This window comes from Haliotis asinina, chromosome 7 (assembly GCF_037392515.1).
Source record: "Haliotis asinina isolate JCU_RB_2024 chromosome 7, JCU_Hal_asi_v2, whole genome shotgun sequence".
Classification (NCBI taxonomy): Eukaryota; Metazoa; Mollusca; class Gastropoda; order Lepetellida; family Haliotidae; genus Haliotis; species Haliotis asinina.
In genome coordinates this window covers 60,215,948-60,504,305 of record NC_090286.1, presented here as the reverse complement: position 1 = coordinate 60,504,305, position 288,358 = coordinate 60,215,948, and the positions used below count along the sequence as shown (strand labels likewise).

General features: G+C 39.9%; 4 protein-coding genes across 7 annotated transcripts; all 4 read left to right on the top strand.

Moving 5' to 3' along the window:
• The first annotated feature begins 49,182 nt into the window (after positions 1–49,182).
• LOC137292112 (sodium-coupled monocarboxylate transporter 1-like) lies at positions 49,183–59,934 on the top strand. The gene is made up of 17 exons (XM_067823654.1): positions 49,183–49,557; positions 49,869–49,937; positions 50,244–50,295; positions 50,686–50,753; positions 51,061–51,141; positions 52,455–52,525; positions 52,668–52,805; positions 54,080–54,215; positions 54,721–54,809; positions 55,125–55,237; positions 55,349–55,422; positions 55,759–55,845; positions 56,504–56,700; positions 57,681–57,686; positions 57,901–58,001; positions 59,510–59,637; positions 59,839–59,934. The coding sequence occupies exons 1-17, from the start codon at positions 49,183–49,185 to the stop codon at positions 59,932–59,934; spliced, it is 1,881 nt and encodes a 626-aa protein (XP_067679755.1).
• Positions 59,935–67,951: 8,017 nt separating this feature from the next.
• LOC137290499 (glycogen-binding subunit 76A-like) lies at positions 67,952–86,814 on the top strand. The gene is made up of 2 exons (XM_067821478.1): positions 67,952–68,294; positions 85,192–86,814. Exon 2 carries the CDS (start codon positions 85,212–85,214, stop codon positions 86,247–86,249), a length of 1,038 nt encoding a protein of 345 aa, XP_067677579.1. The 5' UTR covers positions 67,952–68,294; positions 85,192–85,211; the 3' UTR covers positions 86,250–86,814.
• On the top strand, positions 71,557–72,798 carry LOC137292111 (uncharacterized). The gene has a single exon (XM_067823652.1). The coding sequence runs from the start codon at positions 71,557–71,559 to the stop codon at positions 72,796–72,798; it is 1,242 nt and encodes a 413-aa protein (XP_067679753.1).
• Positions 86,815–135,694: 48,880 nt separating the features above from the next.
• Positions 135,695–256,812, top strand: LOC137290806 (sodium-coupled monocarboxylate transporter 2-like). 4 transcript variants are annotated; one of them, XM_067821939.1, is made up of 17 exons: positions 135,695–135,779; positions 211,710–212,050; positions 212,452–212,520; positions 213,296–213,347; positions 216,491–216,558; positions 217,485–217,565; positions 224,528–224,598; positions 249,122–249,259; positions 249,928–250,063; positions 250,614–250,702; positions 251,628–251,740; positions 252,048–252,121; positions 252,241–252,327; positions 252,439–252,635; positions 253,149–253,249; positions 253,378–253,457; positions 254,669–255,951. In XM_067821939.1, exons 1-17 carry the CDS (start codon positions 135,767–135,769, stop codon positions 254,753–254,755), a joined length of 1,797 nt encoding a protein of 598 aa, XP_067678040.1. In that variant the 5' UTR covers positions 135,695–135,766; the 3' UTR covers positions 254,756–255,951. The 4 variants fall into 4 exon arrangements, with proteins under 4 accessions (XP_067678040.1, XP_067678041.1, XP_067678042.1 ...); XM_067821940.1 differs by lacking the exon at positions 135,695–135,779 and adding an exon at positions 207,380–207,930; XM_067821941.1 differs by lacking the exon at positions 135,695–135,779 and adding an exon at positions 207,647–207,847 and having other exon boundaries at positions 254,669–256,660.
• Positions 256,813–288,358: the final 31,546 nt, after the last annotated feature.

Below are 288,358 nucleotides of genomic sequence, written 5' to 3'. Positions count from 1 at the left end.
GTATATTCTGTAAAACAGCATTCACGTCTAATACGGACATAAACTGATATGTATTTTGGAAGATACGATGTCGACATGTCATCAACATGAGGTGTAATGAAATATCGAAGCAAGCATTCTCATTTAACACTAATCTAGATTAGCACGAGACGTCAGCTAAGGCTGACACTGAGTTCTTTTATTTCAGTGTGCTGTGTGAAGTTTCCCAATGGACGTACGTCACTTCCGCAAAACATGCAAATGGCTTAATGGTTTTCGCAGGATTACTTTTGACGAAGGTGGCTAAGTTTTGATTCATGAAAGATGCAAGATGCGGTAGGGATCGTACTTTTTTCAAAATATTCCGTAACTTTCTGCCAAGATTAATACGTTAATATTTCAACCAGCAATACATTCAAATGAAATAAATCACCTTTTCATGAGCGATGCATTGCTTTTTGTGTAATTGCCATACGTAAACAGCCTACCCAGGGCGTGGTATTTCTGTTTTCCCAGTGTTTTCAGGTGCCAAAAAATAGATAAATAGAGGGGCCCAGTATGTATCAACCTAGGATGATTGTGAATATTTTGTCGGACAAACAACTAGTATTCTGCAAGTTGTAATCTGTTCAGTACAAAAGACGAAAGCAAGGCATCCGAGATTGAAAAACGTGTTCATCCACGACTGTCAAGTACCCTACCATCCTTGGGGATTTTACGGGACGCTTTAACTACCCTTCATCTTGTTCGCACCCCATCGAGTTGGTTCCACGGTGATTTTTGGGGAAGCGCTTCAGTTAGTACCGCGGAGCGCACCGTCTCGCGTACTCGTTACGTCTCGGGCAGTTTACACACACACGCGCCTCTTCCTTTCTTGGACGAGTGGGTGTGAGGCTCACTTAGTTTGTTGATGGCTGCTGTAGACTGGATAGGAGGCCTAATGATCAGGGTTTTAATGTCTACATCTCACGAGGAATGAATGTTTTCGAAATTAAAACATTTATAATATCAGTCAGTTACGTATATTCATATGATATTAACAAAGCACGAATATTTACAACACGTGGATCAGTGGTAGTTTAGAATCCTTTAAAGAATAGATATAGTTCGAAAAGTGTAATATGAGGGGTTGTTTCGCCAAGGCTAGGGATCTGAAGTTTGGCACCACAAAAAAGTACAAGGGTATCTTCAGCATTTCAATTAATACATCTGTATACAGCTATATCTAGTACGTCAGGTTGTGTCACATAAAAATAATTTCTTTCTATCGTGGTCATGGCAGTACTTATTACAAAGCATACATTCCTAGACATATCTTCTCTTATGGAGAGTCTCGATTTTCATTAAGCTTCATAAGAAAAGATAGAACTTACAAGTATTCTGCTCCAAGCTCTCTTTGACGGAAAAATACCAGTTTGCACATAAGTTACTATATATTTCAGTAGATTATACTTTCGTACAGTACATAACAAAGTGTTGCAAATACTGCGTGAGTTAATATTTAATGAACAGTAAGTGATAAGAATGCACAGAACATCGTTTCCATTGATGAATTACAAGCGTTGTTACATAATCTTCCCTTGAATAACATTCCTTGAGGTGGTGGGGGGTGGGGATTTTTATCGGCGCTAGCTCTGTTCTTGTTCTTGGTGACTTAGATGTTGTGGATAGGGTGGCAAGCTTCACACCAGATAGCAGACTCCTCCAACAAGCCGGGATAGAGACCACATTCTCCACTTCACGAACTCTAAATAACCTTCTACAGGCCAGCGAGCGTAACCACGTCAAAAGCAGAACACCCAATCCCAAGGGTCTTGTCTACAAATTCGACTGTAACTGTGGACAATCCTATATCGGAGAAACATCCAGGCCAGAGTGAAAGAGCACCAGGCATCAACAAAAAAATCAGACAACAAGTCAGCTATATCAGAACACATTCAGTTCAGCCCTAACCAACAAATCATCTGGACAGAATACACACTACTGTCCACCAACCAACCTGACTTCACCAAACAGAACTTAACAGAGGCCATCCACATCAAACGACCCCGACCCCGGATCAACAGAGGTCAAGGTTTCTTCATCCCGTCAGCATATGACGAACTCAACAACAAACGCTAAGCGCTTGGATCACGCACTGGCCTCTGTATGCCACCTATTGTCACTGTCCTGTACATGTAATCCCTTGTCATCACATTGCTCCTGTACTTCCATACTACCTATCAATCACTCTGAGAACTTGTATAAACATGTCCACACTCTCCTGGCTTGTACATCCCTATTAGCTTCTGTATGCAGTCTATTGTTATAGCTTCTACATGTAAATACTGTGCTGCCCAGTTAGTTCCTCAAGCTGTATTGAAACGTCGCTCCATCTGATTAAAGACGTTGCTCATCCACAAAGTTTTGTCCTTATCTAGGAATAACAATCTACACTTATCAATGTATCAAACCATTGTTCAGAGACCAAGGTTGGCACTCACAAAATCTATTGACATACGACTGTTGAACCCTTGAATACATTTCAACAAATCAATGTTTTTGCCACATAGCAGAGGCATAGCCTCACATCCACAGAAAGTTGTAGGTAAAATCATTCTTTCTCATGTATGAACACATGCAACTGGATGTAAATCAGTTTTGTGAAGACCTAATGAGCGTAAAGAATTTATAGTTGGCCTCCTCTATTGATCTGATGAGTAGAATACCACCATATTTTACTGATGAACTTATATTAATTGCGATGTTAGTGAACAAGAATGAAACCTCAGGGCAAGATTGTTTCTCTTTCCGAAAACCTACAGCAGTGCTTTTAGATGCATTGTATGTTAAGCGCCATCGGGAAGCATATTCTGAGTCAAAATGTAGAGAATCCTGCAGCCCAGAAGGGGTGGTACTTGATGGCACGTCAATGCGATATACACATATACCATTATTACTTAGGCTTAATTCAGTTAATAAATCGTTAATAAAGACGAGAAAGAACCATTCAGACAGGATTCTACCTTGCCCTACACCTTGTTTTACTTCAAATGTATCTGAGCTATTTCCGTTGAACACTACAAAAGAAGGGTTGCCGGTGTAGCTATGATATAGCTATGACTTTTATGGATATATAACGTCTTTCTTGCAGTGGATGCGACGTTTCGGTGTAGATTCTAACACCGTTATCAAGCAAACGATGCGCAACATATGCACACGGAGAAACACATACATGCCGGGGATGTGAGTTTATACAATAGAGGAGGTTGATGTGCAGTGTGTTGACATGAGGCTTGTTGTGATAAGAGATGATCAGGCCAGTGAGCAAGGGTGGGTTGTTCTTGATTACGTTTGATTAGATCGTCGTAAGCCGTAGGGATGTAATAACCTAGATCCCTGTTGACTGTCGGGCCGAGTCGTTTGTTGTTGATTGCCTCTAAAAGTTTCTTAGCCTTGTAACATGACAGGTTGGTTTCTAGGATGCTGATGTCGTTCCTAAGTATGGTATGGTTTGGGATGTGGTCGGATATGGCTGATTTTGAGTCTTGTTTTTCTATAATGATGTCTGATGCTCCTTGATTCGCTGGTTGAGGGGCCAGGATGTTCCTCCTGTGTACGAGACACAACATTCGCACGGAATGTGGTAGAGAACGCTTTAAGGGTCTTTGTTACTTGTAGCTGGTTTACCGTTGGCTTGTAGGATATGATGAATATGTGTGCCACTCTGGAACACAACATCTTGTTATGGAGTCTGTGGGTATGGTGGCTGATAGTATTGACATATGGTATACTGATGATGTACGGGGCTGATTGCTGACGAGGTGTTTTTTCCTTTGGGTTCAGGATGCTCTTTATTTTCCGTTGACAAGGTTAGCAGGGTACTGACTAAAATTTATGAAGACATGACGAAGGTGTTGATACTACTACCGAGACCGACAACTGGCACGTGTAAGGATCCAGCCATACAGAGCGAATATGGTTCTTACAAATGAGGTAATCGCATTCAGAAAAATAATTCTCCTAGTAATTATAACATTCATATTTTGGAAAATATATTCGCTGTTTTTATTGATCGGACATACACGCTCTGCTGATCACAGCTGGTGGCTTCATAATATCATTGTATTGTCGATGTTTATAAACTGTTGAATATAGTGATTCACGTGAGCAAATTCCATTATGCGATAAATATTGTCAATTTATAAACTCTGCTTGAATGACAACGTAGACATGCGACATACTGCAAAAATTCTAAAGAGCCTGTCAAACGTGTATACCAGCTTCTGTGCGTATACTGACTGGCTGATGGTAATTAAATGAAACTTAACAATTGACTCTCTGAAGTACGACTTATGCAGAGACCAGTTGATGTTGGCAATATACATTGTGTTAATAAGAGCATTTTGAATGATCTACAATGCATATCATTGCCACAGTTTCATAAATGTGTTGGGTCAAAATTGATCTTCAGCAACTCATGTTGTAAGAGGAAACTAAAATGATCAGGTGGTCGTTTTCACTTACTTGGTTTATTTATGCCACCATGTCCCATTTGCAAAGATCGATGTTCACAGTGTTTTCACCATGTTATGCGTAACTCTTTTGTTGTTACTGTATCTGTAAACGGCAGGTCAACCTGCAAGTCCTGTGGCGATGGGGGAGCGGCGAAGCACCACGTGCGGATACACTGGGAGCTGTAGTCGCAAACCCACACACAGGCGGCTCACAGGATATGTGGTCGCTCTTCACTGGACCGAGGCAACAGTGAAGTTCGGTAGTCTTCTGAGTGTCCGAGCAGCCCTTTTCAGTATTGCCCTGCTCGCCTCCTTAGCAAGAGGACGGGTCTAGATGGGGTGACCTAAACATAGTCTGCCTCATTTCACCCTGGCCAGCTTAACACGGTTGGCTGGGATCCCCCTTAGCGGTCGAAACACAAACACAAGAAAGAAGAAAACAAATGTGCTCACCTTAGCTTCATGGAACTTGAGAACCCTCCTCGATAAGGCAAAAGCGGACAGACCAGAGAGACAGACTGCACTGGTGGCCAGAGATCTGGCTCGCTACAACGTCGATATCGCTGCTCTCGACAGGTAAGGGTCAACTGACAGAAACTGGCGGCGGCTGTACTTTCTTCTGGATCGGGCGTAGTGGTTCTACTACGATAAATCAGAATCATATACTCCCCAAGCGAGGACCGTAACAGCTCAAACGGACAGACGCACTGCTGTGATTGGATAAAATAGTGTACGATGTTTAAGTCTTTTAAAAGCACATCTATCGAGTAATAATAACTGGCCACAATTTTAAGCATTCAGTGCTGTCATTTCCTATCACCATGAATTATGCTTATGTGTGCACCGATATTTTCAAGTAGGTGACACTTGGTGCGGGATGGAGGGTTGATGTGTTCCGCTTCCTGTGCTGGGACAAAATCGCCGGACAAGTTGGACAGAATTTGTGTTTTATTGTAGTTTAAAGGTCAGACTGTACCCCTAAGTACGTGGATGGACAGTTGGTAGCCTGGATATTTGAAAAAAAATATAAGGTTACTATAGAAGTCTATTGGAAAACATTTGGTGTAGTGTAACCTGTAGTGTTCGAGCACATTTCAGTAATTCATACCTAACGTGCTTTCCTGTGTTTATTTCACCATGGAAACAGGTCAGAATTAATATAGAGGCAAAAGGTAATGGGAGTAACAATAAGGCTGTTTTGAGTGGAACAGATTGTTTTAGTGTCCTGAATATGAACATTGCTTCGTTTTGTGACCCAACAGTGGTCATAGACCCTCATGCTGAGCTCTACCCTTAATTAATGGTTACCCGCTTCTAAATTTGTTGGAAGTGATGAGTTTGACAACTATGTAGGTCAAAATGTGAGTGTCTGAGTTAATGTGAAGGTCAAATTATAGTCAAATGATAAGAAAGTCGTGATATATGTTCACTGCTGACAGCAGAACATGTCACAAACTCGCTTTAAACGTAAACATTGTACCATATGGTTAATTCTTTCTATCTGACCCGTTTTGTATGTGAATCAACTTAATTGTCTTTCCTTTTCTTAAAAAGTACCCAATTTGTGAGTGGGTGAGTGAGTTAAAATTTAACGTCACATCGGCAATATTGCAGCCATATCGTGACGAGAACGATTAATTATAAAAATACAAATGAATTACGAGCACGGACATTGTAAAACCCTGTCAGCGAAGGACAGTAAAAATGACTAGAATATCACAGAATAGAATATAAAACTAGTGAATAGACCTAAAACAATATATCAAAGAGGACAGTACAATATAAAAATGAGCTATAGGTTGCCAACAACTGAAGGTAGATCACCATACTAAGGACCATGGGGACTTACAGTACATTTGCTTCCTGCATGGACCCTAGCTGGATTTACATCATCCCTTCAGCTGTTAGCAATTTAGACAAATCTAGCCATAAAGTAAAAACACACTTATTCTACGATTAAAAGGCTGGAAAACTTAAATTTACTTCAAATGTTTCTGGACTTACGTACCCTCTCAGGAGGACAATTGTTTTACGGTACTTCAACCCCCTTTGAGGGTACAGCCACTAACGATTTGAGTTACAAATATAATCTTCCAATTTTAAAATATTTATCTATTTACAGTTCAGTTAACAAATTTAATTCCTTTAAAAATGCAATAATTAAATGAGGACTAACACTGTTAAAAAGATCCTTCATAGTTTGTGAATTAAAATACTGACCCCTTGTGATGGAATACTCAACACAGTCAAGCAAGATAAGCTTGACTGTGATTCTTTCATCACAAGGGATGCAGAACGGAGGTTCCTCACCTTTCAAAAGGTATTCATGTGTATATCTGGTGTGGCCAATACGACATCGCCGCATAATGACCTCTTCAAATCTGGACTGACAACCCAAGTAGGTGTAACCAATGTAGGGTTTTATTGCATGTAATTTATTTATACCCACTTGGGTGTCCCACTTCTTTTGCATCAGATCACGTATATAAGATCTAATAGTAGGTTTAAAATCTGAGTACGGAATACGAAGTGGTGTCACAGACTTGTTGAGTGCCGCCTTGGCAGCAAGATCGGCCATCACATTCCCAGAAATGCCTACATGGCTGGGTAACCAACAGAAGACGATGTCGTATTGGCCAGTGGCAAGATTATTATACAGTTCAATAATTTCAATTAAAAGTGGATGTTTACAAGAAATATTTTCAATAGCCTGAAGGCAAGAAAGAGAGTCGGAATATATTATATACTGTTTACGTTTCGGGTGTCTTTCAATATATTTAAGAGCTGTTAATATGGCGTTAGCTTCTGCTGTAAAAATAGAGCTGTAATCTAGAAGATATTGTTCTGGATCCAATGACAGTGGCACAAGCAACTGCGCCACCGTCCTTGGATCCATCTGTAAATAAGGGTTTGTAATTGCTATATTTATGTTTCAATTGATTATATTCTTGTTTATATTGTAATTCATTCGTTTCTGATTTTTTAAATGATGTTAAAGTTAGGTCAACCTGTGGCCTAACCAACTGCCAAGGGGGAGAGGAAAGAAGACGGAAAGGAGCTACGTTGTCCAGCTCAATACCAGCAGCAGCAATAAACGGCTTTATTCTGAGCCCAAGAGGTGGAACAAGTGAAGACTTTTTGTTAAACAAATCCTCATAAGGGGGATCGAAAACACAGTTATATGCAGGGTTAGAGTCATTAGAATATAATTTGGTAATGTATTGTAAAGACAACTTTAAACGTCGTTGTGAAAGTGATGGTTCATCGGCCTCAACATATAGACTGTCAACAGGAGAAGTTCTGAAGGACCCAAGACAAAGTCTTAGACCCTGGTGATGGACTGAATCATTTCATGAACGAACCAGTGATCGATAGAGGTGTAGGAGGGTAGCTTGATCCCCTCCCCACTTAGAATTGGAAACAACTTTTAATAGATCCAGTGCCTTCCAGCATTTATTCCTGAGGTACTTAATGTGTGGAAGAAAATTTAAATGGGAATCGAATATTATACCCAAGAACTTGACCACCTTGACAACTTTGATGGGAGTGCCATTTAAAAACAGTTTTGGGTCCTTATGTTGCTTATACTTTCTACAGAAGTGCAGACAATTAGTTTTGGATGGAGAAAATTTAAATCCATTTCCGAGACACCATTTATTTATTTTGTTTAAACACAACTGCATTTGGCGTTCAATAGTATACATATTTTTACCGCGACATGAAATATTAAAATCATCCACAAAATGTTATCCATCTATGGAATCATTTAAAACCTTGGATAAACTGTTGATCTTAATGCTGAAGAGTGTAACAGACAAAATACTGCCTTGTGGAACACCCTGATCCTGATTATAATGATCAGACAGGGTTGAACCCACTCTGATTTGAAATTGTCTGTCTTTTAAAAAGTTGCATATAAATTGAGGCAAACGGCCTCGCAATCCAAAGTCATATAAATCTCTTAAAATACCATATTTCCAAGTAGTGTCATACGCTTTTTCGAGATAAAAAAAGATAGACACAGCATGTTGTTTATTAATAAGTGCGTTTTTAACAAATGATTCTAAACGCACTAAGTGATCGACAGTACTTCTGTTTTTACGGAAACCACATTGTACATCTGTTATAAGGTTATTAGTTTCCAAGTACCAAACTAGTCGATTATTTATCATGCGTTCCATGGTTTTGCAAACACAGCTAGTTAAAGAAATAGGTCGATAATTAGAAGGATCGGTAAGATCACGTCCAGGTTTAGCAATTGGAACAATTATAGCATCACGCCATGAAAAAGGAAATTCCCCGGATGTCCAAATACTATCAAAGATAATTAAAAGTGTCTCCAAACACGATTCTGGTAAGTGCTTCAGGAGCTGATAATGTACGTTATCAGCACCTGTAGCAGTATCGTGAGCCTGGTCAAGAGCCTTATGAAGCTCGTAAATAGAAAACAATTCATTATAGTCTTCCCCATTATCCGTGTCGAAATTAAGAGGTTTCTTTTCTTGTTGCAGTTGATATTTTTGAAATTGGGGTTCATAGTTAGAGGAGGAAGAGTGTTTAGCTAAAGTTTCGCCTAATTTATTGGCAATATCTGAAGTATCTGTTAATATTTCATTTCCATTTTTAAGGTGGTGGATGCCAGGTTTAGAGCCTTTACCTTTGATTTTTTGTACCATATTCCACACCTTGGACATGGGCGTGCGTGAATTGATTTTTGACACATAATTCTGCCAAGATTGACGTTTACTTTGTTTAAAAGTACGCCGAGCTTTCGCATTTAAGATCTTAAATTTATTGAGATTATGGACCATGGGATGGCGACGGAAATAGTGTTCAGCCTTTTTCCGTGCCTTTCTTGCTTGTTTGCAGTTGTTATCAAACCATGGTTTTCGTATGTGAGGAACAGCAGAGGACTTAGGTATACATACATCAGCAATTATATTTAGTTCATCCGAAAAACATTTGATGGGATCAGGAATGCCAATGAAAAGTTCGGGTTTCAATTTATTAGTGCAAAGAGTTTCATATAAATGCCAGTCAGCTTTTTGGAAATTCCATCGTGATGACGGAGGGACATCAGTTGGGGACACAGGTTGCAATATAGTTGGGAAGTGGTCACTTCCACAGAGGTCACCGTGGACTGACCATGTGAATTCATTCAACAAAGTTGAATCTGTGAGAGACAGGTCTAAACATGAATATGTACCTGTACCAGGATGTAGGTAAGTTTCTGATTCATCATTAAAGATGCACAAGTCGTTATCAGATATGGATTCTTCAATCACTTTTCCTTTTTGATTAATATTTGAACTACCCCATAACGGATTATGTCCATTTAGGTCACCCATTATGATAAACGGTTTAGGAAACTGGTCGTATAACTGTTGAAGTTCAAGTTTCTGAATATTTGAAGAGGGAGGAAGGTATAGAGTACAAAGTGTGAAGGCAATTTGCAGTGTAAGACGAACTGCTACAACTTGCAGGTTTGTTGTCAGGGGAATAGGACTGTGAAGAACACCCTGTCGTACCAGAATTGAAGCTCCACCAGTAGCTCTATCACCTGGTGGGGAAAATGAATGAAAAGAATTATAACGTCTTAGATCACATTTATCTGTATGTTTAGGTATGTCTCCTGTAAACAAATAGCTGATGGACTTAGATCTGCTGTTAATAATTGCAGTTCATGGAAATTATGTTTAAGGCCTCTGCAGTTCCATTGAAGAAGATTGGAATGGCTCATGGTGGTTCTATCGGTGAACGCTCACGTGACCGCGAGGAGTAGTTACTAGAACTACTACTCCGTTCTGAAGAAGGAGCAAAATCCATCTCAAGAGGGTAAAAAAAGTTGTGTAGATCTACTGATGATGATTCATTAGGACTAGGAATCTTGGTTTTAATTTTCTTGAGTTGTTTTTTCTTTTGTTTGGACACTTCAACCGATGATTTTGTTGAAGCTTTTGTTTCAGGAACAGGTGTAGAGTGAGATGCACATTCTTCACAGTCTGAAACACTCGTCTGGCTGATAGATGATTGAATTGAAAGCTTTGGGTTTTCCGATTTGGCCCAAGTCAGATCAGTCTGACATGCAATCGAGTTAGTGGAGATAGAGCGGGACACGGCTGCTGCATATGTTTGCGTTGAGTGAGGTAATCGGCCAGCAACTACCTTTTTCGCTTCTTGAAATGAAATGTTGTTTTGACATTTAACTGTCAATACATCCTTTTCATATATCCAGGAAGGGCAAATTTTGGATGATGCTTCATGTTGACCCTTACAGTTTACACAGTGGAGGTCTGCTGTACAACCAGAGCTGTCATGACTCCCTCCACAACGATAACACACAGCCGGACGATTGCATGATTTGGAACCATGTCCAAATTTCTGACAGTTGTAACACAGGAGTGGATTTGGGATATACACCTCCACCCCGATGTTAAAATAGCCTGCTTTTATGGATCTAGGGACAGATGACAAAGAAAATGTAAGCAGATAGGTATTTGTTGGGACAGTTACTTCTCCATCTCTTCTCGAAAATCGTTTAACTGATGTGACGTGCTGTCCTTTAAGTTCTGTTAGTATTTCATCCTCTGTCATTTCTGCTAAGCAACGTGCTCTATCACGAATGATCCCCCGACTGGAATTTAACGTTCTATGCACAGAGACAGTAACTTCAGTGTTTGCAAAAAGTGAACATTTCAAAAGATTGGTTGCTTGCTGCTGTCGTGCGCACTCCACTAAAAGAGCACCACTCCGGAGGCGTGAAACATTTGATACCTCGCCACAAATACCTTCAATTGCTTTGGATATTGCAAAAGGGTTTATTTTCAAGGGGAGTCCACTTTTAGATTCTACAACAAGAAATCTTGCCCAAGAATTTGAAGTCTTTGGAAGAGAAATATCATCATCAGAAGACAATATCGCAGCCTCCAAACGTCTCTTTTTCTCATTTCGGTTAGAACCAGAATAATTGTGAGCCATGATTATGTGAAAGAGATTCGGCAGCCCTGCTCCCCACCCACCATGGAGTGTCAACAAGGACAGTGTCTAACCGCATCGGATCTCCAGCATGCAAACACCAGGGATACAGGAATGCTATACTCCAGCGAATATGACATGAATAGCTATACCTGTTTACTAAGTTTATCGTCAGGCTGGTTCTGTCCATAACAATAACTTAGAAACGTATAGAACACAGTGGTCAACATCACCAGATTGGCCCATGAGCCACCGCCTTCTGGCACAGGACTCTAGGCAATTTAACATCAGGAATAATTGTAATTTCAAAAAGCCAAGACCAAAAATATATTAAAATTGTGCAATACTACTCACTATGCACAGGGCCTGGCATGACCAGCCGATTGGTAGAACCGGGCCCATTCTACCACCCGTCTAAGTCAGGGCCAAAGTGGTGTGTTGAGCAACAGGAACACGGTTCCAGGAACCTAGTGCCCCCAACCACCAGGATCCCCTCCTCCACCGACACAGGGCCGCAACCCACGGCAAACGGGTTGGTGGACCAATATGCCCCCGGGTCCACAACGGGGGTGTTGGCGAGCTCTTGGCGTTACCCAGCACCCACCACGAGGAGGTGGCTCGCCACGGGTGCCCCCAATTTGTTCACACATATGACATTATTATATTTTGTTTTATTTACAACCGTCTCATCGCTGCTTTGGATTTTATGATTTGATATTTAATATAATCTCAACATTATTTTCAGCTTGCAGAATGCCTGTTAGTGAATGAGGAGGTGTATATGCACACATGCAGCAGAAACAGAAGCCTTCGCAGCAAATGTGGTATTTGTACAAGCCGGTCTGAAGTTGTTGACCGTGTCTAATCAAGCACACGCCCTTTTCTTCGATGTGCCTTACCACCTTGTAGAAGTTGCAGTACTTGTACATGTAGGTACATACAGTTACGAGCAACATCACATTATAACATTTTGGGGGAGTCTGTATGAAGGCTTATCTAGAACATTATCACATTTTTGGGAAGTCTGTATGAAGGTTTATCTAGAAATCTTAACCAGTAGTTAATGACCTTAATATTTGAATATACAAAAATGTAGAGACAGGCCACACTCGCCATATACCATCAGGCTAAATGAACGTATTTTCACACCTAAGAACTTTTTATAAGCATACAAGTGACTTTTTTCTAACAGATGAAACTGTTGTATACAAAGCCCCACACTTCTGAATGGTATAATTGAACTGGGGTGATTTTAACATCAAACATTTTGAAGAATGATTGGTATATTTCCCAAGAATATCAAATGCTTGAACGCACTTAAAAGCGGTATTTTTGCTTGCAATGCAGCCTGATTGACAAACTGGTGAGTGTTTCGAAATTTGGATGTGGACTTGAAACATGTTCCCGTGATCTTGGCATTGTTGACATTGACAAATGTCAACTGGGAATACACTATACCAATTAAGAACAATAAATACGTGATGACACGAAGGAAATGTTGCTTGCGTTATGATGACATGGCTGACTCATTTTCTTTGATGAGTAACGAAACACACATGGAATGATAGAATTATACATTAGGAGCTTTTTGTTATATTGTCTAGAGTATAGTTACAGTCTCCACAATTTTAAATCATGAGGGTGGGGGGAAGAGGTGATGATGGATGGGATGATGGATGGATGAGAGGAAGTTGAATGTTGGTTGAATACATTAGACATAGGACAGAATGTCGGTGCACTTGTTGAATCATATGTTGATACAAATTCGTCATTTGAAGATATGAAGTCTGAGAGAAACTTACTGAAATGGTGTGCTCTACGACATACATACCAACTGCTGCGTTAGCAACAGTGGCAGGCGATGAGTCAATTCACATACACTAAGGCGTCTGCTTGTCGCGTTTAGTTCAGTTACCCTCCCAACCACGGTAATTAACTCCACTCACTCACGCACTCGTACATCAACAGTGATGACATCCAGCGGAACTTTCTACGGGAATGACTGGGGTGTCACTATTTATTCGCCAACAGAAACAAGGAAACGTTCTATACAAAAACACTGGGCCGCACCCTGCAGTGTTCACCCATGGTTTCACCCTTCTGTTTTATCCATAATTTATCTGTTGTCCAGACTTTATCTGTTTTATCCCCCTCAGCAGGCTTAGGTCGAACGCTTGTTGGATCATACATGCTGTAAAGTAAGATTGCTGCCTCTTCCAGCACAGAACAACGTAACGCCTGGAAGCTTGTTCTGGGAAAAATGGCAACCGAACCCCTTTGTCGCCATCAACTGGTGGACGACACTAATGCGACTAATGCAATAATGCTTTCGGCGCTCTGGATGTTTACAGGCCACTCATCCTATTACAGGAATACTGCTGTGCAGCTTTAGGAAAGAAACAAATTCTTACTTTGTCTCCAATTTGTGTCAGTGGCGGATGGTACCTATCGACATGATTACTCGTTACGCCATTGAGCAGACAATAAAAACTGATGATTGTATCAAGCACTGACTATCACTCGAACAAATGCAATATAAATTTACTAAAGTATCAGAGGTGTCAGAAAATGGAGACAACTCGGTCTTTACATCAGTATTTTGCACTGGACAGACATCAGTTAAACCTCGATTTGAAAGTTCTATGGAGGTATACTATATTGTATTTAGGTAAAACACAAACAAAGGTTTTGCCTGGTATTGCCTGGACGTCCGTGACCATATCATGAAAAGCGATGTTATCATTTTAAATTCTGTTGAAGTAAACTATGAGTTAAAAAATGCATACTTATCTTGCTCCAGGAAAAGAAAACATGTGATGTTAGTGGTGAGGGATGCAGTCAATGTCCCTTGCCCGCATATTTTATCATGACTTCCATGCATTGACTACCAAGAGCCCTCGATAAATATGAGACGTGGTAATTGTTCAGTATTCGCTGTGCCTCTATGAATTATAGTTACTGTAAGCTAAGCAATGAATTACCTGAGATGAAATATTTATTGGATGATTATATACTTCAGTTGCATATTTTCTGGCGGTGCCACTAATGAGGTAGAACATGCTAACCAGCAGCGGACAGCTGATATCATCATAGTTTCCAGATGAAGCCAACACACGAAACACATGGCAAGATGAGCACATATATCCCGATGGAAACCAATGTAGCATGCATGCGGGCAGGGAAGCATATGACAAGATGAGCACATGTATCCTGATGGAAACCAATGTAGAATTGCTATGGGCAGGGAAACATACGTGTGCGCACAGAGACATGTAGGCTCACATATACTACATAACACCCAGACAACATGCACATGGAAAGTTATGTGTTGTGGGAAACATGAGATCTGTTCAGATTAAAACACTCGATACCAACTCTATTACAAACCTGTTTGTACTCTATAACAAACCTGTTTGAGTTTGCATTCACGTTAAATGAATAAATGAGTTAAAATGTAAACACGTGGAGGCTCCAAATAAATTAGTGGAAATTTCAATTTTGTAAATTCAATTAGTAACCGCTACTGTTCGTGGCTGTATCTTGAAAGGAGATAAATTATTGTGAAATTGTTGTCCTTCAAAGTACAATTTTAGATTTGTCTTAAGTGCTAACAGGAAAGTGTAAAGGAAGGTGTAAATTTGCAAGACGCAAAATGTACTGTAAGTCCCCATGGTCTCTTGTATGGTGATCTACCTTTAGTTGTTGTAAATTTATAACCTGTTTAGCTCTTGTATTGTTCCGATTCATAATATTGTTTTATGATAACATGCTAGTTTTACTTTAATATCCATGACACACCAGTAGCTTTACTGTTCTTCGTCAACAGCATTTTGATTTCTGATCTTATTCATATATTATAAGAGAAGTAATTGATCTCTCACGACATGGCTGAAATATTGCCGACGCTAAATATTAACGCACTCACATAATCATTCCATCATAAAATTATAGATATTTTGTCTTATACTTATGTAAGTCCCTGTCTAGAGACTGACAAGGTCCATGTGGACATCTTGTGCCTCAGTGTATACTGCAGTGAGTGAGTTAATACTTAACGTCACAGCAGCAAGATTTCAGCCATATCGTCACGTGAACAAATTCTACATTAAAATAGAAGATGTATATGTTATAAAAAGCTGTCGACAAAGGACAGTAAAACAACAAGAAAATCGCAATTAGAAATAAAACTAGTGTCGACAGTTAAAACTAAAAGCACTATTTGGACAGGCAGAAAAAACAGTAAAACAGTATTCACCCGACCTTATAACCTATAAGACACTACAGAATTTGTATCACAGGTAAAATCATAAGTAGCGGTGAAGCACAAGTATGCAACACTTAAGTATTATCCATTTATGTAAGATTTAAGCATATATGAAGGATACTGTGTCTCCAAATGATATAATATGAACATATTTTGTTCACAAGGACCAGGATTTAGAACAAGGATTCACTACGTAAGGACACGGATTTAGCACAAGGTTTCATTACTAAGGTATCCCTCTCCCCGAAAAGGTTTAGCCACATATACTATCTAAACTTAAATACGTACACACGGGCTGAGGTGTCAGTGGCGAAAGCCGTCGCCTTGTCTGCCCCACAAACTCATCCCCCAAGTGTGCAATCGAGACACTGAATGATGGAAACTACAATCGAACTACATTCTGTGCGAACCTGTATTTTTTGTCCACGAATGTTGAATGAATTATGGTACCTAAAATACATTAATGGTAGAAAAGGGATTGTTAACGTCAATATGTTATTCGTTACACCAACATATGTGTTTAGAATGTCAACTTAATAGTCATTGTAAGAAAGGGATACAAATTCATGAGATAACTTCTTTCAAATTTGAAATCAACACACTTAGTACATATATGTCTCTCCGCCTCCCCTTCCCTTTGTTATTCCACCACACTAGACTCCAGTAAACAATGTTGTCTGTTGGTATGACACACATAGCAATAACATGCGGAGACGATGCAGACTCCCTATTAATGCCTAGGTTTGTTAATCGGATAGCTTTGCTATGTACCACGTGTATTGTGAGCTTTGCTCTGAGGCTATGGCCACGATAGGTGAAGCTGTGTTTGACAACTGCTGTGCAACTGTCCATGTGCTACAACACATTAATCTATAACAGATAGTCCGATATAGATAAAACACTGGTTTTTCGACATTTGAGAATAAAACCATGTGCACCAAAATAAGAGGTCAGATATACCTTTTGATGCTGGTTTGTCCTGAAGTCTTTGCTTTATAGTCGAGCACTGTACTCTGCACAAGTATTTCTTGTAGGTCTTACACAATCATTACCTTTGTTTACTACGTTGTACAATAAAACATCTTCGTTATGCTTTTCCTTGACGGATATATTTTGGAACTCAGTACTATCATTCAGAGGCTTAATAAATACACCAACATCTCCGATCCATGAGACGCACGTCCATGTGATCGTGATGAGGCCGATTTTGACCATCGATTTCTATTACATCAAAAGAAATAAGGGGTTAAACATCATGTGTTGGCTAATGTTACTGAGTAATATGAAGCACGTGAATATTTAATTTTCATTTGAGATCTCCGGCTAAAACCTCCCGTTCCAAATGAATTCCTGTCCTTCAAATACTCATTAACACCCGTAAATTGGCAAATAAAAGATGGCTATTGGTTTACTATTAGAAATTAAACCTACTGTGTTGGAAAATCAGATGTATATAACAAAATTTTAATAGCTCTAGATTTGATTTAAAACCGAACGCGTACGTTTGTCGCTATTCCACCATAAACTCGTCATTCAGATCTTAAACACATACATAATGCTTTGGAAAATCAGAGGTATATAACGTGATTATATGCCTCTGAATAACTTTGATTAACCAATCACAATACAGTGTTTACGGAAGTCATGGTAGGATGTCGGTTAAGGCTATGGCTAGGACAACACAAGTGTGAAGGTATGTTTGGTAAATGAATATCCTTCGCTGAGCCTTTCACATTAAACAAGCCGCAGTCTGGAGACCCTGAACTGTATTCGATATTAGCACTTCAGCAACATCCGACAGGATAACTGTAAACAGTTTAATGTATGTCCACTTCGCTTGGCTTTCAGCAATAAGTCGTTGTAAATTGTCATATTTGTCATTTATTTACTTCATACTTGCTATAACGCTGTTTAAATATATTCATACTATTCGCCCTTGAACCACAAATGTTTCTTGTTCTTTATTTCACAGGAAGTTCTTAAAATCTGTTCCCAACCCAATCTTGTTCCAAATTATATATATTGATTGTACCATTTTTGAGTGGCTGGTCTACACCATGAGGTGGACATAGAACCTGCCTGTCAAACATACCGCATTTCATGTACAATGTCTCCGATAGTAACTGCACTGTCTTATCCGTATATCCTAATGTGATCAGTTCATCAAGATAATGTTCAGTTTACCTGGTTCAGTCCTTGTCAAGAAGATGGATATTCCGAACACGTTGCTAGATGTAAAGTCCTTTCTCACTAAATTTTCTTTATCAGTGCTTCGTCCAATTTGGCAGGGGTTCTTAATAATAACAGGAACGGCATGGGCGTTTCCTGAAACGTATTTCCATCTATGCGATACCTTCACATTTAAATAAATATTACTTTGCCATCTTACCGTACACTGCACCGAATGATGACTTGTTCATTGTGTGAAATTCTTCATTCCTTTACACTTTCAGAAGACCGTCTGCCAAAAGTGGGAGGTATGTCTGATTACAAGAGGACAAAATGTCACAGATGTATCATGACATTTATCTTACCTGACACATACATGTCATTACCTGATTAGCTGCGCGCTCTTCTATTATTTTCAATGTACCCCGGTTACAATGTACCACTTCGTGGTAGTACTTCTTTATCTTGAATAGCATTAAATCATGTGTGATTATGGACATTACAGATGTTTTCCGAACTGCAAATCGATGGAAGGGACATATCTCCCAAACCTGTTTTTGTCATGTCGTCTGCAAAATCTAGCGGTGACTACGAAGAAGTTTGCTTCGCTTGCCAATGAATAAATTTTGACAAAACGTTCAAATGTCGTCCGTGTGAATACTAAGAAGGGGAATTTACTAAGAATTGCAGGATTCGAATCGTGTTATTCACATAGGTTGGATGACGTGTAAGATCCGATATCCCCGCTTCAAATAGTTCAAAAATACACTCTTAACAAGAAGAAACACAAAATGATATTCGAAAATGATACTTACAATTTTGTACACATATCTAAACTCAAACATTTTTTAGGGTTGCACATTGTTTCTGGAATGATTTAGAAGATCATGCTTGACCAAACGCCCCAAAAAGGATTTTGATTTATCAATCAGGATTGTCATGATGTGCGTGGATGTCATGCAGCACGAATATTAGGCACAATGATTGTTTCTCACGTGCAAAGCATGAGTGCAGCATGTGACTATAAAAGACCCAAATGAATCTCACAATTTCATCCACGATCCTTACAAGTACTTTACACGAAAATGGGACGTCTCAACGGTGCCGATCGGAATCGGGCAGTTGGACAATGGCTAGCTGGCGAATCAAAGAGTGAGGTGTCAATGGTCTTCAACGTTCATCACAGCACAAAAACTCGATTGTGGGATCGATTTCGTCAAACAAAGTCCACAAATGACCGTCCAAGATCGTGATGGTAGAGACCGTGTCTACAGACGACGTCATGAACGTTTTGCTCCTAAATGCATCAGACAGGTGGACAGATTCGGTGGTAGGAGTGTTATGGAGTGTGGAGCGATCTCATACACCCGCAGATCGGAACTTGTACCTGTCAAGGCAATCTGACGGCCAATCGATACATCGACCAGATTCTCCTTCGACACGTCATTCACCTTGTTGACCGTGAACGGCAGCTCTTCCAACAGGACAACGCCAGGCTCCCCACAGCACGTGCCAACGTGGACTACATGGCCAAAAACAATATCAGTACCCTCCCTTGGTTTTTCATATCCCCGATGTAAACTCAGTCAAACACCTTTAAGGTCAGATCGATAGACGGGTACGTCGACGTCGTAATCAACCATAGAATCTTCAACAGTTGTTCCACATGCTGCATGAGGAATGGAGAATGATTCCACATCAAAATATACAACGACTGATTCGATCTGTACCCAGGAGGTGTCTCAGAGTGGTTGCAGCTGGAGGTGGTCATACGAGGTAGAGACTTCAACACCACCTGGTGGACAGCAGTAATGACTGTGATGACTGTTCTTCTCATGAAATATGGACCAGATAGCAATGCAATGTTACACTCTTCAAAAAAAAGAAACGAAAAACCCAAATATCAATGAACATTTTGTCTTATTCAAGAACGTGTAGATCAGTGGAAAACAAAGATACATGAATGACATTTTGTGGAGTGAGTGAGTGAGTGAGTTAATATTTAACATCACATCGGCAATATCTCAGCCATATCGCGACGAGAACATTTAATCCTAAAATGAAATATATATATATATAAAATCTGTCAGCGAAGGACAGTAAAACAACTAGGGTATCACAGATTAGAATATAAAACTAGTAACTATACCTAAAACAATTTATCTATACAGGACAATACAATGTAAAAATGGGCTATATATTGCTAACAGCTCAAGGTAGATCACCATACTAGGGACCATGGGGACTTACAGTACTTTTGCTACCTGCATGGACCCTAGCTGGATTTACATCATTCCCTCAGCCATCAGCAATTTGTGAAATCTAGCCATACAATAAAAATACATTTATTCTACGATTAAAAACCTGGAAATTTAGAATTTACTTTCACTGTTTGTGGACTTACGTACCCTCTCAGGAGGACAATAATTTTACAATACTTCAACCCCCTTTGAGGGTACAGCCACTAACAATTCTAGTTACAAATCTAAACAACCAATAATTAAAATACATCTATTTACAGAACATGTTATTCAAAATTCAACCAAAAAATCAAGTTCTTTTAAAAAACCTATAATTAAATGAGAATTAATGTTTGTAAAAAGATCCTTCATTGTTTTTACTGTAAAATACTTATCCCTTGTGATGGAGAATTCAACACAGTCAAGCAGAATATGTTTGACCGTGACTCTCTCATCACAAGGGATACAAAATGGAGGATCCTCACCTTTTAAAAGGTATGCATGAGTGTATCGTGTATGGCCAATACGACATCGTCGCAAAATGACTTCCTCAAATCTGGACTGACAACCCAAGTATGTATAACCAATGTAGGGTTTTACTTCATGTAGTTTATTTATACCTACTTGAGTGTCCCACTTCTTCTGCATCAGATTACGAGTGTAAGCCCTAATGCTAGCTTTGTAGTCAGAATAAGGAATAAGAAGTGGTGTCACAGATTTGTTGTGTGCTGCCTTAGCAGCAAGATCGGCCATTGCGTTACCGGAAATGCCTACGTGGCTGGGTAACCAACAGAAGACGATGTCGTACTGGCCAGTAGCAAGATCATTATATAATTCAAATATTTCAATTAAAAGTGGATGTTTACAAGAAAGATTTTTAATCGCCTGAAGGCAAGAAAGAGAGTCGGAATAGATAATATATTGTTTATGTTTATGGCGTCTTTGAATATATTTAAGAGCTGTTAATATGGCGTTAGCTTCTGCTGTAAAAATAGAACTGTTATCTGGTAATCTAGAAGATATTGTTCTGGATCCAATGACAGTGGCACAAGCTACTGCACCACCGTCCTTGGGCCCATCTGTAAATAAGGATTTATAACTGCTATATTTATGTTTAAATTCATTATATTCTTGTTTATACTGTAATTCATTAGTTTCTGATTTTTTAAATGTGGTCAATGTTAGGTCCACTTGGGGCCTAACCAACTGCCAAGGAGGAGGAGAAAGAAGACGGGAAGGAGCTATATTTTCCAGCTCAATGCCCGCAGCAGCAAGGAATGGTTTAATTCTTAAACCAAGAGGCGGTACAAGTGAAGATTTCATATTGTATAAATCCTCACACAGAGGACTGAAAACACAGTTATATGCAGGGTTTGACTCACTGGAATATAATTTTGTTACATACTGTAAAGCTAATTTGATACGTCGCTGCTCAAGAGATGGCTCGTTGGCCTCAACGTACAGGCTGTCAACAGGTGAAGTTCGAAAGGAGCCAAGACAAAGTCTTAGACCTTGATGGTGAACGGAATCTAAAAGTTTCAGGTTGCTTTTACAGGCTCCACCATAGACAATGGAGCCATAATCAAGTTTTGACCGGATCAGTGATCGATAAAGTTGCAGGAGGGTAGCTTGGTCCCCTCCCCATTTAGAATTTGAAACGACTTTCAACAAGTCAAGTGCCTTCAGGCATTTAGTTTTGAGGGATTTGATATGTGGTAGAAAGGTCAAATGTGAGTCAAAAATTACTCCCAGGAACTTGGCCTCCTTTACAACTTTGATGGGAGTGCCATCTAGAGATAGTTCTGGGTCCTCATGTGGCTTATATGTTCTGCAAAAATGTATACAATTAGTTTTGGACTTCGAATATTTGAAGCCGTTTTCAAGACACCATTTATTTATTTTGTTTAAACACAACTGCAGTTGCCGTTCAATAGTATGCATATTTTTACCTCGGCAAGAAATATTAAAATCATCCACGAAAAGCGATCCATCTATTGAATCGTTTAAAACTTTTGATAAACTATTTATCTTTATGCTAAAAAGTGTGACAGACAAAATACTGCCTTGTGGAACACCCTGATCCTGATTGTAATGATCAGACAGGGTAGAACCCACTCGAACTTGAAACTGTCTGTCATTTAAAAAGTTGGCTATAAATTGAGGTAAACGACCTCGCAAGCCGAAGTCATGTAAGTCTCTTAAAATGCCATATTTCCAGGTTGTGTCATATGCTTTTTCGAGATCAAAAAAGATAGACACAGCACGTTGTTTATTAATTAGTGCATTTTTAACAAATGATTCTAAACGCACTAAATGATCGACAGTACTTCTGTTTTTACGGAAACCACACTGTATATCAGTTATAAGGTTATTTGTTTCCAAGTACCAAACAAGTCGATTATTTATCATGCGTTCCATGGTCTTGCAAACACAGCTAGTTAACGAAATCGGCCGATAATTGGATGGATCGGTATGATCACGTCCAGGTTTAGGTATTGGTACTACTATGGCGTCACGCCATGATGGAGGAAAGTTACCCGATGTCCAAATATCATCAAAAATATTTAGGAGAGTTTCGAGGCAGGATTCTGGTAAGTGCTTCAGGAGTTGATAATGTATGTTATCAGCTCCAGTAGCAGTGTCATGAGCTTGATCAAGAGCAGTATGGAGTTCATGAATAGAAAACCTTTCATTATAATCTTCCCCATTATCAGAATTGGAATTAATAGTTTTCTTTTCTTGTTGTTTTTGATATTGCTGGAATTTTGGTACATAATTTGAAGAGGAAGAATGTTTAGCAAGGGTTTCACCCAGTTTATTAGCAATATCTGATTTATCAGTAAGCAGCTGATGTCCCTGTTTAAGATGATGGACACTAGATTTAGTACCTTTACCTTTGATTTTCTGGACCATGTTCCATACCTTGGACATAGGTGTCCGAGAATTTATTTTGGATACATAATTTTGCCAAGATTGGCGTTTGTTCTGTTTAAATGTACGCCGTGCTTTAGCATTTAAAATCTTAAATTTATTGAAATTATGCACCATAGGATGGCGACGGAAATAATGTTCTGCTTTTTTCCTTGCCTTCCTAGCTTGTTTGCACTCATCGTTGAACCATGGTTTTCTTATGTGTGGAACTACAGAGGACTTTGGTATACACTCATCAGCTATGAAATTCAGATCATCAGAAAAGCATTTAATAGCATCGGGAACGTCAATAAAACTTTCAGCTGTAAGTTTTTCAGCACACAGTGTTTCATATAAAGCCCAGTTAGCCTTTTTAAAATTTCGTCTTGATGATGGAGGAACATCAGATGGAGTTACAGCTTTTAATATAGTAGGAAAATGGTCACTTCCACAGAGGTCATCGTGGACTGACCATTCGAATTCATTTAATAGTTCAGAATTTGTCAATGACAAGTCGAGAGCAGAGTAGGTCCCTGTACCAGGATGTAAATATGTGCTGGAACCATCATTATAAATACATAAATCATTGTCAGAACAAAAGTCCTCCAACAATTTCCCTTTAGTGTTTATATTTACACTACCCCAGAGTGGGTTGTGCCCATTTAAATCTCCCATTATAATACAGGGCTTCGGGAGCTGATCATATAGAGCTTGAATATCAGTCGAAGACGGAGAAATATAAAGAGAGCATAGCGTAAACGCTACATGTAACGTAATTCTCACTGCAACAGCCTGCATATTAGTATTAAGTGAAACAGGGCTTTGAATAACGTTTTGTTTGACTAGAATGGATGATCCGCCAGTGTCCCGATCACCCGGAGGTGCAAAACAATGATATGCATTAAACTGACGAAAATTAAATGTATCTGTTTGTTTTAAATATGTCTCTTGGAGACATATCGCTGAAGGTATAAAATCTTGGACTAATAGCTGTAATTCATGTAAATTAGTCCTCAATCCTCTGCAGTTCCACTGTACAATATTATTGGAATAAACTATCTTTTAGGGGGATTTATTGGGGATCTACCCCGCACTCTTTTGGAGGGCGACAAGCTATGTGCCCTAGAATGGACGTTTTCAGAAACGTCCATATCTTCAAGAGACCCATATTTATTGTACAATTGAATTTTATTTTGTGACCCCTTAGGAGCTCTGCTACTGTGTTGTTTTAAAGCATCAGGCTTTGGCTTTGGTTTACTTTTCACCGTTTGCTGACTATCAGATGTTGATTGAGACCTTGAATGTGACTGAGATGATGATGATTTGTGATCAGAAGACGACTTTGAGCTACTAGGGAGTGGTTCCTCAGTCTGTGATGATATAGCAGGGTACAAAAGCTGTGGAGAATCGCAATTTACCCAAGTCAAGGTAGTTTGGCAGCCTGTGGATGATTTTGTTATTTTAGAGCGTGACTCCAATGTTGTTTTTGCTACTGCAGCATAGCTTTCTGGAAGATCAGATCTTTTTTACTATATTTTTGGCCTCGGAAAAAGAGATATTTTGAGTGAATTTGATTCTATTTATTTCCATTTGTTCTTTCCAAACAGGACATTGTTTAGAAAATGAGGAATGGTCGCCTGAGCAGTTGGTGCATTTTTTAAAATCACTGGTACAATCATCTGTTGTGTGTGTCTTCTCACCACAGTGGGCACACACAACGGACAATGTACAAGTATTTACACCATGGCCGTACTTCTGACATTTAAAACACCTGAGCGGGTTCGGAATGTACACGTCAACCTTGATGTTGCAGTAACCAGCCTTCAGTGATTTTGGAGCTGTCGGAGATGAAAAGGAGAACAGATAAGTATTGGTTGGAACACTTTCATTGTTTTTGCGGACTGAAAAGCGTTTGACATCGAGCACACCTTGATCTTTCATTTCAGTCATGATGTCAAGTTCTGTCATGTCAGAAAACAACCGATCACGGTCTCTGATGATTCCTTTGCTCGTGTTTAACGTCTTATGAGCAGATACAGTAACCGGAATTCCAACAAACGATTCTATGCTCATCAAATTGACTGACTGCTGCCGTTTCCCACACTCAACCTGCAGTGCACCTGAACGTAGCCGTTTAATGTTCTTAACTTCCCCGGCAATACCTTGAATACCTTTGGCAACTGCGAACGGGTTCAATTTTAGAGGCGTTTTATCAGCAGATTCGATCACAAGAAAGCGTGGCCAAAACTCAATTGATCTCGACGGTCGAAGGTCATTATCATCAACATCATTTTCAAGAGGACGTTTGGATTTTTTTGTGGGGATTTCATAAGCCATATTTAGGGTTGAGATTTCATCATCCGAGCTCCCCACCCACCACGGAGTATCACAAGGACAATGCTAAAAACAAGCGGATCTCCAGCTTGCAGCACCAAGGATACCCGGATGATATACTCCAGCAGAAAAATTAAAAGATTAATAGTTCCACCAGATTGGCCCATGAGCCACCGCCTTCTGGCATACGACTCTAGGCAAAAACAAACAACATTAAGATCAAAACATTCGCCAAGTCTTTAGACATGTTATAATTTCGTAATTTTCTCACAACAGTAAACAAATGTAGCACAGGGCTTGGCGTGACCAGCCGATTGGTCGAACCGGGCCTATTCGACCACCCGTCTAGGCGAAGTCAGGGCCAAAGTGGTGTATTGAGCAACAGGAACACGATTGCAGGCCCCTATTGCCCTCAACCACCAGGATCCCCTCCTCCGCCGACACAGGCCGCAACCCACGGCAAACGGGTTGGTGGACCAAATATCCCCCCGGGTCCACTACGGGGGTGTCGGCGAGCTCTTAGCGTGACCCAGCACCCACCACGAGGAGGTGGCTCGCCACGGGTGCCACATTTTGTGGAACTAGTCCTTCGGGGCACATGGCCTAATGTACCCTCGATGTTTGTTTATGTTCCTTTATTCGCAAAACATCAGTAAATTTCGCGTATAATGAGTTGCCATTGGCATATAAGAATTCTTTTCTACATTTTATACTTTGAAAGCAGTGTTTTGCTGTGTTAAAACACATAAAAAGGACCACGAAATTAAAACACATTTTGCCAACATCAGATTTATTTAAAAAAGACTGATTATAAGGTAGTGCACTTGTTAAAAAAGTCTCCCTTAGATCATATAATACACAGTGAAACGTAACATGTTATACGTCTCCAACATCAGTAATTACAAATACACATTCTCTATTTTCGTATGCAATATTTTCATAACGTTCAGTTTCCACTCCTATGGGAACAACATCACATCGACACTTTGATAAAGCCGACCCATGCTGTCTTGGCATGTGATGGACAATGCAATTTTCGGTATCAAAAATTAACAGTGCATTTAATGTAATGTGAATCAAGAAAATTGTTTATTCATAAGTAAATGAGATACATATACAGGCAATATAGCAATAACGATACTTTAGGGAGCACAAGTTGTGATGAATACATATAGTTGTCGTGAATACATGAGTCCAACAGTTAACTCCATTTTCTGCCACCGTATATTAGAATTATCCGGTTGGTATACTAATCTGAGCCAAACAACTGATTATCTTGGCATGCGGATTCACCTGATGAAGGGACAAGAAGTAGCCCACAAACGTCGTGTTGTATGTAAAAATTAAAGGTCACATGCAACAAAAAAATCAAACATAAATAACAAACATACATAACATAAACACATTTATCACTTATTCATGGCATATAATATACACTGCTGCTTTTAAAAACACAAGTAAACAAAATTATAAGCGTATAATCGCGATTCAAAAGTGCAATATTTTGTACTTGGGCTTACTTCCCCCGAAACGAAGACCTCGGGAGACCGAACCAGTCATATGCACTCAAGGGGATATTCACTCAGGTGTAACGACGGCTTCCGATTGGCTGTTTCGTTTGCTGATATGCTGAGGGTTCATTGTGTGTACAGAAAGATGATCTGTTTGATGGGCATTCTAGAAGTATAGCCAGTCACAAGAAAGTAAGATTCTTTAAGGGTAACAACTTCTTTTTGTGTACTTGATGCGTCGTTTCAGTATGGATTGATATACTGTTGTCAAACAAAATCATATACACGAAAAGAAGTCGTTATCCATTAAGAATGTATATAGAGCTGTTGGGCTTGGAAGATACATGTTCTCTGAATTTGCGCCCGATCCAATAAAAAATCATGTCAGTAGAGATGGTAAACTACTGCGTGGCTGGAATCTGTCATTCGTCCAAGTACAAAGGAGGACTTGAAACTGACAAGAGTTTGCACCAGTTTCCGTCAGATCCAGTCATCCCAAAAAAATGAATGTAGTTTGCAACCCACAGACATAAAAACATGACATGTGTATCACATCTGAATAATTACATAATGTGGCAGACACGGGACTCGGGTGCACGAGTCATAAATCAACTTATTTTCTTTATGTCGTATAGTCTGATAGGTGTTAAGTTCAAATTGCATGTGGTCAATGATTGCAGCTGTGTATTGCATGTTGTCCTCAGCAGACAGGCAGACAGACATATAGGTGTGAATAAACCAGACACTGAGCTTTCTCTGTGACAGAGACTGCTTACCACAATCAACAAGTTTTTTTTACGTAACGAGTAGATTATTTACTTGTTTGTGTACACAACGAAGAATAAACTGCTGCTCACGACCTCAGACGCTGGGCATGCATACTGTTTCAAGCTCCGCGAACCTATTCATTGCGCATGCGTTATGGGCGCAGCGCAACACAGCTGTTGAAACTAGTTTTCCCCCCAGCGCTGGGGGGAATTTAGTGAAACGTTTGAACTCCGATTTCGCTGGCTTTTTTTCATCGCGTTTTTTTCAACTTTATAGGTTGAATTGGCATTTTTTCGGTAAGTGCATACCGAAAGGTACCAGAATCTGCAAAGTTGTGTTTCACTTTGCATGTGACCTTTAAATTACAATTGGTAGCAAAAACACAGTATTCTAACCAAAGCGGTAAACAATGATCAAAGAAGTCATTTTGGAAAAAGAAGACTGTGCTTCTGTGAACCCAGGCCAGTTGTGCAGATGCCGTCCCTAACGGTTCAGCTTATGATCATAAAAAAGAGTTTCTCGAAATGTGGTATGACTGGCGTTTTAGATTTAGAATCAGTTTTAGATTGACGTCTCCAAATTGAAATCATCATATCCAGACTCTGTTGTTATTGCCAGGGCGATCTTAAAGGTCGCATGCAACGTAAAACACAACTTTACAGATTCCGATACCTTTCGGTATGCACTTACCGGAACAAATCACCAAAAATGCCAATTCAACCTATAAAGTTGGAGTTTATACGATTCACTAAATTTCCCCCAGCGCTGGGGGAAAAAAGTGGTTTCACTAGTTGTGCTGCGCTGCGCCCATAACGCATGCGCAGTGAATAGGTTCGCGGAGCTTGAAACGGTATACATTTCCAGAGTATGAGGTCGTGAGCAGTAGTCTAATCTTCGTTGTGTACACAAACAAGTAAATAATCTACTCGTTAAATAAAAAAACCCCAAAAACAAATCTTTACCATCTCTACTGAGATGATGTTTGACTGGATCGAACGCAAAATCAGAGAACATGTATTTACAAAACCCAAAATCTCTATATACATTCTTTATGGATACCAACTACTTCTCGTGTAAATGATTTTGTTTCCAACGGTATATGAATCCATACTGAAACGACGCATCAAGTACAATCAAAGTTGTTATCCATAAAGAATTTTACTTTTTTGTGACTCGCCATACTTCTAAAATGCCCATCAAACAGATCATCTTTCTGTACACACAATGAACCCTAGACGTATCAGCAAATGAGCCAGCCAATCGGAAACCGTCGTTACACTTGAGTGCAGATCAACCCGCTATGACTGGGCTCGGTCTCCCGAGGGCTTCGTTTCGGGGGAAGTAAGCCCAAGTACAAAATATTGCACTTTTGAATCGCGATTGCACGCTTACAATTTTGTTCATTTGTTTTTCACAAGCAGCAGTGTATATTGTATATCATGAATAAGTGATAATTGTGTTTTAATTATGTTTGATTTTTTGTTGCATGTGACCTTTAAACCAAATAGAAATTACATGGTATGACTATTCAAGTCAAGGATTAAGGATTTTGATTGCTATATGACTGGCTGGGCATGGTAACATCATGACAAGGCAATGAAAGCTCAACAGACAGGATCAAACCACTGGCACTTCAAAGGGGACTGTCGGTATGCAATTATATTTATTACGTTATTACATTGTTGATTTTGTACTTCATCCAATCTCAATTCCTTGATCAAAGCTATATATTTGAGAACTTTCTAGGTGTATATGACTTTTTCTGCAATCCATCTTTTTGTATTAGCCGCTGACCTGGCCCGATTTCCTTGGCCTGGGTTTAGGCAATCATCATTTATGATGCAGTCGAACATGCTCTTTTTTATCAAGATTTCAAAGAGCATCATACGATTCCACTACGACAGTAGCTCCATCATGTTTACAACATGCAAGGCACCATGAAAGGATTAAAAACATGTTATGATGGACACGTGGAGAAAAATTCCAAATTTGATGCATTGGTGGCCAACATGAATGCCGATGTATCTTCTATTTCGAGTTCTACCATGCGTTCCGTGATTTACGCCAGGTGAACATCTGACAAAAATTTGTATTATGTCTGTTGCCAACACCTTTTCTCGAACTCCTGTTATCACCACTATTTGGTTGTGTTTTATGGACACATACATGCTCGTGAAAGACTGGAGATCTACTCAGATCTACAGTCTTCTCAGATTTTCGAAACTATTTCTTACACTGTAGTTAAGGACCTTTGTAACTTTGCCGTATATATTTGGTCCTCAAACCAAGCCTCAGTAGCAGCAATAAGCTCATTACCATCCTGAAATCTACTACCACGCAAGTGTTTCTTGAGATTTGGAAACAGATGGTAATCACCTGGTGCCAGGTCTGGAGAGTAGGGGGGATGCGGCATGATTTCGTACCCGCATTCCTGGACAGCAGCGGCTGCAACGCGAGAGGTGTGTACTGGATGTAGAAGAATATCACGTCTGATCTTGCCCCGGCGCTTCTCCTTGATTGACTGTCGCACTTGCCTCAACAAGTTAGCGTAATATTCCCCATTCATTGTTCTTCCTTTTGGTAAGTAATCTATGTGGATGACGCCTTTGCTATCCTGGAAGACTGTCGCCATTACCTTCTGAACTGATCTGGAGACTTTTTGGTCCTGGGAGAAGTGACATGTTTCCATTCCATGGATTCTTGTTTGCTCTCAGGATCATAGTGGTGGATCCAGGTTTCATCACAGGTTACTAGCCTAAAGTGAAAATCTTCTGGATTCTTGTTGTATCTGGTTAGCATGGAGTTGCTTATGGTGACCCTTGTTTGCTTCATTTCATCTGTAAGCATTCTTGGCACCCATCTTGCGCACACTTTAGACATGACGAGATGTTCATGAAGAATTGTCTCGATGGATCCGTGTGAAATGCCTGTGGTCTCCTCTAACTCGTGGAGTGTGATTCGACGATTTTCCAGCACAAGTCTATGCACTCTGTCGGTGTTTTCCTGACTAGTGCTTGTTGTTGGGCGACCTGGATGGGTGTCATCTTCAAGACTCTCTCTACCATGCTTAAATTCATTGACCCATCGTTTCATGGTAGCAGATAAAGCGGAAAACTTCCCATAAACTGCTGAAAGATTTTCTTCAATGTTCTTCGCCGAGTTTCCTTCAAGAACTAAAAACTTAATACTTAAAACTCTATACTCAATTTTACTCATTTTCACTGCCGTGAGGGGGTCTCTTTCTGTCAATGTGAGCTGGTCAATAACTTCTGAGAGTAGGATACCAAAAGTTATATATCACCAAGGTTCAATGTCGTACCATAGGCTCTGACACCTGGGTATGAAAAATGCTCGAGGCTCAAAACTTATTGACATCCCCTCGTAATTATATATAATTATATATATATATATATATGAGAGAGAGAGAGACCTAAACATACACACACATCGTTTAGGAGTATCGTTATCGTTTACACACACACACACACACATTTATATGTATATGTGTGTATATGTATATATGTATGTGTATATATTTGTGTGTGTAAACGATAACGATACTCCTAAACGATATGTGTGTGTATATGTATATATTTTCATGCATGTGCAGCAGACAGTTGCAAATGTCAGGTTTCCTCAAACCAAAAATAAATATTTATTTGTCACAAAATTCAGTAACCAAATGAGTTTGTCAGTAATTCAATGAACTTGTTACTGGTACATACTCCTTGAACTTTTGTTCCTATACTTTCACACATTGAAAATTCGTATCTTCATTATGTAACCATAACCCAAGAACCTTAATCATGGAGATTGGTGTTTTTCATACATATAGTATTCGCTTTAATATTATTAATCAGCTTGACGTACAAGCCTGCCTCATCACGCGGGTAACCCATGGAGTTTGTGGTTAGAGTGGTGTACTCCCTGACTTTGTATACCTGTTTTGACACTTGGAAATTTTGCTGTTATTGATGCATAACCAACTTGAACTTGTGCGTAACACCTGGCGTATGTTGCTGGCATGGTGCACTTCCCTACTTTGTGTAGCTGTATTTTTAGCTTGATCATGTGTGAAATCCATAGTGTTTGTTGCTTGAGTGGTGCACTCCCTGACATACACCTATGCTTCCACCTTTTATAATTAACGCTTGGTCGCTGATGTATAGTCAGCTTGAACTTGAATGTAACCCATAGTGTTTGTAGCTGGAGTGGTGCACTCCCTGACATACACCTATGCTTCCACCTTTTATAATTAACGCTTGGTCGCTGATGTATAGTCAGCTTGAATGTAACCCATAGTGTTTGTAGCTGGAGTGGTGCACTCCCTGACATACACCTATGCTTCCACCTTTTATAATTAACGCTTGGTCGCTGATGTATAGTCAGCTTGAATGTAACCCATAGTGTTTGTAGCTGGAGTGGTGCACTCCCTGCCATACACCTATGCTTCCACCTTTTATAATTAACGCTTGGTCGCTGATGTATAGTCAGCTTGAATGTAACCCATAGTGTTTGTAGCTGGAGTGGTGCACTCCCTGACATACACCTATGCTTCCACCTTTTATAATTAACGCTTGGTCGCTGATGTATAGTCAGCTTGAATGTAACCCATAGTGTTTGTAGCTGGAGTGGTGCACTCCCTGACATACACCTATGCTTCCACCTTTTATAATTAACGCTTGGTCGCTGATGTATAGTCAGCTTGAATGTAACCCATAGTGTTTGTAGCTGGAGTGGTGCACTCCCTGACATACACCTATGCTTCCACCTTTTATAATTTACGCTTGGTCGCTGATGTATAGTCAGCTTGAATGTAACCCATAGTGTTTGTAGCTGGAGTGGTGCACTCCCTGACATACACCTATGCTTCCACCTTTTATAATTAACGCTTGGTCGCTGATGTATAGTCAGCTTGAACTTGAATGTAACCCATAGTGTTTGTAGCTGGAGTGGTGCACTCCCTGACATACACCTATGCTTCCACCTTTTATAATTAACGCTTGGTCGCTGATGTATAGTCAGCTTGAACTTGAATGTAACCCATAGTGTTTGTAGCTGGAGTGGTGCACTCCCTGACATACACCTATGCTTCCACCTTTTATAATTAACGCTTGGTCGCTGATGTATAGTCAACTTGAATGTAACCCATAGTGTTTGTAGCTGGAGTGGTGCACTCCCTGACATACACCTATGCTTCCACCTTTTATAATTAACGTTTGGTCGCTGATGTATAGTCAGCTTGAATGTAACCTATAGTGTTTGTAGCTGGAGTGGTGCACTCCCTGACATACACCTATGCTTCCACCTTTTATAATTAACGCTTGGTCGCTGATGTATAGTCAACTTGAATGTAACCCATAGTGTTTGTAGCTGGAGTGGTGCACTCCCTGACATACACCTATGCTTCCACCTTTTATAATTTACGCTTGGTCGCTGATGTATAGTCAGCTTGAATGTAACCCATAGTGTTTGTAGCTGGAGTGGTGCACTCCCTGACATACACCTATGCTTCCACCTTTTATAATTAACGCTTGGTCGCTGATGTATAGTCAGCTTGAACTTGAATGTAACCCATAGTGTTTGTAGCTGGAGTGGTGCACTCCCTGACATACACCTATGCTTCCACCTTTTATAATTAACGCTTGGTCGCTGATGTATAGTCAGCTTGAACTTGAATGTAACCCATAGTGTTTGTAGCTGGAGTGGTGCACTCCCTGACATACACCTATGCTTCCACCTTTTATAATTTACGCTTGGTCGCTGATGTATAGTCAGCTTGAACTTGAATGTAACCCATAGTGTTTGTTGCTGGAGTGGTGCACTCCCTGACATACACCTATGCTTCCACCTTTTATAATTTACGCTTGGTCGCTGATGTATAGTCAGCTTGAACTTGAATGTAACCCATAGTGTTTGTAGCTGGAGTGGTGCACTCCCTGACATACACCTATGCTTCCACCTTTTATAATTTACGCTTGGTCGCTGATGTATAGTCAGCTTGAACTTGAATGTAACCCATAGTGTTTGTTGCTGGAGTGGTGCACTCCCTGACATACACCTATGCTTCCACCTTTTATAATTTACGCTTGGTCGCTGATGTATAGTCAGCTTGAACTTGAATGTAACCCATAGTGTTTGTAGCTGGAGTGGTGCACTCCCTGACATACACCTATGCTTCCACCTTTTATAATTTACGCTTGGTCGCTGATGTATAGTCAGCTTGAACTTGAATGTAACCCATAGTGTTTGTAGCTGGAGTGGTGCACTCCCTGACATACACCTATGCTTCCACCTTTTATAATTTACGCTTGGTCGCTGATGTATAGTCAGCTTGAACTTGAATGTAACCCATAGTGTTTGTAGCTGGAGTGGTGCACTCCCTGACATACACCTATGCTTCCACCTTTTATAATTAACGCTTGGTCGCTGATGTATAGTCAGCTTGAACTTGAATGTAACCCATAGTGTTTGTAGCTGGAGTGGTGCACTCCCTGACATACACCTATGCTTCCACCTTTTATAATTTACGCTTGGTCGCTGATGTATAGTCAGCTTGAACTTGAATGTAACCCATAGTGTTTGTTGCTTGAGTGGTGCACTCCCTGACATACACCTATGCTTCCACCTTTTATAATTTACGCTTGGTCGCTGATGTATAGTCAGCTTGAACTTGAATGTAACCCATAGTGTTTGTAGCTGGAGTGGTGCACTCCCTGACATACACCTATGCTTCCACCTTTTATAATTTACGCTTGGTCGCTGATGTATAGTCAGCTTGAACTTGAATGTAACCCATAGTGTTTGTTGCTGGAGTGGTGCACTCCCTGACATACACCTATGCTTCCACCTTTTATAATTTACGCTTGGTCGCTGATGTATAGTCAGCTTGAACTTGAATGTAACCCATAGTGTTTGTAGCTGGAGTGGTGCACTCCCTGACATACACCTATGCTTCCACCTTTTATAATTTACGCTTGGTCGCTGATGTATAGTCAGCTTGAACTTGAATGTAACCCATAGTGTTTGTTGCTTGAGTGGTGCACTCCCTGACATACACCTATGCTTCCACCTTTTATAATTTACGCTTGGTCGCTGATGTATAGTCAGCTTGAACTTGAATGTAACCCATAGTGTTTGTAGCTGGAGTGGTGCACTCCCTGACATACACCTATGCTTCCACCTTTTATAATTTACGCTTGGTCGCTGATGTATAGTCAGCTTGAACTTGAATGTAACCCATAGTGTTTGTTGCTTGAGTGGTGCACTCCCTGACATACACCTATGCTTCCACCTTTTATAATTAACGCTTGGTCGCTGATGTATAGTCAGCTTGAACTTGAATGTAACCCATAGTGTTTGTAGCTGGAGTGGTGCACTCCCTGACATACACCTATGCTTCCACCTTTTATAATTAACGCTTGGTCGCTGATGTATAGTCAGCTTGAACTTGAATGTAACCCATAGTGTTTGTTGCTTGAGTGGTGCACTCCCTGACATACACCTATGCTTCCACCTTTTATAATTAACGCTTGGTCGCTGATGTATAGTCAGCTTGAACTTGAATGTAACCCATAGTGTTTGTAGCTGGAGTGGTGCACTCCCTGACATACACCTATGCTTCCACCTTTTATAATTAACGCTTGGTCGCTGATGTATAGTCAGCTTGAACTTGAATGTAACCCATAGTGTTTGTAGCTGGAGTGGTGCACTCCCTGACATACACCTATGCTTCCACCTTTTATAATTAACGCTTGGTCGCTGATGTATAGTCAGCTTGAACTTGAATGTAACCCATAGTGTTTGTAGCTGGAGTGGTGCACTCCCTGACATACACCTATGCTTCCACCTTTTATAATTAACGCTTGGTCGCTGATGTATAGTCAGCTTGAACTTGAATGTAACCCATAGTGTTTGTAGCTGGAGTGGTGCACTCCCTGACATACACCTATGCTTCCACCTTTTATAATTAACGCTTGGTCGCTGATGTATAGTCAGCTTGAACTTGAATGTAACCCATAGTGTTTGTAGCTGGAGTGGTGCACTCCCTGACATACACCTATGCTTCCACCTTTTATAATTTACGCTTGGTCGCTGATGTATAGTCAGCTTGAACTTGAATGTAACCCATAGTGTTTGTAGCTGGAGTGGTGCACTCCCTGACATACACCTATGCTTCCACCTTTTATAATTTACGCTTGGTCGCTGATGTATAGTCAGCTTGAACTTGAATGTAACCCATAGTGTTTGTAGCTGGAGTGGTGCACATCTTGACTTTGTATGACCATGTTCTCAAACTCGGAAATCATTCTTTACTGCTGTTGTATAACCAGTTCAAACATGCGTGTTTGTCGCTGCGGCTGTGCACCCACTGACTTTGAATATCAATTTCTTTCTTTTGGAAATCATCAGTAACTCTTTGTTGTAATTGCACAACAAGCTTTAAAGTTTGCCAGTAACCCATGTAGTCTGCTGGTAGACTCTGTTTATGTAAACTTTATATAATTTGGAAATTGTTTTAATACGGAAATGTGCTTTCCCTGTCTTTGTATACCTGTATAAAAACTATTTCTTATACATGTGGGAAATGATTTCGTACCTTAGATTTATTTCACGGTTAATTATATAATTTGTCCTGCAAAGGGGTATCGGTGTGAAACAGTCGCACCAAAATTGATACATGTAATAATCTAAACCTGTGGTTGAGAATTTGGCCATTTACAGATTTGGGGCATTTTTATTTATTTTTTTCTTTCTCCATGGAACATTTTTTTTTGTTAGCCTGATGGCGGGGTGGACTTAGTTTTCGGAGCAGAACTCAAAAACCGTCCAAAGTTTTCTGAAAAACTTAACTTGGTAGCTATATCAATCAGAACCTAAAGTGGTGCCTTTTGCTATTTACTGGTTTTATTATTCCGTCGGTTTCCATGGAAACGTTTCGGACCTCTCAAAAGTGTGTTTCGTTTCCAGAGCACAACTAAACAAAATTCTGAATGTCTGTGTGCAAAACTTGGCAAATATGTGAGGCAGACCCTAAAGTGGTGCCTTTTGCTATTGGCAGGTTTTTGTGATTTATCATTTTCCTGTTTTCATGGAAACGACAAATTATAAACTTACCATATTCTATATAACGTTCTTGACATCGCAGATCATGTGTTCTTTACAGCCAGGCGGATACTTCGTGTCAGGTTTCATTATAAAAAGAAACCTCGACATTAATGATATAATGTAGATTCATTGTACATGAATCATTCAGATTCATTCTATACGATTAAATTACAATAATGTGCGTTAGGTGCGGGGATTTGAGGAACGAAGTATTGTTGACAAATTACATAATAATTTTTGTAAATTTGTTTTAGGTGATAGGTAAACATACATCAGGTGATACAGCATTAGCTGAAAGTGGAAGATCTACATATGAATGTAGATTTTCGTCTTAAATTTGCTACATTTTGGTGTAAACAATTAAGAATGTCGAATGATCCTTTTTCTTAAACAATGCTAAAATTATATACTTAGATTAGATTATGCTGTTAGGATTACCTGATTTTCAAAATACATTACCTTTTAAATGAGCATGGATGTAATTATGTTTGGCTTTCCCAGGATATCGGAAATGTGTGTGTCATTATTTTTATCATTTTTTAAGCAGAGGTTCTCACTGAAAGACTGTGGTGAGTTGATGTTATATTTTTGACCCATTACTTTAGATTTGACTCAGTTGCATAGTAGTAGAATCGTATTGTGAATCGTATCTTCCTATTTGTCTGCTCAATACATATTATTGAGTATTTTAGACTTGTCAGTGTTATACTTTGGTCGTTCATAGGGGATTTCTTACACGTTTTGTCACGCCAAATTATTACCCGTAACACTATGATAAAGTCACGTCATTTGTTTTTCTTAAGAGCCTAAACAATCAATGGGGAAAACAGATATGGTGTCATTGTTCCGTCCATTTGACTCATCAGCCTGGACTTGTGCCAGCAACGTTCAACTATTCGCGTCGCCCTCTTGACATTCACCATGTCAGGTTGTATGTTGGTGCGGCTCCTTTAGGCAGCACCGTTTTCAGTTTTACCGCATGCTTGTGAGTTGTGATCATGACGTTAAATAAATCTCTCAGCTCCTCTTCATCATTAGGAGGATCAGAAACAGGAAGTGCTCTTCTTAAATTGCTAAAGGTCGATCCTTTTCATGTTCTGACTTGTACTTCACGTTGTTTCTTACTGGGTCGCTCAAGGTTTCAAATGAGCATCACCATGGAATGATCTGAGAATATGGATTCCTGGACTTGTAAGTTTTGGATAACATGCAGATCGTGTGTAATTACTCAATCAAAAGTATACCCTGGCCGATGTATTGGTTCACGCACACGTTGTTTCAGATCACAGTCACCAAGCATCTTGCACACTTTGGTGGTCAGAGAGCCATTCTGCTTTTCAAAATGCACGTTGAAATCTCCTGTCAAGAGAGATTTTGTTTGTTTTCCCTATGTGTATATATATATACACAGCATATAAAATACTTGCCTGTAATGGGAAGGTAAATAGTAAATCATCTCTGTGCATGACAGCTACACCGCCTCCCCAACTGCCAGTTCGAGGAATATGTTTGATTTTATAGCCATGGGGGGTCATTTCTGCACTTAACCATATCTCGTTGGTGAACAGTAAATTCCACCTCCCTGTTCCGAACCACATGAGATGCGCGCGACGCTCAGACGAATCAGTACGCTAGCGTTTTGGAATCGGTAAGACGTGTGACAACTGTTAAGAAAACTCGCTCTATTTCAAGAGCTATTTTAGATTCAGCGTTTTGTTCAACACTTGTGCAAAAGATCAACAATCAAACTGACGAATTCAGACAGTCAGCGGACTGCCACCTATACAGCCACTGGTCGTGGTGAGCAAAATGCCTACCTATCGAGAATCTGACCCACGGGGAATTGAAAACAGAAGTGAGACTGACACCGCCAACGCTTTGCGTCGCCAAAATGTCTTTGAAAGTCTGACAGAGACTGTGAGAGATCAAGACACCTTTGCCTACAAGGGCTTATGATAATTCTGAAATACCCTTGGATGACATATTAAGTGATAATTCTGCTGACATGGCAACACCCCCTGGGACAGTGGGTCAATTCCAGCCCCGCTGGAAGCTTTAATGAGGTCATTTATGCAATCGCATGCTGACAGCATTATGCAGCAACTGAGCTCGACCCTGGCTAAATTTAGCGGCCAGTGATCGAGCTCCGGGCGTTCTGAAGAGGCACGGAGTTTCCCGAATACAAGTAAAGAAAGTGAAACAATCCAACATGGCGACGATACGGTTGACGAAAATTGTTTTGAATTTTTGGTTAACAATTGCTCGGTAGGAGACACTGCACAAGAGGATGACATGAGTGCGGTCAACCAAATGAATTCAGCTGCAAGATTTCTTCGGTGATGACGAAGAAACAACTGATGTGGTGAGAGATGACTAGGCGAAGACACTAAATACTGGTTTGCGCAAACGACCAAACATGAAGGAGGTCATGGAAATGTATAAACGACCACGGAAATGTGGAAGTATCTCGGTTCTTCGTGTGAACGAGGAGATATGGAAACAGGCAAAATCGTTCACCAGATCAAAAGACCTAAACTATCAAAACGTACAGGGGCTAGTTATGAAGGCAATGATACCCTTGCTACAGATTACGGATGCACTCATGAAGGCAAAGAAAAAAACAGGAGAAAAAAATAAAAAAACAGAATTGGATTTTATTGGTACAGTGAAAACGGCATCAGACTGCTTGCAGGGGTTAATGCTGACATCAACGTCAAACGAAGGGATAACTTCAAACAAGATTTAAATCGCCCATATAAACACTTACGTTTCAATCCCACCGAGCATTCCACAAAGTACCTATTTGGTGATGATTTGCCGGAAAGGATAAAAGAGATTCATGAATCTGCCCAGCTGGGCAAGAAGATATATCACCATTGCATTGACCAAAGTTCAGCAAAGGTGCCAACCGGTACGAACCATATGTGAGACATGGTCACAAATCACGCCCTTATCATGGTCATAGTAAGGGGTCAACTTTCTCCAGCCATGCTAACAGAGGAAAGTCTTACGGGCGAGGTCGTGTCAACAACGGGAACTCTTTTTAGCCAAGCGACAGAAAGAGGAGACTGCTCGGAAATGTGAAGTGAAATCTCCAGGAGAGAGGTCACAACGGAGGTGAGACATTATGGCAAACTAGCCTGCAAAAATACCCCTGATAACTATATTGCGGGAAAAACCAGTCTATTTTCAGAGAACTGGTATGTAGTTACTGCAGATAAATGGATATTGTCAAGTATAGTGGGTGTGGCCCTTCATTTGATTGAACTTCCTGTCCAAAAGTTTTTACCCAAACCCATTTCATTCAATGATGCTGAAAAGGTACATATCAGCAGTGAAATACCAAATATGCTTCACAAAAGAATAATAGAACGCTGTGAGTATTCAGAAGCAGAGTTTATCTCTAATATGTTCACCAGGGTTAAGAAAGATAATAGCTTTAGGGTTATCCTTAATCTGATAACCTGGTTGAGGCCCACCATTTCAAAATGGAGACATTTAGATAAACTTAGTGTTTGGTTCACAAAAGCTGTTATTTCGCTTCAACTGATTTGAAGGATGCATACTTTTCTCTACCATTAAAATACCATCTTCGATTCATTTGGGATAAAGAACTTTTTCAGTTTACATACTTGCCTAATGGGCTTACATCTGCTCCTCTGAATTTACTAAACTCTTAAAGCCAGTGTTTTCATCATTGAGACAGTGTGGCTTTAAAAATTCCCCATATCTTGATGATGTATTGTTAATTGTGAGTGAGTGAGTGAGTTAATATTTAACGTCACATCGGCAATATTTCAGCCATATCGTGACGAAAACAGTTAATACTGCAATGAAGATATGTATTTCATAAATAAAACTGTCGTCAAAGGACAGTAAAACAGCTAGAATATCGCAGTTACAATTTACAACTAGTGTGGAAAATTAAAACTAATATCACTATCTGGACAAAACATTATAAAAACAGGCTATAGATCTCCAACAACTGAAGGTAGATCACCATACTAGGGACCATGGGCACTTACAGTGCCTTTGCTACCTGCATGGACCCTAGTTAGATTTACACCATCCCTTCAGCCGCTGGAGTGTATGAAATGCTAGCCAAAATTAAAATAACATGAATACTATGATTAAAAACCTGGTAGACTTACATCAAATGTTTTTGGACGTACGTACCCTCTCAGGAGGACAATAATTTTACAATGAGTCAGCCCCCCCCCCCCTTTGAGGGTACAGCCACTAACAATCTCGTTACTAATCTAAACTATCAATCATTAAAATATATCTACAGAAACATATTGCTCAAAATTCAACAATGAAATCGATTTCCTTTAAGAAACCAATGATTAAATGACAACTAACAGTGGTAGAAAGGCCCTTGATAGTTTTGACATTGAAATATTTAACCCTTGTGACGGATATGTTTGACCGTGCATTGGTCATAGGGGAAGATGGCCAGCATTGTGTTGAAAATGTGTTTGAAACTGTGAACGTGCTTGACAACCAGGGATTTACTATGCATCCATCAAAGTCAGTGTTAGGTCCTACAAGGGAGATAATTTATGTCGGTTTCGTCATTAACAGTGAGAGAATGACAGTAGATTTAACTCATGAAAAGGCAGTGAACCTTACTCAGGATTGTCAAAATATGTTGAAGGCAACACGAGTATCAATAAGAGGAATGGCAGCTGTGATATGAAAACTGATTGCATGTGGGTATGGAATGCAATATGCACCTTTGTTTTACAAAAGGCTGGAGATCTTAAAGAATAGTTGTTTGAAGATTGAAAGGGGGAATTATGCTGCTATGGTGAAAATTTCTGCAGAATGTAGAAGTGAATTACACTGCTACATTAACATTTCAGGCAAGCATCCTCAACCCATTGAAATAGGTGACCTTGATTTATGTGTGCAATCAGACGCATTAAAAAGAGGTTGGGTGGGAGTGTGTGGAACAGAAAAGACTGGGGGGTCTGTGGTCAGCAGAGGAAGGTGCAAAGCAAATAAACTATCTGGAAATTTGTGCAGCTTTTCTGACAATGCAGTCGTAATGCAATGCTAAGTACGGCATTCATATTAGATTTGAATTGGATAATACCACAGCAGTGTCATATGTAAACCATATGGGAGGCACAAAGCCTGGGAGTAACGAAATCGCACGGTTATGTTGCCAGGAGAGGAACATTTGGTTAACAGCAGTTCATTTGCCAGGAGTAGAAAATAGTGAAACAGACCGGTATTCTCGCAATACGCACTGATTATAAAGAATGGATGTTAGATCCTGGGGTATTTCGCAAAGTCACTGAAGTGTTTGTCAATATAGATTTATTAGCCTCACGACTAAATCATCAATTGACTACAGATGTTTCCTGGTTTTCTGATCCAGGTGCAAAAGCTGTGAATGCCTTTTATATGTCATGGAGAGAGAATTACAATTACATTTTCTGTCCATTCAGTGTCATTGGGAAAGTGGTGCAGAAACTCCAAACAGAAGAAGTGGACGAAACACTGACGATTCCTCCCATTTGGCCAACCCAGAACTAGTTCAGCAAGATGATGGAATTGTCCATAGATTGTCCCAGGTTGCTTCCAAAGTTAAAATTACTCCTATCACTGACAAGTCAACCGCAAGCCATCCATCCAAAGCTATCCAAAATTGAAACTATCACCATTCATGGAAAGCGCTCAGACCAAGCTAAAGTGCTTAAAATTGCCTTTCTTTCATCGTAAATGTCGCCATTTTTCACACTATACAAAATCGCGATTCAAAGCGTTATTTGCTGTATGTTTTGAAATGTGAAAATCGGACAATTGCTGGGAGTATTGAATTTCAAAAATACAATAGTAATGATCACTGATATCAAGTTTTCATGTAACCAGTAATGATAATTCTGAAACGTCACCGATGAACCCAGAATCGGTTGGGATGTTTACGAAAATACACTTACACGAACGCCATATTGAATAGTGTTTACAAAATCACGTTTCGAGAAGGCCGGTATTGAAACGCCAATTACATGACGTATGTTTCATACTCGGCTGTGACAAGTGCATCATTGCATTCCCCACACATCTTAGAATCAAATTACAAATGGTCTTTGTCACCAATACCAACTGTCTTGATAAAACGAAACGAAAGATACATGGTATGAAAACGAACGCTGTGCTCGAAACACAGCGCTTGTTTGAAATGTAAACAAAGAAAAGTTCCGATCTTACACTGCGTAGCATTTCAGGAAAATTTCCAACATCCAGCCGTTTAATGATTGCTTACAAAGGCTCAATACGCTTAGAATACTCAGGGGATTAGCATCGTAGCAAGAAATAGGAAATTAAATAGAGATACAATGCAATCATTTGATAATTCATAAGAAACTGTCAAACTTTTAGTGCAGCGTGACGCCATGACTGACGCAAAATCACGCAGAACGACAACGGTACTTATCGGCATTTCTGGCTTCTTCCGTCATTTACAATGTAAACGATAAAAACATATAACAATACACAGATAGTCAGGATAATTCTGATTACGTACATCTCACATTTATGTACAAAACATTCCTGAATGAAGGAAAAAGTCCTCGCAAAATCCTGTGTACCCTTGTCAGGGAAGCCGCCATTTTGAAAGAAATCGGTCATCGTTAGTGATGTCACGTCAACATTGTTGCACATATTAGGCAATTTCTTTGGGGTGAAGGTCGGTTGAACAAGAGTAAACACAATGCCCATACCATTCCGATTTCACTTTCAGCATTGTCATGTATATTTTGCGTATCGTTCAGATATTTTTTCATGAAACTGATTTCAGTATCTACATATATCCATGTTCAACAACATATCGTATGTGGATATAAGGTATGCGTTTTTATTCTTTGAAAGCTTCTGATTGTTTGAATAATATTTACATGGGAAATTGACGCAGTAAGTCTACTATACCACATTTCAAGCCTCTACACAAGTGTTGGAAGATCACACGTAGCCATTACTGCAACATGTACTTTAGTTCCGGTGATATTCAATACGTTGGGACAAATATTGCAGTTTCATATGAACAGGTTAATAAACAGCGATTTAATTCCAACTTATATGTAAAACTGATAATATTAATGAAAATGATTTGTACATTTCATGAAATATAGAGGTACACATATTTAAAGGAATTGTCTTGTTCATTGTATTAGTTTGTGTCGTTTTTATAGACAAAACAATTATGAATATTGATTGACCAGGTGAGGGTTTGTCAAAAACGTTTTATGATTCATTATGATTTTTTTCGATAATAAAGTCAATTCTAATTCGATTAAAATATATCTGATGGCAGAATATCTAACTCAAACAATATTTATACGCAAATTGTTAAAAATGTATAAACCAGGTCGTGTCTTAATTTGGACAAGCCTTGCGTCCATATTCTAATACTTCTGTACTGAAAAAGCAATCTCTTCGTACCTTTCTTTGCATACTTATGAAGTGTAATAATTTCATAATCATAAGAAGAAAAGTATAGTTTCCAAATGAACATTCAGTGAATATTCAGGTGTTGTGAAATTTTCATTTACGCTAAATTGATGCTAGACAGGTGCGCGTGTTGCTTACAATCAGATATGTAGTAAAACCGTGTAATTGTTGATATATTCAGGACACTATTTCAGTGGTAAAACCACTCATTTTATATTTTTTCGCTAAAAAGTGTTGAATTCTGACACAGAAGCCGAGATCGTTTACACATTGAGTGGAAATTAGGTTGGATATATATACTAATCAGCAACCAGAGTCATCTTTTTCCGACGTCACAAAGTGCACAAAACATGCCGTGACGTCAACTAAAATGTCGCATTATTTTCGGTTATTTCATTACATTTGAAAATGTTGCTGCTACTGCGTTAACCCGTGAAGGTCCCGGGGGAGAATAGGCCTTCAGCAACCCATGCTTGCCATAGAAGGCTACTATGCTTGTCGTAAGAGGCGACTAACGGGATCGGGTGGTCAGGCTCGCTGACTTGGTTGACGCATGTCATCGGTTCCCAATTGCGCAGATCGATGCTCATGTTGTTGATCACTGGATTGTCTGGTCCAGACTCGATTATTTACAGACCGCCGCCATATAGCTGTAATATTGCTGAGTGTGGCGTAAACCTCAACTCACTCACTCACTGCTACTCCGTAAATAATGATGCAAAATTAATAAAAATACATCCACACAAACAGGAGAATATGGGAATCTAAGAACTAAATACTGTGTCGGAGAGGGACATCCAAATCGCTATTACCTGCTTTTTGATGTAGTACATTGGCATCTTTTATTACAAATTTTGAAATTACCAAAAGGTATCCTCTCACACTGGGGAACTTTGTATTGGAATCGTTTGGTTCAGTGTGAACAAAACATCACGAAAATATACTGTCCGTATCCACGGCAAATTCTCTCCATGTGATCTGAATTGTATTTACCTAATCTAAACCACAGCGGAGTTATGCCCCCTTATCTTTATACGTGCATGACCTCTCTGTCAACGTTTGACGTCATAGAAGAAAATCGATTTTTGACATTTATTGCGGGTCAGTTTTTATTTTGTGCGTATGGCGTTATGCATTAGCACATACATCCATTTCATATACACTTATGTCGTTCAGATATCAAGCTGTATTTTTTTCGCTCACACTTTCCGTAAAGATGCCAAATTAAAACAAATCGTAACAGAGTGCCTTTATTGGTGCACGATAAAAAACTGAGATATTTACTGTTTTTGAACACACACAAAAGTTTTGGACAACTTTTAGCAGTGTCTATTTCTCAAACCCCTGAGGTAGCCGCTGTTATATTTATACCAAGGGATATGAAATTAAATATTCTACATTTCTGTGCAATTTTATAGCCGTACGCAGATCCAGGACCACGGGAGGGCTAATCTCGCACAACGTTCACTTTTCAAACCTTACGAAAATGTGCGCCTGAAAAAAACCCTCGGCATCCAGGGGGTTAAGTGGTGTGTTCATTTATACTCTAAGGTAAATGCAACTTTATGTGTTTTTAATGGGCTCTTTAAACATGTCCGAAATTGCAGTGAAGTATTTGAATCGATATTTGTTAGAGTGAAATAGAAATTGTAAAAACAGCGAAAACAAAGGTGCTGAAACACGCCAGCACCGTGTTTGAATCACAGATTAAATCACAGTGTAAAATATCCTGTGTCCTGCCCGCTGTGGGTGTTGCTGGTGGATAAAAAGAATGGTTTGACTGAAGTGGCCGATACACTGAAGCGTGTCTGTATACGCAGGCCTTTACAGGATAAAAGTCGATCCAGGACGCTTTAAGTAGGGGCTTGCCCGATAGCCACGCCTGATAGAATGGGTAACACGTAAAACCGAAATGGTGTTGGCGATCAGTACCAGAGTGATTAATCCGTATGAAGCCTTCTGATGCACCATGAGCTATTTATACCAGGCCGGCAAACTCAAGGGAGATCGATCATCAGTGATATGCCACTGATTTGGTGTGGTCCATCTATACATGTATTGACCAGGTGGATATCAAAAAAGACTAACCCTATTTGTATTTTCTCAAAAAATGGACCTGGCAGAGATTCGTGCGAGAGGAATTGCTAATTGTATCTCATGACATGGTGTTATCACCCTAAGTGTTTGAACCTTAAAAAACTTTGTTACGGTTAAGAATTTGCCGTGACAATAGGTGTAAGAAATCGCCTGTGAAGCAGCAAAACAGAACAAAGACAAGTCTAAAACATTCAAATATTGTATTATTAAGCAAAGAGCAAGTTATACAAAGTCACACAAGTCAATTTCACAATACCGATTTCAAATACAATACAAATGAGACAAAATTCGAACGCAATGGGTCACAAGATATATTTAGTCGCAAACTCCCAAAAGTCTTGGTGTGAGAGAGAATCAACTACGCAGAATGTAAACACGGCGATCGTTCTGACAGCGGATGATGTAGGTTCAGGCGTTGACGGGTTTGTTTTTTGATGATCAAGCGTTGGCAGTAATGTATATCCTCTAGTTATGTGAATGAGTGTCGCCCTCAACACGGCAACCAGCCTTTTTATATATACTAAGTCATTTCCCGAAAGTTCGGGCACTTTACGAACATCGTCAACACTGTGGAATGCCCTCGAACAAGTCTCCCGGAAGTAAACACACAGAAAACAAAGAGCAGATAAATTCCGGAAAACCAGAATCCTAAAAGTGTTGACCATATACAGAAAATACACACTCGTAACACCGTGTCTGACACAGCAACTAGCCTTTATATATACATTCAGTCATTTCTTGAAAGTTCGAGCACATACGACCATCGCCATTGTCGTGGAATGCTTCTGAACTCGTGTTTATATGTTTTTCAAAGGGACTTAACTCTAAAGTACTGCCATAGAGGCGTGCCGCTTAAATAATTCTCTGAAGGAAATCTGACCCATAATAACTAACACTAAAACCTTAATTATTGTGACCCAATTACAACTACAGCAATAATAATTAATAACAACTCAAATCACGGAAAATACACTCTCGTAAAAACTTACATAATGTAGAGACTGATCGCGGAACATTTGTTCAACCTCCATGGGTGGACGTCAAAGGGCTCAATATTTAATCAGTACCATGACAAGTACTTAGACAAATGCCCTGCCAAGACAGAGCTACTCCTTAAACTACTTCAATACGTTTATGTTAGACCCCGTCCGTCGCGAGATCACTAACTAAAGACAAACAAAACAACAGCATGAAATTCAAATTTAGTGGTCCTACTCTGTTGGACTTAGGAAGAAAAAAGCGTGCAAAACTGATAATTGTAGTTATCCATAACCACACAATCTGTTTATTACTACTGTCTCCGTTAAATTAATTATTGTCTCGCATCAAATAACTATCTAATACAAATGTTCCTCATAACATGCTTCCACAAAGAGCAAAGTAATGGAAATCATTAAATAAATTAAATACTTCAAAGAATAAAATCAACAACAAAACACACTAAAATTATCAAACGTACACTACAGGGTACTATTTCCATCTTTGATGTTCGATCGGGTAAAGTTAGTCGGGTGACATGTTGGCTCTCATTGGAATGTACCTCACGCTTGTACATGCGTTAAACAGTTTCGTCCAAAGTTCCGTAATTTACGTGTAGGGCACGTCTTTGCGAAACAAGCTAAGAATAGTATGATCTTGCCCCAAACCCTCGCCTAAAAGTAAGTTAAACATGATAAAACATAACTTACACATTTATTAGCATTAAGATTAATTGCTATTAGATCTTCCAAATGGTGTGTGACATGTAGTAGCAATGATGTTTCACAAGGGGATATTTTCATTGATAAACACAGGTTTCATCTATGAACGACTCTTTGGGTGAGTGAGTGAGTGAGTTAAGATTTATCGTCACATCGGCAATATTTCAGCCATATTGTGACGAGAACATTTAATACTGATATGAAATATATGTCTACTATAAAAACCTGTCGACGAAGGACAGTTAAACAACTAGAATATCACAATTATCATTAAAGCTAGCGAGGAAAGATAAAACTAATATCACTATGTGGACAATACAATATAAAAACAGGCTATTGATCGCCAGCACCTGAAGGTAGATCACCACACTAGGGACACTACACTTTGGGATCTGTGTCATGAGCGTAATATCCTCCGGTTGACTGGTGTTCAAAGAGTTTAATTTATCCTTTAATTTATGCTCAAGCTCAATTACAATCCCTTGTTGGGTGAGTGAGATAATATTTAACGTCACATCGGCAGTATTGCAGCCATATTGCGACGAGAACAGTTTTGAAAAAAAGGTATCTATGTACATGGTAAAAGCCTGTCGACAAAGATCAGTAAAACAACTAGAATATCACAAAAAGAAATAACATTAGCGTGAAATGTTAAGACTAATATCACTATTCAGACAATACAATATAAAAACAGGCTATAGATCACCAACAGCTAAAGGTAGATATATATACTAGAGGCCATGCCATACCATGTTGGACAGGATATGTTTGAGTGCATATGTTTGAACGTACCGTACACTTAAATGTGGGATTTCGCTTTGAGTAGCGTATGTTTTGAATTTGAGTTGTGCAAAAGAACCATCCCTCATGTGACAAAGTCTGCTTAATGAATGTTAGGCATTGCTTCCATCATGTACACAGGTTTCCGAAATCTCCAACACTTACCTAGAACGGGAATAAACCATTTTCTTAATCAAGCTGCATTTCCAATAGGAAACTGAATAAGCAACAGTTTATTATCATAGATACGTTTGAAGTGTCGTTAAATAATAAATTTTAAATAATATTATATTTTAAAAGTTCTAAAGTCACATGTCAGCTCCAACCCGTTATTTCCCAGATGCTGTGGACCTAACAGTCAGTTGTTCAACGTATTGCAGTTGAAATATCGATATGTATTCACAAATGAAATCCCATGAAAAGGTTTCAATTGCAGTTATGACATTCGGACCATGGGACTACGTGGTGTTCGGGCTGATGCTTGCTGGGTCCACCATCATTGGGATTTACTACGCCGTGAAAGCTCGCAAAGGGCGCAGTACAAACGAATATCTTGTCGCAAGCAATTCCATGACATTCCTTCCCTTGGCGTTGTCCTTAATAGCGACATCACAGTCGTCTGTGATGATGTTAGGATCGCCAGCCGAGTCGTATGCCTTTGGAATCGAACTTATCCTCGGTGAGATTGGAAGTGCAGTTGGAACTATCACTGAAGTCATTGTGACTTTGACTTTCCTCAAGAGACTGAATCTGTCAACACCATTTGAGGTAAGGCTTTAAGTGCCCTATTGTGGAAAGATTAAATACTCATGTTTCATCAGTTATACATTCCCAAAATATGCACGGGACCAACCAGAACTTGTTTAGTGTTTCATGATACCTATATAATCCCGTTAAGAAAAATATATTGCTTCCTCTGCAGTTCTCAGAAAGACGGTTTCAATTAGGCCAGAAATAATGAATTTCAGATATATTATTCATTCCTGTGTCCTAGGCATAGAACCAATTAGAACGTTGTTATTTCGATATATTCCTTCACGAAATCAAGGAAAATATTCTGGCCATTGCTTCTTTAACAGTACTTCGAAAGACGATTTCGTTCGAGGCGCCTCAGACTGATAACTCATGCTGTGACCTGGCTACATCATGTAATGTATATATCTATTCTGATACGGAAACTGAATTTGATACTTTGAGTGCAATGAGCACCCTATAATGATATAATGATGTCCTCCTCTTTATGTTAAACTATATATATTTCATATTTCTCGTAATTTACATGTATTAAAGTATTATGTGCCCAACACATTTAGCACCGCCTTTTAAAAATAAGCTGTACCCTATAACAATCACGTTGTTGATTCAAGGTATAAGCTGTACCCTATACCAGTCGAGTTGACAGCGAAGAATACGACCACAGATGTCTCTTTTCACACATTCCTTTCTTAACACAGTTGCAGTACATGAGTGTTGTCATATACGGTCAGGCCATCGCTATAGAACAAGGTACGTAACGTAACGGTGCTCGACTAAAACAAGAAACATACAGTCCAGGTCCTGCTCTTCATCTTTATGAAATCAATACGAAATAATTGTGAGACTGGTGTTGATTGTTCTGTCTTCACCTGGGGGAAGTAGCTGCTACTTTGAATGTTCAGAGGTTTCTCTAGCACACGGCACAATGCGTCATATCTCTTACCTCAGATGATACAAGGAAGCCACACGGATTAACCTCTATGTAAATAAATGCAATTTATTAATGTTACATATAAATCGAAAATAAATGTGAACTATATTTAAGAAAAGAAAATTCTAAAACTTTACATTTTGCAATTGTATAATCAATGTGGTATAACATTCATGTCATAAAAGAAAATCCCTTTTTTTCAATGTCAGTGACTGGGTTGTCCATGTTTGCTGCAATGACGGTGACCACGTCAATTACTGTCATCTACACATCCATTGTAAGTGTGACAAGATATTATACGCACCTCTGTAAATGAGCGTTGGGATATTCGTTTATAACTACAAGTTACCATTTCAATGACCTTTGATATACACAGATCCTAAATCCAAAATGAATGACTGACTCACAGCTGGTCATCATACCCTGACAAGCCCTGTCCTTTCTTTGCTCAAACTTTTTAACTTTTGTTTACCATGTGATATATTGCGTACTTGCGACTAAGGTTTTGTAATTTTTCAATTTTCAAATAATTTCATGATTGTAAATGGCTGGACCGTTCCTCACAGCTTGATCTGTCCTTCCAGGGCGGGCTGAAAGCTGTCATTTGGACTGACGTGATGCAACTCACGCTCATGGTGGCAGGGATGCTGACGGTTATTATAAAGGTGTCCTAATGTTTATATTTTGTTTCGGGGTCTTTGGGAAATGGTGTTACTTTATTTCAGGAGCAAAGAGATTGTGAATATCGTTGAAATTACAGAGAGACCATGTAAGACACTAAACATAAACGTGTGCACCACACAAAGTATACAGCGTGTTTGACCAAATTTGAAAAGAAACCAATTTATAGCATATATTAAAAACACCTGTTAAATATCAATAGAGTAAGACGTTGCCATTCCTGTAGGCAACATTGTTCCAGTTGACGGGTGATGCTGAGAGTCTTATGATGTGTCGATCCAGATATCTCCATAGGAACATGCTGGCCACGGCAAAACAAGGAAGTTACCCTTATTGCTCAAAGTTGCTTGTCAGTCTTGGTGTATGAGGTCATGCCTTATCGTTATGGTAGACAATGCACGTGGACCTTACTGCATAAATGAAACAAGGGTCGCAAAAAATGTATATTCAAGCATTCAGTTGCCGTGAAAAATCACAGGTTTTGAGATGGCGGCCGTCATTACTGTGCAGGCAAAACCTACACTCGTCGGTGAACATCACACGTCGTCAATCACGCATCTGTCAACGTTGAACTCGCCTGGCCCATGTCAATTGACGACGTCTGCTATTGAGAGTCAGATGCACTCCACTTGCTCAAGTACCATGTTCTGTTAGTCGCCGGTACACTGTATGTCGTAATAAAACGATCTGTCAGATGTATTGTCCACATGTACCGATCATCATCGGGCGTTGTCACGCTTGTCCTGTCCGACGTATTGTCTCCTTGTCTTATTCGTTGCATTTATTCAGTCTGATGACAACTGCTCGGGTGCAGTCGAAGGTTCTGACAATAACGGTGTGGTTGGCTCCATGTTGGTCCATTCTATTTGGATTTGCCGCAAACGTGGCATATGTTTGCATTCCATTTACTACTTTGTTGCTCCTTCGTAGCGTAGACTGTTTTATACCATCATTGCATTATGCATTTCGTGTTACATCAGAAAAGGCGTTTTTCGTCAACTTCTTTCGCCCTTTGTTCCCGAAATTGTCATAATATTGCCAATCAAATTAATGATTCACGGGGAGCGTGACAAATTAAAACCAATTTTGCGGTTTGCTAATCGATCTAATATGAGAATATATACTGAAAACAACCAATATTAATACTGTGACCAAGCGAAAACTATTGACATTCGCTGATGTCATGGGTCTACATACCAGAACTGACTTGTTTAAAATATTGTTGAAAATATTTCTGAAGAAATAGATGGCGCGTGGATTCTTGAGTGTTATCTCGATTCTTTACTCTCATCTGCAGGGTACACTGGACGCAGGCGGGATTGCGGAAGTTTGGGGCCGAGCATCAGACACTGGGAGGTTGACCTTCAGGTGACATTTAGTGTTATACGTTAGACATCTTTACAGATGAGTAGTTAAACTGTATGTTTTCGTCTGACCCATCAGTTTACAATCTTTGAAACAGTATGAAATAAACAGTGAACTATATGTTAATTTTTGTTTGACAACGAAGCCTTGACCATGACCCGACAGTGCGCCATACGGTGTGGAATCTCTTCTTCGGTCGAATATTGGCGGGGTTTGGTTATCTGTATATGCCGTCTTCGCTCCAGCGTATCTCGTCAGCCATGTCACTCGGGGAAACCAGGAGGTGGGTACAGGTAGCACTGAACCATTCATCTGTACTTGAGGAAAAAGGGTTTACTCGTATGTACCTTAGTCTTTTTTCATCCTGGAAGCTCAGTAACTGTAACTAAACCACAAAGAAAGGTTATGTGCATTGTTCTGGTAAATGTTTTATTGGCTTAACTGATTAACGGACATAGGACAATTAGTTCTGTTTAAAAGCAATACAATTGTACTAGCTCTAGTTGTACACACACGTCAGTTTTTATAGCTCTAGTTGTACACACACACCAGTAGATATAACTCTAGTTATACACACACGTCAGTGGATATAGTTCTAGTTGAACACCCACGTCAGTTTTTATAGCTCTAATTGTACATACACGCCAGTAGATATGGCTCAAGTTGAACACACACGCCAGTAGATATACTTCTAGTTGTACACACACGTTAGTGGATATAGTTCTAGTTGAACACCCACGTCAGTTTTTATAGCTCTAGTTGTACACACACGTTCGTTTTTATAGCTCTAGTTATACACACACGTCAGTAGGTGTTAGCTCCAGTTGTACACAGACGTCAGTTTTTATAGCTCTAGTTGTACACACACGTCAGTGGATATACTTCTAGTTGTACACACACGTCAGTGGATATAGTTCTACTTGTACACACACGTCAGTTTTTATAGCTCTAGTTGTACACACACGTCAGTGGATATAGCTCTAGTTATACAAACACGTCAGTAGGTGTTAGCTCCACTTGTACACAGACGTCAGTTTTTATAGCTCTAATTGTAGACACCCATCAGTGGATATAGTACTAATTGTACACACACATCAGTAGATGTAGCTCTAGTTGTACACACATGTCTGTGAATATATCTCTATTTGTACCCAGATATCAATGGATAAAGCTCCGGTTGTATATGAACATAACCGGATATAACACTAGTTGTACACAGTTGTCTGTGAATATAGCCGTAGTTGTTTACAGATGTCAGTGGATATGCCACTTGGTGTACATAAACATAACCGGATGTAGCTCTGGATGTACACGGATGTCAGTGGAAAAAAGTACTCTACATGAATATAACCGGACATAGCTAGGTGTACGCGGATATACTTCAAGTTGTACACACACGTCAGAGGATAAAGCCCTAGTTGTACAAGGACGTCAGTGGATAAAGCTCCAGTTGTGCACAGATGTCAGATTTTACCACAGGCAATACACAGAGGTTATTATATATATCAGTAGATACAACAATTGTTACAGAATTTAAAGTAACGTTTTAACATTCAGGGCACTTCTTGTCACTATTCCTGCCTTTCCTATCCTCCTGCTGATTGGCCTCTCACAGGGGATTGTTGCATACGGGTACTATTCTCATATACGGTGTGACGTGGTGGCGTCAAAGCAAGTCAACTCTCTCAATCAGGTATGTCTTCATTCAACTTACGTTCCCTTTTTGAGAGAACATTTAATTACCTGGTGATATGTATCATGATTTCGTTTGGCACTGACTATAAAGTTATCTGTAAATCAGAGGTTAAAAAATTCCAACGCCCGGGATATGTCAGTTTTCCTTTCGGGCAATCAAATAATTGTATCTTACTTGTCCGTGAGCTACTGGATAATTTCTGCCAGTGGTGTCAAACTGCAAATAAACTTGGATTTCATTTCATATCCTCTCAAAATGTAGGGCCTGAATTTCACAATATGACAGAGTTATCTTTCTTTACTACTTATCACTTCTCAAAAACCAGTCCACTAAAAAATAACATCAAGTACCATGGTGATTTATGCTTTCATAATTATTATGAATATGTCATAAAAATCAGGGCAAGTCGAAACTTAGGACAAGTTACTTTCTTCATGTCACATGCCCTTTGGCAAGTGGCTTTTTAAAAACAAAATTGAACTTCTGCTGTAAATTGTTGCAGGTTCTGCCCTTTTTCATCATGGACCTGTTCCACAATATACAAGGAATGTCAGGATTTTTCCTAGCAGCCCTTTCCAGTGCTTCACTCAGGTAAATACATCCGTTTATTAGGCATTAGTCATCTCACATTCAACTGTTTCATTCGCAAAACAAAGAAATGACACACACAGTAGGGAACTAACGTAACTCCGATGACGAAGGTTGGATTGCTCAAATTCGTCCAGTATGTATAAATCCTGTTGTGCCTGATTGTTCCATGAAACCTTATTAATCACACCCTTACTCAAACACTTAAATGTGTATGAACGTCCTGTTTCCGTGGTATTCAAAACTTCGTGTCCAGTTTCAACGTGCTTCATGTTCAAGTGTTGCATACAGATTGTTTAGGGCTCGTTGTTGTTGCAGCACCATATCGTCCTGTCTGTCAGCTGTTGCCCACATAACGTGGTATGACATCGTCAAACCCCGCAGGCCAACTATATCAGAGTTCAAAGGTGTACTAGTCGCCAAAGTAACAGGTAATATTGTCCTCTGTCGATTTCAAAATTGAAACCATAGAGTATTTAAATGTGCGACCAAATAAAGTCTATGACACAAAATAACCTTTTTAATATATATTTCATACCCAGTGGTGATAGCCGGTGTCCTCAGTTGTGCACTGGCCGTTATCGTGTCTTCAGCTGGATCAAAATCCCTGCACCAGGTTGGTACACTGTCCACATTAATCCACCTCAGTAAAGAATGGTTTCTTAGTCCTCATGACAAATCACTAGAACAGATTCTATTTATTCCTGAGGTCTACAACCATTACCAACGGTTTAACTGACCACATCATCTAAACTGAGATATAGTCTTGGGACAGACATGCAGCAATTGGGTTCGATTCCCTATGTGCGCAAAATGGGAAGGAAAATGTTTCCCTTGATACCGTTTGCGCTCCACACTTCAAGACTTCAATATCAAAGAGGTTAGTTTCTTTCTCATGTCATCCAAGGGTGCCAGTTGGGTAATTTGGTTCACGTACATATTCATGTTTCAGATCATGTACACACTACTGTCCACCGCTAAAAGTCCTTTGAATGCATTGTTTTACCTTGGAGCTCTGTTTCCATTTGCCAATGCCAAGGTAAAAACAAACTTCTTGGGGTTCATAAATCCCAAAATTTTCAATGTCAGTTTAACTTTCCAGGATTTTTAAACATCGTATTTTTGTTATATCTATTTTTGGTAACACTTCTTACAATAGTCAGCAGCTGAAGCGATGGTGTAAATCCAACTAGGGTCCATGCGGGTACTTCCTTACCTTACAGGTGATCTTCCTTCAGTAGTCTGTTTTTATATTGTCTTGTCTCAACATTACTTTTAGTTTTAACCTTCCACGCTAATTGTACTTGTAACTGTGCGTTTCTGTTTGTTTTACTGTGTTTTGACGACAGGTTTATATAATATCCACATGTTCCATTTCAATGTCAAATATCTATTCGTCATGATATAGCTGAAATATTGCCGATAAATATTAACTCACTCATATATAAAGGTAAAATAAATAGTCAGAGTACCGTTCAGGGTGTCGATTCCTGGTTGCGTCATACCAAAAGACGTCAATCGTTCCAGACACAGATACGCACACATACACAAGCTCACACACGCACGCACAAAACGCAAATATATGAGTAAAACGATAGTAATGTCACGTCCTATTTCGACTGTTATGGGGGTTTCCTAAGTCACAAGTTATGGCACAAAGTATAACTTCGTCACAAGAATGTTCCTTGAATGGACAGGGTGCCATCACAGGTCTTCTGGCGGGGGTCAGCTTCATGCTGTGGTTGTCCTTAGGGTCCATGTTCTCCTCTGCTGGGTCAGCCAGCAAGTACCTTGCTCCAGCCCCTACAGACAACTGCCCAGGCTTCAACGTGACAACTTCATCCTTCGTCAATAGCACCATTGTCCCGAAACAGGAAGAGGTCGACAGGAACGGGTACATTGTAATGTTGTAACATGTTGGGATCACCGTCTCTGATGAGAGTTCATTATCGCCCCGTTGTGTATTTCAGTTGAAGAATCCTTCTTGTTTTGTGACATTTAGTCACCTTCGAGATAAATATGGTACATTGTTGTTATATACATACTCGGTAATTCAGGAACTGTTTTCTCTTGAACAAGTGAAAATACTATAAAATAATATGTACGCCTGAGGTGTGTCAAGAGACTCTTCTTCTTTATCAGCAACCACGCTTTGCTACCATTTGATGATTCTCATTAGCATCTTTATTCTTCTTCTTATACATGACACCATTCTACCTCTGTCAACATTCTTACATGCCCGCTCGCCTCCTTTCACACACGAGAGTTTCATCACGTGCTTTACCCAGTAGTACCACTTCCGTGCGCAGACAGCAGACGCTACATTATCGTAACACCCTCCTGTGTTCAAGACACAGGTGCACCTTGTTCTCATGCTCTTCATCAAGGTCATGAAGAAACTTGCGAAATCGCATTCCATGCCTCTGCTAGAGCTCGGTGGAGTCCTGAGAGATCCACTGGTGTTGTGATGTCTGTGTATAGCTATGCTTGCTTATGTCCTCACATTGTTTAGATATAAGTGTTCTGTCTGCAGATTCGCTTTGTTAAGGAATCTGTTGCGTAACGCAGTAATAATCATGTGCCTACCATTTGGAACTGTTGCTACTCTGGGGTGACATGGTCGTCGTGAATATTTCAAGGACCCATTGGCTTGAAATCTCTGCCATAGTCTACATATAGTATTCTGACTCTGACTCACATTAAAACGGACAGCAACCTGCTGTTTGACAAAATTCCAAAATACTGACCCCTTTCAGCAAGTGTCAATAAAACGTCTTAATTTTAGCCGTAATTTCAAACAGGTACCGGAACAGTGTATTTGCTTCCACTTTTCATAGAAAAAGCGACGTGGACGTCCAAATCATTGACATTAAGTAGTAGGTGGACCTCAATACTGACAGTTTGAATAAAAATAATTATTAATTATTCATAATTATTAATGATGACATTTCCATATGATGTGTTTTATAAAGTTATTCTACAAACATAAACGAAGATTTTTGACAGTGTTACCAATATCTTGACCTTTATTAGTGGCGCCGAGTACATATTTAGATTCGTGTTGCCGTGTTGTAATATAAACATATGGCTTCAGATCTGGCCTGGATACCATGTACAGCCTTTCCTACACGTTGTTCACGTCGATAGCTATTGCGACAGTCCTCCTGGTCGGGTCGGTTACCAGTCTCCTGACAGGTTGGTCCTGCGTCCTGCACCCTTCAGACGTCGTTTAATATATATTGATTTAGGAATTTTGAAATTCATATTTGTTCTATAATGTATTTATTATTGTGCGTTACATTGATACAGGGTATTGGTGCCGTTTAGGTTTTGTTTCTTTTGTAGTTTAAAAAGTATGGTGATCTTTGTTAAGTTCTGTTGGTTAGATTGGATAGGGTTTGCTTTATTTCAGTTTGGGGTGATTTTCTGCGTGGTTGTGAAGGTGGTTAAATTTGTATTTCTTCTCATTGATTAGGGAAAACTTTACACCTGCTACTTTCGCGATTGCAACATTAACAGATCTTTATTAAATGAAACACATTATAGAATAAATATAACACGAATCTAGTTCTTTTCTATTTCTTATTCTTTTACACTTTTGATTCTAATCGTGAATTCTAAATGCCTCGAACAATCAGTGATACTTGTATAAACAATTCTGTGAAAATCGCCGTTAGGGACAAAGCCTAGGATTCTTCGAATATTAAAATATACAACATTGGTACTTTTACTGATGACACGTGCGTCAAATGTCATATTTATCGTTTTACAAAAATACCTGACACGTTAACGTCAGTGCCTGTCCATTGGGGGATCGATTTGCCGATTGATTGAGGTGACATTTTTCACTGATAAACATGATGATTCTTTCGATAAACATCCACAACCCGCTCCGAGCTACTATTTGCTTCCATTGTTATCGAATTCACTCATAACAATCAGAAGCAAAACACACTCGTTGAAACAGTATACAGCGGAGTACGTTTGCAAGGGTTCGGGAGTGTATATGGTGACACACGTTCTTCTAGTCAATCGGAAATATAAAGGAACGGTTATCCTACACACACTCATTGCGTTTTAAGATATTCCTCTGATGCATGGTAATGCGAAGTTCATGTCTCCATAACATGCAGGATGTAATCAACTCACATTTCATATTGACAATTCAGTAACTTTCCAATTTCTGGTTCGGGAACACAAGAAGGCTGCACCTCGCCATAGAAGAGTAGTCCCCGATTAATAGTGAACGTAACTAATGTCAAACTCAAACACGCGGGTTGCACTTTACTGAATATGTTTGGCTTCGGCAGATGGGATAACATTGAACGCTAACTGGCACACAAGCAGAGATTCACAATGTGCAGAGATATCCAAAACAATCTTCCGATGACGACAAACACCAAACAATAACGATCACACACTCAAATATTTCCAGCTTGCAAAATTTAAAATCATCCACATTTACATCTTGACACCATCGTTTTTGAGTGTCTATGATCTTATCTATTTGCATTATCAAAACTGCCTTGGCGCGAAGACGTGCCAGAAACATTTAGGTGTAGGGTCACCTTGGGGATGAGTAGTGTTTAGGAAGCCATGTGACGTCACTCATTCACTCGTTTTCGCTTGTTAAATACCGAATACGTTTTGAAACAACGCGTTGTAATCTCAATTTACTACAAAGCCTACACAACTTATTGCAGGGGGCAACCAGACGCCAGCTGACAACGACTGTCTTATCCACCTGAAGGACATCCAGTGCTGGTGTGTTCCGGACACAATGAGAACCATGCGCAAACCTTCTACCACATGTTCAGGGAATTACGAACTGGTAGGTGTTCTACTATAACGGAAATATTGACTTTAAAGGGTGTATTTAGGAGGACAGACGTCGTAAGTTGGCCATCCTGCCCAACAATGGGACACATTTGCACTGAGAATGCTCGAGCACAAGCTGTATGTAAATACTATGCTCATGGAGCAGGTTCTACTTCAAGTTGGTTGAGGAAGATGCATGCGTCTGTACTTTCAGAGCCCAGTCAGACAGGATGACCCCGTGGATGGTGAAGATGCTACACGTCCCATCAGTTACAATGAAGCTGTACTTGCAGGGTCCAGTATTTTATAACCACTGGACTAATCACCTGCCAATAATACAAGGGCCTTCGAGTTATGTGTATAAATGTGTAAAACACAGTTAATCATTACAGGTATTTGAAAGTGTTTCTCTAAGCCTGGTTTTAATAGCTTGAAATAGTCATTTATAAGATACATGCATCATCACATTCCTGGAAGGTGGCTTTATCAGAATTCTGTTCGTTTTTTCCAACTAGTCGGTGCCTGAATGTAGGCGTTAATGCTAGCAACAGTATATGGAGCAACACCGCCCATGCATGGACATGGGATACTCGCGGTGAGTATGTATATGAATTACTTCTCTAAAGTCAAAATGATGACAGCATGCCTCTGGAAACCAAAAACGATCGCTTTGTACCAAACTGAGTGCAACAGGACGAAAGACCAGATGATAGAACTATGATATTGTTGGGAGCCGCATCTTACACAAGGACAAGGGATTTGATGGTGGTTCAGGAATTTTAGCTTACAGCTGCAGGTTATAACACGGCACCGTGGTGCATCATCCTTAGACACATTCATTCATAGATGGAATACTAAACAGTTGGTACATGTATAGTATCTCCCTTATATATTGAAGGTTCTTGGTGCTCCATACGTAAATGCCAGAAATGCGCGTCGCTACAGCAATATGATTTCAGGGATACACAGTTGAGATAGTAAAATTCTATTTCTGTATTAAAGCGTTAGCATTTCGTGGACATTCATCGAGGCAAAGAGACTATTTAACATGTCACCAAGATACAATTTAACAGATTATGGTATTATGGTATGCGTTTATCCACAATAGCCTTTTGTCTGTTGAAAAAGATACATGTACAATATAACACGTGTGGTATGCTTTTGTTCCCCACAATCCTTTGTCTGTTAAAACAAGATACAAACAAAATGAGTTTACTTCACTGATCTAAGGATCGAGTTCTAGCAGTATCATTCACTGTCGTTCACTGTTAGGTGCCTGTTTGAAATGGCAGCTTAAAAATGAAGCGTTTTGACACTTCCTTTCTGGAATCTGGTCAAATTCAGTTGCCCGCTTTGATGCGAGAACGGAGTACTATTGATAGAAGGTGGCAGAGATTTGAAGCCAGTCAGGCAATCCCTTTTGCAGTATGGCATAGAGCGGATGGAGTGACCAGCTCGGCATGTATATACATGCCACCCAGCACCAGCGCATCTCCTAGGACTCTGTAGGGCGCTAGTAGAGGAACGGATTGCAAATTTGCAAGGTTTCTTTATGAACTTTGTGAATTTACTGGGGTCTTAGAGTACCGTACACTGTTTCGGAACACTGTGTGACGAATTTATTACCCTTACGGTCTTTAAATAAAGCTTATCTTTAAACAACAGCATTCAACCTTCGGCAGAATGAGACGCAAAAGGTTTCGCCATGTTATTTCCTGAAACGTCTTGAAGGGAGTGGCTTAGTTTATGCAGGGATAATCTACAACTGGAATAGGTCACTCGCTTGCTTTCTTTAACATTTGTACGAATTAGCGTACTTCAGCGCACCTTCAGCGCAACTTCAGCTGTGTTTAACCAGGGATAATTAGTAGATAGTCTCCATGGTTTACGATAAAAATGATCGAATTTGAGGTTTTGTTAAACGACAAGTGAAAAACAGAAAATTTTCTTTTTTGAATATATTTTTTAAACAAACAAATAAGAAATATAGCAATTATATTATATATTTTTCTGTTTATACTGATAATTGCGTACGTCAAATTTTAAACAAGCGATCAGCTGTTTAGCAGCCACATTCCATCTAAGGTCAAGGTCATTCGTACAACCCGTGTAGTGTGTTTGGACGGGGTGTACGGGTTGTACACCCAGGCAAATCCGGCTACATTGTTTTGTATGCTTTGGCTATTAACCAATCAGAATTCGACAAATGTATCTTAAGGGTTACATACATGCGTGCATGCATGCATCCATCCGTCCGTGCGTGCGTCCATACATACACACACACACAGAGAGAGAGAGAGAAAGAGAGAGAGCCGTGAAGAACCACCTCCTCGTGGTAAGTGCTGGGTAACGCTAAGTGCTATTCTCCCGTGTGGAATGTGTCCACAGCACCCGATTGCTGGTCGTAAGAGGCGACCAAATTGGGCAACCTGTTTGCCGTGGGTTGCGCCCGTGTCGGTGGAGGACAGTAGTCTGGTGGTTGATGGCAGCAGGAGACTGAATCATTTTGCTGCTTTTGCTCAACACACCACTTCGGCTCTTACTTCACCTTGACGGGTGGTAGGACTGGCCCAGTTCTATCAATAGGCTGGTCACGTCAAGCCCTAAGCTGCAACTATGAAATGCTCAAAACTTTATGAAACTGATAATTTGATTTTCATGCTTAGCCAAACTGTTCTGTAGTTTCAAATGTATCATGTTATGTATGTTTTTGCCGAGAGTTGTATGCCCAGAAGGTGGTGGCTCATGGATCAATCTGGTGAAACTATTAATCTTTTTATTTTCCTGCCGGAGTATGTCATCCGGGTATCCGTGATGCTGCAAGCTGTAGATCCGCTTGTTTTTAGCATTGACCTCATGATACTCCGTGGTGGGTGGGGAGCTCGGATGATGAACCAATTGAAACCAGCTATGGCTTACGAAACCCCAATAAAAACGCAAAACGTCCACTAGACATTGATGAAGATGATACTAAAAACAGAAGAAAGACCCTATCAACTGACTACTGGCCACGCTTTATAGTGATCGAGACTCATGATAAGAGACCACTAAAGTTGAAAACGTTTGCAGTATCGAAGGCTGTTCAAGGCATTGCAGGTGATGTCAAAAAATGTTAGACGCTCCCGTTCAGGTTCCTTTACAACTTCACCTATTGACAGCCTCTACGTCGAGGCTGATGAACCATCTCTTGACCAATGTCGCATAAAATTAGCCTTACAGTACATCACAAAACTGTATTCCAATGAGTCAAACCCAAACCCCACAGTCAAACTGTGTCTTCAATTCCCTCTATGAGGACTTTTACAACAAGAAGTCTTCTCTTTTTCCGCCTCTTGGAATTAATTAAGAATTAAGCCGTTTATGACTGCTGCCGGCATTGTGCTGGAAAATATAGCTCCTTTCCATTTTCTTTCTTCCAATCCTAGGCAACTGGTTAGACCACAGGTCGATCTGACATTAACTACATTAAAAAAATCAGAAACAAATGACTTACGATATGAGCAAGAATATCACCAATTAAAAAGTAAATATAGCAATTAAAAATCCTTATTTACACATGGGTCCAAGGACCGTGGCGTAGTAGTTTGTGCCACGGTCAGTGGATCCAGAACAGTAACTTCTAGATTACCTGATAGCAGTTCTATTTTTACAGCACAAGCAAACGCTATATTAACAGCTCTTAAATATATTCAAAAACATCCCACACATAAACAAAATATCATCCTCTCTGACTCTCTATCTTGTCTTCAGGCGATTAAAAATGTATCATGTAAACATCAACTTTTAATAGAAATTATTGAATTATGTAATGATCTGGCTACTGGCCAATTCGACATTGTCCTTTGTTGGTTACCCGGCCACGTAGGCATTTCTGGGAACGCAATTGCCGATTTTGCTGCCAAGGCAGCACTCAACAAATCTGTGACACCACTACTTCTTATAAAGCTGCCATTAGAACTTACATCCGTGATCTGATGCAGAAAAAGTGGGACACCCAAGTTGGTATCAATAAATTACATGAAATAAAACCCTATATCGGTTATGCCTACTTGGGTTGTCAGTCCAGATTTGAAGAGGACATCATGCGACGATGTTGTATTGGCCACATCAGATATACCCACAACTACCTATTGAAAGGTGAGGATCCTCCGTTCAGCATCCCTTGTGATGAAATAATCACAGTCAAGCACGTCCTGCTTGACTGTGTTGAATACCCCATCACAAGTGATGCCTATTTTAAATCACGAACTATGAAGGATATTTTTAACAATATAAGTTCTCATTTAAGTTTTGGATTTTTAAAAGAACTGGGTTTGTTGACTGATTTGTAAATAGATAAATATTTTATGATTGGAACTTTAAGTTAATAACTCGGGGTTAGTGGCAGTACCCTCAAGGGAGGTTGAAGTACCGTAAAATTATTGTCCTCCTGCGAGGGTACGTAAGTCCCAAAACATTTGAAGTAAAATTTAATCTTCCACGCTTTTAGATGTGATAGTATTGTGATTTTAATTCGTGGCTAAACTTGCAATAGCTGAGGGGATGGTGTAAATCTAACTAGGGATCATGCAGGTAGCTAAGGTACTGAAAGTCCCCATGGCCCCTAGTATGGTGATCTGCCTTCAGTTGTTGGTTATCAATAGCGAAGTTTTACGTGGTATTGTCTAACATAGTTTTCTGCCTTTAGAAATACATTCTAACTAGTTTTAACTGTTTGAGTGATACTCTAGTTATTTTACAGTCCGTCGATGACTGGTTCTTTAATTACTTGTATTTTTTGTGTGCATCTACCACATTTCTCGTCACCGCTATATGGCTGCAATATTGCAGATGTGAACTCACTCACTCACTCACCTACTCACCCACCAAGTGTAGCCTTGTTAGATGCAAACTTTCACATCCTTAAGTATCGTTTAAAATATGTAATTTGCACTTCCTCTGTTACAATTAGTGGCCCCAATTTCACTTGCGTATAATAAAACATGAGCAATTTTCTTATCAAATATTTCACAGGCTGCAGTGAATGAGATATATCTGTTCTTACGAAATAAATGAAATACAGAAGTCATTGCTTTAGATGCCTGTGCTGCAAGAGTATTACAAGGGTTTGACCAAGAGAGCTTTGAGGAGAATATCAACCCTAAGTACTTAAAGTATGTAGCACTTTTTAGTTGTTTGTCCCCAATGTACCATTTCTCGTTTCTCCGTAATGTACCACCATTTCTAAATACTGCTATATTTGTTTTTTCTGTATTCACTTCAAGAATAATACAAAAATCATCTAATACATTCAATTGTCTTTGCAAACCTGCTACTGTAAATGAAAACATTGTAACATCATCTGCAAACAGTAGCATCATTATGTCTTCAATATCTTGGCTTATGAATATTCCATGATTGCATTTATTATACATTTCAATTACAAGTTGATTGATAAAAAATGTGAATAGCACAAGGCTGAAAACACAACCTTGGCGAACACCACATGAAGTCTCAGATTGTTGCGTGATGCCCTCTTCCAGTTTTATACAAGCTTTAACTGCTGAATACACACTCTTCAATATGTTAAACATTTGCCGTGGCAACCTTTTGTAACTAACATATGTAACATTTTTTCCTGTTAATGTAATCAAAGGCTCCTCTAAAATCAACGAATGCCACGTACAATCTGACACCTTTTTCACAAAGATATTTGCTGCACAACGACTGTAGGATACAAATAGTGTCTACCGTAGATTAATCAGGACGGAAACCTGCTTGAGACTCCGAAATCAAATTATTAACATCCAACCAAATTCTTATTCGCTTTTCTAAAACAGACGTAAACACTTTACCAATAACATTTAGCAACGAGATCCCTCTATAATTGTTCGGATTTGATCTGCTTCCAGACTTAAATAGAGGGACAATCATTCCAATATTCCACACTTCGGGAAAATGACCTGCATCTAATATCTTATTAAACAGTAAGTGCAGTATTTAGTAACAGTTGTAGTGTCGGCTAACTTAAGATATTGTATTGGAATACTATCTTCGCCCGGAGCCTTGTTACGTTTCACCATAGCAATACTATCTTCAATTTCTTTTACTGTGATTTGACCCGATAATAGTTCATCATTAAGGGTCTGGTTATTACAATGGTCACATGAATGAGAATGTAAGAAATCCCACTGTCTGGCTCAGGACAAAGTAACGATGTGAAGCACGATAACCAGATATCTGGAGAAATGCCACTTTGTATTCTCCTACCACATCAGGGATTTCAAAGACTTCCAAAACGATTTACAGTTTCTATACCTTGCTGCAATGCATACATCATCTACATTTTCCTTATCGTAATTATCATTTTTAAGTTGACAACACCTCTTAAATTCACGCTTTGCTGACAAGTATTTATTTAAATTTAACTGACACTTAGATTATGCTTTCAGCTTATAATTCTTTTAATAAATACGACAGTCTTGATCAAACCATGGCGGCTGTTCTCTGTGTTTATTTGGGCTGGTATCAAACAATGACCTAGTTGGGGAACAATATATCAAAATATCACCTATTTTCTTAGCAGCCTGGTTAATATCGACATGTAGTAATGTACCAAAATTTTCAAATATACTTGACTAGATGGTTTGCATGTGGCAGTTATTATATTCTGTGACAAAGGCGTCAGGAAGTCCGTATCTCGGTACACGGGGTAGAACAGGGGGATCTGTACACGCAGAATCATCGGAATCTAGACCCGAAAATAGGCTGGATAAGACGATAACAATTGGCATATGGTCCGACTCAGTGCACTCAGGTATTTGGAAATCTTGAAAGTAACCGAACATCTCAGTGGACAAAATACAATAGTTCACAACACTTGTACCCATATTGGAAATGTATGTATACAAACGAGAAGCAGCTGGGTTACAACGCCCATTGTGTGTACCAAACAGTTTACACAATTCGAGCAAGCATCTCCCATATTTATTTGTAATATCATCTTCTGAGTTTCGAGGTTTTTCAAAACTGTCCGTGTTATATGTGTCATCAACTGGAAGGTATTGACTGCCATCGTCAGTAATAAATTCAAGATCTGACCCAGTTCTCGCATTTAGGTCACCGCACTAAACAAATTTATTGGAATCCCCATAATCACGCTTAATATGCAACAGTCTGTTTTGCAGACGGTCAATACCATTGTCTTCAGATATTTAATACTCAGAAGACTTTTCAGCATGAATATATATGAACACAACAAATATATTTTCACTAGTCAGGGGAAACCGGTGATTAACTACCTTCAGTATAATGATATTATCACAGTGTGCATATACCCTTTCTAAAGCATTTTCAATGCTTTGGCGGATCACCACACACATGCCACCTGACAGTCTACCTCTTGCGTACTGTCGTTTTGCGTTACAGTAGTGAAGTACAAACCCGGTAAATGCGCCCTCTTGTGCAGTTGACGATAAATCTTAACTCACTCACTCACACGCACTCTCTCTCTCTCACTCACACACACGCGCTCTCTCTCTCACACACACACACATACATACATACACACACACATATACATACATACATACATACATACATACATAAATACATACATACATACATACACACACATACATACATACATACATACATACATACATACATACATACATACATACATACATACATACATACATACACACACATTTTCAAAGCACGCTACACAGACACGTCGCACCATATATACTACCTGTATATATTCAGGGAGACTATATACAGATGGGGGAGAGGGGTACTCCTCGAAAAAAACCTGAATGTATGTGACCAGTGTAGTGACCAATATACGCTCTTTAACATGTTTTGTGGGGATGGCCGTGGTGTATCATTTATTCTTTCATTCATTCACATATGTACATATTTCTTTTCATTCATGTACTTATTTCTTTTCATTCTTTATCTTTCTTTCTTTCATTCATTCACATATAGTTCGTGCTCTTAATTCTTACTATAATTCATTCATTCATTCATACATACATTGTAAATTTCCTGCTGATACAATAAACTGGCTGAAGTTCTGTTAAACACAGTTGGTGTTGCGCTGGGAACGAGCCAAGTCACTGTGAGCATGACGAGGCACACGTTAGTTAGTTCAATTGGTAAAGAAAGCAAACGAGTGATCTGTCCCTGTTGTAGACTATCCCTGATAAATAGTATGATTGTTCGGTCCCTCAAGCGTAGGCCACAGGCGGCACAATGTTACACGGCAGTTCGTCACACATACACTGAAATGTAGAAGTAGTTCCCTTTGATCTTTTGACCTACTAGAGTTCATGTGACGTCACATTACCTTTGCAATACTCAAGGTCGTTGATTCACCTTGTGTGACTTTAAGGCAGGAAACACGCTCTCTCATGACAGAGGGAATCCAGTGTGACATCCATCGTTTGGGGTGCCTCGAATCGTGCGGATGAATGACTTGACAAAGCGGACACTATGACAGGCGAAGCGAGCGTCGACATCTAACATGAGAGGAAAACCCTACCCCGAGCCATGTGTCCTTGTGACGGTCAGCTGGGAATCTATAAATGGTTCATTCGGCGTGCCTGGTTTGTCGTGATATTACATCCCGTCCTTGACTGCTCGATGTGATACACACTGCGACTTCCTATTTGATCATACGACAGGCAGGTATGTGCTTGATTGAAGTGAACTTTACAAAATATATAACTGAAACGGGATAATAGATTTGCTAACACATATTTAGACTAGCTCTGTCTGATAATTATTATTTTATGTAAGAATATTCATACACACATTGGGCCTTATAACATATCTGTCTATCTTTATTATATATATGGCTATGTCGTGATGTATACTATCTAACCACCTACCTACCTATCTATCTATTCATCTATATTATGTATCATTTTATCTATCCACCCATCCACCCATTCTCTCTCTCACTCTCATATATCCGTGTATGAGAGAGAGAGACTTTGTGTGATAGAGAGAATGAGAGTGAGAGTGTAGTCATGTGAGGCATGTGTACATGATACAATACAGAAAGTGGGAAACATCTGACTTAAAATGTATCTAGAGCGTAGTTTGCCAATACATGTATTACCGGACAATGTGACTCGTTGCAGCTGATAGGTAAAATAATGAGTGTTTCCTGCTATCTGATTGGTTAATTTCCCTTGAACAAAAATTTGACATACCTGAAAATGATGGGGTGAGTGAGTGAGTTACGATTTAACCGGCTTCTTTGTTTAACTGATACGAAACGGCCGTCACCAGTTGAGAGAATGATTTTTGTTCAGTTACGACACTGCTGTTCTCCACATATCTCCAGGTTTTATAGTTTACTTTTGTGTTTCTTAAACACCGAATGGAACTGGCGAACAAGCTTTACAGTTTATATCCACATACCCATACAACACATAATACAAAATATAAAGAATGTGTCGTCGTCGATAGGAACTGTCGTACAAATAACATATACCAATACATTTTACATCAAATACAAGTACAACTGACATCTATGTGAACACAAATAGAGAGTCACGATTTGTTGTGTCTAACTAGCAATTTGTAGAAACATAGATCAATTGTGAGAAGGTTATTGTTAAGTTAATTAGTTTTCTGTGGAAAAGTCAAGCGTTGTGTCTTGATCATAAAATCGTGGACGGATTCGACTGTTTAGTGATTTTCACAGTAAGTTCTTTCTTTCCGTTCACCGAGATCATCATAGACTACAGTGACAAAAGGTCCATCTTCAAGAAGGAAGGAAGACCATAATAGAGTATGGAGTATTTGTGTCTTCCTTGGCTTGGTCATGTCCTCCGTCATTCCCTCCCCTCAGTCCACCCCAACAGGCCGTCATAGCGTGAGAGCGTAATAGCGTAAGCCTGTACTGTGTGATTGTGTGTGATTTGTGTGTGTGTGATGTATGTGTGATGTGTGTGATGTGTGTGATGTGTGTGTGTGTGTGTGTGTGAGTGCGTGATTGTACGATGTGTTCGAATATGCATGATTGCATGAGTAGGTGCTTGCGTCAATATGGTGTCAATAACATTTGTGTGAGTAAAATATGTTAGTAATCTGGAATGTATGTAATAATGCATTCTCTTAATTTATTGTACTATTGCCATAATGTTTGTGATTTTAGTGTCTCGTAGGCCAAAGCTTTTTATGTTTAATATATGTTTGTAATGGACTGCATCTATTGCAAAAGCGTCCGACATTCAACTGAATAATTAACTAACTAGATGTAATTTATCGGTTTTGTGTATCCGACTTTGCGTATTCTGTAATATTGTATAGTACTGGTGAAGTATTAATGAAAGCAATATTTTGTTTCCTTACCGACCCAGATTCTTTGAGAACGACCAAGCGTGATCTATGGATGGATTGTATACATGACAAATACACGGGATGGCCTACAAGTCGGGCCGCGCCACGGTGGGCCAAATATATTATTGGACAATAAACCAATTAATGAGCACCATGCCTACAAATGATTAATGCAGCATACATCCTTGATAATAATGATAATCAATTTTAAGCCACAAACGCATACCATATATAGTTCACTACGAATAAATCGGCTAAAACTCATGAAGACGAGTTTCCTACGAGCTGGCTGACCGAGGTTACGTTTAAAAGTGGAATCGATAAACGAAACATGATTTAATATACATGTATTTGACTTCATTCGGATACAGGGCACGCAAATGTTTCCTACGTCTACATCCAATAAATAACACCCCATAAATTCACTATTCATAGTATTTAAAACATGCATGATATGATCTCTTCCCCACACTCTAAACATCATCTCGACCACAATAGTTCGGCCCGGCTTGGCCCGAGCTCTCAAAACGAGCTTAAACCTTAGAACATGCATCTTCAGTTGTAATTAAATCCATAGATTGGCATCATATCTAGCTAAATATCACTTCATAATGTTATCAAGTGCAACATGTAAAGAAAACTGGCCCCTTAAAGTGAAGCCCTGTTCTCACTTCATTCTCAACATAGCCTCAATCAAAAGTGTTAAAGGTCACATATACTCTAATAGGGTACAAATGCAAAATCACTTGCTGACATCGTTATAGATCAAACCCCGTCATTAAAACTGCTCATTTCGATCTTTAATTACCTTAAATCGACCTTTTTGTCAACAGTGCACAATTCTCAGCCGCAAACGAAATTTCGACCAATCAGAGCGGCGCGTCTCCGTGACGTAATAGTAGGTATAGAAATGGGGTTCTGTGCAGTATTCATCTCCATTTCAGGGGTTAAACTATTTCGTTTCCAGGTGGCGAGCCACCTCCTCGTGGTGGGTGCTGGGTAATGCTAAGAGCTCGCCATCACCTCCGTGTGGATCCGGAGGCATATTTGGTCCACCAACTTGTTTGCCGTGGGTTGCGGCCCAGTGTCGGTGGAGGAAGGGATCCTGGTGGTTGAGGGTAACAGGAGCGTTGGACTGTGTTCCTGTTGCTCAACACACCACTTTGGCCCCGACTTCACCTAGACGGGTGGTAGAACTGGCCCGGTTCTATCAATCGGCTGGTCACGCCAAGCCCTGTGCGTAGTTTTTGCATTTGCACATATTGTATTGTTGGGTCTTGGACTTTCTGATTTTCAGTGTACAGAGTATTTATATATCAATTTGCCTCGAGTCCTACGCCAGAAGGCGGTGGCTCATGGGCCAATCTGGAGATGCTGACCTCTGAATAATGCATGTCTCCGATTTCTTGTCTAGGGCCGAACCAGTCTGACATTAAATTGGTAGATGAATACAGCTATTCATGTCATATTCTCTGGAGTATAACACCCGTGTATCCCTGGTGTCAGCATCTTGGAGATCCGGTGCATATGGACATCGTCCTTGTAGACACTCCGTGGTGGGTGGGGAGCACGGGTGCTGAATACTTTTCCTTTCACCATGTCACAACAACTATCTGGTTCATCTAGAAATGAAAAGAAGAGGCGTTATGACACAGTTGACGAATCTTCAAAAACTATTACTCCAAATGATGACGCCTGGCCTCGTTTCCTTGTAGTTGAGGCTGTTGACTTTCTCCCGATAAAATTAAACCCTTTCGCCATTTCTAAGGCCGTATCCGGGATCTGTGGTGAAGTTAAGAATGTCACCCGTCTCCGCAGTGGTTCACTTCTGGTTGAATGTGCTCGGAGACAGCAATCTATTAATTTGTTATCTGTCAAAACATTTGCCAATATTGAGGTGACTGTGTCCGCACACAGAACTTTGAATTCTTGTCAAGGCGTCATACGTGACAGGTCGCGTTGTCTGTCGGACATGTCAGAAGAGGACATTGCAGCAGAGCTCGTAGATCAAGGTGTGACAGGTGTAAAACGTTTCACCGTCAAGAAAGAAGGCATCATCGTAAAAACTAACACATATCTCTTGACATTTTCTCGCTCATCCATACCTCAATCCATTAAAGCAGGATACTTAAATATCGCAGAGGACGTGTATGTCCCCAGTCCACTCCGGTGCTATAAGTGCCAGAAGTTCGGTCATGGATCAAACTCTTGTCGTGGTTCTGTGATATGTCATCGTTGTAGTGAGAGCCACGACAACAGAGATTGTGACAAGGAGTTGAAATGTGCGAACTGTCATGGTCCACATGGCGCTTCATCAAAATCCTGTCCTGTGTGGCAGAAGGAAAATTCTATAATGAGACTGAAATGTGAAAAAAACGTTTCTTACCTGGAAGCAAAGAAACTTTTCCAAACTCACACCTCAAGCACGTTAAATGTTTCTTATTCTGCAGCTGTCACTCGCTCTGTGTCAACGTCCTCTGTTGCCTGTCAGACAGATTTGACGTGGGTCAAGTCTGGGCAACCTCATGTTTCAGTCTCAGTAGTGAAACCTTCTAGCCCAGTCGTTCAGACTACGTCTGATTCTCAGACTGAGAAACAGCCTGAGGCACAGTCTAAAACTGTCACCAAACAGCAAGCTTCGGTTAATTCATCAAAAACGAAAGGAAAAAAATTAAACAGAAAAGAAACGCCTTCCGTCCCTTTACCTTCAGAGCTTCCTCTGGAGAACCCCTTTGGACCTCTCGACATGGAGGTCACATTGTCCTCACAAACAGAGGACAAGCGGAGGAATAGTTCTTCCTCCCATTCACGAGCGAGATCTCCAATTGAGCCACCATGACTCACTTGTCTGATATAATTCAATGGAATTGCAGAGGATTAAAGAGTAACTTCAACGAAATACAATTACTCATTCAAGATCTTAAACCGTCAGCATTATGTCTTCAAGAGACATATCTTAAAAATACTGATACCTTCACCATAAGACGATTTAGTGATTACCATTCCTTCTCTCCTCCTGGCACTAAAGCTACTGGAGGTGCTTCTATTTTGGTACGTCAGAGTGTCATTCACAACCCCGTTACCCTAAATACGGATCTTCAAGCTGTTGCTATTCGTCTGACACTGCACATTGCTCTGACACTGTGCAGCTTGTATATTCCTCCCTCTTCCAATATTCAACTAAGAGATCTTCAAAATCTGTACGATCAGCTTCCGAAGCCATGTCTCATCATGGGTGATCTTAACGGACACAACCCGCTATGGGGAAGTGTCCATACTAATAGCAAAGGTAAAATTCTTGAAGACTTTATTTCAGATAATAACCTGTGTATATTTAACGATGATTCAGCCACTTATTTACATCCAGCTACGGGAGCATATTCTTCCCTGGATCTGTCATTCTCTGATTCCAACTTGTATAATGAATTTGAATGGATGGTTCATGATGACCTCTGTGGGAGTGACCACTTCCCCACCATTCTTAAAACAATTAACCCTCGTGATGATCCACCTTCGTCAAGAAGAAACTTTGCCAGGGCTGACTGGTTATCATTTGAGGCCATGTGTATTGAAAACTTAAAACATGACGCATTTGTGAACAGCGAAGATCCTATACAATTGTTTTCCGATATAATCAATGCCATTGCTGACCAAACGATACCCCAATCCTCTGTAATTCCACATATTCGTAAACCATGGTTTACTAATGACTGTAAACAGGCCAGGAAGAGTAGGAAGAAAGCAGAAAAGTATTTTCGCCGCCATCCTACAGTTCATAATTTAGATAAAGTAAAAATTGTAAATGCCAAGGCTCGACGCACGTTTAAACTAAATAAGCGTCAGTCTTGGAGGAACTATATTTCTAACATTAATTCACGTACACCTATTTCAAAGGTGTGGAACATGATTCAACGAAAAAAAGGCAAAAGTTCCAAATCTACTGTCCATCATCTGCGGGATGGTGACAGTTACTTAACTGATAAACAGGACATTGCCAACAAGCTTGGTGACACTCTCCAAACATTCTTCCTCGTCTAATTACGTACCGGAATTCCAAAAATATCTGAAACAACAGGAGAAGAAGAAAATAAATTTTACCTCAGACAATGGTGAGGACTATAATGAATTATTCTCATTACATGAGCTCCACACCGCCCTTGAGCAAGCTCATGATACAGCAGCAGGAGCCGATAACATACACTATCAACTCTTGAAACATTTACCGGAATCATGTTTGGAAACACTTTTAAATATTTGTGATTCAATATGGACTTCAGGGAATTTCCCATCTTCCTGGCGTAATGTCATTGTCGTCCCGATTCCAAAACCTGGCCGAGATCATACTGATCCATCTAATTACAGACCAATCTCTTTAACGAGTTGTGTGTGTAAAACCATGGAGCGAATGGTAAATAATCGATTAACTTGGTATCTTGAAACCAATCAACTTATCACAGATATTCAATGTGGCTTTAGGAAACATCGTAGTACCATTGATCATTTGGTACGATTAGAATCCTTTGTTAAGAATGCTCTCATAAATAAACAACATGCAGTATCGATATTCTTTGATCTCGAAAAAGCCTACGATACAACTTGGAAGCATGGCATTCTCAAGGATTTACACGATTTTGGTTTAAGAGGCCTCAATTTATCTCCAACTTTTTAAATGACAGGCAATTTCAAGTCCGCGTGGGCTCTACCCTGTCTGATTATTACAGTCAGGATCAGGGTGTCCCGCAAGGTAGTATTTTGTCTGTCACATTGTTTAGTATAAAGATCAATAGTTTATCCAAGGTTTTAAATGATTCAATAGATGGATCACTCTTTGTGGATGATTTGCATATTTCTTGTCGCGGAAAAAATATGCATACTATTGAGCGGCAACTGCAGATGTGTTTAAATAAAATAGATAAGTGGTGTCTTGAAAACGGCTTTAAATGTTCTAAATCAAAAACCAATTGTATACACTTTTGCCGTCAATACAAACCCCATAAAGATCCAGAACTGTTTTTAAGTGGCACCCCCATCAAAGTTGTCAAGGAAGCTAAGTTCTTAGGTCTCATTTTCGATTCACATTTGACGTTTTTGCCTCATATTAAATATCTAAAAGCAAAATGCCTGAAGGCACTAGATTTATTAAAGGTTGTTTCTAATTCAAAATGGGGAGGGGATCAAACTACCCTCCTTCACTTATATAGATCGTTGGTACGATCGAAACTTGATTATGGCTCCATCGTCTATGGTGGAGCCTGTCAGAGCAACCTAAAATTACTTGATTCCGTCCACCACCAGGGCCTAAGACTTTGTCTTGGGTCTTTTCGAACTTCTCCTGTTGACAGTCTGTACGTTGAGGCCGATGAACCGTCTCTTAACCACCGCCGTATAAAGCTCTCTTTACAATATATTACCAAATTATGTTCTACTGAGTCAAATCCTGCATTTAACTGTGTCTTTAACCCTTTATGAGGATTTGTATAACAGAAAGTCTTCTCTTGTCCCGCCTCTTGGGCTCAGAATTAAGCCATTTGTTGCTGCTGCTGGTATTGAGCTGGACAATATAGCTCCTTCCAGACTTCTTTCTTCTCCTCCATGGCAGTTGGTGAAACCACAAGTCGACCTAGCATTGACCTCATTTAAGAAATCAGAAACCAATGGCTTACAATATAAACAAGAATATTATCAACTTAAAAACAAATATACCAATTACAAATTCATATTTACAGATGGATCCAAGGACGGTGGTACAGTGGATTGTGCCACTGTCATTGGATCCAGGACAATATCTTCTAGAATACCAGATAAAAGCTCTATTTTTACTGCAGAAGCAAACGCGATATTAACGGCTCTTAAGCATATTCAACGACATCCTAAACATAAACAGTGTGTAATCTATTCTGATTCTCTTTCTTGCCTTCAGGCTATAAAAAATGTGTCTTGTAAACATCCACTTTTAATTGAGATTATTCAATTGTATAATGATCTTGCTACTGGCCAATGCGACATCGTCTTTTGTTGGTTGCCCAGCCACGTGGACATTTCTGGAAATACAATGGCCGATCTTGCTGCCAAGGCAGCACTCAACAAATCTATTACACCACTTCTTATCCCTTACTCTGATTTCAAAGCTTGCATTAGAACTTACATCCGTGATCTGATGCAGAAATAGTGGGACACCCAAGTGGGAAGAAATAAATTACACGCCATAAAACCGTATATTGGATATACCCACTTGGGTTGTCAGTCGAGATTTGAAGAGGTCATCATGCGACGATGTCGTATTGGCCACACAAGGTATACCCATGCGTACCTGTTGAAAGGTGAAGATCCTCCGTTTTGTATCCCTTGTGATGAGAGAGTTACAGTCAAGCATATCCTGCTTGGCTGTGTTGAACTATCCATCACAAGGGATAAATATTTCAATGTGAACACACTTCATGATCTTTTTAGCACAGTTAATTATCCTTTAATCATTGGTTTTTTAAAAGAAATAGATTTTCTTGTTGAATTTTGATTAATATGTTCTGCATATAGTTGTATTTTAATGCTTGGTAGTTTATGTTAGTAACTTTGATTGTTTGTGGCTGTACCCTCAAAGGGGGTTGAAGCAGTGTAAAATTATTGTCCCCCGGAGAAGATACGTAAGTCCCGATACTTTCATTGTCAATTTAAATTTACCAACAGTTTTTAATCGTAGTATATTTGTTATTTTAATGTATGGCTAGCATTGTCCAAATTGCTAATGGCTGAAGGGATGGTGTAAATCCAGCTAGGGTCCATGCAGGAAGCTGAGGTACTGTAAGTCCCCATGGTCCCTAGTATGGTGATCTACCTTCAGTTGTTGGCAATCTATAGCCCAATTTTACATTGTGATGTCCAAATTGTTTTGTATTGTTCTATTATTTTTTAGATTTCGACGCTAGTGTTATATTCTCAATGTGATAATCTAGTCATTTTACTGTCCTTCGTTGACAGGTTTTTACTATATGCTCCTCTTCATTTCAATATGTAACATGTTCACGTCACAATATGGCTGCAATATTGCCGATGTGACGTTAAATATTAACTCACTCACTCACTCACTCGTTTCCAGGTTTATACAAACCTGCAGCTGAAATCGCGAAAGCTGTTGAGAAAATACTATATGTTCTCACAATCTACTGTCATTTAGTTTTGTCTCTTGCTTTGCCTAGTTTTCGAGTTACAACCCTTGTTTTAATAGACGATTCTGTCAAAATCACTTGGTGTTATTTGTCATCATTCACTTGATGCTCATTTAATGAATTTATTTAATCTTTCTTTCAAAGATTAACCGCCAATACGTTGATTGATTGCTCATTATTGGCTTACTAAATTACTTTTGAAAAACAAAGATGCACATTATACAATTAGGTGCCAGGTGTCCTATCTTGGATAACCAATGAAACTATAAAGCAATGTGAAAAACCTTAAACGATACATCACGTTTTCGTGTATTAGACTGTTAAAAGACACACCACTTGGGAAATCTGCAGATGAATTATATATCACTTGTTTTTGTGGATATTGATGGATACATTCCTCGAGGAAGGTTATAGGCTGACACTGCTCCTATAACTTTAATTTTAATATTTGCATATTTGTTTTTAATAAGTTGTCGTAGCTATCAACAGAATCATTGTTTTTGTCGTGAAGTGTAATGATGCAGACGACATACACTTGGGCGTGCGTGCGAATTATGATTTATATAGGCAAACTATGAAATGTCTACATATTACATTCCTGTTACACATTCGCAGATCGCTTCTTCTTATTAAGTTTCAAAATGCATACAAGTATTATTATAACAAAACTAGGATTATGAGACCAAGTATAAAGACGTATATTGACAAGTGTCTACATACTGGTGAGTGAACGTTACAAACCAAGTAAATTTAGCAAGTGAAGAAATTTATCGCGCAGTATTTTCACTTCGACCCCGACCTCGCTTAGGTTATGTTACAGCTTGTGTCATGCAAACACCGTTTGGTAATGATTCAAATACATATTTATGTAGTTTTGATTTTCTAACTTGATGAGAACAAACCATAATCTCATTAATTCAAATGGATTTAACTTCTCGATTTTCAAAAATGGCGGCGCCCTGTCTGAAGATGAATGCTATTTAAGTTTGTTTTGACCGACTTACAAAAGCAAAATTACTTTCTACTTATAGTAAAATATGTATTTTATTGATGGACATTAGGATTTTACATGACATTGCTTATAACATAACAATTTCACTCTTGGAAGCGGTCAATATAAGGGGTCAATGTAATATTACTTACGATAATATTGTCACTTCGACCACAACCTCGTTCCCGAGGAAGAAAGCGTTATATCCATGCAAAATCCTTTTGGTCAGCACTGTGTAGTACGCAGTCTTGATTTTATAAAGTCATGAAACTTGAACTCCATTTTCTATCCTGGAAGCATGTTGTTGCCCCTGGAGGTTCAGATGTAAACAACCTCCAGGGGCATGACTCCTCACTCCTCTGCAGTGACAGTCTTTTCCTAAAGAAATAAGCTATAGCTCCAACAACACCTCATACCTAAACGCATTCAACAAGGGTGGACAAAGATGGATAAGTATAAAAATGTAATAGTAGGAACTAAAAACAAAACTCACCGAGACGGGTGCTTCTTCGAACGACGCCATGTTTTGCTGCGTGAGTTTCCGTTCGCCACCGACAAATCACGGATGTGCGCCGAAAAATCTCCGAAGACGGCCGAGTGTGTTTCAAGTATTACCGACATTGCTTCCGATATGGCCGATGTGTTTCAGTTATTACCACTAATTTGCCGACATGGCTGCAATTGTTTCGCGAGTGGGCTGCGTTTGTTTACATTTGAGATGCAATTCCTTCAAATTTGCTGTGATTCCTTCAATTACTTAGGGGGCCCTGAACAACAGGGTTATTTTTTTTTTAAAAAATGGTGTTTCGTTCACGACTAACCAGAAGTCTTTCATATGCAGTGATAAAAAGAGTACCAAGCAATTGAGTTTAGTGGTCCTTTAAGTCTCTGTTCGGTCTCTGTCCGACTTGGCCCGAGTTTCTGATACTGTTTCTTTATTGAGAATGTATAGAAAATATGGTTCACTTCAAGCAACGTGTGTGTTTCAAATACAACGCTTTGAAACTCTGTAAAGACGTATTTCGGTAGATATGATACTAAACTATGGATTTAAGTAGAATTTAAGATACATCTGTAAGGTGCTTTTGAGAGGTCGGGCCAAGTCGGGCCGAACAGAGACTTAACACTTTTGGTCGAGGCTATGTTGGAAAGACAGGTAATTCACTTTAAGGGACCGGTTATCTTTACATGTTGCATTTTGTAACACTACAATGTGATGTGTAGGTAGATATGATACTAATCAGTGGATTTGAATACACTTCAAGATACATTTGAGAGACGAAAGACACTTTTGACGGAACGTGCATGGAAAGCCGGACCGAACGCTTGTGATACAGTGTGTATGTTGAGACTATATAGAAAAGAGTGCTGCGCTTTGAGGAAACGTGTTTGCACATGGTCTGCTAAGTGTTATTTAGGTAGGTATTATTGGATTTTGTCGGTCATGTGTAGTAGTAAATTTAAGCATTTGCGTATTGGCAGACTATTTGATTTTTGCTGGATTTATGCTTTTTAGAATACAGTGGCAATACATACGATTTTTGCGCTTGCGAATGCATTTTTCTTTTTTATCCTTTATAACATATTACAAAATGTTGCGATTTAATCATGTCACAGTTGCCCACTGGCTCTAGCCAATGCCCGCTCCTCTTTAACATACACATCCTCTGCTGATTCAGCATGAGACAATAATGGTTAATTAGGAAACCCCAACTGTTTTAATTAAGGAAAGAAATGCTGTAAAAACACTGTCACTTCCTGCCCAGAACCCTAGGATGTTACACCTCACTCGCTAAGAGAAGTAAGTAACCTTCTCACACAGACATATCAAGGACAACACATAACAACAAGACAATGTCTTTTCCCTGGGACTCTCGGTATGTTATCAGTGTTGGTTTTTCATCGTTAACTATACATTTTCAGCCAAACCATACTTGGAATTCTAGCTACCCAAAATCCGCAGATTTCGTTTGAATATTCTGCAATCCATTTTCAAGAGTACCCGGTGGCACGCCCGGCCAGACTTTTCTTGGCCCGACTTTCTTGGCCACCCCCAAATACTCTCGAAAGCGGTGGCTGTTATGCTCCAATACACAAGACCGAGATACGGCTTTTTCGGCGCTTTGCGTAAATGACGTAAATGAACGCGAAGAAACAGAAAACGCCATCGTTCCGCACCGTAGTCTTGTCTTAGCAAGTTATGCAGAAATACTCAACAAACTGAGATGGAATTCGGTATGTGGATTAAAACACAATAGCTTGAAAATCTCTCATGAGTTCGAATGGCAAAGTAATATCTTCTCACTGATGAAGAAGTAAGAATATACTTCGAAACGTCGTGACTCTTCACAATGAAGAAGTTGTCATCCATAAAAAACTTGTGTCTTTAAAGTAATATCTGTTCAAGTCATGATGATGTGAAAAGCGGAGAAAGTTCTATGGTATACAACTTCTTACAACTGAAACGGCGTTTTGGTGTAGCTGTTGAAATCGGTATCAAGCAAGTGATGTCTACGGGGTATTCCTCTAAGTTAGACCTTTGCTTTGGATCAAGGTTAAAATCGTTAGGTGAAGTGACAACGGTGGTGTTTTAAGTGAGTAGACAATGGTTTTCTACAAAATATATGTGTTCATCCTGGAAACGAAATAAAACACGTGTACCAGAATGTGAGTGAATCGATGTTAACGAGTTCACTCTCTGACTTTCACTGTTAATGACTTATTCAGTTTCTTAATAAAACTGCATGCAACATGAATGTTGGAAATGACAGTTTTAAGGATAGTTTATAAAAAGATAGAAAGGTAAACGTAAAATCAATCTTGAATGTATATACTGAGTCAAAAAAGAAACTTCACAAATAATATGTTTTAAAAAAAACAATGAATAATTTTACTTTGATGATACATCTATGTATCCGAAATGGGATCCCCATCTTTCGACTCTAGAAAAACGTTGGCAAAACCCACTCAAACCCATCCATTCGTCGTGCAAATGACGTTAGTGCCAAATCAGGTTTTGCACGTGCACGATGGCGTGATCTTCGCATCGAAGTTTTGTTCATTTGCACTTATTTGCATTGGCCTTAAGATTTGAAAAAAACCAACACTTTTAAACCACAGTTCTAACGGTACTTTAAATGCCACGATTGCCAAATGTGCAACGTGAACGTGCCTTTGGCGGGAAGATCAGTTATTGACGTCGCAAGAGCAATGGGATGCAGCCGACTTGCGAGGTCGTCTACAAAAAAACCGGCACCACTTCTGATCGCCCAAGGTCGGGTCGTTCACGCAGAAGACTGTCTAATGGTCCTACTTCACCTGTGTGACAGATTTCTGCCGGCTACCAGAGCTGAGATGTTTAGAGGTCAACTGTCTTCATAGATCATTCGAACTTGGTTTCGGGCTGCCAATCTCCATTCTCGGCCAATACTGACACCATCCTACCATCTCATGTTGTTTTATTGTGCCTTGAAGAAAGAATGTGAAGTTATTTTATGACTATATTATGTATTCCTCGCAGCCTAATACAAAGATTACTTTAATACATATTAACAGTTTAAACTAATTGCTTCAAGTAATCGTGACTGGGTTGGCAAGCATAAACATGCATATCAATGCTGCTCCATAGCAATGATATAATCACATAACATACAAGATATATAATCTTGTATGTTATGCATGCATGCATGCATGTATGTATGTATGATTGTTCGGTCCCTAAAGCGAAGGCCACAGACGACAGTGCGTCACGTATGCATTGACATATACAAGTAGTTCCCTTTGATCTTTTGACCTACCAGAGTTCATGTGACGTCACATTATCTTTGCAATACTCAAGGTCGTTGATTCACCTTGTGTGACTTTAAGGCAGGAAACACGCTCTCTCATGACAGAGAGAATCCAGTGTGACATCCATCGTTTGGGGTGCCTCGAATCGTGCGGATGAATGACGTGACAAAGTGGACACCACGACAGGCAAAGTCAGCCACGACATCTAACATGAGAGGAAAACCATCCCCCGAGCCAAGTGTCCTTGTGACTGTCTATCTATCTATCTATCTATCCACACATCCATTTCTCTCTCTCGCTCTCGTTATATATGCGTGCATGTGTGTGTGAGAGAGTGATAGAGAGAATGAGAGTGAGGGTGTAGCCTGCGTGTATACATGATACAATACAGAAAGAGGGAGAAATTCTGATTTACTTCATCTGAAGCGTATTTTTGCCGATATTACCAGGCAATATGACAAGTTACTGCCCTTTGAAAAAACAGTGAGTGTTTCTTGCAATCTGATTGGTTAACTGCCCTTGTGGAATAGTGCTCGACATACCTGAAAACGTTGGGGTGAGTGACTGAGTGAGTTACTATTTAACGTTAACGTCAGATCGGCAATATTTCAGCCATATCGTGACGAGAAGATATTATATGTTGTAAAAACCTGTCAATGAAGGACAGTAAAACAACTAGAATATCACAAGTAGAATTAAAACTAGCATTGATGTTCGCCAACAACAAAAGGTTGATCAGCATAATTAGGACCATGAAAACTTACGGTATCTTTGCTACCTGCTTGGACTTTATTTGGATCTACACCGTCCCTGAATGTTTCGGGACTTTCGTGGGATTGTCCTCTCAGGAGGACAACACGTTTACAATACTTTGCCTAACCCACCCCTATAGCAGCAAAATTAGCCATTGTGTTACCAGAAATGCCAACGTGGACTAACAACTAACAAACTAACAAACAAAACTAACAAAAGATGATGTCGAATTGGCAGTGGCAAGATCATTATATATTTCAATAATTTCTAGTGAAAGTGGATATTTTCAGGTGAAGATTTTTATAGAGTTTTATAGAGAGTTTTTTTTATAGAGAGTCAGAGAAGAGAGTCTTCTGATCCCCACCCTATTTGGAATTTGAAACTAAATTCACTTTTAGCACATCCAGTGCCTTCAGGCATTTCGTCTTTAACTGTTTGCGTTAGAAAGGAGCTCCATCCAGTACTAAATCTGGGTCTTTATATAGCTTATACTTTCAGCACCGTGAGTTTGACCAAGGGCTGTACGCAGCTCATGAAGGGGAAAAGTTCATTACAGTCCACTCCGTTATCTGAATTTCTTAAAGGCTATTAAATAATTAGACGAAGAGGAATGTTTAGCAAACGTTTCACCAATTGTATTGGCAATATCTGAGGTTTCAGTGAGAAAAGTATCACCCTCCTTGAGATGGTGAACACTGTATTTCGATCCTTTACCTGCACCATATTCCAAACCGTAGGAATTGGTGTTTTGATTTTGATTAGTTTTGCCATGACTGTCGTTTGTCGCTGAAAGTGCGCCGAGCCTTGGCATCAGAAATTGAAAATTGATTCAAAATGTGGACAGTTGGATGGCGATGGAACCACGATTGTACAGTTTGTGGTCTACTTGTGGCTCCCCACCCACCATGGAGTGTCAACAAGGACAATGTCATATGTGTGTGGACCGCCAATTAGCGGCACCACGGATACCAAGAGAGTATACTCCAGCAGTAGCACTGAATATAATGTACTACCAGATTGGCCCCTGAACATTGCTATCTGGGAAAATGAAGACTCTTGCAAAATTTATAATGAGCATATTTTGCAAAACAGTTTGATAAACAAACTGGGTCAACACCTAAAGTAAACAGTCAATTTAGTCATAGAGTTTATGCACAAGCACATAGAGTTCAAGCACAGGGTTTGGCATGACCAGTCTAGTGACTGAACCGGGCTCATTCAACCACCTTGTGAAGTAAGGTCCGAAGTGGTGTGTTGGGCAAAGGAACGTTGTTCCAGACTCCAGTTGCCCTAAACTACCGGGATCCCATCGTCTACCGACACAGAGGCGTAACCCACGGCAAACAGATTGCCCAATTCGGTCTTAGGACCAGCAATGGGATGCTGTGGACTATTATTTGCCCGGGTCCACAACGGGGGTTTGAAGAGCTCTTAGCGTTACCTAGCACCAACCACAAGGAGGATGCTCTTCACGGGTGCCTGAAAACGATGGCGTGAAAATCTTGTCCACCGAGCATCCCTCCACAGTCCCGTTTTGCTGAGGTTGAAGAGAATGGCATAAGAATTTTTAAACAAACTAAAAGGAAGTTACATGTTAGTTACCTTCCTTTCGTTATTGACTGTCATTCGGCTTCTAAACACCATTATCAAAGGAACAAATATAAATATAGCTATTATTTCTCAAAAATAACTTTAAAAATGATATACATCTGATCTAACACGGATTGATAATATTATGACATACTGAAATGTAATAAAAATACACACTGATCGGCAATCATGATATGGCACTAATACAGTCTAGGAAGACACAGACAGAAACCGAAACATATCAAAACAATTAAAGATGTTGACATCATTGTCTGTCCGATTTCATCCTTCTAACCTTACAAATCCCAAATGAATACCAATAATGAATCGTTCTTTCAAAATCTGCCGTCGATATCCGAGATTCTGTTTAGTACACCTCACGATGCGTTGGCAACAGTCGTCACTCTGCTATGCCAAGCCGGAAACGTTTACTGCACCGAATTCAGCAGTGTACAGAAGACGTCTGGTGCCAGTCTGACAAATTGTGCCACCGCATTGCCGCACAATTCCTTCGTGCAATGAGTGTATTTTAGGTACATAATAAAGCGGTAGGACTAAGTTAAAGATATGTACACGAGTGTCCATATCATTGGGAGAAGATGACCTCCCAATGCTACTGTCCGCTGAAACTGGAGCAATTCCCTTCGGCAACCTCTGTGTCTATCCCTCTCCATGTCTCTGACTCTTGTTCAGTCTCTTCTTCAAGTCTTCTGTCCACTGCTGGTCCTGCTGTTTTTCTGGTTGTCTTCTTCTTGACCCAACGTAGTCAAATATTTAGTGTTTGAAACCTACTGCTAACACCGTCGGTCTTAAACTAAATTTGCCCATGTCGAATGCCAGTTAATCCCGAACGTATGACAAATCAAACTGTTTATCTTCCACTTGATAATTTCATATGCATCTACAAAAACTTCTTGGTATCTTCATCTATAATTTTCTTTTACAGGTTACCATCTACCAGCCACCATGAACGGGCATAGGGAAGAAGATATGGCTTACTTTCTTCCACGTAGTTTGTCGTATGTTCAGGATGGCTGTGTGGACGAATATAGTGTCAGCTCGGCATTCGTCCAGAACCCTGGAGAATCCCGTCAACCAAGGAAAGATCGCAGCCAGTTTATCCGTCTTTTCGAAGCGATGGCTGAAGAAGGGGAAGCCATATATAACAAGGAAATCGAGGAAATTGGGTCTTCCGCGAGCCGGAAGGAAACAAAACGTGTGTGTGAGACGAATGCTCCCAGGGCAGCTACAGGATGTGGGCCTGAAGTGGACGACTATAACAATAGGATAGAAGCTTTTCTCAAATTTATGTCTTCAAAAGGTCCTGTGTACAGAGATACAGAACGTAAATTTTATAGGAGTGAGTTAAGAAAATCCTCGTCCCTTAAGACAAACAAGACTCCCCCAGGAACACCTGGAAGCAGAAAGAAAGTTGTCCGTTTTGCGGACGCAATGGGTTTAGATCTGAATTTTGTGCGAAACATTGCCAACGTTGACATCCCACCCAAAGTACCAGCGTCTGCCCTGGCCGACCTGCGTGCAGGACTAGAGGAGGACAGACGTGCAACAGGGAGCAGCTTTCTCACTGCCTGCTTTTCCCAGCCCGGAGCTGGAGTAGACTTTAAGAAGAAGGTTCTTGCTCAAAAGGTGTGTTTGGAGAATGCTGTGATCGAAGGGGTGACAATCACAGGCGTGATCAGGGTGGCGAACATTGCATTTGACAAAACGGTACAGGTGCGCTACAGCACCGACAGATGGACCACCTTTCACGACATAGACGCATCTTATGTCCTGAACTCTTGTGATGGACCAACGGACAGATTCTCTTTCAGCATTGTGGCACCAGCAGTCTTTGACGTAGGATTCAGGTTGGAATTCGCCATCGCCTATTACACAATCTGTAATGTGTTCTGGGACAACAATTGTGGTATGAACTACGCATTTGAATGTTTTGCAAAGACAGTCCCTACGGAAGCAGAAAATACTTGGATGTCTTTTTTGTAAGGGGTAAACAGCATTTGTTTCTGAATGTGATTGAAGCGTGTTACTATACACTATACACTATCGTTGTTTATAATCCAAAGTTGACGATCTTTGGTTTGTCAGCAATCTTCCCTTGGGTCTAAACAAAGAGAAAACGGTTTAAGACACTTTCCACACTTCGGGCCTCCCCCCTCCCAGCTTCCTGATAAAACCGGCACAGGCAAAAATCCGTTTCGACATGCGTGTGTGTATATTTACGCCGCACTCAACAATTCACGCAGCAATATTCTAGCTATATGGCGGCGCTCTGTGAATGTGGTCCAGGCAATCCTGTGATCAACAACATCGTTCTGCTCAACTGAGACACGATGACATGTGTCATTACTGTGGCATCACATCATGTGGCTTACTGTAAATCCATTCTAAACCGGATGTTCACGGGTCCGTCTTTAGTGTCTCAGTTACACAGAGATGATCGTGCTTGTAAATGGTCTGTGTACAGCAAACAATGTGTTTCAGATGAGTGTGCATTTTCATTAAAAGTCATTGAACTGATATATGCTTAATAAAATGTGATATCATTTGTGGTATTGAGTTCTACCTTGTGTCATAACCGTGATATTTTTTTGTTCAAAATGTAATGTCATGGCTTAGACAGAGCTGAAACAATATGTGTGTGTGTATGTGTGTGTGTGTGTGTGTGTGTGTGTGTGTGTGTGTGTGTGTGTGTGTGTGTGTGTGTGTGTGTGTGTGTGTGTGTGTGTGTGTGTGTGTGTGTGTGTGTGTGTGTGTGTGTGTGTGTGTGTGTGTGTGTGTGTATCAATTAGTAAGAAAGAATACACAAACAAATATCGAACCTCAGTGTCTGAAAACTTTGACTGCATCTGGTCATTTTGAAGGCTTGGTCACGGCAGATGCTGGGTAAACTTACATATCGACTGGAGCTATTACGACGGCTGATTTATTATAAAATGAAATTGTTATTCTACTATCAAAGTGTCTGTTACTAACACTTGACTGTAATTAAAATGTGTGTAGCAGATGAAGGGGAAGACTTCCCATAAACTGCCGAAAGCCTTTCTTCAATGTTCTTCGCTGAGTTTCCTTCAAGAAAAAAATTAATTACTGCTCTATACTCAATTTTATTCATTTTCACTGCCGTGAGGGTGTCTCTTTCTGTCAGTGTGAGCTGTTCAATCACTTCTGAGAGTAGGATACCAAAACTTATATATCATATCAGCTACACACCAAGGTTCAATGTCGTACCATAGGCTGTGACACCTGGGTATGAAAAATGCTCAAGGCTCAAAACTTATTGACATCCCCTTGTATGTTTTAATTGATTATGTTACTGGTTACATTGTAATTCTGTATTTCCTGATTCATTAGAATATAATGTGGAAATGCATTGTAAAGACGATTTGAACGTTACAGTCTAGTGTTACAGGCATGTCAGCGGGTGTGCCAAGATAAAAACGTTTCATCCCGCATATCCAGTACGGGCATTTTGTTATTCTACTATCAATGTATCTGTTGCTAACACTTCACTGTAATCAAATTGCAACAGATTTGTGTTGGTTGATTCTATAATCCAATTGCGTAACATTTGTTGGGGTCACATTGGATCATCTTGCGTACAGATTTATGAGAAAACATAAATTTGAAATCGACACACCTGGGCAACTCAGTCAACATTCGTGTCTGGTGGTGTGATTTACATAACCATAACATGCTGAGGTCATGGTCTGTGTGCAACCACAACAGTTACATTTGTATTTGACCACGATAGTTACATGTGTGTGACCACAATAATGGAGCTGTGTGTACACTCGGTAGTTACATGTGCGTGTGACCACGATAGTTGCAGCTGTGACCACGATAGTTGCAAGTGTAAGCAACCATTATAGTTACGTCTGTGTGTAACCAACTTATTTGGAGCTGCGTGTAATCAGGCTGATGCATGGTGTAACCATGATCCTTGCAGCTGTGTGTCATCAGGCTAGTTGCACCTGTGGGTAACCACAATAGTTGCAGCTGTGTGTAGCCACAATACTTGCACCGGCGTGTAACCACGGCAGTTGCACCTGTGTATAGCCATGATAGTTGCAGTTGTGTGTAACCATGATACTTGGAGTTGTGTGTAAACAGGGTACTTGCACATATGTGTATCCGCGATAGTTCCACCTGTGTGTAACCATGATACTTGCAGCTGTGTGTAACCACGATAGTTGTACCTGTATTTGACCAAACTAGTTGCACTGTGTGTAGCCAGGATAGCTGACCCTGTGTGTGACCACGATAGTTGCCCTATGTGTGACCACGATTGTTGCACCTGTGTGTGACCACGATAGTTGCCGTGTGTGTGACCACGATGGTTTCCCTGTGTGTGACCTATGTGTGACCACGACCGTTACGCCGGTGTTTCACCAAGCTAGTTTGCAGTTGTCTGTACCCACGACGATAGTTGCACCTGTGTGTCACCAGGCAGTTGCGGCTGTATGTAACCAAGGTAGTTGAACATGTTTATAACCACGATAGCTGAAGACAAGTGTAACGACGACATGTATACATGTGTGTAACCAGGATAAATGCACTTGTGTGTAACCACCATAGTTGTAGTTCTTTGTAACCGTGATACTTGCAGATGGTAGTTGCGCTTGTGTGTAACCTTGATACTTGTACCCGAGTGTAGCCACGATAGTTGCACCTCTGCGTAATAACGGCATTTGTACCTGTGTGTAACCATGATATTTGTAGTTGTGTGTAGCCAGAGTTGTTACACCTGTGTACCTGTGTGTAATAACCGTAGTTGCACCTGTATGTAACCACCATAGTTGTGTGTAACCAGAGTAGTTCCAGCTGTTTGTAACCATGATAGTTGCAGTTGCGTGTAACCACGATAGTTGCACCTATGTGCCCGACAGTTACATTTATATGTAACCATGATAGCTGCAGCTCGATGTAACCAGAATAGTTTGATGTTGTGTAACCATAATCCTTGCAGGTGTGTGTAACCACGATAGTTGCACCTGTGTATAACCACGATAGCTGAAGACAAGTGTAACGACATTTATACATGTATGTTACAAGGATAAATGCACGTTTCTATAACCATTACAGTTGCTACTTGCGGCTGTGCGTAACCACGATAGCTGCGCCTCTGTGTAACCATGGTACTTGCAATTGTGCGTGACCAGGGTAGTTGCACTTGTGTGTAACCCGAGTGTAGCCGCGAAATTTACACCTGTGTGTAATAATGATAGTTGCATCTGTGTGTAACCGCCATAGTTGCAGTTATGTGTAAGGAGGATGGGTGCACGTTGCGTGTAGGGAGGATGGTTGAATCTGTGTGACAGAATAGTTGCACCGAGGTGTAGCCACAATAGTTGTACTGGTCTGTAACCACGATAGTTTCACCGGTCTGTAACCACGAATCTTGTAGTTAACTGCAACCACGATAGTTATAGCTCTGTGTAACTAGGAAAGCTGAATGTTATGTAATCATAATCCTTGCGTTTGTGTGTAATCACGACGGTGTGTAAGCAGGGTAGTTGCACTTGTGTGTAACCAAGATAGCCGCGCGTGTGTAAGCAGGATTTTCCCACCTGCGTGTAAGCACAATATTTCCAGCTGCATGTAACAAGGATATTTGCATCTGCGTGTAACCCCGATAATTGTAGCGTAACCATAGCATTTGCGCCTGTGTCCATCCGTGATATTTGCAGACATGTGAGCTTGGGTTGTTGCACCTGTGTGTCAGGAGGATAGTTTGAGGTGTGTGTAAGCAGGACTTGTTCCACCTGCGTGGAAACACAATACTTTCAGCAGTATGTAACAAGGATATTTGCATCTGCGTGTAACCCCGTTAGTTGCAGCTGTGTGAAACCAGAATAGTTTGATGTTGTGTAACCATAATCCTTGCAGTTGTGTGTAAGCACGATAGTTGCAGGTGGGGTAACAACGACAGTTGCAGCTGTGTAACCAGGATGGATGCACGTGTGTATAACCATGGTACTTCCCGATCTTTTGTAACCGGCACTATAGTTGCAGTTGCGCGTGACCACGATGGTCCTACCTGTGTGTAACCACGACAGATGCACCTGTGTGTAAGCAAGATAGTTCGAGCTGTGTGTAAGTAGGAGTTGTTCCACCCGCGTGGAAACACAGTAGTTTCAGCATTAACAATGATATTTGCCCTGTTAGTTGCAACTGTGTGTAAGCATTTCCAACCCCCCACCCCCACCCCCCCCGATGAAACGATAAAGCAATTCCAAGAAACACGTTTGAACTTTCTGTGGCAAAGTGAACCTGATAAAATTAGAAGGGATGTATTCGCTATACCACCTGAGTACGGAGGAATTATTAGACTTTGTTTGACAGACTCAGATTATATGGAAAAACACATAAAACCTTCCATAAGAAACCCCTTTTGACGAGATCAAAAGCATAAGGATTGTATTTACAAAAACAAAACAAGACTCTAAATTCAAGGGATATATTAAGTCAAAGTACTTGGTTTAATTACATGTTAAAAGTAGGCAACATGTCATTTTTATAAAAAAAAATGGTACAGTACAGGAATACACTTTATCTTAGCTTACACTCATCAAGAGCTACAAAAAATACATCCAGTCAGAATAAATATCTTATGATATTATAGTGTCAAATCAGCCTGTTTAAAGAAAAGACACATTTCCCTTTCCATACCAATACCATTTTCTCCAATACTACCTTTCAATATATCCAATCTAAATTTGAAGTTTAAAGGCACCAAAATGTTCTATATGTCATTATTAGATTCAGACTATAATAAAAATAATATATAATATTATATATATAATATAAAAAGTGGGAAAGAGTCTTTGAAACACAATATGATAACACAGTATGATAACACAATGTTACGAAACATATACATGATGACAAATAGATGTACAAAACGTAGTGCTTTGAAATGACTACAGATGAGGATACTGTATGATATTATACCTGCTAGCATTTTTAAAAATAGAATTAGACTAAAGGAGACACCTATGTGTACATTTTGTTCGAAAGAACTAGAAACAAATATCCATCTGTTTTACGATTGTTGTCATGTTAAAAAGATTTGGAAGAACCTAGCCAGCTGGCTTAAGACTAGAACCGACGACAGAATTGATTTTACACCAGAAGATATTCTATTCTGGTGTAAAGGGGAAAATAATAACTCTTTAAATGCAGTGTCTTGTAGTGAAACAGGTAATATATGCACACAAAACAAAACAACAAGTTCCATATTTTAACCATGTAGTAAGGGAGATAGCAAAATACTATGAACTCACAAAATACAATGCATATTCTACATGTAGCAACAGCGAGTTCTCCACTTTCTGGTCACTTTTCATAATCCATTCAGGTGCAATAACCCAGAAAATATATTATAAGCGCATTTGCTATAAACATTGCAATTTGAAGTATGGAGTGTTTGTCTATTTTATGACTGGGATTTGTGAAAGTAATTAAATGTGTATCAAGCAAATATCTTTGTAAGCAACTGTACAATGTGTAACTACTTATACCTTCCTTGATACATACCTGAATGTACTACACATGTAGTGGAAACACAGTAGTGTCAACGATTTCAATGGCTGATCAACGATCAATCGTGTAACGATTGTTGGAGTCGTGTGTACGCACCGTAGTTGCAGTTGTGCGTTACCACGATAGTTGGAGTTGTGTGTTAGCCGGTTAGTTTCAGCTGTGCGTAAGCAGGATAGTTCCACTTGCGTGTAAAAACAATAGTTTCAGCTGCATGTTACAAGGTTACATGATAGTTGCAAACACATGCCCACGATAGTTGCTTATGTGTGCAACCACTATAGTTACATATGTGTGTAACCAAGTTATTTGGAGCTGTGAGTGTTTACAAATATCTGTTTTACCAGATTTAATGCCCACGCAAATACATGCCCACAATAATTGCTTATGTGTGCAATCAATATAGTTACATACGTGTGCAGTTGTGCGTTACCGCGATAGTTGGAGTTGTGTGTCATGATCAGCTGGTTAGTTGCAGCTGTGTGTAAGCACGATAGTTCCAGCTTTGTGTAAACACGGTAGTTACAGGTGGGTGTGACCGCGATAGTTGCAAACACATGCCCATGATAGTTGCTTATGTGTGCAACCACTATAGTTACATAAGTGTGTAACCAAGAACTTGGCACTGGCTTTTGATGTCAAGTGGAAGCCATCCTTCGCTAGTAGTGCAGGTCCCGTCCCATGGGGTGGTATCCAAACGGCGTCGCAAGATCTTCAAGCACCGCTTTGCCTCCTCCACCTTCCACAGACTCCAGCAACGTCATCAGCAAACAGGAAGTGTTCGTGACCGTTCACGACCAGGCCGACATCCGGTAACGACACCACGTCAAGACCTACACATCCGACGAGCACATCAACCGAACCTCTTTCAGACAGCAGCAAACACAGCTCGTACCACAGTAGGACGTAACGGGCAGCAAGTCAACGCTATGACGGCGATAAGACGTCTGCGACCTGTGGGTATGAGATGTCGTACGCTATACCGTGGGAACATCATGACACCACGTCATCGGGCCTGCCAGTCTGCAGTTTGCTCAACAACATCGCCTTATGCCACCCAGATTCTTCAACCAGTGTGTCTACTCTGATGAGTCAATGTTCTGTCTATCCTTTGTCAACGGACGTCAACGTGTATACAGCAACACGAACGTTATCAAGATGGATGTGTTATTGAGAGAAATCGCTTTAATGGGGAGAGTGTAATGGTTTGGGCTGAAATCAATGCCAGATTTTGGAGCCGTCTGATTGTGATTATCGGTACACTGACATACAGCGATATGTCGACCAGATTTTAAGGCCTGTTCTACAGTCGCTTCTGAACACCCATGGACATCAGCAAATGCCCTTGACATTCCAGCACGATAACGCCCGTCCCCACACTGCACGTCTTACCAGAGACTTTCTCCAGCAAGCACAGACAGCAGTCCTTCCCTGGCCACCTGTTTTACCAGATTGAAACCCCATTGAACATTTGTGGGATAAGCAGTGAGTAAGACGCCAATTTAGTAAAGGAATGTAACTGTTTTTGTCCTGTGTGAGGGTGACCTTCAGTAACACTAAGAATCGCAAAACCAGTGTCTTCGCTTTCTCTCCACATAAAATAAAGACAATACCAAGGCTAAATGCAGCAATACAAACGTCTTAGTCATCCTTCCAGACAACACGAAACATTGAAAAATTATGTTCACCATCAAGCAATAAGAAAATTAAAGACAACACTCACACAACACGTAGCAACAACAACGTTTTATTTCATCCTTCCAGACAATATCCAACTACCGGCCATCCTTCCAGACAACATCCAGCTAACATGGAACATGGAGTATGGCATCACACTAGGTGGAATTTAACACAATACCAAGGCTAAACTCTATATAGAGGGAGAGTATATATAGAGGGGGAGGAAACTTCTCGAAAAGCTGAACGTATGCCGTGGGTCGTTACCTGAACAGTGTAGCGAATATGGCGGCAACGTATTTTTAGATTGAACCCGGTTTATTTTCAACAGCTGATTAAATTCGCTGAGTGTTGTGACAACTGGAAACTTACCTGTAGAAGAGAAGTTAACTGTTTTGCCAATTCAGTTTAAGTCAAATACTTGTTATTAGTGTCAGTATTAGGACAGTAAATATGTAGTAACGTTTCAAGTTGGTATGTTATAGCTCACCGGTTTCCATTCTCGATTCACAGCGAAGATAGACTAAATTGTGTCGATATAACGTCTTTCACACACTTGTTTAATTTTTAGAAGGGAAACACAGCTTTAGTTGAAAGGTATTTGCAAGTTATAGTGATAGTTTTATGACTTACAAAATATGTTAGGGTGTATTTGAGGTGTGTGAAAAATGTGGTGTATTTGTGCTTCTTTAATAAATGATTTGGATGTAGTCGGGCTTGAAACAATATGGATATTACTTAAAGCTTTGGATAAACTGTTTATCTTAAAGCTAAATAATGTTACAGACAAAATACTGCCTGTATTGTACTGTGATATAAAAAAAGGTAAACGACCCCTTAAACCAATGCCAAAATGCCATGCTTCCAGGTGGTTTGCTACGCTTTCTCAAGATCAACGAATTTTGATGCCGCGTGTTGTTACTATTGCATTCCGTACGATTGCATTTGTAACAATGGATTCAAGTCGTACCAAATGACCAAGGGTACTACGATTTTTCCTGAAACCGCATTGAATATTTCTTATAAGGTTATTGGTTTCAAGATACCAGGTTAATCTACTGTTTACCATTCGTTCCATGATTTTACAGACACAGCTCATTAAAGAGATTGGTCTGTAATTAGAAGGATCAGTATGATCCCGGCCAGGTTTCGGAATAGGTACTACAATGGCATTACACCAGGAAGGTGGGAAATTCCCTGAAGCCCATATTGAATAAAAAGTATGTAGCAGTGTTCCCAAACATGATTCGGACAAATGCTTCAGGAGCCGATAGTGCATTTCATCAACCTCTGTTGCTGTATCATGAGCTTGCTCAAATGCAGTATGGAGTTCATGTAATGAAAATAATTCATTATAGTCTTCACCATTGTCCGAGGTAAAATTCAATCTCTTTTTCTCTTGTTGTTTCTGATATTTTTGAAATTCTGGACCGTAATTTAACGAAGAAGAATGTTTGGCGAGAGTTTCCCCAAGGTTACTGGCAATGTCAACTTTATCTGTCAATAAACTGTCACCATCTTTCAGATGATGGACAATAGATTTGGAACCTTTGCCTTTTACTCTTTGAATCATGTTTCACACCTTTGAAATAGGTGTACGAGAAATTATTTGGGAAACATAGTTTCGCCAAGACTAACGCTTATTCTGTTTAAAAACACGTCGAGTCTTGGTACTGTTTATTTTCACATTATTGAAATTGAGAACTGTAGGATGCCGGCGAGAGTATTTCTATGCCTTCTCCCTACACTTCCTGGCCTGTTTGCAATCGTCATTAAACAATGATTTACGAATGTGTGGTGTCGCATAGGACTTAGGAATAGTTTCATCAGCTATTACATTTAGCTTGTCTGAGAACAACTGAATCAGACCCATAACATTGTCAAAACAATCATATTTCAATTGGTCAAAACAAAAGTCGGAAATAAAGCCCAGTTGGCCGTTTTAAAATTCCGCCTTGTTGGGGGAGGATCATCATTAGAGTCTTTAGCAGAAAGTATTGTGGGAAACTTCCACCCAGGTCATCGTGGACTGATCATTCAAATTCGATAAAAAGATCATGTGCAGAATGTGTTCCTGTTTCAGGATGCAAGTATGCGGCTGATCAATCATTGCATGCATAAGGTATTATTTGAAATGAAATCCTCAAGAAGTTTACCTTTATTATTAGTTGCCGAGCTTCCCCACAGACGGTTATGGCCACTAAGATCACCCATGATGAGACAGGGCTTTGGGAGCTGATCAAATAGATCCTGAATATCGGACTGCTGAATAACTGAAGAAGGAGAAATATACAAAGAACAAAGTGTAAAGGTTATCTGTATAGTAAGACGGACAGCAACAGCCTGAAGATTGGTTTTAAGAGGAACAGTGCTATGGATAACACCCTGCCTCACCAGAACAGAAGCACCAGCAGTGGCTTTGTCCCCTGGAAGCGAGAATGAATGATATGAATTGAACTGAGGCAATTCAAATCTATCAGTATTTTTCAGGTATGTCCCTTGTAGACTAAAAGCTGATGGTTTAAAATCTTGAGATAATAACTGTAGATTATTAAAATTGTTTCAACAGGGGATCGTGAAAGAGAAGAACGACTCCTCCCGTGTACTGGCTGTGAAGGAGTGACCTTAATATCGAGAGGTCCAAATGGATTAATCCGTTACAGACGTAGATGGGGTAGACGGTACCTGTAAATGCTGTGTAGCTTTTGCCCTCCGCTGGTGTCTTTTTACTCTATTCGTCAAAGTGGCTCTTCCTTGTCCTGACTGTTTGTTTGAATCAATCTCTAGGTCTGCTTCAGTCTGTGAAGCCGACGTTATTAAACCTGGTTGATTTTGAGAAATTCTATTTTGTTCATTGACAGTGATTTGTTTGTCCTGCACCCAAGATATAGTTGTCTGACATGAAGTGGAAACCTTTTCAACAAGACCATGAACAGGAGAGGAAACAGTGGATCGACTCTGAGACAGCAAGGATAATAATTCTTTTGCTTCTTGGTAGTAGAGATTGTTTGTGATTTTTATTTTTAGAAGTTTTGATTCATACTCGAAATTTGGACAGGATTTGGACGAAGCCATGTGCTCACCGGTACAGTTGGCACATCTGATGGCCTCTGTGCATTCAGTGTTATTATGAACCCCACTGCAACGGGAGCATACAGTCGTTAATGTACATGGCTTGGAACCGTGGCCACATTTTTGGCATCTGAAGCATCTCAGTGGATTAGGTATGTATACGTCCACTGGGATGTTAAAATAACCAGCTTTAATGGCTTTTGGTATGGTTGATAGTCCAAACGTAAACAGATAGGTATTTGTGTTAATGGTATTTTCATCTTGTTTTTCTCTTTACAGCCGTCACTCCTTGATGTTTCAATTCCGTAACAATGTCTTCCTCCGACATATAAGCCAGACAACGAGATCTGTCACGGACAATGCCTTTGCAGGTATTCATTCATCTGTGTGCAGAGACAACAACTGGAGTGTTAAGAAACTGTTTTAATCCTAACAGGTTGATAGGCTGTTGCCTTCGGGCACATTCAATAAGGAGTGAACCCGAACGAAGCCCTGTTGCGTTTGTCACCTCACCACAGACACATTTGATGCCCTTAGAAATGGCAAAGGGATTCAGTTTCAATGGACTTCCATCTATTGCTTCAATAACCAAGACTCTTGGCCAAGTATCCTCTTCTGCAGAAGACACTTCGTCATCAGATGATGTTGAAATATGTCTATGTTTATTTTTCTTTGAACCAGAGAGTAGGTTTAGACCCATGGTAGATTAATAATATTCCGCATCTCTGCTCTCCACCCGTTATCGAGTGTCAACAAGGACGATCCTACAGTGGAAACCAAACTGCATGATCAGAGCTACAGGGATGTTATACTCCAGAGATACAGACATAAATAGCTACTATGTCTAAAAGAAGAAATGTCAGGCTGGTTCGGCCCATGCCTTTCACCTTAAGAAGCTCAGAATTTAGAGGTCGATATCCCCAGATTGACCCATGTGCCACCACCTTCTGGCAAGAGCCTCTAGGCAAACATATATAACATGACATTAGAATGGGTGAGTGAGTTAATATTTAACGTCACATCGGCAATATTTCAGCCATATCGTGACGAGAGTGAGTGAGTGAGTTAATATTTAACGTCACATCGGCATTATCTCAGCCATATCGTGACGAGAACATTTAAATGAAATATATGCATGTGGTAAAATCTGTCAACGAAGGACAGTAAAACAACTAGAATATCACAATTTCAATTAAAACTAGCATGGAAAGTTAAAACTAATAGCACTATTTAGACAATACAATATAAAAACAGACTATAGATCGCCAACAACAGAAGGTAGATCACCATACTAGGGACCATGGGGACTTACAGTACCTTTGCTTCCTACATGGACCCTAGTTGGATTTACACCATCCCTTCAGCTGCTGGCGATTGTACGAAAATTTACATCGTCGTAAAATAACCTCTTCACACCTGGACTGACAACCCAAGTGGGTATAACCAATATAAGGTTTTATCTCATGTAATTTATTTATACCCACTTGGGTGTCCCACCTCTTTTGCATCAGATCTCGGATATACGATCTAATTGTAGCTTTATAATCAGAGTATGGGATAAGAAGTGGAGTCACGGATTTGTTGAGTGCTGCTTTGGCAGAAAGATCGGCCATTGTGTTGCCAGAAATGCCAACATGGCTGGGTAACCAACAAAAGACGATGTCGTATTGGCCAGTAGCAAGATTATTATATAATTCAATTATTTCTATTAAAAGTGGATGTTTACATGACATGTTTTTAATGGCCTGGAGGCAAGAAAGAGAATCAGAATAGATAATATACTGTTTATGTCTAGGATGTCTTTCAATATATTTAAGAGCCGTTAATATGGCGTTTGCTTCTGCTGTGAAAATAGAACTATTATCTGGTAATCTGAAAGATTGTTCTGGATCCAATGACAGTGGCACAAGCCACTGCACCACCATCCTTGGACCCATCTGTAAATAAAGATTTGTATGCATTATAGTTACTTTTTAATTGATTATATTCTTGTTTATATTGTAATTCATTTGTTTCTGATTTTTTAAACCTCGTCAGTGTTAGGTCAACTTCGGGTCTAACTAACTGCCAAGGTGGAGACGAAAGTAGACGGGAAGGAGATATATTGGCTAGCTCAATGCCGCAAGCAGACAGAAAAGGTTTCACTCTAAGTCCCAGAGGTGGAACAAGAGAAGACTTTTTATTGTATAGATCCTCATAAAGAGGATTAAAAACACAATTAAATGCAGGATTGCCCTCATTAGAATATAGTTTTGTTATACACTGTAAGGAGAGTTTTATACGTCGTTGAGTAAGAGATGGCTCATCGGCCTCGACGTAAAGACTGTCAATAGGAGAAGTTCTAAATGACCCAAGACATAGTCTTAGACCTTGATGGTGGATAGAATCAAGTAGTTTGAGGTTGCTTTTACAGGCTCCACCATAAACGATGGAGCCGTAATCAAGTTTCGAACGGATGAGAGATCTGTATAAATGGAGTAGGGTAGTTTGGTCTCCTCCCCACTTTGAATTGGAAACAACTTTTAACAGATCAAGTGCCTTCAGGCATTTAGTTTTAAGGGATTTAATGTGGGGTAGAAAAGTTAGATGTGAGTCGAAAATAAGACCCAAGAACTTGGCCTCCTTTACTACTTTGATGGGGGTGCCATTCAGAAATAGTTCTGGATCTTTATGCGGTTTGTACTTTCTGCAGAAATGCAAACAATTTGTTTTTGTTATAGAAAATTTAAACCCGTTTTCAAGTGACCACTTTTCAATGTTATTGAGACAAATTTGTAATTGCCTGTCTATTGTATGCATATTTCTACCTCTACAAGAAACATTGAAATCATCCACAAATAGTGATCCATCTACTGAATCACTTAAAACCTTAGAAAGACTATTGATTTTAATACTAAATAAAGTCACAGACAAAATACTGCCTTGTGGAACACCCTGATCTTGATGAAAATAATCTGAGAGGGTTGATCCCACACGTACTTGAAACTGTCTGTCATTTAAAAAAATAGATATAAACTGAGGCAAGCGACCTCTCAACCCAAAAGAATGTAAATCTTTCAAAATACCATGCTTCCAAGTAGTATCATATGCTTTTTCGAGATCAAAAAAGATTGATACTGCATGTTGTTTTTTAATGAAAGAATTTTTTACAAATGATTCCAAACGAACCAAGTGGTCAGTTGTGCTTCGGTTTTTACGAAAACCACATTGTATATCAGTAATCAGATTGCTGGTTTCCAAAAACCAAACTAAGCGATTATTTACCATTCGCTCCATGGTTTTGCAAACACAGCTAGTTAAGGAAATAGGTCGGTAGTTTGATGGATCTGTATGATCCCTCCCAGGATTTGGAATAGGAACAACTATGGCTTTTCGCCATGAAGGGGGAAAATGTTGTGTTATCCAAATATGGTAAAAAATGCCAAGTAACGTTTCGAGACATGATTCAGGCAAGTGTTTTAAGAGTTGGTAATGGATATCATCAGGTCCTGTTGCAGTATCGTGAGCCTGTGATAACGCAGTATGAAGTTCATGTAATGAAAATTCCTCATTATAATCTTCACCATTATCAGATTTAAAATTTACTGGTTTCTTCTCTTGGTGTGTTTGATAAGTCTGGAATTTTGGATGATAATTTGAGGAGGACGAATGTTTAGCCAAAGTTTCACCCAACTTGTTTGCAATATCACATTTTTCAGTTAGTATGTTATTATCATTTTTGAGATGCTGAATACTACTGGATTTGGAACCCTTGCCTTTAATTTTTTGGATCATATTCCATACCCTTGACATAGGAGTACGGGAATGTATTTTGGAAACGAAATTTTTCCAAGTATGACGTTTAATGTGTTTAAACGTTCGTCGAGCTTTAGCGTAACTGATTTTTACATTATTTAAGTTATGAACAGTGGGATGAAGACGAAAATATTTCTCTGCTTTCTTCCTCTTTTTCCTAGCCTGTTTGCATTCATCATTAAACCATGGTTTACGGATGTGCGGATTTACAGAGGACTTAGGAATAGTTTCATCAGCTATAGATTTTAGTTTGTCTGAGAACATTTTAATTGGATCAGGTACATCCATGAAAAGGTCTGGTTTAAGTTCTATAAGGCAGGTGGCCTGAAATAATGGCCAATTGGCCTTTGAAAAATTCCATCTTATTACAGGCGGATCATCGGAAGGGTTAATTGCTGTAAGTACTGTTGGAAAATGGTCACTACCACAAAGATCATTATGGACTGACCATTCAAACTCATTATAAACGTTTGAATCGGTGAGTGACAGGTCTAAAGACGAATATGTTCCCGTTGCAGGATGTAAATACGTGTCAGAACCATCATTGAATATACATAAATTATTATCAGATATAAACTCTTCAAGAACTTTTCCTTTACCGTTGGTATCAGGACTTCCCCATAATGGGTTATGTCCATTGAGATCACCCATTATGATACAGGGTTTCGGTAATTGGTCATACAAATCTTGAAGATCATTCTGATGGAGAATGGAAGACGGGGAGATATACAAGGAACAAAGAGTAAGGGTTATATGTAAAGTAAGACGAACAGCAACAGCCTGAAGATTGGTTTTAAGTGGAACAGGGCTATGAATAATACCATGTCTCACCAATATGGAAGATCCACCAGTGGCTTTGTCACCAGGGGGTGAAAAAGAATGATAAGAATGGTGTTTTACGCAATTCGAATTTATCAGTTTGTTTCAAGTATGTTTCTTGAAAACTAAATGCTGATGGTTTATAATCCTGTGCTAGTAATTGTACTTCATTACAATTGGTCCTAAGTCCTCTGCAATTCCATTGGATTAAGGAATTACTGTTCATTTAATAGCAGGTGGTAGTACTGGGGACCGACTTTTCCCCTTCCGAGGCGAACTGCTTCTATTTCGCGCACGGGGATGAGGAGAGACGTCCATGTCTTCTAAAAGTTGAAACTTGTTATAGACTTGTACAGGATCACGTGATCCCTTTTGTACTCGATCAGATTTTTGTCTATAATCTACTTTATGACAAGGATTTTTCACTGCAGGAGATACTGTTTGTGATTCAGTCTGGCAAGCTGATGTTGCATGATTCTTATCACCAGCAGAATCTGATGTACTTAAAGTATGTTTGTCAGCTTTAACCCAGGTGATATCTGTCTGACATGAAACAGACTGAACAGATTTAGCATGAGGGCGAGTAACGACAGCAGAGTATGTTATACTTGATGACTGAGGCGAGGCTGCATTTAATAACGTTTTGCCTCATGATAGGTGACATTCTTTTGAGTTTTGATTTTGATAATTTCATATTCACGTTTCCAGATTTCACATGACTTTGATGAAGACATATGGTCTCCAAGGCAATTAACACATTTTGGAGAAGACAAACAGTCAGAACCTTCATGATCTTCTTCACCACTTCTGTAGTATGTTGCACGATTCCTGCAAGATTGGGCACCGTGACCAAACTTTTGACACTTGTAACAACGAAGTGGATTTGGAATATATTGCTCCACTTCGATATTACAATATCCAGCTTTGATATACTTTGGGTGTTTCGGTTGTGAAAAAGAAATCAAATAAGTATTTGTATTGAAAGTTTCTCCATTTAGTGAATCGTTTGACATGAGTGACTCCTTGATTTTGTAGTTCAGTGGCGATTTCTGTTTCACTCATGTGGGCAAGTCACCGGTCTCTGTCTCTCAAAATGCCTTTGCTGCTGTTTAAAGACTTATGTGGAGAAACAGATACTGCAGTATTTGCAAGCTGTTATATACCTATGAGGGTAGCTGATTGTTTCGCTGTTTTACACTCTATGAGGAGAAGCCCAGATCTAATTTTTGTAACAGCTTGGACATCCCCAACAAGCCCATAAATTGCTTTTGATGTGGCAAATGGATTGAGTTTTAGAGGTTCACCGTCAGTAGAAGATACAACCAAAAATCTACTCTATGTATCCGGTATTCTGTTTGTAGCACTGTCTTCGTCAGAGGACAAACACTCATCTAGTGCTCGTTTATGTTTTTTGGGTTGAGCCATGGTTAATAATAGAAAGTTCACCATCCCAGCTCCCCACCCTCCACCGAGTATCACATGGACAATGCTATATACCAGTGGCTCTCCGACTGGCAGCACCAAGGATACTGGAATGGTATACTCCAGCAGAAGATTAATTCAAAATTAATCGATCCACCAGATTGGCCCATGAGCCACCGCCTTCTGGGCAAAAGACTCTAGGCAAAGTTCAGAACATCAGTATTCAAATCTAAAAGTTTTATATGAATGAAAAAGCCAAGGCCAAAATTGAAACAGTACAAAATCAAATCTGTGCAATTACATAAATAATCCACGCACAGGGCTTGGCATGACCAGCCGATTGGTCGAACCGGGCCCATTCGACCACCCGTCTAGGCGAAGTCAGGGCCAAAGTGGTGTATTGAGCAGCAGGAACACGGTTACAGGTCCGTATTGCCCTCAACCACCAGGATCCCCTCCTCCGCCGACACAGGGCCGCAACCCACGGCAAACGGGTTGGTGGACCAAATATTCCCCCGGGTCCACTACGGGGGTGTCGGCGATCTCTCAGCGTTACCCAGCACCCACCACGAGGAGGTGGCTCGCCACGGGTGCCTATCGTGACGAGAACATTTAACAATGAAAAGGAATATATGTATATCGTAAAACCTGTCAACGAAGGACAGTAAAACGACTAGAATATCACAATCTGAATTTAAACTAGCGTGGAAAGTTAAAACTAGTATCACATTTCGGACAATACAATATACAAAAACAGGCTCTAGATCACCAACAACTGAAGGTAGATGACCATACTAGAAGCCATGGGAATTTACAGTACTTCTGCTACCTCGCTACCTGCATGGTCCTTACCTGGATTTACACCATCCTCTCAGCTGCTGGCGACTGTATGCAAGATTATCCAAAAATTAAAATGACAGAAATACTATGGAAGGAATATTAAATTTGACTTCAAATGTTTTGAGACTTACGTACCCTCTCAGGCGGACAATAATTTTACGGTACTTCAACACCCTCCAATCATAAAATACTTACTTATTTACAAGTCACTCAACAAATCCAATTCTTTTTAAAAAAGCAATAAATAAAGGAGCACTTAGTAACTAAAAAGGTCCTTCTTAGTTCTTGATTTGAAATAGTTATCCCTTGTGATAGAATATTCTTGCTTGACTGTGATTATTTCATCACAAGGGATGCAGAACGGAGGATCCGCACCTTTCAATAGGAAGTTGTGGGTATATCTGGTGTGGCCAATACGACGTCAGCGCAAAATGACCTCTTAAAATCTGGACTGACAACCCAAGTAGGTGAAACCAATATATGGTTTTATTTGTAATTTATTTATACCCGCTTCTTTTGCATCAAGTCACGGATGTAAGTTCTAATGCTAGCTTTGTAATCTGAGTATGGAATAAGAAGTGGTGTCACAGATTTGTTGAGTGCTACCTTGGCAGCAAGATCTGCCATTATGTTACCAGAAATGCCTACGTGGCTGGGTAACCAACAGAAGACGATTTCACATTGGCAAGAAGCAAGATTATTATACAATTCGATATTTTCTACTAAAAGTGGATATTTACAAGAAATATTTTTAATAGCCTGAAGGCAAGAAAGAAGGTCGGAATAGATTATGTACTGTTTATGTTTAGGGTGTCTTTGAATATATTTAAGAGCCGTTAATATGGCGTTAGCTTCAGCTGTAAAAATAGAACTGTTGTCTGGTAATCCAGAAGATATTGTTCTCGATCCAATGACCGTGGCACAAGCCACTGTACAACCGTCCTTGGACCCATCTGTAAATAAGGATTTATGATTGCCATATTTATGTTTTAATTGATTATATTCTTGTTTATATTGTAGTTCATTAGTTTCTGATTTTTAAATGTGGCTAATGCCAAGGAGGAGAAGAAAGGAGACGGGAGGGAGCTATGTTTTTCAGCTCAATGCCAGCCGAAGAAAGAAATGGTTTAATTCTGTGCCCAAGAGGCTAGGTGGAACAAAAGAAGACGTCTTGTCGTACAGATCCTCATAAAGTGGATTGAACACACAGTTATATGCAGTATATTTTAGTGATATATTGTAAGGACAATTTATACGGCGTTGTGTAAGGGAAGGTTCATCAGCCTCAACGTAGACACTGCCAACAGGTGAGGTTCTGAAGGACTCATGACAAAGTCTTAGACCTTGGTGATGGATGGAATCAAGAAGTTTCAGGTTGCTTTTACATGCTCCACCATATACGATGGAGCCATAATCAAGTTTAGATCGTACTAATGATCTGTATATGTGAAGGAGGGTAGCTTGATCCTCACTTTGAATTTGAAACAACTTTTAACAAGTCTAGTGCCTTCAGGCATTTAACTTTAAGGGATTTAATATGTGGTAAGAATGTTAAATGGGAGTCGAAAATTAAACCAAAGAACTTGGCCTCCTTTACAACTTTGATAGGGGTGCCATTTAAAGATACTTCTGGGTCCTTTTGAGGCTTATATTGTCTACAAAAATGTATACAATTCGTTTTGGATTTAGAAAATTTGAAGCCGTTTTCAAGACAACATTTATTTATTTTGTTTAAACATAGCTGCAGTTGCCGTTCAATTGTATGCATATTTTTACCACGACAGGAAATATTAAGATCATCCACAAATAATGATCCATCAATGGAATCATTTAAAACCTTTGATAAACTATTTATCTTGACGCTAAGAAGTGTGACGGACAAAATACTGCCTTGCGGAACACCTTGATGCTGATTGTAATGATCAGACAGGGCAGAACCCACTCGAACTTGAAATTGCCTGTCTTTTAAAAACTCTGATATAAAAAGAGGCAAACGGCCTCTCAAACCAAAATCATGCAAATTTTTCAAAATGCCATGCTTCCAGGTTGTATCATAAGCTTTCTCAAGATGAAAGAAAATTGATATATCGTAAACGATGGAGAATCAGATTGAGTAATTTCTGAGAGGATAGTTGGGAAGTGGTCACTTCCACAAAGGTCATTATGAACAGACCAATCAAATTCATTGAGGAGGTTAGAATCTGCAAGTGATAAATCTAGAGAAGAATAAGTGCCAGTTGCAGGGTGCAGATAGGTGCTTGAATCATCATTAAATATACACAGATCATTATCTGAAATGAAATCTTCAAGCATTAGTGTTAGTACTGGCCCATAATGGGTTGTGACCGTTTAGGTCACCCATAATAACACATGGCTTCGGGAGTTGATCATAGAGTGACTGAAGATCAGTCTGTTGTAGTTTTGAAGAAGGCGGAATATACAGAGAGCATAGTGTAAATGCTACTCCCAGAGTCAGTCGCACAGCAACAGCTTGTAGATTAGTTTTAAGTGTAACAGGGCTGTGAATAACATCCCGTCGTTTAAGGATAGTGGAACCTCCACCTGGAGGGGAAAAATAATGATATGCTTCAAACTGACTAAAGTTATCTGGCTGTTTCTCTTGCAGTCAGAACGCTAATGGTGCTAAATCATGGATTAACAACTGTATTTCATTATAATTTGTTCGTAGTCCTCTACAGTTCCACTGTACGATATGCTGAGATGAACCTATCTTTTAGGTGGACTAATAGGGGATCTACCCCGTACCTTTTTCGAGGGCGACAAGCTATGTGCCCTAGAACGGATGTTTTCAGACACGTCCATGTCCTCAAGTGATCCGTATCTGTTACATAATCTGATTTTATCATCTGACCTCTTTGGGGTCCTGCCACTTTGCTTTTCGAAAGAATCTGGTTTCGGTTTGGTTTTGCTTTTGACAACTGGTTGAACGTTTCTGTTAGACTGAGTCATTTGAGATGCCTGAGAAGATGTATCACAAGCAGAAGATGGTTCTGATTGGATTTGGGGCGTGTTAGGAAGTGGTTCCACAGTCTTCTCACTGCAGTGAGCTCATACAACGGACAGTGTACAAGTACTAACACCATGACCAAATTTCTGGCATTTGAAGCACCTAAAAGGATTTGGTATGTGGGTGTCAACAGTCATGTTAGAATATCCTGCCTTTATTGATCTGGGAGCATTAGGAGAAGAAAAGGAAAACAGTGTTCGTAAGTGTTCGTCTGAACGGTTTCGTGGTTTTAGCGTGTTGTAAAACGTAAATGGCTCCTTGGTCTTTCATTTCCGAAACAATATAAAGTTCGGACATGTAAGTGAACAATCGATCTCTGTCTCTAAGAACTCCTTTGCTGGCGTTAAGTGATCTGTGGTTAGAGACTGATACCGGAATCCCGACGAACGTTTCAGTTGACATCAAATTAGGTGCTTGTTGCCTTTTGCTGCACTCAATGGGCAGTGACCCTGAACGCAAAAGTCTAATATTTTTCACATCACCAGCTATGCCTTGTATGCCTTTTTGCACTGCAAAGGGATTCAACTTGAATCGTGTGTTATCTTTAGTCTCCATTACTAAAAAACGTGGCCAGTAGTCAATTGATTTTGGCTGTCTGTGGTCATCATGATCAGGATCAGTGTCGAGGGGACGTTTTGTTTTCTTTAGGGGAGTTTCGTAATCCATGTTTAGTGTTTTAAGATTCATCATCCGAGCTCCCCATCCACCACGGAGTATCATGAAGACGATGCTAAACACATGTGGGTCTCCAACTTTCAGCACCAAGGACAGTCGGATGATATACTCCACCAGAAAAACCAAAAGATTAATTCTTCCACCAGATTGGCCCATGAGCCACCGCCTTCTGGGCATAAGACTCTAGGCAAAGTTCATGTTAACAAAATTCAAGTTATATATTATTCTATAATCCCAGGGCGCCAAGACCAAAATACAGACAATTTCAAATCCCATTTTGTGCAATTACCTAAACTCCATGCACAGGGCTTGGCGTGACCAGTCGATTGGTCGAAGCGGGCCCATTCAACCACCCGTCTAGGTGAAGTCAGGGCCAAAGTGGTATGTTGAGCAATAGGAACACTGGTCCTGCTCCCATTGCCCTCAACCACCAGGATCCCTTCCTCCTTCGACACAGGGCCTTAACCCACGACTCGGGTTGGTGGACCAAATATCCCACCGGGTCCACAACGGGGGTGAACGGCTCTTGGCGTTACCCAGCACCCACCACGAGGAGGTGGCTGTTCACGGGTGCCAACAGGATTTGAGATATTCTGAATAGTAAATGATTCAGTAGACACAGGAATAGTGGTAGATTTGACTTCTGTCTTCACATAGGGATACAGTGCATTTTTTGGTTCCCGTTTGTCTTTTCTTCAAACAATGTGTTATGAGCCAGAATTAAAGCTGGGTTCACTTTCAAATAACACACTTTAAGTGTCGCATCTAAAATGCTTATTTTGTATTTAGTTTTAGCAACCCCACTCATGAGACAAACTGAGGATCTGTTCTGTACAAGGTTACATTCAATGTTACTCCGTTAATCAAATGTCAATCCATATTAAAAACATCTTCAAACAAATTGCCAACTCTTGACTTTTGGCAATGTAGCCTCCACGTTTCAACAATCCATGATTACCAACAGCATCAGTTGATTCAATGTCGTCATTGTCATCACCAGTATGTTTATAGAACAATTGTGATGTTAACTGAGAACTCTTGGCATCTGCTCCATAATTCAACATGTCTTGAACGTGCTTTTATAGTGAATATTTGCACTCGATACCAATTGATTCCCCAGGGAAACCGAAACTTGGGAGAACAGCGATTGTAAGTTGATAGTTCCCACCTTCTCATTCTCAGCCAGTGAAGATGATGTAGCATGATCATGTACCACTTTAAGTTTCACATGTAGTTGTGTTCTCTTCAAATCAGTATACTCACTACCCTGATTAGGGATAGCAAATTCCAATGCTGACGAGTCATTGATTTATCTTAATGGACGTACATCACTGAAATAGAACATATCTGTGGTTGTTGTGTAACTTTGAAGCGAAAACACTGAGTAGGAATCTGGGAGATATTCCGCAAAGTTACTGCTGGATAAGAGTGCCATTGTGTCAGAGTGCCAACTGAAAATATAGGTTCCTGCAACAGGTGTGCATTTTAAAACTTTAGCTGTCTTAGAAGGAGTAGTGTTGTCTGTCTGACGTATCCTCTTGGAAGCTGTTCTCCTGCAGCTCTTTTTAAAGACTTGCGACGTCTCTCTTTGGCATCTGCTTTCTCTAGTGTGTTCTGAGTCTCTGATGTCATTTGCAATTCAACTGAAGGTCCTTCTTCTTTTCTTTTCAATGTATGAGATGGTATTACTTTAGCTGATAATTTTCCATTGTGGTATTGCTGGTGACTTGTGCTCATAGTGAGGTACATAGAGAGGATAGTCTTCCATCTTACCTTGCAAATGGATATCGCTGTAAGTGAAGTGTTGCACTGGTCTGCTCGCTCAAGAATGACAAGGCCACTTCATTACTGCGTTTTATAAGAATTTCTATGACAGGTGATTCTTTCAATACCACATGAATATTATATTCGTTTTCAAAGGTGATTAAGGTAACGTATGCTTCCATTGCAAAAACACCGTCTGATAAAACCCCTACATTAACCACGTCATCCGCAAGCTGTCAGACGAACTTGACTTGGCTTAAAACCGAATCTCCTACGATGTTACCGCCTGTAATATCCACCCAGACTGTGGAACCACTTCCTAACACACCCCAAATCCAATCAGAACCATCTTCTGCTTGTGATACATCTTCTCAGGCATCTCAAATGACTCAGTCTAACAGAAACGTTCAACCAGTTGTCAAAAGCAAAACCAAACCGAAACCAGATTCTTTCGAAAAGCAAAGTGGCAGGGCCCCAAAGGGGTCAGATGATAAAATCAGATTATGTAACAGATACGGATCACTTGAGGACATGGACGTGTCTGAAAACATCCGTTCTAGGGCACATAGCTTGTCGCCCTCGAAAAAGGTACGGGGTAGATCCCCTATTAGTCCACCTAAAAGATAGGTTCATCTCAGCATATCGTACAGTGGAACTGTAGAGGACTACGAACAAATTATAATGAAATACAGTTGTTAATCCATGATTTAGCACCATTAGCGTTCTGACTGCAAGAGAAACAGCCAGATAACTTTAGTCAGTTTGAAGCATATCATTATTTTTCCCCTCCAGGTGGAGGTTCCACTATCCTTAAACGACGGGATGTTATTCACAGCCCTGTTACACTTAAAACTAATCTACAAGCTGTTGCTGTGCGACTGACTCTGGGAGTAGCATTTACACTATGCTCTCTGTATATTCCGCCTTCTTCAAAACTACAACAGACTGATCTTCAGTCACTCTATGATCAACTCCCGAAGCCATGTGTTATTATGGGTGACCTAAACGGTCACAACCCATTATGGGCCAGTACTAACACTAATGCTTGAAGATTTCATTTCAGATAATGATCTGTGTATATTTAATGATGATTCAAGCACCTATCTGCAACTGGCACTTATTCTTCTCTAGATTTATCACTTGCAGATTCTAACCTCCTCAATGAATTTGATTGGTCTGTTCATAATGACCTTTGTGGAAGTGACCACTTCCCAACTATCCTCTCAGAAATTACTCAATCTGATTCTCCATCGTTTACGATATATCAATTTTCTTTCATCTTGAGAAAGCTTATGATACAACCTGGAAGCATGGCATTTTGAAAAATTTGCATGATTTTGGTTTGAGAGGCCGTTTGCCTCTTTTTATATCAGAGTTTTTAAAAGACAGGCAATTTCAAGTTCGAGTGGGTTCTGCCCTGTCTGATCATTACAATCAGCATCAAGGTGTTCCGCAAGGCAGTATTTTGTCCGTCACACTTCTTAGCGTCAAGATAAATAGTTTATCAAAGGTTTTAAATGATTCCATTGATGGATCATTATTTGTGGATGATCTTAATATTTCCTGTCGTGGTAAAAATATGCATACAATTGAACGGCAACTGCAGCTATGTTTAAACAAAATAAATAAATGTTGTCTTGAAAACAGCTTCAAATTTTCTAAATCCAAAACGAATTGTATACATTTTTGTAGACAATATAAGCCTCAAAAGGACCCAGAAGTATCTTTAAATGGCACCCCTATCAAAGTTGTAAAGGAGGCCAAGTTCTTTGGTTTAATTTTCGACTCCCATTTAACATTCTTACCACATATTAAATCCCTTAAAGTTAAATGCCTGAAGGCACTAGACTTGTTAAAAGTTGTTTCAAATTCAAAGTGAGGATCAAGCTACCCTCCTTCACATATACAGATCATTAGTACGATCTAAACTTGATTATGGCTCCATCGTATATGGTGGAGCATGTAAAAGCAACCTGAAACTTCTTGATTCCATCCATCACCAAGGTCTAAGACTTTGTCGTGAGTCCTTCAGAACCTCACCTGTTGGCAGTGTCTACGTTGAGGCTGATGAACCTTCTCTTACACAACGCCGTATAAATTGTCCTTACAATATATCACTAAAATATACTGCATATAACTGTGTGTTCAATCCACTTTATGAGGATCTGTACGACAACACGTCTTCTCTTGTTCCACCTAGCCTCTTGGGCACAGAATTAAACCATTTCTTTCTTCGGCTGGCATTGAGCTGAAAAACATAGCTCCCTCCCGTCTCCTTTCTTCTCCTCCTTGGCAGTTGGTCAGGCCCCGAGTGGACCTCACATTAGCCACATTTAAAAATCAGAAACTAATGAACTACAATATAAACAAGAATATAATCAATTAAAACATAAATATAGCAATTATAAAGCCTTATTTACAGATGGTCCAAGGACGGTGGTGCAGTGGCTTGTGCCACTGTCATTGGATCCAGAACAATATCTTCTAGATTACCAGACAACAGTTCTATTTTTACAGCTGAAGCTAACGTTATACTAACGGCTCTTAAATATATTCAAAGACACCCTAAACATAAACAGTATATAATTTATTCCGACTCTCTTTCTTGCCTTCAGGCCATTAAAAATATTTTTGTAAACATCCACTTTTAATTGAAATTATTGAAGTGTATAATAATCTTGCTACTTGCCAATACGACATCGTCTTTTGTTGGTTACCCAGCCTCGTAGGCATTTCTGGCAACACAATGGCCGATCTTGCTGCTAACGCAGCACTCAACAAATCTGACACCACTTCTTATTGCCTACACTGATTACAAAGCTACCATTAGATCGTATATCCGTGATCTGATGCAGAAGAAGTAGGACACTCAAGTGGGTGTAAATAAATTACATGGAATGAAACCATATATTGGGTGTACCCACCTGGATTGTCAGTCCAGATTTTAGGAGGTCATTTTGCGACGATGTCGTATTGGCCATACACGATATACTCATGAATACCTTTTGAAAGGTGAGGATCCTCCGTTCTGCATCCCTTGTGATGAAAGAGTCACAGTCAAGCATATTCTGCTTGACTGTGTTGAGTATTCCATCACAAGGGATCAGTATTTTAATTCACGAACTATGAAGGATCTTTTTACTAAAACCAGCTCTCATTTAATTATTGCTTTTTTAAGAGAATTACATTTGTTGTCAAAATATTTATCTATTTACAATTCTATCATTGGTAGTCTAGATTTATAACTGAGATTGTTAGTGGCTGTGCCCTCGAGGGGGGTTGAAATATTGTAAAATTATTGTCCTCCTGAGAGGGTACGTAAGTCCAAAACATTCTATGTAAATTTAGTACGACCAAACTTTTAATCGTAGTATATTTGTTGTTTTTAATAATGGCAAACTTTCAGAACAATCGCCAATGGCTGAGGGGATGGTATAAATCCATCTGGGGTCCATGCAGGTAGCAAAGGTACTGGAAGTCCCCATGGTCCCTAGTATGGTGATCTACCTTCAGTTGTTGGCGATCTACAGCCCGCATTTGATGTTGTATTGTCCACATAGTGGTATTTGTTTTAACTCTCCACACTAGTTTTAATTGTAAATGTGATATTCTAGTGGTTTTACTGTCCTTTGAAGACAGGTTTTTATAATTATATTGCCAATGTGACGTTAAATATTAACTCACTCACTCACTCACTCACTAAAAGTGATGAACTTTCTATCAATGTTAAGGACTTTGCAAGCCTAGTTTTCGGTTCAGTAAGTGTTTGATATTTCACTCACTGTATCGCATAGACACTATTTACTTTGCTTTGCAGTCTACTTTTGAAAAATATGTACATAGTCAGCTGACCGAGTTTATCAGTTCTAAAAATGCATGTTTGAACTGCTAGCAAGCAAACATTATATAACTATACTCTGTATGAGTGACAAAGCGAGCTATATCATATACGTTATGACAGCATGTGATGACAGAATGAGGTGTGAATGCACTTGGCTGTGTTAAATAAGAACGGCTAGGAGTGTAAAACAAACTGAATGATTAAAGCTGAATTTACCTCACTGTTCTAGTAAACAATTCTAAGTATGAGTATGCAAGACGAGACATCCTACATTATGACTTGAATTCAACTCACTGTCCTAGTAGTATACTTTGTGTTTGAATTTTATGCACTTCTTGAGAGGTAGATTATAACTATACTGTGCATGAACCGTGAAGCGAGATGAGGCGACCTACATTTTATGGTTGTGTAAACATGGTTGTGTAAACATGGGAGAGTTTGCAGCATGTGGTGAATAAGTGCGATTAACCCTTTCACGGCATAGTTACATGTCTCTTATCCGCATGTAAAACTGTTTTGAAGTTAGCATGATTAAATGGAGTGTAAAACAACTTAAATAGTTTATTTTTACATAAAACAAAGAAAAACTATAAGAATTTTAACATTGTATAGAAGGAATGTGTATTGACAAATGCCGTATCTATGGAATGTGAGTTAGCGAACCTGTATGCACCTGAGTGCACATGCAGGAATGTCTGAAGGAATGTGTATTGTCATTCTTGAACCATTCATACATTTTTCAGGTTGATCCTATAGGAATTTCTTTTTATCCTTAAGGTTGCTCCTACGATCCTTAAGGGATTTCTTTTGTGCTCCTAAGGAATTCTTTTGCTTGGTTCAGAAATGTTTTTGTTTGGTTCAGGAATGCTATTGTGTGGCTATTTCTCCCTACTGTTGTCATTGTAAAGTATTATGTTCAAAGTCAACCTGACGGTGTAGGCCAGCCGCAGTCAGTGTGACGCTCTGAAGCAGATGTAAGTGACAAGGCCCCTTCAGGTGTATGAAATGATGAAGACTCAACACTATACTAAATTAGGAGAATACTAGTAGCAACGATGTGCAGCCAGAGGGAGGGAATGACTTCATAACCATAGAGATAGAAGATGCGTTTAGCATTTAGAAGTAAAGGATTCGGAATACATTTGAAGAAGTTTCAGTGAAAATAAGACACAGAAAGTATGAAATAAATGAATGATAAATGTGACAATTTACGGCGACTACGTGCTAAAACCCAGGTATAGTGCACGTAGACATACACTCTACTGTTTAGACTTAAGCTGTCGGAGGCTGAAGAAGTACCAATACCGAATACCGATCAGAAGCCTCCAGACTACGGGTGCTTTAAAGTTAAAGACTCAGCGAATGATGCTCAGTCACAAAAAATGCATTTATGATGGCTCTGTCCTTACCATGGTGTTACCCGCATTGCAAACACCATCTACATTCTGGTCATATAATACAAATCGGTGGTCAACATTGGCCACGTCACAGTCACATGCACGTGCGTCTAATGGATCGGAGGTGTTTGTGCATTTACTATGCTCCTTGACGATATTCTGGAGTTCTAAGATATATCAGCCAAAGAAACGCGTAATGAAGGTGTCCTATTGCTAAACTTAGTGAGCAACTCCAACAATTGTGTGAAACCTCCCTCGGATTCTGCAAGAAATGTCTGTGCAGTCACGGATCAATGCACGAGTATAAAGACAACGGTTGTGGTTACACACAGGTGCAATTATCGTGGTTATGCACACCTGCAAGAATCATGGTTACACAAAGGTGCAACTACACTGGTTACAGACAACTGCAACTATCATGGTTACACAGGTGCAACTATTTCGGCTACACACAGGTCCCACTATTGTGGTTACACATAGATGCAACTATCCTAGTTACTAACAGATGCAACTATCGTGGTCACACATAGATGTAACTAACATGGACACACAGAGATGCAGCTATCGTGGTTACACACAACAATAACTGTCGTGGTTAAACACAGGTGCAGCTATCATGGTGCAACTCTCCTCGTTACTTACAGATGTTACAACGGCGATTACACACAGATATACCTACCGTGTTCACATGCAGGAGCTACAGTGGTCTGACACATCTGCAACTATCGTGGGTACACACAGAACAGCTGTTACAATCCTGATTACACACAGATGCATCTATCATTGCCACACACAGATGCGATATAATATGGTTGGATGCAGATGAAATTTTCATGCTGATACACATCAGCAATTATGCTGCTCACACAAAGCTGCAAATATCGTGATCACACAGAGGTGAAACTATCGTAGATACAGACAGATGCTACTACCGTGTTTACACACAACTGGAAGTATCACGGCACATATTGCAGCTATCGTGTTTATACACACCTGGAGGAATCATGGCTACACACAAGTGTAACTATTGTGGTTACGCAAAACTGCAGTATCATGGCTGCACATATGTGCAACTATCGAGGCTACACACAGCTGCAACTATAGTGGCTACACGCAGCTACAATTGGTGTGGTTACAAACAACTGCAAGTATCGTGGTTTCACACAGGTGCATCTATCGTTGTTACACACAGGTGCAACTATCGGAGTTACACACAGCTGCAAGTATCATGGTTATACACAGCTGTTACTAGCGTGGTTACACAGAGCAGCTACTATTTTGGTTACATACAGCCGCAACTATCGTGGCTACAGTTAACTGTATGTACCGTGGTGACACACAGCTGCAAGTATTGTGACCACACACATACAGTTGAAAACTATCGTGGTTAAACACACATGCAACTATCTCCCATACACACAGCTGCAACAGACTTGGATACACACATATGTAACTATCATTGTTACACACACTTGTAACTGCGGTGACGCCAATCACTAGTGTGAAATATAAACATGGCAAGATTTTGTAAGACCACAGGAGTAGCATTACACATGAGTCGGCTGAATTTACACACGGCTGGATGAGTGAAAACATCAGCGGGAATAAACGGTTACGTAGGTCATCGTAAGCAGTGCATATCAACAAAAAATGATACTCATTTTCCACGTAGTTACAGGAACACATTTCACACAATCTTAAGCTTTGTTGTGTTTTTGTATATCTACCAAATTCTATATTCTGTTACTACTGGACTACTGTTGCCATGCGACTCGCTTTACATGCTACGCTCACACTTTTGCTCTTTGTATATCTCACTGTCTTCAACTCTTCAGAAGACGTACCTTCAAACTTTATGTCACCAGCCCTCAAAAACCTTGTGTTATCATTGGAGATTTAAATGGACACAACCCACTCTGGGTTGGTACAACTACTAATTTTAAGACACCCGTGAACGACCACCACCTCGTGGTGGGTGATGGGTAACGCCAAGAGCAGTTCAGCCCCGTTACGGACCCGGGGGATATTTGGTCCACCAGCCAGTTTGCCGTGGGTTGCGGCCCTGTATCGGTGGAGGAAGGGATCCTGGTGGTTGAGGGCATGGGAGCAGGACAATTTTTCCTATTGCTCAACACACCACTTTGGCCCTGACTTCACCTAGACGGGTGGTTGAATGGGCCCGGTTTAAATTAATCTTTTAATTCTTCTGCTGGAGTATATCATCCGGGTATCCTTGGTGCTGCAAGCTGGAGGCCCGCTTGCTTTAGCATTGTCCTTCTGATACTCTGTGGTGGGTGAGGAACTCGGTTGATGAACCCTGTTACACTAACCATGGCTTATGAAATACCTCTCAAAAACCAAAACGTCCTCTTTGAAATGACCATGTTGATATTGACTACAGTACCGTCTGCATCGATTGAATAATGGCCGTGTTTCGTTGTGATTGAGACTCCTGACAAGACACCATTAAAGCTGAACCCCTTTGCTGTATCCAAGGGTATTCAAGGTATTGCTGGGGATATGAAGAACATTAGACCTTTACGTTCAGGTGCGCTGCTAGTTGAATGCGGGAAAAAGCAACAATCAACCAACCTGATTAACATTAAATCTTTCGTGGGCATTCAGGTCACGGTCTCTGCACGCAAAACCTTGAACACAAGTAAAGGTATCGTCAGAGATCATGATCGATTGTTTGATGTTATGTCGGACCTTGATATAGTCTCAGAAATGAAGGATCAAGGTGTGCTTTATGTCAAGCGCTTTTCAACTCGGAGAAACAACGAAACCAGAAGATTGTGACACTGATTTTAAAAACATGCACCAACTGCTCAGGCGACCATTCATCTTCTTCGAAACAGTGTCCTGTTTGGAAAGAGCAAATGGAGATAAACAGAATAAAGTTTACTCAGAATATCTCTTTTTCTGAGGCATAAAAATGGTAAAGAGATCTGATCTTCCAGAAAGTTATGCTACAGTAGCAAAACCATCATCTGAGTCTAGCTCTAAAATAACAACATCATTCGCAGGCAGCCAAACTACCTTGACTTGGGTAAATTGCGACTCTCCACAGCTTTTGTACCCTACTATATCATCTCAGACTGAGGAATCACTTCCTAGTACATCAAAGTCTTCTTCTGATCACAAATCATCATCATCTCAATCCCACTCAAAGTCTCAATCGACAGCTGATAGTCAACAAACTGTTAAAAGTAAACCTGAGCCTAAGTCTGATGTTTCAAAACAACAAAGTGGCAGAGCTTCGTCATTTTAATGCATATCATTGTTTTTGCCCTCCGGGTGATAGGGCCACTGGTGGATCATCCATTCTAGTGAAACAAAACGTTATTCAAAGCCCTGTTTCACTTATTACTAATATGCAAGCTGTTGCAGTGAGAATCACTTTACATGTAGCGTGTACACTATGCTCTCTTTATATTTCGCCGTCTTCGACGTTTGCCAAAACCGATCTTCAAGCTTTATATGACCAACTCCCGAAGCCCTGTATTACAATGGGAGATTTAAATGGGCACAACCCATTCTAGGGTAGTGTAACTACAAACGCTAAATGTATGCTTTATGTATTTATAATGATGGTTCAAACACATATTTATAACTACAAACGCTAAATGTATGCTTTATGTATTTATAATGATGGTTCAAACACATATTTATACCCTGGTCTGCTCTCGACTTGTCACTCACAACTTCAGAACTACTCAATGAATTCGAATGGTCAGTCCACGATGACTTTGTGGAAGTGACCATTTTCCTACAATACTAAAATCTGGCTAAGTGGGCTTTATATGAAACATTGTGTGCTGCAAAACGTAAACCTGAACGTTTTATTGACGTACCTGATGCTATTAAATGTTTTTCTGATGAATTGAACTCCATAGCTGATGAGTGTGTACCAAATTGTTTGGCAGTTCCACATATTCGAAAAACCATGGTTCATCGATAACTGCAAACAAGCTAAGAAGGCAAGGAAAAAATGCAGAACATTTTTTGCGTCGCTATCTTATGGTGCATAATTTAAATAAATTTAAATTTTAAATACTAAAGTGCGGCGTACGTTTAAACAGAACAAACGGCAATCTTGGCAAAATTATGTATCCAAAATAAATTCTCGGACACCCATGTCCAGTGTATGGAACATGGTCCAGAAAATTAAAGGTAAAGGCACTAAATCTAGACTCCATCATCTTAAACATGGAGATCAATTAGTTACGGATAAATCAGATATTGCGAATAAACTGGGTCAACCCTCGCTAAAGATTCTTCCTCTTCTAAAAATGTACCTAAATCCCAGCACTATCAAAAACAACAAGAAAAGAAAACTTAATTTCAATTCTGATAATGGGGAAGATTATAATGAAACTCTTTTCTATTCATGAACTCCATACTGCTCTTGATCAAGCTCATGATACTACTACAGGAGCTGATAACATACATTATCAACTTCTAAAGCATTTACCAAAATCCTGCCTAGAAACTTGTCTAAATATTTTTGATGATATTTGAACATCGGGTAACTTTCCTCCTTTATGGCGTGACGCCATATAGTACCAATACCTAAACCTGGACGTGATCATAGGGATCCTTCCAATTATCGACTTATTTCACTAACTAGCTGTGTTTGCAAGACCATGGAACTCATGATAAATAATCGACCTGCTTGGTACTTGCAAACTAATAACCTTATCACAGATATACAATGTGGTTTCCGTAAAAAGAGAAGTACAGTTGATCATTTAGGGCGTTTGGAATCATTTGTGAAAAACGCACTGATTGATAAACAACACGCTGTGTCCATCGTTTTCGATCTTGAGAAAGCATATGACACTATCTGGAAATATGGCATTTTAAGAGATTTACATGATTTCGGTTTGCGAGGTCGTTTTAGTATAAAAATAAATAGTTTATCGAAAGTTTTAACCGATTCAATTGATGGATCGTTATTTGTGGATGATTTCCATATTTCTTGTCATGGTAAACATATGCATACCATTGAACGGCAACTGCAGTTGTGTTTACACAAGATTAATTAATGGTGTCTTGAAAACAGCTTTAAATTCTCTAAATTAAAAACTAACTGCATACATTTTTGTCGAAAAACCAGGTGTTTTCTATGGTCCATCTAAACTGCGAGATGAATTGAAGAAAAACAAGTAACACAATATCAGGTTCAGGAGGGTGAAACGGTTTGTGAATGAGCAAGATGCTTACAGTTTACACAAACCAGTTAGACATGATGAATTGAAGACAGGTGACATACACTCAAATATATACAACAAAACAAAAAGAAATGAACAAAATTTTATTTTACTAAAGAACATTCTATACATAACAGTTGAACATAGCAATCTTCATACACAACAAGATAAGCACCAATGATAGTCATCTCCGTCGTATGTCTTCTGTTGGAATGCAATAACTTATACTGACAGGATATGTCCGTGAAAGTCTTGAGATATCATGTCATCCACCAGCCCCTCTGGATCATGATAACACATACAGTTCATCAGATCCATACAACACACATGACACTGAACTTGACCACAATGACAACTCATATATCGTAGCATATTATGTCGACACACAGTACAATTCTTTTGAAGAGGAGTCAGTTTATGTTCTTCATAAGGATCATCCTCTACTGCATTTAACTCTTGTTAATATCTTCCAGGAGCTGATTGTAATCCTGCCACCGGTCGTTTAGGGTAGTAGATTCAACAGGTTGACAGTCAGCTACGAGGGTGTCTTCGTCCAGTAGCAAGTTGACTTCACTGGAGACATCTAAGTTAACTTTAGCTGGAGGTGTAATAGGTTCTATATCAAGCGATGGTAGAGTTGAGCTGTTGTCCATTACCCTACCAACAAAAAGAAAGGAAAAAGATATGAATATAAAACAAAAATTGATGTTACAAATTGAATAGATAGAACACAGTCGCGTGTAACACAAATATATACTTACTTTGCTTTCTTAACGTGCTGTTTCTTTGGTTTCTTCACCACTGGCTGAAACAGATCATCCTCCATTGTTTTTCTCCTTCTCTTCTTCTTCGTAGGAGCAACTGTTTTCTGTGTTGTTCCTCTCTCTGAAGTTTGGTCCTCAGCAGAGGAGAAAGATCCTATGAGATCAGTGTAATCCGTCAACCATTTCAAGAAAGCAGGTGACATTGGTTGAAGCTTCCCTTCTAGTTCTTTGGTCTTCTCCAGCATAAATGGTTTTGTGCAACACAATCGATCTCATCATAGCTTCATGTAGATAAACTTGACCATCAAGAATATCCTTTACATTCAGAAATGTATCATCAAATTCTCCTCTAACGAAAAAGCAAAACGTTTCACATCCACACTTATGCGCCATCATAGCGAATAAGTAGGAGATAGACGATTTTCAGCACCTTCTTGCTTCAAGTTGGTGATAAAACTGATTTGAAATAGCTAAAACGTTTGAGTGTAAGATAGGATTGCATAGAATCATTTGTCTGATTGCTTTATGTGTAATACATATTTAGTTTGATTGGCTGAGAGATATGAAATGATGAGAATTTTGCTTCAAGTGATTGAAATAGATGCAAATTTAAAAAGTTATGTGATTATTCTGTTATAAACAATTCTTTGATAATATTTTAAATATGTTAAGATAAGAATTTGGCTTTGTATAGAATCTTTTCAATTTAGTATTGTATAGCAGGAAAGGGTATTGTCTAAATTTTGCACCTATGGAATGTGAGTTAGCTAACCTGTATGCACCTGGGAGCAGCTGTAGGAATGTCTTATGATCCTTAAGTGAGTGAGTGAGTGAGTGAGTTAATATTTAACGTCACATCGGCAATATTTCAGCCATATCGTGACGAGAACATTTTGATACTGAAATGAAATATGTATACATTATAAATACCTGTCGTCAAAGGAGAGTAAACAATTAGAATGTCACAGTTACAATTAAAACTAGTATGGAGAGTTAAAACAAATACCACTATTTTGACAAAACAATATAAAATACGGGCTATAGATCGCCAACAACTGAAGGTAGATCACCATACTAGGGACCATGGGGACTTAAATTACTTTTGCTACCTGCATGGACCCTAGCTGGATTTACACCATCGCCTCCGACGTTGGTGATTGTAGGAAAATGTAGCCGAAATTTAAAATGACAAAAATACTACATTTAACAAAATTGGTCAGTTTAAATTTCACTTTGAAAGTTTTTGGACTTACGTACCCTCTCAGGGGAAACAACAATTTTATGCTACTTTAACCCCCTTTGAGGATACAGCCACTAACAATCGCAGTTGACAATTCTTACCACCAAGAATATCAAAAGTTAAAATATCAGCTTTCTATTTACAAAACATATTATTCAAAATTTATCTAATCATTCTTTTTCCTATAAAAATTCAAATTAAATGATAATTAACATTAATAATAAACATTGGCCGTCATTGTTTTGACATTAAAATGTTTATCCCTTGTGATGGCAAAATCAATACAGTCAAGCACGACATGCTTGACTGTGATTCCTTCATCACAAGGAATACAAAACGGAGGATCCTCACCTTTAAGGATATATTCGTGAGTGTATCTAGTATGGCCAATACGACATCGTCGCATAACAACATCCTCAAATCTGGACTGACAACCCAAGTAGGTGTAACCAATATAGGGTTTTATTGCATGTAATTTATTAATGCCCATTTGGGTGTCCCACTTCTTCTGCATTAGATCACGGATATAAGATCTAATTGTAGCTTTAGAGTCTGAGTATGGAATCAGAAGTGGTGTCACAGATTTGTTGACTGCTGCCTCATCAGCAAGATCGGCCACTGTGTTGCCAGAAATGCCCATGTGGCTGGGTAACCAACAGAAGACGATGTCGCACTGGCCAGTAGCAAGATCATTATATAACTCCATAATTTCTATTAAAAGTGGATGTTTATAAGATACGTTTTTAATTGCCTGGAGGCAAGGAAGAGAGTCAGAAAAGATTATATACTGTTTATATTTAGGATGTCTTTGAATATATTTAAGAGCTGTTAGTATTGCGTTTGCTTCAGCTGTAAAAATAGAGCTATCATTAGGTATTCTAGAAGAGATTCTTCTGGATCCAATGACAGTGGCACAAGCTACTGCAACACCGTCCCTGGACCCATCTGTAAATACGGATTTGTATGTATTATATTTATGTTTTAATTGAATGAATTATTGTTTATATTGTAGTTCATTAGTTTCTGATTTTTTAAACTTTGTCAGTGTTATGTCAACTTGTGGCCTCACCAATTGCCAAGGGGGAGAAGAAAAAAGCTGGAAAGGAGAAATATTCTTCAGCTCAATGCCAGCAGCAGAAATGAATTGCTGGATTCTTAACCCAAGTTATTACAAGTTATTATACAAATCCTCATAACGAGGATTAAAAACGCAGTTATGAGCAGGATTGGATTCATTAGAATATAACTTTGTGATATATTGTGAAGACAATTTGATACGGCGAAGTTTTGAAGATGGTTCATCGGCCTCAACGTAGAGACTGTCAATGGGAGATGTTCTGAAAGATCCAAGACATAGCCTCAGACCTTGGTCATGTACAGAATCTAATAGCTTTAGGTTGCTTTTGCAGGCCCCACCATACACAATGGAACAGTAATCAAGTTTCGATCGAACCAGAGATCTATATAAGCGAAGGAGGGTAGTTTGGTCCCCTCCCCACTTTGAATTAGAAACAACTTTTAACAAATCGAGTGCCTTCAGACATTTGGCTTTGAGGTACTTAATATGGGGCAGAAAGGTTAGATGCGAGCCTCCGTCACAACTTTGACGGGTGTGCCATTTAATGATTATTCGGGGTCTTTATGGGGTTTGTATGTCCTACAAAAATGTATACAATTGGTTTTAGTTTTAGAAAATTTAAACCCGACAAATTTGTAACTGTCCCTCAATAGTTCGCATATTTTTACCACGGCAAGACATATTAAAATCATCCACAAATAATGATCCATCAAATGAATTACTTAAAACCTTTGAAAGACTATTTATGTTAATACTAAATAGCGTGACCGACAAAATACTGCCTTGTGGGACACCCTGATCCTGATTATAATGAGCAGACAGGGTTGAACCCACTCGGACTTGAAATTGCCTGTCGGTTAAAAACTATGATATAAAGAGACGCAAACGACCTCGCAAACCATAATGATGTAAATCCTTTAAAATGCCATGCTTCCACGTAGTATCGTATGCTTTCTCAAGATTTAAATATAGATACTGCGTGTTGGATTGGTGATAACATCTAAATGATCAATAGTACTTCTGTTCTTCCGAAAACCAAATTGAATATTTGTAATGAGGTTATTAGTTTCCAGATACCAAATTAATCTGTTTTTTACCATTCGTTCCATGGTTTTACAGACGCAGCTGGTTAAAGATATCGGTCTGTAATTTGATGGATCCGTGTGATCCCGGCCAGATTTTGGTATTGGCACTACAATGGCATTACGCCACGAAGGAGGAAAAATTCCAGACGTCCATATTTTGTCAAATATATCTAAAAGTGTGACCAGACATGGTTCAGGCAAGTGTTTCAATGGCTGGTAATGAATATTGTCATCACCTGCTGCAGTATCATGAGCTTGATCAAGAGCCGTGTGGAGCTCATGTAACGAAAACACTTCATTATACCATTATTGGAATCGAAATTAACCTTTGTCTTTTCCTGGTGTTGCTGATACCTCTGAAACTCAGGAACATAATTTGCTGATGATGAGTTTTTGGCAAGAGTTTCGCCAATTTTATTTGCAATGTCTGCTTTGTTAGTTACTAATTTGTCACCATCTTTAAGATGGTGAACTGCAGTGTTTGAACCGTTGCCTTTTATTCGCAGAACCATGTTCCACACCTTAGACATGGGTGTACGTGAATTAATTTTTGAAACATAGTTCCTCCACGATTGGTGCTTGTTTTGCTTATACGTAGGTCGTGCCTTAGCACTTGTAATTTTAACGTTGTTGAAGTTATGAACAGAAGGATGTCTGCGAAAATACTTTTCTGCTTTCTTCCTACGTTTTCTTGCCTGTTTGCATTCGTCAGTAAACCATGGTTTACGAATATGAGGAGTTGCAGAGGACTTAGGTATGGTTTGATTAGCAATTTCATTCAGTTGTGTAGAGAACATCAAGATTGGATCTGGTACATTACTGAAGTGATTAGGTGTTAATTTTTCAAAGCATGATTGTTCATATACAGGCCAGTTTGCCTTAGTGGAATTCCACCGGGATGAAGGTGGATTGTCACCTGGTGTTATAGATTTGAGGAGAGTAGGGAAGTGATCGCTTCCGCAAAGGTCTTCATGTACAGACCATTCAAATCCATTGAGAATGTTCGACTCTGTGAGGGTTAGATCAAGTGCAGAATACGTTCCAGTGGCTGGATGCAAGTAAGTGTTAGAATCATCATTAAAACACATAAATTATTATGGGAAGTAAAATCTTCACTAACTTTCCCTTTATTGATTGTATTTGTACTACCCCATAGAGGGTTGTGTCCATTTAAGTCACCCATGATGATGCAGGGCTTTGGGAGTTGATCATACAAACTTTGAAGGTCAGTTTGACGAACAACTGATGAAGGTGGTACATACAGTGAGCACAAAGTAAGAGCAATGTGCAAGGTCAACCGGATAGCAACAGCTTGAAGATTAGTACGGAACGGCACTATGAATCATGTCCTGTCTGACCAGGATACTAGATCCTCCAGTAGCTTTGTCCCCATGGGGAGAAAATGAATGGTAACAACTATATTGTCGTAAGTTAAAAGTTATACATCAGTATGCTTAAGATACGTCTCCTGGAGACACAATGCTGAAGGTTTCAAGTCCTGTAACAATAGAAGAATCTCATTATAAGTCCTCTGCAATTCCATTGTATTAGTGTATCCGTCATTTCGGATGTGTTATCGGTGAACGTTCACGACCCTTTTTCTTAGGAGAATGGCTCCGACACCTCCATGTCATCTAAAAGATCAAACCTGTTTAAAAGTGACACAGGGCCTCTTTGTCCTTTAGGAAGACGGTCACTTGTATTTTGCTTTTTAGAGTAATCTACATTTACATTCTTCTTTTTGATAACCGGTGTAGGTGCTGTTTGAGTGTCAGAGGATTGTGATGTTTTTCGTGAGGAAGAAACAGAAGGAAGATCCTGAATACTCATAGGTATCTGAGCTGTGAGCCAAGTCAGGTCTGTTTGGCAGTCAGTAGATTTAGTGGAAGGTCTCATCACCTCTGCATATGTTGACTTAACCCTCAATACAATGCTACCAGATGGTGTAGCTGAAGTTGCCAACTTCCTTGCTTCTGAAAAGCTTATGTTCTTTTCAGTTTTAATACGTTGGACACTCATTTCAAACTGCCATACCGGACACTCTTTAGAAGACGACATGTGAGATCCTGAACAATTTACACATTTGATTTCAGACGAACATGTGCTGCTGTCGTGATCTTTACCAGCACAGCGTGAACAAGAAGCATGATTGTTACAAGTGTTCTGCCCATGGCCAAACTTCTGACAGTGAAACCATCTCAGTGGATTTGGAACATACATATCAATTTTCACAGAGAAGCATCCTACTTTAATTGATTGAGGTAAACTGGGTACAAACGTAAGCAAGTAAGTATTAGTGGGTACATATATTCCATCCTTTTTAAAGCTGAATCGCTTAGCCTCGACCATTCCTTGCATACGCAACTGACTAACAATGTCATCGGTTGACAGATCAGCAAGACTCTTATCTCTGTCTCGGATGATTCCTTTGCTAAAATTTAAAGATTTGTGAGCATAGCATTTTACAGAGATATTTGCGAATGAGTTTGCTTCCAGAAGATTGGCCGCTTGCTCTCTCTTTAGACATTCTATGAGAATTGAACCAGATCGAGTCCTTGACTGTCCCAGCAATTCCTTGAATTGCTTTCTCTAGCAGAAAGGGAGAACAAGATGTTAACTTTTTCTCACTTGATTCAGCGACAATGAATCGAGGCCATGTGTTACGTTCAGAGAAACAGAGCCTGGTAATGATATCATCCTCATCATCAGTATCATCAATGTGATAACGTTTTCGCTTTTTTGGGTTTTGATTTGCCATGGTAATAGATTTGTGTTTCAGTCTCCTGGCTCCCCACCCACCACGGAGTGTCAACAAGGACGATGCCTAATGCCTGTGTACCTCCAACAGGCGGCACCAAGGATACCAAGAGGATATACTCAAGCAGTAGCATTATAGATATGCACCACAAGATTGGCCCATGAGCCACCGCCCTCTGCGCATAAGACTCTAGACAAAGTTCATGTAAACAAAATTATAGTTAAATAATATTATTTAAACCAAGGGCGCCAGGACCAATATTTAAACAATTCCAAATCACAGTTTGTTCAAATTTAAACATAAAATCCATGCTCAGGGCTTGGCATGACCAGCCGATTGGTTGAACCGGGCCCATTCAACCAACCGTCTAGGCGAAGTCAGGGCCAAAGTGGTGTATTGAGCAAGAGGAACATGGTTGCAAGCACCTATTGCCCTCAACCAGCAGGATCCCCTCCTCCACCGACATAGGGCCGTAACCCATGGCAAACGGGTTGGTGGACCAAATATCCCCCGGGTCCACAACGCGGGTGCCCGTGAGCTCTTAGCGTTACCCAGTACCCACCACGAGGAGGTGGCTTTTGATCCTTAAGGAATTTCTTTTGTGCTCCTAATAAATGCTTTTGTTTGGTTCAGGAATGTTTTTGTTTGGTTCAGGAATGCTATTGTGTGGCTATGACAGATTAATTTCTCCCTACTGACAACATTGTTTTAACAGAAACTGGGGCGGTGGGGTAGCCTAAAGGTTAATGCGTTAGCTCGTCACACTGAAGACTCGGGTTCGATTCCCCACGGGTGAATGTACAATGTGGGTACAATGTGTGAAGCCCGTTTCTGATGTCTCCCGCCAATAGTAACTCCCGCCAAATGTTATCAGTTCATGTTCAGTTTACCTGAACTTGTCAAAACGAGGGGTATCCGAACACGTTGCTCAGTGTAAGTTCTTTCTCAGGATATTCTGTTTATCACTTTTCGGTTCGATTTTGGCCATGGCATGGATGTTTCCATCTATGGAATACACTCACATCTAGCTAACTATCACTTGCTATCTTACTGTAATTGCACTGAATGATAACTGGTCCATGATATACACTCACATCTAGCTAACTATCACTTGCTATCTTACTGTACATTGCACTGAATGATAACTGGTCCATGGTATACATTCACATCTACATAACTATCACTTGCTATCTTACTGTACATTGCATTGAATGATAACTGGTCCATGGTATACACTCACATCTACCTAGCTATCACTTGCTATCTTACTGTACATTGCACTGAACGATAACTGGTACATAAAAGTGAAATTCAGTCTCCTCTACTTTCTGAAATAGTGTTTCTCAAATGTGTCTGGTGTGATTAAAGCGGATAAAACGTTCCAGATGTATCATGAAACATGTTCGCATGTAGGATAACTTTATTTGTGCCCAAACACAACTTTATGGACCTGTTTCTCAATCAATGCATATTTTTTAAACATTCGACATAGCTATGTTAAATCACGAGTAACGAATTTTTGTGATCATGCAGGACCGTCAGGAATATGATCGGTCTCGGTTCACAAAAGTGCAAGCTTCTGTTTATGAAATGATCTCGCTGTGCATTGTCGAGTATAGTTTATATCAAATAAAAATCACATGGTGTGACTCAAGCCAAGGACGAATGATTTTGAATGCGACATGACTGGTTGGACATAGTGACACCGTGACAAAGCAATGAAAAACTGAACAGACAGGAGCAGATTAAGTTGGAACTTTAACGGGGTCAGACGGTAAGTAGTCAAATACATTACTTTAGTACATCATTTTTGTTGACTTTACGGTTTTTTTTCAATCTCAAATCCTTAAAAAAACTATATCTTTGAACACGTTTGAGGCTTTCTGACTTTTTAATTCAGTATTCTGCAATTCGTTTTAGCGTCCGTTGGCCAAGTCCTGTTTTATTGGTCTGGTTTTAGGCATTCACTAACTACATTGGGCGTTCGACTCTACTCTGGTACTAGTTCGATCGCAACATTCAAGGCCTCCTGAAACGTTTTATGGGAGACATGTGGAGGAAAATTCCAATCATGATGCACTAGTGACCATAATTCTTTCAGATGCATCTCCTCTATTTTGAGTTCTACCATGCCTTCGTTGTTTTTCGTCAGGTGAACAACTGGCAAGACTTTGTATCTGCTTATCTGGTGTCACAGCCAAACATCTATTTGCGCACACCTGTTATCATCACTATTTGGTTGTGTTTCATGAATACATGCTCATGAAAGATTAAAGATTGTACAATTGGCTCGGAGTTTAGAAACTATTTCTAATGCATGTGCAAAATGATTTTAAATCAAGTATTTGTTTTCAAGTATTTACTGCGGTAACGATAATTATATAGTTTGCCATTCACGGGTTATTAATGTGAAACAGTACAGTATCTGTGTAACAATAATTCCCATAAAACGCTGGAGTGAGTGAGTGAGTGAGTTAACATGTAAAGTTTGGTCGGCAGTATTTTAGCTGTACTGTGGGAACGTGCTGGGCGAGCTGGCTAAAAACGCCAGGCTAGTGATCCATCGAGGTTGAGGTGTCGGGATCGAGTTCACCTGTGGCAGGGTGTAAAGACCATGGAGTCAACCTTTCGTGTTGTCACAACCGCTATTGTACACTACCCTGTGCACTTAAAAGAACCCACGTTGGTGTATGACCAGATAGTGGCCACATTAATACGGGCATACACCTAGTGGCGGGTACGGTAACGTGCAGTAAAATTGGACACGGTATTGTGACTCTGCGTCACAGTCTAACCAACTGTAAATTGGGTACCTCGTTAGGATGGGAGAGCTACACTACATTCGGTGTGACGTTAAAAAATGACATCAAATGATCGAAGGAAACAAATACCAGTGCCTTGAGCAAGCACTAGTTCAGATTCAGCATTGGAGAAAGTATTGGTTATAAGTGTATCGAAGAAAACTTAGTTGGTACAGGGTCCAGGTGACAATATGTTGTCTTGTAGGACGTAATGACCATTTTTGCATCAGCATCACACACAGGATCAAAAGGCAGGATCAAAAGCTGAATTGCTCACAGACAGCTCCAAGAAAGTGACGTAAATTTCAGATTTCCTCCATAAATAACATGTTGAAGCCCACGGAGGTGGTATGATAGTAACTTTGTGGGAAATCATATCTTTTGTTTTCATAACAGCGTAAAAATGTGGAAAACAGAATTTTTAGGGTTTGGGGAGTTTGCTTCAATCTCGCGATGTATATACTCTGGTGTAATATTTTTGATACACTTGGTGACACTGTTCCGTGCCGCAGAATATATACAGATAACGATGAATCAGCAACCTGGACTGGTAACTAGTTAGTCATCTCTGTGAATGACACCTCCCTCCTCCCCTTCTGTATACCCATCCGGTGCCATTTCTGCACATAACAATGTCTGTGCGATGTACTTTAAAGCAACCTGAGAGTCCAAAACATAGTCAAACATAACAAATGTTTTGTTTTTGGCTGATTGAATACGAACGACCAATCTTAAGCACATCTTGTCTTTTTACTTTTATATGAACAATGACACAACTATTAACATTGCAACTGCATCTTAATATCATAAACACTTGAAAGATTTGATCTGATCAGAGTTCAACAACCTGCTGTCTCGGCGGGAACACCGCATGTATAATTCAAAGTTAGACCCTTGCCAGGAACTTTGAAACTGAGTGAATGTCCAGTTTGATCTCCCACGACGGTTCACTATCAAACTCTTTATTACGTATGAAGGTCATAAGCCCTCATATATAAACTTGTGGACAAAAGAAAGTGAACACCCTTAGTTATGATCGCTAAACTTAAAGCAAAAAAAAAGTGTTTTTTTTCAGTTATAGCACATTTTATGAAGCCATCATTTGGGAAAATGCACCTGCAATGTCTATGAGAAACGCATCATACAAGAAGGGCACGTAACACGTAATGGACAGAGGGGTAGGCATAGCACAGTTCGCAAATACTACAAGAGTCAATCATGAGATGTCTCAGTCACTTCAAGTCTCTGGTCACACATGCACAACCTTAGTAACGTGTGACCACCTCTAGCAGCAATACACGTCCAGACTCGCCCTCTCTTAAATGTCATCACCTGACAAATGACGTCATTTGGAATCCAATTCCACAAGTTCCTGAAAACATCTGAAAGTTTTGTCGGTTCGCAGAGGGTCGTGGTCGTCGTCCTACCTGGCAGTTCAAGTGCTCTGTGGAGTTAAAGTCCGATGAGCACGCTGGCCATGGAAGAACCTGGATATTCTGGGCGTTCAAGAAGTTCTTGACAATTTGCGCTGTGTGGGCCTGGCGTTGTCGTGCTGCAGAAGTGTTTACTTTTGCTGGCGAAGAAATAGTACTGCCACGGGTTAAAGAATGTCATCTCTGATTCACTCCTTTTTCGTTGCCGTGATAGCCCTGTAGTGCAGTTGAAGAGCACGCCGCTGGCGGTCTTCCCGTGGGGTCGTCACATGTGGTCTGCCAGTCTTAGGGGCTGCCAGTCTGCACGTAACCCTGGAACAGCCTAATGATGGTACCACGTTTACTGTTCCGGGCCCTTGCAATAGGGCTGTTGATGGCGAACATCTGCCTCATACCCAGGGTCCCATCTCGCTCTGTCTTGCTCTGTTAGCCGCGGCATAATTTTCGGTAGTTTTCTGTGACCTGAGATGTATGGCCACCGATTCACTGCCTTTGTATAGTATTACCAGTTCTCCGAGATGCACGTTTTCCCATTTTTCGCAAATTCACGTGCCTCTACAAAGCCATCATGTTGCATGTGGTTGTCAGTGTGTGGGGGAACCATTTAGGCCTAACAGGAACTTGAACAACTTTGCCAAAAATTCAGAATAAAAATTGTTCACTTCCGTTTGACCATGAATGTATATCAATACACATATTCTAAACAGGTATGAACGCACGAACTACGGAATTCGTAGCACTGTCTACCTGCACAGATTATGTTACGTCCCAAGTGATGTATATCAGGAACATATATTTATATCGTTGTACCCATTTTCTACATTTCAAACGTTTCTCGTATGCATAATAGATAACAGGAGCTAGGTTGTTAATGTCTTCATTTTTTTGTTTAAGGATATTTCAAACCTACTTTACATTCAGGACAATTACTTAGAGAAGTGTATATATTTTGCCACCTTCCTGCGTTATTGTTTAAAAACCAGCTCTGAATTTGATCCATATATTACGAAATTGATATTCCACACTGGAAGACAGATACCCCTCTAGCTCGAGAAGATTTGTATATTGTGTACATATTTCACAAAGTGAACTGTTTTAAAGAGATGTCCAATTTTGCTAAAACATTACATCCTCACTTGAGCCATTGTAGTCACAATTTGTCCTACATTAAAAAAAATACATATTCTACGATTAAAACACGTTATATAACAAAAAGAAAAAGAAAAAGAAAATGCCACAAAACCCACAAAAAACAAAAACAAAACAAACAAACAAACGCAACTTTGAACGAAATGTGACTTACATAATTATTTCATCAAGTGAACAATAATTTGACGCTACTTCAACCACGCTTGGTCGAACGTAAGAATAAATATAAACTGGAAATTGTGTGTTCGTTTTCGTGGACTGATATTTAGGAACATGTTAGTAAATGATTGTTTTCAATGCTATCGTATCTTTTCATACCAAGTATATATTTTTCAGGTGAGCTGAGCAAAGGTATGCCTAGTTTCTATCGGGAATACTTAAAATATTTTATTGAACATTGCCACAAAAAAGGCTTTGTTTCTGATTTGCTTGTTTACATTATTTCTCTAAGAACGTTGTCAGTACTTAGAGATTTACCATTTTTGTATATCCTTGTCTTCCTCCGTTATCATGTGACTCCTTATCACCTTTACTCATTTTGGCAGATTGAGTTGTACATGTGATTCAGTTATATCTCTGTCTTTTGTTGCATTATTCATAAAGGATTTTATCATTGAAATTGTTCTAAGCTTCATCCAAAATAAGGAGGTATCGTTCCTTGCCAAGATTTGTCCCCAGCTAGATACAGCATCTTTCCTTGCCTTATGACACTCTTCCCAGTAAGAATGTGAATGCTTTCTGAGTAACAGTCACTCGCTTTATCATACAGTCTGCAACATCGAGTAAAAATGACTTTATGGTTAATCTACATCCTTCTTTAACACTTTTATGAAATTGTCTTAATGCTTATACAGCAGCAAATTAGACTACTGGCTCATATTACAAGTCACACTAAAGAATTGTCAAATACATATGGTCTAAATTGAGTAGAGCACATGGTTCAGTAAAAAGCAGATAAGATATCACATATGTATTATGAAATATCTTAACACACATAAATTAATGTTTCATTTTTACCCATATACAACTTTATATGGACCTATTGGTGATCTACCTTCAGTTGCTGGCGATCTACAGTCCCAGTCCGTGTTTTATATTGTTTTGTCAAAATAGTGGTATTAGTTTTAACTCTCCACACTAGTTTTAATTGTAACTGTGATATTCTAGTTGTTTTACTGTCCTTTGACAATAGGTGTTTATAACGTATGCATGTTTCGTTTTAAGTATCAAAACGTTCTCGTCACGATATGGCTGACATATTGCCGATGTGACGTTAAATATTAACTCACTCACTCACTATATGGACCTATTTCTAGGTCAACAAGGGTTGTGTAAACATCCTACATAGCTACGTTAATATATCGAGTAACACTTTTTTGAAGCTGAATCGTCATGAATATCATCGCCACACTGGTCCAGGTTCGCAGAAGTACAATCTTCTTTTTTCTAAAATTGTATCATTGTATACCACCATTGTTATCACAATAGGTTTTGTACCAAGAATACTTTAAACCAAATGAAAATCACACAGCGTGACTTTATTCAAGTCAAGGACCAATGGTTTTGATTGCTACATAGCTGGTTGATCATGGCGACATCATGACAAAGCAATGACAAGCTCAACAAACAGGATCGAGCCACTGGCTCTCCAACGGGTTCAGACGGTATGTAGTCATGGTTATCACATTATTACATTGTTAATTTTGCATTTTTGTTCCAGTCTCTCTTCCTTGGACAAAACTACACACATGAGAACGTTTGAGGTGTATCTGACTTTTTCTTTCATTAGGCTGCAATCCAATTTTAGCGCCCGCTGGCCCGGCCCCATTTCTTTGGCTTGGATTTAGGCATTCCATTCTTGTGTGGTACTAGTTCGATCACAACATTCAATTCGTCCTGAAAGGTTTTATGGGAGACATGTGGAGGAAAGTGACCATAATTCTTTCAGATGCATCTTCTCTATTTTGAGTTCTACCATGCCTTCGTTCTTTTTCGTCAGGAGAACAACTGGCAAGACTTTGTATCTGCTTATCTGGTGTCACAGCCAAACATCTATTTGCGCACACCTGTTATCATCACTATTTGGTTGTGTTTCATGAATACATGCTCATGAAGGACAGGAGATTGTAGTATTGGCTCGGATTTTAGAAACTATTTCTAATACACATGGACAATGATTTTGAATCTTTATTTTATTATCAAGTATTGTACCGCGGCAAGGATAACTATATAATTCGCCCTCCGCGGGTTGTTATTGTGAAACAGTGGCACAGTGTGGGTAACAATATGCTGACAATGTACAATGTGTTGTAAGCATATGTGTGTGCCTGAACTGTGGTTATATAGCTTCACATTTATTGAGAGAGCATTTCAGCCATATCGTGACGAGAACGATTAATTACAAAAATACAGATTAATTAATGGCACATTGTAAAACCTGTAAACGAAGGGCAGTATAAATACCTAGATCATCAGAGAAGAATGTGAAACTAGTAATTAGGTCTAAAACAGTTTAACTATAGACGACAATACATTATAAAAATAGACTATAGATTGCCCGCAACTGAAGGTAGATCACCACACTAGGGACCATGGGGACTGACGATACATTTGCTTCCTACACAGGCCATAGCTGAATTTACATCATCCCTTCAGCTGTTAGCAATTTAGGCACATCTAGCCATACATTAAAAAGACAAATATTCTACGCTTAAAAGCATTGGAAAGCTGTAATTTACTTCGAATGTGTTGGGACTTACGTACCCTCCAAGGAGGACAATATTTGTACGGAACTTTAACCCCCTCGATGATACAATCTTAGTAACAAATTCAAACTTCAAATCATAAATTAGTTATCTATTTACAACTCATTTAACAAATCTAATTCTTTTAAAAATGAAATAATTAAATGAGGACTGGTATTGTTAAAAAGCTCTTGATGTAAAATAATTATTTCTTGTTATGGAATATTCAACACAGTCATGCTTGACTGTGATTCTTTTATCACAAGGGATGCAAACCGGAGGATCCTCACCTTTCAATAGGTAGTTATGAGTATATCTTGTGTGGCCAATGCGACATCGTCGCATGATGACCTCTTCAAATCTGGACTGACAACTCACATACGTATAACCAATATGAGGTTTATCGCATGTAATTTATTTATACCTACCTGGGAGTCCCACTTCTTCTGCATCAGATCACGGATATAAGATCTGATGATATTTTTATAATCAGTGTATGGAATAAGAAGTGGTGTAACAGATTTGTTGAGTCTGCCTTAGCCCACACATTTCGTCATATTGGCGACACGCAATATCCCGTAATTCATGTGACCAATACGATTGTCATTATTAACATAACAGTTATGTATATGAATACATTAGGGCCATACTCATATACATAAATGCATTATGTGATACGTGCTTGGTCGATATTGTGTTGTTTGTGCGTGATGTATAGATTTAATAATGGAAACAGCCTTGCTTATGATCGATGTAGTTTCGTATAAGACACAATAAGTACGGTGGCCATAAACATATACCCTTTCCTCCATCGTTCAAAAATATTCAGACATTTAGAGGATACCAATGCCATCAACAATGTCTCTACAATACCGCCAGGTCCCTAATTTTGAAACATTTTGAAAAATGTTGATTTTGAAGTCGGTTTGGCGTAAATGTGAAACAGAGGGATTTCTTGTTGCTGCCCACTATCAGTTTGTTCCCACTCGCAATTACTAAAATGTGATTCTTTTATAGAGACTGTCCAATACCTCGTCTGTCTACCGTCTTTGCCATGCCTATGGATTTGACTCCGAGGTCCATCCCTGACATCTCCAGGGCGTCATAGAAAATGATAGGTTTATACTTCTCTTGAATAAGTCCAAATACGGTCTCAGTATTTTCTGTCACTTTTGACAGCAACGTGATTGTCAAGATTCAGGAAAGATATGCTAAACTTGAGCACCTGAAGAGCTGTGAAAATGAGTTCCATAGTAGGGTAACAGATGTTTTGACGCTGAATGATGGAAGATCCAGCAGATGTTCGTGACTGGATCTGGGGAGTAGGAGAGTATTTGTTGTATGAGGAATCCGTGGAGGTATCACAATGGCAAGTGAGAGTGAGTACCTTGAAATCAATTCTTTCACGGATCCGTATCCAGTGCATGGAATTCAGAGAGAAATCTACACCTCAGGTCTTGGAACGGTATATATAGTCTGCTTAGCCGTGTTTCTAAAACCCTCATATAGCAACGTCAATCTCTCCAAAGCAAATCCTCCCGACTTGTTATATACTCAAAGCCAAAAGAAACGCGAATAGTGTTAACTGATGATATTGGCAGTGAGTGAAAACATTGCATTTTCGTTCTACTAACTCTCCTTAAAGGGGAAAGAAACGTTAACGTCAATAACGGGTGTGACCTCCATTGGCATCAGGAACAACTGCACATATTGGGTAATCCTCTTGCGAATGTTTATTGTAAGCGTCAATAATACCCCGTTGCAGTTGTTGGAAGTCAACTGGACCGACTCGCTGTTGATGAATTTGCCTTTTCAACTCCCAGAGGTGATGAAATTCAAAACCGGGCTTGAAGCTGGTCGATCCATGGTCTGACTGTTGTTGTTCTGGCGAAATGTTTCTGTCAGTCTTGCTGTGTGCGTTTTCGCATTATATAGCTAAAAACAAGATCATGTCTTTGATCCAAAATTGAACGAATTACTGGTCTCCACAGCTTGTCGATGTAGCGCTGCGCAATAACACCCCTACCACGACCTTGCCCATTGTTCTGAAAGATTACATGTTGAACATTTCCCCAGCTTATCGCACCCTAAAACGTGAGGGAAGGCCCTCCTCAACGATCTCTCTCCAAAACACAGATTTCTAAGAATCTTTTACCTTGATGACACCACATTCTCACTCTGCTGTCTGCAGTATCGATACAAAAGTGACTTTCATCTGAGAAGACGATGTTCTGCCACTGTCCATTACGCCAGTTACGATGAACTGCCGCCAAGGTCGGCCGAGCACGTCTATGTCGTGGTGTCGAACGTGAACCAACGCATGGTCGACGGCAACGTAGACCAGCCTGACTGAGATATCAACGAACAATATTGTGGCTGATGGGTCTGTTGTGTTTTCTTTACGGTCTCTTGTGGTAGCTGGTATGCAGCGATTTCGCAATTAAGAGGTGACAATGTAGAGAGCTTGCCGGTATGACGTTCCACGTGGAATTCGGCTACGAGGGTGGTTATCGACGGGGTTTGTCTGTTGATAGCGGTCAAGCAGACTGTAGATAATGGACTGAAGTGTTCCATAATACATGGCAACGCGTTGGATGCTCCAACCTGCCTCAGTATTCCCTATTACTTCCTGACGTTCTTTAGCAATTCAACGTGGCATGTTCACTGTTGCCTAAAATGCAGTGCAGATGTTCCATTTCTTTAGTAGCATCATAAGAGCAAGAACACCGTGCGAAGAATACAGTTCTAATTTCATGACCTGTCCCTGGACGGGCAAAATGAAAACGATTACGTTCGTGGTAAACATTATTCTTTTGCCGTGAAGATTAGTTATTACATATCAGAAACCCGCTCAACACTGTGGAACCTGCTCAACACTGTGGTAGATAGATATCATATATATAAAGACTGAAGGATTTACTTTGAAGGTGTTTCATCAGGGTTTTGGAAGGAACGTGTAAACAGACTGTTGCTATAATCCAATCTTGTCAAAATGAAGGGTCGAGTAAGCAGAGTAGTGGTGGGTCATTTGGTGGCGAAAATGTTGGGTATGTTAGTGAGGTGATAGTGAATCTATTTGCAATGTTGATATATATATATATATATATAGAATATATATATATTGTCCTCCTGAGATGGTACGTAAATCCCAAAACATTCGAAGTCTAATTTAATCTTCCTCACTTTTAGCTCTAATATTATTGTTATTTTAAGTTGTGGCTAAACTTCCATACAATCGCCAACAGCTGAAGGGATGGTGTAAATCTGCTAGGGTCAATGCAGCTAGCAGAAGCACTGTGAGTCACCATGGCCCCTAGTATGGTGATCTACCTTCAGTTGTTGGTGATCAATTTTTAGATGGCATTGTCTAACATAGTTTTCTGCTTTTAAAATACATTTTAGCTAGTTTTAACACTTTTTGTGATACTCTAGTTATTTTACGGTCCGTCGATGGCTGGTTCTCTAATTACTTGTATTTTTGTGCATCTACAGGATTTCTCGTCATTATATGGCTGCAATATTGCTGATGTGACATTAACTTTTAACTCACTCAGTTCCATTGCACTATATGTTTGGAAGACATTATCTTTTTGATGGATTGATTAAGGATCTACCCCTCGCTTTTCTGGAGGGCGACAAGCTATGTGCCCTGCGATGGATGTTTTCTGACATATCCATATCCCCGAGTGAACCATATTTATTGAATACTTTTATGCGATTCCCTGAACCCTTGGGTGGTCTACCAATCTTTTTTCCGATTATCTGTTCTCGGTTTGACAGTAGTTTTAGACTTTGAATTTGTTCCAGATGAGTCTGTTCTGTAGATTGTGACAATCTTTGTTCTTCACCCTGAACTGTAGATAGCACACAGGCGTTCACATGAGGCCTCAGTAGATTGTTAAGTCGTGAAAAGTTTCGGATTATCAGTTTTAACCCAAGTCAGGTCTGTTTGACACACAATTGATGAAGTGGTTTCAGAAGGTAATCTGACGACAGATGCATAAGTTGCATTAGGTAGTGTTGATTGCAGTCTTTTTCGCATCAGCAAAGCTAACGTTTTGAGTGAATTTTACTTTGTTTATTTCTATTTGCTTTTGCCATATTTTACATTTTTTGTAAAAAATGATGAATGACTGCCTGAACAATTTGTACATTTTTTGAATGTGCTGGTGCAGTATTCCTTTACATGAGACGTCCATGACCATATTTTTGGCGTCGAAAACACCTCAATGGATTTGAGATGTAGACTGCACCTGTGATATGACAGTAACCCACTTTAACAGACTGAGGGAGACTTGGAGATGAGAATGAAACAAGGTGTTTGTGTATATCAGTTCATTGTTTTTATGGATGATAAATCGTCTGACATATGTCACACCTTCATCTTTCATTTCTGACACAATGTCCAGTTCTGACATGTCAGCTAACAAGGTGCTATGGGCAGTGACTTCAAGAGGAATGTCAGTCAAGGTTTATCACAGTCAATAGGAAACATGGCCACTATTCTGTTATAGTGGATTCATACTCTTCATTATCATTGTTGAGTTGTCATTTAGTCTTTTTCGAGGGAGTTTGGTGACCCATAGTCAGCTTATAATTGTTTCATCATCCGAGCCACCTACCCACCACCGAGTATCACAAGGACAATGCTAAAAACAAGGATACCCGGATGATATACTCCAGTAGAAAAATTAAAAGTATAATCATTCCACCAGATTGGCCCACGAGCCGCCGCCTCTGGGCATACGACTCTAGGCAAATACACGAAAGTGTATATTTGAAATGAAGAAGGTCCAAAAATTTGCCTAGACTTAAAATGATACAATTTTCAAAGTTCAAACATTACAGTAAGTCCACATGGTCCTTAGCATGGTGATCTACCTTCAATTGTTGGTGATGTATAGCCCGTATTTCATATTGCTTTGTCCAAATAGTGAAATTGGTTTTAACTTTCCACACTAGTTTTAAATTGTAACTGTCATATTCTAGTTGTTTTACTGTCCTTTGACGACAGGTTTTTATGAACAACATATATTCCATTTCAGTATTAAATGCTCTCGTCACGATATGGCTGAAATGTTGCCGATGTGACGTTAAATCTTAACTCACTCACTCACTCACACATTACATGATGTAACGCTCAGGGCTTGGCGTGACTATGCGATTGATTGAGCCCATTCGACCACTCGTCTAGGTGAAGTCAGAGCCGAAGTGGTGTATTAGGCAACAGAAACAAGGTTGCAGCCCCCTATTGCCCTCAACCACCAGTATCCCTTCCTCCACCGACATAGGGCCGCAACCCACGGCAAACGGGTTGGTGGACCAAATATCCCCTGGGTCCACAACGGGGGTGAATGCCTCTTAGCATTACCCAGCACCCACCACGAAGAGGTGGCCGTTCAGGGGTGCCAAAAAGTTTGTATGTTGTTACAAGAGATTATCAAAGCTGCGGTTAACAAGTGTATGTGGAGGAAGGCATTCTTATCTAATATTTTCATATCTCTCACATATTAGCAGAACATGGAATTCATCCTCCACCAAAATACTATGACAATAAAAGCAAATCCTGTCAGCATAACTGATGTTTGTGTGTCTACCCAATTCAACCGCTAAATGGAAATATCACAGCTAAACTGAGCAATGACATGCTTGTAGTAATATGGGCGAAATCTATGCATACGTATCTTTCTACTTAAATCTGCCATATGCTTCACATTTTTGTATGAATTAGCTACTGAGGAAAGCCAACCTTGACATAGACTATCATACAACCTTTGTTTGTGTAGTATAGGGAATAGGGGTTCTAAATCGCACAGCCAAATCGCCTGCGATGTTGCAGGGAAAACCAGGGTACACCCACATCTAGTACTAACTATATGATTACTTTTCATCTCTACAAAACCCGTCCACATATAACTCTGATATGAATTTTTATCACCCAGCAAAAATAGTATATGTAATAACCAAAATGCTACGAACTAAACTACTTTATGGTTCCTTCTCTAAATAAGAGAGAATGAGTAAAACGGGAGGCTTTACCTCACATCTCTGTAACCTACCACACTGAGGGTTTCACCACACTGAGTGTACCTCCAATTAAAAATATAAAAAGCACAGGGTATGAAATGCCTGGAACCAAACTATTGTGGGAAGGTTATGCTGAGATCAGGTCAGGTAATTTATCCGTTTGCGAAGCGAAGAAACAATATCACGTATAACAAGATCAATATATGAAAATGATGAGCCTCAGATGATGGAGGCTTTCTTTCACTACCCCCTACGCAGATCGCTTCTGAAGTAGACAAAATGTAGGTGCCTCACATGTGTTTCTCTCTGACTGAGGGAAACAATTCCTGGAGTGATCAGGGTACATCTTCTACGAACGATACCAAATTCCAAAGCAGTTTCTAGAACTCTGTTTGTGCATTATGTCGAAAATGGAGAAGTAATTGCTTTTGTTCACCTATACCAACCAAGGCAATGTCACACAGTTAATGGAAAACTGCGAGTTGTACTCTCAAACTGCTCGGAGCCTGAGCATAAATGCTGCACTTTTAACCAAGGCCATCCTCTACTCTTTGATGGAGACAACTCAACATGTAAGTGTGGTGCAACTGACTATAGCATTGGAAGTAAACAATGTGTTTAATGGAAAAATAAAGACATAGACTACACACCTCAGGAACGTCTACCACTTGAGGTTCTAGAATGCCTAATCATACATGTGTTTATCCAAAATATACAACTTCTGAAGTTCCGGAAGGCGTCTACAAAAGGCAAAAAGTTTGCCATATCCAAATACGAAGGGAAGAATAGACTGATGCTGTGTCTCGATTCACCAAGTGGAGAAACGATTCCAGTCTACGGCTGCAAGATACAAGAAACATTTTGAGACTGTGGTGGGATAGAACGCCTACGGTTGGGTGTGGGGGGGACCATTTCTGTGCAGACTTGGTGAAATCTGCCACTCAACCACATCGAAAGGGAAAGATGATGAAAGATGAGTTGATGCTTCCAGATCTTTGGTGAGAATAGGTTCTGCAGAAAATATACGATATTTTTTCTACTTTGAACAAATGCATACATCGTTTGTAGTTCGAGGTACATGCAGACGAAAAATATTCATCGTTTGTAGTTCGAGGTACCTGCTGACGAAAAATATTCATCATTGTATTTCGAGGTGCAAGTTTCACACAAACAAAAAATATACATCGTTTGTAGTTCGATTTTAGTTCATGTGGGAGGGGTCCTTGGAAGGTATCTTATTCTTCACATCGTCCTGTTTGTGTATGGGGTGTATGAACTGTGAATCATCTTGTTTCGCTGATGTGCAGTGCTTCCAAAAAGGCATTCCACAGAGCAAAGACAGTCATCGAAATGTACACAAAATTCTTGGTTGATTCTACCATCCACCCAACCTTCTGTATATCACAATGGACCTCTTCTAGTAGTATATACAATGGGGGTTTTAAAACACTTTCAAGAAAAGTCTCTACAAAGCCTTATTTACTAAATAAGGCTTTGGTTGGGTCCTTAGCTCTTGCTACTATTACCCCTACTACTTAACGTGTGTTGGAGGTAACACTGTGCCGTACGGTACGATCAATAATTCTTCTCTTACAAACCCCCTACCCGGCCCATCCCTCAAGTAGTACAAGTTAGGTTCGTCGGCTTTTATATCCACTTTATCTATGTTGTAAGTTTTGACTGACCATATAGGATCGGTGGCCCGCTTACGGCTATCACCCTCGTGTTCCCCCGGCTGGTATAGATACCTCACTAGGGCCCTATCTGGTATCTGTTTCTCCTTCCCACGCAATGGAGCGGCCGACTCTGCAACTATTGATTTTAGTTTGATAGCGTCTGCCGGTTTCTTACCGGTGAGACGGGTGACTTCATGGTTGATTGCCGACACCACCTTGGGTAACCTCGTGACCCATTCAGTCGATCGTTTTCCAGGGGTGACCATCTCCCTAGCATACTGATGGCCAAACAAGCGCTCAGCCAAAGTCCTATTAAATCTCTCAACTATGGCTTGGCTGCGATGGGCTCCGGCCGTGCCACGCCTGACCTTTGTATCGTGTTTGGCTAGCAGTTGTGACACGGCACCCATGAACTCCCGTCTGGGGTCAACTTGCAGCTCTGTTGGCCACGTCAGCGGGCTGCGTTTGTATATGCGTTCGAATCCTCTGGCTACCTGGGCCGAATCTTTCGTGGTCAAGGGTTCGGCTTCCTTGTAACGACTGGCTACGTCCACTACGGTTAAGGCATACTTGTACCTCTTGTCGTGGGGTAGGAACAGTAGGTCTGCCTGGTGAACGCTATTAGGTATGTTAATACCGAACCTCCTTCTAGGCACGTAGCGTGGTGTCGGCAAATAGATCTGCCACAGGGCTTGTTTTTCAAGCCACGCTTTGGCTTCCTCCGGGGGTACTCGCGTTATTTTAGCTAGCTTATCTACTGCGCTAGCTCCTTTCCAGTACCCACGCTGGCTGTAGTAAATAGCCTCAAATTTTTTCATGTCCATACGCGTATGTGTTTATCCCATCAATAGCTATCCAACGTTTCGTGTCCATAGGCGACAGGGACGTCTTGTTTATAGTCAGTCCGTATATCTTATGTCCATCACTTCTAAGTGTGTTCATTTTGTGCCTAAAGGTACGGGTCTTGAACAGGGCTTCCTTGAATCTGGCGTGTTTGATGTGTTGTTTCACCACATACTTCTTAACCCCCTTAGCCTTCCGGATCTCACTATTGTCGGCTTTCAGTATGGAGTACATCTTAGGTCTCAAACCTATGTACTCGGCTATGGGCGTGCCAACACACTCGTCCTTCATCTTACCTAGGACCTTTTTATTTACCCTACTGTGTATGGTATGGGTCTTAGGGTAGTCGCTGGTGTCGTATAAATCGAGGTGTTTTTTCATGTCCTCGTACACGTCCTCAGTTCGAATCTCCATCAGCAGGGAATCCGTGTCAGTGTACAGCACTTCACACCTGTCACCGTACTGTTTCTTGAGCTCGTTGTAGTAAAAGTCGTACATCAGGTGTTTGGATAAATCGAGGATGCTCATCCCCACGTAAACAGGCCGGTTGAATTTTATGTGGCTTTTCTTCATGTGTAGGGCAACCAGGTTGTCTGTGAATATCTTACTACGGTTGAATGCCGGACTGGCTATCAATCTCCTGAGCTTGTCTTCCTCACTCGACCGAACCAGCTTCACGGTCACGCGTTTCCTCAGGTTCTCCATAGTCTTACCAAACACCGAGTTGTTCATGAGCTTGTAGAGATTTTTCTCAAAATCACTGGTGGCTTTTTTTCGTAGGTCTGTGTTCATTCTGATGTAGGGCTCCATCCATGGGCTCTGGTCGAACATGAGCACCCTGTGTATTTTGGTCAGCCTCATACCCAACGACAGGTACAGCTGTAGGTGAACGATGTACTTGGTCTTATTCATTAAGTTAGGCACGAGTTTTTCAACGTCTGTCACACGCCCACCTAACAAGTTATGTTGGTACTCAGACATCCAGTCTGGGTTAACCCTCATACATTCGGGGGCCAGGGGGTAGCTGTTGTGCGATGTGTGTAATTCCTTGGTATACTCTAAGTCAACCTCGAGGATATAACCTTTGTTCGAATCTGGTGCAACCCCCATAACATCAACGTGGGGTACCCATTCGAATCCCCCTGTAGGTAGATACTGGCTCATGGCCCAGCCGTACAGGTTGTTTGCGTCGAGGTAGAGAATGTGATTGGTTGGCTTGTTAGGATCGTAACCTTTCACGTATTGATTATTTGGTTTCGCGTATCGTTTGGATGCCATGGAAATCCCACCTTGCAAGCCTTTCTCAATGAATAGGTGCATGTCGTAATCTGTGAGCAATTCCAAATTAACTCCGGTCTTTTTAAGCAAGGCGTCCCACGACAGACCTGGGCTGGTGTAATACCATGCGGGGTCGAGTTTATACTGCTTGAAACACGTCCGCCTAAACGTCTCAAACACGTCGGCTAACAGCAGTAGATCTGTCCTCAAGTACAGGTCGTGATAATCACCCAGGTTCTTACAACCCAGTTTATTCCATACGTTAGTCGCGTGCGAGTAATCATCTCGTGAGACGGACGCCTCATTCAGCTTGCTATAAAAGCAGTCAATAGGGGGTAGTCTGGTCTCGGTGAACTTGGCCCAACTATCCATGTACTCATAGGGGTACACACCCTTCCTCATAAGCAGGGGTCTAGTCTCGGCATCTGTGTATCGATCGGTGATAGGGAAGGTATTGTTGGCCTTGACCAGACTGTCGAGTGACGACAGGAGGAACTGAAACGAGTCAATGAACCTAAGTCCGTTTAAGCTGAAGGAGATGTATCTCTCCATGTTGTTGGGGATGCACGTTATATTACCATCGATTTTCGCGATGGCCTGCATGATCAAGTGTGAGTCGTACCCTCTCAAGTTGTGAAAGACAACTGGGATGTTTATTGTCTTAGGGTTGATTTTAAGCTTGAGGTTGCACGCGCTGTGAGCGGCGCCTCTATACTTACCAGTTATGTGGCAGTGATCTCTCACCGAATCACCGTTAAGTGGTGAGTCACACACGTGACAGTTAGTGCTACTAGCGTGAGCTAGCCTGTCGACTCGGGTCATATGCATGGGAGCGATTCTATACAATGTATTCCTAATAATTTTTTCTTCCTCCTGCAAACACTTTAGAAACCTTTCAGCCGCGTCAGGGCCCCTATACACTACCGGAGCTTTCGTTTCCCCGTCACAACGGACGACAATGTATCCAAACCCACAGGCTTTATGCTCTTGTGTTTTGTGGGTGATGGGAACCTCGCCGGCGGCACCACTGGGGGAATCCCCCACCACAACCAAGGCTTCGAAGTCGGCGTATATGATATAAGGCACAGACATTTGGTTCTTGTGGTTACCGAATTTTAGGATATTATCACCTTCCTTAGGCATGTCGACTCGTATGGCCGTCTGCCCCACACCTTGGCAATCATCCCGGTGGGATTCTAATAAATCAGCTCGTGTGAAGCCATGTAGGCATCGTTCACAGAAGTGGGTCTTTTCTCTGTGTGCTGATTGGTCATACAACAGCCTGCTAAAGTGTTTTATCCATGTGTAGTGATACTTGTCACCTCGCTGGATCATGAATATATTGATAACGCGAGCGGGGGGTACCCCCATGGGTTCACCCAATCTGTGTACTATTGTTGTGTTACCTTCGTGCCCAAAGACATTTATAGCCAGATTATTCTGTTTTTCTACTTTAGTGATCTGGGATATGGGGGTGGGTTCATCTATACCATCCCAGTTCAGCCCATCTTCCTGAGGATAATTAGAAGACCTGTTCGGATTAGTGTCAGCTGGAAATAAGGCTGACCTGATAGCTAACCTCAGGCAATCGTTTCCTCTATTCTTAACGTTTACTATGGCATGTTTGTTCCTATAGTAGGGGGGCAAGGCTAGGTATGACCCGCCTCTGAATGGCACGTAGTTAGCTATGTCTAGATAGACATTATCGATTTTATCTACAGCCCACCCGGACCCCAAGTGTGTGTAGCGTTCTAGGTATTCTCGTATCTGCTGAAAACTGGTATCGATTGATGCGTCAATGGTCTCTGTATGTGTGACGACCTCTTGTTTACCTCGGAAGTAAGGCTGAACATATTCAGTGGTACTCCCAACCTGCTTATCGAGCGACATTTTCACTGTGATCTGAAACTTGATACTTCCTAGATTATTTAGTTCTTGGTTGACCTTATCAGCTATCAGAGGCTTGATATCTGTAATGTCTATGTTTCTATCAACGTGCATGCGCCAACCTCTCAAATAGTTGCCTACAGTGCGCTCAGTGCGCACGAACTGTAGGTCAATAGTTCTATTCTGTCGTAATAGTTCTAAAAGTTGTGGTTTCCTCATACGGGAATACCCGCCTAAACCAAAATCGTGTGCCTCGGCTTTCAGTTGTTTTACAGTGGGACGTGCTATGGGGGTATGTGATAACAATTCGACTAACCCGGCTCTCCCCAGGTTTGAATAACCCGTGTATCCAAGCTGTTTTGCTTGAGCTTGTTTTACCGTAGGAGGGGCTTCTAAACCTAGTAATCTCAACAATGCTGACTTCCGTATTCGAGAATACCCGATCACACCTCTCTGTTTTGCGACCCGCTTTAGCTCGCGTACAGTAGTCATAGTGTTTACACCTAACATAACCAATGTCTAATTGGGTCACAGTAAAGGGAGGTAACCCTTGATAAAACATTTATTTGGAGTCTATCTTGAGCAGTCGCCTACTTTCTTTTATGTAGTCCTTTTTATTCTCGTAGATGAGTTGATGTCTGACTACGTTCGCTCCGTGAGCTTTACATAGACAGTAGTGTCCTTTAACCCTGATACCACACACAGAACACGTGTAGTTAGGACTTCCCATATGGAAACAACAGAACCCCTGATTCCTGCATTTCCTACCACAGGCCTCGGTCTTCCCCATAAGTATGTATTCGCATCGGTATGGAGCGGGTCTCATGTTTACTTATATAGGTATTTAATTTAATTGCTTCGCAACCAACGCAGTAGCTGCTATACCCAACACTATGAAGCCCAGTTCACGATTCATTTGTCCCTTGGATGGTGTGTAGTACTGAGCGAGTGTGGGTTTACTGAGCGGTTCCAATCGTTTACCAGTTAGTAGGTAGTATTCTTTCATTGCTTCATCGACATCGTTGAATGTTTGAACGGCATGGTTTTCACGCTGGAGTTGTTCGTTAATAAAATCGATCCTCTGGAGGCGTTTTTTAGCGTACTCGGCCTGTGCCTTTTGTAAGTTCTCAGTAGCGAGATCGTGCCGCTTCCTTTCTTCCTGTATTTCACCCGCGTGATCATCTCGTAGTTTCGAGAAGAGGAAATTACTCCCGGAAAATGCCAGGGCATTCACTAACGCCCCACCGACCATCATAGCTATCGTGGCCATCCTATATTTATTTCATTATATTATCAGGTATTATCCCTTGTTTTACTAGGATGTCTTTTGTGGCCATCGCCATACCAAGGTTCATTATGAGCATACCCATATCCTGCAGGTTGAAATCTAGCTTGATAGTTGGTTGTTTAAGCACCATTTTAGTCAACCGAGCGTACCCTACTGCTAGACTGGCGACCACTGTGGCGTGGTATGCGTCGTTGACGAACGTTTTCCCCTCAGACATTATGTATATATAAAAATATTTTAAATTATAACATGATATGCGGGTCGACAGTGGGGGTTACCTCACCACGAGATAGCCAAGGCAGCAGTTACGCCTACAGCCAACAACAGTCGGGTTTGGTTGGTCACTGTAATAATTTTATGTTGGTTACACCACCGTTTTTTACCGGCAGCTACTCTCTTAGGATTCTGCCTGGTTACTGTTGGGGGTTCCTGTGAAGGGGTCACTTCCCTCACCTCGGGAGGGGTTTCCCTCACTGTGGGGGGTATCACCTCGGGAGCAGCATCCATCTATACTATTATTATTATTTTTTCTCTCAAATTGACAATGCTTTGCCGTGATAATCGCCGCCGTCACTGGAGCCAACAACATACCATATTTGTGGTACAGCCCGCAGCTGATAGAACTCACGGCGTGTTCGATAAAAGGGTCTTTCTCGAGGTCCTCCCACAGGTAAAGTCGGCGCTCTGGTGGAATGGGAAGGAAGTATGATACAATACCGGTGTATATCTGGGTCATAGCCGATCCTATTGTCTTTGTCATTTCTGCTCCGAGCCGGGACTCGTATCTAGCGTACAGCTTATCGATTTCTTCGGCTGACATTTTGTGAATTTTATCCGGAGTGTAGTCTCCAAAGTAATGTTTGGCTTTGCCGCCAACAGCCAACGCCACCAGTTTCTCTCGCTTATCATCATCCACTACCCCAGGTACCAACAATTGTTCGAGCAATTCCTCACACTCCATCTTATAATATAACAAGTAAGATTTAGTTTTAACTATATAATACCCGATGCAGACAAAACACAGAGAAATGAAGGTTAAGTTGCACACGACAAACACTTCAAATATCATAGCTATACTTAGCATTTGCTTAGCTTTAGCTTAGCTTTGCTTAGCTTTAGCACACCCTATATGCTACTGGTTGGTCGGTCTTGAGCACGAGCTTAGCGTGTTTAGTTTCAGCGAGCTGTTTCTTCACCCGTTCCCGTTCTAATTTACTCATCACATCGTTCTCTCTCAAACACTCCTCGAACGAATCCCTGTCCTTGCAGTGAAATAAGGCCACCCATCGCGTCTGCTCCCTGAGGTCTTTCAACACCGAGTTGAACTTCTGCGTTAGCACCCAGACGCTGTGATTTGCATGCCGGCCGGAGAAGGCCAGGTACGATAGCATGTCTCTCTTTTTTGTTATCTCGCGATTAGCGCTGCAGTCGTCCAGTATGAACAGCGTCGGTTCCCCTTTAAATTTCTCGTGAAGAGCTTTCAACCAGTCCTGCAGGCGTGTTCCAGGGTCGATTTTGTGTACGTCCGGGTCCGTCATCACCCAAGGTCGCGCGTACGTTTTATTCATGCTCAGAGTAGGGCACATGATAACGATGTTATCGAACACATCCTTGTAGTAACCCTCCAACATATCCAAGACGAAAACGGTCTTCCCACAGCCAGTCTGCCCGCACACTATGGCGCAGTGTGGGTCAGTGGGCAGTGGGGGGTACCCCCCATCAGTAGATGGCTTGCACGAATCTCCCATTGTCTATATTAAGTTGCGCGTCCATAATAACGTACAGATATAATTTCAACTTACCAGCGGGTTGAGCCTTCTTAGTAATCTGGATGGTTATCCCTTCGCTGCCGTTATCTATACGGCGCCCGCTACCGTGCAGTTTATCATCATCCGTGGATCGCATGTCCAACCATAGGGCGTACTTGGTGGTCAGGTATTCACCAATCTGCACGGAGCCTAGGTCCAGGTCCTTTGTTATGTAATCCCCCACTGGTAGCTTTTTTATCTCATCCCACAGCTGGTGTGGTCTCATACCATGACTGAACAGCTGGTTGGGCACGCCCTCGATGGTCACTTCCACCTTTTCAATCTCGGGGTTGAAAAACTTCTCGCTGTCCCTCCGGAATGGCTCGTAATCCTCCACGGGGACGACCAGGATACCTTTCATCGATCGCGCCGGCACGTTCAGGTTGATATTCCACTTATCTCGCACGACTGATCTATGCCTCAGTACGCGATCGTACAGGATAGCCATCTTCCCAGAGTACTGGCTTCGAACCTGCCTGGCCAGCTCCGGGCTAGTGACCATGTCGAACTCCAGAGAGATGTTGTCTATGGCATAACTGGCCTCATCACTGTTCGGCGTACGCACTACTTTGCTATAGTCGTTAAACGTGAGCTCGTATTCGAGCCTATCACCCAGCGCGGCCTGGTAAAACGACGCGTGTCCCGTGAGCAACTCGAAGTCGAGCGGCACGCAGAATCGATTCCCGTATGCTCGAGCGATGGCCTTTTCACCGTCCGATAGCTTGTCTAGCTGGTCTGTCGTGAAGGCATACCCTATGCGCGACCGGGTTGATTTGCTGATACCCTGGTACACATCATTGACTCGTTCTCCCTCGCTTTTCCAGAGATCCCCGTAGCAGTGAAACACGTCGCTGTCGTCGATACTCAGCACCTCGTTACCGCTGATCTTGACGGTCGTTTTCTTGATGATAGCTCGACCCACGTTCCGCACTAGCTCGCGTTTGTCGTTGTCGGAGGTCAACGTGATATTGAACGCCAGTCGAACAGTGCCTGGTACAATAAGGTCATTCTCACCAAGGTTTGGAAATCTAACCAGCAGAGTTTGATTCTGGTCTATCTTGCTTGGATTGTTGGTGATGGTCACCGACTGGCGCACGGCTCTGGCGCCTAGTGGCTCTCTCAATCTTCTGAAAGGATCTAATTTTCTGCCGTACATTGTTATATAAAGGAAATATATTTTTAATACTAATGGATGAAGACATACCTATGGATGATATGTGGGACGATAGTGCCCAGGCATTCAATGATGACCAGGAGACCTCATTCTCGCTAAGTGACAAAATCATTAATGACGCCGTCGACGCTTATTACAACGCAGTTGAAAATAGAGACAACATCAAGCCGTTGGGAAGGGACTATTCCAAGTTTACCCTCAGCAATGGCACGCTGCGTTTGAAGGCTCACCCGGAGATCGATCTCATGCATAAACACAAGAGAGAACCGCTTGCCTTATCAACATTGGTCGGTAAATATAAGAGTAACTTTGTCCGCGATGAACTAGGCTTCAAAGATTACGGTGGCGCGCGACCTAAGATTCCTCCGAAGTTAGTTCAAAGTCTGGAAGGCATCAGGGACGCCCCATCGGATCAAAACATGACTTATGATATTAAAAAGGTGTTGGCCGACTACGAGAACAAGCCCTTCCCGGGTCTCGAAATTACCTTTCGGGAACTGAAGGGGTTGGACCTGTTGATGCAAACCATTCGTGGTCAGCTCTGGAAAAGCACGGCCAAAATGAGTGAGATAGACGACCACATCGCCTATGAAAAGAAAAAACTCGGTGAAACTGAGGACGAGTCTATGAAAGCCACCATCGAGGAACGAATACGTAATTTGGAAGATGAAAGGCAGACCTGGTTGGAGATAGCGTCCGGCTACAAAGAAAAGCTTAGATCCCAGACCAACCGTGTGCGGGAAACCATCAATCAAGTCCTCCACCGAGACACCACGTTAGCAGACAGGATTCGGATATTGTTCCGGGAGCAAGGGATCACCATCGCCAGCATTCTGACTGCATTGGGTTTCATCATATCAACCCTGGTGGTGTCACTGACAGGGGGTACCCCTGTGGGGCCTGCCGGCGGCGGAGTTCCCCCCACACCTGCCGGTGGTGTTAAAGACTGGATAAAAAAACTCGGGGAACGCCTAGCTAAACTGGCTGGTAAAGCCGCCGAAGCCCTTCCCGGCATCCTGGGTAGCATCGTCTCGTGGTTGTTGGGCGCTCTGGCTAAAACTGCCACGTGGCTCAGTCAAAACCTGTGGGCAGCCATCGTCGCCGTGGCGGGTCTGGTGTACGTAGCGGCTAAGAAATTTTTAACCAAATAAGTCCCAAAGCTACCCCACCAACCACCAGGGCCGTTTTATTATCGATGTGATTGGAGGCCTGAATATGGGGGTGTGTGGGGGGTACCCCCACATGAACTTTAGACTCCGGGGGTGGCGCCACTATACCCGTTTCACGTGGTGGGATGTGTGGGATATAGGGGGTGTTAATATCGGGGTTGATACCCAACTTTTGATCCGCCGTGGCTATAACTATTTTGTTGTTATAACCCACCACTTTTTTTACTCTCAGTTGCATATCACTCGGAGCCATGTACAGCCCCACGCCAAACACGTAATTGACTTTCGATCTGGCGTATTCTAACACGTTTTGGTAACGGTCGATGGCCCGCGGGAGATCAACTGGAGAATTGATAGCATCCTCAACGTTGGCAACGAAGTGTTTCTGAGCATCGTAAGCAGTTCCCTTACCGAGGATGTTGGAACGCGTCATCGACTGCGCACCCAACAGCGCCCACACGTACGTTCGAATCGAGTCGTTCAAGCATATTGTACCAGCACGAGTGAATTCTTTCGATGTTTTTGAGATCATTTTAGTCCAGGCTGTGGCTGCATCAGGATTGGTTTGCTTTATACAGCTGACATGGATCTTTTCATTCGTTGTGGGGCCTGTAAATGTATGACGGTTTGGGTTGTATGAACCATCTTTAGAACCGGCCTGATATGTTCCGGACCTGTAGAAGTACACGAGAACTATACCGAGACCATGGTTCACACCAGGAAGGCGAAAGTCTTTATTCGTTGGAATCTCAAACTCCCCACAAATACGTTCATAAGCGCGTTTATCATAGGGGTTATTCGTCATACTCCACGCTTTATCTTGGGGAAGAGGAGCACTTATTTCCTTCAATATTCGTCTCGTTTGATAATAAATATGAAACAAAATAACCGCCTTACTCAGTTCGTCTATACCGTAGTCTAGTGTCACACCCGACCCTGTCGTCGCACACCACACAGCAAAGTTGAGTTGGTTCTGCCAAAACTGCATTGGGCTTTGATTCCAGTTTACCACCGCCTGCGCGTTATTAACGGACACGATATAGTTTTCAAAGATATTAATAAAGGTTGCTTTAAACCCCGTACTACCTACCACCACGATTTTCAAGTGTGCTAAGTCCATATTATAATATATAAATTATATATTATAATATGTACATAACGCTTCCAGGAATAACGAGCGGTGAGGCCGTTCAGCTGACGCACGCGATCGATAACACGTCAGGTCAACTCGAAGTCGCACTCTGCGATATCACCTACCTACCGCAATGGACTAACATCAACGCCAGCAACAATAAGCTGTTCGTCAGTGGAACTCGCAGTCAGATAACTGACGGCTACTACAGCGTGTGCTCTCTAAACGACGAGGTCTTCAAACCCCTGGGAGCCGAACTCAAGATGAACGACTCAAACGGCACAGTGGTGTTAATCAACAACGGAAGAACCTCCTTGAGGCTCGGCCGACCATTAGCGAGGATACTCGGTATGTCTCCTGACGAGATAAAACCAACAACAACCGTCACAGGCACGAAGTTACCCGACCTAGTACCGTACCGAGAGCTGTACATTCATCTCGGTCAGGTGAGCACAACGTACAACATTCAAGGAGGCCACCCTTCAACTATACTGAGAGCAGTGCCGGTGAAAACTGAGAAATACAACGACGGTAGAACCGAGTCGTTTTCACCACGGCAGTATAAGAGATTAACCCAGGGCAACATACCTGAGCTGATAATATCGGTGTTAGATATAAATCATAATCCTGTAAATATAGGATACCTCAGCTTAACGCTTCATGTAAAATGACCAGCGCACAAGGTCCCGGAGTGAGAAAATGCGTCAATATCGGGATCTCCGACCTCGGAGACACGCGCGGTTTCGACGCTCCCGGAGTAGATGGTAAATCGTATGCCTTGCAACTGAAAAACAACATTTACAAACGCGTTGAAGTCCCCTCCGGTGGAACCCTAAGTGATATAGTAGATACCACAAGAGCAAAAATCAACACTAAGTATGCCCTTGTCAACACCGGTAATAACTGGATAATATACCCATCGTTCGGGGGTAAACTGTTCGACTTAGACGATGTTGAGAGCACTACCATCGCCCGAAACAAGCCATATATGCTCGTCTTCACCGAAGATGATAAGTGGGTGTTGTTACCCGATAACCACTGGTTTCTCAATATTAGGCTCGGCTCCCCCTACGTATTCACGGATAACAAAGACAACCACCTAAACAAAGTCGTGAACAATGGAACCCTGCTCGTGGCTTACGTCCCAACTCAGAGACGTAGCGTAGTCGTCAGCCCACTCAACACTATGGCAGCCCACATGCTATCGAGTAAACCGACCATACCAAACGTGACATTGCAGTTGGTGTCTGAATTCGAAGGCGTGGTCAAGATACTAGAGAGTCTACCGGCAAACTCAACACTGATCATCAAAGTCTACCTAGGGGAACCATCGGTGAATGATGTCGAGATCGTGAAGGGGATCAAACTCGGGTGGTGAAACGACACCAGTATCAAGTTTGCAACGTTTACGTGCGGGTGAGTGTCGTCTCCAACACCAGTCTGCAGGGGGTCAACGTGATCGTGGAAAACAAGATATCACTAACCAAGATCTTCCTACCTAACAACATACACTTCATGGGTATGAAGTTCACCCCTGAATTATTATCAGAAAACCAGTTGGAAATTATATCGTAATAGTATAATAATGACCAGTCATCCCAACACTACGCTTAACGACCTAGGAGATACGGAGGGATTCGATCAGCCTGGTGAGGAAGACGCCTTATATATCCTGCACTTCAAAGACAACGTGTACAGACGGGTGTCGTTATCAGATTTTAAAGAGCCCAAATGGCTGATCAACTTAACACCCACCTCACCTTATATCACATTAAAAGAGGAGTTGGTCTCTAAGATTAGGAACAACGGTATCTGGGCCGGGGATTTCATTCCGGAGAAGGAATTATACATGATAATTATGAATATCGAAAAAAATAGGTTAAAGTCTAGAGCAAAAAATAAATTAACATTTAGCAATAATGATTATAGTATATATCTTGATAGAATATTCTCCCCTTTCACACTCATCATAGAAGTCTTCTTTTATTTAGACAAGGAAAACACCCCAAGAGGACACCAAATTTTACCCGGGGTGTCAATACACTGGCAAACCGAACACTTACGCAAATATTGTCGTATTGTTATACAACAGGATACCACGGGTTCTATAAACTGCTTAATAAGCCTCAGTGGGGTTTTTATTACAACAGGAAATTCTATTAGCCTCTCACCTATTACCCTGAGTAGAAGTCTAGATCTTGTAGACTTCAAATTCATTAATAGACTTTTAACTGAAACCCAATTAAAATATCTTTCATAATATATATTATAGGATGGGTCTGTACCCAGTCGTAGAGGAAGTAGCGAAGACGCTGGAAACCGTAGATGGGTTCCGCTTGAGGCAGTTATGTGATGTGAAACGCCAACTAGAACAAGACCGTGACACGCGGAAAGCACTATGTAAAAAGTACCATAGAGCTTTTAATATCGTGGACGGGGCTGACACTACCCTTATGGCAACCAGCATGGGACTAGGGGCGGCAGGCGTTGGGTTGTTGGCTACCATCGTGGCTGCACCTATAGTGCTAGGTATTGAAATAACAGCTGGGGTGGCAGGGGTGTTAGGGTTGGCGCTTAAGTTAGTATCACGCAGACTGCATCGTAAGGCATTGAAACACGACGAGATCAGGGTTCTGGCCGAAGCAAAGCTCAACACAGTAAGTGGGCGTATTTCCACGGCACTCTGTGATAGTAAGATCTCAGAAGAGGAGTTTCGTTCAATCCTCTCTGAACTCACAAAATATAACGGAATGAAACAAGATATTCGGTCCAAATCTCGTAAGTCTGCTATCAGCGAGGACGAGAAAAAAAAGTACATAGAACAGGGGATACAAAAAGCCCAACAAGCCTTTATTATGAACACCAAAGAGATCATAGGCGGTTCACGTTAAACTGTTTCATCGATATAAACGTGATATAGGCACAGTGTTACCTCCAACACACGTTAAGTAGTAGGGGTAATAATAGCAAGAGCTAAGGGCCCAACCAAAGCCTTATTTAGTAAATAAGGCTTTGTAGAGACTTTTCTTGAAAGTGTTTTAAAACCCCCATTCCCTATACTACTCTTCTTGTTCCTGGTCGATGTCTTCTATGTTCTAACCCGTGAAGGTCCCGGGGTAGAATAGGTCTTCAGTAACCCATGCTTGCCATAAAAGGCGACTATGTTTGTCGTAAGAGGTGACTGTCGGGATTGGGTGGTCAGACTCGTTGACTTGGTTGACACATGTCATCGGTTCCCAATTGCACAGATCGATGTTCATGTTGTTGATCATTTCATTCTCTGGTTCAGACTCGAGTATTTGCAGACCGCCGCCATATAGCTGGAATATTGCTGGGTGCGGCGTAAAACTAAACTCACTCACTCACACTCTTCTATATTCTCCTCAACTTCTTCAATATCCTCTTGGAGTTCATCCTTGTCTTTGTCCAGCTTGGACAAGATGTCGACCAACATATTCGTTGTTTGATCTACCCGAGCTGACAACATCGATGCGGTTTGCTCCACAAGAGCTGACACCATCTTTGTGTTTTGCTCCAGACGAGTCTCAGTCTTCCACAGACAATCGTAGAAGTCCTGGATGGTTGGATTTGGAGGTGTCTCAATAGCAGGCAAGAGGGTCGAAGGTTCTGCATCAGGTAATACTCCTGCACTAGAGGGTGCAGTTGGATTTGGAGTTTTATTTTCAGCGGACAAGACATTAGGATCTCGCCATATCTCGTACAGCCTTGTGGATCCAATACCAAAGCATTTTTTTACTTCACTTGGAGTAACCACACCGCGAAGGGAGCATATTTCTCGGATGTCCTCTGAAGGCAACTCTCTTTTGGGTGGCATAGTTTTTATAGGGTTATTCTATACTTACAAAAAAATGTCCATATAGAAATCCCAATACTATACCAGGGATCCCAATACTATACCAATACTATACTATACTATACTAGGATTCCCAATGGTTCCTATTGGGAATCCTGGTACAGTACAGTATAGTATGTAGCATTTTGGTTATTCCATATACTATTTTGCTGGGTGAGAAAAATTTATATCAGAGTTATATGTGGACGGGTTTAGTAGATGAAAAGTAGTCGTATAATTGGTACTAGATGTGGGTGTACCCTGGTTTTCCCTGCAAAATTGCAGGCGATTTAGAACCCCTATTCCCTATACTACTGTTTGAAAGTGAGCTTAAATACATTTACATTACCTACATCTTGTTAATACAATGCCAAAACCAAACTGATACAAAATGTGTTTAATAAATGTGACCAAAGTATTTCTACCAGCCTTGTCCAGTAACATAAGCATTTGGTAACATCTGTGATAACCTGTGAATATCAAACTGGAGGCTTCTGCACCAATAATTAACATATCTGGACATGTACTGATATTGTATTGGAACATTCTGCCACATTCGCCTAACGCTATAACATTGCTGGTATATTTACCAAAAGCCTTTTACAGAAATATATTGGCAAACTTTCCATTTGTCTGTCACATTTATCTTCCTCTGTAACTGTACGCTGTGTCTGATCTACATGACACATCATCTGCAAACAGAAGAGCTGCAGCACTGGGGGATTAATTTGAAACAAAAGTACCATTACCACCATTGCTATCAAACATATAGCTGAGATAGCTGATTTATGAAGATTACAAAAAAACAACGGGTACTGAAGGGTACCGATATCACACATAAAACGCCTGGGTATACCCTGATCTGTCTTAACACAAGCAGATAGATTTGAGTACAAAGAGAAAAATAGGTTGAGAAATTTCCCTTTGATTCCCATGTTAATTAGACTTTTAAATACTTTTAATACTTTATGGTCAATATTATCAAAGGCTTTGTTAAAGTCTACACACACACAATACACCCTACCACCTTTTTTGATGAATATGTTTGCATCATCGCTTGTAAACAAAATATTTGGTCCACCGTAGATTAAGTTGGCCTAAAACCTGGGTTTCAGAGAGGACAGAGTTTATGTCACACCAATGATTAAATCTATTCTTAAGAACAGCACTTACAGAGATATTCGTATGTAGTTTTCAGTCACATGGATACCGCTAGATCCAACAGATTATGCTAGTGCTCTACTGTTTGGGAAATCTTCCATTGTTCAACAAAGTGTTGAATACTCTGTTTAGAGAGGCATTACATAGTTTACAGTTACAATTAGTAATTCACTTTGCAGACCATCTGGTCCTGTTGACTTATTGAGTTTAAGATTGTTTAATCCCAGGAGGACTTCCTCCTCTGAAAAATGATCTGTTAATGGAATTGCCAGGGAATTGCAACCTCAATGCTGCATAATGTCTTCATTTAGCACATTCTAAATATTTGTTCCACCATGGTGGTTGCAAGTCCCCAAATTGCTTTATACAAAGTTGTCCAGATGTCCTCTTATACAGACAATCAAAAAAATGAAACAAATTGTGTCTCAATACTAACAAGCATGTATCAGATGCAGAGAGAAGGACATCCTGAAACTTATTCAGGAATGGCTGCGCAGAGTCACTGCATGTCACATATTTTATCCATGATGACATTCAGTGTGCATAGACTTATTGTTACTACAACTATTTTGGTGGCTTGGATATTAAACATTACAAAGATTTCCAATCTCAAGAAGCATGCAAGCGGAAAATGACAAGAGTCACATCAAGCATTTTAAATGTGCAATATTGGAATAAATCAGGGAATGCCAGAATATAATCAACGACGCTTGTGCCATATTAATGTGTAAACATGTAAAATTTCCATCGGCGCCATCAATAATCTACCTTTTAGTGAGTGTATTCCAAAACAACAACACAGATTTGCTGGTTTAATACCGTAGGAGGGTATGGCATTTGCTTCTATTATATTCTACGAACACGGAATACATAATCAGGATAACCACCTCAGTCATCCTGGATGTGAGTAAGGTCATCGTTAGGGCTAAAATCGAGAAAGTCACTCATTCTGACATCACATTCGCCAGCAAGAATTACACAAGTATCATGATAGCTGTCTTTTTATAGATTCAAGATATTCAAAAATGCGGGTGACCCCATCAGTATCCATTGTATCATAAATAGGTGAGTTTTGAGGAGATATGTAATATTAAAGTTAATATTCGTCAGATCGGCAATGTTTCAGCCATATCCTGATGAGTTCAAATTTGACATTTACAAAGAATATGTACATTGTATAAAACCTGTCGTCAAAGGAAACCCTGCATTATAACAGTATATGATCTATTCCGACTCTCTTCCTTGCCTTCAGGCTATTAAAAATATTTCTTGTAAACATGCACGTTTAATAAAAATTATTGAACTGTATAATGATCTTTGCTTCTGCCAGTACGACATCGTCTTTTGTTGGTTACCCAGCCACGTAGGCATTTCTGGTAACACGATGGCCGATCTAGCTGCCAAGGCAGCACTCAACAAATCAGAGACACTGCTTCTTATTCCATACTCTGATTACAAAGCTAGCATTAGAACTTACATCCGTGATCTGATGCAGAAGAAGTGGGACACCCAAGTTTGTATCAATAAATTACATGAAATAAAACCCTACATTAGTAATACCTACTTTGGTTGTCAGTCCAGATTTGAAGAGGTAATCATGCAACGGTGTGGTATTGGCCATACACGATATACCCATAAGTACCTGGTAAAAGGTGAGGATCCTCCGTTTTGTATCCCTTGTGATGAGAGAGTCACGGTCAAGCATATTTTGCTTGACTGTGTTGAATTCTCCATCACAGGGGATAAAAATTTCAATGTAAAAACTATCAAGGATCTTTTTACCACTGTTAGTTCTCATTTAATCATTGGTTGTTTGAAGGAAATCGATTCCATGGTTGAATTTTGAGCAATATATTTCTGTAGATAGATGTATTTTAATAATTGGTAGTGTAGATTAGTAACTAGAACTGTCAGTGGCTGTACCCTGAAAGGGGGTTGAAGCATTGTAAAAGTATTGTACTCCTGAGAGGGTCCATAAGTCCCGAAACATTTGATGTAAATTTAAGTCTACTAGGTTTTTAATCGTAGTATTCATGTTATTTTAATTTTGGTTAGCATTTCATACACTTTCCAGCGGCTGAAAAGATGAGTCCATGCAGGTAGCAAAGGTATTGTAAGTCCCCATTGTCCCAAGTATGATGATCTACCCTCGGTTGTTGGAGATCTATAGCCTGTTTCTATATTTTTTTGTCCAGATAGTGCAGATAGTGATATTAATTTTAACCTTCCAAGCTGGTTTTAATATTTGTGGTTTGTGATATTCTGGTTGTTTTACTGTAGTTCTTGACAGATTTATTTCAATATGCATATATTTCATTTAAATGTTAAATGTTCTCGTCACTCTCTTCATACAGTATGCAGTGAAGGCTGTAAAAAGATATCTTGTTAGCATATAACTATTAGAATATTGATGCAACGTTTGTCCAAATTCAGACATATGGTTTACATATTTTTGAACAGTTTTCGTATAAATATAGTCAGAGTTTGACGTCCTGACATTATCATTAGTAATCAGATATAAACTGATTCTATTTCGAAAACAATGGTAGTGAATCATAAAGCGTTTCTGACAAACGCGCACCTAGCCAGTCAGTATACGCCATTGTGTTGTCTATAAAACGACACAAACAAATTCAATGAACAAGACAATTGCTTTAAATTTATGTGCATATGCATTTCACAACACGTATTAATCATTTTCATTAATATTATCAGTTTTACTTATGTGGTTGAATTAAATCGCTATTCTTTAACTTGTTCATCTGCAACTACAATATTTGTCCCCGACTATTGACTATTTACATCATAGTCACTTAAGTACATATGTAACGGTTAAAATATGATGTACTACAATTTAAACAAAGAAAAGAAACGCATATCCTATATGCACCTATGATATGATATTGAACAAGGCTAAATGAGGGTTCTGAAATTAGGTTCATGAAAAAGTATCGGAAGGATGCGCAAATTATGCATCAAAATACCCAAATCGTAACCAGAAGGACAAGGTGATTGTGTTTTCTCTTGTTCAACCGACTTTCACCTCAAAGAAATTGCCAAATATATTGGACAAAATAATTAAGGGATATTGATAATTTTATGATTGATATTTTATCAGTGTGCCAATGAATGGACAGAACATTGTTCATAATTTAATTTCAAAATTTACATATATCCCTAACTACTTTTGTCCAGTATATGTACAACTATTTTGACAACACTGCCGATGTCCGATTGTTTAACAAAATGGCGGCTTCGCTAATGATGGTCACAGGAGTGAGTGAGTGAGTTAATATTTAACGTCACATCAGCAGTATTGCAGCCATATTGTGATGAGAGCATTCTTAAAAATGGAATCTATGCATATGATAAAAACCTGTCGACGAAGGACAGTAAAACAACTAGAATATCACAATGAGAAATAAAACTAGCGTGAAAAGTTAAAACTAATATCCCTATTCAGACAACACAATATAAAAACAGGCTATATAGATCACCAACAACTGAAAGTAGATCACCATACTAGGGGCCATGGGGACTTACAGTACTTCTGCTACCTGCATGGTCCCTAGCTGGATTTACACCATCCTGTCAGCTGCTGGTGACTGTATGCAAGATTAGCCACAAATTAAAATGACAGAAATACTACGACTAAAAAACAGGAAGATCAAATTTGACTTGAAATGTTTTGGGACGTACGTACCCTCTCAGGAGGACAATAATTTTACAATGCTTTAACCCCCCTCGAGGATACAGCCACTAACACTCTAAGTTCCTAATCCGATATTCCAAGCATAAAATATTTATATATTTACAATTCATTTAGCAAATCTAATTTTTTTAAAAATTCAATAATTAAATGAGAACTAACATTATTAAAAAGATCCTTCAAAGTTTTTGAATTAAAATATTTATCCATTTTGTGATGGAATATTCAACACAGTCAAGCAGGACATGCTTGACTGTGATTCTTTCATCACAAGGGATACAAAACGGAGGATCTTCACCTTTTAATAGATACGCGTGAGTATGCCTCGTATGGCCAATGCGACATCGTGACCTCTTCAAATCTGGACTCACAACCCAAGTAAGTATAACCGATATAAGGTTTTATTTCATGTAATTTATTTATACCTACCTGGGTGTCCCACTTCTTCTACATCAGATCACGGATATAAGATCTTATTGTAGCTTAAAATCAGAGTATGGAATAAGAAGTGGTGTCACAGATTTGTTGAGTGCCGCCTTAGCAGCAAGATCGGCCATTGTGTTACCAGAAATGCCTACGTGACTGGGTAACCAACAAAGGACGATGTCGCACTGGCCAGTAGCAAGATTATTGTACAATTCAATAATTTCTATTAAAAGTGGATGTTTACAAGAAATATTTTTAATAGCCTGAAGGCAAGAAAGAGAGTCGGAATATATTATATACTGTTTACGTTTCGAGTGTCTTTGAATATATTTAAGAGCTGTTAATATGGCGTTAGCTTCTGCTGTAAAAATAGAACTATTGTCTGGTAACCTAGAAGATATTTATTGGATCCAATGACAGTAGCACAAGCAACTGCGCCACCGTCCTTGGACCCATCTGTAAATAAGGATTTATAATTGCTATATTTGTGTTTCAATTGATTATATTCTTGTTTATACTGTAATTCATTCGTTTCTGATTTTTTAAATGTCGTTAATGTTAGGTCAACTTGTGGCCTAACCAATTGCCAAGGAGGAGAAGAAAGAAGACGGGAAGGCAATATACTTTCCAGGTCTATAGCGGCAGAAGAAATAAATGGTTTAATTCTGTGCCCAAGAGGTGGAACAAGAGAAGACTTTTTGTCATACAAATCCTCATAAAGCGGATTGAAGACAGAGTTATAGGCAGGGTTAGATTCATTAGAGTATAATTTAGTAATGTATTGTAATGACAATTTTATACGACGTTGAGTAAGAGATGGTTCATCGGTCTCAACGTAGAGACTATCAATAGGTGAAGTTCTGAAAGACCCACGACAAAGTCTTAAGCCTTGATGGTGGACAGAATCAAGAAGTTTAAGGTTGCTTTTGCAGGCTCCACCATATACGATGGAGCCATAATCAAGTTTCGAACGTATGAGTGATCGATACAGGTGTAAGAGGGTTGCTTGATCCCCTCCCCACTTTGAGTTGGAAACAACTTTCAACAAGTCAAGTGATTTCAGGCATTTAGTTTTAAGTGATTTAATGTGTGGTAAAAACGTCAAATGTGAATCAAAGATTAGACCCAAGAACTGGGCTTCCTTAACAACTTTAATGGGAGTGCCATTTAGAGTTAGTTCAGGGTCTTTATGGGGTTTGTATTTACGACAAAGATGTATGGAGTTTGTTTTGGATTTAGAAAATTTAAAGCCGTTTTCAAGACACCATTTATCTATTTTGTTTAAACACAACTGCAATTGCCGTTCAATGGTATGCATATTTTTACCACGACAAGAAATATTAAAATCATCCACAAATAACGATCCATCAATTGAATCGTTTACAACTTTGGATAAACTATTTATCTTTATGCTAAAAAGTGTGACAGACAAAATACTGCCTTGTGGAACACCCTGATCCTGATTGTAATGATCAGACAGGGTAGAACCCACTCGAACTTGAAACTGTCTATCATTTAAAAAGTTGGCTATAAATTGAGGTAAACGACCTCGCAAGCCAAAGCCATGTAAATCCCTCAAAATGCCATATTTCCAGGTTGTGTCATATGCTTTTTCAAGATCAAAAAAGATAGACACAGCATGTTGTTTATTAATTAGTGCGTTTTTAACAAATGATTCCAGTCGCACCAAGTGATCGACAGTACTTCTGTTTTTCCGGACACCACACTGTATATCTGTGATAAGATTATTTGTTTCCAAGTACCAAACAAGTCGATTATTTATCATGCGTTCCATGGTCTTGCAAACACAGCTAATTAATGAAATCGGACGATAATTGGATGGATCCGTATGATCACGTCCAGGTTTAGGTATTGGTACTACTATGGCGTCACGCCATGAAGGAGGAAAGTTACCCGATGTCCAAATACCATCAAAAATATTTAGCAGAGTTTCCAGACAGGATTCTGGTAAATGTTTCAGGAGTTGATAATGGATGTTATCAGCTCCAGTAGCAGTGTCATGAGCTTGATCAAGAGCAGTATGGAGTTCATGAATAGAAAACGTTTCATTGTAATCTTCGCCGTTATCAGAATTGAAAATAATAATTTTCTTTTCTTGTTGTTTTTTATATTGCTGAAATTTAGGTGTGTAATTAAAAGGGGAAGAGTGTTTAGCAAGGGTTTCACCCAGTTTATTAGCAATATCTGATTTATCAGTAAGCAATTGATCTCCATGTCTAAGATGATGGACACTAGATTTAGTACCTTTACCTTTGTTTTTCTGGACCATGTTCCATACTTTGGACATAGGTGTCCGAGAATTTATTTTGGATACATAATTTTGCCAAGTTTGGCGTTTGTTCTGTTTAAAAGTACGCCGTGCTTTAGCATTTAAAATTTTAAATTTATTTAAATTATGCACCATAGGATGACGACGGAAATATTGTTCAGCTTTTTTCCTTGCCTTCCTAGCTTGTTTACATTCATCGTTGAACCATTGTTTTCTTATGTGTGGAACTACAGAGGACCTTGGTATACACTCATCAGCTATGGAATACAGTTCATCAGAAAAGCATTTAATAGCACCGGGAACGTCAATAAAACCTTCAGGTGTAAGTTGTTCAGCACACAGTGTTTCATATAAAGCCCAGTTAGCCTTTTTAAAATTTCGTCTTGATGATGGAGGAACATCGGATGGAGTTACAGCTTTTAATACAGTAGGAAAATGGTCACTTCCACATAGGTCATCGTGGACTGACCATTCGAATTCATTTAGTAGTTCGGAATTTGTGAGTGACAAATCAAGAGCAGAATAGGTCCCTGTACCAGGATGTAAATATGTGCTGGAACCATCATTATAAATACACAAATCATTGTCAGAACAAAAGTCCTCCAACAAATTCCCTTTAGTGTTTATATTTGCACTACCACAGAGTGGTACAGGGCTTCGGGAGTTGGTCATATATAGCGTGAAGATCAGTTTTGGCAAACGTCGAAGATGGTGAAATATAGAGCGAGCATAGCGTAAACGCTACATGTAAAGTAATTCTCACTGCAACAGCCTGCATATTAGTATTAAGTGAAACAGGGCTTTGAATAACGTTTTGTCTGACTAGAATGGATGATCCGCCAGTGGCCCTATCACCCGGAGCTGAAAAACAATGAAATGCATTAAATTGACGAAGGTCAAATATATCTGTTTGTTTTAAATATGTCTCTTGGAGACATAACGCTGAAGGTGTAAAATCTTGGAGTAATAGCTGTAATTCATGTAAATTGGTCCTCAATCCTCTGCAGTTCCACTGTACAATATTATTGGAATAAACTATCTTTTGGGGGATTTATTGGGGATCTACCCCGCACTCTTTTGGAGGGCGACAAGCTATGTGCCCTAGAATGGACGTTTTCAGAAACGTCCATGTCTTCAAGAGACCCGTATTTATTAACAATTGAATTTTGTTCTGTGACCCTTTAGGAGTTCTGCCACTTTGATGTTTTTAAGCATCAGGCTTTGGCTTCGGTTTACTTTTCACAGTTTGTTGACTATCAGCTGTCGATTGAGACTTTGAGTGTGACTGAGATGATGATTTGTGATCAGAAGACCTTGAGGTACTAGGAAGTCTGTTCCTCAGTCTGTGATGATATAGCAGGGTACAAATGCTGTGGAGAATCGCAATTTACCCAAGTCAAGGTAGTTTGGCAGCCTGTGGTTGATGTTGTTTTAGAGTTAGAACCCGATAATGTTTTTGCTACTGTTGCATAACTTTCTGTAAGATCAGATCTCTTTACCAGTTTTTTGGCCTCAGAAAAAGAGATATTTTGAGTGAATTTTATTTTATTGATCTCCATTTGCTCTTTCCAAATAGGACACTGTTTAGAAAAGGACGAATGGTCGCCTGAGCAATTGGTGCATTTTTTATAATCGCTGTCACAATCTTCGGTTGTGTGTGTCTTCTCACCACAGTGAGCACACACAACAGACAATGTGCAAGTATTTACACCGTGTCCATATTTCTGGCATTTAAAACACCTGAGCGGGTTGGGGATGTAAGTATCAACTTGTATGCTGCAGTAGCCTGCCTTCACTGATTTTGGAGCGTTTGGACATGAGAAAGTAAACAGATACGTATTTGTTTTGACGGTTTCGTTGTTTCTGCGAGTTGAAAAGCGCTTGACATATAGTACACCTTGATCCTTCATTTCAGATCCTATATCAAGTTCCGACATGTCATCAAACAATCGATCTCTATCTCTCACGGTACCTTTACTTGTATTCAAGGTTTTGTGTGCAGAAACCGTGACGGGAATGTCCACGAAAGATTTAATATTCATCAGATTTGTTGCTTGCTGCTTTTCCCCGCACTCGACTAGCAGGGCACCCGAACGTAAGCGTCTTATGTTCTTCACATCCCCAGCAATGCCTTGTATACCTTTGGATACAGCAAAGGGGTTCAACTTCAAAGGTGTCTTATCAGGAGTCTCAATCACAATGAAACGTGGCCAGTACTCAATCGATGTAGGCGGTCTATGGTCAGTATCAACAGGGTCAATATCAAGTGGACGTTTTGTTTTTTTGTTGGAGTTTCATAAGCCATGGTTAGTGTAATACGGTTCATCATCCGAGCTCCCCACCCACCACGGAGTATCACAAGGACAATGCTAAAGCAAACGGGCCTCCAGCTTTCAGTACCAAGGATACCCGGATGATATACTCCAGCAAAAGAATTAGAAATAATTAGTCTACCAGATTGGCCCATGAGCCACCGCCTTCTGGGCATAAGACTCTAGGCAAAAGTTCAAAACTTCAAAAATGCATTTTAAAATTTGAAAAGCTCAATGAACAAATAGGCCAGGACCGAAAGTAAAAATCCAAATAAAATTTGTGCAATGATAGATATATTCCATGCACATGGCTTGGCATGACCAGCCGATTGGTCGAACCGGGCCCATTCGGCCACCCGTCTAGGTGAAGTCAGGGCCAAAGTGGTGTGTTGGGCAATTGCAATGGAACGCAGTTAACAGCCCCAGTGCCCTCAACCACCAGGATCCCGTCCTCCACCGACACGGGACGCAACCCACGGCAAACGGGTTGGTGGACCAAATATCCCCCCGGGTCCACTACGGGGGTGTCGGCGAGCTCTTAGCATTACCCAGCACCCACCACGAGGAGGTGGCTCACCACGGGTGCCTGGTCACAGGAGATAGAAAGGATCCTTCCTTTGATTCAGGGATCGTTTGTACCTAAATATGAGAATTAAGTAATCATAATGATAACTATCTGTGTGTTGTTATGTGTTTTCAGCGTTTTTATTGTAAGTAAGAGAAGAAGCTGATAATGCTCATAATTACCATTTTCGCTCTGAGTGATTTTGCGTCTGTCAACGCGTCATGCTGCGCGGGCGTTTTGACAATTTCTCATGAATTATCAAATCATTCCCTTGTATATATTTTTTATTTGCTATTTGTTTAGAAAATGCTCGGCTACGTAAAATCTGAACTTTTCTCTCGTTATATTTCAACAAGCGCCGTCTTTTGAACACAGCCTTCGTTTTCACACCTAATATCTTTAATTTACTTATGTCAGTCTGTGTTGGTGGACAGTTATGTTTGGTCACAAAGACCTGTTATAATTTGATGCTAAAATGTCATGGGAACTGAGTGATTCGTACAAGTGTGGTAAATGAATATGACAAATACGTGAAGTACTAGATATTTGGGGGCTCAATACCGACCTTCGCGAAAGGTTATTTTGTAAACACTACCAAATATGGCATTTGCATAAGTGCATTTTCAAAAACATCCCAACCGATTCTGGGTTCACTAGCAATGCGTGAACTAGTGGTTTCAGGATAAACTGATATCAGTGATCACTAATGTGCTATTTTTGAAATTCAATACCCCCAGTAAATTTCACGTTCCAAAACATAACGCAAATAACGCTGTGAATCACGATTTCGTATTGTGTCGAAAATGGCGTCATTTACGATGAAGCCTATTTGGAACGCTTTTTTCAGGCACTTTTGATTTGTCTGTGATAATAGCGGATTTTATCAAGAAAAAGGGATTTCCCGCAGATTAGAAACTGTTAAGCATATTTGTGTGCGTGATATATTTAGAAGTTTACTGGTGGGTTGAAGAGGAAGGACATATATGTCCCACTGCCACTGAAGGGGTCAAAAAGCAGATGAACAACTGTTGGGGTCATCAAGTCATAACTGTGTTTGACAATTGTGTACGGGACACTTTAGCTGTTTTCCCAAAGGTGACCTTGCACAGTTCAGGTACATGACTGATGTGTGCATATGAACGGTTACTACATAAGCTGGTATGTAATATTCTCTAACGGTAACTCCACTTGATTTTCTGACTAGGTGTGTTTTACTCACATTCTTCAATGTGTTGAAGAGCTGGTCACATTCGTACTGCGGAATGGCACAACTATACATTTTCTTGTCACATTGGTTACTGAAATGTATACTAGTAGGAAGTCTGGGATCTCCAATAAAATGGTGTCATAAATAGAGGATACTAATCGATCTTACGTTTTTTACTATTTTTAATAAACGAGTTAATGATTTTTTTTGTATCGCACGATCGAAAGAGAGTTTCATACTAAATCATAATTGTTTGAAACTGTCAACAGTGTCATGTCTCTCAGTTTTTCGCGAGTCACGCAAGGTCTAATGCTATTGTGACAGCAACATTAGCATTGTGACGTTATAACCGTAAACCATTATGACGTCATCCGTCTAGCGGTATTACATTAATGTATTACTCCCGAAAAATATTACATAGAGGATATTATTTGAGTGCCCATCTCATACTATGTTTACGGCACGAGTGCTGCTGAAATGCTGATATTTCCCAAGCGAGAGCGAGAGAAATACCGACATTTAGGTTATTGTGCCGTAAACATAGCATTACATGGGCATGAATATGATATTCTGTTTATTACCGAAGAAATATGCGACAATTAAACACGAAACGTCTGCGTATATAATCTTCGGTAATAGCGGCGTGAAAAAAATATCATCGAGTGAGTGAGTGAGTGAGTTAATATTTAACGTCACATCGGAAATATTGCAGCCATATCGTGACGAGAACATACGTGACATGAAAAGGAATATACATGCACATTATGAAGAATCTGTCGACGAAGGACAGAACAACAAGTAGACTATCACAGTTACTATTTAAAACTAGCGTTTTACAATATAATATAAAAGTACAATATAAAAACAGGCCATAGATCGCCAACAACAGAGGGTATATCACCATACTAGGGACCATGGGGACTAACAGTACCACATGATCCCTAGTTAGATATACACTATCCCCTCAGCTGCTGGCGATTGTGTGCAAGATTACCCACAAATTACAATGACACATATACTGCGACTAAAACAGTGGAAGATTAAATCTGATTCCAAATGTTTTGGGAGTTACGTACCTTCTCGGGAGGACAGTAATTTTACGGTTCTTCAACCCCCTTCGAGGATACAGCCACTAACAACATTACCTGATAATTCAACTTCCAATCATAAAATATTTATCTATCTACAAAACCTGAAACAGATCTAATTCTTTTTAAAACGCAATGATTAAATGACAACTAACATTACTAAAAAGATCATTCATACTTCGTGATTTAAAATATTTATCCTTTGTGGTGGAATATTCAACACAGTCAAGCAAAACATGCTTGACTGTAATGCTTTCATCAAAAGGGATGCAGAACGGAGGATCCTCACCTTTTAACAAGTACTCATGTGTATACGGCGTATGGCCAATACGACTGCGTCGCATAATGACCTTCTCAAATCTGGACTGAAAATCCAAGTAGGTGTAACCAATATACGGTTTTATTTCATGTAATTTATTGATATCTGCTTGAGTGTCCCACGTCTTCTGCATTAGATCGCGAATATAAGATCTAATTATAGCTTTGTAATCTGAATATGGAATACGAAGAGGACTCACAGATTTGTTGAGTGCTGCCTTGGCAGCAAGATCAGCCAGTGTATTCCCTGAAATGCCTACGTGGCTGGGTAACCAACTGAAGACGATGTCGTACTGGCCAGTAGCAAGATCATAATACATTTCAATAATTTCAATTAACAGTGGATGTTTACAAGACAGAGTATTAATAGGCAAGAAAGAGAGTCTGAATAGATGATATACTGTGTCTAGGGTGTCTTTGAATATATTTAAGAGACGTTAATATGGCTTTAGCTTCTGCAGTAAAATAGAGCTGTTATCTGGAATTCTAGAAGATGTTGTTCCGGATCCAATGACAGTGGCTCAAACCACTGCACCACCGTCCTTGGAACCATCTGTAAATAAGGGTTTGTAATTATATATTAAGTTTTTAATTGATTACATTCTTGTTTAATTTGTAATTCATTAGTTTGTTTTAAAATGCAGTTAATGATAGGTCCACTTGTGGCCTAACTGCCAAGGAGGAGAAGAATGAAGACGGGATGGAGCTATGTTTTCCAGCTGAATGCCAGCTGAAGAAAGAAAAGGTTTAATTCTGTGCCCTAGAGGTGGAACAAGAGAAGGTGGTACAAATCCTCATAAAAAGGATTGATCACACAGTTATATGCAGGGTTAGATTCATTAGAGTATGATTTAGTAATGCATTATAAGGATAATTTAATACGACGTTGTGTAAGAGATGTTTCATCGACCTCAACGTAGAGACTGTGAAAAGGTGAAGTTCTGAAGGAATCAAGACAAAGTCTTAGACCTTGGTGATGGACAGAATCTAATAGTTTCAGGCTGCTTTTGCAGACTCCACCATATACGATGGATCCATAATCAAGTTTTGAGCGGATGAGTGATCTATATAAGTGAAGGTGGGTAGTCTGATCCCCTCCCCACTTTGAATTAGAAACAACCTTTAATAAATCGAGTGCCTTCAAACATTTGGCTTTGAGGGATTTAATATGGGGCAGAAAGGTCAAATGTGAATAAAAAATGAGTCCCACGAACTTAGCCTCCTTTACAACTTTGATAGGGGTGCCACTTAGAAATAGTTCTGCGTCTTTATGAGGTTTATATTTACGACAGAAGTGTATACAATTGGTTTAAATTTAAAAACTTTGAAGCCGTTTTCAAGACATCATTTATTTGAAATTGTCTGTTATTTAAAAAGTTGGCTATGAATTCAGCCAAACGACCTCGCAAACCGAAATCATGTAAATCTCTCAGAATGCCATATTTCCAGGTTGTGTCATATGCTTTCCCAAGATCAAGACAGATAGACACAGTATGTTGTTTATTAATCAGCGCATTTTTCTCAAATGATTCCAAACGCTAAGTGATCGACTGTACTTCTGTTTTTACGGAAACCACATTGTACATCTGTGATTAGTTTCCAAGTACCAAACAAGTCGATTATTTATCATGCGTTCCATGCAAACACAGCTATTTAGTGAAATAGGTCGATAATTGGGCGGAACCGTATGGTCACGTCCAGGTTTAGGTATTGGTACTACTGTAGCGTCACGCCATGAGGGAGGAAAGTTACCCGATGTCCAAATATCATCAAAAATATTTAGAAGATTTTTTGGGCAGGATTCTGGTAAATGCTTCGTGAGTTCATAATGTATTTTATCAGCTCCGGTAGCAGTATCATGAGCTTGATCAAGAGCAGTATGGAGCTCATGAATAGAGAAAAAAGTTTAATTATAATCTTCCCCATTATCTGAGTTGAAATGAATAGTTTTGTTTTCTTGTTGTTTTTGATATTGCTGGAATTTAGGTAAATAATCAGAAGAGGAAGAGTGTTTAGCGAGGGTTTCTCCCAGTTTATTTGATATACCTGATTTATCAGTAAGTAACTGATCTCCATGTTTAAGATGATGGACACTAGATTTAGTACCTTTACCTTTAATTTTCTGGACCATTTTCCATACCTTGGACATGGGTGTCCGAGAATTTATTTTAGATACATAAGTTTGCTAAGATTGGCGTTTGTTCTGTTTAAAAGTACGCCGTGCTTTAGCATTTAAAATTTTAAATTTATTTCAATTACGCACCATAGGATGGCGACGGAAATATTGTTCTGTTTTTTTCCTTGCCTTCCTAGCTTGTTTGCAGTCATCGTTGAACCATGATTTTAGAATATGTGGAACTGCAAAGGAATTTGGTATACACTCATCAGCTATGGAATTCAACTCATCAGAAATGCATTTAACAGCATCATGAACGTCAATAAACGTCTTGCAGCACACAGTGTTTCATATAAAGTTGAGTTAGCCTTATTAAAATTCCGCCTTGATGATGGAGGAACATCAGATGCAGTTACAGATTTTAGTATAGTAGGAAAATGGTCACATCCACAGAGGTCATCGTGGACTGACCATTTGAATTCATTTAGTAGTTCTGAATTTGTGAGTGACAAGTCGAGAGCAGAATAGGTCCCTGTACCAGGATGTAAATATGTGTTTGAACCATCATTATACATACATAAATCATTGTCAGAACAAAAGCCTTCCAACAATCTACCTTTGGTGTTTGTAGTTACACTACCCCAGAGTGGGTTGTGTCCATTTAAATCTCCCATTATAATACAGGACTTCGGGAGTTGGTCATATGGAGCTAGAAGATAAGTTTTGGCAAACGTCGAAGACGGTGAAATAGAGAGAACATAGTGTAAACGCTACATGTAAAGTAATAATTAATCTCACTGTAACAGCCTGCATATTAGTATCAAGTGAAACAGGGCTTTGAGTAACGTTTTGTCTGACTAGAATGGATGATCCGCCAGTGGCCCTATCACCCGGAGGGGAAAACAATGATATGCATTAAAATGACGAAGGTCAAATGTGTCACATACAACAGACAATGTGCAAGTATGTACACCGTGTCCATATTTCTGGCATTTAAAACACCTTAGCGGATTGGGGATATAGGTATCAACTGGAATGTTACAGTAGCCTGCCTTCACTGATTTCGGAGCATTTGGACATGAAAAAGTAAACAGATACCTGTTTTGATGATTTCATAGTTATTCCAAGTTGAAAAGGGCTTGACATAAAGCACGCCTTGATCCTTCATTTCTGACACTAAATCAAGGTCCGACATATCATCAAACAATCGATCCCGATCTCTCACAATACCTTTACTCGTGTTCAATGTCTTGTGAGCAGAGACCGTGACCGGAATGCCCCCGAAAGATTTAATGTTCACCAGGTTCGTTGCTTGTTGCTTTTTCCCGCATTCAACTAGCAGGGCACCCGAACGCAAGTGTCTAATGTTTTTTTTACATCCCCAGCAATACCTTTAATACCCTTGGATACAGCAAAGGGGTTCAACTTTAGCGGTGTCTTGTCAGGAGTCTCAATCACAATGAAACGCGGCCAATATTCAATCGATGCAGACGGTCTATGGTCAGTATCAACAGGGTCAATATCATGTGGACGTTTTGTTTTATTTAGTGGTATTTCGTAAGCCATGGTTAAGGTAATATGGTTCATAATCCGAGCTCCCCATCCACCACACAGTGTCAGAAGGACAGTGCTAAAGCAAGTGGGCCTCCAGCTTGCAGCACCAAGGATACCCGGATGATATACTCCAGCAGAAGAATTAAAAGGTTAATAATTCCACCAGATTGGCCCATGAGCCACCGCCTTCTGGGCATAGGACTCTAGGCAAAGTTCAGAACAACATATTTCAAAATAAAAAATGTTTTAGACAATAAAGCCAAGTCCAAAGTTATAACAATTCCACATGATATGTGTGCATTGATAAATATAATAATACTCCATGCATGACCAGCCGATTGGTTGAACCGGGCCCATTGACCACCCGTCTGGGCGAAGTTAGGGCTAAAGTGGTGTATTGAGCAACAGGAACACGGTTGCAAGCCCATATTGCCCTCAGCCACCAGGATCCCTTCTTCTGCCGACACAGGGCCGCAACCCACGGCAAACGGGTAGGTGGACCAAAATATCACATATTCACAATGTTTAAACACGAAGCTTTAAATAGCAACTGTAGAACGTAGAGAAAACAACACAAGACAGTACCAGGCGCCTGGATCATGAAACTGCCCCTGAGTAGATTTACGACAATATTTTAGCAGTAACGATGGCTCAAGTGATTCGATTCGTTCGTCGGCTTCGTTCTCAGAGAAAAAGATTGCATATTCAGGCCCCGGGATCATGGCAGTATTTTTAGTCTGAAAACTGCTTAGCACAAAGTTTGGTTGGTTCTACTTAGCTCAGACTCGGGCTAAGACTGGATCATGACACGGTCTCAGCAAAATACATTCTCTTCCCACAGAGGTGACTTGTCATATCTTCCTACGAAGCACCCGTAGCGAACCACCTCCTCGTGGTGGGTGGTGGATGCTGGCTGATGGGTAACGCCAAGAGCTCGCCACCAACGTTGTGGACACGGGGGCATATTTGGTCCACCAACCCCTTTGCCGTGGGTTGGGGGCATGGGAGCAGGATCTGTGTTCCTATTGCTCAACACACCACTTCGGCCCTGACTTCACCCAGACGGGTGGTTGAATGGGCCCGGTTCAACCAATCAGCTGGCCATGCCAAGCCCTATGTATGCATATTTTGATACACAATTTTCGGACAAAAATGTTTTGTGAGATGACTTGGCTTAAAAATATGTATTTGAATTTGAAATTATTTCCCTTTTGTACCCTTTTGTAGAGTCCTGTACCCAGAAGGTGGTGGCTCATGGGCCAGTCTGGTAGAATTATTAATTTTAATTTCTCTGCTAGAGTATACCTTTCGGGTATCCCTGGTGCAGCAAGTCGGAGACCCACTTGTGATGAGCACTGTCTTTATGACACTCCCTGGTGGGTGGGGAGCTCGGGTGATGAACCGTTCAAGCTTAACCATGGAATACCAAAGCCCTACCAAAAAAACCAAAACGTCCACTTGAAAAATGATGATCAGGAACGACCCTCTGTATCTGTTGATTATTGGCCACGATGTTTAGTTATTGAAACCCTTAACAAGACTCCTATCAAACTCAATCCCTTTGCCATTTCTAAAGGTATCTCTGGGAAGTCAAAAACGTCAGGCGCTAGAGAAATGGTACACTGCTAATTGGAAACAACAAGCGACAAACTTATTATCAATTGATGTGTTTACTGGAGTCCCAGTTCTGGTTTCAGCTGACAGAACATTGAACATTGTCCGAGACCGTGACCACCTTCTTTCAGACATGACTGAGCTTGATATAGTTTCTGAGTTGAAGGACCAAGGAGTAACATGTGTCAAAAGGTTTACAACACGAAGAAATAATGAGACTGTTCAAACAAGTACTTACCTCTTTTCAGTTTCGTCTCCAAAAAATCCTCCTAAGTCAATCAAGGCAGGTTACTGAATCTGAATGTTGACATATACATTCCAGATCCTCTGCGCTGCTTCAAGTGCCAGAAATACGGCCATTGCGTTACTAATTGCACATTGTCTGTTACATGTGCTCACTGTGCTGAGAATACACATGTAACATAAGATTGTGATAGTAACTATAAAAAATGTGCCAACTGTCATGGAAGTCATTCGTCTTTTTCGAAAGACAGAATCAAATTTTCTCAGAACATCAGTTTTCCTGAGGCAAAAAAGATTGTACAGTCCTCCGAACAGTTAGAAACATATGCCTTTATCACCAAAACACCCGAAACGGGTTCAAAAGGCACTACTACACCCGTGATCGCTTCATCACACTCCTGTCAGACTGATGTGACATGGGTGAATACGGAACATCCAGAACATATCTCTACTCAGACAGCACCACGTACTAACCAGCAGAGCGAGTCAACTACTTCTCGCCAGTCTCGAGCTCTATCTGAAGGAATTGAAAAACAAATTCTCAAATCCAAATCTAACGCAAAACCAGAGGCTACTAAACCATATCGAGCTCCGAATCGGTCAGATAATAAGATGAAATTATAAAATAGTTATGGTTCAATGGAACCATCCGAGGGCACATAGTTTGTCGCCCTCAAAGAAAGTGCGGGGTGGATCCCCAATCAACTTACCAAAAAGATAATGACTTCCAACAATATAGTTCAGTGGAATTGTAGAGGATTAAGGACAAATGTTAATGAGTTACAGTTATTAGTTCAGGATCTGGCACCATCAGCTTTCTGTCTTACCTGAAACAGACGTTTCATCTACGTCAGTTCGAAGCATGTCATTCTTTCTCGCCTCCGGGTGATAGGGCCACTGGTGGATCATCAATCCTTGTTAAGCAAAATGTTATTCACAGCCCAGTAAGACTAAAAGCTAACCTTCAAGCCATTGCAGTGAGACTAACTCTTCATATTGCCTTTACAATATGCTCGCTGTATATTCCGCCCTCTTTCATAGTTCATTTGGTTGATCTTCAAGCTCTCTATGATCAACTTCCATAACCCTGCATTATAATGGGTGATCTCATTAGCCATAAACCACCCTGGGGTGGTAAAAATACTAACACTAAAGGTAACACTTTCTCCAATAATGATTTGTGTATATGCAACGATGGTTCGAGTACTTACCTGCATCCGGCACCTTCTCTGGATTTATCTCTTCCAGACTCTACTGTGTACTTAATAAATTTGAATAGTCAGTCCACAATGACCTTTGTGGAAGTGATCACTTTTCAACGATACCATCAGGAACTTCTCAAACCGATTCTCCATCTCACACACGATGGATTTTTTCCAACGCAGACCTTATGAACATCTTGACTGAGACCCGAATGTTTCCTAGATGTTATTGATCCTATTCAGGTGTTTGCTGACGCATTAAATATAATTGCTGATGAGTGTATACCAAGGTTCTGTACAGCCCCACATGTACGGAAGTCATGGTTTAATGCAAACTGCAAAAATGCTAGGAAAGCAAGGAAAAGGCAGAGAAATATTTTCATCAACCAACTGTCCATACCTTAAATAAAGTTAAAATACTAAATGCGAAGGCACGTCGTACCTTCAAACAAAACAAACGACATTCCTAGAGGAACTACATTTCCAAAATTAATTCACGGACGCCTATATCCAAAGTGTGGAACATGATTCAGAGAGTAAAAGGCAAGTGTTAAAAATCGGCTGTTCACCACCTTAAAGATGGTGAGAATGCAGTTACGGATAAATGTAAAATTGCAAATAAAAGTGCCGAAACTCTTGCCAAAAATTCTTCATCAGCAAATTATGTTCCTGAGTTTTAGAGATATCAGATACAACAGGAAAAGACAAAACTTAATTTTGAATCAAATAAGTCCAAAACTAATTGTATACACTTTTGTAGAAAATATAAGCCACATAATGATCCTGAACTATTTTTAAATGGCAATCAAAGTTGAAAAAGAGACCAAGTTCTTGGGTTTAATTTTCGATTCTCATTTAACATTCCTACCACACATTAATTCCCTTAAAGCTAAACGCCTGAAGGCACCAGATTTGTTGAAAGTTGATTCCAACTCAAAGTGGGGAGGGGATCAAACTACCCTCTTACATCTATGTCGATCACTGATCCGTTCGAAACTCGATTATGGCTCAATCGTATATGGTGGTGCCTGCAAAAGCAGCCTTAAACTTCTTGATTCTGTCCACCATCAAGGCTTAAGACTTTGTCTTGGGTCTTTCAGGAACTTCACCTATTGATAGTCTCTACGATGGGGCCGTGGAACCATCTGTTACACAACGTCGTATAAAATTGTCTTTACAATACATTACTAAATTATACTCTAATGAATCTAACCCTGCCAATAAGTGTGTGTTCAATCCGGTTTATGAGAATTTGTATTACTAAACGTCTTCTCTTGTTCCGTCTCTAGGGCACAGAATTAAACCATTTATTTCTTCTGCCGGCATTGAGCTTGAAAGTATATCACCTTCCCGTCTTCTTTCTTCTCCTCCATGGCAGTCGGTTAGGCCACAAGTTGACCTAACATTAACATCATTTTAAAAAATCAGAAACAAACGACTTATAATATAAACACGAATATCCTCAATTATAAAAACAAATATAACAGTTACAAATCCTTATTCACAGACGGGTCTAAGGACGGTGGCGCAGTAGCTTGTGTGTGATTGGATCCAGAACAATATTTTCTAGACTACCGGGCAGCAGCTCTGTTTTTACAACGGAAGCTAACGCCGTATTAACGGCTCTTAAATATATTCAAAGACACCCAAATCATAAACACTACATTGTCAATTCAGACTCTCTTTCTGGTCGTCAGGCGATTAAAAATTTATCGAGTCCACTTTTAATAGAAATTATTGAAATGTATACTGATCTTGCTACTGGCCAGTACGACATCGCCTTTTGTTGGTTACCCATCCACGTAGGCATTTCTGGTAACATGATGGCCGATCGAGCTGCCTAGGCAGCACTGAACAAATCTCTGACAAATCTTCTTATTCCATACACTGATTATAAAGCTAGCATTAGAACTTACATCCGTGATCTGATGCAGAAGAAGTGGGACACCCAATTGGGTATAAATAAATTACATGAAATAAAACCGTATATTGGTTACACGTACTAGGGATGTCAGTCCAGATTTGAAGAGGTTCGTCTGTATCCTTGTTTTTTGATTAGTTGTGCATACTTCCGGGAGACTACCAGAAGCTACGGCTGATGGCGATGGTCGCAAAATGGTGGAATGTTGTTGAATCTGATTGTGATCTGACTAAGATATGAATGAGTCGTTGAACTTCAAATTCACTCTTTTTGCGTGATTGGCCAAGGCGTCCTTCTGTTCATTTACCCTGAATATTCAAACTCATTAGTATCGCGTGAATCCGGCTATAATTCTTAAGGCAATTCCAGTTTTGCATACTTGTAATCAATTCCATCCCATTCTTCAAAACGGATAGAACCAAGTTCATTGACTGTGGTCGGTGCTGCTTTCTAGGATATCCTACATATGTTCAATGCATTAATGCGTGACAAGTCTGGATTGAATGCAGGTTATGCTAAGATGATTCTGTTTTCGGTTTGGAGGTACTCAGTAACAATATTATTGTTATGTTATTGTGCTGTTAGGCACGCAAATAGCACCATTGTGTCTCAGTTTTGTCATGTTAGTACTACCCAGTAATAGGTTCTTGAATAATATGTATCCACCTCCACACACCACACACCCCACACCCCTACCCCGTCACCACCCAAAAGAAACAAAATGATAACAAGAAAATCTTCATTCCGTCTACGTTGCAGTTTGTTGAGCCAATAAGCCTGCACAGAAAAATTAAATGGGTGAACATTGATTTATCTGCACACATGCAGTAGTTATACAATGATGGTTCTATTACATCCCCCTTCTATGGCTTATTTATTGCAACAAAGCCTCCCAGCACACAGTGAAAACAGCAAAAGTTGGAGACATCTTTCAATGTGCCACCAAGCTCGCCAACTCTAGACTCGTTGGTTTAAAGGTAGTCGTAATATTCCATGACAATGTGATGGAATGGGTCCGCCATGAATTCATTGAAGTGGATCAAGGAGTACGAGGTGGTGCATTCTCTCCAAGCTATAATCGATTAACGTATCCATGAGGTGTTGTGACCGTTCAGTGCCCACGAGACTTAAACTATCGTACTCGCGAACGCATTTCCCTTGACTGATGACTAGACGCAATGCTGAGTAAATATTGAGTCATGGACGTCCACCCCAAGGCATGTAAACAGCCGTTTCTCGATCATTCTCCACATGTCAATTATAAGAGATAGGGACGAATCTTTAATAAGAAGGTTGTAGGACCATGTCGTGAGGGGCAGTCTGTAATTCCTCTCAGATGAATCCTCTACCCGGTCTGTCTTTCAAGTCATACAAATTGGGTTCCCCGTATTTGATATCCTCGTGGTTGGTGTGATGCGTTTTCATAGACCATACGGGGTCTGTGGCATGAGTTTAATCTCGCCAGTTCACCAAGCTGGCACAGACCCAGTCCAGTAGTTTTTTTCTATCAGCTACGACACGATGGTGCAGCTGAATCGACTGTCATGGATTTGATTTGAATAGCTTTGACCGGTCTTTTATCAAGGAGATGGGTGACTTCATTGTTCTTTGCTGACACCACTCGCGATAAGCCAACCATTTTGAGAGTCGGTTTTCAAGGTTGACCATGTCTTTGAGCGATGGCTTCGCTTCGGTGAACCCTGACCACGCCTCATCTCACCTGGACAATGTGCTTTGATAACAGCTGTGATACGGCCCCCATGAACTCACTTGTAATTCGGTCGACCAGATGAAGCGACTGCATTCATAGATCATTTCTAAGGCTTTAGTGATTTGACTCATATCAGTGGTTGTTAACAGCTTCGCTTCCTTGTAGCGAAACGTTTAGGAAATTAGCAAACCTTTGTGATGGGCAAGGTGTAAATGGGACTAGTTGCCCGAACACCTATTAAAACTTAAATTATCTATGTATCCCTGTAGCGACTGCCAACATCCACGACGGTCAGGGCGTACTTATGCGGCTTGATGGGTGTGATTAGCTATAGCAATGTCAAACTTTCATCTTGGGATGAATCGGGGAGCCGCTAGGTAGCTTTACTAGATGGTTTGTTTTTTTGAGCCAAGCCTTGGTGGTATCCTTGGAAACGTGAGCAGCCTAACCAGCTTTGGGATGACACCCACACCCTTCAAGTAAACCTTCTCTATGATTTATACACATTATCATTCATTCAATAGTCTGCCTAGGTCTTGCCACATTGAGTGAAGTTTCCTTTATTGAATGGTCTTGAAAACTCATGTGGATGCCACCATCCGCAATCCATCGTTTGCTATGCTAGGGAGACATAAAAGCCTTGTTGAGTTCGTCAATTCTCAATGCGTTCATAGGGTGTTTGAATGTGCATTTATTTAAGAGAGCCTGTTTGAAGAGGATGTGTTTGACCTATTTTTTGTACCCCTTTTGACTTTCGGATTTCATCATTGTTTCAGGATGGAATACATATTGGGGCTCAAGCCAACGTACATGGTGACTCGCGTGCCTGTTCATTAACCCTTCATCAAGGCCCTTTCTGTTGGCAGTGTCATACATCAGGTGGTCTGGGGGGGAGGGTGGAGGGGGTTCTCTGTTGTTGTACAGGTGCCCATACAACTTCATGTCCTCTTGCACGTCCTCAGTGGGAATCTGAGTCCGTGTACAGCCATACTGTTGCCATACTGCTGCTTGAGCTCGTTGTAATAAAAGTCATACATCAAGTACTTCGACAGATCAAGGATGCTCATTCTCACATGAATGGATCCATTGAGTCTGATATACCGTTTGTTCATGTGGAGCACTGTCAAGCAGTCATCAAGCATCTTGCTCCAGTTGAACACTGGGCTGGCTAAGAGTGTCCTCAGTGTTTCTTCCATGGTGGATCAGACCGGTTTCATGTTAACCCTTTTTCTCAAATTTTCCATTGTCTTGTTGAACACCCAGTTGTTCACGAGCTTCTAAATTGTTTTCACGAAATCAGTGGTGGTCCTTTTTTCACAGCTTGGTGTTCAACGGAATGTTAGGTTCCATCCAAGGACTTTGACTAATCCATCAGCACCCGTTGTATTTTAGTCGGTTTCATGCCCAACGATAAGTACAGGTGATGAGTGCAGATTTCTGTAGTGCACGATGTATTTTTTTGGTTCATCAAGTTCGGGACGAGTTTTTCCATTTACGCTAACTTATTGTTTCCCAACTAGTCTTGCTGACAGTGGCACCCGTGGCGAGCCACCTCCTCGTGGTGGGTGCTGAGTAACGCCAAGAGCTCGCCGACACCCCCGTTGTGGACCCGGGGGGATATTTGGTCCACCAACCCGTTTGCCGTGGGTTGCGGCCCTGTGTCGGCGGAGGAGGGGATCCTGGTGGTTGAGGGCAATAGGGACCTGTAACCGTGTTCCTCTTGCTCAATATACCACTTTGGCCCTGACTTCGCCTAGACGGGTGGTCGAATGGGCCCGGTTCGACCAATCGGCTGGTCATGCCAAGCCCTGTGCATGGACTGTGTATGTGTCATTGCACAAATATTATTTTGAATTGTTCGAATTTTCTTGGCACTACTTTTGATCTCTAACGTTTTCGATTGTGAAATATGATAATATGAATTTTGCCTAGAGTCTTATGCCCGAAGGCGGTGGCTCATGGGCCAATCTGGTAGATCAATTATTTATAATTCTTCTGCTGGAGTATATCATCTGAGTATCCTTGGTGCTGCAAGTCGGAGGCCCACTTGTTTTTAGCATTGTCCTTGTGATACTCCGTGGTGGGTGGGGAGCTCAGATGATGAACCATATTAAAGTAACTATGGCTTACACAACCCCCATTAAAAGAAACAAGCGTCAACTTGACAATGATGATGATGAACTACGACCGTCTATTCCGTCCGTTGAATACTGGCCACGATTTCTAGTGATCGAGACTCTTGACAAATCACCTTTCAAATTAAACCCATTTGCGGTATCTAAAGGTATACATGGCATAGCAGGTGAGGTACGAAATATCAGACGACTGCGTTCAGGTTCCCTACTTGTAGAATGTAGCAGGAAACAGCAATCAACCAACCTGTTGTCAACTGAGCTCTTTGTTGGAGTCCCGGTTTCGGTTACTCCACACAAGACTCTGAACACGAGCAAAGGCATTGTTAGAGACCGAGATCAATTGTTTGCAGATATGACTGAGTTTGACATCGTATCAGAAATGAAAGATCAAGGGGTGACTTTTGTTAAAAGATTTACAACTCGGATAAACTCAGAAACAAAACCTACTAACACATATCTCTTCCACTTCTCTTCTCCAAGTATTCCAAAATCAGTAAAAGCAGGATATTGTAATATCAGTGTTGATACTTACATCCCCAACCCGCTTAGGTGTTTTAAGTGTCAGAAATATGGACACGGTGTAAATACTTGCACATTGTCTGTTGTGTGTGCTCACTGTGGTGAGAAAACACACACAACAGAAGATTGTGACAGTGACTATAAAAAATGCACCAACTGCTCAGGCGATCATTCGTCATTTTCTAAACAGTGTCCAATTTGGAAAGAGCAAATGGAGATAAATAGAATAAAGTTTACTCAAAATATCTCCTTTTCCGAGGCAAAAAAACTGGTAAAGAGATCTGATCTTCCAGAAAGTTATGCTACAGTAGCAAAAACATCATCTGAGTCAAGCTCAAAAAGAACAAAATCATCCACAGGTTGCCAAACTACCTTGACATGGGTGAATTGCGATTCTCCACAGCTTTTGTACCCTGTTATATCATCTCAGACTGAGGAATCACTTCCTAGTACCTCAAAGTCGTCTTTTGATCACAAACCATCATCATCTCAGTCACTCTCGAACTCTAAATCGACAGCTGACAGTCAGCAAACTGTTAAAAGTAAATCTAAGCCTAAGTCTGATGCCTCAAAACAACAAAGTGGCAGAGTTCCTAAAGGGTCACAAAATAGAATTCAATTGTTAATAAATACGGGTCTCTTGAAGACATGGACGTTTCTGAAAACGTCCATTCTAGGGCACATAGCTTGTCGCCCTCCAAAAGAGTGCGGGGTAGATCCCCAATAAATCCCCCCAAAAGATAGTTTATTCTAATAATATTGTACAGTGGAACTGCAGAGGACTGAGGACTAATTTACATGAATTACAGCTATTAGTCCACGATTTCACACCTTCAGCGATATGTCTCCAAGAGACATATTTAAAACAAACAGATACATTTGACCTTCGTCATTTTAATGCATATCATTCTTTTTCACCTCCGGGTGATAGAGCCACTGGTGGGTCATCCGTTCTAGTCAGACAAAACGTTATTCAAAGCCCTGTTTCACTAAATACTAATATGCAGGCTGCTGCTGTGAGAATTACTTTACATGTAGCGTTTACACTATGCTCGCTCTATATTTCGCCGTCTTCGACGTTTGCCAAAACTGATCTGCAAGCTCTCTATGACCAACTCCCAAAACCCTGTATTATAATGGGAGATTTAAATGGGCACAACCCACTCTGGGGTAGTGTAAATATAAACACTAAAGGGAAATTGTTGGAGGACTTTTGTTCTGACAATGATTTATGTATTTATAATGATGGTTCCAGCACATATTTACATCCTGGTACAGGGACTTATTCTGCTCTCGACTTGTCATTGACAAATTCTGAACTACTAAATGAATTCGAATGGTCAGTCCACGATGACCTCTGTGGAAGTGACCATTTTCCTACTATATTAAAAGCTATAACTCCATCCGATGTTCCTCCATCATCAAGACGAAATTTTAAAAAGGCTAACTGGGCTTTATATGAAACACTGTGTACTGACAAACTTAAACCCGAACGTTTTATTGACGTTCCTGATGCTATTAAATGCTTTTCTGATGAATTGAACTCTATAGCTGATGAGTGTATACCAAATTCCTCTGCAGTTCCCCATATTCGAAAACCATGGTTCAACGATGACTGCAAACAAGCTAGGAAGGCAAGGAAAAAGGCAGAACATTATTTCCGTCGCCATCCTATGGTGCATAATTTAAATAAATTTAAAATTTTAAATGCTAAAGCACGGCGTACTTTTAAACAGAACAAACGCCAATCTTGGCAACATTATGTATCTAAAATAAATTCTCGGACACCCATGTCCAAGGTGTGGAACATGGTCCAGAAAATTAAAGGTAAAGGTACTAAATCTACAGTCCATCATCTTAAACATGGAGATCAATTGCTTACTGATAAATCAGATATTGCTAGTAAACTGAGTGAAACCCTTGCTAAACATTCTTCCTCTTCAAATTATGTACCAAAATTCCAGCAATATCAAAAACAAGAAGAAAAGAAAACTATTAATTTCAATTCCGATAATGGGGAAGATTATAATGAAACGTTTTCTATTCATGAACTCCATACTGCACTTGATCAAGCTCATGATACTGCTACAGGAGCTGATAACATACATTATCAACTCCTGAAACATTTACCAGAATCCTGTCAGGAAACTCTCCTGAATATTTTTGATGGTATTTGGACATCGGGTAACTTTCCTCCTTCATGGCGTGACGCCATAGTAGTACCAATACCTAAACCTGGACGTGATCATACCGATCCATCCAATTATCGTCCGATTTCATTAACAAGCTGTGTTTGCAAGACCATGGAACGCCTGATAAATAATCGACTTGTTTGGTACTTGGAAACTAATAACCTTATAACTGATATACAGTGTGGTTTCCGCAAAAACAGAAGTACTGTTGATCACTTAGTGCGTTTAGAATCATTTGTTAAAAATGCACTAATTAATAAACAACATGCTGTGTCTATCTTTTTTGATCTAGAAAAAGCATATGAGACAACCTGGAAATATGGTATTTTAAGAGATTTACATGACTTTGGCTTGCGAGGTCGTTTACCTCAATTTATAGCCAACTTTTTAAAGGATAGACAGTTTCAAGTTCGAGTGGGTTCTACCCTGTCTGATCATTACACTCAGGATCAGGGTGTTCCACAAGGCAGTATTCTGTCTGTCACACTTTTTAGCATAAAGATAAATAGTTTATCAAAAGTTTTAAACGATTCAATAGATGGATCGTTATTTGTGGATGATTTCAATATTTCTTGTCGTGGGAAAAACATGCATACTATTGAACGGCAACTGCAGTTGTGTTTAAACAAAATAAATAAATGGTGTCTTGAAAACGGCTTTAAATTTTCTAAATCCAAAACTAATTGTATACATTTTTGCAGAAAATATAAGCCACATAAAGACCCTGAACTATCTCTAGATGGCACTCCCATCAAAGTTGTAAAAGAGGCCAAGTTCTTGGGCCTAATCTTTGACTCCCACTTAACATTTCTGCCTCATATTAAGTCCCTTAAAACTAAATGCCTGAAGGCTCTTGACTTGTTGAAAGTTGTTTCCAACTCAAAGTGAGGAGGGGATCAAGCAACCCTCTTACATCTATATCGATCACTCGTGCGTTCGAAACTTGATTATGGCTCCATCGTATATGGTGGAGCCTGCAAAAGCAATCTTAAACTTCTTGACTCCGTCCACCATCAAGGCTTAAGACTTTGTCTTGGGTCTTTCAGAACGTCACCTATTGATAGTCTCTACGTTGAGGCCGATGAACCATCTCTTACTCAACGTCGTATAAAACTGTCTTTACAATATATTACTAAATTATATTCTAGTGAATCTAACCCTGCCTTTAACTGTGTGTTCAATCCCCTTTATGAGGATTTGTATAACAAAAAATGTTCTCTTGTTCCACCTCTTGGGCACAGAATTAAACCATTTATTTCTTCTGCCGGTATTGAGCTGGAAGGTATATCACCTTCCCGTCTTCTTTCTTCTCCTCCTTGGCAATTGGTTAGGCCACAAGTTGACCTAACATTAACTACATTTAAAAAATCAGAAACTAATGACTTACAATATAAACAAGAATATCATCAATTAAAACATAAATATAGCAATTACAAACCCTTATTTACAGATGGATCCAAGGACGGTGGCGCAGTGGCTTGTGCCACTGTCATTGGATCCAGAACAATATCTTCTAGATTACCAGAGAATAGTTCTATTTTTACAGCAGAAGCTAACGCCATATTAACAGCTCTTAAATATATTCAAAGACACCCTAAACATAAACAATATATAATCTATTCCGATTCTCTTTCTTGCCTTCAGGCTATTAAAATAATTCTTGTAAACATCCACTTTTAATTGAAATTATTGAATTGTATAATACTCTTGCTACTGGCCAATACGACATCGTCTTCTGTTGGTTACCCAGCCACGTGGGCATTTCTGGTAACGCAATGGCCGATCTTGCTGCCAAGGCGGCACTCAACAAATCTGTGACACCACTTCTTATTCCATACACTGATTATAAAGCTAACATTAGATCTTATATCCGTGATCTGATGCAGAAGAAGTGGGACACCCAATTGGGTATAAATAAATTACATGAGATAAAACCTTACATTGGTTATACCCACTTGGGTTGTCAGTCCAGATTTGAAGAGGTTATTTTACGACGATGTCGTATTGGCCACACTAGATATACCCATTCATACCTGTTGAAAGGTGAGGATCCTCCGTTTTGCATCCCTTGTGATGAAAGAACCACGGTCAAGCATATCCTGCTTGACTGTGTTGAATTCTCCATCACAAGGGATAAGTATTTTACAGTTAAAACAATGAAGGATCTTTTTACTAGCGTTAATTCATATTTAATTATTGGTTTTTTAAAAGAGATGGATTTTTTGGTTGAATTTTGAATGTTATGTTGTGTAAATAGATGTATTTTAATTACTGGAAGTTTGGATTAGTAACTTGAATTTTTGGTGGCTGTACCCTCGAAGGGGGTTGAAGTATTGTAAAATTATTGTCCTCCTGAGAGGGTACGTAAGTCCAAAAGCATTCACAGTAAATTTAAACTTTCCACTGTTCTTAATCGTAGTATATGTGTATTTTTAATTTTTGGCTAGATGTGACTAAATTGCTGACAGCTGAGGGGATGATGTAAATCCAACTAGGGTCCATGCAGGCAGCAAAGGTACTGTAAGTCCCCATGGCCCCTGGTATGGTGATCTACCTTCAGTTGTTGGCAATCTATAGCCTGATTTTATGTTGTATTGTCGAAATAGTGATATTAGTTTTAACATTCCACACTAGTTTTAATCCCAGTTGTGATATTCTAGTTGTTTTACTGTCCGTCGTTGACAGGTTTTTATAGTATCCATATATTTCATTTCAGTATTTAACGTTCTCGTCACGATATGGCTGAGATATTGCCGATGTGACGTTAAATATTAACTCACTCACTCACTCACTCTTGCTGACAGTGCGACATCTAGTCTTGGTACATCGTTAATTGTTCGTGAGCCAGCAGATAGCTGTTATGAGAGGCATTCAACGTTTCAGGATAGTCCAAGTCCACTTTGAAATATGCATTCTATATGACAAGGTTTTTTGGGATCGCCAAGAATGTTTTCCATTCTAAAATGATAGCTGTTTAGCCACTTTAACCCGCCCATAGGGAGATACTGACTCATGGCCCAGCCATAGAAATTATCTGCGTAGAGACAGAAGATGAGTGGTGGGTTGATTCAGATTACAGCCTTTCATGCACTTGTTGTTGGCTATAGCGTAGCATTTGAGACCATGGACTGAATGGTCATCCTCCAGACACTCAGATACTTGCCCGTGGTGTCTGCAGGTTACGTTCTTTGAGATAATAATTTTTCTACTCGTAAATACATTGTTTCGGATTACGTTTTCCCCCTTGGGCAAATGATAAGGGCCTTTGACCTCTGTGCCACATACTTTACAGAAGTAACTCACGTGACCCTTCCCCAGACATAGAGCATGCATGTGACAATATTCAGTCATAGAGAGCTTTCTACAGGTCATGGGCTTGCCCAGCAATACCCACTTACAATACTAAGGTCCCAAGTACCAAATGTTATATATCATATGCGAAATTAAATGTCTAATAGGTTTTATACGTATCATAAGCACATAAATGTAATTTAGCGTAATTGTTTTGTGACGTTAGTCCGAGGGCGGCAAAGATCAACTCCCGATCTTGCTGTCCCGAGGAAGGGTTGCAATACTGAAAGAGGGCGTTTGTCACCGAGGGGTTCGAGCCATTTGCCGGTGAAGATATAGTATTCTTGCACGTTTGAACAGCGTGTTATTTGTGTTGAAGTGGCGTTGATGAAATCGATTCTCTGCATGCGTTTTTTCACGTACTCGGTTTGTGCTGCCTGCAGTGGCTCCACAACCATTCCGTTCTGCTTCGATTTCGGCAGCATTGTTTGATTGTAATTGGGAAAAGAGGTGCTCACCGAAAAGACTAAGGTGCTGACCAATGTCCAGCTGATCATCATCATGATCGTGGCCATGGGTGATCTATCTTATCGTGATGCTTTTACTTTACTACGTTTTCCGGAATGATGCCTTACTTGACAAGCATCTTTTTTGTGGCCATTGCCCATCCCATGTGGAGCACAAGCATGCCCATGCCTTGCAGGTTGCAATCTTGTTTGATCACCAGTTGTTTGGTTATATATTTTTTTTCAGTCGAGCATAACCTATAGCCGGTCTGCTGATGAGAGTTTTTCCATCAGGATTCGCCATGATTATAACATCATGTTGAGGTTTACTTCTAACTGAAGTTTCGATGGGCTGGTGGTGTCATCGTGTCTTGTTGACCAAGCCATGCCACCGCTGTGATCCCCACGACTGTGGCAACCACGGTAAACGGTATCAACGGTGGGGTCGACTGACAATGATGCTTCGCTAACTCCTCTTTTTCACTTACGGTTAAAAAACCTGTTCCAGACTTTGGCGCTTGGTTCAAATACGTGTATGGATGGATCTGTAGATGGAACCAAGCTTAGGAGGAGGGTGCAATCTCAGGAGAGACCAGAATTTTGCTATGAAGTCCTTAGTAGGACAATTTGTTGTGTAGTGCACGTTTGTGATGTAGAGTTTGTGCAGGTCTGCATTATCGGTTCGTATCCCACTGTTGCCTCAATGGATTCCTTGCAAACATTCGGTGAGAGAGGTTTTGGCTTAATGAATCAGGATCATATCAGTTCAGTCTCTGGAAAGGGCCTTCCTGAGCCAGACACTCTCACAGCTGGCACAATCCTCTGGGAGAAGTGGTGCAAACCATCATCTTTGAATATTTCACCCTAGGGGATTGTGGCTGCCGGGGTCGGTTTTGTCTCTTTTTGAACCTTTCTATTTTTCTCTCTTTGGTGTCACATCGAATGATGTCTTGGCTTGACCATCGCTGGTTTTACTTGGTGCTGGGATGATTCGTTCCAATAAATGAGCCTTAGAAGAGGGATGTACTAGAACCATCATTGTATAACTACTCATGCCGACGATTGGTCCAGGCTTTCGCTTTCTACACCAACGACATTAACGCGACACTGTCAAATGCGGGATAACACTCGTGCGTCAGACATGCATTTTCCTGTCCAGCCGGTATTGAGTCGTCTGCTCTGTCACATTAACACCTGTATCTCCGTGAAGCTCATTTCCAATTTTACAGGAACATTTTGTGACGCATACCTTCTGATGAAACGGCCTTGAGCGTCAGTTGTCGCCCACGTCGACGGCTGTCATCAACGTTGGTATCGTTGATATCGTTAGTATGTATCAATACGTTCAGCTGCGTTTAATTCAATACCCGAACAACTCTTTTAGGTTTATTGCTGAAATATATAGCAACATGCTGACATGTATCACTCTCGTATGCTTGCATGAAACTGCCGTGTTTTAATTGAAATGCGCGATTTGCGTGAATTGAATCACTTTCTAAATCCATATAGAAACAACCAACTTGTTTACCAAGTAATATCACCCAACAAATGTAATAATCCCTACTTATAAACAGTACATAAGTAACGTAAATATTCCAACTGTTATAATAACTGAATTGTAGATATGTCCAAATGTCGTGGACCGGAGGTGGGGGATGAGGAGGGATATTTGGTCCACCAACCCGTTTGCCGTGGGTTGCGGCCCTGTGTCAGTGGAGGATCCTGGTAGTTGAGGGCAATAGGGGCCTGCAACTATGTTCCTCTTGCCTAATACACCACTTTGGCCCTGACTTCACCTGGACGGGTGGTTGAATGGGCCCGGTTCAACCAATCGGCTGGTCATGGCAAGCGCTGTGCATGGATTATGATTATATTTATAAATATCATTGGCACAAATATTATTTGGAATTACTGTAACTTTGGTCTTGGCTTTATTGTCGAAAACTTTTTTGATTTTGAATTATGTTGTTCTGAACTTTGCCTAGAGTCCTGTGCCCAGAAGGCGCTGGCTCATGGACCAATCTGGTGGAATTATTAATGTTTTAATTCTTCTGCTGGAGTATATCATCCGGGTATCCTTCGTAATGTAAGCTGGAGGCCCACTTGCTTTAGAGTTGTCCTTGTGACACTGCGTGGTGGGTGGGGAGCTTGGATGATGAACCATATTACACTAACCATGGCTTATGAAATTCCACCAAAAAAAACCCAAAAAAACGTCCACTTGAATATGACCCTGTTGATACTGACCACAGACCGTATGCATCGATTGAGTAACGGCCACGTTTTCTTGTGATTGAGACTCCTGACAAGACACCGCTAAAGTTGAACCCCTTTGCTGTATCCAAGGGTATTCAAGGTATTGCTGGGGATGTAAAAAACATTAGACGCTTAGTTTGGGTGCGCTGTTAGTTGAGTGCACAAAAAACAACAATCAACTAACCTGATGAACATTAAATCTTTCGTGGGCATTCCGGTCACGGTCTCTGCACACAAAATCTTGAACACGAGTAAAGGTATCATTAGAGATCGGGATCGATTGTTTGATGATATGTTGGACCTTGGTATAGTATCAGAAATGAAGGATCAAGGTGTGCTTTATGTCAAGCGCTTTTCAACTCGGAAAAACAACGAAACCATCAAAACAAATACATATCTCTTTACTTTTTCATGTCCAAATGCTCCCAAACGGAGATCAACAAAATAAAATTTACTCAAAATATCTCTTTTTCTGAGGCAAAAAACTGGTAAAGAGATCTGACCTTCAGAAAGTTATGCTACAGTAATAAACACATTATATGAATCTAGCTGTAAAATAACAGGCTGCCAAACTACCTTGACTTGGGTAAATTGCGACTCTCCACAGCCTTTGTACCCTGTTGTATCATCTCAGACTGAGGAATCACTTGCTTGTACATCAAAATCTTCTTCTGATTACAAATCATCATCATCTCAATCCCACTCAAAGTCGCAATCGACAGCTGATAGTCAACAAACTGTTAAAAGTAAACCTAAGCCTAAGCCCTATGCTTCAAAACAACAATGTGGCAGAGCTCCTAAAGGGTCACAAAATAAAATTCAATTGTTCAATAAATATGGATCTCTTGAAGACATGGATGTTTCTGAAAACGTCCATTCTAAGGCACATAGCTTGTCGCCCTCTGGGGTAGATCCCCAATAAATACCCCCAAACGATAGTTTATTCCAATAATATTGTACAGTGGAACTGCAGAGGATTGAGGACTAATTTACATGAATTACAGCTATTAGTCCAAGATTTTACACCTTCAGCGATATGTCTCCAAGAGACATATTTAAAACAAACAGACACATTTGAACTTCGTCATTTTAATGCATATCATTGTTTTTGCCCTCCGGGTGATAGGGCCACTGGCGGATCATCCATTCTAGTCAGACAAAACATTATTCAAAGCCCTGTTTCACTTAATACTAATATTGAGGCTGTGGCAATGATAATTATTTTACATGTAGCGTTTACACTATGCTCTCTCTATATTTCGCCAAAACTGATCTTCAAGCTCTATATGACCAACTCCCGCATCCCTGTATTATAATGGGAGATTAAAATGGGCACAACCCACTCTGGGGTAGTGTAACTACAAACGCTAAAGGTAAATTGTGGGAGGACCTTTGTTCTGACAATGATTTATGTATTTATAATGATGGTTCCAGCACATATGGTGCAGGGACCTATTCTGCTCTTGTCACTCACAAATTCCGAACTACTCAATGAATTCGAATGGTCAGTCCACGATGACCTCTGTGGATATGACCATTTTCCTACTATACTAAAATCTGTAACTCCATCTGATGTTCCTCCATCATCAAGGCGGAATTTTGAAAAGGCTAACTGGGCTTTATATGAAACACTGTGTGCGGAGAAACTTAAACCTGAACATTTTATTGGCGTTTGATGCTATTAAATGTTTTTTTCTGATGAACTGAATTCCATAGCTGATGTGCATACCAAATCCCTCTGCAGTTCCACATATTCTAAAACCATGGTTCAACGATGATTGCAAACAAGCTAGGGAGGCAAGGAAAAAAGCAGAACATTATTTCAGTCGCCATCCTATGGTGTATAATTTAAATAAATTTAAGATTTTAAATGCTAAAGCACGGCGTACTTTTAAACAGAACAAACGCCATTCTTGGCACAATTATGTATCCCAAATAAATTCTCGGACACATATGTCCAAGGTATGGAACATGGTCCAGAAAATTAAAGGTAAAGGTACTAAATCTAGTGCCCATCATTTGAAACATGGAGATCAGTTGCTTACTGATAAATCGGATATTGCGAATAAACTGAGTGGAACTCTCGCTAAAGACTCTTCATCTTCGAATTATGTACCTAAATTCCAGCAGTATCACAGACAACACAAAAAGAAACCTATTAATTATATTCAATTCGGACAATGGAAAAGACTATAATGATCTATTTTCCATCCATGAGCTCCATACCGCTCTTGACCAATACTGCTACAGAGGTTGATAACATACAACACACTCTCTTGACTATTTTTGATGATATTTGGACATCGGGTAACTTCACCCTCATGACGTGACGCTACAGTAGTACCAATACCTAAACCTGGACGTGATCATACCGATCCATCCAATTATCGACCAATTTCGTTAACTAGCTGTGTGTGCAAGACCATGGAACGCGTGATAAATAATCGACTTGCTTGGTACTTGGAAACAAATAACCTTATAACAAATATACAGTGTGGTTTCCGTAAAAACAAAAGTACAGTCGATCACCTCGTGCGACTGGAATCATTTGTTAACAACGTATTAATTGACAAACAACACGCTGTGTCTATCTTTTTTTATCTCGAAAAACCACGTGGAAATATGGTATTTTAAGAGGTTTACATGACTTTGGCTTGCGAGGTCGTTTGCTTGAATTTATTGCCAATTTTTGACAGACAATTCCAGTTCCGAGTGGGTTCTACCCTGTCTGATCGTTACAATCAGGATCAGGGTGTTCCACAAGGCAGTATTTTGTCTGGCACTCTTTTTAGCATCAAGATCAACAGTTTATCAAAAGTGTTAAATAATTCAATTGATGGATCGTTATTTGTGGATGATTTTAATATTTCTTGTCGTGGTAAAAATATTCATACCATTGAACGGCAATTGCAGTTGTGTTTAAACAAGATTAATAAATGGTGTCTTGAAAACGGCTTGAAATTTTCCAAATCGAAAACTAACCGCATACATTTTTGTCGTAAATACAAACCACATAAAGACCCTGAACTATCTCTAGATGGGACGCCCATTAAAGTTGTGAAACAAGCCAAATTCTTGGGTCTAATCTTTGATTCACATTTAACGCTTTTACCCCATATTAAATCACTTAAAACTAAATGCCTGAATGCACTTGACTTGTTGAAAGTTGACTCAAATTCTACATGGGGAGGGGATCAAGCGACCCTTTCCCATCTATATCGATCACTTGTGAGTTCTAAACTTGTTTATGGCTCCATCGTCTATGGTGGAGCCTGCAAAAGCAACCTTAAACTTCTTGATTCTGTCCATCACCAAGGTCTAAAACTTTGTCTTGGATCCTTCAGAACTTCTATTGACAGTCTTTACGTTGAGGCCGATGAACCATCACAAAACTATACTCTAACGAATCTAACCCTGCAAATAACTGTGTCTTCAATCCTCTTAATGAGGATTTATATAGCAAAAAGTCTTCTCTTATTCCACCTCTTGGGCTCAGAATAAAGCTGTTTATTGCTGCTGCTGGTATTGAGCTGGACAATATAGCTCCCACCCGTCTTCTTTCCTCTCCCGCTTGGCAGTTGGTTAGGCCACAGGTTGACCTAACATTAACTACATTTAAAAAATCAGAAACTAATGAATTACAGTATAAACAAGAATATAATTGATTGAAAGATACATATAACAATTACAAATCCTTATTTACTGATGGGTCCAAGGACGGTGGCGCAGTTGCTTGTGCCACTGTCATTGGATCCAGAACAATGTCTTCTACATTACCAGACAATAGTTATATTTTTACAGCCGAAGGTAACGCCATATTAACAGCTCTTAAATATATTCAAAGACACTCGAAACGTAAACAGTATATAATATATTCCGACTCTCTTTCTTGCCTTCAGGCTATTAAAAATATTTCTTGTAAACATCCACTTTTAATTGAAATTATTAAACTGTATAATACTCTTGCTGCTGGCCAATACGACATCGTCTTTTGTTGGTTACCTAGTCACGTAGGTATTTCTGGGAATGTGATGGCCGATCTTGCTGCCAAGGCAGCACTCAACAAATCTGTGACACCACTTCTTCTTCCATATTCAGATTACAAAGCTTGCATTAGAACGTATATCAGTGATCAGATGCAGAAGAAGTGGGACACTCAAGTGGGTATCAATAAATTACACGAAATAAAACCGTATATTGGATACACCTACTTGGGTTGTCAGTCCAGATTTGAGGAGGTCATCATGCGACGGGCACCCGTGGCGAGCCACCTCCTCGTGGTGGGTGCTGGGTAACGCGAAGAGCTCGCCGACACCCCCGTTGTGGACCCGGGGGGATATTTGGTCCACCAACCCGTTTGCCGTGGGTTGCGGCCCTGTGTCGGTGGAGGACGGGAGTCTGGGGGTTGAGGGCACTGGGAGCCTGTAACCGTGTTTCCTTTGCTCAACACACCCCTTCGACCCTTACTTCACCTAGACGGGTGGTTGAATGGGCCCGGTTCAACCAATCGGCTGGTCATGCTAAGCCCTGTACGTGTAAATTTGGCTGCACAAATTTGAGACACTATTTACAAATTTTGTTCTAGCTTCATGATGATAGAATTTTATTTTGATTGTGATTTTGATATCCAACTTTGTAACTTGCCTAGAGTCCTATGTCCAGAAGGCAGTGGCTCATGGGCCAATCTGGTGGAATTATTGATCTTTTTTAATTTTTCTGCTGGAGTATATCATCTGAGTATCCTTGGTGCTGCAAGTCGGAGATCCGCATTGTCCTTGTGATACTCCGTGGTGGGTGGGGAGCTCGGATGATGAACGACTATACACTTACCATGGACTACGAAACACCCTCTAAGAAAACAAAACGTCCCCATGACACTGATAACGAACAACGACCCTCCACATTAGTTGATTACTGGCCACGTTTCCTGATTATTGAGACTTTGGATAAGACTCCCTTGAAACTAAATCCTTTCGCGATTTCAAAAGGAGTTTCCGGCATAGCAGGAGAAGTGAAGAATGTTCAGAGGTTGCGTTCAGGATCCCTGTTAATCGAATGTAACAGGAAACAGCAAGCAATGAACCTGCTATCAACAGATATGTTTGTTGGTGTTCCCGTTAAGATCTCTGCTCATAGAACTTTGAATACTAGCAAAGGGATTGTAAGAGACAGAGATCGCCTCTTTGCTGACATGACAGAGATTGATATTGCTTCTGAGATGAAGGACCAAGGAGTGTTATTTGTCAGGAGATTTACAACCCGCAAGAATAATGAAACAGTTCCAACAAACACATCTCTTCTCGTTTTCAGCGCCAAACCTTCCTAAATCAATCAAGGCAGGTTACTGTAATGTGAACGTTGATGTGTACATCCCTAGTCCTCTGCGGTGCTTTAAATGTCAAAAGTACGGACATGGAGTGAATAATTGTACATTGTCTGTTACTTGTGCTCACTGTGCTGAGAATACACATGTAACAGAAGATTGTGACAATAGTTATAAAAAATGCACCAACTGCCACGGAAGTCACTCATCTTTTTCTAAAGACTGTCCTGTTTGGAAAAAACAGATGGAAATAAATCGGGTTAAATATACCAGGAATGTCAGCTTTGCTGAAGCAAAAAAGCTTGTTCAGTCTAGAGAACACAGTGAAACCTATGCTTCTATCGCCAGTTCATCAACCGAAACAACTCATAAGGAAAGTCCTTCAGTTACAACTAAAAATACCTCCTCGCACTCATGCCAAACAGACTTGACATGGGTAAACTCTGACACTCCTACACGATTGTCTCCTGATCAGTTCACTCAGACAGCAAAATCACTTTCACAGCTGAACCCCATGCAGGAACAATATTCTCTTCCACAAACTTGTTCTCAACCTGACAGAAATGAGAACCAACCTGGAAAGTCCAAAATCAAATCACGGATAGACACTTCAAAAACAAATCGGGCATCTAAAGGGTCAGATAAGATAAAAATATCTAACAAATTTGGATCACTAGAGGATATGGATGTTTCTGATAGCATCCATCAAAGGGCACATAGTTTATCGCCCTCAAAGAAAGTGCGGGGCAGATCCCCAATCAACCCTCCTAAAAGATAGTTCATTCTAAAAAACTAGTACAGTGGAATTGTAGAGGCTTACGGTCCAATTTTAATGAGTTACAGCTTTCAGTCCAAGATTTTGCACCATCGGCTTTCTGTCTGCAGGAAACTTATTTGAAGCAGACAGATACTTTTGATTTACGGTATTTTGATGCATATCATTATTTTTCACCTCTGGGTGACAGAGCCACTGGGGGATCTTCAATCCTTGTTAAACAGGATGTTATACATAGTCCTGTATCACTCGCAACTAACCTCCAAGCCGTTGCAGTTAGACTTACTCTTCATGTTACCTTTACACTATGCTCTTTGTATATTCCGCCTTCTTCAACACTCCAACTGTCAGATCTGCAAGCTCTCTATGACCAACTTCCTAAACCTTGTATTATAATGGGTGATCTCAATGGCCATAACCCGATATGGGGTGGCTCAAACACTAATTCAAAGGGTCAAATACTGGAAGATTTTATCTCCAATAATGATTTGTGTATTTACAATGATGATTCTAGCACTTACCTGCACCCTGCAACTGGCACTTACTCTTCTCTAGACTTGTCTCTTTCAGATTCTAGGCTACTTAATGAATTTGAATGGTCGGTCCACAATGACCTCTGTGGAAGTGACCATTTTCCAACTATCTTATCAGAAATTAATCCGTCAGACTCTCCATCATATTCGAGATGGAATTTTTCCAAAGCAGACTGGTCTTTATTTCTTGCTTTATGCACATCTAAAGTACGGCCCGAAGTTTTTAGTGACATAGCTGATCCCATTCAGTGTTTTTTTTCTGACGTTTTAAATGAAATTGCTGATGAGTGTATACCCAATTCCTCTACGAATCCACATGTACGGAAACCATGGTTTAATACAGATTGTAGACAAGCCAGGAAAGCGAGGAAAAAAGCAGAAAACTATTCCGCCATCACCCAACTGTCCACAACTTAAATAAATTTAAAATAGTCAACGCGAAAGCACGTCGTACCTTCAAACAAAACAAACGACAATCCTGGAGAAATTATGTCTCCAAAATTAATTCACGTACGCCAATGTCCAAAGTATGGAACATGGTTCAAAGAATTAAAGGTAAAGGTTCAAAAACTGCTGTTCACCATCTTAAAGATGGGGATAATTTAATTACTGACACATCTGAAATTGCAAATAAAATTGGCGAAACTCTTGCCGAAAATTCATCATCGGCGAATTATGTCCCTGAGTTTCAGAGATATCAGAAACAACAGGAAAAGACAAAACTTAATTTCGATTCAAATAACGGGGAAGATTACAATGAAGTGTTTTCTTTACATGAGCTCCATACGGCTCTTGACCAAGCTCACGACACTGCAACAGGTGATGATAATATACATTACCAGCTACTGAAACACTTACCTGAATCATGTTTGATGACACTTTTGGATATATTTGACCAAATATGGACGTCTGGCAAATTTCCTTCTTCATGGCGAAATGCCATTGTAGTTCCAATACCAAAACCTGGTAAGGATCATACTGATCCGTCGAATTATAGACCAATATCGTTAACTAGCTGTGTCTGCAAAACCATGGAACGTATGGTGAATAATAGATTAGTTTGGTATCTTGAAACCAATAACCTGATCACAAATATTCAGTGTGGTTTCAGGAAAAATCATAGTACCATTGATCATTTGGTACGTTTAGAATCCTTCGTTAAAAATGCTATAGTCAATAAACAACATGCTGTATCAATTTTCTTTGATCTTGAAAAGGCTTACGATACCACCTGGAAACATGGCATTTTGAAGGATCTACATGGTTTTGGTTTGAGAGGCCGTTTGCCTCTTTTTATATCACAATTTTTAAAAGACAGGCAATTTCAAGTCCGTGTGGGTTCAACCCTGTCTGATCATTACACACAGGATCAGGGTGTTCCCCAGGGCAGTATTTTGTCGGTGACCTTATTTAGCATTAAGATCAATAGTTTATCCAAGGTTTTAAACGATTCAATTGATGGATCACTTTTTGTGGACGATTTTAATATTTCCTGTCGTGGTAAAAATATGCATACTATTGAACGGCAACTGCAGTTATGTTTAAATAAAATAAATAAATGGTGTCTTGAAAATGGTTTTAAGTTCTCAAAGTCGAAAACTAACTGTCTACACTTTTGTAGGAAATATAAATCGCATAAAGACCCCGAACTATATTTAAATAGCACTCCCATTAAAGTTGTAAAGGAGGCCAAGTTTCTGGGCCTAGTTTTCGACTCCCATTTAACTTTTTTGCCGCATATTAAATCCCTCAAAGCCAAATGCCTGAAAGCACTCGATCTGTTGAAAGTTGTTTCCAACTCAAAGTGGGGAGGGGATCAAGCTACCCTCCTACACCTATATCGATCACTGATCCGTTCAAAACTCGATTATGGCTCCATCGTATATGGTGGAGCCTGTAAAAGCAACCTTAAACTATTAGATGCTGTCCACCACCAAGGTCTAAGACTTTGCCTTGGGTCTTTCAGAACTTCACCTATTGACAGTCTTTACGTTGAGGCTGATGAACCATCTCTTATACAACGTCGTATAAAATTATCCTTACAATACATTACTAAATTATACTCCAATGAATCTAACCCTGCATATAACTGTGTGTTCAATCCACGTTATGGGGATTTGTATGACAAGAAGTCTCCTCTGGTTCCACCTCTAGGGCACAGAATTAAACCCTTTCTTTCTTCGGCCGGCATTGAGCTGAAAAACATAGCTCCCTCTTGTCTTCTTTCTTTCTTCTCCTCCCTGGGGGCACCCGTGGCGAGCCACCTCCTCGTGGTGGGTGCTGGGTAACGCCAAGAGCTCGCCGACACCCCCGTAGTGGACCCGGGGGCATATTTGGTCCACCAGCCTGTTGGCCGTGGGTGGCGGCCCTGTGTCGGTGGAGGAGGGGATCCTGGTGGTTGAGGGCAATAGGAACCTGCAACCGTGTTCCTGTTGCCCAACACACCACTTTGGCCCTTACTTCACCTAGACGGGTGGTTGAATGGGCCCGATTCAATCAATCGGTTGGTCACGTCGAGCCCTGTGTTTAACTTTTTATGCTCTTAACCTTACTTGTGGAATGGTCTCTGTTGACACAGTTTCAGATACTATATACTTACCTAGAGCATATACCCAGAAGGCGGTGGCTCATGGGTCAATCTGGTTGATCTAGATCCGCTGGAGTATAACAAACCTGTATCCCTTTGGTGTTAGTTTGCTGGATTTCCGCTTACGTATGGCATCGCCCTTGTTGGCGCTCCGTGGTGGGCGGGGAGCAGGTTTGCTGAACCATATAACATTTCAATATGGGGAAACAAAATCCAAAAAAACCAAAACGGCAACTTTCAGAATCTGATTCTGAATTAGATTCTTCTGACGATGAAATTGTCACAAAACTTCTCTATTCTGAAAGAGATACTTGGCCTCGATACCTTGTCATGGAAGCTAAAGGTGAACGTCCTTTAGCTTCATATTCACCATTTCTTTTAGAAAAAGGACTTAAAGGGAAGGCTGGTGAGTTAAAAAATGTTAAAAAAATGCGTTCTGGAGCTCTTCTTATAGAATGTGCTCGAAAAGCCCAAGCTATAAATTTGATGACTTCAACAAAGTTAGCAGATATCCACGTAACCTGTTCGGCACACAAGACACTTAACTTCAGCAAAGGTATCATAAGAGACCGTGATCGCAGTCTTGCTGATGAATCCATTGAAGAAATTGTGTCAGAACTCCGAAGTCAAGGTGTGATTGACGCCACACGATTTACATACCGCAAAGATGGTCGTGTGTATCCATCCAATACCTATCTCTTGACTTTTGATACCACGACTCTACCCAGTTCTATCAAAGTTGGCTGCTTTTCCATGCCTGTAGACCTCTACATCCCACGACCTACTCGTTGCTTTAAGTGTCAGAAATTCGGGCATGGTCAGAATTCATGCAAAGGTAGAATCACTTGTGTCAGGTGTGGTGAAATTGATCATGACGGAAATACGTGTACCCGTCCTTTAAAATGCTCTAACTGTGATGGAAACCATATGTCCTCCTCAACTGACTGTACTGAATTCAAATATCAGTCCCTTGTACAAAAAATTAAATGTGAGCAGAAAGTCAGTTACGTGGACGCAATGAAACAGGCAAAGTCAGTTACTTCTGCCAACACAGCAGGGCAATCGTATGCGTCAGTCACTAAAACCGTAAGAACTGTCAGCACGACATCTGTAGAGTGTCAAACAGATCTTACATGGACAAATGGTGAAACACCAAAACCAGTTTCTAATCCAGAAAACACAGTTCCGGTTCCAAAATCAAGATCAGTATCTACCTCAACGTCTGAAACCTCTGCTAAAGTCGTCGAAAAACATAAAAATGAAACTTCTAAAAAGAAAAAGCAAACTGATCGAGTGTCAAAGGCACTGAAAAATCCCGTGCAACAGTACAACAAGTATGGGTTGCTCGAGGATATGGATACAGAGGTATCCCCCCATGTGAACATTAATGACAATGCCAGTGGTCACTCGCCCAAAAAGAAAGGAAGAGCATTATCACCCGTTACTGCCCCTTAAATGACTAATACAGCCTTAATACAGTGGAATTGCAGGGGACTGAGGACCAATTTTACTGATTTACAGCTATTAGTGAAAGAGTTTACACCGTCAGCTATATGTTTACAGGAGACTTACCTAAAAGAAATTGATATTTTGGACTTGCGTCATTTCAATGCATATCACACTTTTTCACCACCGGGAGTGAGGGCAAATGGAGGATCTTCCATCCTTGTTAAACAGGATGTTATTCACAGCCATGTTATGCTCAAAACTAATCTTCAGGCTGTTGCAGTGCGACTTACTTTGCATGTTGCTTTTACATTATGCTCTCTGTATATCCCACCATCTTCAACTCTTCAACTAGCTGATTTACAAGCCCTCTACAATGAACTTCCTAAACCCTGTATTATTATGGGTGATCTAAATGCCCACAGCCCACTCTGGGGTGGTTCAACCACAAACGCCAAAGGTAAATTGCTGGAGGATTTTATTTCAAATAACGATTTATGCATTTTTAATGATGGTTCCAATACATACTTACATCCTGGCACAGGAACATATTCAGCCCTTGACATGTCAATTACTGATTCACACTTACTAAACGAATTTGAATGGTCAGTCCATGATGACCTCTGTGGTAGTGACCATTTCCCAACACTACTGACACCTGTAGCCCCATCTGATGTCTCTCCGTTATCGAGATGGAATTTCAAAAAGGCAAACTGGTCTTTATACGAAACGCTGTGTGTTGACAAACTTACACCGGAAAATTTCTGTAATGTTCCTGATGCCATAAAAAGTTTCTCTGATGAAGTAACTCTCATTGCTGACGAGTGTATACCAAGGTCCTCTTCAATTCCACATATTCGAAAACCATGGTTTAACGATACATGCAAACAAGCTAGAAGAGAACGGAAAAAGGCAGAGCACTATTTCCGTAGACACCCCATGGTGCATAATTTGAATAGATTTAAAATTTTAAATGCCAAAGCACGGCGTACTTTCAAACAAAGTAAACGCCAATCTTGGCAAAATTATGTATCAAACATTAATTCACGTACGCCAATATCTAAGGTCTGGAATAAGATCCAAAAAATCAAAGGGAAGGGCTCCAAATGTAGCATTCATCATCTTAAAGACGGAAACCAGTTGTTAACTGGTAGAAACGAAATTGCAAATAAACTTGGTGAAACTTTAGCAAAACATTCTTCTTCGTCCAATTATGACCCTAAATTCCAAAAGTACCAAAAACAGCAAGAAAAGAAATCTGTTAATTTCAATTCAGATAATGGGGAAGATTACAATGAGGTATTTTCTATTGATGAGCTCCATACTGCTTTTGATCAGGCTCACGACACTGCTCCTGGAGCTGATAACATCCATTATCAACTCCTGAAACACTTACCGGAATCATGTTTGGAGACACTCTTACATATTTTTGATGACATTTGGACAACTGGAACTTTCCCTTCGTCATGGCATGATGCTATAGTTGTTCCCATCCCCAAACCTGGGCGTGATCATACTGATCCTTCCAATTATAGGCCCATATCATTAACTAGCTGTGTTTGCAAGACCATGGAACGCATGATAAATAATCGACTTGTTTGGTACTTGGAAACCAATAGCCTCATAACAGATATACAATGTGGTTTCCGTAAAAACAGAAGTACTATTGATCATCTAGTGCGTTTGGAATCGTTTGTTAAGAATGCCATAATTAATAAGCAACATGCAGTGTCAATCTTTTTTGATTTAGAAAAAGCGTATGACACGACATGGAAACATGGGATTTTGAAAGATTTACATGACCTTGGATTACGAGGCCGTTTGCCGCAATTTATATCCAACTTTTTAAATGACAGGCAATTTCAAGTTAGAGTGGGTTCTACCCTGTCTGATCATTACAGTCAGGATCAAGGTGTCCCACAAGGTAGTATTTTGTCTGTCACATTATTTAGTATTAAAATCAACAGTTTATCAAAGGTTTTAAATGATTCAATTGATGGATCACTTTTTGTGGATGATTTTAACATTTCTTGTCGAGGGAAAAATATGCATACCATTGAACGTCAACTGCAGTTATGTTTAAACAAAATAGATAAGTGGTGTCTTGAAAACGGTTTTAAATTTTCTAAATCAAAAACTAGTTGCATACATTTTTGTCGTAAATACAAACCACATAAGGACCCTGAACTGTTCTTAAATGGCACTCCCATCAAAGTAGTCAAGGAGGCCAGGTTCTTAGGTCTGATTTTCGACTCGCATTTCACTTTTCTTCCGCATATCAAATCCCTGAAAACTAAATGCCTGAAGGCACTTGATTTATTAAAAGTCGTGTCTAATTCAAAGTGGGGAGGTGACCAGACTACCCTCCTCCATCTATATCGATCACTTGTCCGTTCTAAACTTGATTATGGCTCCATCGTGTATGGTGGAGCCTGCAAAAGCAACTTAAAATTATTAGATTCTGTTCATCATCAAGGTCTAAAACTTTGTCTTGGGTCCTTTAGAACCTCTCCTGTTCACAGTCTATATATTGAAGCCGATGAACCATCTCTTACACACCGCCGTCTAAAATTATCTTTACAATATATAACAAAGCTATTCTCTAACGAAACTAACCCTGCATATAACTGTGTTTTTAATCCTCTCTACGATGACTTGTATAACAAAAAGCCTTCTCTTGTTCCACCGCTCGGGCACAGAATTAAACCCTTTCTTTCTTCGGCCGGCATTGAGCTGGAAAATATAGCTCCCTCCCGTCTTCTTTCTTCTCCTCCTTGGCAGTTGGTTAGGCCACAAGTCGACCTAACATTAACGACATTTAAAAAATCAGAAACTAATGAATTACAATACAAACAAGAATATAATCAATTACAACATAAATATAGCAATTATAAATCCTTATTTACAGATGGGTCCAAGGATGGTGGCGCAGTGGCTTGTGCCACTGTCAATGGATCCAGAACAATATCATCTAGATTACCAGATAATAGTTCAATTTTTACTGCAGAAGCTAACGCCATATTAACGGCTCTTAAATATATTCACAGACATCCTAGACATAAACAGTACATAATCTATTCCGACTCTCTTTCTTGCCTTCAGGCTCTTAAAAACCTATCATGTACACATCCACTTTTAATAGAAATTATGGAGTTATATAATGATCTTGCTACTGGCCAATGCGACATCGTATTTTGTTGGTTACCAAGCCACGTTGGCATTTCTGGCAATAAAATGGCCGATCTTGCTGCTAAGGCAGCACTCAACAAATCTGTGACACCACTTCTGATTCCATACTCAGACTATAAAGCTACAATTAGATCTTATATCCGTGATCTAATGCAGAAGACGTGGGACACCCAAGTGGGTGTTAATAAATTACATGAAATAAAACCCTATATTGGTTACACCTACTTGGGTTGTCAGTCCAGATTTGAGGAGGTTGTTATGCGACGATGTCGCATTGGTCATACTAGATACACTCACGAATATATACTTAAAGGTGAGGATCCTCCGTTTTGTATCCCTTGTGATGAAGGAATCACGGTCAAGCATATCTTGCTTGACTGTATTGATTTTGCCATCACAAGGGAGAAATATTTTCATGTCAAAACAATGAAGGATCTTTTTAATGTTAATTATCATTTAATCATTGAATTTGTAAAGGAAATAGAATTATTACATAAATTTTGAATAATATGTTTTGTTAATAGAAAGCTGATATTTTAACCATGGTGGTAAGAATTGTCACCTGCGATTGTTAGTGGCTGTACCCTCAAAGGGGGTTAAAGTAGCGTAAAATTATTGTCCCCCTGAGAGGATACGTAAGTCCCAAAACTTTCAAAGTGAAATCTAAACTGACCAATTTTTTAATCGTAGTATTTTTGTCATTTTAAATTTCGGCTACATTTTCCTACAATCACCAACGGCTGAGGGGATGGTGTAAATCCAGCTAGGGGCCATGCAGGTAGCAAAAGTAATGTAAGTCCCCATGGTCCCTAGTATGGTGATCTACCTTCGGTTGTTGGCGATCTACAGCCCGTATTTTATATTGTATTGTCCAAATGGTGGTATTTGTTTTAACTCTCAACACTAGTTTTAATTGTAACTGTGATATTCTAGTTGTTTTACTGTCCTTTGACGACAGGTGTTTATAATGTATACATATTTCATTTCAATATAGAAATGTTCTCGTCACGATATGGCTGAAATATTGCCGATGTGACGTTAAATTTTAACTCACTCACTCACTCTCCTCCCTGGCAGTTGGTTAGGCCTCAAGTTGACCTAACATTAACTTCATTTAAAAAATCAGAAACTAATGAATTACAGTATAAACAAGAATATAACCAATTAAAAACTAAATATAGCAATTACAAACCCTTATTTACAGACGGGTCCAAGGATGGTGGCGCAGTAGCTAGTGCCACTGTCATTGGATCCAGAACAATATCTTCTAGATTGCCAGACAACAGTTCTATTTTCACAGCTGAAGCAAACGCCATACTAACGGCTCTTAAATATATTCAAAGACACCCTAAACGTAAACAATATATAATCTATTCAGACTCTCTTTCTTGCCTTCAGGCTATTAAAAATATTTCTTGCAAACATCCACTTTTAATAGAAATTATTGAATTGCATAATGATCTTGCTACTGGCCAATGCGACATCGTATTTTGTTGGTTACCCAGCCACGTGGGCATTTCTGGGAATACACTGGCTGACCTTGCTGCTAAGGCAGCACTCAAACAATCTGTGACACCACTTCTTATTCCCTACACTGACTATAAAGCTAACATTAGGTCTTACATCCGTGATCTGATGCAGAAGAAGTGGGACACTCAAGTAGGTATCAACAAACTACATGAAATAAAACCCTACATTGGTTACATTGGTAGCAGAGGTACTGTAAGTCCCCATGGTCCCAGGTATGGTGATCTACCCTCTGTTGTTGGTGATCTATGGCCTGTTTTTATAGTGTACTGTCCAAATATTGATACTATCATTTTTTAAGTTTCCACGCTAGTTTTAATACTAACTGTGATAGTCTAGTGGTTTTACTGTCCTTCGTCGACAGGGTCTTCATAATATACATATATATTCTTTTTGTCACGTATGTTCTCGTCACGATATGGCTGCAATATTGCCGATGTGACGTTAAATGTTAACTCACTCACTCACTCACTCATCATGCGACGATGTCGTATTGGCCACACAAGATATACACATAAATATTTGCTTAAAGGTGAGGATCCTCCGTTTTGTATCCCTTGTGATGGAAAAATCACAGTCAAGCATATCCTGCTTGACTCTGTTGAGTATTCCATCACAAGGAATCAGTATTCTAATTCACGAACTCTGAAGGATCTTTTTAATAACACAAGCTCTCATTTAATCATTGTATTTTTAAAAGAATAACATTTATTGACTGAATTGTAAATACATGAATATTTTATTATTGGAAGTTTAAATTCATAACTGTGCTTGTTAGTGGCTGTATCCTCCATTTTTATCTTGTATTGTCCTCGATAGATAAATTGTTTAGGTATAGTTACTAGTTGATATTCTCATCTGTGATATTCTAGTTGTTTTACTGTCCTTCGTTGACAGGTTTTATAATAGATTCATATTTCATTTCAGTATTAAATGTTCTCGTCACGATATGGCTGAGATATTACCGATGTGACGTTAAATATTAACTCACTCACTCACCCATTTCGTATAATGTCGAATCGACTTTGACACCATGTCGTTTGCTCCACGTCTGGTGATACGTGTATCAATTTGTAAGCAGTGTTTATGTGGTTAGCTGGCACATGTTTGCAATGCCCAAGCGTGCGAATGCTTGTCTCCTGCTTCTGTGGCTACAGCACGTCATTGCATCTGTCTGTCAAATGATCATAGCCAATCACAAAACATATCCGATGTCCGAAATTGTGCTCTTGCCGATAGCATGTTCAAATTCTTGACCAAAATGTTAACACATAAGATCAAAATTGGCTTTAGCGTTTTCTCTTTTTTTGTGCGGCAGTAATTTCACATCTTTTACGCCTAGGGCGGGACTTTGCCATTATGACTGACAAGCGTCAGGCGATCTCATTTTGACACGATCAGTGTTTTATACAGGAAGTAAGCATGTCAAGTATTACTCCATCTAACCAAAAGTGAGACCTACTAATTGATCAAAATCACAAACTAATGACATCTTCAACTCGCAAGTGTCACTGAACAATTACCACTGAATGGGGCTCATGGTGTGAAGAGATTATCCGAACCTTTTTGATGAACCGCCGGATTAATGAAGCAAAAGTATGTGTAATTAGCTAATCTGTTACCGCTGTTTAACGTTCGGATACGGAGAGTGAAGCACCGGATTACTGAATCAACAGAGAGTGAGTTTACATAGTAAACAAGATTGGTTACAGGTAGCTATTGTTCGGATATCGGATTGTCGGGGTCCGGACTAACGCGGCCTGACTGTATATATTTATCATTCTTTTCGCTGATGATTCACACTTGTGTTGGTAAGTACATATGCGTGATCACAAACATCAAGTAGGAAAAATATCAAAACAGGTTCACATTTCTACTTATCCGTTCATTGAAAATTTCATGGCAGCAAGTTTGAAAACTCTACGTTGGAATTATACATGTATGTCGAAGGCGGTAAGTAATCTACAATACGTAGATGTATATAACGCTTTGGGTCTGTTATACCAAGCTAGTGATACACAGTGAGAGGGCATGGTCGAAACCTGGGATGATTTATATTCAATAAATGAACACAGTTATGGTAACTCTGAAAACTGCTCACACACTTGGGATGGGGTTTTAAACACGGTCGCCCTGCCAACCATGTTGATGATGTTACATTTGCCTGTCAGTTCTGCGTTCGGAATTTGAAATGTACCTTGTGTGTCGGCACAGCATTTCTCTCTTATTCACAGCTGTTGCTTTCATTAGTAACCATAGCGACTTTGGTCCGCTGCTTATCCAGTAACATATAATACATGTTTAAAATCAGATATGTTTGTGTAACAACCGTCATCATACCCTTTGCTAACTCTGTAGTATTGTTTTGCCATCCGGTAGGTTTTAGGCAATGTAATGTAGGTACTATTTGGGATAACACTTTTTCACAAATTTAAATTTTGTTGTGTCCGAGAATCGAACACGAGAATCGAGTACTTACTGTGAGAGTTTTGTTGCTTTTACCACCTATCGTTGACAGGGTTTCATAATTTACACGTATTTATGGTGAATTTACAATTTGTTTTAGTCATGATATGGCTGAAGTACTGCAGATCTAACTTTAAATGTTAACTCACTTACTCACATGTGGATTTTAGTATTCTGTAGTATGTTTGATTGCACCAATATCTATAAAATTGCTCTTGGGTTGAAGTTGGTTTGAATAATCATCATATATATTCTATAAACATTCCCACATTGACTGTCGTTCATACACTGTCTGAGATAATACTATCAACAGATATTTTGGTGACATAACGTCAGGTAAAACGCTTCATGTTCGTATATTTTCTGTGTTTCAAATGTTTAAGATGAATAAATGAAGCCTTGACACTTTGTTTTACTTATTGATTTAATTATATTTATGACATTTGGAAAATAGGTTTCTACGCAGGACCTCCGAAACGCCATGAAAAAACTCAATATTTATATTATCTGTCATTGTTCTGTTACTCATTAGGACCTTGTTAAGCGGAATGTTATTCACAGCCATGTACCACTAATCTAACTAATCTCCAAGCCGTTGCAGTGCGACTTACACTTCATGTTGTCCTTACACTATGCTCACTCTATATTCCACCTTCTTCAACACTTCAACTAACTGATCTCCAAGCTCTCTATGATCAACTTCCGAAACTGTGCATTATAATGGGTGATCTTAAAACTCACAATCCACTCTGGGGTGGTACAAATTCTAACACTAAAGGTAAAATACTGGAAGATTTTATCTCAGATACTGACCTGTGCATTTTTAACGATGATTCAACCACTTATCTGCATCCAGCAACCGGCACCTACTCTTCTCTAGATTTGTCTCTTGATTTGACTCTAATCTATTTAATGAATTTGATTGGTCAGTTCACAATGATCTCTGTGGAAGTGTTCACTTTCCAACGATATTATTTGAATCTTCTCCGACTCATTCTTCATCTTATACAAGATGGAATTTTTCCAAGGCGGATTGGTCCTTATTTCAAACTCAGTGCACATCTAAACTAAAAGCCGAATATATCAGTGATATTGCTGATCCTAATCAGGTTTTTTCTGACGTTTTAAATGCAATACCTGATGAGTGCATACCAAGATCCTCTACACCTCCACATGTACGAATGCCATGGTTTACGACAGACTGTAAATGCTAGAAAAGCAAGGAAAAAGGCAGAGAAATATTTCCGCCATCACCCAACTCTCCATAACCTAAACAGATTTAAAATACTGAATGCAAAGTACCTTTAAACAAAGTAAGCCACAATCTTGGGGGAACTGTATCTCCAAACTTAATTCACGCACGCCAGTGTCCAAAGTATGGAACATGGTTCAAAGAATTAAAGGCAAAGGTTCAAAATCTGCTGTTCACCATCTCAAAGATGGTGATAGTTTAATTACTGACAAATGTCAAATTGCAAAGTAAATTGGCGAAACTCTTGCCTAAAATTCGTCATCGGCAAATTAAGTCCCTGAGTTTCAGAGATATCATCCATCACAATGGATAAATATTTGAACGTTAAAACTGTTAAGGATCTTTTTACAAACGTTAATTCTCATTTAATTATTGGATGTTTTAAAAGAAATTGATTTTTTGATTGAATTTTGAATAATATGTTCTATGAATAGATGTATTTTAATTATTGGTAATTTAGATTTCTGACTTGCATTGCTAGTGGCTGTACCCTCAAAGGGGGTTGAAGTACTGTAAAGCTACTGTCCTCCTGAGAGGATACGTAAGTCCACAAACATTCAAAGTGAGTTCTAAATTTCCAGGTTTTTAATCGTAGTATAAGTGTCTTTTTATCGTATGGCTAGATTTCCCAAATTGCTGATGGTTGAACGGATGATGTAAATCCAGCTCGGGTCCATGCAGGTAGCAAAAGTACTGAAAGTCCCCATGGTCCCTAGTATGGTGATCTACCTTCTGTCGTTGGTGATATATAGCCCATGTCTTATATTGTGTTGTCCAAATAGTGATCTTATTTTATCTTTCCACACTAGTTTTAAATTGTAATAGTGATGTTCTAGTTGTTTTACTGTCATTTGCTGACAGGTTCATTTATAAAATATATATCATCCAATTCAGTGTTAAATGTTCTCGTCACGATAAGGCTGAAATATTGCCGATGTGACGTTAAATATTAACTCACTCACTGACTACTCATTAGGACCAGTGAGACGATACCTTGAACGTACTTTTTATGTAGAAAACTTCATTCACTGAATCTCTGTACTGCTATAAAAGAGATACATGTGCCGAGACATTAAGATAACGCAAATTATGCGAGTGCATACCCTTTTCGTGAACATTCGGTGTAGGTGTCATGCCTCGTGGTGAGTGATTACTCGTCGTTAAGGCTACTCTCCGAGCTGATGATGAACCTAACAGGTGTGACTGTTGTTCTCAACGTTCAGATTTGGCTCTTTCCCAATTGGTAGGGTCCCAGGTTTCAGCTGAGAAAACAATTTGCATGAAATACATGCAGACACTAATAGGACAAAGTGGTGAAAAAGCATGCCTTATTTCCAAGTGGAAAAATCATTCTTGCGTTTGGGCAATGTGATTTTATGTGATGGTGATTGCAGCTGAATTTGCATGTTTTGATCATTTCAATTTCAAAGAGGTAACGTTTCATTAGCCCGCCATTTTTGCAAATGTTCTAAAATCATATCCTGATGAAAAGCATTCGCTTTGAGTTATTGTATCTTAAAAATATCAAAATGTGGGTCACTGTCAATAAATACGCTGTACGTGGAAACATGGTTTCAAAAGGTATAATACTCACATTTGTGTGTTAACCTTGAGGCTTTCGAAAGATCAGACACGCACTTCTAACAATCGTCTCCAAAAAAGCTAAATTCTCATTTAAATTTTGGTAAGAAAATAAACAGTATGCTGACTGACATAAGAATTGTTTTTTTTTATTCAAAGCACAGATGGAGTCTCACACGTTTGGGAAATGGGACTACACAGTGTTTGGTGTCATGGTGGCCGTCTCGGTGAGTATTGGTATATACCATGCCATAGTCGGCAGGCATGGTAAACTGGATGAGTACCTGCTGGCTGGACGCTCAATGACTTTCTTCCCTGTCGCGCTGTCGTTGATTGCAACGTTCACGTCGACCATTACCATGTTGGGAGTGTCGGCGGAGGCGTATAGTCATGGTATCATGTGGATTCTCAGTGAGATAGCCTTCAGCACGGGACAGCTTCTGGAAATGTTCCTCTTGTTGACCGTTTTGAAGAGACTGAATATCTCAAGCCCATTTCAGGTAGGAAATCATTTATTTTGACAAATAGGATATGTTTGATCTCACTTTGTCACCTCGATTTTCAAAATACATATGCTTTATAACACTTTATTACCCATAATTTGAAAATACATGTACAAATGCTTTACCTCACTGTATTATCCTGAATTTGAAAATGCATATGCTTTATCTCAATTTTATATCATGAGTTTTCTGTGTGCAAACCCCGAGGCAAAGCGTCAGTCACGCTGCTATATTTTGTACAAGTAACCACGATTACTTCACGAAATTATGTCAAGAGTGAATTATGCCACACGGTCATGGTTTAGATAGATATTTTCTGTTGATATTGTCAATTATGTTATGAATTTTATTTTGCTCTTCAGTCAGATGTATGAACAGACCATAAATCTCTCTTGTAGTATCTCGAGGGTCGCTTTCAATCCAAAGCTCTACGCCTTATAGCAACGTCAGCATCATGTGTACAGACTGTAAGTACCCGTGAAAATCCTAGTTATAATCTGTCTTCAGCAACCCATGCTGGTCCTGAGAAGCGACTAACAATATTGGGTGGTCAGGCTCGCTGGAGTGCTTGGCTTGTTATTGTAATCCATTCGGCTAGAACAATGTTCATGGTGTTGTTTACTGGCACAGAGTGGATTATTTGCAGACCGCTTCAAAATGGCAGGAATACTGCTGAAATGCATGGGAGCCCCATCAGCATCTGCATCATATCTCCTATTGGTCACGCTGGAGCCAAAGGTTCGTGTGTGACCGTCGGGTTAATACAACCATACCAAATGTCTGTGTGTTGTTTCACTTGAGTGTTTCATTAAGACCAGACTAATGGCAGAGTCGAACTTCTTAGTGAAGCGAGGACGATTTAGTAAGGCATAATTCGAAATATACGTAATTTCTGTATATGATTCTTCCCATCAAATGTTTAGACTCACAAGAGTAAATCTAGCCACTTACTTCAGGCAACTGTTCTAAACATTATTTTGCAAAATATTCCATACTGCCTAAAGGCACACATGAACTGATGTATTGTACTTTACAAGCAAACGCAGCTGCTTAATATGTACGACATTTGCGCAGTCATGCCTCTCAGCAGTTTAATGCACGGCCCTCGTGCACTTCATCTGCATAATGTTTGCGTGGAGAAGTCAATACTCAGCGCATATGTATATGTATACATACAAGCTTGAAATCCTTATCCTTTTTCTCAGAGTTACAGAAAGCCTTTCTCCATATTGCTATTTACAGTTTTTCTACATGTGCATCGTTCTGGCTGGACAAGGTCTCGCGTTGGGCGCTGGTAGGAAAACAGTGAATCATTTCCCACATGATGCCACGTTTTGTTCTTTGTCCTGCTAGCATGTTGACAGGTGCTGTCCAGCCTTGACCCACACGTCACACTTGTTTCATAACATGTCGAGCATGGCAGTTGGCACTGGCTTGGTCTGTAACAAAATGCACATATGCAGCTATATCCCAGCTATAAACCTTATCAGTACACATCTTCACTGTGACTCTACTAGTGTTGGGTTGTCCTCTCACTTTTACTTCACCACACTAGAATAAGACGCCATGATGTGTTTCATACGTTCTATTACGTTACCGAAACGGAGTGACAGTTTGGTTAATCTGTTTTGGCATTTGTCCGTCATATGTTCATCACCTGTTCATGGATTTTGCTAGAGGTATACTAACGACACCTGATTATATATACCACTACGTTCTGTTATTGTATGAGTCCCACACTTACACAAACCTTTTCATATTGTTCCGTCTTAGTGTATAAAAAAGAACATATTGGATTGACAGTGGGTGTGTTTCCCTATACAACGCCTGTAGGTAACAGCAAGGAATACTAACGTAAACACACAAATCATTTTGATGCAAATCACCTAATCGCTTTAGGTGGCGTCTGTTCCCTTATACAACATTGGAACCGTACTCATGCTGTCGGAAAGGCTTGTACTTATGTCACATCGTTACATAAACGTTTAGACCGTTAAATTAGGGGCTTGTTTTGGTATGCATCTCGCCATTTGGGACTACCTGTTACAAAGTAGTTGAATGGTACCATGTGTCTACTGCAAGAGGGTGACTCTATGACTCGGGTTATTGCATACTATCGTATCCCGATCGCAATGCTGCTTGGTCCACACTGACACATTCACTGACCCCTGTAATGTGCAACTGGATCCTTGCAGACCGGGACGTTGAACAAGGACGAATAAACTCATTTTTTTACTCTTTCAAACATTACATATAAAAGACTTGTTGTTAGTCTTAAGCGGAACTCTAAATTCATTCTTGAAACACTTGTGATTAATTCACACCGAGCGATTAAAAGTTGCCAAAAAGCCGCCAAAAAGCCGACTGGTTGACTCGAAACCACCCATAGGTTATGGAACTTTGTCGCCAGAGCCCTGCAGTGACGCCACAGAAGGAACAATTTTCAGTTAGTTGTATAGAAATTGTGTAGGACGCTCGTCATTTTGCTGATTTCTCGTCAACGAAGACATGCCGAATTGTTGTGTTGCCGTCAATTGCTCCTTTGGGTCGGGTGATGGTGTCACTATGCACAAATTTCCACTGGACCCCCTAGTTTGTGCTAAATGGGCTGTTCGTGTGTGCGAAGCGAGCGTTGTGTAAGGCTGTTGTATATACTAAATCGCTTAGATAGAAAATGCTATTGAGATTTGCTGACCTAAAGGAATTTGCATGAACATAGCGATTTCTTCCTAGGAAGCTAGGTTGCGGTCGAAGTCACAATATTGTTGTAAGTAATACTAAATTGATCCCACCCCCAAGAGTGAAGTTGTTGTGTTACGAGCAACGCCATGCAAAATCCTATTGTCCATCAATCAGATACATATTTTACAATCAGTACAAAGTAATTCTTATTTTGTAAGTCGGTGAAAATAAACTTAAATAGCATTTAATAGCGGCGCCATTTTTGAAAATCGTGAAGTCACGGGCTAATTCCGTTAGAAATCAAAGTTAGAAAATCAAAACTACTTTCTACTAGTAGTTAAATATGTATTTGAATCATGACCAAAAGGATTTTGCATGACACAACTTGTAACGTAATGTGAAAATACTTCGCGATAACTTTCTTCATTTGCTAAATTCACGTGGTTTGTGCACTTGTCAATGTACGTCTTTATATTTGGTATTCTAATCCTAATTACTGTATAATCATACTTGTATGCACATTGAAACTTAATAAAAATAAGCGATCTGCATATCTACATTTTATAGTTTGCCTATGTGAATCATAATTCGCACGCACGCCCTAATATATGCTGTCTGTATCATTACACGACGAAAACAATGATTCTGTTGAATGCTACGACAACGTAATAAAAACAAAATGCAAATATTAAAAGTAAAACAAATTAAAGTTATAGGAGCAATATCTTTCTATTATCTTGTTCGAGAAATGCATCCATCAATATCCACAAAAACTCTTGGTATACCATTCATCCACAGATTTCCCAAGTGATCTACAAGTGACTCTTAACAGTCTAATATACGAAAAAGTGATGTATCGTTTCAGGTTTTTGCACATGTGTACATTGGTCTATAGTCTCATTGGCCACCCACGATAGCTCACCTGGCGACTAATTGCATAATGCCCATCATTCTTTTAAAAAAAGTAATTTAGCTATGCAATGATGAGCAATCAATCAATGTATTGGCGGTTAATCCTTTGAAAGAACGCTGTTTTTACGCAGACACAGACACGACAGAGTGTATTCAGTATAGATTAGTAAATGTACATACATAAACATTACCGCATATACAAATCCGCATTTAAATCAATTAGCGTGTTATCGGTTAATCCTGTAATCGATCCAGACACAAGAAAAGCCAAATGGGCACCTTTGTCGGGTAACCTAAGTGGCATCACCACTAATTATACCTGTTATAAATTCATTAACTGAGCATCTAGTGAATGACGACAAATAACGTGTATGTTTATACCACCTAACACAGATTACAACCTAACGACACCAAAGTGATTTTGACAGAATCGTCTATGAAAACAAGGGTTGTAACTCGGAAACTAGGCAGAGCAGGAAACAAAACTAAATGATAGTAGATTGTGAGAACATATAGCTTTCATTTTCACAACAGCTGTCGCAATATCAGGTTTGTACAAACCTGTAAACGAAATAGATTACCCCCTGGAATGTAGATGAATTCTGCATAGACCCTCATGTCTATACTTTATATTACGTCAAGGAGACGCGACGCTCTGATTGGTTGAAATTTCGCGGCTGAGAATTGTGCACTGTTGGGACGAAATGGGTAGGTTTGACGACGGGGTTTCATTTATAACGATGCCAGTAAGTGATTTATGTATTTGCACCCCCTGGAGTGTTTGTGATCTTTAAAATAACATGCATGTAACACTGTTTTGTTTTTTTTATCTATAATCCGCAGTGACAGGCATCTCTACGACGTGGTCAGTCCTGGTGACATCAGTAGCGGCTGTTCTCTACACTGCTGTGGTGAGTTCTTTCACTACATCATAATACTACTGAGAGAAAAATAATGTGGTTCCTAGGAATCTATAAACGCTTATGTAAATATCTGACTACAAGTGCATAGCAGGTTGCTCGAGGAGAATCACCGGAGACGTTTGGGTTATCTAGTGAAAGATGTTCTTGAGCCAGAATCGTTTTCTTTTGCCACCTTGATTCGCAAATTTGTTCAAAGGAAACGTGTTTGGGTTTTATGAAACAAAGGGATCTACAGAATATGAACAACAGATCACTAGACGCCTTTATTTATAATTTACATTCGGAATGTATGAAACACTTTTCTTATGTATTCTACTTTTAAATGTCGTTCAAAGATTTGATTCGGTATGCAGATCTGAATGCTCCTCAGTTTGAGTCTCAGCGGTGAATGACTGAAATCCACAAACATTATTGCGATTTCTACATTTGGCAACAGATAATGAACAAAACGTAGTCGATGTTGATGAGTAGCTGTGCAGCAATGTTTGTCACTTTAATGAAAATGGTGACGTGTGTCCCTGTAAGTAGAGCGCAGGTCATGTCAGCTGAAGTCCAGCAACGTTGGGATGGGAGAATCATTAGACAGGTGGCCGTGTTTGGTAGCTTGACTCCAGAGAGTTTCAAGTACACCTGTCCCGACCCAGAGCGAAACACATATGATACCTGTGGTTTCAGTTTAGGCAAGTATGCTTGTTCAAAGTCTCCCCTGTTCATCAGCAGTAACTGGGTACCCGTTGGGATACGTCCTGTGACTATTAACAATCTTGCGCCTCACAGGCAGCTTGGGTTATCCGGGGTAGTAATACTCAGTTTGTAATACTCATTGTCCCTCCGTGAGGAATTCAGCACATTACAAATGCCCTTGTTATTCCTGAATTACATGGCGTGCAGAGTATTGTGTGATGTGTTTCTAGGGTGGCCTGAGAGCTGTTATATGGACAGATGTCATCCAGTATATACTTATGATCATTGGAGTCCTAACAGTTGCAGTAAAGGTGAGACTTACAGCTACACCTGTTTGTTACACCAAAGCGGGGTGTCATTTTATTGTGCTTGAACTGTGGACAGACTGGGTTAGAACTACAACTGCAAATGATTCCCTGAAATGTCACTGCAAATTTTCAGTGAATTAGGATATTATCTGCACGTACGTTCTGGAGACAGTTATTCCTGACTTGGAGGAGAATGTTATTTGTAAACTAACGACTCTACCATCAAATTGAAGAATTCTTTTTCTGACTGGTTAAAAGGAGATACCTTTTTCTTTTTGTTATGCGTTTCGAATTAAGCAATTTCAAGATATTGGGTCCCAGAATAGCCTTCACAACAGTTCGTATGACAATGGCTGCCAATAACTAAGTAGATTTGCTTCCATGACGCTTAAAACAACAACCTATCAAACACGACGATATCAATTTCAGAACATATTAAAATAAGCAAAATGCGAACGAATGTGTCAGGTCTGCATAACAGGCACACTGGGCGAGCCACCTCCTCGTGGTGGGTGCTGGATAACGCTAAGAGCTCGCCGACACCCCCGTTGTGGACCCGGGGGAATATTTGGTCCACCAACCCGTTTTTCGTGGGTTGCGGCCCTGTGTCGGTGGAGGAGGGGATCCTGGTGGTTGAGAACATGGGAGCAGGATCATTGTTCTTATTGCTCAACACACCACTTTGGCCCTGACTTCACCTAGACGGGTGGTTGAATGGGCCCGATTCAGTCAATTGGCTGGTCATGCCAAGCCCTGGGTATCACTGTGTTTCACAAAATACTTCCAGGTTTTCAAACAGTTTTGTCAGCAGTCTTGGCCAAATGATCTTTTAGAATTTCAAGTGCATCTTTATTAATATTGTAATTTTCCTAGAGTCTTATACCCAGAAGGTGGTGGCTCATGGGCCAGTCTGGTGGAATAATTCTTTAATTTTTCTGCTGGAGTATATCATCCGGGTATCCTTGGTGCTTCAAGCTGGAGATCCGCTTGTTTTTAGCATTGTCCTTGTGATACTCCGTGGTGGGTGGGGAGCTCGGATGATGAAAATTACTCATTCACCATGGCTTATGAAACTCCCTAAAAAAACCCAAAACGTCCACTCGACAACGATGATGAACAGCGACCTTCACAATCTATTGATTACTGGCCACGGTTTCTAGTGATTGAGACTATTGATAAAACACCCTTGAAATTAAATCGTTTGCGGTTTCTAAAGGCATTCAAGGCATTGCAGGAGACGTGAAAAACATTAGACGCTTACGTTCAGGTGCTTTGTTAATTGATTGCAACAAACGACAGCAAGCATCCAACCTCCTTCCCACTGAGTCATTTGTGGGTATACCTGTGTCCGTTTCTGCACACCGAAGTCTTAACACAAGTAAAGGTGTTGTAAGAGATCGGGATCGATTGTTATCTGATATGACAGAACTCGATATAGCCTCAGAAATGAAAGACCAAGGTGTCACATTTGTCAAACGATTTACCACCCGTACAAACTCAGAAATCCGTCAAACAAATACTATCTCTTTTCGTTTTCTTCTCCAACTGCTCCTCAATCAATAAAGGCTGGTTACTGCAATATCAGTGTTGAAACATACATTCCCAACCCTCTCAGATGTTTGAAATGTCAGAAGTTTGGCCACGGTATGAACACCTGTACATTGTCTGTCACATTGTCAAACAAATGCAGATCAACAAAATTAAGTTTACTAGAAACATCAGTTTTGCAAACGTTAAAAGACTCGTACAATCTCCAGAACTAACCGAAACGTATGCATCAGTAACTAGTAACTAGACTGCTATCAGATACATCCCTTAAACAGTCCAAAGTCAATAACCTGCCAAACAGACTTGACATGAGTGAAAAGTACTACTCCCGAGAGCTTTTCACCAGAACAATCCACACAAACAACAGTTTCAGCCCAGTCTTTGAGTAATCGTGACTCATCTACATCACAGGAGATATCGCCATCTCAGTCAACTGGAAATGTCAAACAGGTCGTTGAAAGTAAACCCAAACCAAGGCCAGATCTTCCCAAAAAACTTCAAAGTGACACAGTATCCAAAGGATCAGAAAATCGAGTTCAACTTTATAATAAGTATGGTTCGCTTGAGGACATGGAAGTGTCCAAACACACCCATCAAAGGGCACATAGCTTGTCGCCCACTGAAAAAGTGCGGGGTAGATCCCCAATCAAACCCCCTAAAAGATAGTCCGTTCCAAAACTATAGTACAGTAGAAATGTAGAGGGTTACGGACCAATTTCACTGAGTTACAGCTACTAATCAGGATTTTGCACCATCAGCCTTCTGTCTGCAGGAAACCTATTTGAAACAGATACTTTTGATTTACGTCAGTTCATTTCTTACAAATATTTTCACCTCCGGGTGATAGGGCCACTGGAGGGTCTTCAATCCTTGTAAAGCAGGATGTTATCCATAGTCTTGTAACACTCACAACAAATCTCCAAGCTGTTGCAGTGAGACTTACTCTTCACGTTACCTTTACACTATGTTCTTTGTATATTCCGCCTTCTTCAACACTCCAGCAGTCTGATCTTCAAGCTCTCTATGACCAACTTCCTAAACCCTGTATCCAATTTGGGGTGGCACAAACACTAACACTAAAGGTAAATTACTGGAAGATTTTATAGCCAATAGTGACTTGTGTATATACAATGATGATTCAAGCACTTATCTGCACCCTGCAACCGGCACCTACTCCTCTCTGGATCTGTCTCTTGCAGACTCTAATCTACTTAATGAATTTGATTGGTCAGTCCACAATGACCTGTGTGGAAGTGACCACTTTCGAACTATCTTATCAGGAAATACTCCATCTGACTCTCCATCATATACCAAATGGAATTTTGCCAAGGCAGACTGGTAATTATTTCAAACTCTATGTGCATCTAAATTAAGACCCGAATGTTTCAGTCATATAACTGGTCTATTGAATTTTTTTCTGACGTTTTAAATGAAGTTGCTGATGAGTGTATACCAAAGTTCTCTACAAATCCACATGTACGGAAAACATGGTTTAATACAGATTGTAGACCAGCCAGGAAAGCGAGGAAAAAGGTAGAAAATTATTTTCACCCAACTGTCCATAATTTAAATAAATCTAAGATACTCAATGCGAAGGCACGTCGTACTTTCAAACAAAATAAACGGCAATCTTGGTGGAACTATGTCTCCAAAATTAACTCACGTACGCCAATGTCTAAGGTCTGGTACATGGTTCCAAGAATTAAAGGCAATTGTTCAAAAGCTGCTGTTTACCATCTTAAAGATGGTGACAATTTAATTACTGATACACCTAAAATTGCAAATAAACTTGGCGAAACACTTGCCAAAAATTCATCATCGACAAATTATGTTCCTGAATTTCAAAGATATCAGAAACAACAGGAAAAGACAAAACTAAATTTCGACTCAAATAACGGTGAATACTACAATGAAGTGTTTTCATTACATGAGCTACATACTGCTCTTGAGCAGGCACATGACACTGCAACTGGCGATGATAATATAGATTATATGCTACTGAAACACTTACCTGAACCATGTCTAATGGCACTTTTAGATATATTTGACCACATATGGACGTCTGGGGAATTTCCCCCTTCATGGCGTAATGCCGTTGTAGTCCCAATACCAAAACCTGGCAGGGATCATACAGATCCGTCGAATTACAGACCGATATCTCTTACTAGCTGTGTCTGTAAAACCATGGAACGTATGGTGAACAACAGATTAACTTGGTACCTTGAAACCAATAACCTGATCACTAATATTCAGTGTGGTTTCAGGAAAAATCGAAGTACCATTGATCATTTGGTACGTTTGGAATCCTTCGTTAAAATGCTATAGTAAATAAACAGCATGCTTTACATGATTTTGGGTTGAGAGGCCGTTTTCCTCTTTTTATAAGACAGGCAGTTTCAAGTCCGAGTGGGTTCAACCCTGTCTGATCATTACAATTAGGATCAGGGTGTTCCTCAAGGCAGTATTTTGTCCGTCACTTTATTTAGTATTAAAGTCAACAGTTTATCCAAGGTTTTAAATGATTCAATTGATGGATCACTTTTTGTGGATGATTTTAATAACTCCTGTCGTGGTAAAAATATGCATACTATTGAACGGCAATTGCAGCTATGTTTAAATAAAATAAATAAATGGTGTCTTGAAAACGGTTTTAAATTTTAGTCCAAAACTAATTGTATACACTTTTGTAGAAAATATAAGCCGCATAAGGACCCTGAACTATCTTTAAATGGCACTCCCATCAAAGTTGTAAAGGAGGCCAAGTTCTTGGATTTAATTTTCGATTCTCATTTAAGCTTCTTACCGCACATTAAATATCTTAAAGCTAAATGCCTTAAGGCACTAGATCTGTTGAAAGTTGTTTCCAACTCAAAGTGGGGAGGGGACCAAACTACCCTCTTACATCTATATCGATCACTCGTGCGTTCTAAACTCGATTATGGCTCCATCGTATATGGAGGCGCCTGTAAAAGCAACCTTAAACTTCTTGATTCTGTTCACCATCAGGGCTTAATACTTTGTCTTGGGTCCTTCAGAACTTCACCTATTGACAGTGTTTACATTGAGGCAAATGAACCATTTCTTACACAACCTCGTATAAAATTATCTTTACAATACATTGCTAAATTATACTCTATCGAATGTAACCCTGCATTTAAATGTGTGTTCATTCCACTTTATGAGGATTTGTACGATAAGAAGTCTTCTCTTGTTCCACCTCCAGGGCACAGGATTAAACCATTTATTTCTTCGGCCGGCATTGAGCTGGAAAACATAGCTCCCTTCCGTCTTGTTTCTTCTCCTCCTTGGCAGTTGGTTAGACCACAAGTTGACCTAACATTAACTACATTTAAGAAATCAGAAAGGAATGAATTAGAGTATAAACAGGAATATCATCAATTGAAACATAAATATAGCAATTATAAATGCTTACTTACAGATGGGTCCAAGGACGGTGGCGCAGTGGCTTGTGCCACTGTCATTAGATCCAGAACAATATCTTCTAGATTACCAGATAATAGTTCTATTTTTACTGCAGAACGCCATACTAACGGCTCTTAAATACATACAAAGACATCCTAAACATAAACTGTACATAATCTATTCAGACTCTTTTTCTTGCCTTCAGGCTATTAAGAATATTTCTTATAAACATCCACTTTTAATTGAAATTATTGAATTGTACAATGATCTTGCTACTGGTTAGTGCGACATCGTCCTTTGTTGGTTACCTAGTCACGTTGGTATTTCTGGTAACACAATGGCCGATCTTGTTGCTAAGGCGGCACTCAACAAATCTGTGACACCACTTCTTATTCCATACTTAGATTATAAAGCTACAATAAGATCTTATATCCGTGACCTCATGCAGAAATGCGGGACACCCAAGTAGGTATAAATAAATTACATGAAATAAAACCTAACATCGGTTATACTTACTTGGGTTGTCAGTCCAGATTTGAGGAGGTCATTATGCGACGATGTCGCATTGGCCATACGAGGTATACTCACGATTATCTATTAAAAGGTGAAGATCCTCCGTTTTGTATCCCTTGTGGTGAAAGAATCACAGTCAAGCATGTCCTGCTTGACTGTGTTGAATATTCCATCACAAGGGATAAATATTTTAAGTCACGAACTTGGAAGGATCTGTTTAATAATGTTAGCGCTCATTTAATTATTGCATTTTTAAAAGACTTAGACTTGCTAAATGAATTGTAAATAGATAAATATTTTATACTTGGAAGTTTGAATTAGTAACTTAGAGTGTTAGTGGCTGTATCCTCGAGGGGGGTTAAAGCATTGTAAAATTATTGTCCTCCCGAGAGGGTATGTAAGTCCCAAAACATTTGAAGCCAAATTTGATCTTCCTTATTTTAGGCGTAGAATATGTGTCATTTTAATTTGTGGCTAACCTTGCATACAGTCACTAGCAGCTGAGGGGATGGTGTAAATCCAGCTAGGGACCATGCAGGTAGCAGAAGTACTGTAAGTCCCCATGGCCCTAGTATGTTGGTCTACCTTCAGTTGTTGGTGATCTATATAGCCTGCTTTTATATTGTATTGTCTGAATAGGGATATTAGTTTTAACTTTTCACGCTAGTTGTATTTCTTATTGTGATATTCTGGTTGTTTTACTAACCTTCGTCGACAGGTTATTATCATATACATAGATGGCTGCAATACTGCCGATGTGACGTTAAATATTAACTCACACACTCACTCTGCATAACATCTTAACCCTTATAGTTAAAGGATTAGGTGGCTTTCACTTTCACACCATACCCAATAGCTTGTGCCAGTCTGCTCATGCGCCCACGAAATCACCAAACTTCTGACTGCGGTTCACCTGTGGTATCATTAATATGGTAAATAGCAATGCGACCTCGAACTATTGAGAACAAATTCTAACTGATGTAGTTCACTTTCAGCAATGTCGATATTCATTGTGGGTAGCTTGTTATTCGTACTGGTTCGTGACACAACTCAAGATAACAAAAGATTTGTTATTTAGCAAAGGTGCTGTAGAAATACATTCATTCAGCATTGTTGCCGTTGTTTACAACGTGTGGCCGCCAGAGTTGGACATACCATGCTGATGTCCAAGAAATCATTTGTTCCAAGCTGTGTTCCAGTATTCAACATGAAATGATATGGATATCTATGACACGATGGTTTATCATTTTCATATTAAACACAAATGTAAATATGCTTTATTAGTTTGTGAAGAAAAAGTTTTGAAATATTCTTGATTCTGTGATTAAACGTGAACAGAGACAGTGATGTTGCAAGCGTATTCACTATCTGTGACCTGTGTTTCAATGTGTAATTAAATGTCCTCAAGTGTATAGACACCACTATGGCTCATCTCAGGATTTCATTAGACAAACCATTGATTGATTATGATTTGACAACAGGGAACACTCGACGTTGGAGGGTTACACACAGTCCACGATTCTGTTGCCAACAGTGGCAGACTGACCTTCATGTAAGTATAAAGTAAAACAGATTTAAGTGATTCCCAACCCAGGTTTGTGAAGACCTGACCAGAAGTCTTAGAATGTATCCTTGCTGGATGTTTAAACTAGGCAGACACACACATTCGGTATCCTTGTGCCCTGACTTCGCCTAGACGGGTGGTTGAATGGGCCCGGTTCAACCAATCGGCTGGCCATGTCAAGCCCATGTGCATTGCGATATTACACAAATTTGATTTAAATAAATGATCCTGATAAAGATATTGATCAAATACTTCACTGGATTTCAATTGATTTAAAACTTTAACAAATATATATTTTGCCTAGAAAGCGGTGGCTCATGGGCCAATCTGGTGGATCAATTATTTATAATTCTTCTGAGCTGTTTGTTGGAGTTCAGGTTTCAGTTACTCCACACAGGACTCTGAACATGGGCAAAGGGATTGTTAGAGACAGAGATCAATTGTTCGCTGATATGACTGAACTTGACATCGTATCAGAAATGAAAGATCAAGGGGTGAGTTTCGTTAAAAGATTTACAACTCGGATAAACTCAGAAACAAAACCTACTAACACATATCTCTTCCACTTCTCTTCTCCAATTATTCCAAAATCAGTAAGAGCAGAATATTGTAATATCAGTGTTGATACTTACATCCCCAATCCGCTAAGGTGTTTTAAATGTCAGAAATATGGACACGGTGTAAATACTTGCACATTGTCCGTTGTGTGTGCTCACTGTGGTGAGATAACACACAAAAAAGAAGATTGTGACAGTGATTTTAAAAAAATGCACCAACTGCTCAGGTGATCATTCGTCATTTTCTAAACAGTGTCCTATTTGGAAAGAGCAATTGGAGATCAATATAATAAAATTTACTCACAATATCTCTTTTTCCGAGGCCAAATAACTGGTAAAGAGATCTGATCTTCCAGAAAGTGATGCAACAATAGCTAAAACATCAACTGAGTCTAGCTCTAAAATAACAAAATCATCCACAGGCTGCCAAACTACCTTGACTTGGGTAAATTGCGATTCTCCACAGCTTTTGTCCACGATGACCTCTGTGGAAGTGAACATTTTCCTACTATACTAAAATCTGTAACTCCATCTGATGTTCCTCCATCATGAAGGCGGAATTTTAAAAAGGGTAACTGGGCTTTATATGAAACACTGTGAGCTGCAAAGCTTCAACCTGAACGTTTTATTGACGTTCCTGATGCTGTTGAATGCTTTTCTGATGAATTGAACTCCATAGCTGATGAGTGTATACCAAATTCCTCTGCCGTTCCACATATTCGAAAACCATTGTTCAACGATGACAGCAAACAAGCTAGGAAGGCAAGGAATAAAGCAGAACATCATTTCCATCGCCATCCTATGGTGCATAATTTAAATAAATTTAAAATCTTAAATGCTAAAGAGCGGCGTACTTTTAAACAGAACAAACGCCACTTGATCAAGTGCGGTATAGAGCTCATGAATACAAAATAGTTCATTATAGTCTTCCCCATTATCAGAACTGAAGTTAATAGTTTTCTTTTCTTGTTGTTTTTGGTATTGCTGGAATTTAGGCACATAATTAGAAGAGGACGAGTGTTTAGCCAGGGTTTCACCCAGTTTATTAGCAATATCTAATTTATCTGTTAGTAATCGATCTTCATGTTTAAGATGATGGACACTAGATTTAGTACCTTTACCTTTAATTTTCTGTACCATGTTCCATACCTTGGACATGGGTGTCCGAGAATTTACTTTGGATACATAATTTTGCCAAGATTGTCGTTTGTTCTGTTTGAGAAAAATTATGCATACTATTGAAAGGCAACTACAGTTGTGTTTAAATAAACTAGATAAATGGTGTCTTGAAAATGGCTTCAAATTTTCTATATAATTTTCTACACTTCTGTCGTAAATACAAACCTCATAAAGACCCAGAACTATTTCTAAGTGGTACCCCAATCAAACTGGCCAAGGAGGCCAAGTTCTTGGGCCTTATTTTCGATTCACATTGGACCTTTTTGCCGCATATTAAATCCCTTAAAGCCAAATGCCTGAAGGCACTCCATTTATTAAAGATTGTTTCTAATTCAAAATGGGTAGGGGATCAAACTACCCTTCTTCACTTATATAGATCACTGGTCCGATCTAAACGTGATTACGGCTCCATCGTATATGGTGGAGCTTGTCAAAGCAATCTAAAAGTACTTGATCCTGTGCACCACCAAGGCCTATGACTTTGTCTTGGTTCTTTTAGAACTTCTCCTATCGACAGTCAATACGTCGAGGCTGATGAGCCTTCTCTCAACCAACGCCGTATAAAACTATCTGTACAATACATTATAAAATTAGCTTCTAATGAGTCTAATCCTGTATTTAATGGTGTCTTTAATCCTCTATATGAGGAGTTGTATAACAAAATGCCTTCCCTTGTTCCGCCTCTTGGTCTCAGAATTAAGCCATTTCTTGCTGCTTCCGGCATTGAGCTGGAAAATATAGCTCCTTCCCGACTTCTTTCTTCTCCTCCTTGGTAATTGGTTAGGCCACAAGTTGACCTAACATTAACTGCATTTAGAAATCAGAAACGAATGAACTACAATATAACCGAGAATATAACCAATTAAAAAATAAACATTGCAATTACAAATCCTTATTTACAGATGGGTCCAAGGACGGTGGTGTAGTTGCTTGTGTCACTGTCACTGGATCCAGTCTAATATTCTCTAGATTACCAGATAACAGCTCTATTTTACTGCAGAGGCTAACGCCATATTGACGGCTCTTAAATATATTCAAAGACACCCTAAACGAAAGCAATATATGATCTATTCAGACTCTCGTTCATGCCTTCGGGCGATTAAACACGTATCATGTAAACATCCACTTTTAATAGAAATTATTGAATTATATAATGACCTTGCTACTGGCCAATTCGACATCGCCTCTTGCTGGTTGTCCAGCCACGTAAGACACATAGTACATGTGTCATCAATTACTAAAATGATCTTCCGTTTGTGGAGGTCGTAAATAATACTTCCCAAAAGAACACAACTTGAAGGGAGTAATAAGAACACACAAATAACATACACGTCAGTGTGCTAGTTGAATCATATGACCATATCTTTACATCTAGACTATGGTGAGATACTGAAGATCATATGTCGAACAATAGCAGCTTATTGAAAGTGTTCAACGTATACATAATTAGAGCTTAACAATACTGAAAACGCAGCAATATTGAGCAGCAAAATGAAACAAGATTTATGCACGCTCCCTAGCTTTGCGTGTACAGTATAGTTATCTCATGTAATACATTTGAACGAAACGCACACAATAATTATTTAGAAGCACATTCACTGGTATACGTTTGATTGCAAACACGCAATAAAATATACAAGCCGTCCACAAGGATCTCTCTGCTTCCACGAGCCCGATAATATGTAAATGTGATTTACTAAAGTTAGATAATGCCCGACGTTACAGAATTATACTCTAAGCTATTTTGACGTAGACTAAATATTTAGGGTGGTGCTACATGGTCTTACCGAACTAAATATTCTCTTGTGTACTTAGCCCATACTGCATACTTTAAGTGACAATATGTCGTTTAAACCAACAGTATGGAACGAAAAGAGAAACAGTAAACATGAACATAATTTAGGAACATACATTGAATGAAATGAACATGGCTTACCTTCAAAATAACCAGGAGAAGCATCAGTTAGTGGTCAGCCTTTATTCGGTGCATTTCGGTGAAGTACCCCGAATAAAGACCGTTATATATACCACCGATGCTCTCAGAGTTCGTGATGTGGACGCACGTTCAACTGACTAATCCTTAAACAATACTCGCAAATGTTGCTAATCTACACTGTTGCCTATCTGAATTTCGAGATTACCAGCGTAGCTTCAAAGACTTGAGAATGCAGAAATGACCAAAGTTATCTAACAGTTTTCTCTGCGAGTGTCTTATCATAGAGTAATCTTTACTTTTCTCTCTGGACATGTAGTCTTAACGACTAGTGCATAACGCTCATCAAGTATGGAACGGACCATACATGTAATGTTAAAGCTTAACACAGAATGCTAATTATCTTATAACTTGGAAAATTAAGGTCGCCAATAACAGATACAGCGTTCAGTATTCTCGTTTTGGAGTAAAATATTCAAACTGGGTCGTTTAGTTCTACTTTATAAACTCAGAAATATTTACGTAAGACCGAGGAATATATAGGGTATTTTAGAACTATAATATATTCCAGAATCCACACAATTAACATATTATCTATTTACCTACTTACAATTCGGTTAATAAATCTAATTCTTTTGAAAATGTTAAATGAATGAGAACTTGTGTTATTAAAAAGATCCTTCATTGTTCGGGAATTAAAATAGTTATTCCTTGTGATGGAATATTCAACACAGTCGAGCAAAACATGCTTGACTGTGATTCTTTCATCACAAGGGATACAAAACGGAGGATCTTCACCTTTAAGCAAATATTCATGTTGTATATCTCATGTGGCCAATACGACATCGTCGCAGGATGACCTCTCCAAGCTTGGACTGACAAGTAGGTGTAACCAATGTAAGGTTTTGGTTCATGTAATTTATTGATACCTACTTGAGTGTCACACCTCTTCTGCATCAGATCACGGAAGTGAGATCTAATGGTAGCTTTAAAATCAGTGTAGGGAATAAGTACTGGTGTTACAGACTCGAGTGCTCCTTTAGCAGCAAGGTCGGCCATTGTGTTCCCAGAGATGCCAACGTGGCTGGGTAACCAACAAAAGACGATGTCGCATTGGCCAGTACCAACATCATTATATAATTCAATAATTTCTATTAAAAGTGGATGTTTACAAGAAAGATATTTAACAGCCTGAAGGCAAGTAAGAGAGTCTGAATAGATTATATATTGCTTATGTTTAGAGTGTCTTTGAATATATTTAAGAGCTGTTAATATGGCCTTAGCCTCTGCAAATAAAATTAGCGGTTGTCTGATATTCTAGTATATATTGTCCTAGATCCAATGACAGTGGCACAAGTTACTGCGCCACCGTCCTTGGAATAAGGATTTGTAATTGTTGTATTTGTTTTTTAATTGATGATATTCTTGTTTATATTGTAAGTCATTTGTTTCTGATTTTTTAAATGTAGTTAATGTTAGGTCAGCTTGTGACCTAACCAACTGCCAAGGAGGAGAAGAAAGAAGACTGGAAGGCGATATACTTTCCAACTCATTACCGGCAGAAGAAATGAATGGTTTAATTCTGTGCCCTAGAGGCGGAACAAGAGAAGACGTTTTGTTATACAAATCATCATAAATTGGATTGAACACACAGTTATAGGCGGGGTTAGATTCATTGGAATATAATTTAGTAATGTATTGTAAAGACAATTTCATACGACGTTGTGTAAGAGATGATTCATCGGCCTCAACGTATTGACTGTCAACAGGAGAAGTTCTAAAAGACCCAAGACGAAGTCTTAGACTGTGATGGTGGACAGGAAATTTAAGGTTTGCTTTTGCAGGCTCCACCATATACGATGGAGCCATAATCGAGTTTCGAACGGACCAGTGATCGATATAAGTGTAAGAGGGTAGTTTGATCCCCTCCCCACTTTGAGTTGGAAACAACTTTCAACACATGTAGTGCCTTAAGGCGTTTAGCTTTAAGGAATTAATATGAGGAAGAAATGTTAAGTGGGTGTAAGAAGATTAAATGAGAATCGAAAATTAAACCCAAGGACTTGGGCTCCTTTTCAACTTTGATTGGAGTGCCATTTAAAGATAGTTCAGGATCATTATGTGGCTTATATTTTCTACAAAAGTGTATACAATTAGTTTTGGACTTAGAAAATGTAAAGCCATCTTCAAGACACACTTTGTTTGTTTTATTTAAACACAACTGTAGTTGCCGTTCAATAGTATGGATATTGAAACCGCGACAAGAAATGTGAAAATTATCCATAAAAAGTGATCCATCAATTGAATCATTTAAAACCTTGGATACATGAATTGGATTTTAATAATAAAGTGAGAGACAAAATACTGTTAATCTGTTGATCACCATACGTTCAATGGTTTTACAGACATAGCTAGTGAGAGTGAGTGACTTAATATTTAACGTCACATCGGCAATATTGAAGCCATATCGTGACGAGAACGATTAATTGTTAAAATACAAATACATTAATAGCACATATATCGTAAAAACCTATCAACGAAGGACAGTAAAACTAACTAGAATATCACAGAGTAAACATTAGTGATCAGACCTAAAACATTGTATCTATAGAGGACAGTACAATATAAAAATGAGCCATAGGTTGCCAACAACTCAAGGTAGATCACCAGACTGAGGACCATGGGGACTTACAGTACATTTGTTTCCTGCATGGACCCTAGTTGGATTCACATCATCCCTTCAGCTGTTAGCAATTTAGACAAACCTAGCCACACAGTAAAAGAACACTTATTCTACGATTAAAAACCTGGAAAACTTAAATTTGCTTCAAATGTTTTGGGACTTACGTACCCTCTCAGGAGGACAATTATTTTACAGTACTTCAACCCCCTTTGAGTGCACAGCCAGTAACGATTTGAGATACTAATTTAAACTTCCAATAATAAATATCACCAGACTGAGGACCATGGGGACTTACAGTACATTTGTTTCCTGCATGGACCCTAGTTGGATTCACATCATCCCTTCAGCTGTTAGCAATTTAGACAAACCTAGCCACACAGTAAAAGAACACTTATTCTACGATTAAAAACCTGGAAAACTTAAATTTGCTTCAAATGTTTTGGGACTTACGTACCCTCTCAGGAGGACAATTATTTTACAGTACTTCAACCCCCTTTGAGTGCACAGCCAGTAACGATTTGAGATACTAATTTAAACTTCCAATAATAAAATATTTATCTATTTACAATTAAATTAACAAATCTAATTCCTTTAAAAATGAAATAATTAAATGAGGACTAATATTGCTAAAAAGATCCTTCATAGTTCGTGATTTAAAATATTGATCCCTTGTGATGGAATACTCGACACAGTAAAGCAGGAAATGCTTGACTGTGATTCTTTCATCATAAGGGATACAAAACGGAGGATCCTCACCATTAAGCAAATATTTAGGTGTATATCTTCTGTAGCCAATGCGACATCGTCGTAAAATAACCTCTTCAAGTCTGGACTGACAACCCAAGTAGGTGTAACCAATATACATGTATGGTTTATGTTATGTATACCTACTTGGGTGTCCCACTTCCTCTGCATCAGATCACGGGTGTAAGCTCTAATGCTAGCTTTGTAGTCAGAATAAGGAATACAAAGTGGTGTCACAGATTGTTGAGTGCTGCCTTAGCTGCAAGATCGGCCATACACGATGGAACCATCGTCAAGATTTGAGCGGACAAGTGATCTATATAGGTGGAGGAGGGTAGCTTGATCACCTCCCCATTTTGAATTAGCAACGACGTTTAATAAATCCAGCGCCTTCAGGCATTTATTTTTAGGGATTTGATATGGGGGAGAAAGGTTAAATGTGAGTCGATGAAAATCAGACCCAAGAACTTTGCCTCCTTGACTTTGATGGGAATGCTATTTAAAAACAATTCTGGATCTTTATGCGGATCTTGTATTTTCTACAGAAATGTATACAATTGTTTTTCGATTTAGAAACTTTAAAGCCGTTTTCTAGACACTATTTGTTTATTTTGTTTAAGCACAATTGAAGTTGCCGTTCAATAGTAAGCATATTTTTTCCACGACAAGAAATATTAAAATCATCCACAAAAAGTGATCCATTGATTAAATCTTTTAAAATCTCGGATAAACTGTTTATCCTGATACTAAAGAGTGTTACAGACAAAATACTTCCATAGGGTTCTCATCGTACTAAATGATCAATAGTACTTCGGTTTTTCCGGAAACCACATTGAATATCTGTGATAAGATTATTCGTTTCCAAATACCAGACTAATCTATTGTTTACCATTCGTTCCATGGTTTTACAAACGCAACTGTTAACGATATAGGGCGGTAATTTGAGGGATCTGTATGATCCCGGCCAGGCTTTGGAATGGGGATTACAATGGCATTGTGGGACGATTGAGGACAATTTCCTGAAATCCAAATACCGTCAAATATTTCCAAAAGTGTCAAAAGACATGTCTCAGGCAAATGTTTCAGTAACTGAAAATGATTGTTGTCATCACCAGCTGCAGTATCATGAACTTGCTCGAGAGCAGTATGTAGCGCATGTAATGAAAATACCTCATTATAATTTTCAGCGTTATTGAAGTCAAAATTAATTCTTTGCTTTTCTTTTCGATTTTTATATTTCTGAAATTCAGGTATATAATTTGATGATGACGAATTTCTGAAAAGAGTTTCACCAATTTTATTGGCAATATCGCCCTTACCAGTTATAAATTTATTACCATCTTTAAGATGTTTAACAGAGGAGTTAGAACCTTTGCTTTTTATTCATTGGACCATATTGCACTCCTTAGACATGGGTGTGCGCGAATTAATGTTGGAAACATATTTCCTCCAAGACTGGCGCTTGTTTTGTTTATAAGTTCGTCGTGCCTTGGCACTCGTAATTTTAACATTATTTAAGTTGTGAACGGTGGGATGTTCACTTTCTTGCTTGTTTACATTCATTGTTGAACCATAGTTTACGAAGGTGAGGAATTGCAGAGGACTTAGGAATTGATTGGTCAGCGATTTCATTTAACTCAGCTGAAAACAACTCTATCGGATCTGATACATTCATAAAGTTTTCCGGTATTAAGTTTTCCATACACAGCATTTCACATAAAGGCCAATTGGCCTTATTAAAATTCCACCGTGATAAAGGGGGATCATCATCAGGTTTGATAGCTTTTTGGACAGTTGGGAAGTGGTCACTTCCGTAAAGGTCATCATGAACAGACCAGTCAAATTCGTTGTAAACATTCGAATCAGCGAAGGACAAATCAAGTGCAGAATAGGTTCCTGTTCCAGGATGTAGATAGTGTTTGATTCGTCATTAAAAACACACAAGCTATTATTAGATATAAAATCCTAAATAATCTGATCGTTATGGTTTGTGCTTGTACTTCCCCATAGAGGGCTGTGCCCGTCCAAATCGCCCATGATGATACAGGGCTTTGGTAACTGATCATGGAGACTTTGGAGATCAGTTTGTCGGAGAACAGATGAAGGTGGAATGTACAAAGAGCACAGAGTAAACGCAATGTGCAGGCTGAGACTAATAGCTACGGCTTGGAGATTGGTATTCAAATGAACATCGCTGTGAATGATGTTACGTTTAACTAATATCGTTGAACCTCTGGAGGAGAAAAAGAGCGATAACAAGTGTATTGCCTTAAATCAAATGTATAAGTATGTTTGAGATACGTTTCTTGGAGACTTACTGCTGACGGTTTAAAGTATTGCACTAACAAGTGTAGTTCATAAAAGTTACGTTTACGTCCTCTACAATTCCATTGTACTAGATTAGCTAAATGGCTCATGGAGGGATATGTATCTAAGGAGCAGTAACGGGAGATACTGCTCTACCTTTCTTTTTGGGTGAGTGACCATTTGAATGGCCACCAGCGCTCACACGGGTGGATACTTCAGTATCCATATCTTCGAGCAATCCATATTTATTATGAAACTGCACTGTATATTTGAGTGCTTTTGGCAATCTGTCAGACTGAATCTGTTTTTTTCTTTGTATCCACTTTGGTAGATTTGGATCATTTGATTTGATTTGAGTCTGTCTGTGTAGATGTTCCTTTCCGTTTTGGTGATGGATCTGTGACCGGTTTGGAACTTGCTGTATTTTATAATTGATCTGAAAGGGATCTGGGATGGTCGGAATGTACCCATGAAAGATCTGTCTGACAGGGTATAGACACCGTGACCTTATTAGTTACTGAAGCATATGATAGACTTTCTGAAACAGTTGCAAGAAGTCTGACTTGTGTTCTGGCATCAGAGTAACTGAGTCGTTTTTCACTTTTTAATCTCTGCACAGTGGCCTCATATTTCCATAGAGGGCAGTCTTTACAAGATGCCATACGGTCTCCTTTGCAATTTAAACACTTGATGGTGTTGGTACATGTTTTTCCATCATGTTAAGGTTCTCCTCATCTCAAGCAAGCTAGCTTATTCCTACAAGAATTTTGCCCATGGCCGAACTTCTGACAGTTAAAACAATGAGTAGGACGTGGGATAAAGAGATCTATAGTCATGGAGAAACATCGAACCTTAATAGAAAGAGGCAGAACTGGGTTGTCAAAAGTCAAAAGATATGTATTGGGCTTGAATACACGGTCATCGTTACGGTATGTGAATCTTTTTGCCTCAATGACACCTTGACTTCTGAGGTGAGATACAGATATGTCAGCGAGACTTCAGTCTCTGTCACGGATTAGTCCTTTGGAAAAGTTAAGTGTCTTGTGTGCTGAACATGTAACTGGAATGTCAGCTAGTTTGGTTGACGTCATGAGATTAATGGCCTGTGACTTCCTGACCCCCAGACCGTAATTTGGAAACATTCTTCCACTCACCATCTTTATCTTGTAGGCCCTTTTCTAACATAAATGTGGAATAGGAAGCAAGGCTTCGTTCACCCTATGCTTCTAAAACAAGAAAGCGTGGCCAAATATCACTTTCAGAATAGAACAATTTCGTCACATCGTCATCTTCATCAGAGTCAAGCTCAGAATCAGATTCTGAAAGTTGCCGGGTTTTTTTTTTTTAATTTTGCTAACTCATAATGAATAGTAGAATGCTTCATCAAATCTGTTCCCTTGCCCACCATGGAGCGCCTACAACGGCGATGTCATGCGTAAGCGGAGTTCCAGCAAACTGACACCAAAGGGTTACAGAAATGATATACTCCAGTTAATCCAAAGGATGAACCAGATTGCCCCATGAGCCACCGCCTTCTGGGAATAAGCTCTAGACAAGAACATAAAACAAATTCATGAACGTTCTGAGTATTCAGAATGAAGGTACCGAGTCAAGATATAACAAAATTACATACCACAGGGCTCGGTGCGACCGGCCGATTTATAGAATCGGGCCCATTCTATCATCCGTCTAGGTGAAGTTAGGGTATTCATTTTCCCATGCCCTCAGCCACCAGGATCCCCTCCTCCACCGACACAGGGGCGCAACCCACGGCAAACAGGCCAGCAATGGGGTGCTGTGGACACATTCTGTCCCGGGTCCACACGGGAGAAGAGCACTTAGCGTTACCCAGCACCCACCACGAGGAGGTGGCTCTTCACGGGTGCCACACAGCTAGTGGGAGATATCAGCCTATAATTCGAGGGACCCATATGATCCCGGGCAGGTTTTGGTATTGGGACTACAATGACATTACGCCAAGAAGGAGGAAATTCCCCCGACGTCCATATTTGGTCAAATATATCTAAAAGTGCCATAAGACATGGTTCAGGCAAGTGTTTCAGTAACTGATAATGTATGTTGTCATCACCCACTGCATTGTCACGAGCTTGCTCAAGAGATGTATATAGCTCATATAGTGGAAACACTTCGTTACAATCTTAAATTTGAATCGAAATTAAGTTTTGTTTTTTCCTGCTGTTTCTGATACCTCAGGAACATAATTTGCTGATGATGAGTTTTTGGCAAGAGTTTCACCAGTTTTATTTGCAATTTTAGATGTGTCAGTTATTAAATTATCACCGTCTTTAAGATCATATTACATGAAAGATCATGTTCCACACCTTAGACATAGGCGTGTGTGAATTTATTTTGGAAATATATTTTTTCCAAGATTGCCGTTTGCTTTGCTTGAAGGTACGACGTGGCTTCGCATTTCATATTTTAAATTTGTTGAAATTGTGGACAGTCGGGTGATGAAAATATTTCTCTGCTTTTCTAGGATTTTTGCAGTCTGCATTAAACCATGGCTTCCCTACATGTGGAGCTGTAGAGGACCTTGGTATGCACTCATCAGCAATTTCAGTTAAAACGTTCAGAATTTCAGAAAACACGTGAATAGGATCAGCCATAACCAAGAAACATTCGGATCGTAGTTTGGATGTGCATAAAGTCTGAAATAAGGACCAATCTGCTTTGGAAAAATTCCATCTTGTGTAAGATAGCAAATCAGTTGGAAATATTTCTGATGGTATCGTTGGAAAGTGATCACTTCCACAGGGGTCATTGTGGACTGACCATTCAAACTCATTGAGTGCTGCAGAGTCTGCAAGAGATAAATCCAGAGAAGAGTAGGTACCAGTTGCAGGATGCAAATAAGTGCTCGAACCATCATTGTATATACACATATCATTATTGGAAATAAAATCTTCCAGTGTTTTTCCCTTAGTGTTAGTATTTGTACCATCCCAGAGTGGATTATTGCCATTAACATCACCCATTATAATGCAGAGTTTTGGAAGTTGATCATAGAGAGCTTGAAGATCAACCAAATGAACTATGGAAGAAGGCGGAATATACAGCGAGCATATTGTAAAGGCAATATGAAGAGCGAGTCTCATTGCAACGGCTTGAAGATTAGTTTTAAGTGTTAGCTGGCTATGAATAACATTTTGCTTAACTTGGCTTGAAGGTTAGCTTTTAGTCTTACTGGGCTGTGAATAACATTTTGCTTAACAAGGATTGATGATCCACCAGTGGCCCTATCACCCGGAGCTTGAAGATCAGACAGGTTAAGTGTGAAAGAAGGCGGAATATCCAGCGAACATATTGTAAATGCAATATGAAGAGCGAGTCTCATTGCAACGGCTTGAAGATTAGTTTTAAGTGTTAGCTGGCTATGAATAACATTTTGCTTAACTAGGATTGATCATCCGCCTGTGGCCTTGTCACCTGGAGGTGAGAAAGAGTGATATGCATCGAACAGACGTAGATTAAAATTGTCTGTCTGCTTCAAATGACTTTCCTGCAGACGAAATGCTGATGGTGCCAGGTCTTGAACTAAAAGATGTAACTCATTAAAATTTGTGCCTTTAGTCCTCTACAGTTCCACTGTACTATATTCCTGGAAGACATTATCGTTTGGGTGGGTTGCTTGGGGATCTACCCCGCACTTTCTTTGAGGGCGACAAGCTATGTGCCCGGGGATGGATGTGATCAGATACATCCATTTCCTCAAGTGATCCAAACTTGTTAAACAGTTTGATTTTATTATCTGACCCCTTTGGTGCTCGATTTGATATCGAAGTTTCTGGCCTTGTCTTGAATTTCGATTTTACAATTTGTTTATCGTTTCTATCAGACTGTGAAGTAGTTGTAGTCGAAGGAGATACGATCTTTTGTGTAGACTGAGCTGCATCTGTCTGAGTAGACTGTTCTGAGATGGACTCAGGAACATCAGGAGAGATAGACTGAGGAATATCTGAATTCACCCATGTCAGGTCAGTCTGAGATGAGCTTGACGAAGTTAGTACTGGCGTAGTTGTTCCTTTTGATAAGGCTTCAGATTTTTTTGTGACAGAGGCGTATGTTTCAGTGTGCTCAGTAGATTGTACAATCTTTCTTGCTGACGTTCCTGAAAAATTCGATTTTGTTAATTTGGATTTGCCTTTTTCCAAATGGGACATTCTTTAGAAAAGGATGAATGATTTCCTGAACAGTTTGCACCTCTTTAGTGAATACTGTCACAATCTTAGGATACATGTGTATTCTCAGCACAGTGAGCACATGTAAAAGACAATGTGCAAGTATTAACACCATGTCCGTACTTTTGACACTTAAAGCAGCGCAGAGGATTTTGAATATTTGTCAACATCCAGATTGCTGTAACCTGATTTGATTGACTTGGAGCTGAAAATGAAAACAGATATGTATTGGTTTGGACAGTCTCATTATTTTTCCGTGTTGTGAAACGTTTGACGAAAGATACTCCTAAGATCTCGGACACTATATCGAGCTCAGTCATGTCTGCTAGAAGATGCTCACGGTCTCGAACTATACCTTTATTTGGTCTCACTGTTCTGTGGGCAGAACACAAATATCAGTTGATAACAGGTTGGTAGCTTGTTTTCTGCTACATTCAATCAGTTGCAAACCTGATCGCAAGCGTTTGATATCTTTCACCTCACCTGCAATGCCAAAGATACCTTTTGAAATTACAAAGGGAGGTAATTTTAAAGGAGTCTTGTCAAAGGTCTCGATATTTAGACAATAAAGCCAAGACCAAAATTACACCAAAAATAATATTTGTGCAATGATAAATATAATTATTATCCATGCACAGGGCTTGGCATGACCAGCCGATTGGTTGAACCGGGCCCATTCAACCACCCGTCAAGGTGACGTCAGGGCCAAAGTGGTGTATTAGGTAGGCCCCTATTGCCCTCGACCCCCAGCATCCCTTCCTCCACCGACACAGGGCCGCAAACCACGACAAACAGGTTGGTGGACCAAATATCCCCCCGGTTTCACAACGGGGTGAACGGCTCTCATCGTTACCCAGCACCCACTACGAGGAGATGGCCGTTCACGGGTACTAAGTAGGATGTAGACTAGATAAACAGTCTGCATCAAATAAGCTTGGAAAGACAAAACTTATTATAATTCTACGACTGCTGTTACCACATGAAAAGATTTAGACGTATTGTAATATTTTTAAATTTAGTCAGTGTAATGTCCACTTGTGGCCTCACCAACTACCAGGGAGGAGAAGAAATCAAACGGGAATGAGCTGTGTTGTCTAGCGCTGTGCCAGGAGCAGAAAGGAAAGGTTTCATTCTTAGTCCAACAGGCAGAACAAGGGAAGACTTCTTGTTATACAAATCCTCATACAGAGGTTTAAAGACACAGTTAAATGCGGGGTTTGACTCTTGGAATATAATTTTGTTACATACTGTAAAGGTAATTACCTTGTGGGACACCATGATCCTGATTATAATGATCAGACAGGGTAGACCCCACTCGGACTTGAAATTGTGTGTCATTTAAAAAGTTGGAAATAAATTGAGACAATCGGCCTCGCAATCCAAGTCATGTAAATCTTTTAAAATGCCATATTTCCATGTAGTGTCATAGACCTTTTCTAAGTCTAAAAAGATAGACACTGCATGTTGTTTTATTAATTATAGCGTTTTGACAAATGATTCTAAACGCACTAAGTGATCAATGGTACTTCTGTTTTTACGAAAACCACACTGAATATCTTCCCGAAGTCCAAATGTCATCAAATATATATAAAAGGGTTTCTAAACAGGATTCGGGTAAGAATTTCAGGAGTTGATAATGTATATGATTAGCTCCTGTGGCAATATCACGAGCTTGTTCAAGAGCAGTATGGAGCTCATAAATAGAGACTGAATATTTCTTTATAATATTCATCATTATTTGAACTGAAATTTATAGCTTTCTTTTTTTGCCGTTTTTTATATATTTGGAATTCAGGTACTTAATTTGAAGAAGAAGAGTGTTTGGCTAGGGTTTCACCACGTTTATTTGCAATATCTGATTTGTTAGTCAATAGCTGATCCCCACCTAAAAGGTGTTGAATGCAGGATTTAGTGCCCTTACCCTTGATTTTCTGAATCATGTTCCGTACCTTTGATATCGGTGTACGTGCATTGATCTCTGATAAGTACATTCGCCAAGAATGGCGTTTACCTTGCTTGAAAGTACGCCGAGCTTTAGCATTGAGAATGTTATATTTGTTCAAATTGTGGACCATAGGAGTGCGGCGGAAATAATGTTCAGCTTTTTTCCCAGCCTTCCTAGCCTGTTTGCAATCATCGTTGAACCACGGTTTTCTAATGTGTGGAGTTGCAGAGGACTTAGGGATACACTCATTGGCTACGTTTTTCACCTCATCAGTAAAACACTTTATAGCGTCAGCAACATCAGTGAAAAGTTCAGGTTTAAGTTTGTCAGCACAGAGAGTTTCATATAAACCTTCATAAAATTCCATCTGGATGATGGAGGAACATCAGAAAGGGTTACAGGTGTTAGAACTGTAGGAAAGTGGTCACTTCCACAAAAGACGGACCCAGGATGTAGATAAGTGTGTGAGCCGTCGTTATAAATGCATAAATCATTATTTGTAATGAACTCTTCAAGTAACTTCCCTTTATTGCTTGTGTGCACACTACCCCAGAGTGGGTTATGGCCATTGAGATCACCCATAATGATGCAGGGTTTTGGAAGTTGGTCGTAAAGTGCTAGAAGATCAGTTATTTGAAGCAACGGTGTTGGGGGAATGTAAAGAGAGCACAAAGAAAACACAATGTGCAGAGTTATTCTAATTGCAGCAGTCTGAGGATTGGAATAAAGTAAAACAGGGTTATGAATCACACCCTGCCTAACTAAAATGGAAGATTCACCAGTAGCTTTAGTCACTGTGGGGAGAAGGAATGGTAGGTACTGTACTGAAGTAAATCAAAGTTATCAGTTTCTTTAAGGTAAGTCTCCTGTAGACATATTGCTAATGGTTTATAATCTTGTATCAATAAATGCAAATCATTGAAACTGGTCCGAAGACCTCTGCAATTCCACTGAATAATTAAACTAGAAACGCTCATGTTAAAGGTGGCTGTACAGGGGATCTGTGTTTCCCTTTTCTAGGTGACTTACTGGTGTTGCGCCGATGAGGGAGAGGAGATACATCCATGTCCTCTAAGTTTTAAAACGATTCTGTATCCGTACAGGGTCACACTGACCGTTTGGAATACGATCAGGACGATTAGAATGGTCTATTTGTTTGGTCGGCGTTTTCATATCAGACGATGGTTTTGGTACCGACTGCGGGTTCACTGTTGACGTCACTGGTGAGGGTTACACAACTGTAAATGGATCATCCATTTGAGATTAAGAAATAGACGACTTTCGATGAGGTGAAGTCAGGATCGGAGTAGAGGACTCCATCCATATATAATCAGTTTGACAACTGACTGATAATAAACCGGTCTAGAAGTTGGAGTTGAGGCAGCTGCATAAGATGTGCCTGGTTTTTCAAGTGAGTGAGTGAGTGAGTGAGTGAGTGAGTTAACATTTAACGTCACATCGGCAGTATCTCAGCCATATCGTGACGAGAACATTTAATTCTGAAATGAACTATATGCCTATTATAAAACCTGTCAACGAAGGACAGTAAAACAACTAGAATATCACAGAGTAGAGTATAAAACTAGTAACTATACCTAAAACAATTTATCTATAGAGGACAATACAAGATAAAAATGGGCTATAGATTGCTAACAACTGAAGGTAGATCACCATACTAGGGACCATGGGGACTTACAGTACCTTGGCTACCTGCATGGACCCTAGCTGGATTTACACCATCCCCTCAGGAGTCAGCAGTTCGGGAAATCTAGCCATTCAGTAAAAAGACATTTATTCTACGATTAAAAACATGGAAAGTTTGAATTTACTTTAAATGTTTGTGGACGTACGTACCCTCTCAGGAGGACAATAGTTTTACAATACTTCAACCCCCTTTGAGGATACAGCCACCAACAAGCACAGTTACCAATTTAAACTTCCGATAATAAAAATTATCTATTTACAATTCATTTAATAAATCTAATTCTTTTAAAAATCCAATAATTAAATGAGAACTGATATTAGTAAAAAGGTCCTTCATACTACGTGATTTAAAATAGGTATCCCTTGTGATGGAATACTCCACGCAGTCAAGCAAGACATGCTTGACCGTGATTCTTTCATCACAAGGGATACAAAACGGAGGATCCTCACCTTTCAAAAGGTATTTATGCGTATATCTGGTGTGACCAATACGACATCGTCGCATAACGACCTCTTCAAATCTGGACTGACAGCTCAAGTAGGTGTAACCAATATACGGTTTTATTTCATGTAATTTATTTATACCTACTTGGGTGTCCCACTTCCTTTGCATCAGATCACGTATATAAGTTCTAATATTCGCTTTGTAATCTGAGTATGGAAGAAGAAGTGGTGTCACAGATTTGTTGAGTGCTGCCTTGGCAACAAAATCGGCCATTGTGTTCCCTGAAATGCCTACATGGCTGGGTAACCAACAGAAGACGATGTCGTATTGGCCAGTAGCAAGATCATTATATAATTCAATAATTTCAATTAAAAGTGGATGTTTACAAGAAAGATTTTTAATCGCCTGAAGGCAAGAAAGAGAGTCGGAATAGATTATATATTGTTTATGTTTATGGCGTCTTAGAATATATTTAAGAGCTGTTAATATGGCGTTAGCCTCAGCGGTAAAAATAGAACTGTTGTCTGGTAATCTAGAAGATATTGTTCTGGATCCAATGACAGTGGCACAAGCTACTGCGCCACCGTCCTTGGACCCATCTGTAAATAAGGATTTATAACTGCTATATTTATGTTTCAATTGATTATATTCTTGTTTATACTGTAATTCATTAGTTTCCGATTTTTTAAATGCGGTCAATGTTAGGTCCACTTGGGGCCTAACCAACTGCCAAGGAGGAGAAGAAAGAAGACGGGAAGGAGCTATATTTTCCAGCTCAATGCCGGCAGCAGCAAGACTCACTGGAATATAATTTTGTTACATACTGTAAAGCTAATTTGATACGTCGCTGTTCAAGAGATGGCTCATCGGCCTCAACGTACATGCTGTCAACAGGTGAAGTTCGAAAGGAGCCAAGACAAAGTCTTAGACCTTGATGGTGAACAGAATCTAAAAGTTTCAGGTTCCCTTTACAGGCTCCACCATATACAATGGAGCCATAATCAAGTTTTGACCGGATCAGTGATCGATAAAGTTGCAGGAGGGTAGTTTGGTCCCCTCCCCATTTAGAATTTGAAACGACTTTCAACAAGTCAAGTGCCTTCCGGCATTTAGTTTTGAGGGATTTGATATGTGGTAGGAACGTTAAATGCGAGTCAAAAATTAATCCCAAGAACTTGGCCTCCTTTACAACTTTGATGGGAGTGCCATCTAGAGACAGTTCAAGGTCCTTATGTGGCTTATATGTTCTGCAAAAATGTATACAATTAGTTTTCGATTTAGAAAATTTAAAGCCGTTTTCAAGACACCATTTATTTATTTTGTTTAAACACAACTGCAGTTGCCGTTCAATAGTATGCATATTTTTACCTCGGCAAGAAATATTAAAATCATCCACGAAAAGCGATCCATCAATTGAATCGTTTAAAACTTTTGACAAACTGTTGATCTTGATGCTAAAAAGAGTGACAGATAAAATACTGCCTTGTGGAACACCCTGATCCTGATTGTAATGATCAGACAGGGTAGAACCCACACGGACCTGGAATTGTCTGTCATTTAAAAGGTTGGCAATAAATTGAGGCAAACGACCTCGCAAACCAAAGTCATGTAAATCCCTCAAAATACCATGTTTCCAGGTTGTGTCATATGCTTTTTCAAGATCAAAAAAGATAGACACAGCATGTTGTTTATTAATCAGTGCGTTTTTAACAAATGACTCCAGTCGCACTAAGTGATCGACAGTACTTCTGTTTTTACGGAAACCACACTGTATATCTGTGATAAGATTATTTGTTTCCAAGTACCAAACAAGTCGATTATTTATCATGCGTTCCATGGTCTTGCAAACACAGCTAGTTAGTGAAATAGGTCGATAATTGGACGGATCCGTATGATCACGTCCAGGTTTAGGTATTGGTATTACTATGGCGTCACGCCATGACGGAGGAAAGTTACCCGATGTCCAAATATCATCAAAAATATTGAGAAGCGTTTCTAGGCAGGATTCTGGTAAGTGCTTCAGGAGTTGATAATGTATGTTATCAGCTCCTGTAGCAGTGTCATGAGCTTGATCAAGAGCAGTATGGAGTTCATGAATAGAAAACGTTTCATTATAATCTTCCCCATTATCAGAATTGAAATTAACAGTTTTCTTTTCTTGTTGTTTTTGATATTGCTGAAATTTAGGTACATAATTTGAAGAGGAAGAGTGTTTAGCAAGGGTTTCACCCAGTTTATTAGCAATATCTGATTTATCAGTAAGCAATTGATCTGCATGTTTAAGATGATGGACAGTAGATTTAGTACCTTTACCTTTGATTTTCTGGACCATGTTCCATACCTTGGACATGGGTGTCCGAGAATTTATTTTGGATACATAATTTTGCCAAGATTGGCGTTTGTTCTGTTTAAAAGTACGCCGTGCTTTAGCATTTAAAATCTTAAATTTATTTAAATTATGCACCATAGGATGGCGACGGAAATAATGTTCTGCTTTTTTCCTTGCCTTCCTAGCTTGTTTGCACTCATCGTTGAACCATGGTTTTCTTATGTGTGGAACTGCAGAGGACTTTGGTATACACTCATCAGCTATGGAATTCAGTTCATCAGAAAAAGATTTGATAGTATCAGAAACGTCAATAAAACGTTCAGGTTTAAATTTTTCAGCACACAGTGTTTCATACAAAGCCCAGTTAGCCTTTTTAAAATTCCGCCTTGATGATGGAGGAACATCAGATGGAGTTACAGCTTTTAATATAGTAGGAAAATGGTCACTTCCACACAGGTCATCGTGGACTGACCATTCGAATTCATTTAATAGTTCGGAATTTGTCAATGACAAGTCGAGAGCAGAATACGTCCCTGTGCCAGGGTGTAAATATGTGTTGGAACCATCATTATAAATACATAAGTCATTGTCAGAACAAAAGTCCTCCAAAAATTTACCTCTAGTGTTTGTATTTACACTACCCCAGAGTGGGTTGTGCCCATTTAAATCTCCCATTATAATACAGGGCTTCGGGAGTTGGTCATATAGAGCTTGGAGATCAGTTTTAGTGAACGTCGAAGACGGCGAAATATAAAGAGAGCATAGCGTAAACGCTACGTGTAAGGTAATTCTCACTGCAACAGCCTGCATATTAGTATTAAGTGAAACAGGGCTTTGAATAACGTTTTGTTTGACTAAAACGGATGATCCGCCAGTAGCTCTATCACCCGGAGGTGAAAAAGAATGATATGCATTAAAATGACGAAGGTCAAATGTATCTGTTTGCTTTAAATATGTCTCTTGGAGACATATCGCTGAAGGTGTGAAATCTTGGACTAATAGCTGTAATTCATGTAAATTAGTCCTCAATCCTCTGCAGTTCCACTGTACAATATTAGTGGAATAAACTATCTTTTGGGGGGATTTATTGGGGATCTACCCCGCACTCTTTTGGAGGGCGACAAGCTATGTGCCCTAGAATGGACGTTTTCAGAAACGTCCATGTCTTCAAGAGACCCGTATTTATTAAACAATTGAACTTTATTTTGTGACCCCTTAGGAGCTCTGCCACTTTGTTGTTTTGAAACATCAGGCTTAGGCTTAGATTTACCTTTAGCAGTTTGTTGTCTATCAGTTGTAGATTGAGACTCAGTGCGTGACTGCGAAGATGATTTATGATCAGAAGAAGACTTTGATGTTCCAGGAAGTGATTCTTCAGTCTGTGATGACATAGCTGGGTATAGAAGTTGTGGAGAGTCACTGTTGACCCAAGTCAAGGTAGTTTGGCAGCTTGTAGATGACTTTGTTATTTTAGAGCTGCGCACAGATGATGCGTTTGCTACTGTAGCATAACTTTCTGGAAGATCAGATCTCTTCACCAGTTTTTTTGCTTCAGAAAAAGAGATGTTTTGGGTATACTTTATTCTGTTTATTTCCATTTGCTCTCTCCAGATTGGACACTGTTTCGATGAAGATGAATGGTCACCTGAGCAGTTGGTACATTTCTTAAAATCACTGTCACAATCTTCTGTTGTGTGTGTTTTCTCACCACAGTGAGCGCACACAACAGACAATGTACAGGTATTTACGCCATGCCCATACTTTTGGCACTTGAAGCATCTCAATGGATTTGGAATGTACGTTTCCACTTTGAGTTGACAGTAACCAGCCTTTATTGATGTGGGAGCAGTCGGAGAAGAAAAAGAGAACAAATAGGTGTTTGTTTGTTGGATCTCATTGTGTTTACGGGTAGTGAAACGTTTCACATACAACACACCTTGTTCCTTCATCTCTGAGGCAATATCAATTTCCAGCATATCAGCAAAAAGGCGGTCTCGGTCTCTCACTATGCCTTTGCTGGTGTTAAGCGTTCGGTGGGCAGAGACTGATACGGGAATGCCAACAAAAGATTTAGTTGACAGGAGGTTATTTGCCTGTTGTCTCTTACTACATTCAATAAGAAGTGAACCTGTACGCAAACGTCTAACATTTTTAACATCTCCTGCTATGCCTTGTACGCCTTTTGAAACAGCAAAAGGGTTCAGCTTCAAGGGAGTCTTGTCAACAGTCTCAAGTACTATAAAACGTGGCCAATAGTCAATAGATGTGGACGGTCTTTGATCATTAACATCAGGATCCATGTCAAGAGGACGTTTTTTCTTGGTCATAGGGGTTTCGGAAGCCATAGTTAGTGTTTTAAGGTTCATCATCCGAGCTCCCCACCCACCACGGAGTATCACAAGGACAATGCTAAAAACAAGTGGGTCTCCAACTTGCAGCACCAAGGATACTCGGATGATATACTCCAGCAGAAAAGTTATAAATAGCTAATCCACCAGATTGGCCCATGAGCCACCGCCTTCTGGCATAAGACTCTAGGCAAAGAGCAAAACATCACATTGCAAATCATTGACATCTGATATGTATAAATGTACCGAGTCCAAATGTAAAACATTTTCAAATTAAACGTACATGTTTAACGTACATGAGTGACGTACAAGTCCATACACAGGGCTTGGCGTGACCAGCCGATTGATAGAATCGGGCCGATTCTACCACCCGTCTAGGTGAAGTAAGGGTCGAAGTGGTGTGTTGAGCAACAGGAACACGGTTCAGGCTCCTACTGCCCTCAACCACCAGACTACCGTCCTCCACCGACACGGGACGCAACCCACGGCAAACAGGTTGCCCAATTCGGTTGCTCCTTGCAACCAGCAATGGGGTGCTATGGACCTAGTTGACCCGGGTCCACACGGGGGTTTGAACGGCTCTTTGCGTTACCCAGCACCCACCACGAGGAGGTGGCCGTTCACGGGTGCCGGTTTTTCAAGAGCTGGTACAAGTTTCCTTGCTTCCAAAAAAGAGACATTACGTTCATGTTTTATTTTCGAATTGTTTTACTGGCGTTCCCATGTAGGGAATGTTCTGGACGAGAAAGGATGATTTCTAGAGCAGGTTACACACGCTGGAGTTTATCACAGAATTTGCCATCTTCACACTCACAAGCAGTCGGGCTGCGGCATGATTTAGCGTCATGGCCAAATTTCTGACATCTGCAGCACCTCAGGGGATTATTAAGTGACAATATCCAGCCTTCAATTACCAAATGTAAATAAATAGGTATTTGCCTTTATGATGTCATTTTCTCTTTTGGAAGTGAACCGCTTAACAGCAGTTTCACCTTGTGAACGTAATTCTGAAATGATGTCACTCTCATCCATATCTGAACGGCAACGTCCCACATCACGGACAATACTTTTGCAACTATTGAGTGTCCTGTGAGGGGAAACCTCCACAGGAACATTAGCCAGTGATTTGGTTGAAAGAAGTATTTGTGATTGGATTTTCTTTTTATACTCGATCAGAAGAGGAGATCCAAAACGCAGCTTCTTGATTTCCTTGATATCGCCAGTTAAACCTTCTATACCCTTTGCAACGGCAAAAGGATTCAATTTTAGTGGACCATCATTTGGTGCTGACATGACCAATATGATCAGGATTTGGGAGAACTTCTTGAATTTCATCCTCAGGAGATAGTTAATCATCAGATTGATATGAACGTTTTTTCAGTGGGAGTGCCATATTGGTATTAGATATGATTCACTCTCCTAGCTCCCCACCCACCACGGAGTGTCAACGGGGACGATGCCTACTGTATGCGGGTCTCCAGCACACGGCACCAACGATACTAGGAGGGTATACTCAAGCAGGAAAATATCCCCAAAAGATAAATCCTACCAGATTGGCCCATGAGCCATCGCCTTCTGGGCATGTAGACTCCAGACAAATTTATATCTGAAATATTTCTACTAAAGTAATGCTTGACAAATCAAAAGAGTCGAAGCCTAAAAGTAACAATACAGTTCATTCAGAATATAGGTTATTGTGCAAATACAAGTGATGCATAGGGCTCGACATGACCAGCCGATTTGTTGAACCGGACCCATTCAACCAACCGTCTAGGTGAAGTCAGGGCCAAAGTGGTGTATTAGGCAACAGGAACGCGGTTGCAGGCCCCTATTGCCGTCAACCACCAGGATCCCTTCCTCCACCGACACAGGGCCGCAATCCACGGCAAAAGTGTTGGTGGACCAAGTATCCCTCGGGTCCACAACGGGGGTGAACGGCTCTCAGCGTTGCCCAGCACCCACCACGAGGATTACGGACATTGAACATCATAAGACGAACATAACATTTTCTTGCATAGCTGACCTTGTGTACCGTAAAGAAAAGCTGGGTATGTGTCTTGCTAGGAATAATCTGGACCTTGTTTCAGATTCCACCCCGATCATGAAGGAACTCTTCATTGCCGTATTACTTTCAGATTTGATATTGACCCAACAATCCGCCATACAGTATGGAACGTTGGCTTGGCCAGGGTATTCGCTGGAATGGGTTGGCTCGTGCAACCTGCATTCATTCAACGCATTGCGTCAACAAAGTCACTCAAGCACGCGAGATGGTGTGTATGCAATTATCTAAGTATGTATGTGTGTGTGCATGCACGTTCATGTAGTTATGTTTGTTTGTTTGTGTGTATGTGTGTGTGTGCGCGTGTGTTTGTTTTGCAGCACGTACGTACAAAGGTATGTATGTCTGGATGTCTGTGTGCTGCATTTATGAACGTTATGCAAGCCAATTATGCCGTGTTATGTACTAAGTTTAGGCTAAGTTTAGGCTTAGTTGTATAAATGTAGCCATATGCTTCAGGGAACTAATCTACACTATACATTTTGCAAAATATTCTGCTAAGGGTATGGTTTAAGAACACTGTTTTCATTTGATTCGATGTATTGTAAAATGAATTCGTAACGTTCAACAGATCATTGGCGTGATTTAAATAATGATGGTGAAATCAAAACTTTCCAAAACTTAACAAGCAAACGCAGCTCTTCACATGTACGACAAGGGCACATGCTTTTCAGCAAAATAATGCATGATCCTCGTGCACTTCATCTCTAGTAGGTTCACTCAAGTTAGTGGAGAAATCAATCTTGACATTGTATATCTATTATACATGACATATATGTGTGTTGTAAGAGAGTCTAAACTTACGTAAGTTAAGGTTTATACAAATATATACGTGTGTCGTGACTGTGAAAGAAGCAAAACTATATGTCTCTTTGAAAGGGCGATGCTGCTTTGGCTAACGTGCTCTCTGGTGTTTGGATCACTCACAATCTTCAGCGGTCTTGTGGCTTTTAGTTACTACGACTACAAAAGATGTGATCCCATTGCATCAAACCAAATCGACAGCCCCGACCAGGTACATGATTCTCTTTGATTGGGATTGTTTCATAGTGCCGTTGCGACCCGTGAAGGTCCAGGGTAGAATCGGCCTTCGGCAACCTATGCTTGCCATGAATGGCAACTACGCTTGTCGTAAGAGACAACTAACGGGATCGGGTAGTCAGGCTCGCTGACGCAGTTGACACGTATGCAGATCAATGCTCATGCTTTTGATTACTGGATTGTCTGGTCCAGACTCGAATATTTACAGACCGCCGCCATATAGCTGTAATATTGCTGAGTGCGGCGTTAAACAAAACTCACTCGTAGAACCGTTGCAATGATCATTAAAGGTCGTCTCATAAACTGTAAATGGAGGTTTGCTGGAACTTTCATAGTTTCCAAAGCAAATTCTTAGCAGTTTGGTAATGTTGTATCTGTGGGTACATACCACATTCCTGTCTGCCAGCTATGATGTGTCGTTGATTCTTCTATTAAGAGTGTGCATTTTCTGCTGTACCTCAGATTCTATGATCATAATGCTTTGCATATGTAAACCTCAATTTATTCCCCTTACTGTTCTACAGATTTTACCTTTCATGATCATCGACATTTTCCGGAACCTGCCAGGAATGCCTGGCCTGTTTCTTGCAGCAATCTTCAGTGCTTCTCTCAGGTCAGAATTATATGCTATCAATGTAATCCAATAGATAAGCGATAACAGCACATTTTTAGTTGTTTTATTGATTAACCTAAAGGAGATAACAGACGTCAGTGCATTTGTACTGTTGAGATTGACATCCAGTGATTGAGGGAAAAATACCAGCGCCTTGAGCATGCACTAGTGCGTGGATATATGCACTCTATATAAATATCCTATATCTATCTATCCATCTATCTTTCTAAAATACGAAATGTATGCAAAACAAAATGTAATGATAACTGCTTGTTGTGGACTTACTGAATGTTTTGAAAGTACCCATATATGTTCTACACAATGGTTAGCTAAAAGTTGCAAGACATATTAAAGGGTTAAATACCACACAGTTTAAATAGCTAACCTGATGACATTTAAATTTATGAATGTATGTCTTCAAATCCAAAATTGTTCAGTATTTTCTCCTCAAATTTAGAGCTATTATTCACTACCTCTCCACGGAAACTATTTGTGTCGTGTGTTTACTGATCATGTGTAACACCGTCAACTAATATGAAGAACTGAACTAATAATCTATGTGTGTAAAGAACGCTGCAGTCTTATGATCCGGATACTGGTGAAGATGCCCCCCTTGCTTTAGCCAATATCAATAGAGTCCTTTGGGAAAGGCTGAAGATGGGGTTCACTCGCTGAATGGCACAGCGTATGAATTATAAAGATACATGTATCTGCATTTCCAACTCAAGGTCCACCTTTACCGGAGACGTTAATCCTTATTCTGTACACAACTCCAAAGGTAAATTTTATCACAGGAAAAAGGGCCATCTCTGTTGTTCTTCTAACGAGGGATTTTAGAATCATACATAAAATATAAAACGTCATACCACTTGACTTAGTACTGGTATGTTGTGACTAGCTGCTAACACTATTTCATATGTTTCAGTTCGTTGTCGTCAGGACTATCAGCTCTGTCAAACATAACATGGGAGGACTTTGTAAAGCCCCAGTGTCCTTCTATGTCGGAGTTTAAACAAATGGCTGTCGTCAAATTAGCAGGTGGAACCAGCCAGAAAGGATGTTTCAGTATAGTTGTGGAGGTTTAAATACCTACGTATAACAAAAGGACACTTGAATGGTTATATTATGGTACACTGAAGCCTACCTTATTCGAATATCTCTAAGATCAATTACACGAAGGAAACAGGCAAGCTGTCCTTTCATTCCTGATGTTAATAAAACTGTTTCTATATTGAAAAAGGATTACGTAAAGTCGTGACAGGTTGGAGATGAGATGCACTGAAATAAAGACCCGAAAATGTCCATCCGCATATTGATAACTATGTCTTCACTTTTCTCTCCTCAGTGGTGGCGTGGGGAGTTTTGATTTGTTGCCTGGCGACATATGTGGCCTCCATTAAATCCATCACAATACTCCAGGTGAAAATATACTTAAACATTGCTACTCTCTCACTAACACGTATTTGTGTCTGAGTCTTTTGTATTATTGCATACTATATGCAGCTATCTTTGAAATGAAAAGAAAGATTCTGTTTCAGATCTATTTCAGTGCCTCGTCAATTATTTCTGGGCCAACAAGCAGTCTGTTTTACCTCGGCGTCCTCTTCCCATTTGTTAATACAAGAGTAGGTATATATTGATAATATGTTGTTACATATACCTTTTGTCTGGAAGAGGATAATACATGCATATATACAAACATTTTGTAACTAATAAGTATTTCAAAATCTTTCCAGAGTGCCATTGCTGCACTGTTGGTTGGATTGAGCTTTCTAACGTGGCTGGTGGTCGGTGCCAGTGTTTCCCCAGGGGTGAGGCAGTCACCGCCTCTCCCCTCTGCCCCGACAGATCACTGCCTGAATGTCAACCTCACTCTGCCACAACCCATGACGATACTAAATTCGACCAATCATACTCAGGAGATATTTACTGGGTAAGCATGTAGATATTCTGATGAGGAAACATGGTTTTCATTGATAGTATACGTGCATATTCACATTCCGCGTCCTCGGAACAAGTGTCTGGGTATGTCTTAGTGAGATGTATTTGAAAAAACGTGTTTGTAATACCACGGGATGTGGTGTCTATTGGTGTTTCAACAATAAAATGTCTGGTTCACCATTTATCTTGTATGAGTAAGGGTAGAAAACACCTGGTATCGCGATTGATGTTCAATGATATGTTCAATGATAAGTTCGTATTTCGCCGCTATGTTGGCTTTTACTCCCAGTGGAATCTATGTTGCCGGAAAATGGACATATGAAAAATGTTGTTTTACATTTCAAAACTACAAGTCTGCTCATAAATGGATTATATAATAATGCATTCCGTATCGTCCCTCCAACAACAATGACGTGATGTTTTATCCCAGGATGTACTGGAGCTCACAGCGTTGTTATTCTGATTTGTTAGAACAAAACCAAATTCTTATGTGTTTTCTTGACAGGTCAGGACTCGACAACTTTTACAGCCTCTCCTATACTCTTTATCAGTGTTTCGGATTTCTCATCGTGCAGGTGTTGGGAGTTACTGTCAGTCTAGCCACAGGTATGTGACCATATCAGCCGAATGTATCCGTTGTAAATACATCATTGGTAAGCTGCTAAATATCGCAGCCTTCCTTTCCTCATATTGCTTTTGGAGATATATATTACCACTGAGTCGTTTACCTGCAGGTGGTAACAAGGCGAACATCAACCCTCTCTACGTAAGACAGTACTTCTGGAGACAGAAACCTGCTAACGAACATGTGATGGTAAGTAACACAAGAACACAAAGCCAGCTTTGTAAGCCTTACACATAATTCTTTGTGGCTGCAACATGAAATGTTTTGCTTTTACTTTGTCTTTCCCACTTGTTATCACAATATTATCTGTAACATAATCGTGCAATTATAAGATTATGCCTTTAAAAGGAAATAGATTTGTATCCGATTTTTTATTGAAATTTAAATTGGTAGATAAAGTTTGGTAAGTGCGATTATAAGCGGCACATCCCCGTATGGAGTTGAAGTAATGTAAACATGTTGTCATCCGAAGAGCGTATGTAAGACCATTTCAATGTGCCACTTCTGCTCTGGTTTTTAATCGTAGAACATATGTTCTCTTAATTTGGATAGTCAACAATCTTATAAGATCCGGGGAGATGATGACAGGGCCCATGCAGGTAGCCAGTAACTGAAAGTCCCCGTGGAACCCAGTAAAGTGATCTGCCTTCAGTTGTTGGTGATCAGTTGCCTGTTGGTAAAATGTACCGTTAACTTCAGTGCGATCATCTATTTATTTAACTGTCCTTTGACTTTAATGAATATTATCTAACTGTAAGTATTAAACATATATACATCCTTTTATGTGTATCACTATGAATAAAACTAACGTGTGGTCAACTTTGTTAGGACTATTCCGGTGAATTTCTTCAATATATGTAAGAGGCGACTAACGGGATCGGGTGGTCAAACTAGCTGACTTGGTTTACACATGTCATCGGTTCCCAATTGCACAGATCGATGCTCATGGTGTTCATCACTAGATTGTCTGGTCCAGACTCGATTCTTTACAGACCGTCGCCATATAGCTGGAATATTGCTAAATGCGACGTAAAACTAAACTCACTCACTCACTCACTCACTCACTTCAATATATGTAATAAGAGCTTCTTTGTTTCAATGTCCATGAACACACTTTTAATGTTTTCACCACATTGATATTGCTTACCTTTATTGCTTCGTCATGTTTATAATGCGCTGTCTGCATGAAAAAAACCCGTCAAGGACCAAATATTCCAGCTTGAAAGCAATACACGATCTAAACGTGTGATAAGGTAGCGAAAGTAGTGTATGTTTATTGGTGCTTCAATAACCGAAAATTCAAGTGGATATCTGCAGCTGTGTACTTCCACATGAGGTGACGTTGTTGTTAGCTGTATTGGACAAATTACTCAGTTTTGATATCAAATTGCTCTTTGCAGAGGTCTCTCAGCACTCCAGACACCGATATGGAGGACCCCACAGGTCTGCTTGACGAACAACAGGCAGAATCATCCATCACATCCTGAACTCTCTGTACACTGCGACTACTATTCAATTCAGGACAGCCATTGTCCAAATATGTTTGAAAACCAAACACTATGTAGCCAAGCCATATGAGATTAGTTGTTATTATTTAATCTGCATTCCTAATCTTTATCACTGCCGCAGTGTACTTTCCCTTGTAACTCTTTGTCACTTTCCTTAATTACTGCATATGCTATATATGACATTTTGTATATTGAACAACAGGTTTTCAAACTGGTGTGATGTGGAGGACAAACAGTATGAAGAACAATCTGGAAAGACCATGGATAATAATATCTTTGCATTGCAATCTCTAAGACAGAAATGTTTGTCAAAGTGTAAAGAGCGTTGCTATTGTTTATTCATAGACTTTTCAAAGGCATTTGATAGTGTCCAGCATCACTTCTGGAAATATGTATTATTGCAGAGAGGTGTGAGGGACAAACTGTTTAACATCTCTGTACAGTCAATTAAAGGCAACTGTCATTATTAAATAAGTCTTCACTATTTGAGTACTTTGTGTGTACGAAGGAACCAGGCAGGGGTGTATGATAAGTCCACTATTGTTCACTTTATTCCTGATTGATGGTTGATAACTATAAGTCAAACAATTGCAAAGACATTTTTGTGAATGAGTATTGAGTTGTTAATGCTTGCTTATGACATAGTTAATGCTGGAGACTCTGTGGGACGACTATAACATTAAATAAACTGTTAAACAGGATAATATGGGTTGAAGGTTAGATAAAACTAAAGCCATCATGTTTCGAAGATGTGGTGTAATAACAAAGAAGGAAAAGTGGCATTATAATTGCACTCCTTTTGTTAGTTTACAAGTATCTTGGAGTGTTGTTCACCCCTAAGTTCTCGAGCTCACGTTTGGTCAGACATACCCTAGCACAGCAGGGAGAAAAGGCTCTGTATATTTTACTTGGATTTTTAAGAAGATTTCAGTTTAACATTAAGGAATCTATGTTTCTGTTTGAGAGGTTGGTTTCTCCTGTCTTATGTTATCATCAAGAGTTTGGGGTTTTGAAAGTGCCCAGGTTTTGGAAAATGTCCACTGTAAATTTCTAAAAAAAATGTTCATGTGAATTCAAACACTCCACCTTCAGTTTTATTTGAAGAGTTGAGAAGATATCCCCTGCGTGTAACAACCGTTTTAACCTAATAAAATACTGGTTGAGAATTTATAAAATGTATACAACTAGATATGCTAAGGCTTATCTGATGTTGTGTCAGTTAGATCGAGTTGGTGACACACATGAGCAACAAGTATCAAATATTGAACACACTTGACTTTGATATAATCTGGCAGGAGCAAGGTGCTGCTGATGTCTCTCACTCTCTCCTAAAAGGAATCTCTAAGAACAGCTTTTAGTAGATTCAGATGTGGTACCCACAATTTGTCTGTTGAAACAGGTCAGAGGGGAGGACTTGCTAGAGAGGACAGAATATGTAAATATTGTTTTGATAATCTGAATGTATCTGCCGTTGAAGATGAAGTACACTTTACTACTTCATGTTGTTTGAATAGCGAGATGAGAAATAAGTTCCTAACGTGTACTTGTTCAATGAATTTATGTAATGGAGACAAATTTAAAAGATGATACAATGCCGGAACCTTTACCGCTGTATATTTTAAAGTGTACACATGTTAAAGGCTGAGGGAGAAAACTGAAACATTTTACTGATGCACCTTTTACTGTTTTGATACTCTTACGAGATGATAAATATGTTCTTGTCATGTACTTTACAGGTGAGATATGCAAATCATAAGTCCGACAGCTGCGAGGGAGAGAACTGAAACATTCTACTAACGCTTCATTTTGTTTTCATAGTCTGGTTCTAAAATGCATAGTGCACACATTTTTACGTAATTACTGTTAATTAAACGTTAAGAAATATGTCTCAGCCATGTATTTATGCAAAGATTACATGCAAATAACAAATCTGACAGCTGTACGTTAACAGCCGAGGGAGAAAACTGAATCATTTCACTAACGCTTTATTTATTGATTGACAATCTGAATGTAACTGTCATAAAAGAGGAAGTGTACTTATTAATTCATGTTGTGAGTACAAGTGAATTGAGAAACAGGTTCTGTACAAGCAGCATATGTTATGGAAAGAATTTTATAATAATTATATCTCAAAATCATTAGCATCTATATTTTCTAAGGGAGACAACCGAATTATGATATATTACATTTGGTAATGGGAAATTGAAAATTCACAGAAATGTTGATGATATATGTAGATACATTTGTAATACTTGACTTGAAATACACGGGTACTTTGGGCGAAGTAATCATAGGTGAACGTCGAAGGAAATGATGCACATATGTTCAAAATATAATATCTGCAGCCGATGATGTAAAAATTGTTAGGAAGCTTTTCAAATTGAAATGATGGGTTCACCCAGAAAGTTTCGGCAAATCCATACAAATTGTTGCAGAGTGATTAGAATGGTAGCTCACACTGGAGTGGAAATACGAAATTTATCGGCAATATGAGAAAGCCGTAGCAGTGGTGAGAGGGATATATTCAGTGATAACAATATTCACGTATCATCAACACTCTCCATGTATATTAATATGTCATGATAAAACATGGATCAGACATGCTACAGGTTTGCATTCAATATGATACATTATTGAGACATTATTGATACACCACATATCTAATTACCTTTTTCTGTCAGAATGTGTCAAGATACCAGTTCATCTCAGGCACTATTCCAGCTCAAATCTTAAGAATGAATCATATATACTGAACGGAACAACATGCTAGGTATTTGCACATAGTAAATGTACAATTACTTCATTGCGTTAGCCCAGATGACATTGGATTGCCAATGAGTGTTTTGAGCAGAGTAGGTCGATGTGCAACTTGATAGTGATGAAAACAATATGCAGAATGAGTTTATATAGAAGGTGGAATGATGACGCAGAAATGGTAATCAGTAAGTAGGAGAGAGAAGGTTGATGTGCACATTGATTACCGATCAACAAATCGACACCGGGAACTGGGAGAGAGTCAGGACCATCAACTTTCACCTCACCTGAAGTCAGATCTGAAGTCAATTTCACAAAATTGAAAGGAGCAAAATAATTGCCACCTACACCTTGAAGCAAAACATCTAAGTTCGCTGAAGACTTATCAGAAAAAGGCAAAATATTCTTCACAATCAAAGACTGAAGACCTCCAATATTCCTCAAGATAATAACTCTCCCATAAGTGACACAGAACCCTTATAAACAAAGGGCAAAAACTCATTCCGAACTACAGAATCTGGGGACTTACTCTCACAAACAAAACTTTCCTCAGCACCACCTGGAATGAAAGGCGTAGGTGCGATGGGCACAAAAGTATTTGAGGAACCTGCCGCCTGAGTTTTGAACTAGCCTTTGTAACATGCATAAATCAATTGACCTGACGTCTTACAATATGCTCAAACAGGATCTGAACCACTGGTCGTCTGAGGCTTAGACTGAAAAGTATGGTACTCCTTGCCACTAGAATTTGAACGTGTTTTAACGCCACTATAAACTGCATGTCCTGCAGTGTTACCCTGGGAAAAGCCCGTTTGGCCAGAAAACTTGAAATTGCCCGGAGACCATAATCATCTGTCAACATCGCTGCCTCATGGAAGTCATCAACCGTTTGTTCATCCAAATACGTCTTAGGATCAGAATGAGCACTCTACTTGAAATCTTTCATCAAAACTATCTCAAACCATCTCTGTGACTTCCTTAGATCCACACCACCCATCAAACAATGTTTCCTTTTCTCTAGCAAACCCTACAAAAGTCTCATTGTCCCTTTCATAAGCATTTCTGAACTTCTGACGATAAGCCTCAGCCACTACACTAAGCTTTCAAAAGTGTTCTCTTCACACGATCATAGTGTGAGCTTTGCTGTGTCGTCAATGCTGAATAAGAATTCTGCGCTTCAACAGTGTGCAGTGGAATAGTCCACGACTCCCTTGGTCACTTGAGATTTTCAGCATCTTTTTCAAAATGCAGAATATATTTGTCTACTTCTTTATCATTAAAAGGGGTACCGGTCCAGCATGCCTTGCAATGTCAACAGAGGAAGAATTTCAGGGAGGAGAAGAATTCTCTGTCAATTTCCAATTGCCACAGTTCTATTTTCTATCTCTGACTCTTTCAATTTCCTTTCTATTTCTTTCTCCATTTCAATTTTTCATTTCTCTTTCTTCTTTTTCTCTTTCCTTCTGTTTCTCAAACGTTTTCATTCTATATGTCTTTTTCTTTTTCGACTCGTGAAGGTCCTCGGTAGAATAGACCTTCAGCAACCCATGCTTGCCATAAAAGGCGACTATGCTTGTCGTAAGAGGCGGTTATCGGGATCGTGTAATCAGGCTCGCTGGCCTGGTTGACACATGTCATCTGCATGTGCAGATCGATGTTCATACTGTTGATCACTGGATTGTCTGGTCCCATTGGACTGTCTGGTGCAGACTTGATTATTTACAGACAGCCGCCATATAGCTGGAATAGTGCGCCGTAAACCTAAACTCACGCACTCATTTTCCCTTTCTATTTCCATCCTTTTCAGTTCTATGTTTTTCATTTCCAATTGATCTGAACATTCCTCTTGAACCATTTCCAAATCATCTTTTTCGAAAACTCCCTTATCAATATAGTGATGTTAATATTTAACGTCACATCGGCAATGTCTCAGCCATATCATGACGAGAACATTTAATACTGAAATGAAATATATGAATAGTATAAAAACCTGTCAACGAAGGACAGTAAAACAACTAGAATATCACAAAGGGGATAAAAGCCAAAGTGGAATGTTAAAACTAATATCACTATTCGGACAATACAATATAAAATCAGGCTATAGATTGCCAACAACAACAAGGTAGATCACCATACTAGGGACCATGGGGACTTACAGTACCTTTGCTACCTGCATGGACCCTAGCTGGAGTTACACCATCCCCTCAGCTTTTAGCAATTTATACATATCTAGCCAAAACTTAAAAATACACATATGCTACGACTAAAAATAGTTGAAAGTTTTAATTTACTGTGGCTTATGTACTCTCTCAGGAGGACAATAATTTTACAATACCTCCTTTGAGGGTACAGCCACCAACAATTCAAGTTACTAATCCAAACTTCCAATAATTAAAATACATCTATTTACAAAACAAGTTCTCAAAATTCAACCAAACAATCAATATCTTTTAAAAAAAACAATGATTAAATGAGAACTAACGCTGGTAAAAAGATCTTTGATAGTTTTGACATTGAAATATTTATCCCTTGTGATGGAGAATTCAACACAGTCAAGCAGGATATGCTTGACCGTGTCTCTGTCATCACAAGGGATATAAAATGGAGGATACTAACCTTTTAAAAGGTATGAATGAGTATATCTAGTATGGCCAATACGACATCGTCTTAAAATAACCTCTTCAAATCTGGACTAACAGCCTAAGATTTTATTTCATGTAATTTATTTGTACCTACTTGGGTGTCCCACTTCTTCTGCATCAGATCACGGATTTAAGTTCTAATGCTAGCTTTGTAATCAGTGTATAGAATAAGAAGTGGTATCACAGATTTGTTGAGTGCTGCCTTAACAGCAAGATCGGCCATTACGTTACCGGAAATGCCTGGGTAACCAACAGAATACGATGCCGTATTGGCCAGTAGAAAGGTTATTATACAATTCAATGATTTCAATTTAAAGTGGATGTTTACAAGAAATATTTTAATAGCCTGAAGGCAAGAAAGAGAGCCTGAACAGATTATATATTGTTAATGTTTAGGGTGTCTTTGAATATATTTAAGAGATGTTAATATTTGTGAGATTAACCCCACACATAGAGGCTGTAGAGGTGGCAAACGTAAACAAAAAGCATTATGGTCCGCTGGCGAGATTTCAAGTGAGTACCTTGATGATCATACATCACAACCGGTTAATGAAAGGACATCACTTGATAGTCTGAAGATAAGCGTATTGAATGCTCAGTCTGCTAGAAATAAAACTGTTGAAATTGCTGACTACATCATAGAATCAAACACTGACATTCGTTCTTAACTGTTCAGAGGTCAGAAACGCTAAGAGAAAGAGGCGTGCTGCGGAGCGATGCTGGCGTAAGTCACGACTTGAAGTCCACCGCCAGATGTACAACTCTGCACGGAATGAAGTAAACAGATGTATCAGAAAGGCTAGATCAGATTACATTATTCAAGAAATTATCACTAACAGTGATAATCCTAAGCTCTTGTTTTCCACTCTTAACAAGTTGATCGGCAAGATGGCTGATGTCACTTTGCCACATGGTACAGATACAACCCTGGCAAACAACTTTAGTACGTATTTCTCAGAGAATATATCAAAGATACGCCATGGTCTGGGGTCCGTGTGTGATATTGGTTCTTACACAAACTTCACGGGAACCAAATTTTCTTCTTTCACCCCAGTCTCGGAACTGCAATTAAAGAGACTAATCACTTCATCTAAACCAACATCATGCTCGCTAGATCCACTACCCACAAAATTCCTCTTTGGATTAGTGGACGTGCTTCTTCCCGTGATAACAAAGATTGTAAACACCAGCTTGGCCACTGGAAAGGTGCCATCATGCTTCAAGAAGGCAGTTATCAAGCCACAAATCAAGAAACCAGCTCTTGACGCTCAGACCTTGAGCACCTACCGCCCGGTATCCAACTTGACATTCATATCGTGGAACATCTTCAAAAGTCTAATCTGATGGACAACTATCAGTCCGCATATAGAGTGGCACACAGCACTGAGACGGCTCCAAACTGTGTTTTGAGTAACATAAAGATGTCTGTTGATTCTGGAGACATCGCCATGATAGTCCTGTTAGACCTATCAGCCACTTTCGACACCATCGACCACGCAATGCTGCCGAGTCGTTTGGAACATGACTATGGCTTGAACGGCACTGTCCTGGAGTGGTGTTCATCATACCTTACAGATAGGAAACAGTTTGTCCAAATAAATAAAGCTATGTCCCGCAGTGAAGTTCTGGCCTGTGGTGTCCCTCAAGGGTCCGTGCTAGGTCCGATCCTTTTCACCATGTACACAGGACAGTTGATATCAGAGGAGCATGTGGCTCATCGTTTCTATACCGATGACTCGCAGCTGGTAGACAGTTTCAGACCGACCTTAGCAAGTCAGATGGAATCTTTGCATAGCATGGAAAGTTGTCTCAACAATGTCAAATCCTGGATGTCAACCAACATGCTTAAATTAAATGACGAAAAGACAGAGGCCATCATCATCGCTCCACCTTCTAGACAGCAAAAATCCCGGCTAACCCACCTGCAAATTGGACAGTCTCTCATACCTTTCAAACCTCATGTAAAAAATCTTGGTGTTTTTATTGACTCTTCTCTTACTATGGATAGGCAAGTGGACCATCTCTGCAAAGTATGTCACTTTCATTTGAGAAACATAGGATCAATCCGTCATCTTCTTACAGCTGAAACCACAGCCACTCTGGCTAGATCGCTCATACTTTCTCGTCTGGATTACTGTAACAGCTTACTCGTGGGAATATCAGGAGATCAGCTGAACAGACTGCAGAGGATACAGAACAGGGCTGTCCGTATCATAACCAGGACTAAGCTCCATTCTCACATCTCCCCAGCTCTAAAGTCACTGCACTGGCTCAGGATCCGTGAAAGGATTGACTTTAAGATCCTTTCTTTAGTCTACAAGTCTTTTCAAAACACTGCCCCTGTCTATCTTCAGGACATGTTTGCCCATTACAAGCCCTCTAGAAACCTCCGATCAGCTGACCAACTGCTCTTGACCGTACCAGTATATAAACTGAAATCCCTTGGGGCTCGATCCTTCTCACATGCAGCTGCCTCATTATGGAACTCTCTCCTATTTAACCTCAAGAGTGCACCTACGCTATCTGCGTTTAAATCTGGACTAAAAACGTATCTCTTCCAACGCTACCACTAACTGTCCGCCCTGTACATATGCATAGATGTCATACGCGCTTTGAGCATGTCCCTCAGTGATGTGGAACTAGCACTTTATAAATACCCTTATTATTATGTTAATATGGCGTTTGCTTCTGCAGTATAAATAGAGCTGTTATCGGGAATGCTAGAAGATATTGTTCTCGATCCAATGACAGTGGCAGAAGCTATTGCATTATCGTCCTTGGAACCATCTGTGAACATGGGTTTGTAATCGCTATATTAAGTTTTTAATTGATTATATTCTTGTTTATATTGTAATTCATTAAGAGATGGTTCATCAGCCTCAATGTAAAGACTTTCAATAGGTGAAGTTCTGAAAGACCCAAGACAAAGTCTTCGGTCTTGATGGTGAACAGAATCAAGAAGTTTAAGGTTGCTTTTGCAGGCTCCACCATATACGATGGAGCCATAATCGAGTTTTGAACGGACCAGTGATCGATATACATGTAAGAGGGTAGTTTGGTCTCCTCCCCACTTTTAGTTGGAAACAACTTTCAACAGATCTAGTGCCTTCAGACATTTTGTTTTAAGATATTTAATGTGCGGTAAGAAGGTTAAATGAGAATCGAAAGTTAAACCCAAGAACTTGGCCTCCTTTACAACTTTGATGGGAGTGCCATTTAAAGATAGTTCAGGGTCCTTATGTGGCTTATATTTTCTACAAAAGTGTATACAATTAGTTTTGGATTTAGAAAATTTAAATTGTTTTAAGACACCATTTATTTATTTTGTGTAAACACAACTGCAATTGCCGTTCAATAGTATGCATACTTTTACCACGACAGGAGTTATTAAAATCATCCACAAAAAGTAATCCATCAATTGAATCATTTAAAACCTTGGATAAACTGTTGATTTTAAAACTAAATAAAGTGACAGACAAAATACTGCCTTGAGGAACACCCTGGTCCTGATTGTAATGATCATCAGACAGGGTTGAACCCACTCGGATTTGAAATTGCCTGTTTTTTAAGAAGAGGCAAACGGCCTCTCAACCTAAAATCATGTAAATCCTTCAAAATGGTCATTGGTTTCAAGATACCAAGTTAATCTGTTGTTCACCATACGTTCCATGGTTTTACAGACACAGCTAGTGAGAGATATCAGTCTGTAATTAGACGGATCTGTATGATCCCGGCCAGGGTTTGATATTGGGACTACAATGGCATTCCAAGAAGGAGTACCATAGTACCATAAGACATGGTTCAGGCAAGTGTTTCAATAGCTGATAATGTGTGTTGACATCACCCGCTGCAGTGTCATGAGCTTGTTCAAGAGCTGTATATAGCTCATGTAATGAAAACACTTAATCTTCGCCGTTATTGGAATCAAAATTAAGTTTTCCTGCTGTTTCTGATACTTCTGAAACTCAGGAACATAATTTGCTGATGATGAGTTTTTGGCAAGAGTTTCGGCAATTTTATTTGCAATTTTAGATGTGTCAGTTATTAAATTATCACCGTCTTTAAGATTGTGAACGACCAATTTTGAACCTTTGCCTTTTATTCTTCGAATCATGTTCCACACCTTAGACATAGGCGTGTGTGAATTTATTTTGGAAATATAGTTTCTACAAGATTGCCGTTTGGTTTGCTTGAAGGTACGACGTGCCTTCGCATTTAATATTACAGATTTATTTAAATTGTGGACAGTTGGGTGATGGCGGAAATATTTCTTTGCCTTTTTCCTCGCTTTTCTAGCATTTGTGCAGTCTGCATTAAACCATGGCTTCCGTACATGTGGAGCTATAGAGGACCTTGGTATGCACTCATCAGCAGTTTCAGTTAAAACGTCGGAAAACACGTGAATAGGATCAGCCATATAAAAAAAAACATTGGGGTCGTAGTTTAGATGTGCATAAAGTTTCAAATTAGGACCAATCTGTTTTTTAAGAATTCCATCCATCCGAATCAGCTGAAAATATTTCTGATGGTATCGTTGGAAAGTGATCACTTCCACAGGGGTCATTGTGGACTGACCATTCAAACTCATTGAGTGCAGTAGAGTCCAGAGAAGAGTAGGTACTGATTGCAGAGCGCAAGTAAGTGCTTGAACCATCATTTGATACACACACATCATTATTGGAAATACAATCTTCCAGTGTTTCACCCTTAGTGTTAGTATTTGTACCACCCCAGAGTGGAGTATGATCATTGAGATCACCCATTATAATGCAGGGTTTCGGAAGCTGATCATAGAGAGCTTGAAGATCAGACAGGTTAAGTGAGTGAAAAGTTGGAATATACAGCGAGCATATTGTAAATGCAATATGAAGAGTGAGTCTCACTGCAACGGCTTGAAGATTAGTTTTAAGTGTTAGCGGGCTATGAATAACATTTTGCTTAACAAGGATTGAAGATCCGCTAGTGGCCCTGTCACCTGGAGGTGAGAAAGAGTGATATGCATCGAACTGACGTAGATTAAAATTATCTGTCTGTTTCAAATGAGTTTCCTGCAGACGAGTGAGTGAGTTAACATTTAACGTCATATCGGCAATGTTTCAGCCGTATCGTGACGAGAACATTTATTTCTGAAATGATATATATGTACAGTATAAAACCTGTCAACGAAGGACTAGAATATCACAAGTTCAATTAAAACTAGTGTGGAAAGTTAAAACTAATATCACTATTCGGACAATACAATATAACATCTGGCCATAGATTGCCAACAACTGAAGGTAGATCACCATACTAGGGACCATGGGGACTTACAGTACCTTTGCTACCTGCATGGACCCTAGCTGGAGTTACATCATCCCCTCAGCTTTTGGCAATTTATACACATCTAGCCAAAACTTAAAAATATACATATACTACGACTAAGAACAGCTGAAAGTTTAAATTGACTGTGAATGCTTTTGGACTTACGTACACTCTCAGGAGGACAACAATTTTACAATAATTCAACCTCCTTTGAGGGTACAGCCACCAACAATTCAAGTTACTAATCCAAACTTCCAATAATTAAAATACATCTATTTACAAAATAAGTTATACTTGCTTCTGGTGGTGTTTTAGTTATGGAAGCATAGCTTTCTTTAGCTTCAGAACTTTGGACCAGTTTTTTCGGCATCTGCAATACTAACGTTTCGGGTGAATTTTAGTTTGTTGATCTCCATGTGATACTTCCAGACAGAACATTCTTTGGAAAACGATGAATGGGCACCAGTGCAGTTTGTACAGTTCTTAACATTACTGTCACAATCTTCTGTTGTATGTGTCTTTTCACCACAGTGAGCACAAACAACAGACAATGTGCTGTTATTAACCCCATGGCCGAAGTTTTGGCATTTGAAGCATCGAAGAGGGTTTGGAATGTACATTTCAACATTGATGTTATAGTATCCTGCTTTCAGTGATTTTGGAACATTTGGAGTGAGTGAGTTAAACTTTAACGTCACATCGGCAATATTGCAGCCATAGAGTGACGAGAATGAGTAATTATAAAAATATAAATGAATTGATAGCACATCCATTGTAAAACCCTGTCAACGAAGGACAGTAAAACTAACTAGAACATCACAGAGTAGAAGGTAAAACTAGTGAAGAGACCTAAAACAATGTATCTATAGAGGACAGTACAATATAAAAATGAGCTATAGGTTGCCAACAACAGAAGGTAGATCACCATACTAAGGACCATGGGGACTTACAGTACATTTGCTTCCTGCATGGACCCTAGTTGGATTTACATCAACCCTTCAGCTGTTAGCAATTTAGTCACATCTAGCCATAAAGTAAAAACACACTTATTCTACGATTAAAAAGCTGGAAAACTGAAATTTACTTCAAATGTTTTTGGACTTACGTACTCTCTTAGGAGGACAATTCTTTTACGGTACTTCAACCCCCTTTGAGGGTACAGCCACTAACGATTTGAGTTACTATTTTAATCTTCCAATTTTAAAATATTTATCTATTTACAGTTCAGTTAATAAATCTAATTCCTTTAAAAATGCAATAATTAAATGAGGACTAATATTGCTAAAAAGATCCTGCATAGAGTGTAACTTAAAATACTGATCCCTTGTGATGGAATACTCAACACAGTCAAGCAAGATATGCTTGACTGTGATTCTTTCATCACAAGGGATGCAGAACGGAGGATCCTCACCTTTCAAAAGGTATTCATGGGTATATCTCGTATGGCCAATACGACATCGCGCAAAATGACCTCCTCAAATCTGGACCGACAACCCAAGTGGGTATAACCAATATAAGGTTTTATTGCATGTAATTTATTGATACCCACATGGGTGTCCCACTTCTTCTGCATCAGATCACGGATATAAGTTCTAATTGCAGCTTTATAATCAGAGTATGGAACAAGAAATGGAGTCAGAGATTTGTTGAGTGCTGCCTTAGCAGCAAGATCGGCCATTGTGTTGCCAGAAATGCCTACATGACTTGGTAACCAACAAAAGACGATGTCGTATTGGCCAGTAGCAAGATTATTATATAATTCAATTATTTCTATTAAAAGTGGATGTTTACATTACAGGGTTTTAATTGCCTGGAGGCATGAAAGAGAATCGAAGTAGATAATATACTGTTTATGTATAGGATGTCTTTCAATATATTTAAGAGCCGTTAGTATAGCGTTTGCTTCCGCTGTGAAAATAGAACTATTATCCGGTAATCTGAAAGATATTGTTCTGGATCCAATGACAGTGGCACAAGCCACTGCGCCACCGTCCTTGGACCCATCTGTAAATAAGGATTTATAAGTGCTATATTTATGTTTCAATTGATTATATTCTTGTTTATTCTGTAATTCATTCGTTTCTGATTTTTTTATATGTAGTTAATGTTAGGTCAACTTGTGGCCTAACCAACTGCCACGGAGGAGAAGAAAGAAGTCGGAAAGGAGCTATATTTTCCAACTCAATGCCGGAAGCAGCAAAAAATGGCTTAATTCTGAGACCAAGAGGTGGAACAAGAGAAGACTTTTTGTTATACAAATCCTCATAAGGAGGATTAAAAACACAATTATATGCGGGATTAGACTCATTTGAAGCTAATTTTGTGATGTATTGTAAAGATAGTTTTATACGGCGTTGGTTGAGAGAAGGCTCATCAGCTTCGACATAAAGACTGTCGATAGGAGAGGTTCTAAAAGAACCAAGACAAAGTCTGAGGCCTTGGTGATGGACAGAATCAAGTATTTTTAGGTTGCTTTGACAGGCTTCACCATATATGATGGAACCATAATCAAATTTTGATCGCACGAGTGATCTCTATAAGCGAAGGAGGGTAGTCTGATCTCCTCCCCATTTTGAATTAGACACAACCTTTAATAAATCGAGAGCCTTCAAGTATTTGGCTTTTAGGGATTTAATATGGGGCAAAAAAGTCAAATGTGAATCAAAAATAAGTCCCAAGAACTTAGCCTCCTAGACAACTTTGATAGGGGTGCCACTGAGAAATAGTTCTGGGTCGTTATGGGGTTTATATTTACGGCAGAAGTGTATACAATTGGTTTTTTATTTAGAAAATTTGAAGCCATTTTCTAGACACCATTTATCTATTTTGTTTAAACACAGCTGCAGTTGCCGTTCAATAGTATGCATATTTTTCCCACGACAAGAAATATTAAAATCATCCACAAATAGCGAACCATCTATTGAATCGGTTAAAACTTTCGATAAACTGTTGATCTTGATGCTAAAAAGAGTGACAGACAAAATACTGCCTTGTGGAAAACCCTGATCCTGATTGTAATGATCAGACAGGGTAGAACCCACTCGGACTTGAAATTGTCTGTTACTTAAACAGTTGGATATGAATTCAGGCAAACGACCTCGCAAACCGAAATCATGTAAATCTCTTAAAATGCCATATTTCCAGGTTGTGTCATATGCTTTCTCAAGATCAAAAAAGATAGACACAGCGTGTTGTTTATTGATTAGAGCGTTTTTGACAAATGATTCTAAACGCACTAAGTGATCAAGAGTACTTCTGTTTTTACGGAAACCACATTGTATATCTGTTATAAGGTTATTGGTTTCCAAGAACCAAACAAGTCGATTATTTATCATGCGTTCCATGGTCTTGCAAACACAGCTAGTTAGTGAAATGGGTCTATAATTACACGGATCGGTATGATCACGTCCAGGTTTAAGTATGGGTACCACTATAGCGTCACGCCATGAGGGAGGAAATTTACCTGATGTCCAAATATCATCAAAAATAGTTAAAAGAGTTTCTAGGCAGGATTCTGGTAAGTGCTTCAGGAGCTGGTAATGTATGTTATCAGGCCCTGCAGCAGTATCGTAAGCTTGATCAAGAGCAGTATGAAGCTCATGTATAGAAAATAGTTCGTTATAGTCTTCCCCGTTATCTGAATGGAAATTAATAGTTTTCTTTTCTTGTTGTCTTTGATACTGTTGGAATTTCGGCATGTAGTTAGAAGAGGAAGAGTGTTTAGCAAGCGTTTCACCCAGTTTATTTGCAATATCAGATTTATCAGTAAGTAATTGATCTCCATGTTCCACACTTGAGACATGGGCGTTCGAGAATTTATTTTGGAGACATAATTTTTCCAAGATTGACGTTTATTCATTTTAAAGGTACGCCTCGCTTTAGCGTTTAAAATTTAAAATTTATTTAAATTATGGGTCATAGGATGGCGACGGAAATACTGTTCTGCTTTCTTCCGTGCCTTCCTAGCTTGTTTGCAGTCATCAGTGAACCATGGTTTACGTATGTGTGGATTTGAAGAGGACTTCGGAACACATTCATCAGCTATTTTATGAAGTTCGGTAGAGAAAGAATTTATATGATCAGGAACGTCAAGAAAAACATCAGGTGTTAGTTTATTAGAACAAAGAATTTCATACCAAGCCCAGTTAGCTTTAGCAAAGTTCCATCGTGATGATGGAGAGACATCCGATGGTGTCACAGATTTTAATAAAGTGGGAAAATGATCACTTCCACAGAGGTCATCGTGAACTGACCATTCGAACTCACCTAGCAGATGAGAATCGACAACAGCTAAATCAAGACACGAATACCTTCCAGTTCCTGGATGCAAATATGTAGAAGAACCATTATTGAAGATGCATAAGTCATTGTTTAAGAAAAAATCCTCCAAAACCTTACCTTTCGTATTGCTGTCATTGCTACCCCAAAGTGGGTTATGGCCATTTAAATCTCCCATGATTATACAGGGTATCGGGAGTTGGTCATAAAGTGACTGAAGATCATATTGTTGAAGACAATATGACGGTGGGATATATAAAGAACATAAAGTGAACACGACATTCAATGTCACACGAACTGCAACAGCCTGGAGAGGGGTATGAAGAGGGACAGGGCTGTGAATGACACCCTGCCTCACTAAAACAGAAGACCCCCCAGTTGCTTTATCGCCTGGGGGAGAAAAGTGATGATATGAGTCATATTGTCTTAAATCAATTTTATCTGTGTTTTTGAGGAATGTTTCTTGTAAACAAAGAGCAGAAGGTTTTAAATCTTGGATCAATAGCTGAAGATCAGATAAATTATTCCGAAGACCTCTACAATTCCACTGTAATAAACTGTCAGGGCGGTTCATGGGGGCATAATAGGAGATCGAGAATGAGGAGGACCTTTATGCTGCAATGGCAGCGATGGAGAGGCCTCCATATCTAGAGATTCGAAGATATTATGAACCTCCAGAGGAACAGTCAAGGGTAAAGGCACCTCAATATGTTTGAGGCCCTTTGATTCTTTTTTCTTAAGCTTTTGCTTTTCCTTCTTTGTGAGCAACGTAGTTCGATTTTTCTCAGGTTCAGGCTGACTTTCAGTTTCTGGTATTGTTTCAGCAGACACAGTCGTTTGTGAGGATGATGTGGAACGGGAAGGTGTGACTTCAGCATCTATTTCATAAAGAACCGTCTGTACATCAGATATCCAGTTAATTGACGTTTGACATCCTTGATCAACCTTTGGAAGTGAGGAAGAAACTACAGCAGAGTAGGACACTGCAGAAGTGGAAGAAGAGGACTCCTTTTCGACTATTTTTTTGGCCTAAGAGAAAGAAACATCTTTGGAATATTTTCTGGTGAGAATTTTATTTTGTTGCACGTAGCACGGGCATGATTTTGAGAAGGACATGTGGTCGCCACTGCAGTTTGCACACTTGATTACATCTGTGCAGTCTGTACTGTCATGTTTCCCACCGCAGCGGGAGCAAACTTGAGAGTTGCGGCAAGATTTTGCACCATGTCCAAATTGTTGACATCTGAAACACCGGAGAGGATTTGGGATATATACATCAACTCCAATGTTGAAATACCCGGCTTTGATTGATGACGGTAGTTTAGATAGTGCAAACGTGAAAAGGTAAGTGTTTGTTTTGATAACTCTCTCACCATCTTTCCTAGTGAACCGTCTCACCGCCTTGACTCTGCAGCTCTGCTGCAATCTCATCCTCTGACATGTCTGAGAGGCACTTTGCACGGTCACGGACAATACCTCTACATGAATTTAAAGTTTTGTGGACTGAAACAACAATCCCAGTATTTGCAAAATGATGGGCTTTGAGGAGATTCACAGACTGTTGTCTCCGAGCACATTCCACAAGCAATGAACCAGAGCGGAGACGGGTAACATTCTTTACGTTGCCACATATGCCCTCAATTGATTTCGAAATAACAAAGGGATTGAGTTTGAGGGGTTCACCATCAACACCTTCTACGACTAAAAATCGTGGCCAGGAATCAGTATTGTGTACAGATTCCTCATCAGAAGAAGTAGCAATATCCGCATCAACGTGTCTTCTCTTAGGTTTTGACCGAGAACCAGTTAGTTGTAGGGTAGCCATAATGAAGGAAATATATTCAACAGCCCTGCTCCCCACCCACCATGGAGTGTCAACGCGAACGGTGTTGTAGTGGAAGCCAACTACAGACACCAGGGTTACAGGGATGCTATACTCCAGCAAAACGGACACGGGTAGCTATTTTTGCCAAACAAGGTATAAGTCAGCCTGGTTCTGCCCTAGACAGATCCCTGAAGACAAACAGAACCCGGAGGTCAAGATTGCCAGATTGGCCCATAAGCCACCGCCTTCTGGCACAGGACTCTAGGCAAGTTATTATAAATATAATTTTGCAAGGAAAATCGAAATGTCCAAGACCCAGTAACAGAAATGTGCACAAAATAATCACCATGCACAGGGCTTGGCGTGACCAGCCGATTGATAGAACCGGGCCAGTTCTACCACCCGTCTAGGTGAAGTCAGGGCCAAAGTGGTGTGTTGAGCAACAGGAACACGGTTCCAGGCCCCTGTTGCCCTCAACCACCAGGATCCCCTCCTCCACCGACACAGGGCTGCAACCCACGGCAAACGGGTTGGTGGACCAAATATGCCCCCGGATCCACACGGGGGGTTGGCGAGCACTTAGCGTTACCCAGCACCCACCATGAGGAGGTGGCTCGCCACGGGTGCCTGGAACATTTGGAGAAGAGAAGGAGAACAAATATGTGTTTGTGTTTACAGTAGCATCATTTCTACGGGTTGTAAAACGTTTGACATAAAGGACACCTTGATCCTTCATCTCTGAGGCGATGTCAAGTTCTGACATGTCAGCAAACAAACGTTCACGGTCCCTGACAATTCCTTTGCTCGTGTTAAGTGTTTTGTGAGCCGAGATCGTAACTGGAATGCCGACAAAAGATTTAGTGCTCATAAGATTGGTGGCTTGCTGCCTTTTTGCACACTCAACCAGAAGGGCACCGGAACGTAATCGCCTAATGTTTTTAACATCACCGGCATTGTCTTGTCAATAGTCTCACCAATAAGAAAACATGGCCAGTAATCAGTTGAGTTGGGCAGTCTGTGGTCAGTTTCAACGGGATCAGTATCAAGTTGACGTTTGCTCATTTTTGGAGGGGTTTCGTAAGCCACATTTAGTTAGTTAGATTTCATCATCCGAGCTCCCCACTCACCACGGAGTATCACAAGGACAATGCTAAACACAAGTGTGTCTCCGACTTGCAGCACCAAGGATACTCAGATGATATACTCTAGCGGAAGAATTATAAATAACTAATCCACCATATTGGCCCATGAGCCACCGCCTTCTGGGCCTAAGACTCTAGGCAAAATTCAAGTACATATTATCATATTGCACAATCCAAATAATGTCACTGTAATAATACGGCCAAGTCCGAAAATCCAACAATTCCAAATATAATTCGTGCATTGACATATATACAGTCCATACACAGGGCTTGGCATGACCAGTCGATTGGTTGAATCGGGCCCATTCAACCACCCGTCTAGGTGAAGTAAGGGTCAATGGGGTATGTTAAGCAAAGGGAACACGATTACAGGCCCCTGGTTGGTGGACCAAATATCCCCCCCGGGTTCACAACGGGGGTGAACGGCTCTCAGCGTTACCCAGCACCCACCACGAGGAGGTGGCCGTTCACGGGTGCCTCCTGCAGACAAAATACTGATGGTGCCAGGTCTTGAACTAAAACATGTAATCCATTAAAATTTGTGCCTTTAGTCCTCTACAGTTCCACTGTACTATATTTGTGGAAGACATTATCGTTTGGGTGGGTTGCTTGGGGATCTACCCCGCACTTTCTTTGAGGACAGCAGGCTATGTACCCGGGGATGTATGTGATCAGATACACCCATTCCCTCAAGTGATCCAAACTTGTTAAACAATTTGATTTTATTATCTGACCCTTTTGGTGCTCAATGTGATTTCGAAGTTTCTGGCCTTTTCTTGAATTTCGATTTTACAATTTGTTTATCGTTTCTATCAGACTGTGAAGTAGTTGTAGTCGAAGGAGATACGATCTTTTGTGTAGACTGAGCTGTATCTGTCTGAGTAGACTGTTCTGAGACAGACTCTGGAACATCAGCAGAGATAGACTGAGGAATATCTGAATTCACCCATGTCTGGTCAGTCTGAGATGAGCTTGACGAAGTTAGTACTGGCGTAGTTGTTCCTTTTGATAAGGTTTCAGATGTTTTTGTGACAGAAGCGTACGTTTCAGTGTGCTCAGTAGATTGTACAATCTTTCTTGCTTCAGCAAAGCTGAAGTTCCTGGGAAATTTGATTTTTGCATTTGCCTTTTCCAAATGGGACATTCTTTAGAAAAGGATAAATGATTTCCTGAACAGTTTGCACCTCTTTAGTGAATACTGTCACAGTCTTCGGTTACAAGTGTATTCTCAACACACTAACCTGCTTTGATTGACTTTGGAGGAGTTGGAGCTGAAAATGAAAACAGATATGTTTTGGTTTGGACAGTCGTGTTGTCAAACGTTTGACGAAAGATATGCCTTGATCTTTCATCTCGGACGTAATGTCGAGCTCACTTATGTCTGCTAGAAGACGCTCACAGTCTCGAACTATACCTTTGCTTGTATTCAGTGTTTTGTGGGCAGAAGCTAATACCGGGACTCCGACAAACATATCAGTTGCTAGCAGGTTGGTAGCTTGTTGTTTTCTGCTACATTCAATCAGTTGCAAACCTGATCGCAAGCGTTTGATATCTTTCACCTCACCTACAATGCCAGATATACCTTTTGAAATTGCAAAGGGAGTTAATATTAAAGGCGTCTTGTCAAGGGTCTCAATAATCAAAGCAAAACGTGGCCAGTGATCAGTTTGTATAGAGGGTCGTTGCTGATCATCACTTTCCAGTTGACGTTTGGTTTTCTTGTTAGGGGTTTGGTAATCCATGATTATTGGTATATTGGTTCGTCATCCGAGCTCCCCACCCACCACGGAGTATCACAAGGACAATGCTAAAGCAAGCGGACCTCCAGCTGACAGCACCAAGGATACCCGGATGATACACTCTAGCAGAAGAATTAAAAGATTAAAAGTTCCACCGGATTGGCCCATGAGCCACCGCCTTCTGGGCATAGGACTCCAGGCAACGTTCAGAACAACATAATTTAAAATAAAAAAAAATGTTTTATATAATAACTCCAAGACCAAAGCACACCAATTCCAAATGATATTTGTGCAATGACAAATATAATTATAATCCATGCACAGGGCTTGGCATGACCAGCGGATTGGTTGAACCGGGCCCATTCGACAACCCGTCTAGGTGAAGTCAGGGCCAAAGTGATGTATTAGGCAATAGGAACATAGTTGCAGGCCCATAGTCCAACCACCATGATCCCTTCCTCCACCGACACAGGGCCACAACCCACGGCAAACGGGATGGTGGACGAAATATGCCCCCGGGTCCACGACGGAGATAAACGGCTCTCAACGTTACCCAGAACCCACAACGAGGAGGTGGCCGTTCACGGGTGCCATTGCACATTTTACATCAAGCTGGGGATGTGAAGACATTTGCAACAAATCTGATTTGCGCAATTACCTGACTGACTGTCTCGGGGTTAGGGGACAAAACTAACTTCTAAATTTCACACACCATTTTGCTGGTTCCACAATACCTTTTTCGCAAGATTGCAGCAAATTTGAAATAAATTTCACAATAAGTCTCAAATGTCAGATAAATTCTATCCCGGGCAAGCCCCCAATTTTGTTGTGGTTAATAATTTGCCGTGGCAAAACGTGTAAGAAATTCGCTCTGAACCAGCAAAATATAACACTGAAATATTCATTATTATGTATTGACCAAAGATCAAGATACAAAGATTCACAATAGAGGTTTCTAGAACAATGCAGCTGAGTCAAATCTAAAGCAATGGGTCACAAATATGATATGAACTCACCAAAGTCTTGGATTTCAGTGAGAAAGAGTTATACCGACTCTTTCAAAGCAAGTTTTCTTGAATGTAGGTCAACGTTGGCGAAGAGGCAGACATATGTAGACACGCCGAATGACACATCTCCAATATTTCTCTGTGCGTAAGTCCGCGTGTGTCCCGTTTACACAACACCAGCCTTTAATTACACAGTCACTGATTCTTGAACATTCTAGCGAACTATGGAACCTTCGCATCCGGCCATTTCTCCAGGGTTATTAATTTGTTTTAAATGTGTTTGTGACGTACAATGACCACTCACAGTGATCCATAACGCAATGACGTATTCATGATATCAGTGATCCATAAACGCAGACACGCACTGACAATATCAGTGATCCATAAACGCAGTGACGTATCACAATATCAGTCCCCATAAAGGCAATGACGTACTCAAACTATCAGTACCCATAAACGTAGTGACGTACTCACAATATCAGTGCCCATAAACGTAGTGACGTACTCACAATATCAGTACCCATAAACGCAGTGACGTGCTCACAATATCAGTGCCCATAAACACGATAACAACATACTTGAAAAGTACAATCAACTCTCAAAGACATAATAGTTGCTTTGTCCCTTTTATTTTATTTGCACAACCACATGTGTTTCTGGGCTACTATATTACCGTTAATCTCACCTTCGTGAATTACCTACATGGGTATTTTGTCCTGACTATGTGATTACTTCATAAATATGTTAATAAAACATAGCATCATTATTTATAATATATGCATAGTTATTATTCCATTGCAGATGTTACATATATGCATGGTAAGGATGTGATTGCTCTGCTACCACACACTTACAAAAACATGCAGTGTCAGGATATATTTATGTCACTGATTACGATTCAGCATTTTTCCTTTGCTTTAAACCAATGGCTAGTTCACTTATCCTTCTACTCGAATATTTACTACCTAAGTACTTCCGGTTCTTCAAATCTGAAACAGGCGTATTTTGGAACACCAGACTACGATCAAGTAAAATAATGACCTGCAAATAATAGACTCTCTTCCTTTCTCGGAATTCTCGGTTGGCCGCTTGTCTTTGAAAAAGTTTTCAGTGAGTGAGTGAGTTTAGTTTTAAGCCGCACTCAGAAATATTCCAGCAATATGGCGGTGGTCTGTTAATAATCGAGTCTGGACTAGACAATCCAGTGATCAACAACAGGAACATCGATCTCCGCTATTGGGAACCGATGACATGTGTCAACCAAGTCTGCGACCGTGACCACCCGATCCCGTTAGTCGCCTCTTACGACAAGCATAGTTGCCTTTTATGGCACGCATGGGTTGCCGAAGGCCTATTCTACCCCAGGACCTTCACGGGTGGAAAATTATTTCATATATCGGTGCCAACCTAAAGTGTTTTAGCAGCAAGACAATTCTTTTGCACTTCTATTCTTATATTTTAATGACAGTATACTGGGCCCTGTCAATTCGCAGTGCAGGGTGTCGTCTCTTAGTCGCACCAAAAAGGTATAAGCATAGGTTTGATGTTTTAGCGCATGCACCTCACTTTGGACGTTTATCCAATATCAAGCTGACAGGTTGTGAAAAACTGAAACATTGTTAAAGACGGCGTTAAAAGTCAGGCCACATCGACATAAACACTTCGAATGGGCGACCATGTTCGACAGTTTGACTCCAGAGAGAGTTTCTTTGGACAGTCCTGTCCCACACTGATACTTTCGTCCGAAATGTGCCTCTGTTCAGTCAGAAGTGGATGGACACCAGGTAGAATGAGATGGTAATATGATTTAACCCCAAAATACAGCTTAGGCCACATTCTCCCACTGAGAATTGCCGGTCTAACAAAGGCTTCGAAAGTGATTTTCTGTATTTTGCTTGACTGTGTTGAATTCTCCATGAGAAAACGCCATACAAATTGACTGTTATCATTATGATATAACACACACTCACTCAAGGCTTAGATAGCTTGGTAAATTTGCAAGGTATTTCATCACTGTTTTTTCAAGTCTATTGGCATACTCTATATTTAATCAAGGACATTCCATAATTCACAATACATTTATATTTTTCTCAGACTATACAATACCCAGCGACAAACATGTACCTGTACCGTCTTGTTTCCACACATGGACCTATTCTGTCGTAACAGTTTTCATCGAACTCGCCGTTAATTAAGTATATCGACATAGGTATGGCATCAGGGGATATTACCACATCCCTGCTGAATACATCACTCTTACATTAAAGATCACATATACTCAAGGGGGTGCAAATACATAGATCACTCATTGGCATCGTCATAAATGAAACTCCGTCAGTAATTACTCATTTCGATCTTTAATTACCTTAAATCGACCTTTTTGACAACAGTGCACAATTCTCAGTCGCTAACGAAATTTCAACAAATCAGAGCGGTGGGTCTCCGTGGCGTAATATGAGATATGAGGTTCTAAAGAGACTTCATCTACATTTCAGTGGGTAAACTATTTCGTTTACTGGTTTGTACAAATCTGAAATCGCGACAGTTATTGTGAAAAATGAAAGCTATGTGTTCTCACAGTCTACTATCATTTAGTTTTGTCTCCTGCTTTGTCTAGTTTGCAAGTTACAACCCTTGTTTTCATAGCCGATCCTGTCAAAATCGCTTTGTGTCGTTAGGTTGTAATCCGTTTTAGGTGGCATAAACCTACACGTTATTTGTCATCATTCACTTGATGCTCAGTTAATGAATTTATAACAGGTATAATTAGTGGTAACGCCACTTAGATTACTCGACACTCCCCATTTGGCATTTTTTGTGTCTGTGTCAATAATACGCTGATTAATTGATTACTCTTATGCGGATTAAATGCGGATTGTCAAAATGTAGTGTTTATGTATGTACATTTACTAATCTATGCTGAATACACTCTGTCGTGTCTGTGTAAAAACAAAACCCTTCTTTCAAAGGATTAACCGCAAATACATTGATTGATTGCTAACTAAATTACTTTTTTAAAGACGGACGTTATGCAATTAGTTGCCAGGTGTGTTATCTTGGGTGACCAATGTGACTATACACCAGTGTGAAAAACATGAATCGGTATATCACTTTTTCGTATATTAGACTGTTAAGAGACACATCATTTGGGAAATGAACGGTATATCACTCGTTTTTGTGGATATTGATGGATACATTCTTTGCCAAGGTAATAGCCTGATATTGCTCCTATAACTCTAATTTTAATGTTTGCATTTTGTTTTTAATTAGTCGTCGTAGCTTTCAACAGAATCATTGTTTTCGCCATGAAGTTGTAATGATACAGACGACATACACTACGGTGTGCGTGCGAATTATGATCCATACAGGCAAACCATAAAATGTCTCACAGCAAAAATAACTTGGTTTCCGTTCTTGCGGAAACCTGATGGATACTGGGTAATGTAGGTTTCCGCTAGGTTTCAGTTTCAGGAAACGCGCAATGAGAGTTTCCGCATAGTTTCCACAACTGAAACTAACAAGTCTTAGTTTCCGTCATGTTTCCGTCAACTGAAACTGTAGTTGGAAGTTTCCATTTAGTTTCAGTTTACTGAAACCTTTATAGCTGGAGTGAGTAAGTTTCTGGTCTTGCGGAAACCTTGTGGATCTTGGGTAATGTAGGTTTCCGCTAGGTTTCTGTACAAGGAAGATGACAATGAGAGTTCGCTTAGTTTAGAAAGCTGAAATATGTTGTATTATCTTGTTATATTTATTACATATTTATTTGAACAAAAAACAAACGCTGGGAATATTATGATCCAACTGTTTCATTTCTTTGAAAAGCTCACATTTTAATGCAACAGGGCAGTTGCAGTAGTACACAATTCGCTGTATTAAGAAACTGGGGCGGTCAGAGAAGAGTAACAGAATTCTCTGCACACAAGCATTGCTCAGGAAGTAGGCACACTGAATGAAGACGTGCTAGCCAGTACACAAAGTGCTTTGTTCTTCTGTAGATGTTTGTTGGTGTATGCGAGTCCTGGTTAATATCTGGCGAAACATCTGAATCCGAATCAATCAGGCTCTCACATTGTGGTGGTAATAGCTCGCAAACCTTGAATGTGCTGTTAATATCTTGGTCACTGTCAGTGTCTGGAAAGGAAAAGGACATTCAGTTTGAATCATCAATTCAACTGAGAGACAATTCAATGAATGAAACACAGCAATATATATGATAATGCAGATAACATGTATTACAAATATTAAATACGTATTACCATTTGCTCACTTTTAGTTATTACAGTTACATGTATGATACATACATTAAATATATTAAACATGGATAGCAAAGTGACAGTGCAAACTCGATTTTTAGTGAAATCTAAAACTTCTTTGATGACTAACCTGATGAAACATTTGTCATTCACCCGAAAAATCTTTACAAACTAACAAACATCTTGTTACGGAGATGGAGATAACGTGTTTTTCTTGAAACAGACGTCTAGCAGTGAGGACAGAAAAGCCGTATTTCTCCTGGAATTTAAAATATATGTATATATTATGCTTGAATCCATGTACAGTTACACTTTGAGTGAGGTCAAAAAGGTTTGTTGTATGTATTAACATAGTGTCAGCTTCATTATAAAGCTATATGAATAATATTGTTATAAAAGAGATTCCCTTACCGGGCATCATTCTCCGAGTTTGTTGGTCCACAATCCATATCTGTAAATCAAATAACTGACACAACGATTCTTTCAGAAATATGAAACTTGAGGAGTGATGATAATGTCAATGCATTGTAGGGCTAACACATGCAACATGTACTGATGGACAAGGTTTTAATGGTTATAAAACAAATATCAAACCAGGAAACTGATTAACTGGTACAACTGGATACACAGAACTGACACAGGACATAAGATACTAGATAATTTGAGGAACTAATAAATGTATGATGTGACTTGGTTGAAATATTTCTGGAGTACAGATTATATGAATAGATATAACGAAGACATATATGCGGAATATCTCTGGGTACCCATGTTAAAACAAATATTGTAGAAACCAACCATATTTCAGAAACGTATTTCTCGTGATTTTAGGCTGTTTTTCTTGACAATTACTTGTCGCAATGTCCACAAAGAACTGTGTCCCTGCAGCAGAAAGTGCCACGAATAGTCTACAGAAATTATGCATGTACAAATCATAGCCAAAGGGTCAGTGGGATTGTGCTTCATTCTTCATTCACATTGACAAATGAATTAAGGTTTCAAAGAAATTGTGACACATCACAAATTATATTAGTAATAGTAGTAAAGTTAACTTAAAGGGTAGATAGGGATAGTAGATCTGGGTGTATAACTGAAAAGAACAAACAATGTTAATATTTCTAACCCCCGTGCATGTTGTGAGCACAGTGCGTAAATTACTTACATGGTATGTGGTGGTGGTGGTGGGGGGGGGGGGTCCATCCAGCAGAAATATATCCGGATACTACCTTCTCCAGACAGGATTTTAGAAAATAACTTATTTGCCACAATAAAGTTTCCCATGAGTGCTAAATCAGTAGGACTCATGACGCTCGGGCATGTTAAAGTAAGGTGAACATGTTTTCACAATTAATCACTGTTAATAATAACAAGGTCTACATATTGATGCTTGACACAGAAAAAGCAATCAGTGACGCTAATGCGATGAAAAGACTGCTAAAACCATAACTGCTCACTGTTGTCACTTTGAGTACTTACATTCAATCCGCTGAATTCCACTTTTCACACTCCCCTTTGATGTCGGCAATGTAAACAAATAAACGAATGGCGACAGGATCACGTCCACGCGAGACTATCTAATTGTTAACAAAACAACTCACAACAGGGTGTACCTTCCTCTTTTGTTGTAGAACGAGGAAATCTACTGTCAAATGGTCACATTAGATTTATTTTAAAAAACACAATGACAAAACTGTCTATTTCCCGTGAGTGTTAGCGAGACGCCATCTTGTTTGGCGGGTAGGAACAAATTTGTTTTCCTAGCAATTATTTTTCAAAACTTTAAGCATAAGATGGCTGCGTCGTGTAAACTTTGCCATGGCCACCTCACTTTCCCCAAAAGCACTCGACGAAAGAATTCGCGACTTGGAGAAGAAAGCAGAGAACGGATGCGAGCAACTCGGAGTACCTCGGATGTGTCAGGTAAGACCGAGGGTATTTTATTGTAAATAACGTTTAAAGAAATATTGCGTTAATGACAGAAATCCGGATAGATTATAAAGTTTATCCCGCGAATGTATATTTTCGCTGGTATTATTTTTAAATGTTATCGTTAAATCTAAGTAAAATAGGCCTGAAAAATAAGTTTGTTTATATTCCATTTCAATAGATCGACATGGTATAGAATACACCAAGCTTGTATTTGTAAGTAACTATCTTAGTACTAACCACAAGTATTTATTTAAGTTTAAAGGGGTAGACTTTTGATTTTAGTGCTCCTGTTAATAGTTTGCAAATTTTAGCGTTGCAACTCGGTTAGCACTTGTACAAAAGGTGTGTGTGTGTGGGGGGGGGGGGGGGGGGGGATGAATTACGATCTGCATCAAAAAGATCCGCCATGTGTAGTGGTTCACTCATGGGTTTACTGGGTAATGCAAGATGTATTTCACCAATTCAGATATATTTTACAGAATGATAAAAATGATGGGCTTTTACAATGGCAACATTTCGGTGTAATTTATTAAATGCAATCCTGGATCATTAGTGAAATGAAATTGTTTACCCCCAAATTCGCTCAGAGGGGTCAGATGTGTTTCTGAACTATTTGAGGCAAACACTAAATTCATATAAGAAACTGTTAGCTCTGCATAGGATACATTTAAAATTTCATGTAATTTTTCAATAATTTAATACATACGTGTTGAGCATAATCATATATATATATACCTGTTATATTTAACGTATTTGATTTAATCTTTTAGGCTGTTGTGAGAAAAATCTGGACATGACCCTTGTCTATCGAAGGTATGTGCTCATGTTACTAGGTAAATTCACTTTGAATATTTCATTAATTCACTTCCCTACGTACGTTTTCTCAAAATGAAAAATACATGAAAGTATCATTTGCAAATGGATTTGAATAGCCGGTAAACTAAATCAGTTTAACGTTACACCTGTGTGAAATTGCCATCAAACTGACCCCTTGATTTTACAATGCTTAATTGCTGCAAGGTTATGTCATGTGATATAACTAAACTTTTTTTATCATGATCTTTATGTCAGTTGTTCACTTACCGGTTGCGTAACTTTGGCAAACAGGATGTACATAGAATTTGCACGAAATAACACAAAGGATGGTTAGCCTTTTTGGAAGTTATTTTAAATCATTTAACTACAAAATGGTAAACTTTCAGAACAATATATGTATTCAAAGTTATAAATCTGCAGTTTACTTGGTTGTATAATTTTCACTGACGATCGTTAATTTTAATAGACATTGTGTTGAATGCATGATTGAATGAAGTGCAAGAAAAATGACGTTTGCTTTTTATTTCAGTAAAGCCGATGACGAGGACTCTATGAATATAGTAGTCAAAGAAACAAGTGACTATATCACGACCAAGGATGGTCAATAGGATCTTGTGAAGGTAATTTTCACTCACCTGCCTGTCATTATAAATAGTTAATGATTTAAATAATAGTGTAAAGACAGATTTATGGATGTTAACTTCAGTAACCAAGTCAGCATGGCATATATAAATACCTTTGCCTAACAGATGAACTAAAATGTGTGAAACATGCTGTATAGTACTTTAAACATTTATTTTCAGAAGCGCTTTGTAGAGTGTGGCGGAACAGGCGTGATGATCTCAGTAGACAAGAAACCGGAAAGAAAGTGTCACACAGAACAGCAGCAAAAAAAACAAAAACAAAACGAATGAAATCCGTAAGTATATCTATTCGAATAATAACATGTAACAATTCTTCTCATTACAATGTGTGACAGATTCTAAGTTCCGGAACTATACATTTAAAATGTTTATGGATTATTGCTTTTTACATTCTTAAGATGTGTAACACATGATTCAGATCATAATTTCATAAATCGTAACATGAGAATGAAGTCAGTTAATGATGATATATAAACATGTTACTACACTTCAGAGCAAAAGATTGTGTGTTGATAAGAAAATAGGATATGTCATTAAATGTGATGAACTGCTTAACTTGTGTTGGGGTGATTAATGAAGTAAATAATTTTTCACGACACTTCCTTTTTAATAATTTGCAATCCATCTTGGCATTATGGTTTATCTGTTGATTGATTTTTGTTTAATTTTCAGAAAATTGCACTGCGCATGAAAAGCCTGAAAACTATTGACTGGCCAGATCGACGAAAGGAAAGGGTTTCAACTATACTTACCTTGGAAATGACTTCACCAGTTGTGAGTGATGAAGAAGATGCCAATTCATTGCTCTCTTACCCCTTTACCTGGGAATCTAAACTCAAGATGTCTGCACTGGACTCAGCCACAATTTTCAACGCCACCACCAAAGCTAAGGCCAACATGAAGACCAGGATGCGGCATCCAACCACAATGACAGAGATATCCGCTCAAGGATGCCCAAGTGGGCTAGTAAATAGCTAATCGATCACATGAACGTAATTTTATCTGTGATCAATTAAATTTGAATTATTCTCAATGTAAAACTTTAATAGTTTTGATATTCTGATTGTATTTCAATTAATACAATTTTATTCAATCTTAATTTTTATCTATTTTCCAAGAGACCTTTGTGTACTTTAAATACATTTTTTGTACTTTCAATGTAACCTAAGTTCTTTATTGCATTTTATTTCATTGTTGTATTGTATTGCATGGTGTGTGTTATTATATGTTTAGCATTGACTGCTTGGGGTGTGTTTTTCTGTGTCAGCGTGAGGAGGTGCAGGAGGAGTCAAGGGATGCAACTGTTATAGCATGTTTTTAGAAATATTTTTGTCATAAGTGACAAATATTGATCTGTTTTCTAGTGCTATATCTTTTTATTATTTATCAGATATATGTTTGATCCATATTTGTCTAAAAATAAAGCAGTGAATCTTATTGTATCTTTTGTTTTTCTTTATGTATACGTGATGATTGTACACAAACTCCTTATATTGTCTTTGCCAACCAGGAGTAACAAGAATGTTATATGCAATGACACACATTGAATGACTCCTGTGAACCCGAGTAAATGAAATGCTGTGGAAAGTTTTCTGGCAACAGAAACTCTGCGGAAACCTGATGGAGTCTTGTTAACTGAAACTCTGCGGAAACCTGATGGAGTCTTGGTGACTGAAACCCTGCGGAAACCTGATGGATCTCTAACTTAACTGAAACTCAACGGAAACTTGTTGGAGCATGGGTAACGGATACCGTGCGGAAACCCTTAGAAAGTGGGTAATTGACAGTTTCCGTCATTGCGGAAACTCAGTGTAAAAGAACGGAAACTCACTGGATTCTTGTTGGAAACTTAAGTTTCAGTCCACTTTCCATCAGGTTTCCGCACTGCGGAAACCAGGTTATTTTTGCTGTGTCTAGATATTACATTCCTGTTATACGTTCGCAGATCGCGTCTTTTTATTAAGTTTCATAATGCATACAAGTATGATTATTAGTAATTAGGACTATGAGACCAAATATAAAGATATATACTAAGAGGCCAAAGTTTCTGTGATCAGCGACAAACACATATCAAAGATAGACAAATGTATTGAGTCTAAATAGTTGGATTACATGATAAGCTGGGTGACTTGACATCCCTTCGACATGCCTGGACCGATACAATGTGAACGTTTAAGGAGTGAAAACGGGTGCTGAACATGACAGGGGTCATAAACCGAAATCACAAGTTCAGTAAGGTCTATGTCCACCACGTGTTGCAATGCATGCTTGACATCTGCGCCTCATAAAACCCACCAAACGTCTGAGGAAGTCCTGGGGGATGTCATTCCATATCCGAGGAAATGCTTGACGGAGTTCCCGTAATGTTGTGGGCGTTGGCTGTTGACGTCGTAATCTCCGTTCCATTTCGTCCCACACGTGCTCTATGGGCGAAAGATCAGGGGATCTGGCTGGTCACGGCAACACATTCACATTGTTCTGGACAAGGAAATCACGAACAACTTTTGCAATGTGGGGTCTGGCATTTTCCTGTTGAAAATGCAAACCTGGACCATGTTGATGCAAAAACGGAAGCACATGAACGTTCACGATTTCGTCTCTATACCTTGCTCCATTCAAGTTTCCATTGACAATGTGTAGTGGTGTCCGCCCTGTGCTGGTTATCCCGCCCCATACCATCACGCCACCGCCTCCAAAACAGTCTCCTTCCATAACACATGGCGTGATGTAGCGTTCACCTTGATGTTGGTACACGCGGCGTCTCCATCAGAGCGATGCAGAAGGAGACTCGTCTTTGAAATGGACAGTTCCCCAGTCACGTGCTCTCCATCGCAGGTGCTGTTGGCACCACTGAAGACGTAAACGTTGGTGTCGAGGTGTCAAAATCGGCCTTCTTGCCGGACGTCGTGCTCGGATCCCATGAGGTGCTAGACGTCTCCTAATGGTCCGGCCCGAGACTCCATTTGTTCCAGGGACTGTCAGAGCTGTAAGTGTCGTTTCTGGGAGTGGTCACTGGAGGACGTCCGGGTCTGGGGCGGTCTCGAACGTTGGCATTTTGTTGGTAACGTTGCTATAAACTCAGGATTGTGTTTCTGTGAACGTTAAAATGTTGTGCAACGTCACGTTGAGATGTCCCAGCTTCAGTCATACAAATCGCTCTCCATCGGTCATTTTCACTCAACCGTGGCATGTTGATACGCAATCAAAAGGCAAAGATGACTTGTTTTTTCTGATTATGGAGTAATTTCACAACAACACCAGTGAAAATGATTCGAGCTGAAAAGTCATCAATTTTACCGAGAGCTTGTGCATGCCTTTTTCACAGGGTTGGGAGGGGGGAGGGCAGGGTTGTTGAATTACACTAGTGGCTAAAAACGCTCATTCTGGTTCATCTAAAAACATCGTCACATGTCTTCTTCATCCGATGAAGAGATATGTACTTTCGAAACTGATTCCTGGCCAAGGGTTTGGTCATTGAAAGTTCTGATGGAAAGCCTTCAAAGATCAACCCTTTTGCCGTCTCCAAGGGCATCCAAGGTATCTGTGGAGAGGTAAAAATACGTCACACGTTTACGAAATGGTTCTCTTTGAATTGAATGTTTACGAAGGCAACAATCTGTCAATCTGTTGGGAGTAAAGCAGTTTGTAAACATCCAGGTTGTTTCTGTTCACAAAACTCTCAACGCCAGTAGAGGTATTGTCAGAGACAGGGCACGTTGTTTGTATGATATGACAGAAGATGACATTGTGGCAGAACTGAAAGATCAGGGAGTTACTTTTGTTAAACGTTTCAGCAGAAGACAAGAATCAACTTTAGTCAAAACAAATACCTATCCTTTCACGTGTGGTCTGACAACTCTTCCAAAATCCATAAAGGCTGGGAATTGTAATATTGGAGTGGAGGAATATGTACCAAATCCACTCCGGTGTTACAAATGTCAAAAGTTTGGACATGGTGCAAGATCTTGCACAGGTAAATCAGTATGCTCACGCTGTAGTGGAAGCCATGAAGACACTGAACATACTAATGACATAAAGTGTGCCAATTGCAGTGGTGAGCACATGGCATCATCGAAAACGTGTCCAAAATGTGAGTATGGGAACAAAATCTGAAAACTGAAGGGCAATAATGATATCTCATACTTCGAAGCAAAGCAACTGATTCAGGCTCAGTTAAAACCAGCAACAGTTCCTACCTATTCTGCTACAGTGTCTTCTCCTGTACCCTCTTCTGTCAAAAAGCTACCTCCGTTTCAACATCTTGTGAGACTGAAATATCTTGGATAAAGGATTCTCAAATAACCGTAGATGACACGACTCACTCATCACAAGATTGTCAGCGATCATCAGCCTCACAAAGTGAGAACAACCAGCCAGGACAAATATCTGATGTTGGTTTAACTCCAGATACTCAGAGCGTTGATAAACTCACAAATAAAGAAAAGAAAAAGTTGAAAAGAAAGACCAGAGCCCTTCAGCATTAAGAAGAATCTTCTTATTTAACTCCTTCTGTGGTGGTTCAAAATCTGTTCTTACCGCCTGAAATGGAGATCACTCCCTCACAAACAGGGTGTAGGAGTAGCGCTGCCACGCGCTCACGATCTCCTTTTGAAGCGCCCTAAGCAGTTTTATGCAATTAATACAATGGAATTGAAGAGGCCTCAGGAACAATTTTAACGACTTACAGTTATCATCACAAGATTTTCCACCATCAGCTTTTAGTCTACAGGGGACGTACCCGAAAAGTACAGATCAATTTGAATTGCGTCAGTACAATTCTTTTCATGTATTGTCCCACTCCAGTTGGAAAAGCCACTGGCGGTGCTTTTATATTCTTGAGGCAGGTTGTTATTCATAGTCCGGTTCCTCTCAAAACCAATCTTCAGGCTGTTGCCGTCCGTCTTACTCTTTAGATAACCTTTACGCCTTGCTCTTTGTATATTTCCCCTTCTTCAGATTTTCAGCAGTCCAATCTTCAGAATCTATTTGACCAACTTCCCAAACCCTCTATAATTATGGGTGATCTAAACGGTCATAACCCTTTGTGGGGAAGTACTAATATTAATAATTAAGGCAAAATCCTTGAAGACTTCATTTCTAACAATAATCTATTCCCATTTAATGATGGATCAGCCACATATTTACATCCTGGAACTGGAACGTATTCTGAACTTGACTTATCACTCTCACATCCAAATATTTATAACGAGTTTGAATGGTCGGTCCATGATGACCTTTGTGCTAGTGACCAT

What these genes read in the sequence shown, in the direction of transcription:
- LOC137292112 (XM_067823654.1), top strand. Translation starts at nt 49,183, where the DNA reads ATGTATTCACAAATGAAATCCCATGAAAAGGTTTCAATTGCAGTTATG. An exon ending in CTGTCATCTACACATCCATT is followed by an intron (nt 50,754 to 51,060) that starts GTAAGTGTGACA and finishes CTGTCCTTCCAG; the next exon opens with GGCGGGCTGAAAGCTGTCAT. An exon ending in ACTAGTCGCCAAAGTAACAG is followed by an intron (nt 55,238 to 55,348) that starts GTAATATTGTCC and finishes TTTCATACCCAG; the next exon opens with TGGTGATAGCCGGTGTCCTC.
- LOC137292111 (XM_067823652.1), top strand. Translation starts at nt 71,557, where the DNA reads ATGTCACAACAACTATCTGGTTCATCTAGAAATGAAAAGAAGAGGCGT.
- LOC137290499 (XM_067821478.1), top strand. Translation starts at nt 85,212, where the DNA reads ATGAACGGGCATAGGGAAGAAGATATGGCTTACTTTCTTCCACGTAGT.
- LOC137290806 (XM_067821939.1), top strand. An exon ending in AAATCGACAGCCCCGACCAG is followed by an intron (nt 250,064 to 250,613) that starts GTACATGATTCT and finishes ACTGTTCTACAG; the next exon opens with ATTTTACCTTTCATGATCAT. An exon ending in TACTGTCAGTCTAGCCACAG is followed by an intron (nt 253,250 to 253,377) that starts GTATGTGACCAT and finishes GTTTACCTGCAG; the next exon opens with GTGGTAACAAGGCGAACATC.